The sequence below is a fragment of the Salmo salar genome, chromosome ssa05 (assembly GCF_905237065.1).
Source record: "Salmo salar chromosome ssa05, Ssal_v3.1, whole genome shotgun sequence".
NCBI classification, from domain to species: domain Eukaryota; kingdom Metazoa; phylum Chordata; class Actinopteri; order Salmoniformes; family Salmonidae; genus Salmo; species Salmo salar.
The window spans coordinates 66,447,829-66,736,186 of NC_059446.1; the positions used below are offsets into that span (position 1 = coordinate 66,447,829).

General features: G+C 45.4%; 2 protein-coding genes, 1 long non-coding RNA gene and 1 pseudogene across 7 annotated transcripts; 2 read left to right on the top strand and 2 right to left on the bottom strand.

Annotated features, from left to right (window-relative positions):
* Positions 1-31,048: 31,048 nt before the first annotated feature.
* On the top strand, positions 31,049-32,148 carry LOC106605500 (uncharacterized). Its single transcript, XR_001328864.2, has 3 exons — positions 31,049-31,085; positions 31,365-31,395; positions 31,544-32,148. It is a non-coding gene; the product is annotated as an uncharacterized lncRNA (long non-coding RNA).
* Positions 32,149-43,182: 11,034 nt separating this feature from the next.
* LOC106605499 (single-minded homolog 1-A) lies at positions 43,183-72,710 on the bottom strand. Of its 4 annotated transcripts, none has more exons than XM_014201225.2 (12): positions 72,435-72,710; positions 71,492-72,088; positions 66,085-66,167; positions 65,167-65,256; positions 64,899-65,007; positions 64,705-64,790; positions 64,183-64,382; positions 63,824-63,939; positions 53,756-53,903; positions 47,155-47,320; positions 46,494-46,920; positions 43,183-46,148 (listed from the first exon to the last, which is right to left on the bottom strand). In XM_014201225.2, the coding sequence occupies exons 2-12, from the start codon at positions 71,664-71,666 to the stop codon at positions 45,358-45,360; spliced, it is 2,391 nt and encodes a 796-aa protein (XP_014056700.1). In that variant the 5' UTR covers positions 71,667-72,088; positions 72,435-72,710; the 3' UTR covers positions 43,183-45,357. The 4 variants fall into 4 exon arrangements, with proteins under 4 accessions (XP_014056700.1, XP_014056698.1, XP_014056701.1 ...); XM_014201223.2 differs by having other exon boundaries at positions 66,064-66,167; XM_014201226.2 differs by having other exon boundaries at positions 63,833-63,939; positions 72,435-72,709.
* A 3,060-nt stretch (positions 72,711-75,770) lies between these two features.
* Positions 75,771-239,380, bottom strand: ascc3 (activating signal cointegrator 1 complex subunit 3). Of its 2 annotated transcripts, none has more exons than XM_045718629.1 (43): positions 239,168-239,380; positions 238,417-238,563; positions 237,071-237,221; positions 234,633-234,826; positions 234,064-234,462; positions 228,137-228,254; positions 211,758-211,965; positions 207,656-207,791; positions 206,748-206,873; positions 184,484-184,687; positions 183,833-183,973; positions 170,563-170,727; positions 164,271-164,447; positions 163,788-163,859; positions 158,669-158,803; positions 127,465-127,656; positions 120,952-121,176; positions 119,486-119,605; positions 118,799-118,963; positions 117,858-117,944; positions 117,487-117,663; positions 115,267-115,492; positions 114,901-115,055; positions 113,069-113,167; positions 112,693-112,861; positions 112,318-112,538; positions 112,137-112,222; positions 111,771-111,937; positions 111,081-111,226; positions 109,460-109,580; positions 109,216-109,358; positions 107,505-107,642; positions 103,833-103,953; positions 102,942-103,074; positions 102,682-102,807; positions 87,056-87,167; positions 86,608-86,742; positions 82,866-83,090; positions 80,012-80,163; positions 79,417-79,567; positions 78,071-78,277; positions 77,806-77,981; positions 75,771-77,613 (listed from the first exon to the last, which is right to left on the bottom strand). In XM_045718629.1, the coding sequence occupies exons 2-43, from the start codon at positions 238,504-238,506 to the stop codon at positions 77,466-77,468; spliced, it is 6,639 nt and encodes a 2,212-aa protein (XP_045574585.1). In that variant the 5' UTR covers positions 238,507-238,563; positions 239,168-239,380; the 3' UTR covers positions 75,771-77,465. The 2 variants fall into 2 exon arrangements, with proteins under 2 accessions (XP_045574585.1, XP_045574586.1); XM_045718630.1 differs by having other exon boundaries at positions 239,132-239,188.
* A 32,511-nt stretch (positions 239,381-271,891) lies between these two features.
* Positions 271,892-288,358, top strand: part of LOC106605492 (glutamate receptor ionotropic, kainate 2-like) — a 323,572-nt pseudogene continuing 307,105 nt past the window's right edge.

Here is a 288,358-nt window from a genome sequence, read left to right on the forward strand (position 1 = left end):
GTAATTGCTGCAAATGGAGGATTCTTTGTCGAAAAGAATGAAGCAAAGTTTGAAGGACACAATTATTATTTCAATTAAAAATCATTATTTATAACCTTGTCAACGTCTTGACTATATTTCCTATTCATTTTGCAACTCATTTCATGTATGTTTTTATGGAAAACAGGGACATTTCTAAGTGGTCCCAAACTTTTGAACGGTAGTATATGTGGTAGTGGTGGAGAAGGGGCCTGAGGGCACACAGTCTGTGAATGTATTGTCATGTTTTTAAAATTGTATAAACTGCCTTACTTTTGCTGGACCCATAATAAATGGAAATACTAAAGTACTGTAACTTGCAGTGTAACTTCTACAGTGAGGGAAAAAAGTATTTGATCCCCTGCTGATTTTGTATGTTTGCCCACTGACAAAGAAATTATCAGTCTATAAATTTAATGGTAGGTTTATTTGAACAGTGAGAGACAGAATAACAACAAAAAAATCATGAAAAACGCATGTCAAAAATGTTATAAATTGATTTGCATTTTAAGATTCCAAACTCTCCACCATGGCCAAGACCAAAGAGCTCTCCAAGGATGTCAGGGACAAGATTGTAGACCTACACAAAGCTGGAATGGGCTACAAGACCATCGCCAAGCAGCTTGGTGAGGAGGTGACAACATTTGGTGCGACTATTCGCAAATGGAAGAAACACAAAAGAACTGTCAATCTCCCTCGGCCTGGGGCTCCATGCAAGATCTCACCTCGTGGAGTTGCAATGATCATGAGAACGGTGAGGAATCAGCCCAGAACTACACGGGAGGATCTTGTCAATAGTCTCAAGGCAGCTGGGACCATAGTCACCAAGAAAACAATTGGTAACACACTACGCCATGAAGGACTGAAATCCTGCAGCGTCCGCAATGGCCCCCTGCTCAAGAAAGCACATATACATGCCCGTCTGTAGTTTGCCAATGAACATCTGAATGATTCAGAGGACAACTGGGTGAAAGTGTTGTGGTCAGATGAGACCAAAATGAAGCTCTTTGGCATCAACTCAACTCGCCATGTTTGGAGGAGGAGGAATGCTGCCTATGACCCCAAGAACACCATCCCCACCGTCAAACATGGAGGTGGAAACATTATGCTTTGGGGATGTTTTTCTGCTAAGGGGACATGCCAACTTCACCGCATCAAAGGGACGATGGACGGGGCCATGTACCGTCAAATCTTGGGTGAGAACCTCCTTCCCTCAGCCAGGGCATTGAAAATGGGTCGTGGATGGGTATTCCAGCATGACAATGGCCCAAAACACATGGCTAAGGCAACAAAGGAGTGGCTCAAGAAGAAGCACATTAAGGTCCTGGAGTGGCCTAGCCAGTCTCCAGATCTTAATCCCATAGAAAATCTGTGGAGGGAGCTGAAGATTAGAGTTGCCAAACGTCAGCCTTGAAACCTTAATGACTTGGAGAAGATCTGCAAAGAGGAGTGGGACAAAATCCCTCCTGAGATGTGTGCAAACCTGGTGGCCAACTACAAGAAACATTTGACCTCTGTGATTGCCAACAAGGGTTTTGCCTCAAGTACTAAGTCATGTTTTGCAGAGGGGTCAAATACTTATTTCCCTCTTTAAAATGCAAATCAATTTATAACATTTTTGACATGCGTTTTTCTGAATTTTTTTGTTGTTATTCTGTCTCACATTGTTCAAATAAACCTACCATTAAAATTATAGACTGATCATTTCTTTGTCAGTGGGCAAACGTACAAAATCAGGAGGGGATCAAATACTTTTTTCCCTCACTGTATATAGCATAGAATTACAATTAGTATTCCCCTCCCTCCATCCTTACCTCCCTGTGAGTGTTTATAATTACCCTGTTAATATATTACTGCACAACATCGATTACCTGGCTAATCTGATCCCAAGCCTGCCATTGATTCTTGAGCTGTAAGCGGCCCGACAATAAGCACTTTGAGCTGAGGGCCGCTCAATAGCGCTCCCACAATGGGCTCTCTCCCTCAGCTAATAGGCTAAAACAAGCCAAACATTTTGGTTTCCTTCTCAACACTTGGATCAATGAAGAGTATGGGAGCTGAATTCAGATGACTTTCTTAACAAGCAGTTTTATTTCTCTCCCTCCTCTGTCCCTCTCTCTCTACTGCTCCTTTTTCACTCCTCTCCTCTCCTCATCTTGTGTTTCTCTATTTATTTCCTTTTCTCTCCCTTTCCATTTCTCTCCTTCCCTCTCCCTCTCTCTTTCTCTCCATCTCTTTCTCTCTCCATCCATCTCTCCTTATCCTTCTCTCTTTCTCCATCTCTCCCTCCCTCTTTATCTGTCTGTTTCTCTCTCAACTCTCTCTCTCTCTCTCTCTCTCTCTCTCTCTCTCTCTCTCTCTCTCTGTACACGTTTAAAAATAAAGGTGCTATCTAGAACCTAAAAGGGTTCTCCTATGGGGACAGCTGAAGAATCAAATCAAATCAAATGTATTTATATAGCCCTTCTTACATCAGCTGATATCTCAAAGTGCTGTACAGAAACCCAGCCTAAAACCCCAAACAGCAAGCAATGCAGGTGTAGAAGCACTTAAGGCCAAAACCTAGGAAGAAACCTAGAGAGGAACCAGGCTATGAGGGGTGGCCAGTCCTCTTCTGGCTGTGCCGGGTGGAGATTATAACAGAACATGGCCAAGATGTTCAAATGTTCATAAATGACCAGCATGGTCAAATAATAATAATCACAGTAGTTGTCGAGGGTGCAACAAGTGAGCACCTCAAGAGTAAATGTCAGTTGGCTTTTCATAGCCGATCATTGAGAGTATCTCTACCGCTCCTGCTGTCTCTAGAGAGTTGAAAACAGCAGGTCTGGGACAGGTAGCACATCCGGTGAACAGGTCAGGGTTCTATAGCCGCAGGCAGAACAGTTGAAACTGGAGCAGCAGCACGGCCAGGTGGACTGGGGACAGCAAGGAGTCATCATGTCAGGTAGTCCTGAGGCACGGTCCTAGGGCTCAGGTCCTCTGAGAGAGAGAAAGAAAGAAAGAAAGAAAGAAAGAAAGAAAGAAAGAAAGAAAGAAAGAAAGAAAGAAAGAAAGAAAGAAAGAAAGAAAGAAAGAAAGAAAGAAAGAAAGAAAGAAAGAAAGAGGGAATTAGAGAGTGCATACTTAAATTCACACAGGACACCAGATAAGACAGGAGAAATACTCCAGATATAACAGACTGACCCTAGCCCCCCGACACATAAACTACTGCAGCATAAATACTGGAGGCTGAGCAAGGAGGGGTCAGGAGACACTGTGGCCCCATCCGATGATACCCCCGGACAGGGCCAAACAGGAAGGATATAACCCCATCCACTTTCCCAAAGCACAGCCCTCACACCACTAGAGGGATATCTTCAACCACCAACTTACCATCCTGAGACAAGGCCGAGTACAACCCACAAAGATCGGCACAACCCAAGGGGGGGCGCCAACCCAGACAGGAAGACCACGTCAATGACTCAACCCACTCAAGTGGCGCACCCCTCCTAGGGACGGCATGGATGAACACCAATAAGCCAGTGACTCAGCCCCCGTAATAGGGTTAGAGGCAGAGAATCCCAGTGGAGAGAGGGGAACCGGCCAGGCAGAGACAGCAAGGGCGGTTCGTTGCTCCAGAGCCTTTCCGTTCACCTTCACACTCATGGGCCAGACTACACTCAATCATAGGACCCACTGAAGAGATGAGTCTTCAGTAAAGACTTAAAGTTTGAGACCGAGTCTGCATCTCTCACATGGGTAGGCAGACCATTCCATAAAAATTGAGCTCTATAGGAGAAAGCCCTGCCTCCAGCTGTTTGCTTAGAAATTCTAGGGACAATTAGGAGGCCTGCGTCTTGTGACCGTAGCGTACGTGTAGGTATGTACGGCAGGATCAAATCGGAAAGATAGGTAGGAGCAAGCCCATGTAATGCTTTGTAGGTTAGCAGTAAAACCTTGAAATCAGCCCTGGTCAAAAATAACCCTTTTGGAACCCTTTTTTCTTAGAGTGTATCTCTCTTTCCCTCTCACTCCTTCTCTTCCTCTCTATCTATCTTTCTCTCTATCACTCCCTCTTTTTCCCTCTGTCCCTCTCTCCTTCCTTCTCTCTCTCCCTCCTTCAGTCCGAGGCCCATCTGAGGGCCAGCTGGCTTGAAACAGCTGAAGCTCATAAATCACAGCAGAGAGGCAGAATTCCATGCGTCACGTTGGCATGCGCTCTGTCAGCCATGAAATAAAGATGTAGAGGAGCAGGGGGTCAAAGGATGTTACCCCACCACCATCTTATACTCCCTGCTTCCACCTGCACGATGACATCCTCTCCCCAGGAAGTCTGTCTGAGTCTCACATCCCTGTGGTTAGGTTTGTGTGATCCCCACTAGCCTTCCATAATTCACAGCTTGTAACACCTCAGTCTCCGTGTTCCCCTGTCATCCCACCCTGGCCCTCGGTCCAGGCTGGGCCATGCCGCCCCCCCACCCACCCTCCTCTCCCAGAAAAAGAGGGCAGGTCACCCTGCGGCTGACAGAAACCTGACACTCAGACAGAGTGTCTGTAATGATGTCAAACACACCAGGGTTATGTGGCCTCTGCCAGGAGCATATCAGTCACAAGCAGGGAGCAGGGACACTACCTGCCAGTACTAACACACACACACACACACACCAACATTATGTATTTTCACCCTTCCTCCTACCAGGGAACGTTCTGCCCCTTGTTCAGGAGCAGAACGACAGATTTTTACCTTGTCAGCTCAGGGATTCGATCCAGCACCCTTTCGGTTACTGGCCCACCACTCTAAGCACTAGGCTACCTGCCACCCCAATGTGTCATACTGTATGTGTTGACATGTTTATCCCATGTCAGGCCTCTTCCCTCCCCCTGAACACAACTCTTCAGCATGCCATCATGACACACACACTAATTCAGGAACAAGCAGGACATGGAATATCCAGAAATCCTCCATGTAATTCCCATGTGCTCCAGTAGCCCAGGCAGCCATGATGAAGTCTGGGCAGCTGGTCAGCCAGCCACAACAATAAAGCCTTTCACCCAGTTACACTACACTACATTAACACACACTTTCTTTTTAGTTTCCCTATTAAATATTTCTTCCTTTTACTCTCTTCCTTTTACTTCCTCAAACTTATTTTATAAAACGTTGACTAAAAACAACGCCATATGGCCATGAATTGATAGATCTCCATCAATACACACACCAGACTCATTTGTGTTTGTGTGCACATTAATTAACGTATTAACCTCGATATTACACTTGTTCAAATGTCTTGTGCTCATGCTTTTTGCATCACTTTTTCAACAACTGCTCCAATGAACCCTTCCATGGTGTAGAGTAAAATACTAATTATAAACTGGATAGTTCAAGCCCTGAATGCTGATTGGTTGATGACTAAATAAACACAGATTTATTTCTTACCTTCAATTCAAATTTCTCCCAACCCTCTCTCTCTTTCTTTTACCCCTCCTCCATCCCCCTCTCTCTCTCTCTCTCTCAGAATTAAATTCAATTCAAAGGGCTTTATATGCAAACATATGTTTCCATCTCTCTCTCTCTGCGTGTCTCTGTCTTTTCCTCTGTCTCTGTATTTTTCAATTTCAATTTAAGGGGCTTTAAAGGCATGGGAAACATATGTTAACATTGCCAAAGCAAGTGAAATAGATAACCAAAAGTGAAATAAACAATAAAAAACTAACAGTAAACATTACACTCCCAAAAGTTCAAAAATAATAAAAACATTTCAAATGTCATATTAAGTCTATATACAGTGTTGTAATGATGTGCTAATAGTTAAAGTACAAAAGGGAAAATAAACATAAATGTAGGTTGTCTTTACAATGGTGTTCTTCACTGGTTGCCCTTTTCTTGTAGCAACAGGTCACAAATCTTGCTGCTGTGATGGCACAATGTGGTATTTCACCCAGTAGTTATGTGAGTTTATCAAAATTGGATTTGTTTTCAAATTCTTTATGTGTAATCTGAGGGAAATGTGTCTCTAATATGGTCATACATTAGGCAGGAGGTTAGGAAGTTATCTTGGCTCAGGCTAAGACCCAGACACAGGAGGTGGACAGTACGGGTCTCTGAGTTTATTATAGTACAAGAGGCAGGCAAAAGATAGGTCAAGGCAGGCAAAGAGTCATAATCCAAATCAGAGTCATGCAGGTACAGGACAGCAGGCAGGTACAGGACAGCAGGCAGGATCAGGATAGCAGGCAGGATCAGGACAGCAGGCAGGTACAGGACAGCAGGCAGAATCAGGACAGCAGGCAGGTACAGGACAGCAGGCAGGATCAGGACAGCAGGCAGGATCAGGACAGGCAGAAAGGTCAGAACTGGGAGACTAGGAAAAACTAGAGTGCGGGAAACACAGGAACAGGCTGGTAGGACTTGACAGGACAAGACGAACTGGCAACAGACAAGCAGGGCATAATGAGGGGAGATGGGGGACACCTGGTGGGGGGTGGAGACAAGCACGAAGGCAGGTGAAACAGATCAGGGCGTGACAGAAGTGCAGCTCAGTTTCCACCTCATTTTGTGGGCAGTGTGCACATAGCCTGTCTTCTCTTGAGAGCCCGGCAAGGCTATGCTCACTGAGTCTGTACATAGTCAAAGCTTTCCTTAAGTTTGGGTCAGTCACAATGGTCAGGTATTCTGCCACCGTGTACTCTCTGTTTAGGGTCAAATAGCATTCTAGTTTGCTCAGGTTTTTGTAAATTTTTTCCAATGTGTCAAGTAATTATCTTTTTGTTTTCTCATGATTTGATTGGGTCTAATTGTGTTGCTGTCGTGGGGCTCTGTGGGGTCTGTTTGTGTTTGTGAACAGAGCCCCAGGACCAGCTTGCTTAGGGGGCTCTTCCCCAGGTTCATTTCTCTGTGGGTGATGGCTTTGTTATGGAGGGTTGGGAATCGCTTCCTTTTAGGTGGTTGTAGAATTTAACAGCTCTTTTCTGGATTTTATCATTAGCGGGTATCGGCCTAATTCTGCCCTGCATACATTATTTGGTGTTTTACGTTGTACATGGAGGATATTTTTGCAGAATTCTGCATGCAGAGTCTCAATTTGGTGTTTGTCCCATTTTGTGAATTCTTGGTTGGTGAGCGGACCCCAGACCTCACAACCATAAAGGGCAATGGGTTCTATAACTGATTCCAGTATTTATTTTGCCAGATCCTAATTGGTATGTTGAATTTTTTGTTCCTTTTGATGGCATAGAAATCCCTTCTTGCTTTGTCTCTCAGATCGTTCACAGCTTTGAGGAAGTTACCTATGGTGCTGATGTTTAGGCCGAGGTATGTACAGTTTTTTGTGTGCTCTTGGGCAATGGTGTCTAGATGGAATTTGTATTTGTGGTCCTGGCGACTGGACCTTTTTTAAGAACACCATTATTTTTGTCTTACTGAGATTTACTGTCAGGGCCCAGGTCTGACAGAATCTGTGCAGATGTCACGGGTGTCGTAAGGATCAGACCAAAACGCAGCGGGAATATGTATACTCATCTTCTTTTATTTTGAAGAAGGAAAACAAATAAATACGTATACAAAAAAAACTACGATAACAAAACAGTCCTGTCAGGTGCACAAACACTAAACAAGGAACAACTACCCACAAAATCCCACAGAAAAACACCCCTCTTAGCCTCTCTAGGGTAGGGGGCAGTATTTTCACATCCGGATAAAAAACATACCCGATTTAATTTGGTTATTACTACTGCCCAGAAACTAGAATATGCATATAATTGTTTGATTTGGATAGAAAACACCCTAAAGTTTCTAAAACTGTTTGAATGGTGTCTGTGAGTATAACAGAACTCATATGGCAGGCCAAAACCTGAGAAGATTCTGTACAGGAAGTGCCCTCTCTGACCATTTTTTGGCCTTCTACACTCTCTTTATTGAAAACAGAGGATCTCTGCTGTAACGTGACACTTTCTAAGGCTCCCATAGGCTCTCAGAAGGCGCCAGAACGTTGAATGATGACTCTGCTGTCCCAGGCTGAAAAACAGTAGCGCATTTGGATAGTGGTCGATCTGAGAACAATGAGACGGGGGCGCGCATGCACGAGACGACTCCATTTTCAACTTTGAGTCTTTGAACGAAAACAGGGTTTCCCGGTCGGAATATTATCGCTATTTTACGAGAAAAATCGCATAAAAATTGATTTTAAACAGCGTTTGACATGCTTTGAAGTACGGTAATGGAATATTTTGAATTTTTTTGTCACGATATGCGTCCGCGCGTCACCGTTCGGATAGTGTCTTGAACGCAAGAACAAAACAGAGGATATTTGAACATAACTATGGATTATTTTGAACCAAAACAACATTTATGGACGAAGAACAGCAAAGGTAATCCAATTTTTCTTACAGTAAATCTGAGTTTGGTGAGTGCCAAACTTGGTGGGTGTCAAAATAGCTAGCCCGTGATGGTGAGCTATCTACTCAGAACATTGCAAAATGTGCTTTTGCCGAAAAGCTATTTTAAAATCGGACACCGCGATTGCATAAAGGAGTTCTGTATCTATAATTCTTAAAATAATTTTTATGTTTTTTGTGAACGTTTATCGTGAGTAATTTAGTAAATTCACCGGACGTATTCGGTGGGTATGCTAGTTCTGAACATCACATGCTAATGTAAAAAGCTGTTTTTTTATATAAATATGAACTTGATTGAACAAAATATGCATGTATTGTATAACATAATGTCCTAGGAGTATCATCTGATGAAGATCATCAAAGGTTAGTGCTGCATTTTGCTGTGGTTTTGGTTTTTGTGACATTATATGCTAGCTTGAAAAATGGGTGTGTGATTATTTCTGGCTGGGTACTCTCCTGACATAATCTAATGTTTTGCTTTCGTTGTAAAGCCTTTTTGAAATCGGACAATGTGGTTAGATTAACGAGAGTCTTGTCTTTAAAATGGTGTAAAATAGTCATATGTTTGAGAAATTGAAGTAATAGCATTTCTAAGGTATTTGAATATCGCGCCACTCGATTCCACTGGCTGCTGTTCCAATTGAAGGTCAACCCCATTAACTAAACATGGAAATAGAAAGACTAGAACGAACATAGAAATATACTAACATAGAACATTAACCACAAACCTCGAAACATATAAAACAAACACCCCTCTTACATAAGAACATAGCCCAACAAACCCCGAAACACTCTAAACAAACACCCCCTGCCACATCCTGACCAAACTACAATAACAAATAACCCCTTTACTGGTCAGGACGTGACAGCAGAATATCTAGGTGCTGCTGTAGGCCCTCCTTGGTTGGAGACAGAAGCACCAGATCATCAGCAAACAGTAGACATTTGACTTCAGATTCTAGTAGGGTGAGGCCGGGTGCTGCAGACTGTTCTAGTGCCCTCGCCAATTTGTTGATACAGTAGGTAGCACACATGAGGACATTTTTCTCTGTTGAAATCATTTCTAGCCAGATGTAAAATGTTCATGTTTTGACTAATTGAATAGAGTGGGTTAGGTCTGCCCTATACCAAATTAGCATACCCCCTGAGTCTCTTCCCTTTTTCACACCTGGTAGTTTGGTGGATGGGATTACCAGCTCTCTGTAACCTAGAGGGCAACCAGTGGGTCCATCTCCTTTATACCATGTTTCTTGTAGGATGAAAATGTCTGTATTTCCAATTTCTTTGAAGAAGTCTGGGTTCCTGTTCTTTAAGCCAATGGCAGATGACCTCAGACCTTGTATATTCCAGGCTGTCTTTTTCTCTGTCTGTCATTGTTTGTCCTCCTGCCCCCTGGTCAGTGAGAGGGGTCAAAGGTGAAATGGATAGGTCCATGTTTGTCCAGTTGTATTGTCTCTCCTGGCCTTGGTCTGTCTGACCTAAACTTTCTGTCTACAGATTCACTCACAGGATGTGCTGGCAGGGTCACAGCCCAAACACTCTATCACTGTGTGTGTGTGTGTGTGTGTGTGTGTGTGTGTGTGTGTGTGTGTGTGTGTGTGTGTGTGTGTGTGTGTGTGTGTGTGTGTGTGTGTGTGTGTGTGTGTGTGTGTGTGTGTAAAGTCGGGCATGTGTACGACTCACACATATACAGTATACAAACTTTCTTTTCGGTTTTTCCTTTTTACTCCCTCACACACACTTCACACTCATACACCCACAGCTGTTCTGCTTCCTCTGTCTAATCTGTGGAGCAGAAACATCAATGGGCTAGGAACAGGAACAGCACAATGGCTCCAAACACATCAGGCCTCTCTGTGTTTTAATAGACTGTGGCTATTGGTCTCCGGTGGAGGAGCTGTCTGTCTGTCTGTTCTGTTTTGTCTGAGAGGTTAACTCCACACTGTAAAACCTGAGGTGGATTTCTCCGACCTAAGACCCTTTGACGAGGAACAAAAGAAAGCCTCGTCGTGGAGATTATTCCATTAGGACAAGACCCGCCTTGCCCACCCAGGACGTAACACACACACACTCATACACACATGCACACACAGACACAAACACATATACACACACTGTAACCGTCATATCAGTGAGGATGTCAATGTTAAACCAGCCCAGCAGGCAGTGGACGTGACCACATAATTACCGGTTAGATACTGAACACTGTTGGCCAGGTGTTACGTTTCACCCAGATTAGTGAGGGTTTTATTTTACCAGAAATAATATCTCTTTGGGGGGGATGAGACAGTGATAGATAGATGTGAAGAGAGTCTGAGAGCGAGAGACTAAGTGAGAGATACAGTAAAATACTGACAATTTAGAAAAAAATCACACTTTAATCAGATAGAGGGAAAAGGAATGAGAGAGAGAATTACATTTCAATGAGAAAGACAAAAGGACAGAGAGATTGACACTTTTGTTTATTATCTAGTTCACTTGCTTTGGCAATGATTTGGCAATTGAATTGAATTGAGAGAGAAACACTGTGAGACAGCAGGAAGAGGAGACTGTCTACACCTTGTTGGCTCTAGCACTGTTGGCTCTAGCACTGTTGGCTCTAGCACTGTTGGCTCTAGCACTGTTGGCTCTAGCCCTGTTGGCTTTAGCCTTGCGACTCGTTTTATGGAATTTAGGACGTGTGGAAATATACCCAACAAGGAACAGCCATGATAAAATGCTGTGTGACAGTTTTATTGTGACTGGTGCATCCCTCAACATGAATTTCACTCGCTCCGACACACAGCTGTTATTTAGACAGCAATTAACAATCTCTGCATCGCCACGGCGATTTGATAGGACTCAGCAGCGAGGAGGGGAAGGGGGGTGTGATGAACGTAAATAACACAGTTTAATGAGACCTTCTGATTTTGATAACGGCACAAACATAAAACATATTCCCTACATCTGTGCAGTCAATCACAGCCGTGTAGACTGAGTGGAACGAGGCAGCTTCTTTTACAGGTGACATTACAGGGGCCAGGACAGCCTGGTGTGACAGCCTTACAGAGCCTGATAGAGTGTCTGGGACAGAAAGGCATGTAGGACACACCTGTAGGACACACCTGTAGGACAGCGATGCTATCATTGGGAGCCCTGCAAACCCTCTAACCCTTCAAGCCCATGTGTTTGGAAGAGACGCAATCATACTTCTCTTAGAATGGTAGCCATTGGCATCAACTCAAGCCCCCCTCCACCACCTCCACTTCACACACCCAGAGTGTTTCTCTCTATACCACAGGCATCCACCTGTCCCCCATCACCTCACGACAGGGGTAAACAAGCTGCTGGTTTCTAACTAAGGTTACATCTGCCACTCCAAGTGTAGCAGGATGAAAAATAAAGAGGTATTTGCCCACAGCAGCAGACCAGAGAAGACCAATCCATCTGAAACAGTAGCCTGTGCTGGGAGCCAGTGGACCAATGGGAAGCTGAGTTTGAGACATGGTGAAAGGAACAGGACTGTGAGTGCAGCCAGCAGAGAGCTGCCATTCATTGATTTACCTGGAATGGAGCCTAAATTAGAAATGTGTGTGTGTGTGTGTGTGTGTGTGTGTGTGTGTGTGTGTGTGTGTGTGTGTGTGTGTGTGTGTGTGTGTGTGTGTGTGTGTGTGTGTGTGTGTGTGTGTGTGTGTGTGTGTGTGTCGGGTTAGATGGCAAATACAGAGGTCAGTGACAGCGAGATGGGGCTGGGAGGGTGGAGAGACGAGAGTGAGAGATGGACAAATAGAGCATAGGATGGGGGTGTGGAGATAGGAGGTAGAAATAGGCAGATAGCGTAGAGTCAGGGGTGGATGGGTTGTGTGTCTGTGTGTCTGGCAGACAGGTGGGGTGAGTGATAGTCTTATGTCTCTATCCACGACTGGCCGAGAATCTGTCAGGTTTGTCGCCCAGGGAGTACGCGGAGTCGAGGCTTGTGGCTGGCTGCTGTATCAATGTCACTCAGAAGCGGGGAGGAGGGTGGGAGGAGGGAGAGGGGGAGTGGGAGGTGGGAGCTGGTGTGAGGAGGGAAAGGGGGAAAGGGATAGAGGGCCACATGGGTAGCGAGGTGGGGCCACAAGTCTTCACCCCGGACTCACAGTTGCCCACTCACTTACGCCAGGAGCGGAGAGGGGGTGGGGGGTGGGGGGGAGTCAAGGAAGCAAGGGAAGGAAGCAAGAGAGGGTGGAAATGGATAAGGGAGCCACCTCTCCTGTTTCCTTGCATGTTACATTAAACACATTACACATCACAATCACAATCTCAGTGGTACTTCTATATAAGGATATGAATGTTTGTGCATGTGTGTGACTAGGATGAACATGAACATGTCAACAGCTGTACGATTGTAGTCATGAAAACGTGTGTGTGTGTGTGTGTGTGTGTGTGTGTGTGTGTGTGTGTGTGTGTGTGTGTGTGTGTGTGTGTGTGTGTGTGTGTGTGTGTGTGTGTGTGTGTGTGTGTGTGTGTGTTTGCGTGTGTTGTGTACTATAAGTGTAGAGTTCGAGGAAGTCACCCTGCGTGACACTTGGCTCCTCCCCCCTCAGTCCTCTCAGTAATGCAGACTGCCAGTCTGGACTGGGGCATGTGGGATCTGTTCTGGGGTCAGCTTCCCCTGCTGACCTTTTTAACACCTCACAGCCTCCAGAAAGCATCGGGACAAAAGTGACTTTTTAAAGAGTCCCAGAGCGCAGTGGAGCGTGCTCTAAGGGACTAACACACAGTAGAGATCTACAGCATGTTAGGAATCCACCAGCAGTTAGACTCCCAGTTTCACCCAGCAGTCTCCCCCTGCTGCCACTGACTATTCCTCTGTCCCAGTGTCTTACACCTCCATCTCCACGAATCTCAGTCTCAATGCTGCCGTTAGCTCAGTCTCAATGCTGCCATTAGCTCAGTCTCAATGCTGCCATTAGCTCAGTCTCAATGCTGCCATTAGCTCAGTCTCAGACTCCCACTGACCCACTTGGATTAGACCATTTCTTATAACCCTCACATAGAAGGAAATTGCACTATAGTTTGCGTTTTGCAAATGAGATCTTGGGGAACAGTGTAAATTCCATTACGGTCCATATCCACCTGTGGCCTCCAGCCAGCCAGAGAGACGACCCAGGACCTGCTGGGGGAACACTAAAGAAAAAAACACTCATCCCATCCAAATACCAGCCAGCTCTGTCTGACAAAACACTGGGAGAGTCTGCAGACACAGGCTGCTGAGGAGGTGTGTATGTGAGAGAGAGAGAGAGTGTGTGTGTGTGTTGGGCTGACATGCTCCCCCTGAGGGTATTGTTTTCAGTAGCAGTGTGGGTCGTGGAGAGGGCCTGTCCTGCCACGCCGAGGCCTGGTCCTGTGGGAGGTCTTGTTAGCACAATAAGCAGCGGCCAGGGAATCCAGGGCCAGTGTGTTTGCCCAGGTGAGAGTCCCTACTGTCAGGGCAAGCATAAATCTACCATGGTCAGGAGAGAGAGAGAGAGAGAGAGAGAGAGAGAGAGAGAGAGAGAGAGAGAGAGAGAGAGAGAGAGAGAGAGAGTGTGTGTGTGTGTCAAAGGACATAGTGGGGCACAGACAGCAGTCTGCCCGCTGAGAGAGGAGCATGTCTGGGCTGTGGGTTCACACTGAGGCAGGGGAGGGACATGAAAAGATACTGGAGGTGCTCTACATGCCAAGGAGGTGCTCTACATGCCGACTGGAGGTGCTCTACATGCCAACTGGAGGTACTCTACATGCCGACTGGAGGTGCTCTACATGCCGAATGGAGGTGCTCTACATGCCGACTGGATGTACTCTACATGCCAAGGAGGTGCTCTACATGCCGACTGGAGGTGCTCTACATGCCGAATGGAGGTGCTCTACATGCCGACTGGATGTACTCTACATGCCGAATGGAGGTGCTCTACATGCCGACTGGAGGTTCTCTACATGCCGACTGGAGGTTCTCTACATGCCGACTGGATGTACTCTACATGCCGACTGGAGGTTCTCTACATGCCGACTGGAGGTGCTCTACATGCCGAATGGAGGTGCTCTACATGCCGACTGGATGTACTCTACATGCCGACTGGAGGTTCTCTACATGCCGACTGGAGGTGCTCTACATGCCGACTGGAGGTTCTCTACATGCCGACTGGAGGTGCTCTACATGCCGACTGGAGGTGCTCTACATGCCGACTGGAGGTTCTCTACATGCCGACTGGAGGTGCTCTACATGCCGACTGGATGTACTCTACATGCCGACTGGAGGTGCTCTACATGCCGAATGGAGGTGCTCTACATGCCGACTGGATGTACTCTACATGCCGACTGGAGGTTCTCTACATGCCGACTGGAGGTGCTCTACATGCCGACTGGAGGTCCTCTACATGCCGACTGGAGGTTCTCTACATGCCGACTGGAGGCGCTCTACATGCCGACTGGAGGTGCTCTACATGCCGACTGGATGTACTCTACATGCCGACTGGAGGTTCTCTACATGCCGACCGGATGTACTCTACATGCCGACTGGAGGTGCTCTACATGCCGAATGGAGGTGCTCTACATGCCGACTGGATGTACTCTACATGCCGACTGGAGGTTCTCTACATGCCGACTGGAGGTGCTCTACATGCCGACTGGATGTACTCTACATGCCGACTGGAGGTGCTCTACATGCCAAGGAGGTGCTCTACATGCCGACTGGAGGTGCTCTACATGCCGACTGGAGGTGCTCTACATGCCAAGGAGGTGCTCTACATGCCGACTGGAGGTGCTCTACATGTCGAATGGAGGTGCTCTACATGCCGACTGGATGTGCTCTACATGCCGACTGGAGGTGCTCTACATGCCGACTGGAAGTGCTCTACATGCCGACTGGAGGTGCTCTACATGCCGACTAGATGTACTCTACATGCCGACTGGAGGTGCTCTACATGCCGACTGGATGTACTCTACATGCCGACTGGAGGTGCTCTACATGCCGACTGGAAGTGCTCTACATGCCGACTGGAGGTGCTCTACATGCCGACTAGATGTACTCTACATGCCGACTGGAGGTGCTCTACATGCCGACTGGAGGTGCTCTACATGCCGACTGGAGGTGCTCTACATGCCGACTGGATGTACTCTACATGCCGACTGGAGGTGCTCTACATGCCGACTGGAGGTGCTCTACATGCCGACTGGAGGTGCTCTACATGCCGACTGGATGTACTCTACATGCCGACTGGAGGTGCTCTACATGCCGACTGGAGGTTCTCTACATGCCGACTGGAGGTGCTCTACATGCCGACTGGATGTACTCTACATGCCGACTGGATGTGCTCTACATGCCAAGGAGGTGCTCTACATGCCGACTGGAGGTGCTCTACATGCCAAGGAGGTGCTCAACATGCCGACTGGAGGTGCTCTACATGCCGACTGGATGTACTCTACATGCCGACTGGAGGTGCTCTACATGCCAAGGAGGTGCTCTACATGCCGACTGGAGGTGCTCTACATGCCGACTGGAGGTGCTCTACATGCCAAGGAGGTGCTCTACATGCCGACTGGAGGTGCTCTACATGTCGAATGGAGGTGCTCTACATGCCGACTGGAGGTGCTCTACATGCCGACTGGATGTACTCTACATGCCGACTGGAGGTGCTCTACATGCCGACTGGATGTGCTCTACATGCCGACTGGAGGTGCTCTACATGCCGACTGGAAGTGCTCTACATGCCGACTGGAGGTGCTCTACATGTCGAATGGAGGTGCTCTACATGCCGACTGGAGGTGCTCTACATGCCGACTGGATGTACTCTACATGCCGACTGGAGGTGCTCTACATGCCGACTGGATGTACTCTACATGCCGACTGGAGGTGCTCTACATGCCGACTGGATGTGCTCTACATACCGACTGGAGGTGCTCTACATGCCGACTGGAAGTGCTCTACATGCCGACTGGAGGTGCTCTACATGCCGACTAGATGTACTCTACATGCCGACTGGAGGTGCTCTACATGCCGACTGGATGTACTCTACATGCCGACTGGAGGTGCTCTACATGCCGACTGGATGTACTCTACATGCCGACTGGATGTACTCTACATGCCGACTGGATGTACTCTACATGCCGACTGGAGGTGCTCTACATGCCAAGGAGGTGCTCAACATGCCGACTGGAGGTGCTCTACATGCCGACTGGATGTACTCTACATGCCGACTGGAGGTGCTCTACATGCCGACTGGAGGTTCTCTACATGCCGACTGGAGGTGCTCTACATGCCGACTGGATGTACTCTACATGCCGACTGGAGGTGCTCTACATGCCAAGGAGGTGCTCTACATGCCGACTGGAGGTGCTCTACATGCCGACTGGAGGTGCTCTACATGCCAAGGAGGTGCTCTACATGCCGACTGGAGGTGCTCTACATGTCGAATGGAGGTGCTCTACATGCCGACTGGAGGTGCTCTACATGCCGACTGGATGTACTCTACATGCCGACTGGAGGTGCTCTACATGCCGACTGGATGTGCTCTACATGCCGACTGGAGGTGCTCTACATGCCGACTGGAAGTGCTCTACATGCCGACTGGAGGTGCTCTACATGCCGACTAGATGTACTCTACATGCCGACTGGAGGTGCTCTACATGCCGACTGGATGTACTCTACATGCCGACTGGAGGTGCTCTACATGCCGACTGGAGGTGCTCTACATGCCGACTGGAGGTGCTCTACATGCCGACTGGATGTACTCTACATGCCGACTGGAGGTTCTCTACATGCCGACTGGATGTACTCTACATGCCGACTGGATGTACTCTACATGCCGACTGGATGTACTCTACATGCCGACTGGAGGTGCTCTACATGCCAAGGAGTTGCTCTACATACCGACTGGAGGTGCTCTACATGCCGAATGGAGGTGCTCTACATGCCGACTGGAGGTGCTCTACATGCCGACTGGATGTACTCTACATGCCAAGGAGGTGCTCTACATGCCGACTGGAGGTGCTCTACATGCCGACTGGAGGTGCTCTACATGCCGACTGGATGTACTCTACATGCCGACTGGAGGTGCTCTACATGCCGACTGGAGGTGCTCTACATGCCGACTGGATGTACTCTACATGCCGACTGGAGGTGCTCTACATGCCAAGGAGGTGCTCTACATGCCGACTGGATGTACTCTACATGCCGACTGGATGTGCTCTACAATTTAAGCTCTACAATTTAACTCTTCTTTGTCTCCCAGTCTCTCAACTGACTGACAAAACATCTGAGCACAGGTGCAGCGTGGGCAAAATGAACTAATCATATGAAACATGTTACTGTAATAATGAGGTGTTAAACCTCCTCGTGTTTACATCCTCCCTCCAGAACCACAACAGGAAACATTAACAGGTTTTGCCCTCTGGTATCAGTGAGTAACTAACTACTAACACATAAAGTGTGAAACTAATGTGTCATTATCAGGGAACACATTCAAACCATGCTTTAACCCCTATTAACACACTTCCTGCTCTTCACAAATGGTTAACTTTACACATAAACATCTAAGAACAGGCCATTTAAACAGGAGTCTTTCTGCACATTTACAGTGTTATAGTGTATTGGAATGTGTTGGCTGAAAGGTAGAGTTTGAACATTTAACTGCAGTGAAGCAGTGCGGGGTCTTCTCTGCTGCCCTTGACTGAGGAAGAGGTCAGACTGTGCTTTCACTGTTAAACGGAGCCTGAGGGGATGACTTCACAGGACAGGAGAGAACCCTTCTCTGTTCTGCCTATTCTCTGGGCATTGATGTGTGTGAGTGCGTGCGTGCGTGCGTGCGTGCGTGAGTATGTGTGTGTTAGTGTGTGTGTTTGTTATCCTCCTGTCCATGTACACAGCTGGTAACAAGGTGCAGGAGGATTGCAGTTGGGGGACCAAGGCAGCGTAAACATGGCCTCACCTCTCTTCTCCTCTCTCTCCTCTCTCATCTTCCTCCACCCCCCTCTCTCTCACATTGCCCTCTTGTATCCCTCTCTCTGCTTTTCTTCTCTCTCACCTTCCCCTCAATCGTCTCTCTCTCTCTCTCTCTCTCTCTCACCTTCCCCTCTCTCAACTCTCTCTCTTCCCCTCTCCCTTTCTTTCTCTCTCTCTCTCCTTTTTTCTCATGTATAACGGACAGCCTCCCTTCTGCTGTATGTTTGTTAAAGCCCTTGTTACAAATTTGATGGAGAAACAAGTCCTTCCAAAAGTCTCTCTCTCTCTTTCTCTCTCTCTCTCTCTCTCTCTCTCTCTCTCTCTCTCTCTCTCTCTCTCTCTTGCTCTCTCTCTCTTGCTCTATCTCATCTTCCTTTTTCTCTCTCCTTTTTTCTCTCTGTAACATGGCAGGATAAACAGATGGCGTCACATCTGGAATGGATCTGCCAGAACCTTAATTGACTTGCAACATGACTATTTGCCTTCCACAAGATGCACTACTTTCTCTCCACATTCCATCCACCAGATTCAAGAAGCACACCGGGAGTCTGGTTCCAGATATGTTAGTGCTGCCTTGGCAGTGGTGTGACAATGACCATAGGAGTTGGCAAGCCAGCATAAACAGGTCTGGGACCAGGCTAGCAGGCCAGAGACAGAGACATTCATAATGAATGGAGATCAGGGAATTGAACTTTCCTCATTCTTCTCTCTCTCCATTATTAAAAATGAAAGTCTTAAACTAGACAAGAAACCAAACCGCCATTAAATATGACCACCCAGCCCTTGAAATGTGAAGGAAGAGGACCTTCTCAGGGGTGTGAAGGAAGAGGACCTTCTCATTCTTGGGGCAGGGGTGTGAAGGAAGAGGGGTTGACTGATTACAGAGTGATAATATGCGAGGAAAGGAAAGTGTGTCTAAGATCTTCTCTAACTGAGAACCACCTGTTCATAATATGTTATAGTGTTATGCACCCAGCTCCTCTGTAGTGGGATTAATAGACCCAATGTAATCTCTATGGCCTCATCTCTAACCTTAGTCACAGTAAAGAGTGAGAGAGAGAGAGAGAGAGAGAGAGAGAGAGAGAGAGAGAGAGAGAGAGAGAGAGAGGGGGGCAGGGGAGAGAGAAAGAGAGAGTGAGTGAGGGGGAGGGGGCTAGAGAGAAAGAGAGAGTTGGCAGGGAGAGAGAGAGAGAGAGAGAGAGAGAGAGAGAGAGTGTGAGTGTGAGTGGGGAGGGGGACTGAAGAGAGAGAAAGAGAGAGAGAGTGAGTGAGTGAGTGAGTGAGTGAGTGAGTGAGTGAGTGAGTGAGTGAGTGAGTGAGTGAGTGAGTGAGTGAGTGAGTGAGTGAGTGAGTGAGTGAGTGAGTGAGTTAGTGGGGAGGGGGGCAGGAGAGAGAGAGAGAGAGAGTGAGTGAGTGGAGGGGGGGGCTGGGGAGAGAGAAAGAGAGAGAAAGAGAGAGAGAGAGAGAGTGTGAGTGAGTGAGTGAGTGAGTGAGTGAGTGAGTGAGTGAGTGAGTGAGTGAGTGAGTGAGTGAGTGGTGGTGAGTGAGTGAGTGAGTGAGTGAGTGAGTGAGTGAGTGAGTGAGTGAGTGAGTGAGGGGGGGGTGTGGGGGCTGGGAAGAGAGAGTGGGTGGGGAGGGGGCTGGGGAGAGAGAGAGAAAGACAGAGTGAGTGAGTGGGGAGTGGGGGCAGGGGAGAGAGAGAAAGCGAGAGTGAGTGAGTGGGGAGGGAGGGGGGCTGGGGAGAGAGCGAGAGAGTGCGTGAGTGGGGAGGGGGGGCTGGGGAGAGAGAAAGAGAGAGTGAGTGAGGGGGAGCTGGGGAGAGAGAACGAGAGAGTGAGTAAGTGGGGAGGGAGGCAGGGGAGATAGAAAGAGAGAGTGAGTGAGTGGGGAGGGGGGCTGTGGAGAGAGAAAGAGAGAGTGAGTGGGTGGGGGAGGGGAGGGGGGCTGAGGAGAGGGAATGAGAGAGTGAGTGAGTGGGGAGGGGGGGGCTAGGGAGAGAGAGAGAGAGAGAGAGAGAGAGAGAGAGAGAGAGAGAGAGAGAGAGAGAGAGGTAATGGGGAGGGGGGGCTGGGGAGAGATAAAGAGAGAGTGAGTGAGTGGTGAGTGAGTGAGTGGTGGTGAGTGAGTGGTGAGTGAGTGAGTGAGTGAGTGGTGAGTGGTGAGTGAGTGGTGAGTGAGTGGTGAGTGAGTGGAGTGAGTGAGAGTGAGAGTGAGTGAGTGGGGAGGGTGGGGATTGGGGAGAGAGAAAGAGAGTGAGTGGTGGTGGTGAGTGAGTGAGTGGTGAGTGAGTGAGTGAGTGAGTGGTGAGTGGTGAGTGAGTGAGTGAGTGAGTGAGTGAGTGAGTGAGTGAGTGAGTGGGAAGGGGGGCTGGGGAAAGAGAAAGAGAGAGTGAGTGGGGGGCTGGGGAGAGGGAAAGAGAGAGTGAGTGAGTGGGGAGGGGGCTGGGGAGAGAGAAAGAGAGAGTGAGTGAGTGGAGAGGGGGGGCTTGGAAGAGAGAGTGAGTGAGTGAGTGAGTGGGGGGGGGGCTGGGGAGAGAGAGAAAGAGGGAAAAAATTGTGAGTGATGAAAAAAGTAAATCTCTGAACAAGCAGCAGCACCAAATGGTGTGTTTAATTAATCTCCAATCCTCCCACACAAAACAGGCCATTTGTATGTTAAAGAAGGGAGAAGGGAGGGGGTGGGGGACGTCCGACATGAGGGAGTGCCCCTAGGTGCCCTCAGCAGCCACCAATCTGTTGCCTGCTGCTGACTGGTAATAGTGGCGTTTTGATAGCGAGACGTGCTGTTGGAGTCTGGGTGGAGGGTTGGAGGACCATGGGTGGATAGACAGAGAGATAGATATACAAGGGTATGGGGGAGAGATGAAGATGGGAAAGGGGGGACATTGAGACGGGCAAAGGGGGGAGATTGAAAGCGGGAGAGGGGAAAGCAGGGGGGAGACGGGAAGGAGGCACGGGGAGGGCAGGGGGGCATGAGCTAGGATGTCTTTTCCTTTGTTCCCCATTATCTGCTTAAACACACAAACTCCTCATTCTGCTGTTAGACACTCAGCTCACTATGCTCTACCAGTCTGCTCAGAGACAGATGGCTGAGAACCCCTCCCAGCACAACACTATGGTACACACACAGATACAGACAAACATACAGATACATACTCAGACACTCACATCCCACACTATGGTACTCAACATTCACACTTACATGCTCATATACGCATAGACTACACACATACAGTAAATGCATCCCAATACTGAAATACAGTACCAGTCAAAAGTTTGGACACACCTACTGATTCAAAGGTTTTTCTTTATTTTGATTATTTTCTACATTGTAGAATTATAGCGAAGACATCAAAATGATGAATTAACACATACTATATGGAATCATGTAGTAACCAAAAAAGTGTTAAACAAAACTAATATATTTTATATTTGCGATTCTTCAAAGTAGCCACCCTTTGCCTTGATGACAGCTTTGCACAGTCTGAATTCTCTCAACCAGCTTCACAAAGTTAATTTGTGGATTTTCTTTCCTTCTTAATAAGTTTGAGCCAATCAGTTGTGTTGTGACAAGGTAAGAGTGGTATACAGATGACAGCCCTATTTGGTAAAAGACAAAGTCCATATTATAGCAAGAACAGCTCAAATAAGCAAAGAGAAACGACAGTCCATCATTACTTTAAGACATGAAGGTCAGTCAATCTGGAAAATTTAAAGAAATTCAAAGTTTCTTCAAGTGCAGTCGCAAAAACCATCAAGCGCTATGATGAAACCGGCTATCATGAGGAATGCCACAGGAAAGGAAGACCCAGAGTTACCTCTGCTGCAGAGGATAAGTTCATTAGTGTTACCAGCCTCAGAAATTGCAGACCAAATAAATGCTTCACAGAGTTCAAGTAACAAACACATCTCAACATCACCTGTTCAGAGGAGATTGCCTGAATCAGGCCTTCATGGTCGAATTGCTGCAAAGAAACCACTACTAAAGGACACCAATAAGAAGAAGAGACTTGCTTGGGCCAAGAATCATAAGCAATGGACATAAGACCAGTGGAAGTCCAAATTTGCGATTTTTGGTTCCAACCGCCGTGTCTTTGTGAGATGCAGAGTAGATGAACGGATGATCGGCGCATGTGTAGTTCCCACCGTGAAGCATGGAGGAGGAGGTGTGATGGTGTAGGGGTGCTTTGCTGGTGACACTGCGTGTGATTTATTTAGAATTCAAGGCACACTTAACCAGCATGGCTACCACAGCATTCTGCAGTGATACCCCATCCCATCTGGTTTCCTCTTAGTGGGACTATAATTTGTTTTCAACAGAACAATGACCTAACACACCTCCAGGCTGTGTAAGGGCTAATTAACCAAGAAGGAGAGTGATGGAGTGCTGCATCAGAAGACCTGGCCTCCACAGTCAACCCAATTGAGATGGTTTGGGATGAGGTCGACCACAGAGTGAAGGAAAAGCAGCCAACAAGTGCTCAGCATATGTGGCAACTCCTTCAAGACTGTTGGAAAAGCATTCCAGGTGAAGCTGGTTGAGAGAATGCCAAGAGTGTGCAAAGCTGTCATCAAGGCATAGGGTGGCTACTTTGAAGAATCTAAAATCTAAAATATATTTTGATTTGTTTAACACTTTTTTGCTTACTACATGATTCCATGTGTTATTTGATAGTTTTGATGTCTTCAGTATTATTCTACAATGTAGAAAATAGTAAAAAGAAAGAAAAACCCTTGAATGAGTAGGTGTGTCCAAACCTTTGACTGGCACTGTATATCAAACAAGACTTTCATCAAATCTATCAAACAAGATACATAAACAATCTAATTATACATGTTCCATTGAACTTATATCTGTTTTTTGTAACTATACGAGTGGCTAGAAGACATTTCTACTTCCACAAGCAGTCATTATATTGAATTGTTCGAACATCAGCATTCATCAATTTACAAAACATCCAGTCTTCAGATGGAAAACAGCAACACAAACTGTTGATTTTTCAAAGAAAAGATTAGTTTTGAGACACATTTTTCTCAGTAATTGCTCATCAGCCAGGGCAGGACAATCCACCTCTCTCAATCATGCCGAGCAGATAACTTCAACAATGGAAAAGCTAAGGACCTCTCCAAAGCTAAGGAGCTCTCCAATACATCAGCCGACACTCAGCAGGTTTCGAGTCACACAGTCCTGCTCTCTCAGAATAACCCTGGCCTTCTCAGAATAATTCACTGTGGAAATGTTTTGACTCAGGTTCCAGTTTTGATTGCTGCTTTGTTGGGTAAAAGAGATGGGGGGGGGGGATTTTTGGTTTTCTGCATTTCTTTCTCCTTATTTCTCTCGTCAAACTCCTACACCGTGAACTTTCACCCCAGCATGTTGTTCTAAACAAGCACCTGGACACGTTCTTCCTCAAATCAATTATACTCCCTTAATCCATGTTAGTATGTACATTACAGAATTTACACACAGAATGAGTGTGTGTGTGTATGCGTGGGTGTGTGTGTTTGTGCGTATTTGAGTGTTTGTGACCCTGTATGCCATGTCACACTCATCAAGTTTATTTTCATCACGGCAGGAGAGAGAATCTTTAGTCGCTGCGGAGTCAGAGCATACTGAACCAACTTCACTCTGTGGATTCTACAATGTGTGTGTCTACACACTTTCATCTCAACCAGGAACAATAGGGCATACATTTTTGTTAAATTTGTTACATACTGACAAGCGGGGGGTGGCAGGTAGCCTAGTGGTTAGAGCGATGGGCCAGTAACCGAAACGGTTGCTAGATCAAATCCCTGAGCTGACAAAGTAAAACTATGTTGTTCTGCTCCTGAACAAGGCAGTTAACCAACTGTTCCTAGGCTGTCATTGTAAACAAGAATGTGTTCTTAACTGACTTGACTAGTTAAATAAAAATAAGATCAAGAAATGCATGGCTGTGTTGTGTAAGTGACTCTGAGAGTGTGATAGTATGGTGCTGGTATCTAACCACTGGTCGTGACAGGCTTTGTTTGACTTTCCCTTAGGTAAACATTCCAATTGTATCCCTCTGTCCATGTAGCACCATGCCCATCCCATCACTCCACTGGGCCTCGTAAAGCTGTGGTGCAGCTGGCCCAGAACACAACTGATGAGGGGGCTTTCATCCTCTCTTTCCATTTAGCCTTTATCTTTGATGAGGGGAATCAGAGATAAGGCTGGACTTGCCAGGAGAAAACAGAGGGAGACACACGAAGCCGGAGAGGAGGAAAGGAGAAGAGGAGGATGTAGGTGTTCTGTTTCAGGATCCTGCTGGACTTAGTGAGGAAAGGTTGTGAAAATAACACTGGAGTCAAAAGCTGAGTCTGAGACCCATGCGTGAAATCGCCAACAGAGGGATTAATTGAGACTGTGAAAGGAGCATTAGAGTGGCGGGCGGGCTCATAGGAGGACCCCCCCTTTCATAGAGGTATGCGTGAGCCGACCCAATGCTGCACAAGTGCTACAGAAAAAAGTCTGTCCCACTTTTGGAAGAGAGGGGGTTTCAAGGATGAGGGTTCAAGGATTCTTTGAGAGTGACCTCATATAACGTGAAGAAAGTGGAATATAAAATACAATATGGCTTTATTCCAAAAACACAAACTGAAAGGTTTGATATTTAGGTTTCACTGCTGCGTGGCCTTAGGTGGCTTGTGAGGGATGTCATCAAGCAAACAAGATGATATACACTGTATGAAATTCAAATGTATGATCCCACTTCAAATCAAATCAAATTGTATTAGTTACATGCACCGAATACTACAGGTGTAGACCTTGAAATGCTTACTTACAAGCCCCTAACCAACAATGCAAATTTAAAAAATACGAATGAGAATAAGAAATAAAAGTAACAAGTAGTTAAAGAGCAGCAGTAAAATAACAATAGCGAGACTATATAGAGGGGGTACCGGTACAGAGTCAATGTGCGGGGGCACCGGTTAGTCGAGGTAATTGAGGTAATATGTACATGTAGGTAGAGTTATTAAAGTGACTATGCATAGATAATAACAGAGAGTAGCAGCGGTGTAAAGGGGGGGGGGGGGGCAATGCAAATTGTCTGGGTAGCCATTTGATTAGATGTTCAGGAGTCTTATGGCTTAGGGGTAGAAGCTGTTTAGAAGCCTCTTGGACCTAGACTTGGAGCTCCGATATCGCTTGCCGTGGGGTAGCAGAGAGAACAGTTTATGACTAGGGCGACTTTGACAATTTTTAGGGCCAGGATGGCAGGAAGCTTGGCCCCAGTGATGTACTGGGCCGTAGGCATTACCCTCTGTAGTGCCTTGCGGTCGGAGGCCGAGCAGTTGCCATACCAGGCAGTGATGCAACCCGTGAGGATGTTCTCAATGGTGCAGCTGTAGAATCTTTTGAGAATCTGAGGACTCATGCCAAATCTTTTCGGTCTCCTGAGGGGGAATAGGTTTTGTCGTGCCCTCTTCACGACTGTCTGGGTGTGCTTGGACCATGTTAGTTTGTTGGTGATGTGGACACCAAGGAACTTGAAGCTCTCAACCTGCTGAATGGGGGTGAACTCGGCCCTCCTTTTCCTGTAGTCCACAATCATCTCCTTAGTCTTGATCATGTTGAGGGAGAGGTTGTTGTCCTCGCACCACACGGCCAGGTCTCTGACCACCTCCCTATAGGCTGTCTCGTCGCTGTCGGTGATCAGGCCTACCACTGTTGTGTCATCGGCAAACTTAATGATGGTGTTGGAGTCGTGCTTGGCCATGCAGTCATGGGTGAACAGAGAGTACAGGAGGGAACTGAGCACCACCCCTGAGGGGCTCCAGTGTTGAGGATCAGCGTGGCGGATGTGTTGTTACCTACCCTTACCACCTGGGGGCGGCCCGTCAGGAAGTCCAGGATCCAGTTGCAGAGGGAGGTGTTTAGTCCCAGGGTCCTTAGCTTATTGATGAGCTTTGAGGGCACTATGGTGTTGAACGCTGAGCTGTAGTCAATGAATAGCATTCTCACGTAGGTTTTCTTTTTGTCCAGGTGGGAAAGGGCAGTGTGGAGTGCAATAGAGATTGCATCATCTGTGGATCTGTTTGGGTGGTATGCAAATTGGAGTGGGTCTAGGGTTTCTGGGATAATGGTGTTGATGTGAGCCATGACCAGCCTTTCAAAGCACTTAATGGCTACAGACGTGAGTGCTACGGGTCGGTAGTCATTTCGGCAGGTTACCTTAGTGTTATTGGGCACAGGGACTATGGTGGTCTGCTTAAAACATGTTGGTATTACAGACTCTGACAGGGAGAGGTTGAAAATGTCAGTGACGACACTTGCCAGTTGGTCAGCTCATGCTCGCAGTACACATCCTGGTAATCCGTCTGGCTCTGCGGCCTTGTGAATGTTGACCTGTTTGAAGGTCTTACTCACAACGGCTGCGAAGAGCGTGATCACACAGTCTTCCGGAACAGCTGGTGCTCTCATGCATGTTTCAGTGTTCTTTTCCTTGAAGCGAGCACAGAAGTAGTTTAGCTCGTCTGGTAGGCTTGTGTCACTGGGCAGCTCTCGGCTGTGCTTCCCTTTGTAGTCTGTAAAGGTTTGCAAGCCCTGCCACTTGCCATCTCTGATGGGTTGAAGAGAAAATCACATGATCAGTCCCTGAACAAACCTCCATGTCTGAATACTATCATAAAATGTACATTTAAAGTATTGTACACTTGCACATTAGGCTATATACAGTACATCTGTATATATTTATAATAGACTTACATTATACTACACAGTGAGCAATGGAAGACAGTGGTACCACCAGCAAATCTTTTCAAATATATTCAATAAAACATTTTATCTAAAGCCTTATTGGTTTTTGCATCTGTAACCTTTCTCTGTGCAGACGTATCGAACTGGACTGCGTTGTTTGCTGTGACATTTTCTGACATTTGAGCATATGAACAAACATTTCAGATTTGACAAGAATATATCATCTGGACTAGCATCAAGATAATCCCTAAAACTAACAGTGAAGTTTGTGCTTGTGTGGCTAGGATCGATATAATAGACAAGACGCTTTTTTCACAGTTGAATAACAGGTTGGTTTGGTAAACAAGCCTTCTGTTCAGGCAGATGGACGCACGCACACACGCACGCGCACACACACAGACAGACAGACAGTGGCCCTCTGCTTGTCACAGGGAAAGACATATACGGAGCCTTCGGAAACTATTCAGACCCCTTGATGTTTTCCACATTTTGTTACGTTACAGCCTTATTCTAAAATGGCAAAAATATTTTTTTTTCCCTCATCAATCTACACACAATACCCCATGATGACAAAGTGAAAAACAGGTTTTTAGAAATGTTTGCACATTTTTTTTAAATAAAAAACATAAATACCTTATTTACATAAGAATTCAGACCCTTTGCTATGAGACTCGAAATTGAGCTCAGCTGCATCCTGTTTCCATTGCTCATCCTTGAGATGTTTCTACAACTTGATTGGAGTCCACCTGTGGTAAATTCAATTGATTGGACATGATTTGCAAAGGCACACACCTGTCTACAGTGGCTTGCGAAAGTATTCACCCCCCTTGGCATTTTTCCTATTTTGTTGCCTTACAACCTGTAATTAAAATTGATTTTTTTGGGGGGGTTGTATAATTTGATTTACACAACATGCCTACCACTTTGAAGATGCAAAATATTTTTTATTGTGAAACAAACAAGAAATAAGACAAAAAAATGAAAATTTGAGCGTGCATAACTATTCACCCCCCCCAAAGTCAATACCTTGTAGAGCCACCTTTTGCAGCAATTACAGCTGCAAGTCTTTTGGGGTATGTCCATATAAGCTTGGCACATCTAGCCACTGGGATTTTTGCCCATTCTTCAAGGCAAAACTGCTCCAGCTCCTTCAAGTTGGATGGGTTCCGCTGGTGTACAGCAATCTTTAAGTCATACCACAGATTCTCAATTGGATTGAGGTCTGGGCTTTGACTAGGCCATTCAAGACATTTAAATGTTGAGGCTAGGGTAAGGCTAGGGTAAGGTTGAACCAGATGTGGACATGAAGTGGGATTTGGACCAGATTTGGGGCGGCAGGTAGTGGTTAGAGTGTTGGGCCAGTAACCGAAAGGTTGTTGGATCAAATCCCTGAGCTGACAAGGTAAAAATCTGTTGTTCTGCCCCTGAACAAGGCAGTTAACTCACTGTAGGCCGTCATTGTAAATAAGAATTTGTTCTTAACTGACTTGCCTAGTTAAATGAATAAACATTTTAAAAATGAAGCTAGGGCTAGAGCTGTTCAACCTTAGCCTCAACCACAACACTAACTGCTGCATGTGTGTTTGTGTACTTCTTATGGTGGCTATGAACATACAGTTATTTCTGTTGTGTGTTACAATGTGTTATTTACACATGCTGTGTGTGTGTGTCACATTCTTGGGGGCAACAGCAGGCCCTCACCTGTCTGGGCTCCACTACAACAACGGGTTCTGGTTTCTTCACTGGGCATGCTCCAAAGCCCTGTCGTAAACAGCACAGGATTAGACAATCAGCATTTGTGTCTTCTTGTCTTTCTTTAGGGACGACGCCACCAAAATGGACACCTTCTGTTTGGACAATATTCTGCAGTTGGCAACTGTGGTGGCTAAGCTAACCTCTGTGTGTTGCTTCTGGAAGTTAACAGAGAGAGAGGAGGAGGGGTCATGTACTAACGACCAGTACTTATTCTTCCACAAATGATGAGCAAACAACCAGTTCTGACCAACAGTCGTTTTCTGGCTCGGTAGGACCTAAATCCAATAGATCCATTTGCCTTGGTCATTGAGAATATATCACAACATTGGCTTGGTCATTTCCCTCCCCAAGAGCTTGAGAATGGAAAGGCATTTGTAAATGATTAGTGAGTTTATGGAGTGTTGGATGGATGTATACAGCCAGCCCAGGGGTGGATATATAGAGTCACAGTGAAAGATAGCATAATAAATGAAGCTGGTCATTAACCCCACTGGACCACCATTAGACATGCACTGATACTTCTGCAGGGAAAGGGAGGGGGGAGGGGAATAATGAGGGAGTGTGAAAGATGACTCTTATTTTCTCTATGGGGAAACACCCAGGCATTTCAATATCCTGGTTAATCCAATCAGAACATCTAACGGTTGGAGATTTAACAATGGAACCCTAACCAGAGTGGACATAATACCTGAGTAATATAGCAATGTGTTTAAATCCATTCCATAGACCTCCTCCAGTCTAGCATCTGGTGGCTATCCAGGCCATTGAGGAGGCCATGCATTGAACCTCATCTAACTATAGAAATACAATTATTCTAGTTGATTTTGTTGACTAATTGGATTACATAGTGTTCTCTTTAGAAATAAATAAATAAAAATACTGTGCATAAAGTATATAAATCCAACAAATATGTTGCATACATCCAATCTTGTATGCTTTCCTCCCTAACCAATGCTAAACATATGAGCCAGACCTGCGTTAAAATACTATTTCAGGTATTTCAATTACTTTTAAACACATTTCAAAAGAAGTATTAAGACCACCTTTCTTTTTTTAAACAGTAGTTGAATATATATATATTTGTAAAATACACTTGGAAAATATTTTTAAACACTCAAATACACAGACTCAAATGCACTCCCATGCGTTTAACTCAGGTATTTGAAAATTGTATTTGAAATAAGAATTTGAAAATACTTTCAAATACTATTTGGTAGACTATTTGTTTTTTACAAATAACTATTCAAATACAATATATATATATATATGCTGACCCTTATAAGAAAAAGTCATACATGACTCTTGCAGAAATACAAACCTTTGTGAAGGAATTGTGCAGGTGTCCTGCAGGAATCCTGTAGGAATGACAAAATCCTACAGGAAATGTCCCTGATGCTCCTGCACAGCTCCTGCAGGAGTATAACTTGTCCTGCAGAAATCTTGGAAATCCTGCACAAACATGGCAATTCCTGTAGGACCATGACTATTCAAGGAGGAGATAGATTGTATATGGAGGTGAGTGCACATCATTTTGCATATCCCAAAAAACATGGTTTAAACTGTCCTTTACAATTTACAACAGGAAGACAAAGGTCATGTGGCATCTTGGTCACCATAGCAACAGTTGGCAGTTGAGGAAATGGCTGTCAGGCAGTTTAGGTAGTTCAACTACTGCTAATTTTACACCAAAAATTACAGGCAAGGAGTCAGAAAGGCATACTAAAACTACAACAAATGTTTATATGAACATGTTAGGGGGTAGCATAGTTATTTTTTTGTATGTTGTGTTTGCAGAATATTTTTTATTAGTAATTTAGCAAGCTTAGCTAGCATGTTCTCTTCCAATGGCTGCTAGCTGACAAGCTTTGACAAAGAAAAAACGTTTACAACTGTTGTTTGATATCCCTCTTGCTTTGTCTCTTTTGTACTGTTGGCACAAATTAGGCTATCATTTTTAAGTGTTTTGAAACGGATAGTGATAGATTATATATTTTTAAATGACTAGGCTAATGGCTTCTTGGCTAGCACTTGATGACAGTTTCCAAGTCACATGACCGATCATGACCTGTCATGTAAATAAGGAAGTGATTGCGTTTAAATAGTAAAGAGAGGTTTAAAACATTGTTTATCTATGAAATATCACAGTATTTTCACCGAAATATATTATGTCTCAATTGAATATACAAATAGTTTGATTTAAATAGAAATTGATAATATTAACATGACTTTCTGTTTAACTTTTAGCTTGCTTGGACAGTTTCCTCACCACCACCATGTGAGTTATTTCCCCTTACAGCTTTGACTACAGGGAGCACATAAAACACACACACACACACACACACACACACACACACACACACACACACACACACACACACACACACACACACACACACACACACACACACAACACCCCTAGCATTTCACTGTAATTATTTACCTTGTATTTCTAACAGTTTAGCAGGCCACCACACCACATTAGAGCTGGTACTGTAAGTGCATGAGAAAACAATACATTTACTAATCTGTTTCTGATTATTTGTCTAATTTGCAGCTCCATTAGTCCAGCAGTCTACTAGTTACGGGTTAGTAGGTTGTATTTTACTACTACAGTATATCATTTGCTCTATTTTGTTGCTGTTTTTTTATGTAACACACACACACACACACACACATGTTCTTGCAGTTATATTCTGAACTCTGCCCCTCTCATCTCTCTCCTCTCCTGCCCAGTTAAGACAGAGCCTATAAACAACAGTGAGACTGACTACCACAGAAGGCAGCACTGGATAGCCATGCAGGCGAAGGTAACAGCACACACAGTTTCAGCCTCTCATTTCTCCCTTTAAAACAGAGCCTAGGGGCCTCCCGAGTGGCGCAGCGGTATAAGGCATTACATCGCATTGCTAGAGGCGTTACCACAGACCCGGGTTAATTCTCGGGCTGTGCCCTAACCGGCCGCGGCCGGGATTCCCATAGGACGGCGCACAATTGGCCCAGCATCGTCTTGGCTCATCGCTATCTAACAACTCCTTGTGGCGGGCCTGGTGCCTGCAGGCTGACCTCGGTAGCCAGTTGAACTTTCCTCCGACACATTGGTGCGGCTGCCTTCCGCGTTAAGCTGGCGTTAAGCTGGCGGATGTTAAGGAGCGCGGTAGGGCGGGTCATGTTTCGGAGGATGCATTACTCCACTTTTTCCTCTCCTGAGCACTTTGGGGAGTTGCAGCGATGAGACAAGATCTAACACATACGCATACCCACAGATGTTGTTAATGTACCAGCCATATTAAAACCAACTATTTGTCACGACTTCCTCCAAAGTCGGTCCCTCTCCTTGTTCGGGCGACGTTCGGCGGTCGACATCACCGGTCTTCTAGCCATCGCCGATCCACCTTTCATTTTCCATTTGTTTTGTCTTGTCTTCACGCACACCTGGTTTCAATTCCATCAATTACATGTTGTGTGTTTAACCCTCTGTTCACCCCATGTCGCAGGGGAATTTTATAGATAGATCGTTCGCCCATAGTTTAGGGATCCCCATTGTTCCCATGGCTGTGCCCTTCCCCGTTCACGCCTTAGATAGTCGACCATTAGGGTCAGGGTTGATCAGGGAGGCCACCACTCCTCTGGGCATGGTGATGCAGGGGGGTCACAAGGAGAGAATTATTCTCTTCCTTATTGACTCTCCTGTGTTTCCCGTGGTGCTAGGCCTACCCTGGTTAGTTTATCATGACCCCACTGTTTCTTGGCCACAGAGGGCTCTCATGGAGTGGTCGCGAGAGTGCTCGGGGAGGTGTTTAGGGGTTTCCGTTGGTGCTACTACGGTGGAAAGTCCAGACCAGGTCTCCACCGTGCGCATTCCCCCTGAATATGCCGATTTGGCTCTCGCCTTCTCCAAAAAGAATTTGACTCAATTACCACCCCATCGACGCTGCACTTCCCAGGAGTCACGTGTATCCCCTCTCACAGGCGGAGACGGAGGCTATGGAAACATATGTCTCCGAATCTCTGCGTCAGGGGTACATTCGGTCATCCACTTCACCCGCCTCCTCAAGTTTAATTTTTGTGAAGAAGAAGGAGGGAGGTCTGCGCCCGTGTATTGACTATCGGGATCTGAACCAGATCACTGTGAGGTATAGTTACCCGCTACCGCTCATAGCCACAGCGATTGAGTCAATGCACGGGGCGAGCTGCTTCACCAAACTAGATCTTAGGAGCGCTTACAACTTTTTATTTTATTTATTTCACCTTTATTTAACCAGGTAGGCAAGTTGAGAACAAGTTCTCATTTACAATTGCGACCTTGCCAAGATAAAGCAAAGCAGTTCGACACATACAACAACACAGAGTTACACATAGAGTAAAACAAACCTACAGTCAATAATATAGTAGAAAAATAAGTCTATATACAAAGAGAGCAAATGAGGTGAGATAAGGGAGGTAAAGGCAAAAAAGGCCATGGTGGCAAAGTAAATACAATATAGCAAGTAAAACACTGGAATGGTAGATTTGATTTGGAAGAAAGTGCAAAGTAGAAATAGAAATAATGGGGTGCAAAATAAATAAATAAATACAGTAGGGGAAGAGGTAGTTGTTTTAGCTAAATTATAGATGGGCTATTGTAATGGTTGTCTACGGAAGAAGTGGACCAAAATGCGGCGGAGTTAGGGTTCGTCATTTTTAATGTTACGAACACTATGCAATTAACAAAAACAACAAAACTGACAGCCAACACAGTCCTGTCAGGTGCAACAACAGTGACAAGCACAATTACCCACACCACACAACGGAAACGTAGGCAACTTATGTGTGACTCCCAATCAACCACAACCCTCTACAGCTGTGCTTGATTGGAAGTCACACGGCCAAAATTAAATGAAACAATAAAACACTTACTCCCTTCTGCCACGTCCTGACCCAACTACACCCTCTACTGGTCAGGACGTGACAGTACCCCCCCTCAAGGTGCAGACCCCGGGATGCACCTAAAAAAGGAAAACACAAAAAAATCCCCAACAAAAGGAACACCTAAACAATAAGGGAGGGAAGGGAGGGTGGCTGCCGTCACCGACGGCACTGTGCTACACCCTCCCTCCCCAACCCACCTATCCTGGAGGTGGCTCAGGTGCAGGACGTGGACCTCGCTCCACCTTCGGCGTCGCCCACTCTGTTGGCGCCCGATCGCTGCGCCGGGCAGACGGTCCACTCGGGCTGACCCTGGCAGACGGACCACTCGGGCTGGGTCGGAAGGCATGCGGGCCACTCGGGCTGGGCCGGAAGGCATGCGGGCCACTCGGGCTGGGCCGGAAGGCATGCGGGCCACTCGGGCTGGGCCGGAAGGCATGCGGGCCACTCGGGCTGGGCCGGAAGGCATGCGGGCCACTCGGGCTGGGCCGGAAGGCATGCGGGCCACTCGGGCTGGGCCGGAGGGCAGGAGGACCACTCGGGCTGGACCGGAGGGCAGGAGGACCACTCGGGCTGGACCGGAGGGCAGGAGGACCACTCGGGCTGATCCTGACAGGCCGGGCACCCTGGCAGATCAGGGCAGGCGGGCACCTCTGGCAGAACCGGGCAGTCTGGCCACTCTGGCAGAACAGGGCAGTCCGGCCACTCTGGCAGAACAGGGCAGTCCGGCCACTCCGGCAGAACAGGGCAGTCCGGCCACTCCGGCAGAACAGGGCAGTCCGGCCACTCCGGCAGAACAGGGCAGTCCGGCCACTCCGGCAGTTCAGGGCAGTCCGGCCACTCCGGCAGTTCAGGGCAGTCTGGCCACTCCGGCAGTTCAGGGCAGTCTGGCCACTCCGGCAGTTCAGGGCAGTCTGACCTCTCTGGCGACTGTTGACTGGCGGGCAGCTCTGACGACTGTTGACTGGCGGGCAGCTCTGACGACTGTTGACTGGCGGGCAGCTCTGACGACTGTTGACTGGCGGGCAGCTCTGACGACTGTTGACTGGCGGGCAGCTCTGACGACTGTTGACTGGCGGGCAGCTCTGACGACTGTTGACTGGCGGGCAGCTCCGACTCAGGATTCACCAGGCTGGGGAGACATAACGGAGGCCTGGCTTGAGGAGGTGGCACAGGAGAGACCAGGGTGGAGAGACCCACTGGAGGACCGGTCCGTGGAGGAGACACGGGCTTGACCAGGATAGGGAGATCCATTGGAGGACTGGTCCGTGGAGGAGACACGGGCTTGACCAGGATAGGGAGACCCACTGGAGGACTGGTCTGTGGAGGAGACACGGGTTTGACCAGGATAGGGAGACCCACTGGAGGACTGGTCCGTGGAGGAGACACGGGCTTGACCAGGATAGAGAGACCCACTGGAGTACTGGTCCGTGGAGGAGGCACGGGCTTGACCAGGATAGGAAGACATGCAGGAGGCTTGGTTCTGGGCGTAGGTACAGGATGTGCAGGGCTGGGAAGACATGGAGGAGGCCTGTTTCTGGGCGCAGGCACAGTCTTTACCAGACAACCAGCACGCACCTCAGGACGAGTATGGAGAGCTGCCTCAGGTGACATCATACCCACGACACGCTCATTAGGGCGAATGCCGTACTTTATGCACCACACTAGCAGCTCTCTCATCTCTCTCTCTCCTAATTTTCCCATTAACCCCGTCACAGTCTCTGTCTCATAGCCCTCGCTCACCTCCAATGTCATCCCGACTGGCTCTGGTTCCGACCTCAGCTCCACCGACTGTCCCGTGTGCCCCCCCCCAAAAAAATATTGGGGCTGCCTCTCGCGCTCGTTGCGCTCTCTCTCCTCGTAGTATCGCCTCTCCGCTCTCGCCGCTTCAATCTCCCACTGCGGGAGGCGATAATCCCCAGCCTGAGTCCATGGTCCCTCTCCGTCCAGGATCTGTTCCCATGTCCATTTGTCCATAACGCAGTAGTCCTGCTGCTCCTTCCTCTTCCGCCGCTTGGTCCTGGTTTGGTGGGTAATTCTGCCACGGCTGTCTTCGGAAGAAGTGGACCAAAATACGGCGGAGTTAGGGTTCGTCATTTTTAATGTTACGAACACTATGCAATTAACAAAAACAACAAAACTGACAGCCAACACAGTCCTGTCAGGTGCAACAACAGTGACAAGCACAATTACCCACACCACACAACGGAAACGTAGGCAACTTATGTGTGACTCCCAATCAACCACAACCCTCTACAGCTGTGCTTGATTGGAAGTCACACGGCCAAAATTAAATGAAACAATAAAACACTTACTCCCTTCTGCCACGTCCTGACCCAACTACACCCTCTACTGGTCAGGACGTGACAGCTATGTACAGGTGCAGTGATCTGTGAACTGCTCTGACAGCTGGTACTTAAAGCTAGTGAGGGAGATAAGTGTTTCCAGTTGCAGAGATTTTTGTAGTTCGTTCCAGTCATTGGCAGCAGAGAACTGGAAGGAGAGGCGGCCGAAGGAGGAATTGGCTTTGGGGGTGACCAGAGAGATATACCTGCTGGAGCGCGTGCTACAGGTGGGTGCTGCTATGGTGACCAGCGAGCTAAGGGGGAACTTTACCTAGCAGGGTCTTGTAGATGACCTGGAGCCAGTGGGTTTGGCGACGAGTATGAAGCGAGGGCCAGCCAACGAGAGCGTACAGGTCGCAGTGGTGGGTAGTATATGGGGCTTTGATGACAAAACGGATGGCACTGTGATAGACTGCATCCAATTTATTGAGTAGGGTATTGGATGCTATTTTGTAAATGACGTCGCCGAAGTCGAGGATCGGTAGGATGGTCAGTTTTACGAGGGCATGTTTGGCAGCATGAGTGAAAGATGCTTTTTTGCGAAATAGGAAGCCAATTCTAGATTTAACTTTGGATTGGAGATGTTTGATGTGAGTCTGAAAGGAGAGTTTACAGTCTAACCAGACAACTAGGTATTTGTAGTTGTCCACATATTCTAAGTCAGAACCGTCCAGAGTAGTGATGCTGGACGGGTGGGCAGGTGCAGGCAGCGATCGGTTGAAGAGCATGCATTTAGTTTTACTTGTATTTAAGAGCAGTTGGAGGCCACGGAAGGAGAGTTGTATGGCATTGAAGCTCATCTGTAGGGTAGTTAACACAGTGTCCAAAGAAGGGCCAGAAGTATACAGAATGGTGTCATCTGCGTAGAGGTGGATCAGAGACTCACCAGCAGCAAGAGCGACATCATTGATGTATACAGAGAAAAGAGTTGGCCCAAGAATTGAACCCTGTGGCACCACTATAGAGACTGCCAGAGGCCCGGACAACAGGCCCTCCGATTTGACACACTGAACTCTATCAGACAAGTAGTTGGTGAACCAGGCGAGGCAATCATTTGAGAAGCCAAGGCTATTGAGTCTGCCGATGAGGATGTGGTGATTGACAGAGTCGAAAGCCTTGGCCAGGTCAATGAATACGGCTGCACAGTATTGTTTCTTATCGATGGCGGTTAAGATATCGTTTAGGACATTGAGCGTGGCTGAGGTGCACCCATGACCAGCTCTAAAACCAGATTGCATAGCGGAGAAGTTGCGGTTGGATTCAAAATGGTCGGTAATCTGTTTGTTGACTTGGCTTTCGAAGACTTTAGATATGCAGGGTAGGATAGATATAGGTCTGTAGCAGTTTGGGTGAAGAGTGTCCCCCCCCTTTGAAGAGGGGGATGACCGCAGCTGCTTTCCAATCTTTGGGATTCTCAAATGACACGAAAGAGAGGTTGAACAGGCTAGTAATAAGGGTTGCAACAATTTCGGCAGATAATTTTAGAAAGAAAGGGTCCAGATTGTCTAGCCCGGCTGATTTGTAGGGGTCCAGATTTTGCAGCTCTTTCAGAACATCAGCTGACTGGATTTGGGAGAAGGAGGAATGGGGAAGGCTTGGGCGAGTTGCTGTGGGGGGTGCAGTGCTGTTGACCGGGGTAGGGGTAGCCAGGTGGAAAGCATGGCCAGCCGGAGAAAAATGCTTATTGAAATTCTCAATTATAGTGGATTTATCAGTGGTGACAGAGTTTCCTATCCTCAGTGCAGTGGGCAGCTGGGAGGAGGTGCTCTTATTCTCCAAGGACTTTACAGTGTCCCAGAACTTTTTTGAGTTTGTGTTGCAGGAATCAAATTTCTGCTTGAAAAAGCTAGCCTTTGCTTTTCTAACTGCCTGTGTATGTTGGTTTCTAACTTCTCAGAAAATTTCCATATCACGGGGGCTGTTCGATGCTAATGCAGAATGCCACAGGATGTTTTTGTGTTGGTTACCGGCATCCTGGTGCGTATCCGGGAGGGAGACGAGTGGAAGACGGCTTTCAGTACCACCTCAGGGCACTATGAGAACCTCATCATGCCGTACGGGTTGATGAATGCGCAATCAGTCTTCCAGGCCTTTGTAGTCGAGATTTTCAGGGACCTGCACGGGCAGGGTGTAGTGGTGTATATTGATGACATTCTGATATCCTGTTAGGGCTAGGGGGCAGTATTGACACGGCTGGATAAAAAACGTACCCGATTTAATCTGGTTACTACTCCTGCCCAGTAACTAGAATATGCATATAATTATTGGCTTTGGATAGAAAACACCCTAAAGTTTCTAAAACTGTTTGAATGGTGTCTGTGAGTATAACAGAACTCATATGGCAGGCAAAAACCTGAGAAGATTTCATGCAGGAAGTGGCCTGTCTGACAAGGTGTCGTTCTTCTTGTCTCTGTTTATTGAAGAGTGAGGATCTTAGCTGTCCCGTGACACTTCCTACGGCTGCCATAGGTTCTCAGAAGGCGGCAAAAAGCTGAATCGTGGCTTTGCAGGCTCTGGCTGAAACAAAGTAGCGCGTTTGGGTAGTGGCTGGTTACAGTACTGTGAGACTCAGGCTCGTGCCCACGTCGACCGAAAGCTTTGTTTTCTTTCCTCTGTTTAGCTAAATGGACATTCCCGGTCGGAATATTATCGCTTTTTTACGAGAAAAATGGCATAAAAATGGATTTTAAACAGCGGTTGACATGCTTCGAAGTACGGTAATGGAATATTTAGATTTTTTTTGTCACGTATTGCGCCATGCGCGTGACCCTTCTTTACCATTCGGATAGTGTCTGGGACGCACGAACAAAACGCCGCTATTCGGATATAACGATGGATTATTTTGGACCAAACCAACATTTGTTATTGAAGTAGCAGTCCTGGGAGTGCATTCTGACGAAGACAACAAAAGGTAATCAAACTTTTATAATAGTAAATCTGATATTGGTGAGTGCTAAACTTGCCGGGTGTCTAAATAGCTAGCCCGTGATGCCTGGGCTATGTACTTAGAATATTGCAAAATATGCTTTCACCAAAAAGCTATTTTAAAATCGGACATATCGAGTGCATAGAGGAGTTCTGTATCTATAATTCTTAAAATAATTGTTATGCTTTTTGTGAACGTTTATCGTGAGTAATTTAGTAAATTGTTAGTGAATTCGCCGGAAGTATGCTAGTTCTGAACGTCACATGCTAATGTAAAAAGCTGGTTTTTGATATAAATATGAACTTGATTGAACAAATCATGCATGTATTGTATAACATAATGTCCTAGGGTTGTCATCTGATGAAGATCATCAAAGGTTAGTGCTGCATTTAGCTGTCTTCTGTGTTTTTGTGACATTATATGCTAGCTTGAAAAATGGGTGTCTGATTATTTCTGGCTTGGTACTCTGCTGACATAATCTAATGTTTTGCTTTCATTGTAAAGCCTTTTTGTAATCGGACAGTGTGGTTAGATTAACGAGAGTCTTGTCTTTAAATAGCTGTAAAATAGTCATATGTTTGAGAAATTGAAGTAATAGCATTTCAAAGGTTTTGAAAATCGCGCCACAGGATTCAACTGGCTGTTACGTAGGTGGGACGAATTCGTCCCGCCTGCCCCAGAGAGGTTAAACTCCGCTACACGCGCCGAGCATGTGTCCCTGGTGCGCAGGGTGCTTGGTCGCCTGTTGGAGCATGTTGGAGCATGGAGAGTGACCGCATTTCAACTGTGCGTAATTGGCCGACTCCCACCACGGTAAAGGAGGTGCAGCGGTTCTTAGGGTTTGCCAACTACTATTATCTACTATTATCCGGGGTTTTGGTCAGGTAGCGGCTCCCATTACCTCACTGCTGAAGGGGGGCCCAGTGCGTTTGCAGTGGTCGGCTGAGGCGGACAGGGCTTTTGGTCACCTGAGGGCTCTGTTTACCTCGGCTCCCATGCTGGCCCATCCGGATCCCTCTTTGGCGTTCATAATGGAGGTGGACGCGTCCGAGGCTGGGATAGGAGCCATGCTCTCTCAGCGCTCGGGTACGCCACCGAAGCTTCGCCCCTGTGCCTTCTTCTCGAAGAAGCTCAGCCCGGCGGAGCGAAACTATGATGTGGGGGACCGGGAGCTGTTGGCTGTCTTCAAGGCTTTGAAGGCGTGGAGACATTGGCTTGAGGGGGCTAAACACCCTTTCCTCATCTGGACTGACCACCGCAATCTGGAGTACATCCGGACAGCGAGGAGATTGAACCCTCGCCAGGCTAGGTGGGCCATGTTTTTCACCCGTTTTGTGTTTACCCTTTCCTACAGACAAGGCTCCCAGAACGTGAAGGCAGACGCATTGTCCCGGCTGTATGACACAGAGGAGCGGCCCATGGATCCCACTCCCGATCTCCCCCCCTCACAGGGTAACACCGCGATCCTGGTCGTTGTGGATTGGTTCTCGAAGACCTGTCATCTCCTCCCTCTGCCCGGTCTCCCTACGGCCCTACAGACTGCGGAGGCCTTGTTTACACACGTCATCCAGCACTACGGGGTGCCTGAGGATATAGTGTCTGATCGAGGTCCTCAATTCACGTCTAGGATCTGGAAGGCGTTCATGGAACGTTTGGGGGTCTCGATCAGCCTTACTTCAAGGCTTCACCCCGAGAGTAATGGGCTGGTGGAGAGAGTAAACCAGGATGTGGGCAGGTTTCTGAGGTCCTACTGCCAGGACCGGCCGGGGGAGTGGGTGGCGTTCGTGCCCTGGGCCGTGATGGCACAGAACTCGCTTCGCCACTCCTCCACTAACCTCTCTCTCTTCCATTGCGTACTGGGGTACCAGCCGGTTCTGGCACCTTGGCATCAGAGTCAGACCGAGGCTCCTGCGGTGGACGACTGGTTCAGGCGCGTGGAAGAGACATGGGAAGCTGTCCGTGTTCACCTTCAGCGGGCCGTGCTGCACCAAAAAGAGAATGTAGACCGCCACCGCAGTGAGGCCCCGGTGTTCGCACTGGGGGACCAGGTCTGGCTCTCGACCCGAAACCTGCCCCTCCGCCTGCCCTGGGTCCGCGGTTTGTGGGGCCATTTAAAGTCCTGAGGAGAGTGAACGAGGTTTGTTATAGGTTACAGCTTCCCCCCGATTATCGTATTAACCCCTCGTTCCATGTGTCTCTCCTCAGGCCGGTGGTGGCTGGTCTGCTCCAGGAGTCTGAGGTGCGGGAGGTTCCTCCGCCCCATCTGGACATCGAGGGGGCCCCGGCGTACTCCGTTCGCTCCATACTGGATTCGAGGCGTCGGGCGAGGGGTCTTCAGTATCTCGTGGAGTGGGAGGGGTACGGTCCGGAGGAAAGGTGCTGGGTTCCGGTTGAGGACCCTTGCAGGAGTTCCACCGTCTTCGTCCGGATCGCCCTGAGCTTTGCCCTCCGGGTCGTCCCCGAGGCCGGTGTCGACGCGCTGCTGGAGCCACGCGTCAAGGGGTGGGTACTGTCACGACTTCCCCTGAAGTCGGTCCCTCTCCTTGTTCGGGCGACGTTCGGTGGTCGACGTCACCGGTCTTCTAGCCATTGCCGATCCACCTTTCATTTTTAATTTGTTTTGTCTTGTCTTCACACACACCTGGTTTCAATTACATCAATTACATGTTGTGTATTTAACCCTCTGTTCCCCCCATGTCCTTGTCCGGTATTGTTTATTGTAAGTGCTTGTGCACGTTATGTCTGGTGTGCGTTGGATTTTGTACCCATTTATTGATTGTTATGTTTTCCGGTGGTTTTTATTATTAAACTGCGACGTTGGAAACACAGTTTTTGCTCTCCTGCGCCAGACTTCTCTGCCGGCAGTACGCACCCCTTACACTATTACTAAGTTTATCATTGCAGACAACCGTTTAACTTCACACCAATGCACAAAAGATGTTCATGTAGTGTCACCATTACTCGCACTCTTGTTACAAAATATGCTTTTATCATGATCCTATGACTCATCTTTTATGCAGTGGTGGTGGAATGGACAATCAAACATTGGATAATAAAATGGCCATGCAGTCTGTTTTATTGTGCTTTCTGTCCATTCTTTTGAAAGATTGTGGATTGTCCTACATGAAATTCTCTGAAGGATGAGGAAAGGATCCAGCAGGTTTGTCCTAGAGGAAAGTGGCCCCAAAAATCCTGCGGAATATCCTGCAGGACTTCCTATCCTATACAGTATATTCTGCTGGATTCCCGCAGAATTTTTCATGCAGGATTCCTGTAGGGAATTATTAATTTTTTTAGATCGCTATGACTTGTTGGTAATTTAGATTCTAAAGTGCTTGTTTTTTTCTTCTCTTTTTTTGTGTATTCTGACATTTCAGGAGAAATCTTAGTTTGTTAATGATTTATTAACAAGGGATTATAAATCAGCTCTCTATGTTCTTTTGTATGAACTTGTGATAAAAAAAGTCCAATACCATGACAAATATCTCCTTCCTTCTGGTCCTAGCTGAGGAAGTAAAGTGAAGAAAAACCTAAGGGATTAAAGGGTACTAATGTCCTTGTAATAGCTATGGCAGACAGAGGCACAGGGATGGGGAGAATGATGCAGTGCTGGAGCCTGAGCTGTCTAGGGTTGAAACGACTATAGCAAACACCCAGTAAACATCCATCAGACAGTAGAGAGAGGAGGAAGGAGAGAGGGGGATAGAGAAAAAGGGAGGAAGAGAGTGAGGAAGCTCCTCATCACTGACCTCTCTAGAACCACAAATCTTTTCGCTTAATTGGAGATCGTCCCGTATCGATTTTCATCAGTCTCTTTATTTGCCGTAGCAGCCACACATAACCAGGGGGGACATTTAGTGTCACTGCTAAAATGTCCCATCTCTGAAATGTGATTAAATTGAATCATTGCAGAAAATGGATAAAGTAAACATATCACAGTTTTGGGGTGTCTTTTTAGCCTTTTAAAAAGAAAATTGCATTTCACTTGTTTTTTGTGTATTATTAGCTGGACAGAATGCAATACTTTTCTTTTTATGGGTAAATGTAATAGTAAATATACAGTTTCATGTAGTTTAATAGATTCCTTTTCTTATATGTTTTTCAGTATCTATAGTCAATATAAGTTAATTATTGCATTTACACTCAAATGCTAACAGTAGCCTACAATAGAAAACACACATGTCAATTATGAGCCATTTTTTCTTTGGAAAAAGTGTTCTGTTTATTTATTTATTAATTTTCATAGAATTTGTTTAAATCAAACACACTCATATGCAAGCAGACTGTTTTGATTGCAACTATATTTCAAAACCCAAAATAAACATTCACTAAATAAATACAACTTTTCCCTTGTGCTTCAAAGTGGTGTCTTTTTCTCAGCATATTTACATCATAAATAACTTTGGAAAAGCACAATTCAGACAAAAAAACTAAAACAAACCCAAACGTATAAATATAAGAGATATGGTAACCACAACTACAACAGAATCCAGGGGAACGCTAGAAATGTGTCACACTGCCTACAAAACAGTATAATAAACATGATATGAAGCGTTAGAGAAAGGTAATGCCAGTTTATAACAAACAAGCATTATCATGATCAGATGTGATCATGATTTAGGCTGTCTAAATGACTACCCAACCGGTTGGATTGCATATTGCTGCATGTATCATGACTTTGTGAAAACATTTCATGAATTGTCATATAACTCATTATTAGGGTAATAGTAACTAATGTCATGTTGGTACAAGCAAGCGTTGCCACTACATCATTCTGTAATATTAGAACAGTGCACAAGTCAATCAACCACATCAGACACAATCTCTCCATTTCACCTCACTTGATTTTTCCTTCATCTCATCATATGTTCAATAAACAATGGGCATCTCTTTCCAGTACAATAACTGTACAATTACCCTTGTTGACAATTTAACAAGACATGCCTCGGAGGTACACGTTAGCATGCTAACTCTCACGTCAGCCTAGTTAGCATGCTAACTCACCTCAGCCTTGTAAGCATGCTAACTCTCACCTCAGCCTTGTTAGCATGCTAACTCTCACCTCAGCCTTGTTAGCATGCTAACATCCCACCTCAGCCTTGTTAGCATGCTAACTCCCACCTCAACCTTGTTAGCATGCTAACTCTCACCTCAGCCTTGTTAGCATGCTAACATCCCACCTCAGCCTTGTTAGCATGCTAACTCCCACCTCAGCCATGTTAGCATGCTAACTCCCTCCTCAGTATTTACCTTGAAAGCATGCAAAATTCCCCCTCAGTGTTTACCACTACACCTGGCAAATGAGACAATCCATGTCATCATATTGACCCTTAGCTTCCCAGTAATCACATCTCAATAAGGTTGTTCATTAGAGGTTGTATATAATGTTGTTATCCTCACTGAGGTGATATTATACCACTACAGACCAAAGTACTAATAAGTGTTGTTATCCCCGCCAACAAGACATTTAGCCCAAGTAAAGCCTGCTACCTGACAGTCCAGGTGAACTGCTGTATGTCTCAATGTAAATGTAGGCATATGTATCTCTTGCATGTATCCCTTAAAACCCCCCCTTCGCTTTCTCTGAAAAGTGTGGGTACACTTCCCTTAATCCATAGCTCACATAGTGGGGAAAACATAGATAGAATGAATTTGCATAATTGTTGATGTCTGTGAAGTTTTTTTGTGTCATTTTTGCTTCATCTCCATACTGCACACCTTTAATCATAGCTACGAGAAGTAGGGGTGCTGAGGATGCTGCAGTACCCCCTGAATTATTTTCTGAAAAGTAGTGCACTGGGCCTTTACTAGTCCTGTATTAGCAGACCGATATAGCCATCTGTAGCGCGGGCAAAAAATATATCAATTTAACCAGGTCTAGTTGACTTTAACTCTAGAGTTGTGTTGTGATAAGGGGATTCTGACCAACACTAAAAAGTGCACTAACGTTGAACCCTGTCCTGTTAACTTAAAACATATCCACAACCCTATCTTCAACCATAGGGGTGAGGTTCCCACAATGAAACTCTATTTCTGACAGTGCAAATGGAATAATGTAGCTCTGTAAAGATTAAAAGAAAAGGAAACACGAAGTAGGATAGGACATTTTTTTTTTTGCTGGATAAGACGCAGAAGAGGCCGTTGAGGCTGGGCTATAGAATGAATATTCCATGGCTCCACAGTTTCTTCTTCATGTGTTTTACTGTGCGTCTGAAATGGCACCCTATTCCCTATGTAGGGCATTACTTTTGACCAGAGCCCTACGCAGGCTCTGGTCAAAAATAGTGTGTAGGGAAATGGCACGCTATTCCATTTACAGGGAATAGGCTGACATTTTAGACATCCCTTTAGTGTTATTGGACAAGCGGGCGTTAGCTGCCGTTAGTGATGATGACGGAGGTCCCCTTGTGTCCCGGCCCCTGCTCTGCCTGCATGCGCAGGTGTGAAGTCACGTCGTAGTGGGTGGAGCCAGCGGAGGAATAGAAGTCCCTGAGGCTCTCGGTGTCATACAGGTGCTCCAGGGCGTAGCCCGTCAGGGAGTAGGTAGCAGCTTGCTTGTCCAGGTAGGGCCTCCCCGTCAGGGAGTAGGTAGCAGCTTGCTTGTCCAGATAGGGCCTCCCCGTTTGGGTTTGGGGGTGGGAAGGGTAGAGGGCTGGGGCAGGGCTAGGGGAGGAGGCTGAGCAGGGGCCTGGACGGCCAAGCTGGTGGTGCAGGGGCTGGGGGAGAGGGGACAGGTCTGTCTGTCCTGTCTGCTGGAGGTAGTTTTTGGGTTTGGGGAGGCGGTGGTCAGACCCTGGGCTGCTGAGCCTGAAGAGAGGGGCAGGGCTTGATGCAGGGCTGATCACCTGACCCAGGCCACGGCACAACACGCTATGTAGCACCCCCTGGGGGTAGTCAGTGGTGAAGCAGGGGCCTGGGCCCTTCGGGAGGCCGTTGGCAGGACCTAGAGGAGTGTCAGGCCCTGGGTGGAGCTTGCTGCGGTGCTGCAGCCGATTCTCCTCCTCCTTGATCATCTGCTGCGTGGCTCGGATCAGGGTCTCAATCTTGCTCGGCTCCTGGGGGCTGACCCGAAAGTAGTCTGCGCGGTAACGGTCCCCTGAGTCGCTGGCGGAGCCCCCGTCTGGCGAGCTGACCACACTGTCCTGATCCCATTGGCCACAGTCTGTAGAGGGAGGGACAGGACACTGATCTTAGAGCCAACAGGAAGCAATATCCAGGGCTAAGCAGAGCTAGCAGCATGTTATCCTACAGGTTAAGGGTTAAAACTAACCTGTATTTTCCTGCTGACCTCTTCCAGGTCACCATTGCAAAAGTGGTTTTTAACCACAATATTCTTTCCTGGTTAAATAAAGGTTAAATAAAGCAGAGGTGGGAGATCTGAAGTGTGAGCAGGCTTTAGTACCAACCCGAATCAAATCTGTGTGTCTTTGAGCCTGCAACAGTGGAGTTCACCCATCTCCAGCCTCCTACAGTAATACAAGCTAAAGGGCCAGGGATAGGGACTTACTATGCAGACTGTGGATGGAGGGGATGTGGGGCACGCTGCTCTCGTATCCCTCTCCATTCTCCAGGGACGAAGTCTTGGCCAGGGGCAGCACAGAGTGGGCAGCTCCCCACCACGCCTCTGTCCCACCCTGGGGAGCACCCAGGAAGTACCTCCCTGCCTCACAGCGGCCCCGCTCGCACGTCTGGTTGTGTCCGTGTCTGTCGAGGTGGGAGTGGCTGTCGCTGGGGGTGTGGTGGTGGTGGTGCTCCTCAGTGATTGGGAGGCTGTAGCAGAGGGGACGTGGCTCGGAGAACTGCCTGTAGGCACAGGAGGTGCCAAGCCCCTCCCCCTGCTCCAGCAGCTGAGGGGAAGCGGAGTCTGTGAGGGGAGATCCTGCCCAAGGGCTATCCTGGTCCGACTCTGACCGCTCGGCCTGGAAACCAGTGTACTGCAGATAGAGAGAGCAATCAAGAGGGAGAGAGAGGGAGAGAGACAGAGAGAAAGACAGAGAGCCAGAGAGAGGAGAAATATGAGTCATTATCCAGGTAATCAAGAAGTGATAAATCAGGTATAAGCCACCTCCCGTCACTGACAGATCATGCAGTATCCTGGCTCAAATAGAGAGTTGCCTCTGTGTAGGATGTGTACAGGACCAGCGCTGTATGTTCCTATAGAGCCTCACCTGTGTGTAGGGGGACAGTCGAGCCTTGGCCTTAGCTCGAGACACTCTGCTCTTGGGTGCTCTGCGGTTCTCAGTGAGGCTGGTGGGAGCACTGCTGAAGGGGAAGGAGGGCTTGGTGTCTGTAAGCTGGTCCAGAGACAGCTGGAGTCCTTTATACTCAGTATCCCTACAGAAATATACACATACAGTATGGACTGTAGATCATATAGATACACAGGTATATTCCTGATTTAACTATGTGTTAGGATTACATAAAGACCATCATTAAACAAGACAAGACAGCTCCACTGTTAAGACTGTTTATCCAAGTGTGGCTTGTCTACCTGGGTATTTTATTTTTTTCATTCTCAGGGTGCAAATACCCACTAACATCTGTTTGGTAATTAGAGCATGGTGTGTGTGTGTGTCTGTGTGAGAGAGAGAGAGAGAAGAGAGAAAGAGAAGAGAGCAGAGAGAGAGAGCAGAGAAGAGAGAAGAGAGAGAGTGAAAGAGTGAAAGAGAGCGAGAGTGAGAGCGGTAGAGAGGCTTTCGGAAGGACTTGTTTCTCCATCAGGATTGTAACAAGGCCTTTAACAAACATACAACAGAGGGGAGGCTGTCCGTTCAAATACACATGCGATTAAGGGCTATGTCTGGCTAAACCAAGCCCACGGAACACTACGCCAGGAGACAGTACTTGGAAATGGGAATTGTTTTCTCTGTAAAGCAGGGGTAGACTGGGCATCGGGCATTTCGGGCAAATGCCAGATGGGCTGGTACATTTTTAGGTGAGTGGGACTGTCCAACTTTATTTATTTTCACAAATAATAAGCATTATCTGGCTAAAAATGTGGCATCAAGGAAAGAAATTGGCCGGTGTAGGGGCTTCAAAGAAGAAAATGGGCCAGTGTGTTAGAAATGCCAGGGCCGATTTCAGGTCCCAGTCCTCCTCGTGTGGTTTCTGTTCACTATGATGAATCAAGTTGGAGAAGATGGATGGAAAAACCTGGACAGGGTTTACTCTGGCCACACACACAAACACACACACACACACCCCATGCATGTGCACACGCTCACTCACACACAGACACATATACAGGTACATGCACATACATACACACACACACAAACTTTTATTTCTAAAACACACACAATCACAATCAAGAAATACATGTTCCATACAAACACTATCAAAAACATACAGAATAGCATTCTCATAGGATCAGGTCAGGTCACGCATTTCAGTGCATGACACACACACCAACTCCTTTATGTGATAAAGTGTTCTTATCTTGCTGTAAACACAGAGTATTGCCTAAGAAAGGTCAGGGATCACAGGGACAGGCTCTGGCCAATAGGAAGGGATGGAAGGTGGAAGGGTTATCAATACTAGCCAATAGGACAAGGCAGAGAGGTTATCAGTACTAATACACATAGAGGCAGTTCAACCAGAGGTGAACTCCTGTGTTCCTGTGTTCCCTACTAGCTGTGTGTTAATCAGTGTAGACTAGTACACCTCTACCTGCTACTGTGTGAATCACCCACCACTAACTCTGATAACAACAGTGAGAAAGGGGCTGTGATAGTTCTCTGATGAACTGACTAAATCCCATGCCATTCTCTCAGAGATGTATGGGGAAATAAGGAACTCATTATTATCATTATTATTTAGCCTCAGACAGGACAGGAACACTCAGTGGATGACATTGTATTATCTCTCTCTCTGCTAATGAACTGAGTTACTATGAATTCACTGACTGACTGATGCTATTCTCACAGATACGTTGAGGCAAACAACACGTTTGCACAATGTCTCATTACAGCTTAATGTCTCACACGATAAAACATCTCAACAAGATCACAAGACGGTACTAATTGACTGTACAGTATGTGATTCAATAAAAAGTAAAACAATTGTTTAAAAAAAAAAAAAGATCACATGGGGGAATGAGAAATCTCCATCCACAAATTCTAAACTCTCTACTCTCCCACCAAGCTGGCAGCCATAAACGCTCCTCATCTTTATGGCCTATCAATTAAAACCTCATAAACACCGTTATGGATTTGGGGAGGGGGGTAGTCTGCGGCTGCGGCAGTGCGTGTCGAGCCATTTCCATCTTCTCTCCTCTGTACGGAGCAGCCTCTTCTGCCTCCTCTGGTTAATGGAGTGTTTTATGGGCTTAATTCATTTACTGAAACACTTTTACATCTGCAGCAATACACATTACACACAGCAGCACACCAGGAAATTTGCTAAATGTCCCATCCTAGAAAGCAGTGGCACCGTTTTCACAGACCTAACCAGAAGATACAGATGTAGGTTCTTAATTTGAGCCACTACAGCAGGAAAATAATCCTGCAGAAACAGGAAATGTGAATTATTATGTGGATTATAATTATTAGATTTCTAAGTGAAAATTACAAACTTCAGAAGCCTTTTTAAACCTCAAATACATTACAAGTTTTACATTTCCTGCATTGTAGGAAAGTTCTCCTGCAACAGGGTGATCAAATTAAGATCCTACATCTGTACTGAGCCAATACTAACACTCACAGAACCAATAGAGCTTGACTCAGACTATATCTATATCTGGACTGTTTGCAGTTCAGTTGATAAAGTAAGCGCATGCTGAGTGAAAAGAGGTTTGAACGATATGGTGACTTTTCCAGTGGAAAACTGGGTTGAAACAAATTGTGTTGTTTATCAGTGCTCATGCATGACGGAGGCCCACACTTAGCTCAATACCACTGTCTGAGAAAGACAGTCCACCAGACCTGGGTTCAAACTGTATTAGCATTCTTTCTAATACTTAAGCTTGACTGGATTGAGGTTTGACAAGGGCAATAGAGACAATGGAATAGTGCCAACAGTGAAACCGCTTCTATCTGACACCTCAGGCCAGGTTGACTCAACCAAACAAATTAAAACTATTAGGAAGAAAAAAAATACTTTGTGAACCCATGCCTGACTGAGACAGTTGACACAGTCTGCAGACAGACAGATGGACATGTTGTTCATTCCACAGACACCTTGCCAAGCGACTTTCCCTTCCCGGGTGAGGGTTCCAAAGGTAACAGCCAAGTCCATAGACATGAATATGCTTTAGTGAACCTGATAACTCAATGACCTCAACACACAGACACCCACGCTACTCAACACAATAACTAATCTACACACAGATACCCACACTACTACACGATAACTATTCTACCCACAGACATCCACACAATAACTTATCTACACACAGACATCCACACTACTACACAATAATTACTCAACGACCACAGACATCCACACTACTACACAATATCTATTCTACAACCACAGACATCCACACTACTACACAATAACTATTCTACACACAGACATCCACACTACTAGACAAAAACGATTCTACACACAGACATCCACACTACTACACATCTTAACTATTCTACACACAGACATCCACACTACTACACATCTTAACTATTCTACACACAGACATCCACACAAGTACACATCATAACTATTCTACACACAGACATCCACACTACTACACATCATAACTATTCTACAGAGACATCCACACTACTACACATCATAACTATTCTACACACAGACATCCACACTAGTACACATCATAACTATTCTACACACAGACATCCACACTACTACACATCATAACTATTCTACACACAGACATCCACACTAGTACACATCATAACTATTGTACAAACAGACATCCACACTAGTACACATCATAACTATTCTACACACAGACATCCACACTACTACACATCATAACTATTCTACACACAGACATCCACACTAGTACACATCATAACTATTCTACACACAGACATCCACACTACTAGACATCATAACTTATCTACACACAGACATCCACACTAGTACACATCATAACTATTCTACACACAGACATCCACACTACTACACATCATAACTATTCTACAGCAGAAGAAAGTGACAGTAAACAACTTTCAGTTTTTCAAGAAATGATTATTCTAAATTGAAAACGGTGATAGAACGCTGCAGTCTTCCTGTCAGCTACTGTAAACTCTCACCCTATTAGACAGAAAAATCTAACAGAACATTTCATTCTAACATCTACAGAACAACAAAAAACACAGTCGACAGGCTTTGATAAGACGAAAATACACAACTTTGTTCCACTATAAATGAGCTCCACAAATAAAAAGGTCCTATTTACAATCCTGTCAAAACTTACCTTCAACAAACACCTCATCCACTACACTTAAGTCATTTAAGCAAATGAACCAAAAAAACGTGTCATGTTTCTTATTAACCTAAAAATAAATATATTTCTTATTAACCTCTCGTTAATTGATTTGCATTGAAGGCTTGTGTAAACCTCGGGTGCCAATACTCATTATCTTATCAGAGAGGGAAACGACAGCTAAGCTGAGCTACAAAGAAGTCTGTGTGTGTGTGTGGTGCTGTGTAAAAATCTGAACAGGCTCAAGCCTGGCCTGACCCTCTCAGAGCCAGGAATCACATCAGACCAAACAAATCAAGGACAGATGTGACTGCTGATCTCTCTCTGCGGTGCCATGCCTCCCGATAGGAGATATAACCATCCACTGAAGAAATACCAGACACCCTAGACCTACAGCACCATTCTTTCCACTGACAGCACTACAGACTTATTGGTGATGTACAGACAAAGCAAAAGGGTAGGCTATACACACTAGAGGTCGACCGATTAATCGGAATGGCCGATTAATTAGGGCCGATTTCAAGTTTTCATAACAATCGGTACTCTGCATTTTTGGACACCGATCATGGCCGATTACACTGCACTCCACGAGGAGACTGCGTGGTAGGCTGACTACCTGTTATGCAAGTGCAGCAAGGAGCCAAGGTAAGGTGCTAGCTAGCATTAAATGTATCGTATAAAAAACAATCAATCTTAACATAATCACTATTTAACTACACATGGTTGAAGATATTACTAGTTTATCTAGCTTGTCCTACGTTGCATATAATCGATGCGGTGCCTGTTAATTTATCATTGAATCACAGCCTACTTCGCCAAACGGGTGTATTAACAAGCGCATTCGCGAAAAAAAGCACTGTCGTTGCACCAATGTGTACCTAACCATAAACATCAACGCCTTTCTTAAAATCAATACACAAGTATATATTTTTAAACCTGCATATTTAGTTAATATTGCCTGCTAACATGAATTTATTTTAACTAGGGAAATTGTGTCACTTCTCTTATGTTCTGTTCAACAGAGTCAGGGTATATGCAGCAGTTTGGGTCGCCTGACTCGTTGCGAACTGTGTGAAGACCATTTCTTCCTAGCAAAGACAGCCAACTTCGACAAATGGGGGATGATTTAACAAAAGCGCATTTGCGAAAAAAGCCCAATCGTTGCACGAATGTACCTAACCATAAACATCAATGCCTTTCTTAAAATCAATACACAGAAGTATATATTTTTAAACCTGCATATTTAGTTAAAAGAAATTCATGTTAGCAGGCAATATTAAACTAGGGAAATTGTGTCACTTCTCTTGCGTTCATTGCACACAGAGTCAGGTTATATGCAACAGTTTGGGCCGCCTGGCTCGTTGCGAACTAATTTGCCAGAATTTTACGTAATTATGACATAACATTGAAGGTTGTGCAATGTAACAGCAATATTTAGACTTATGGATGCCACCCGTTAGATACAATTCGGAATGGTTACGTATTTCACTGAAAGAATAAACGTTTTGTTTTCGAAATGATAGTTTCCGGATTTGACCATATTAATGACCTAAGGCTCGTATTTCTGTGTTTATTATATTATAATTAAGTCTATGATTTGATAGAGCAGTCTGACTGAGCGGTGGTAGGCAGCAGCAGGCTCGTAAGCATTCATTCAATCAGCACTTTCCTGCGTAGGCCAGCAGCTCTTCGCTGTGCTTCAAGCATTGCGCTGTTTATGACTTCAAGCCTATCAACTCCCGAGATTAGGCTGGCAATACTAAAGTACCTATTAGAACATCCAATAGTCAAAGGTATATGAAATACAAATGGTATAGAGAGAAATAGTCCTATAATAACTACAACCCAAAACTTCTTACCTGGGAATATTGAAGACTCATGTTAAAAGGAACCACCAACTTTCATATGTTCTCATGTTCTGAGCAAGGAACTTAAACGTTAGCTTTCTAACAATGCACATAGTACACTATTAATTTATTCTCCAACACTTTGTTTTTGCATTATTTTTAAACCAAATTGAACATGTTTCATTATTTATTTGAGACTAAATAGATTTTATTGATGTATTATATTGAGTTAAAATAAAAGTGTTCATTGTTCATTCAGTATTGTTGTAATTGTCATTATTACAAATACATATATACAAATAGGGTGATTAATCGGTATCAGCTTTATTTTGGTACTTCAATAATCGGTAGCGGTATCGTCGTTGAAAAATCATAATCGGTCGACCTCTAATACACATGGTGGGACTTGCACACATATTATGACCCACTGATGTAGTGTTGGTCCTGTATGTCATCCACCAAGGATCACAAAAGAAATAACTGTTGTACAATGCTTTCATGTGTTATCCTCTGGGGTTTTGCTGAGGTACCTACGTGAGGACGTAGTTGACACTGACGATACAGTGGGGTCTGGAGGAACGGCTGTTGTGTACGATGGTGGCATAGCTCTGAACCCAAACCCAGCCACCCTGCTTAGCCAGGAACCTATAGTACTTAGTGGTCACTTGGCCTTTCACCAGCACTGGACAGAGAGAGAGAGACAGAGAGCGAGAGACAGACAGTCACAGAGAGAGAGAGAGAGAGAGAGAGAGAGAGAGAGAGACAGAGACAGAGACAAAGAGAGGGATACACGGAGACAAATAGAGGGGGAGAGAGAGAGTTAGAGAGAAACTGAAATTCTTGTTTATATCATCGTTCCAAAAATGATGAAGCATTAATTAGTGGTCATCTACAGTTGAAGTCGGAAGTTTACATACACCTTAGCCAAAAACATTTAGCATTGCCTTTAAATTGTTTAACTTGGGTCAAACGTTTCGGGTAGCCTTCCACAAGCTTCCCACAATAAGTTGGGTGAATTTTGGCCCATTCCTCCTGACAGAGCTGGTGTAACTGAGTCAGGTTTGTAGGCCTCCTTGCTCACCCACACTTTTTCAGTTCTGCCCACACATTTTATACAGGATTGAGGTCAGGGCTTTGTGATGGCCACTCTAATACCTTGACTTTGTTGTCCTTAAGCCATTTTGCCACAATTTTGGAAGTTTGCTTGGGGTCATTGTCCATTTGGAAGACCCATTTGTGACCAGGCTTTAACTTCCTGACTGAATATATCCACATAAATGTCCTGCCTCATGATGCCATCTATTTTGTGAAGTGCACCAGTCCCTCCAACAGCAAAGCATCCCCACAACATGATGCTGCCACCCCCGTGCTTCACGGTTGGGATGGTGGTCTTTGGCTTACAAGCCTCCCTCTTTTTCCTCCAAACATAACGATGGTCATTATGGCCAAATAGTTCTATTTCTGTTTCACCAGACCAGAGGACATTTCTCCAAAAAGTACGATCTTTGTCCCCATGTGCAGTTGCAAACCATAGTCTGGCTTTTTTATGGTGGTTTTGGAGCAGTGGCTTCTTCCTTGCTGAGCGGCCTTTTAGGTTATGTCGATATAGGACTAGTTTTACTGTGGATATAGATACTTTTGTACCTGTTTCCTCCAAGCATCTTCACAAGGTCCTTTGCTGTTGTTCTGGGATTGATATGCACTTTTCGCACCAAAGTATGTTCATCTCTAGGAGACAGAACGCGTCTCCTTCCTGAGTGGTATGACGGCTGTGTGGTCCCATGGTGTTTATACTTGCCTACTATTGTTTGTACAGATGAACGTGGTACCTTCAGGCATTTGGAAATTGCTCCCAGACTTGTGGAGGTGTACAATTCTTTTTTCTGAGGTCTTGGCTGATTTCTTTTCATTTTCTCATGATGTCAAGCAAAGAGGCACTGAGTTTGAAGGTAGGCCTTAAAATACATCCACAGGTACCCTACCCTATCCACACCGTCACATGGCCTATATGGAGAATAATTTGGCTACTAGTAATGCAACGATTGATTTATACAGACTAGTTACATTTTAGGTTTTGATGTAATTATACCATGTGGGTGTTGGGAAGGTTGCCTCAAACGATGTCAATTAGCCTATCAGAAGCTTCTAAAGCCATGGCATAATTTTCTTGAATTTTTCAAGCTGTTTAAAGGCAGTCAACTTACTGAATGTAAACTTCTGACCCACTGGAATTGTGATACAGTGAATGATAAGTGAAATAATCTGTCTGTAAACAATTGTTGGAAAATTACTTGTGTCATGCACAAAGTAGATGTCCTAAACTTCCGACTTCAACTGTATAACATAATTGAATGATAAGATAGTAGTGCAACATCAAATCAAATCAAAGTTTATTTGTCACGTGCGCCGAATACAACAGGTGTAGTAGACCTTACAGTGAAATGCTTATGTGTGTGTGTGGGGGGGGGGGGTAAGTAAAGAAATAAAACAACAGTAAAAAGACATTTGAAAATAACAGTAGCAAGGCTATATACAGACACCGGATAGTCAGGCTTATTGAGGTAGTATGTACATGTAGATATGGTTAAAGTGACTATGCATATATGATGAACAGAGAGTAGCAGTAGCATAAAGAGGGGTTGGCGGGTGGTGGGTGGTGGGACACAATGCAGATAGCCCGGTTAGCCAATGTGCGGGAGCACTGGTTGGTCGGGCCAATTGAGGTAGTATGTACATGAATGTATAGTTAAAGTGACTATGCATATATGATAAACAGAGAGTAGCAGCAGCATAAAAAGATGGGTTGGGGGGGGGCACACAATGCAAATAGTCCGGGTAACCATTTGGTTACCTGTTCAGGAGTCTTATGGCTTGGGGGTAAAAACCGTTGAGAAGCCTTTTTGTCCTAGACTTGGCACTCCGGTACCGCTTGCCATGCGGTAGTAGAGAGAACAGTCTATGACTGGGGTGGCTGGGGTCTTTGACAATTTTTAGGGCCTTCCTCTGACACCGCCTGGTTTAGAGGTCGTGGATGGCAGGCAGCTTAGACCCAGTGATGTACTGGGCTGTACGCACTACCCTCTGAAGTGCCTTGCGGTCGGAGGCCGAGCAATTGCCGTACCAGTCAGTGATGCAACCGGTCAGGACGCTCTCAATGTTGCAGCTGTAGAACCTTTTGAGGATCTCAGGACCCATGCCAAATCTTTTTAGTTTCCTGAGGGTGAATAGGCTTTGTCGTGCCCTCTTTTTATTTTATTTTTTTATTTTACCTTTATTTAACCAGGTAGGCAAGTTGAGAACAAGTTCTCATTTACAATTGCGACCTGGCCAAGATAAAGCAAAGCAGTTCGACACATACAACAACACAGAGTTACACATAGAGTAAAACAAACATACAGTCAATAATACAGTAGAAAAATAAGTCTATATACAATGTGAGCAAATGAGGTTAGATAAGGGAGGTAAAGGCAAAAAGGCCATGGTGGCAAAGTAAATACAATATATCAAGTAAAACACTGGAATGGTAGATTTGTAGTGGAAGAAAGTGCAAAGTAGAAATAGAAATAATGGGGTGCAAAGGAGCAAAATAAATAAATAAATACAGTAGGGGAAGAGGTAGTTGTTTGGGCTAAATTATAGATGGGCTATGTACAGGTGTAGTGATCCGTGAGCTGCTCTGATAGCTGGTACTTAAAGCTAGAGCGGGAGATAAGTGTTTCCAGTTGCAGAGATTTTTGTAGTTCGTTCCAGTCATTGGCAGCAGAGAACTGGAAGGAGAGATGGCCAAAGGAGGAATTGGCTTTGGGGGTGACCAGAGAGATATACCTGCTGGAGCGCGTGCTACAGGTGGGCGCTGCTATGGTGACCAGTGAGCCGAGATTAGGGGGAACTTTACCTAGCAGGGTCTTGTAGATGACCTGGAGCCAGTGGGTTTGGCGACAAGTATGAAGCGAGGGCCAGCCAACGAGAGCGTACAGGTCTCAATGGTAGGTAGTATATGGGGCTTTGGTGACAAAACGGATGGCACTGTGATAGACTGCATCCAGTTTATTGAGTAGGGTATTGGAGGCTATTTTGTAAATGACATTGCCGAAGTCGAGGATCGGTAGGATGGTCAGTTTTACGAGGCTATGTTTGGCAGCATGAGTGAAGCATGCTTTGTTGCGAAATAGGAAGCCAATTCTAGATTTAACTTTGGATTGGAGATGTTTGATGTGAGTCTGGAAGGAGAGCTTACAGTCTAACCAGACACCTAGGTATTTGTAGTTGTCCACATATTCTAAGTAAGAACCGTCCAGAGTAGTGATGCTGGGCGGGCGGGCAGGTATGGGCAGCGATCGGTTGAAGAGCATGCATTTAGTTTTACTAGTATTTAAGAGCAGTTGATGGCCACGGAAGGAGAGTTGTATGGCATTGAAGCTCGTCTGGAGGGTTGTTAACACAGTGTCCAAAGACGGGCCAGAAGTATACAGAATGGTGTCGTCTGCGTAGAGGTGGATCAGAGACTCACCAGCAGCAAGAGCAACATCATTGATGTATACAGAGAAAAGAGTTGGCCCAAGAATTGAAGCCTGTGGCACCCCCATAGAGACTACCAGAGGCCCGGACAACAGGCCATCTGATTTGACACATTGAACTGTATCAGAGAAGTAGTTGGTGAACCAGGCGAGGCAATCATTTGAGAAACCAAGGCTATTGAGTCTTCCGATGAGGATGTGGTGATTCACAGAGTCGAAAGCCTTGGCCAGGTCAATGAATACGGCAGCACAGTATTGTTTCTTATCGATGGCGGTTACAATATCGTTTAGGACCTTTAGCATTGCTGAGGTGCACCCATGACCAGCTCTGAAACCAGATTGCATAGCGGAGAAGGTGCGGTGGGATTCGAAATGGTCGGTAATCTGTTTGTTGACTTGGCTTTCGAAGACCTTAGAAAGGCACGGTAGGATAGATATAGGTCAGTTTGGGTCAAGAGTGTCCCCTCCTTTGAAGAGGGGGATGACAGCAGCTGCATTCCAATCTTTTGGAATCTCAGACGACACGAAAGAGAGGTTGAACAGGCTAGTAATAGGGGTTGCAACAATTTCGGCAGATAATTTTAGAAAGAAAGGGTCCAGATTGTCTAGCCCGGCTGATTTGTAGGGGTCCAGATTTTGCAGCTCTTTCAGAACATCAGCTGACTGGATTTGGGAGAAGGAGAAATGGGGTAGGCTTGGGTGAGTAGCTGTGGGGGGTGCAGTGCTGTTGACTGTGGTAGGGGTAGCCAGGTGGAAAGCATGGCCAGCCGTAGAAAAATGCTTATTGAAATTCTCAATTATAGTGGATTTATCGGAGGTGACAGAGTTTCCTATCCTCAGTGCAGTGGGTAGCTGGGAGGAGGTGTTCTTATTCTCCATGGACTTTACAGTGTCCCAGAACTTTTTTGAGTTTGTGTTGCAGGAAGCAAATTTCTGCTTGAAAAAGCTAGCCTTGGCTTTTCTAACTGCCTGTGTATATTGGTTTCTAACTTCCCTGAAAAGTTGCATATCACGGGGCTGTTCGATGCTAACGCAGAACGCCACAGGATGTTTTTGTGTTGGTTAAAGGCAGTCAGGTCTGGAGAGAACCAAGGGCTAACCAAACTCTCCTTCCGTGGCCATCAACTGTGCTTAAATACTAGCCTTCCCTGTAGCTCAGTTGGTAGAGCATGGTGTTTGCAACACCAGGGTTGTGGGTTCGATTCCCACGGGGGGCCAGCACAGGAAAAAAAAAAAAAAATGTATGAAATTGTATGAAATGTATGCGTTCACTACTGTAAGTCGCTCTGGATAAGAGTGTCTGCTAAATGACTAAAATGTAAAATGTAAATGGCTATATCTGTTCCTGGTTCTAAATTTCTTGAATGGGGCATGCTTATTTAAGATGGTGAGGAAGGCATTTTTTTTTTAAATAACCAGGCATCCTCTACTGATGGAATGAGGTCAATATCCTTCCAGGATACCCGGGCCAGGTCAATTAGAAAGGCTTGCTCGCTGAAATGTTTCAGGGAGCGTTTGACAGTGATTAGTGGAGGTCGTTTGATCGCTGACCCATTACGGATACAGGCAATGAGGCAGTGATTGCTGAGATCTTGGTTGAAAACAGCAGCGGTGTATTTAGAGGGCAAGTTGGTTAGGATGATATCTATGAGGGTGCCAGTGTTTAAGGCTTTGGGGTGGTACCAGGTAAGTTCATTGATAATTTGTGAGAGGAGGAGTAGGATAAGGGTACGGCTAAAAGCTATGAGAATTGGTCATCTATGACGCCCCGAATAGAGAGTAAAAGGAGCAGGTTTCTGGGGGCGATAAAATAGCTTCAAGGTATAATGTACAGACAAAGGTATGGTAGGATGTGAATACAGTGGAGGTAAACCTAGACATTGAGTGATGATGAGAGAGATATTGTCTCTAGAAACATCATTGAAACCAGAAGATGTCATAGCATGTGTGGGTGGTGGAACTGAAAGGTTGGATAAGGTATAATGAGCAGGGCTAGAGGCTCTACAGTGAAATAAGCCAATAAACACTAACCAGAACAGCAATGGACAAGGCATATTGACATTATGGAGAGACATGCTTAGCCGAGTGATCATAAGGGTCCCGTGGGATTCAGACAGCTAGCCGGGCCATAGGTAGAAAGCTGGCAGAAGATGGAGGGAGACCTGTTTTTAGCCACCTCGTACGTTTCCGTCTGTAGATTAGTGGGGTTCCGTGTGGCAAAAATAGTTATAGTGTCCCAAGAAAATTGTCCGATAGTCCTATTCAGATAGCAGCCGATAAGTCAGCTAACGATTAGCGGGCCGCAAATGGGTGTTCAGGTTACGGAGGGGCCAGTTGGATAACTCCCTCGGGCAGATAACGTCGGTAGTCCAGTCGTGAAGGCCCGATGGGGCTCCGCATCGGCAGTAACACGGGTCCGGATAGGTGATTGTAGCCCAGGAGTGGCTAATGGAACTCTTCAGCTGGCTAGCTCTGGAATAATTGATGTTAGCTCCGGGACCGACGTTAGCCAATAGTCACTCGGGTAGCAGCTAGCTAGCTGCCAGATCCAGGTGTAAATGTCCAGAGCCTGTGGTAGAAATCCGGGGATATGGAGAGAAAATAGGTCCGGTATGCTCTGGTCTGAGTCTCGCTGTACAAAACTGGCGATAGCTTTTCAAGCTAAGGGATAGCTGATGACTCCCAACCGTGGCTAGCTGAACTCCAACGTTAGCCAGTGAACTGGCCAGCCTCTGGCTAACCTCTGGCAAGCATTTGTTGTGGATTTCAGATTTGAGGTAAATAATACTTTTTTTTCTCTTTTTTTTTTCTCTTTCTTTTTATTTTGAAATTGGTGAGGCGGGTTGCAGGAGAGTGTTTTGAGGTTGAGTTTTTAGAAAAAAAATATATAAAAAGATATGCGAAGAAAAGATGTAAATATATATATACATGGGACATGACAAGACGAAGGACAAAGACGTCTACGCCATCTGGGATGATAATGTTCATGACTGTCTTGGTGTGCTTGGACCATTCTAGTTTGTTTTTGATGTGGACATCAAGGAACTTGAAGCTCTCAACCTGCTCCACTACAGCCCCGTCGATGAGAATTGGGGCGTGCTCAGTGCTCCTTTTCCTGTAGTCCACAATCATCTCCTTAGTCTTGGTTACATTGAGGGATACGTTGTTATTCTGGCACCACCCGGCCAGGTCTCTGACCTCCTCCCTATAGGCTGTCTCGTCATTGTCGGTGATCAGGCCTACCACTGTTGTGTCGTCTGCAAACTTAATGATGGTGTTGGAGTCGTGCCTGGCCATGCAGTCGTGGGTGAACAGGGAGTACAGGAGGCAGCCTTGTGTATGTTGACCTGTTTAAGGGTCTTACTCACGTCGGCTAAGGAGAGCGTGATCACACAGTCATCCGGAACAGCTGCCTTAGTGTTGCTTGCCTCGAAGCAAGCAAGGAAGTGATTTAGCTCGTCTGGTAGGCTCGTGTCACTGGGCAGCTCGCGGCTGTGCTTCCCTTTGTAGTCTGTAATAGTTTGCAAGCCCTGCCACATCCGACGAGCGTCGGAGCCGGTGTAGTATGATTCAATCTTAGCCCTGTATTGACGCTTTGCCTGTTTGATGGTTCGTCGTAGGGCATAGTGGCATTTCTTGTAAGCTTCTGGGTTAGAGTCCCACACCTTGAAAGATGCAGCTCTACCCTTTAGCTCAGTGCGAATGTTGCCTGTAATCCATGGCTTCTGGTTGGGGTATGTAAGGACAGTCACTGTGGGGACGACGTCCTCGATGCACTTATTGATAAAGCCTGTGACTAATGTGGTGTATTCCTCAATGTCATCGGAAGAATCCCAGAACATGTTCCAGTCTGTGATAGCAAAACAGTCCTGTAGTTTAGCATCTGCTTCATCTGACCATTTTTTTATAGACCGAGTCACTGGTGCTTCCTGCTTTAATTTTTGCTTGTAAGCAGGAATCAGGAGGATAGAATTGTGGTCGGATTTGCCAAATGGAGGGCGAGGGAGAGCTTTGTACGCGTCTCTGTGTGTCGAGTACAGGTGATCTACAATTCCTTTCCCTCTGGTTGCACATTTAACATGTTGATAGAGATTTAGTAGAACTGATTTAAGTTTCCCTGCATTAAATTCTCCGGCCACTAGGAGCGCCGTCTCTGGGTGAGCGTTTTCCTGTTTGCTTATTTCCTTATACAGCTGACTGAGCGCAGTCTTAGTGCCAGCATCTGTTTGTGGTGGTAAATAAACAGCCACTAAAAGTATAGCTGAGAACTCTCTAGGCAAGTAGTGTGGCCTGCAATTTATCACAATATACTCTACTTCAGGTGAGCAAAATCTAGAGACTTCCTTAGATTTTGTGCACCAGCTGTTGTTTACAAATATGCACAGACCGCCCCCCTTTGTCTTATCGAAGTGTGCTGTTCTATCCTGCCTGTGCAGCGTATATCCCGCTAGCTGAATATCCATGTCGTCATTCAGCCACGATTCCGTGAAACATAGGATATTACAGTTTTTGATGTCCCGTTGGTAGGATATTTGTGATCGTACCTTGTCTAATTTATTGTCCAATGATTGCACGTTGGCGAGTAATATTGACGGTAATGGCAGCTTTCCTACTCGCCTTCTGCAGGTCCTGACGAGGCATCCGGCTCTTCGTCCTCTGTACCTGCGTCGCTTCCTCTTGAGAATAACTGGGATGTCGGCCCTGCCGGGTGTTTGGAGAATATCAGGTGAGTCTTGCTTGTTGTTGAAAAAATCTTTGTCTGATCCGAGGTAGTGATCAGCTGTCCTCATATCCAGAAGCTCTTTTTTGCCATAAGATACGGTTGCAGAAACATTATGTACAAAATAAGTTACAAATAATGCGAAAACCCCCACATAATAGCACAATTGGTTAGGCGCCCGTAAAACTGCTGCCATTTCTTCTGGCACTATTTTTGTGAGAGGATGGATGTTGTTCTAAGTAGAACAGGTTATTGCAATTACTCTGTCATATACACAAAATATATTAGAACTGATAAGACATAATTAAAAAAGATAATATTTTATTTGTCAGATAATATTTTCGACGTGAAACTATAATATCAATCAGATAGTTCATAAAGCAATTTTTATAAATGGAAAAAAAGGCACTTTGTTTCATGTGATGTAAAGCAATTATTAAAGTACAATTACAGTGCATTCGGAAAGTATTCAGATCCCTTGACTTTTTTCACATTTTGTTACGTTATATCCTCGTTTTAAAATGTATTAAATAAAATAAAAATCACAATACCCCATAATGACAAAGCGAAAACAGGTTTTTAGAAATACCTTATTTATATAAGTAATCAGACCCTTTGCTATGAGACTCAAAATTGAGCTGAGGTGCATCCTGTTTCCATTGATCATCCTTGATATATTTCTACAACTTGATTGGAGTCCACTTGTGGTAAATTCAACTGATTGGACATGATTTGGAAAGGCACACACCTTTCTATATAAGGTCCCACAGTTGACAGTGCATGTCACAGCAAAAACCAAGCCATGAGGTCAAAATAACTGTCCACAGAGCTCCGAGACAGGATTGTGTCGAGGCACCAAAAAATGTCTGCAGCATTGAAGGTCCCCAAGAACACAGTGGCCTCCATCATTCTTAAATAGAAGAAGTTTGTAACCACCAAACTGAGCAATCAGGGGAGAAGGGCCTTAGTCAGGGAGGTGACTAAGAACCCGATTGTCACTCTGATAGAGCTCCAGAGTTCCTCTGTGGAGATAGGAGATCCTTCCAGAAGGGCAACCATCTCTGCAGCACTCCACCAATCCGGCCTTTATGGTAGAGTGGCCAGACGGAAGCCACTCCTCAGTAAAAGGCACATGACATTTTAGAATAAGGCTGTAACGTAACACAATGTGGAAATATTCAAGGGGTCTGAATAGTTTCCGAATCCACTGTAAGTACATTAGATATCTGTATAACATTCAGCACAGACAGTGGTGTTAGTTATGCCTTTTGTAATACTATTGCCACTACACTGTTAATATATCACAGATTGAAAATTCTAGTGCTGGGGACTGGGAGATAGTAACTGTAGGAGAGCAAAACAAACCTAACTCACACAAGTGGTGTGCACATCTCAGGTGGAAGGAGTCACAGCTGTGGACATGGTGATAGAGGGTCTTCTCTATAAGATCCTGGGGCTCATAGCCTGTCAGCTCAGCTACCCTGGGACACACACAATATTAAATACACTCAGAATTACAGATACATATGCATACAGAACGTACCCAATTTCCGCATCTTCCTCATTATTTCAGATGTGTATGACTACTCATGCATCTATGTAGTGTTTATGAAGATGTTATGAATGCTCTACAAAGCCGTTAGAAGATGTTTCAAGTGGAACCTTAAGTATTTGGGACCACTAAGCATCTCCAGTGTGTGAGTTGCGTTAAATGCTGTATTTACCTGGAGTCGAGGAAAATGAGCTTCATATCCAGGCTGGCTCTGAACATGAACATGTTGCTGTGTAGTTTGATTTCAGTGACAGCGCTAGGCGGTAGAGAGTGGCCCACCGCCACCAAGCCCACGTTCTGGTAGCAGCCATCAAATGGAGACATGTCCAGGCTGTACTGACGGATTTTTAGGTACCCGCTGCAGTGGATCACCTGACAGAATTGTACACACAAATATGCATGAAGGCCTACAATATATAAGAATACACATATGGAAATATGTATTCAACCAGTTTAGAGGTATTGCATGAGATTTCTGTAATTATGGACTGCTTGGGAACGGAGAGTTTCTAGCAGGGCTAAAACTACAGTTTGATGGATTTTTCAAAAACCAACTGCAGTTTGCCAGAGAAGTTAAAAATATAGGCTTCAATTATAAAGACCATGTGCCAACTATCAACAATTCAGTCACAACATCAATACAACCTGGAATGACTGACTATATAATCTAACAACTGTAGCAACAAAGGCCTACCTTGTATCCACCACATGTCAGACCAGCATTTCTTTTCGCGAGGACACATTTCATTCTCAAGAAGAACGAACGTTCCATTTCATATTCTTCAAAGACAGAGAGAAAACGCAATCAAAGACGACCATATAATGTAAATACCATGACACATGATTCAGTGCTCAGTCAGTCACCATAGCATACACAGGCTACCATACCTTGGACAAAGTGCGAGTGGCAGGGTTGGTGAGCTGTCAGCACGGCTGTCATTTCGTCGTGGTCAGCGGGGTGGATGTACTCGTAAATACTATTTCCGGTCAGCTCTACCTGTTAAAATACACGTTTAGTCATTGTTTTCAAGAAACGTAAAACATAGGACTATAGGCTATGTCGACTGTAGCACAAAGCACAAGGATCGATTTAAATCGAATGCAAAATAAAGCAATCAATTTAATATAAATAAAGACGGATTGTGTAGCAGCCTACCTGTGATAAGCCCAAATGGACCGATGCTGTTTCAGATATGTACATTACTTTCCCGTCAGGAGCAACCACAAAAATGAACCCGTCCAACGTCTGAAAAATAAATGTAATGTACATATTAATTAGGTCCAATGTGGACAAAATGTGCGTAGATCTTTGCCTAGCTAGGCCTACATATTAATGCTACTATACAGGCTATTAGATCATTTAAGTTCTCAAATTAATAATCAATCAATCTGTTGTCAATACAAAATAAGGAAAATATCGGAGACGTATATGACGGCATCGTAGCATTGTGTTTTTTTATCGGTTGACTGTATCAAAAAGGTTGTTACCAATTAGCATAATAATAATAACATTTTGTTCAATGTATCCAAATTAATTATCTTGAAATTATTAATTACCTTGCTTGAAATTATCAATAGAAACACACTAATAATGTCTGCATACTTATTAATATCATTATTATAGTCTAGAACTTCGACTATACTGTAACTACTAGGCCATGGTACTTTTGCTGTGTTGCATTTAGTGTTGTTACGATCATGTAGGAACGAACCCTTGTTAACTAGAGACTCCCGGAGGAGAGAAGAGAGGCGCGTGACTATGAATGCGTTGAAGATATTTCCAGATTTATATCCACAAGAATGAGAGCAGCAGGAGGGAGATGTTGTGAGGAAGAAAATCACTCTCCCTTTAAAATATGGATTTGGCGACAACTGCTGCTGTCACGTGGGATTATGATGATAATAATAATGATAATAATAATAATACAATAAAAATAAGTCATCTGTACAGAATTTACAATAATAAAAACACGTTTACCATTCGACATTTTTTTTACATTTCTATTATATTCCAAAGATAAAAATGGCGTTCATAATTCAAATAAGTCTGCACCTGTAGGATATGTGATCCCACCTGTAACAGATGTGATCCCAGCTCCCGCCCAACATTATCCAGAGATCTGGTCCGACTCACGTGGCCCCAGGACTCTCCCAGACCTGCAACACACATGGGAAAATAAGTGAATATCAGTTTGTATTTTAGAATGAATGTGCATAAGTTATAATAAAAGCGACATAATAATACTCATCATCATAATATCCAAACATGACAATAATAATCTTACATAGGCCTAATATCCTTATAGAGAGGATGCCTTTGAGATGCATTATTCATTTTCGACGTAATTGTGTAAATGTAATAATATGTCTATCAGCGTTAAAATCAATGATTTTAGTGTGAATAATAATATTCATATTCACACTTGAAATAAATATAATGTTAGGGTGTATATTTAAAAACCTAATATTCTTCGTTCAGTTGAGCACACCTGATTTCACAGCGATAAGTGGACTGTAAACAGGTTGGCAAGAAATTGGACGTGCAAATCTCCTCCAACAACAAAAACGTTTCGCATTTTAATATTAACCAAAAATGCACTTCACGTTTACACAACTGAAACAAACAAATTACTCCTTAACCATAACTCAAATATGCAGCCTGTTCACTACAGGAGCTGGACCATTCAGCATCATATGGAAAATAATATATTATTCAATAGACAATGATTTAATCTAAATCTCTTAACCTTTAGAATTTCATATCGTTCTAATGAATTACTATCAATACCGTAACATGTGGAAGCTTGTAGTGGGGGGGAAACTATAATTATACTAGGGCCGTTTTTTGTGTGTCAATACGTCACGTTTTAAGCTAATTACAAGTAAGCAGGGCCATAGGTGGGTTTCCACTAGGTACCAAAGCCACAAAGTCAAAATTGGCTATATTGTAAAAATGTATATAAAAAAAAACATTAGCTTTTTTTGGCTTAATTTAAGGTTAGGGTTAGGCATAAGGTTAGAAGTGTGTTTAAGATAAGGGTTCGATTTAAAATCACATTTTAAAAAATGTATAATTGTACAAATAGGCTGTGGTAACTAGTGATGACCCCATAGGTGGGACTGTCTGTTCCTCTCCGCGCCATGGTAATCTGTGTGGGAGCTCGAGCTGGGGCCTTTAGGTTCTCGCACTTGACCTACCGCAGGGAATTAGGCTCTCTTCGACATCAACGCGCGCTTAAGATAATCACTAAATTGGGCATTACATTCAGAAATAGGATCTAAAGATACTCCTGCGACATGAGTGAACAAAAGTAGGACCTACATTTCAAACAAAAGAGGTGTTAGTGACGACTCAAAGATTAGTCTGTAGAGCCCTGTCCTGAAAGAGTGTTCAATTGCTCGCATGCATGGCTAGAAAATTGTATTCGTCTCCTATAAAATTGCAGTTGAAAAAGCTCCCAGTTTCTCTGAGCTCAATCTGTTATTTTGCTCACGTGCGCGTCTACAACAGATTTAGATCATTATTTACATGGGCCTCAGCTCTTAGAAGAAGCACAATATGTTGTGTAGGTCTACACACACATATATCGTGTCCCATTAATTGTGCAGGTTTCAACAAGGTATAGGAATATAAAAAGCTAAAAATCCTTCCAAGAAATGGGCTAGGCCTATTAATGTCCTATATTGGAATTATGATTTTAATATAGCCTTTTTGCGTCAGCAACGCCTGATAAGCCAGACACATAGTTTGCTGTTATGGTTATTTAATGTCATTTTGTTGAACCAAATAAAATGTGAGGTGGCCCAAATACGCATTGTATGTCTGTTTGTGTTTTCGATTAATCTAACAGCGGCGGAAGACTTCAGAAAAACAAACGCACCAACACGTCTCTCCCGCTCTCTGATGTGACTTGTAATTCAACTCGGTGGGACAACATGAGGTGAAGCAAATGTTATTGACCGCTCGCTGTCAATAACGGCCATAAACCCTCTCACCTCTATACATTTTTATATAATCTTTTACTGGCGAATACTCGGAACATTTTCTTTGCAATAAACGCTGTCACTTTCCGGGCCTAATTCGACGTTGTGTTATGTGTTTCAAGGCGATTTGTTTTGCACTCCTCGCAGCAGTGTGTGTTTGGACAGCCCTTTAAAACAGCAGAGGCTATTTAATGAGGAACGCACATGGCTCGCAATACGGATCGTAAAACGCATCAGTGACAGGACCCTCCTAAACTGAGTATACAGAATATTCCCCCATACAGCCACTATCCCCTCCTTCCTGTGAGACTGTAGCTTCAATTATTCATCAGTTTATTTTACCATATGCTTGTGTTGGGAAACGACCGCATGCTTTGTTTCCTTATCAAGTGTGGAAACGGTAAGCTGTAGCCTATTAAAATCATGGAACGGTGATAAAAAACGAATCAAGCATAGTCCTGTCATAATTTCCTCATCATTCCATTCACCCAGATAAACTGTGACTGAAATGAGCTTCTAACACTAGATAGACTATTTCTGGTTTACATTTTTTTCTCCTCTCCTCTTTTATCAATATTAAAGAGTAGGCGGGCCTATCTACAACGGGCTTAAGTTGATAACCTAACCTAGCCTTTAGCCTACACTGTAACGGAAAACTGACATTTTAGGTATTATCAACAGTAAAAATCAAAAAACGTATCTTTGGAGCGCCAAAAACCTTTTAACCACTAGTGGGTGCATGGTAGGCCTATTGTTGTTTCTGGCTCATTAACATATTTTGAGGCGTGCCTTGTAAGAGGCTGTATTTGTTGCACCCGTGAATTCTTTATCAATTTAACTTCTATGGTTATCATGGCTCATTGATTTAAAATGTATAGGGGACATATTGGAGTGGCCAGATTTTGGGAATTTTCACTAGATGTAATCGAAAGTAGGGTGCTTTGGAGAAAGGATTGTTGACATATATTTGACATTTGTATCTTAAAGCATGATTGAGAAATAATTAATTGAAGTTGGAATATTTCTGACATTTTCGTCTTAGCCAGGCCTCCTTTAAGACTCCATAATGTTTCATCTGTAGGTGCTACAAAGCAAAGATTGGTGTCACATGAAGCTTTACTGTTTGCTCTGTGATATCAGCTATATATTTTTTATAAAGATGTATGACAAATGTATTAATATTGAAAAATATAAACATGAACATTGAAAATATAGGCTACCATTTTGGATTTGGCTAATTTCTCTATATACTCTACAGACTATCAAAGTTCCAGAGTGGGATCTCTGCTACTTTTAGAGTAATTTGTAAGTATTATCAATGAGGGAATGTGAAAATGGATTCAAAATGGTCGCCCTCTGCTGGTGATTTGCAGGATGTGTAATGATGCAAGTAAAAAGAGGGCTGTGATTGGCTACATTGCCTACTTTGTCAATTTCTCTGTATAAAATGGTCCATAAATGTAAAACTAGCAGAGATCCCACTCTGGGACTTTGATATGCCTGTAGAGTAGGTAGATCTGTACTATGTTAAACCATAGGCCTATATTGACAAATAACCAAATCACATTTTTAAAATTGTTATAAATTAATGTAATAAAATTGTTATTGAAATCAGAATACTACTAATATCACAGAGCAAGTGGCAAAGCTTCATATGAAAGCAATTTCTGCTTTGCAGCACCTACAGATGAAACATTATAGAGTCTTAAAGGAGGCCTGGGTAAATCGAAAATGTCACAAATATTCGAAATTCAAGTCTTTATTTCTCAATTATGCTTTAATGTACAAATGTCAAATATATGTCAACAATTCTTCCTCCAAAGGACCCTTCTATGGATTCAATTTCGTGAAAATCCCCCAATCATGGTATTTTTTAGTTTTTAGTTCGTGAGGAATCCCCCAATTTGAAGTAGGTGTATAGTGTTAGACAGATATCTGGACCTTGGACAACTCAGTAAAACACTGATGAAGATAAAATGAACTGTAGACGAGATATGACACTTGTCACAATGTCAAAACAACCAATCGCGTGTGCTTATGGAATTTGTCAACTAGAATTTAGATGAAATATGTTCAGTAGGCCTATTACGTGCAGTGTTCCCCTTCTTATGCATTACCATTATTGATATGATAATATCTACGGGTACGCCCAAGACGCCTGTGCATGCGATGAATCGTTGATCACCTGCAACGTCATACATAGGTTAGGCCTATAGGCCTAAAAACAACATTCGACACAGGGGGAATCGATTTTAAGCAAAATCCACAATCCATATACTCTCGTGCGTTTTTTGGTTTGTTCTGTGTGTCTTAACAGCCTAAGCTTGAGAAGTCGCTTCTCTTCTTTGCCTCAGTGTTACAAGGCCCCCATATGTTCGTAAGGATCAGACCGCTAGTCGCTCGGGTGACGCTAATTGGCGTGGCTCTGTAGCGGTCACGCAGAACAGGGGCCCGTTGAGACCGCGGGGAGAAGGTGGCAAATGACGGATAATCGTCTTCCAGGGGCATCATGGTCGCCTGACTCTGAAAGGGGACTACACGTGTAGAAATGTAAAAAGACACGCACAGTGTATTCTTCACAGACAAAGAGGTGTGTACAACGGTCAGTTATCCATGTATGCGCGCACACTACTTATTTCACAGTACATTGTGTGCATAAAGTTGCCATCTTTAGGCTACTTAGGCATGAATCAAGTTTGTTTTGGAAAAACATGATGGTAGATTTTGATAGAATAAATTCCAATGAATTGTATTTTTAGTCCTAGTTATTTAATAATATTGCCACAATTTCATGGCCATAATTCGAAAGGCCTACAAAAGTTATCTTAGGTCCGTATGGCATTTTGACTATCTCCCTGATTGCTTATATTTGACAATATATAACCAACTAAAATATAGAACTATTCCATATATCAGTATGGGAAATAAGATAGGTAAATAAAAATATTCCCTTCACATTCAACAGTGCCGAGATTATTGAATGGAATTTAATTGGGCCTAACAAGTTATGTTATGCAACATACAGCTTAATTTAGATGCATGTAGGCCTACACATCTCCCATACGTAAACACAATCATTACTGTAGTCTTATTGATTCCCCAATGATTCGTGTAAATGAGGAGAAGTGGCAGCACAGGCATTTTGCAGAATGAGAGCAGAATAAAAACGTTAATAACATGACATGATTCATCATTATAAGACATCATTATAATATAACAACTTACACATGCATATCAGCGAATATATGAGGCAAAAAAGTCATTTGATAATATGTGGCAACATTTGGAATTAATTTTGGGAATTATTAGCCTTGCATAAGAACATGAATATCTAGCATCAAAATAAAAACAAAAAGCATAACTGTAACACAAATAGAATTTTAAATACACCAATAACACTTATGATAACATCAATATAAACGTTGGTTTTTATAATAGCCTAATAATAATCATCATAATATAACATAACGTTTAATGTAATAATATCATAACCTTACCTTCAGGAAAAACAATTCTCATTTTCAAGTAACTTGTTGTGAGTCGAATAATTGAAGCTTTATCAAGCTGAGACGTGATGGCAGAAGGTAAAGGCAATAGTTTGGCCAGCTCATAGAATTCACTATTTTCCTTTTCCCGTCGAGTCCGGGCAGCATTTTTCGATTTTTCTTTCATTTTCAAATAATTATATTTTCTTCGACCTTGGCGTGAATTCACCAAACAATAAAACTCAGTCAATATACAGATCTCAATTCTAGATCATTGTACTGCTTTGACATCCATGCATTCTGTTTTACGCGCTGGCTCTTCCAATGCACGAGCTGTATTTCTCCGGCGCGGATACCTTGTGTGGTGCGTCAAAATAACACCGTAGCTGCTCGGTTCTCCTTCCTGACTAAATCCAGAAATAAAATATGAACATTCCCATGTTACTTCCAGGATAGATTAAGCTGGCGAAGAAGGATCTGAGTATCCTGTATATTATGAGGAGTAATCGGCCATAGCTCCAGATTCATTGTACATGACATCCACTTGGGCCCAACATCTCTGTGAGGAGGTCAGGTCCTTCACACCGTTGCCGAAGACATCATGTCCCTCTGAAAATAATTATAATATGCGAGAATACATTAACACTTTGAACCTAATATTGTTCAAATAGACATAGGCCTACTGATGTAAAATGGTAATTTGCACACGTTCAATTGCACCAGAAAGGCCTTGTAAAATGTGAACATCACACTTGTGGTGACCATTGATTGCAATGTGCATTACGGTTGGTGCGTACTGCGTTAAAGTTTAGTAATTAGCGTTAAACTTTAGTAATTCGCCTAGAGACACAGTGCCAATACACACACTCTCATTTTATTCGTCCATAATGACTGTATCTTCGTTTCAAGGCAGTGTCAAATACAGTATTGGAAACATGCTAGATTATCAACCTACCTTGGAGCACGGATTACAACCAAACCCAACTTTTCTTTCCCAGAAATCTGCAGCAATGTTACCTCTTCTCACTTCTGTTCTCATGTCCTAGTTTCCCCGAAAATCCTCAGTAGAACTTCAACTACGACAGCAGAGACACACTAGAGTTCCCTCATCTCTGCTTTAGGGATGCGAGTGTATCAAAAATCATTTACAAACCCTCCTCTGTTTTTAACTCTATCTCCCTATTTCTCCCGTAGAATCTGAGAACAGCCCACCCCCGCGTTTCTACCAGCCAGCCTGTCCCTCATTGGGCAGTAAGTAGTCTGTTCCATTTCCCTATTGGGCATTATTATTATAAACGTGTCGGTGCTCGATGTGAATCCGGGATTTGCTCGTATAGAGCCTCACCTCTAGCCTTGTTGAAATCATCCTGGGGACACTATAGAGAGCCATACGGCTCATGTTATTCGTTTATTAGGTAGGCTTATACGTTGATATATTTTTTTATAGCATACATTGTTTTAGATACTTGTTTTAATGCTGTGTGACCCAAGTTTAGCATATAGGGCTAGTCGTTTAACGTTATCTTCTGATTCCCCAGATCAAAAATAAAGCTTTCATATTTGATAGGCCTGATAAGGAAATATAGGCTAGGTTTAGGGCTATGGAGGAATAGAATAGTAGGTTAATAACCAAAAAGTATAAACACGGTTATGGTAAAAATTCAAAATGTCAAATGGTTAAAAAATGTAGGTATGCAAAATGTTTTTCAAATGTAATAACTCGGGGATAGCAGGTTAGATGACCATGCACTATAGATGGTCTTTAATTCCATAACATAACCTGAGGTATGTTAATAGACCAGTGCCACAACGCATTTAGTCCGCGGATCTTATTCAATTGCCCGATGCAGTTGACAAACTGCCAAACGAGATGGCAGATATGGATCTAGGGCCATATAGGGTACATTTTACGCAATACAGATTAATAATGTACGTTAGTGATATTGAATAAAATTGCAAAAGTTGCAATATTGAAGTGATTCTTTGTTGAAAATAAAGGCCTACATAATCTAGGCCTATAAAACGGGAAAAGATAGGCCTAGATTATATATCGACGGGACATTTTTCACGCCATTTCGATACCTAGTGATTTTCGTATGAGGTTAGGTGAGTATTTTCGCTTACCCCTAACCCTAACCCCTTTCCTAACCTCAGTCTCCTTACCTGCTACAAAAAAAGTCACTTCAGTATCAAAGTGGCGTGAAAAGAGTGTTTCCCACATGTCGACCTTTCCATTTCATTTCCGATAAAACAGACAATTGCAGAAAATAAAATCGCTTATGACTAACGGCAAAATATATAATTATAGCCCCAGCAGTTTATATACAAAATAAGAATTAGGTAATGCATTGTAACCCAGGGTTAAACAACTAAGCCTATGCGAAATCAATTTGGAACGTAATGGGCCGTTTTTTTCTCTGATGTGGACACCATATTGGGATACGTTAACGGAAAGACAAGTGTGCCCATGCACTCTCTCCTACCCCATCCACACTCTTCTCGTATTTCTCTCATCATGTTTTGTGTTCGATTTCTTTCACTTCGACACGGCCCCCCGGATGATAGGATATCGCCTGCGGCGCGCGAGGAAGAAAAAGAGCCCGGGATGCGCTGCATGCACGGAATAGTTGACGCCAGTTTAACCTTAAAAAAATATACTACTAATTAGACTGCACATATCTGTGGAAAAGAGAATAGAAAATACTCGAGCTTATTAAGTCCCCAGGATGGACTCAAAAGGATGCCACATAGTAAAACATCTACCTAGGCTACCTCCACTGGGTAGACATTATTAGCCTAACATGACGAAATTCACAGCAACATGTTCCCTGTCATTGATGGTCTTAATCGACAGTAATGTGGCATGCCTCAAGTTAGACAATCTAACGACGTTTCTTCTAAATGGCAACACACAGAGATAGCCTACATTTCAAGAGAGTCAAAGCCGGGGTTCTACTAAGATAACATGACTCTGACTAACATAACTAAACATAACATGTTTCAAGATGGTCATACTAAGGATCGTTTAGCTTTGGTTTGGAATTTTAGGACCCCTTTAGGTAGGCCTATAACAAAAGTATTTACTTACTTGATGAAACATTGATTTTGGCCTTACTGCTATTAGCTTATAGAAAAGCATTGAACAACAGATTCATACATGAAAAAAAACGATTATCAAAAAGTTAATCAAAATCATGTTTATTTTAAAGTGTCTGTCCTATATAGGATAGATTAAAGATCAGGAAATATGTTTTTTTAACCCATATTATTATTATTAAAAAAAAAAATTTGGCCACTAAACTACTTAGATCAATTTGGTACTGGGCTACCTTCAGATGAGTCTTGTGAGGCTTGTAGGTGTCCAAGAGCAAAACATGTATATGTTCATGATAGCCTCACCTTTCTATAGAGGGGTCATATTAGTGTGTCGCCCAAACTGATAATACAGACGAAAGTTGGCAGATCAGTGGTACGACTTCAGATGTGTCCCATGAAGTGACACTTGTGGGGGATAGTAGAGAAAAACGGAGAACAAATTAATTTGTAGACCAAACCGTTCGGATGATAGAGACGTCTTTGTGAGATGTCTCCTGATCTGACAAACACAGCTGTAGCTCGACCACCTTCCACCACAGATGTGGAAGGCTGCCATTGGCAGATGCAGTAGATTGAGATGCAGCCCATGCAAAAATATCAGATATAAACAGATATCTCTAGCTAGCTTAAACAGAATGATTTTTTCCCTTCTCATTATGCTAATTAATTAGATTAGACTCCATAGTTTTTAACTAGAAAATGTGGATGATCACATTAGGCACTACTAGGCTAATATCCATAACTAACCTTAATGCAGTAGTCTACACTACCAAACAACATACACCTATAATAAAATACCGGTCTAGCACTGAGGCCAGCACAGCCCACTATTTAGCTATATGGCCTGTTCAGATGAAAATCATCAAATTACATTGGAGTCCCTGTCACACTTTGGCTATAAAGTAACAATTATATTCGTATTTAATTAAGCTCAAATATGGGATACCCTACATATAGACTGAAAAAAAGTAGCTTATGCTATTTTTTTTGCAGAGACATAGCAATGCATTCCCTATGGTTTAATTCCCATACAATAGGCCTATTAGCCTTCTGCAATTCTGGATCCAATAGTGAAGAGGTGGAAATAGGGCGATCGCGTGGTGAACCTGACCGCTACAGGAGAGGAGAGAGTCCAGCGCAGGGGTGTAAGTACAGATCTAAATCATGCTCACCACAAACACTACCAAATACTTGAAACTGTTTGACATGTTTATTTGACCCATGTCTGATTGACAGAGAGTTGTTCTTTAGGACCACACGGTTTCCATATTCAGATGAAACCATAGCAGAGGAAAATGGCCCCAGTGACAGACTGTATACTACAGAAAGGACATGGTGGTGAAACCAGACAGACAGTGTCAGGAGAGAAAGTATTTGCACATGCAGTGTAGTTTGAGATGAAATGCTGTGCTTTTTATATAAGGAGGTTTATTGGTAATTATTTGCATGATATGTATTTTGCCATTGATAGTAAGTGTAATATATATAACATAACAATATATAGGTCACTATCTCAAAGTTGAAAAACCCCCAAATCATTTCAAGACTTTTCAAACCAAACAAAAGTATTTTTCAAAAGTCATTATATTCAATCAGAGAATTTACATCTGCTTCAATTGATTGGACAATCCACAAATCAGAACTAAGACGCAGCTGGATTTTGTCTCATAAGTTTGGTTCTAAAATATACTTGTCAGCTCTCCCAAGAAAATAAAGAAATAAAGTTACAACATACTAATCAATGAAACAATGAGACACCTTTACACATTTATCTCTATGTATTTTGGTTATGTTCTTCTGTTCCTTGTATGACTGTCTACAGCAGTTTGATCAGCTTCTATAGATGAATCTTACACAAGGAAAGAGGAGGAAGAAGGAAAGGAGGAGGCTATTCTGTGCTATACACTAAGGATTGTGGGGGGTGGGGGGCTGTACCTGTAGCCCCACAGCACTACAGGGAGCATGTTTCACACACCTGCACAGAATTCAAGTTCCACCCCGCCAGGCTAAATAAACTAAACTCTCTGGGAGCAGCTTTTCCCTGTTGGACACAGTGATGTTTTTCCTGCAGTTAACCACCACGCGGTGTGCTGCTCTCTCTTACTACTGTTATTCTTCATCTCAATAAAATGCCACCCTCCCCCACCACTCCCGTCCCTACATCAACTGAGTAAAACAAGCCACTGTTCATCAGGTTTTACTTTCCTCACCACCCGTTCAAAAGTTGGTGGATTTGGGGAGTTTTAGACAGTAGGCCAATGCCTGGAAATATAATTTACATAATATGACATACTGCAACAAAATAGGTATTCATTGTATTACACAATGAGGTAACTTGACAGCGCTGTCTTTCATGAGTATTTCTATTGACTGACCGATCATTGTACAGCGTCCCATTAGGCCAAACAGTTTCTCATAGCCCATGACCCAGACCCTCCCTAGTTCCTTAACCCTGTATCCTCATTCCCTTCCTCCCTTTATATTAGGACCAGACAGGCATGGGACCCTTTAAGGCACATGTGTCAAACTCATTCCACAGAAGACAGAGTGGCTGAGGGTTTTTCGCTCATCCCTTGTCCTTGATTGATAAGTTAAGTCCACTAATTAGTAAGGAACTCCCTTCACCTTGTTGTCAAGGTCTTAATTGAAAGGTAAAAACCAAAAACCCGCAGACACTAGGCCCTCCATGGAATGTGCTTGACATCCCTGCTTTAAGGCTAACCTCCAGTCACACAATTACCACCATCACATCATCAGTGTAAACATAGCGAACATAGGCGTCTAAAGATGCCCATGGCCATTGTCTTTTGTCATTTTTATATGCTCATTTCGGTCATTGTCATCATGTCACTCATGATGATGTCATCATGTTGAAGTATCACTTGACGGATCACTTGACGGACATGCCTCCCATGGCCTCAGTGACTTCACTGTTGACCTGGGCAGCGATGCAGGCAGGGGTCACGTTGAGGTGGAGGTCATACTGCTGGTCCAGACCCAGGTAACTGTCACTCATCAAGTATAGCGTGTAGATACACCTGGAGGGAGAAGAGGGGGTTACCAGGGGAAGTAAGAGTTTGTGGTGGGATAAATATACATGTATCAAACTTTATTATAAAGCCCTTTCACACCGGCAGCTGTCCCAAAACGCCTAAAGTAACCGGGCTTAGACGCCAAAGAAAAAAACGTGTTGAACTTTTTCCAATTCTTTTTAACATTCCCGTACGTACTTTCCGGTCTTCTCGGGGGTGTAGAAGGCCAGGGAAACGGTGCTGCGGTGTCGGCAGTATCCGATGCGTTTGACGGCCAGTAGCTCTCTGCGCTCCACCTCTCCTAGAACCAGAAACCAGCCCTCATCCTTATTCTTGGGGAACCTGGGGGCCTGGGCCTTACTGTCCTGCTTCCTCTGGAAAACATGATGACAAATCAACTTATCAGCAGTCAACTAACATCAATAATGTGTGTGTGAGCTCCTTTATACATGTGTGAACATACCCTCTGCTGGCCGGTGTTGATGCGCCGCAGTGAGACTTGCAGGACATACTCCTGGTCAGCGTGGACGTCCAGCCAGCTTCTGTCGTCCCTGAGCTTCCCCCCGGCCGCAGGGAGGGGGCGCTCTGTCTGCTCCCCACACCCCTCCCACCAACCCTTCACACTCAGACGCACCTCCACCACCGGCAGATTGCTGAGGAACGACCAGGCCTGGAGGAGAGGAGGGGAGAGGCAGAGTAAGAGAGAAACAGAGAGGGGTGCAGAGAAATGCGAGAGGGAGAGAAAGACAAGGAAATGTGTCAGACCGGAGTGCAGAGAGAGAAAAGAGGAGGGAGAGAAACAAAGAGCCAGAGGTGAAGAGAGAGAGAGTCAGACTTAAGTGAGAGCCTTGTTTAAGATGGACATATCTATCTGGTAAGACTAGAGCGTTTGATGAAAGCTTGATTCATTCAAACACACATAATTCCCATGGTCTTAGGTGCCTCTTAAAGCTTTGTCATGGTGACTTTAACATCTCTGACTCAAATGGAGAACACAAATCCAAAAGGGGATAGAGAGCAAGAGAGGTAGAGGGAAGGCACAGACAGAGAGAGTATGGATGATAGGTGTGTGAATGTGCGTGTCTGAGTATGTGTGTGTGAATGTGTGTGTGTGTGTTTGAGTGTGTGTTTTCCTCCTGAAGACCCTGTCAGTGTCAGAGAGGGACTGGGATGGGAGAAGGAGAAAAGCCTCTCAGATTTACCCAACAAAAGCTATTTATGTAAGGATTACTGTCCCCTGGCGAATCAGACTGGGACGTTTCCACGCATCTAGTTATTTAATTAGCCAGGCCGCGATGCCATAGGGGGGGTCAGCGTTGAGGGGCTGGGAGGAGGGGGAGCGGGGACACTGATTGGGCAAGGCCGCTGGGCTGGCAGTGGCGCCTGGACGCTCTCATTACAGCTGCAATTAGCACTTAGATTGGTGCTGTAAACCCTCGCATTGGACCGTAATAGGAGATCCTGGAGGTACCTTGGACCACCGCGACAGACTGATGCTTCTCACTGTGTGTGTTTGTGTGTCTGTGTGTGGGCTGACGTTGGTAGAGTGTGTGTATATGTTGTTTGGTAGTGCTCTGGTAGTGTATTTGTGAACGTTACATGAATAGAGAGATGAGGCCGACACCTTGGAGGTATTTCACATTATTTAATTGTGGTGGAGGACAATGGAGACTGGAGGGTTCATGGTGAAGCGTATGTACCCCTAGAAAGCCTCTGTTTCTATAGGAAAGTGACACTTTACACATCCAGTATCTGGATGTGTTCTATAACAGTGAGGTGAAGGAACGCAGAATGTTAGAAGTTTGTTACCTGGGAGATCTGATGGGGCTGAAGCTCCTCCCCCACAATGGCAGCAAAGGTGTTCTCCCGCCCCTCGCAGGTGGCAATCAGTTCAGGGAGCCCTTCTATTGGTCCGTGGAAGCCCCTGGCTCCGCCCTTCCCTCCCTTGGAGCTCCACCTGCTGCGGGGAACATCAGGGGGCAGATCTAGTCATGTGATTTTAAATCCTAACCACACTTCCTGCTGTGTCATCGCCACTGGAACCTCTGTCCTCTCTCATCCCTCTATCCCTTTCTCCTTACCATATTTATTGAGTTGGCACAAAATTATTCTTCACTGCAGGACGCAGTGTCTCAAATCCACATGGTGTGTATGTAAAAATAATTAAGATTGGTTTGGACACTCACTCTTGAATTTCCTCTCTGTGTGTGTGCGCGTGCGCAGAATGTAACTGATGCTGCTTGATGATAATAATGTTTGCAGAGTTTGATAGTGTCTGTGGATTATAAAATGGTCCATGCCATAGAGCGTTAATTAAAGAGTCCTAGCACCATTCTCATCCTGTGTGTGTGTGTGTGTGTGTGTGTGTGTGTGTGTGTGGGGTCAGTAGAGTCATGTTGTTTACCTGAACAGGTAGAGGTGTTGCTGCTCTATGGTAGGTAGGGTCAGTATAGAGGAGTCATTGAGCCACCTGCCCTGAACGATCATCTGCACCAGGTTACAGATGCTGAGAGCAGTCACCAGCCAGCCCTCGTTGGCTGCTACGTCCAGCATGGCCTGTAGACAGACAGGAAATACTTTAGTTGAAAAATTGATGCATTTATATGACTATATAAAATCCCCCACTGACATCAGTGTGAGATTTACTCACAATGAGTTATGTTACGATTGAGCCACTTTTGCACACTCAAATTCAGCATGTCTTTACACATTCATGCACATATGCTAAACAGCTACACAATAAATAAACCCCTCAATTTCTCTAACACACTCTTCCCCCCTCCTTTTTTGCAGGTTGACATTTATCGGGATGAGTCTTGTTCTGGCGGCAGAACTGGGGCAAGCTGAAAAGTAAAAATTGGATATATTGCTTGTTGGTGTTCATTTAAGGTTAGGGTTAGGCATCAGGGTTAGCAGAATAGTTAAAGTTAAGGTTAGGGTTAGGTTTAAAATCAGATTGTATTACTTTGTGGCTGTGCCAGCTAGTGACCTCCCTGCAGAGATCCCTCCAGAACAAGATGAAAAATGCTAACCTGCTCCCTCCCTCCCTCCCTCCCTCCCTCCCTCCCTCCCTCCCTCCCTCCCTCCCTCCCTCGTAAGGTTAGAGTTTGCCAAGCTCCGCTGTATTCTAACAAACTTAATTAATCAGAAAGTCATTCCCCGGCAGTAACTATGACTAAAGAGGACCTTGAGTGCACAGGCGAAGCCCCGGCAGAGTTAATCAAAATGCTAATGCAGTACAAATTAAAGTAGTACTGATTCACATTTCACAGAAGCTGAAGAAGCAAATGGATGGTGACAGAACTACGGCTGATGTCACTGGAGTCCCCGTTAGCTGGGCCATATTCATTAGGCACCAAACGGAAGAAAAGAGACGCTTGATTTCATTTTCCGTTGCAAAACGTTTGGCTCTAATGAATACGATACCCTCGCCACATGAGGAAAAAGGCTCTGTTAGCCTGTGGACGAGCAATGGACAATCACTACCAGACACACACACAGTCAGCGCTTTGCAGATCATCCCCCCACACATACAAAGGCAGCAACAATGGGTTACAGAACCAGATCCTACAGGCAGACATGGACCAAATCTCTCCCAGGCATGGCCAATCACCAGCAGACCTGGGATCTGGTGGCCAGGGCACTTGGTGGGCAGGCCTGGTTGTTACGACCAATCCCTGATAAGGCTCATTCTTACGAGGAGCTACAACTCATCTGCACACCTCAACAGCCTCCTGAGTGACAGGGCCTCCTGCCGTTCAGGATCCACATTGTGTGTGTGTATTCTAAGATTGTGTGCATGTGTATTGTAACTATCAGCAGTAAGTGTGTGTGTGGTGGTTAGGTTAGTGGAAGACAGTGCAGTCTGTCTTGTTAAAGCCGTGCTGTCCCTGTGAGGTCCTTTGATCAAACATGACTGTCTTCCTCATCACACTCAACACTTTCATGCTAGGAAGCCAGAGATAGATACAGTATTTGTCTTTGTCTTTTAAAAAGGCAGAATATCCTGATCCATTATCACACTGAAATGGAAATAGTTTCAACACAAGACACCTCCATGGCCCCTCCATGACCCCTCCATGGCCCCTCCATGACCTCTCCATGACCTCTCCATGACCCCTCCATGTCTATGCCCAGGTCTCTAAAGTGCAACCATTTGGTGGCACATGCTGCTGGATATTTTGCTGTGCGATCTGACATTTTATTTTGGGAGCACCAGTGCAACTAGGAAAAAATAAATAAATTGGCCAGATAATAATGGTTGTAACGTCATGCTTCACTGTGCAGTTGTTTCTGAGTGCCCTAGCGTAGATTCCTTCAATCCAAAGCATATTTGTTTAATGCAAAGTCAAGAATATTGAAGAATTTTCAAGTATGCATCAGTGATTTGTATGCCCGTGTGCACTGTCCACCACTTCGTGTAGCCAGTTATTTCTAAAGGCTTTACATACAACTTTCCAAATTAAATGTTAACTGCAAAGTAGACTTACCTGGAAGAATGATATGATATCTTGATGATTTGTATCAATCGAGTGGTCTTTTATTTTGCAAACTCTATTACACACGCAGTACACAAACCCCACCAGCCAAACACTTTGTCATTTAAATGACAAGTTTTTGTATCAACATTTTAGCTTTTGACAATAAACAAATGTCTTACAGGGTTAAATATTAGTTATATACCACAGCATGTGCCTCAAAAGCAGCGAGAATTCATATCGGCCCAATATGCTATATCTCAATTAAAAAATATATATATTTTGGTGCTTCAAGATTTTATGTTGTGCTCCTAACTTTTTTGAAGTTGCGAGCACCAGTGCTACCAATAAAAAACATTAATTTAGAGCCCTGTCTATATCTTCTCTATGTCATCCCTATGTCACCTCTATCCCTATGTCAATACTAAGCAGAAACTGCCTCTCTGTGTCTTTAGACAAGCCTTCCACTTCCCATATTGAATGAACAGGGAAGAGCTTTCTTCCACCCAGAACATCTGAGTACTGGTGCTCTGACTGACTGACACGTGGAAATGTGCTCAGGGTCTGAATCCCAGGGCTGAGAGAGGATCCATTCTGGGATGTATGAAAGCAAGATGTTCTTTTTGATGGGAACAAAAGGACAAGAAAACAGAGGAAGTATTTCAGAGGTGCACTGTTCAGAAAGGAGCAGGGCGGTGGATGTACCCAGAGGGATGCAGTGTGTGGTACAGTACATAAACCTACATAGCAGATCTTGCACACACACAGTCAGCCACTAACCTGACAGATGCGTATGGCGTTGTCCAGCACGGTCTTGGTGTCGGTGCCGTAGTCGGAGCAGGGCAGCTGGGCGCGGCTGAAATGGGCCTGCAGCAGCAGGTGGGTCTTGGTGTGGGCGCTGTCGTAGCTGTGGGGGTTGACCTGCAGGGGGAGACGCTGAGCCAGCTCACTGTTCAACTGGTCCTCGTTGTGCCTGACGGGCAGCTCCCCGTACTCCTCAGCATCCTGGAGAAGGGAGGGAGGGGGGAGTGGGAGGGAGGGGGAAGAGAGAGTGGGATATAAAGAAAAAGAGAAGGAGAGAGATGGAAGTAAGCGAGGAGGAAGTCAGTTCCCTGCTGTGGTTCTGTGGTTAGATCCTTTGTTTCAGTCATCTCCGTTAAAACAGCTGCATCAGGATCACTGGCTCCCCTCACCCAAGAGAGCAGTCCCCCTAAAATATATTTAAGAGCAAAACCTCTCAGCGAATGAAGAAACCTTAAGTTACAACTGTCCAAACCTGATCATAAAATCCCATGAACAGTCAGCAACTATACAGCAATTTTCCACAATATAAAGTTTATTTTTTTAATACAATGGACAGTGGTGGTTCTCTTTCATATTGTTAGACTCTGTGCTAAACTGTGAATGGCCGATGTCGAACAGCCAAACACTCAGTCTAGGTTGAATGTCTAAATGTCTACTCACATCCCTATTCTTCACTCCAATTAGGATATGTATAGGATATATAAAACCATTTGGTCTAGTATAAAACCATTTGGTCTAGTATAAAACAATTTGGTCCATTATAAAACCATTTGGTCTAATATAAAACCATTGGGTCTAATATAAAACCATTTGGTCCAGTATAAAACCATTGGGTCTAGTATAAAACCATTTGGTCTAATATAAAACCATTTGGTCTAATATAAAACCATTGGGTCTAGTATAAAACCATTGGGTCTAGTATAAAACCATTTGGTCTAATATAAAACCATTGGGTCTAGTATAAAACCATTTGGTCCAGTATAAAACCGTTTGGTCTAGTATAAAACCGTTTGGTCCAGTATAAAACCATTTGGTCTAATATAAAACCATTGGGTCTAGTATAAAACCATTTGGTCCAGTATAAAACCATTTGGTCTAGTATAAAACCGTTTGGTCCAGTATAAAACCATTTGGTCTAATATAAAACCATTGGGTCTAGTATAAAACCATTTGGTCCAGTATAAAACCATTTGGTCTAGTATAAAACCGTTTGGTCCAGTATAAAACCATTTGGTCTAGTATAAAACCATTGGGTCTAGTATAAAACCATTTGGTCCAGTATAAAACCATTGGGTCTAGTATAAAACCATTGGGTCTAGTATAAAACCATTGGGTCTAGTATAAAACCATTTGGTCCAGTATAAAACCATTTGGTCTAGTATAAAACCATTGGGTCTAGTATAAAACCATTGGGTCTAGTATAAAAGCATTGGGTCTAGTATAAAACCATTGGGTCTAGTATAAAACCATTGGGTCTAGTATAAAACCATTGGGTCTAGTATAAAACCATTTGGTCTAGTATAAAACCATTTAGTCTAGTATAAAACCATTTGGTCTAATATAAAACCATTTGGTCTAGTATAAAACCATTTGGTCCAGTATAAAACCATTTGGTCTAATATAAAACCATTGGGTCTAGTATAAAACCATTTGGTCCAGTATAAAACCATTTGGTCTAATATAAAACCATTGGGTCTAGTATAAAACCATTTGGTCATAAACATTGTCTAATATAAAACCATTGGGTCTAGTATAAAACCATTGGGTCTAGTATAAAACCATTTGGTCTAGTATAAAACCATTTGGTCTAGTATTAAACCATTTGGTCTAGTATTAAACCATTTGGTCTAGTATAAAACCATTGGGTCTAGTATAAAACCATTTGGTCTAGTATAAAACCATTGGGTCTAGTATAAAACCATTGGGTCTAGTATAAAACCATTTGGTCTAGTATAAAACCATTTGGTCTAGTATAAAACCATTTGGTCTAATATAAATCCATTTGGTCTAGTATAAAACCATGAAGCTCTATCAATCAGGCTGGGTTTAGTGCTGACGGGGTGTTCTGTGTTGAGGCTTGTTCGTGGGGTTTCAGGGGAGACAGATGCATGGACACGCATGGCTCTTTTTCTGTGTTACTCTAATTCACTGCAGTACGTTAAGTTTCCCCAACGCACTTCCATCAACAGAGGACCAGCGGAGACATTTGTCATTGGGCCTACCCTGCTCTGGACTGTTAAGCTAGCATCCATCAGCAGAGAGATGCAGTGTTAGAAAAAAGGGGGATTGAGGAACAGGGGGAACGATGAGGGGAAAAACAGGACTAAAATGATTGATATGGCAGTGGTTTAGTGTCTGCATGCAGATGTGCAGGGGATAAAGAAAATAGATCTTTATACAGAGATCATCACAACACACTAACTGCTAACTCCCCTACTCACTCCATCCAGCAATCCATCCCTGTCTCCCTCCCTTCATCTCTCCTGCACACTTTCTCTTTAGTGACATTTACAGACAGGGAGGAAGGGAAAGGAGAAGGTTGGAAAGGACAGGAGAGACATAGAGAGGGAAGAGCAAGAGAGAAAGAGAAACATACATTTACACATACTCTTTCAGTGTGTGTGTTTATAGTAGGTCCCTTGTGAACTTTAAGAAGAGGAAATAGTAGAGCTTCAAAGGGGGGGGTGAATCTAGCTGGGGGAGTGGACAAGGGATGGGGGGGGGGGGCTGGCTGGGGGCATTGTGGGAGCAAAAGAGGGGAAGCTAATGTCAAAATCTTTTCTGCATTTTCAACACATTTCTTTCCCGACAGTTCCTCTCTAATCTGTGATCCTTCACCCTCCCATCTCGTCGAAATGTCTGGGTGAGAGCCAACATTGGGGGGGTCAGAGGGTTGAGGGGGCACGACGGGTTATTGGACACAGCTACGACCGACATTGAGGAGAGGTGTGAAACCACTTTGTGTCCTCAATTTAAAAAAATGTATTTTACCTTTAGGCAAGTCAGTTAAGAACAAATTCTTATTTTCAATGACGGCCTAGGAACAGTGGGTTAACTGCCTGTTCAGGGGCAGAACGACAGATTTGTACCTTGTCAGCTCGGGGATTCGAACTTGCAACCTTTCGGGTTACAAGTCCAACGCTCTAACCACTAGGCTACGCTGCCGCCCCAATGTGAACACAATGGGAGAAGCACATGCAGAAGCACAGTAGTATGGTAAACAAATGACATCGGCCTGCACAATGCTCAATAGACTAGAAGAATAAACTACACACTCAAACATTTAGAAAAGGAAATGTAATTCAATGGCTGTAGTCCCACCCTGATGGAGTACAGTCTAGTACAGCCTAGTCTAGTACAGTACAGTCCAGATGCCCAGTACAGTCCAGATGCCCAGGACAGTCCAGATGCCCAGGACAGTCCAGATGCCCAGGACAGTCTAGATGCCCAGGACAGTCCAGATGCCCAGGACAGTCCAGATGCCCAGTACAGTCCAGATGCCCAGGACAGTCCAGATGCCCAGGACAGTCCAGATGCCCAGGACAGTCCAGATGCCCAGGACAGTCCAGATGCCCAGGACAGTCCAGATGCCCAGGACAGTCCAGATGCCCAGGACAGTCCAGATGCCCAGGACAATCTATAGTAGAGGAGATTGATGCCCTGATGAAGACAATGTCATCATGTTCTGTGGTCATTCCCAGCAGTCAGTCAAACATACCGTGAGGACAGAGAGGATGTCCTGGATGGGCAGCTCAGCCCTCAGCCTCTCCTTGAACATCCTGACTGTCTGGTGCTTCAGGTAGTAGTAGGAGGAGATACGACCGTACGTCAGGGCCTCAATGGTGCAATCATCCTGGAGGGAGGGAGACCGTAGGAGAGGAGACAGAGGAAGAGAGGAGGGAAGACAGAGGGGAAACAGGGAGGAAGAGATGAAAGGATACAGGGAGGAAAAGAAGAGGAGACAGGGAGGAAGACGGAGAGGAGAGAAGACAAAGAGGAAGAGAAGACAGGAGGGAAGACATGGTCAACTTTACCGATTCATGTTAAATCTATCAACACAAACCACAATGGTTCCCTCGGTATTCACACTGCCTTACTACCACAGGCACATTCATTCATATGAATACATGTGCACATACATGTCGTAGACACAAACACTCCCCTACCTCTCCTATCTCCATACAGTAGGAACACTCCAGGTCTCGGAGACTCCTCTCCACCAGGTTGGACAGGTACTTGTTGATGGTCTCGTGGCTGATGTCATCCAGGCTGTAGTAACTGGACAACACACAACAACCACGGTTAGACCTACACTACCGTTCAAAAGTTTGGGGCCACTTAGAAATGTCCCTGTTTTCCATAAAAACATACATGAAATGAGTTGCAAAATGAATAGGAAATATAGTCAAGACGTTGACAAGGTTATAAATAACGATTTTTAATTGAAATAATAATTGTGTCCTTCAAACTTTGCTTTCGTCAAAGAATCCTCCATGTGCAGCAATCACAGCCTTGTAGAGCTTGATGGGCACTTCTTACGTACCATACGGTCAAGCTGCTCCCACAACAGTTCAATAGGGTTGAGATCCGGTGACTGTGGTGGCCACACCATTATAGACAGAAAACCAGCTGACTGCTTCTTCCCTAAATAGTTCTTGCATAGTTTGGAGCTGTACTTTGGTTCATTGTCCTGTTGTAGGAGGAAATTGGCTCCAATTAAGCGCCGTCCACAGGATATGGCATGGCGTTGCAAAATGGAGTGATAGCCTTCCTTCTTCAAGATCCCTTTTACCCTGTACAAATCTCCCACATTACCACCACCAAAGCACCCCAGACCATCACATTGCCTCCACCATGCTTGACAGATGGCGTCAAGCACTCCTCCAGCATCTTAATTTTTTATTTGAAATGTATTTCTTTGTGATCCGAACACCTCAAACTTAGATGTCCATAACACATAACACTTCATAACGTCTGTCCATAACACTTTTTTACAATCTTCCTCTGTCCAGTGTCTGTGTTCATTTGCCCATCTTAATATTTTCTTTTAATTGGCAAGTCTGAGATATGGCTTTTTCTTTACAACTCTGGCTAGAAGGCCAGCATCCCGGAGTTGCCTCTTCACTGTTCTGGTGTTTTGCGGGTACTATTTAATGAAGCTGCCAGTTGAGAACTTGTGAGGCTTCTGTTGTCTTCTCAAACTAGACACTCTAATGTACTTGTCCTCTTGCTCAGTTGTGCACCGGGGCCTCCCACTCCTCTTTCTATTCTGGTTAGAGCCAGTTTGTGCTGTTCTGTGAAGGGAATAGTACACAGTGTTGCACGAGATCTTCAGTTTCTTGGCAATTTCTCGCATTGAAATGCCTTCATTTCTCAGAACAAGAATAGACTGACGAGTGTCAGAAGATAGGTCTTTGTTTCTGGCCATTTTGAGCCTGTAATCAAACCCACAAATGCTGATGCTCCAGATACTCAACTAGTCTAAAGAAGGACAGTTTTCAGCTGTGCTAACATAATTGCAAAAGGATTTCCTAATGATCAATTAGCTTTTTAAATGATAAACTTTGATTAGCTAACACAACATTGGAACACAGGAGTGATGGTTTCTGATAATGGGCCTCTGTACGCCTATGTAGATATTCCATAAAAAAATCTGCCGTTTCCAGCTACAATAGTCATTTACAACATTAACAATGTCTACACTATTTCTGATCAATTTGATGTTATTTTAATGGACCAATTTTTTTTGCTTTCTTTAAAAACAAGGACATTTCTAAGTGACCCCAAACCTTTGAACGGTAGTGTATATGTAACAGAAACTAGGAAGAGAGATTATATATAACATTTAGGAAACAGACAACAAAAAAGCAGCAGCCACGTTTATAAAAGATCCTAGGCTATTTAATAGAGGAAATTGAAACATATAATTTTCATATCTAGTTCCCGACTATTACTCCCAAATCAAGTGACTTCTGATAGGTCCAAAACACCACATGAGCAAGGAACATCCTTTAAAAGTCCCTCAAAAGGAGTACATCTTTAAGGAAACAGCTGACATGCAAACAATGCTTTTCTACCTCTCCCTTCTCTCTATTAAACCCTCTGTAGCTGCTGCAAAGTTATGCTAAAACAGATAAATACTATTGGACATGTTTAAGATGTGGCCAGTGGCAGTAATAACTCAGGGGTATTAAAGGAGTCTATGGGGAGTGTGTAATATATGTATGTTTTTACTGCTTATTGATTTACTCATAACCCTGCGCTGACCATAGTAACGACTCCATGCTCCCAACGCTAACACAGATACACTTAATCTATACAGATAACATTTATTATCAACACATGTCACAGCACACACACACACACACACACACACACACACACACACACACACACACACACACACACACACAGTATATTCTCTAGCTAGCGCATAAAAATCAATACACAGAATAAATGGAACACATCGATCAAAAGCCACTGCATCATAAGCATCAATAATACCACAGAATAGGCCTGTTTGTTTTCTCTGGGTTTGTTTTAGGGGTAAAAGATAATTATTAAGACTTTAGACAAACTGTAGGGCTAGAGGAGCCTTGCCCTTGGGCCATGCCAGCCCACAGCCTGGAACAAACAAAATAACCTCATCACAAAATGATTCCCAGGTTTTAGGCCATACAGTATTTGCTGAGCTAAGACAACGCACAGCCAAAATGGCTTCCATGCATGGCTCAGCGGCTCTAATGGGTAAGAGCTACCACATGAGACATGGCCATAAGTGCACACAACTATGTGCTTCATTAACTTCTAATGACAAATGACATTTGAGTGTGTGTGTGTTTGGATGTGTGTGTGTGTGTGTGTGTGTGTGTGTGTGTGTGTGTGTGTGTGTGTGTGTGTGTGTGTTGTTTGAGTGAGTGTAGGTGTGTGTGTAGGTGTAGGTGTGTTTGGGTGTGTGTAGGTGTGTTTGGGTGTGTGTAGGTGTAGGTGTGTTTGGGTGTGTGTAGGTGTAGGTGTGTTTGGGTGTGTGTAGGTGTAGGTGTGTTTGGGTGTGTGTAGGTGTAGGTGTGTTTGGGTGTGTGTAGGTGTAGGTGTGTTTGGGTGTGTGTGGGTGTAGGTGTGTTTGGGTGTGTGTGTAGGTGTAGGTGTGTTTGGGTGTGTGTGTGTAGGTGTGTTTGGGTGTGTGTAGGTGTAGGTGTGTTTGGGTGTGTGTGTGTAGGTGTGTTTGGGTGTGTGTGTGTAGGTGTGTTTGGGTGTGTGTGTGTAAAGCTTTAAAGTTAGTGGTATGAAAGATGTGATGGTTATACAGCATGCCGAGGAGTTCAAGCTATTACAGGTCATCTGCAGAGGAGAGGAAATAGAGAAATAAAATGAGAACGAAACAGCGAGCGAGAGATCGAGGAGAGAACGAGCGTGTGCAAGAGAGATGGAGGATGAATACCAATGGCTCAGTTAACAGGTAGAAGGATGCTTAATGAAGGTAATTTGACAGTTGCCTCCATACTGATGTATAATAATGTATGTAAACATGGATCCACTCACTGACATAGCCCACTCCTCACATTACACTTGCATAAACAATCCTCCCATGATTATCATTCACAATCATCTGTTGTTCTGCTGAAAATCAGAGGAGGGGTGGGGCGGGGGGAGAAACAGAGCCCATTGGAAAATAATGCAGCGTAGAAAGGGAAACAGCAGTTGGGGAGCGGCGGCCATACTTAATGTGGGTTTAATGTTAAGTATGGACGTCATTATCATCACTCCACATGTCAACACAGCCCAGCAGCCAATGCGTTTATTGCTGACCACATTTCACAGCTCTTTACTGGGGTGTGAGAGAGTGTGTGTGTGTGTGAGAGAGAGTGTTATGGGCTGTCTGATTAAGTCATGTCCATTAGAATCATCACCATTAGACTCCTGATGCTGCACAAACACATTTATGGTGTGTGTGTGTGTGTGTGTGTGTGTGTGTGTGTGTGTGTGTGTGTGTGTGTGTGTGTGTGTGTGTGTGTGTGTGTGTGTAGCAGTGCTGGATACAAGCCTCCCCAGTCAATCATGTCTCCATGAGTAACGGCCGGTGACAAGGTGACCGTCTCCAGGGCTTGCAGGACAGATCAGATGGCCAATTGGCCATGTATAAAATACAGCTGTGACAATGTGCTGTTGGGTGGTACACATATCTAACCCATAAATCACCTGATATTACCGATACTAAACCAACTCTTTATCAAAAAAATAGGACAGGCTGAAAGGATATGTAGAGCTTGAAGTATAACTGAATGGTGCGAAGAACTTTCATCTTTAAACCAAAGGTGTTTAATTACATAACACAATATATGTGTGTGTGTGTGTGTGTGTGTGTGTGTGTGTGTGTGTGTGTCTGTCTATGTATGTACAGTTGAATTCGGAAGTTTACATACACCTTAGCCAAATACATTTAAACTCAGTTTCACAAATCCTGACATTTAATCCTAGTAAAAATTCCCTGTCTTAGGTCAGTTGGGATAACCACTTTATTTTAAGAATGTGAAATGTCCGAATATTAGTAGAGAGAATGATTTATTTAAGCTTTTATTTCTTTCATCACATTCCAAGTGGGTCAGAAGTTTACATACACTCAATTAGTATTTGGTAGCATTGCCTTTAAATTGTTTAACTTGGGTCAAACGTTTCGGGTAGCCTTCCACAAGCTTCCCACAATAAGTTGGGTGAATTTTGGTCCATTCCTCCAGACAGAGCTGGTGTAACTGAGTCAGGTTTGTAGGCCTCCTTGCTCGCACACGCTTTTTCAGTTCTGCCCACACATTTTCTATAGGATTGAGGTCAGGGCTTTGTGATGGCCACTCCAATACCTTGACTTTGTTGTCCTTAAGCCATTTTGCCACAACTTTGGAAGCATGCTTGGGGTCATTGTCCATTTGGAAGACACATTTGCGACCAAGCTTTAACTTCCTGACTGATGTCTTGAGATGTTGCTTCAATATATCCACATAATTGTCCTGCCTCATGATGCCATCTATTTTGTGAAGTGCACCAGTCCCTCCTGCAGCAAAGAACCCCCACAACATGATGCTGCCAACCGTGCTTCACGGTTGGGATGGTGTTCTTCGGCTTACAAGCGTCCCCCTTTTCCCTCCAAACAGTTCTATTTTTGTTTCATCAGACCAGAGGACATTTCTCCAAAAAGTACCATCTTTGTCCCCATGTGCAGTTGCAAACCGTAGTCGTCCTTTTTTATGGCGGTTTTGGAGCAGTGGCTTCTTCCTTGCTGAGCCGCCTTTCAGGTTATGACGATATAGGACTCGTTTTACTGTGGATATAGATACTTTTGTACCTGTTTCCTCCAGCATCTTCACAAGGTCCTTTGCTGTTGTTCTGGGATTGATTTGCACTTTTCGCACCAAAGTATGTTCATCTCTAGGAGACAGAATGCATCTCCTTCCTGAGTGGTATGACAGCTGCATGATCCCATGGTGTTTATACTTGCGTACTATTGTTTGTACAGATGAACGTGGTACCTTCAGGCACTTGGAAATTGCTCCCAAGGATGAACCAGACTTGTGTAGGTCTACGATTTTTTTTGAGGTCTTGGCTGATTTCTTTAAATTTTCCCATGATGTCAAGCAAAGAGGCACTGAGTTTGAAGGTAGGCCTTGAAATACATCCACAGGTACACCTCCTATTGACTCAAATTATGTCAATTAGCCTATCAGAAGCTTCTAAAGCCATGACATCATTTTCTGGAATTTCCCAAGCTGTTTAAAGGCAGAGTCAACTTAGTGTATGCAAACTTCTGACCCACTGGAACTGTGATACAGTGAATTATAAGTGAAATAATCTGTCTGTAAACAATTGGAAAAATTACTTGTGTCATGCACAAAGTAGATGTTCTAACCGACTTGACAAAACTATAGTTTGTTAACAATAAATTTGTGGAGTGGTTGAAAAGCGAGTTTTAATGACTCCAACCTAAGTGTATGTAAACTTCCAACTTCTACTGTATGTATGTATGGTCTGGGAAGCCTGGGTCAGGACTTAGCGGTAAATGTGGGCTGACAGCCGTGTCAATGCCAACAGTCTGGAATGTTCTGGAATCCTCGTCCTCAACGCATAGCAGATGTCTCTGCAGCACACTGCTTCCTTCTACCCAGCCATCCATTAGAGGAGGATCAGTGTTTGTGTGTGTGAGAGACTGTGTATGCATGTATTGTATATGTATGTGTGTGTGCGTCCCTGCATGTGTGTACATGTGTTGTTGCAGGGAGACAGAGTGCTGTAGTGGCTGTAAATCATCTGTGTAATCACTAACTAAGGTTTGGTGGCTTTTAAGCTCTTAGTTATTCAGATAGACCAGAAACACCCTGTATAGAATATCAACTTATTTAGCATCTTAGTGAACTGCTAATTGGTATACTTAAAAGATCCCTCCAGATGAAGTTTGCATCACTATTACGACTTAATTCCTGTCCTAGTTCCACCCTCAACACCGACGTATGGCTCCTTATAAATATTGATTAATCGGGCGTGCATATCTCCACCTTCCTCCGTGTGCACAGCCCATACGGTCTCTGGCACTCCGCAAATTGTAAATACACCAAAAAGCCACGGTCAGGGTAGCTTTGCTAATCGCTAACATCTGGAGCACAGCACAGCTAGGTAGGTAGGACAAGGCGGAGGACCATCCACTCTCCCCCTACATCTTCTGCAATGGAATTGAATGATCAAAGATAAATACAGAGATCAGAAGTAATATTGGAGTTTTACTGTTGAAGCTAGAGGCTAGCTAACCTACTCCCTGGACCAATAAAGCTAGCTAGCTAGGTAGCAACCGGTAACTATTAGCAACTGTAGGTAATTGTTTCCAATGTTGTTTCAAGGATAAGAGTACCTGTAACTATGCTAGCTAGCTACCTTTCATCAGTTTTTTGATAACCTCATTATCTGAAGTGAAAATGTTAGGTAGTTCGCTAGCTACTGAACTCAAAATATGGCTAGCTAACTAAACAACAGTTGGAACAACCAAGCTGTCATGTTTACAAGTATACAAGCAAATATTGCTTTTATCAGTGATGGAGACTAGCTAGAATGTAGACCAATACTTTTATAGCAATATAGCTAGCTACTAATACAATAGCCCAACTTATTGCACACTGTTTAGATGAGCCGGTTAGAATAAGGTCATCACTTGGTCAAATTATAAACCATACGCCGTACCAAATTGGAGTCCACCTGTGGTAAGTTCAATTAATTGGACATGATTTGGAAAGGCACACACCTGTCTATATAAGGTCTCACAGTTGACAGTGCATGTCAGATCAAAAACCAAGCCATGAGGTTGAAGGAATTGTCTGTAGAGCTCTGAGACAGGATTGTGTAAAGGCACAGATCTGAAGATGTCTGCAGCATTGAAGGTCCCCAAGAACACTGTGGCCTCCATCATTCTTAAACGGAAGAAGCTTGGAATCACCAAGACTCTTCCTAGAGCTGGCCTCCTGGCCAAACTACGCAACCGGGGGAGAAGGGCCTAGGTCAGGGAGGTGACCAAGAACCCGATGGTCACTCTGACAGAGCTCCAGAGGTCCTCTGTGGAAATGGGAAAACCTTCCAGAAGGACAACCATCTCTGCTGCACTCCACTAATTAGGCCTTTATGGTAGAGCGGTCAGATGGAAGCCACTCCTCAGTAAAAAGCACATGACAGCCCGCTTGGAGTTTGGCAAAAGGCATCTAAAGACTCTCAGACCATGACAAACACGATTCTCTGGTCTGATGAAACCAAGATTTAACTCTTTGGTCTGAATGTTAAACGTCACATCTGGAGGAAACCTGGCACCATCCCTATGGTGAAGCATGGTGGTGGCAGCATTATGCTGTGGGGATGTTTTTCAGCAGCAGGGACTGGGAGAATAGTCAGGATCCTTGATGAGAACCTGCTCCAGAGTACTCAGGACCTCCGACTGGGGTGAAGGTTCACCTTCCAACGGCTTTGGGAGTGGCTTCGGGACAATTCTCTGAATGTCCTTGAGTGGCCAAACATCTCTGGAGAGAGCTGGAAATAGCAGCGACACTCCCCATCCAACCGGACAGAGCTAGAGAGGATCTGCAGAGAAGAATGGGAGAAACTCCCCAAATGCGGTTGTGCCAAGCTTGTAGCATCATACCCAAGAAGACTCGAGGCTGTAATCGCTGCCAAAGGTGCGTCAACAAAGTGCTGAGTAAAGGGTCTGAATACTTATGTAAATGTGATTTGTTTTTATACATTTGCAAAAAAACAAACAATTTAATACATTTTGGTCTAACGTAACAAAATGTGGAAAAAGTGAAGGGGTCTGAATACTTTCAGAATGCACTCTATATACATTCCGTAATATACAGTTGAAGTCAGAAGTTCACATAGACCTTAGCCAAATACATTTAAACTCAGTTTTTCACAATTCCTGACATTTAATCCTAGTAAAAATTCCCTGTCTAGGTCAGTTAGGATCACCACTTTATTTTAAGAATGTGAAATGTCAGAATAATAGTAGAGAATGATTTATTTCAGGTTATATTTCTTTCATCACATTCCCAGTGGGTCAGAAGTTTACATACACTCAATTAGTATTTGGTAGCATTGCCTTTAAATTGTTTAATTGCTTCGCTCAGGTTGTCAGGGGAAGTTGTCAGCAGGATGATGCTAGCCCTGTGAGACCCCCGGTTGCATAAAGTTAAAACAAGAGGAAAAACAAGGAAATACCTCTTCTGAGAGGATTTTTTCAAGCGTAATTTTCTTCAGAGCCAATCAGATGCGAGCGTTAACAGCCTGCCCAGAGAGCCCAACCAATAGTCAAGTCAGCGAGATTTGGAAGGACAGCCTCGAGAGAGTGACTGTATTGGAGTAGATTTACATTAGTAGAATACGTGTAGTAAAATCTCTCTCCTCAACATCAGTTGCAATGTTTCTGTTTACACTATCCTTACATTAGCCTTGGATGTAGGGTGGCCAAAGCCACATTCCTGCTTCGTGTGTGTGCAGCTATTAGCATACCTTAAATACCATAGTATAGAGACAACCAAAATAAGGATAGCTATTCAAACAGTAGACCCATTTCCCGGCTCTGTCATGAAAATGTGCGTGTGCATGTGCGCATCAGGAAAAAAAGTTTGTTTACATGAATGTGGATACTTGCTCGTGCAAGTTAACAAACGTAATAAGATGGTTATCGTCTACTACATAGCAGATGTCAGAGGATTGATTACCTAGCAAGCTAGCAAGCCAGCGAGTCAAGCTAAAATACCACAAATAGAGCCTGAAAAACCTGAAAAAAAGCTATCACCAGCCTTGCGTGTTTTCATGGTCTTCACTCACTCACTGTAAGTTTGTCAAGGGATGCGCGCGTATCACTTGAACGTGAAGTTTGACCGTAAACAGAAAATGGTTCTATACAGGAGCTTCTCATCTATACCATATTGCACGTGATGTTTCACACTTGATTAATGCAACGATTCTCAAATGTGTGCACATTTTAAAAGCTATAATGTTTTTTATTTGGTTGACAGAACAAAAATGCTGTCTACTGGTATTAAGGTAGGGGAGACCGGGGCTAAGTCTAACGCGGAGTCAGTTGTAACAGCTAAATAACTCACATTTAGAAAGCACTCAGAAAGATGTTATTCAATGTAATAATGCTTGGTTAGTGTCTCTATATACATACGTTTTATATAAATCCATGAAATATATTTCGTTTTATTGAAAACATTTTTTTTGAGGCCTAAAGTTTATTATTGCCACCTCTCTTTCTTATTATTGACCTGTGGAACAGTCCCAATGTATCTAATCATAACTATTTTTTATCAATAAGAGGTCTTTGATTGGTATAGTTGATGACAATAATTTGTTGCATTTCTCACAAAATTCAGATTACACTCAGATTAGTAATGGGGGTTAGTTGTAACAGGGTTAGATGTAACAGTGTACCTAAAATGCTATTGTATTTTACATGGTATTTAGACATTCACATAATGATAACATTTCACTTGTTTACATCAAGTATTCCAGTACAACTAAGATATGTTAATACAAAAATAAATCAAATTCAGTCTTTTGAATGCTAAAAGTATTTTATATATATTATATACCGCCTACGGGGTTAATTGTAACATTTCACCTCAGCCACTTTTGGTTTAAATTGTAAACGATTGGAATGTCCCAGAAACGTAGTCACAGTGTGCATTAGTAGCTGAGACATGTATGTTGGTGTAAAAATATTATACATCTAACTAAAACAAAAGGCAAAAAGTGTTACTTTTAGCCCTGGTCTCCCCTAATTTAGGGAATTCTTGCAGATTAATGTGGTGCCGGAGAGCTATTATCTTTACGCTGTACCACTCAGAAGGAGGTATGTGGTGTAGATGTGTCCCACACTATCTACGGAGATGGTTTGGGAGAGAGAGATTTGAATCTATATCAGTCTCTTTACACTACTAAAATGTGTGCCCTGGAACTTGTATATTGTCAAACTAGTGTAGTGTAAAAAGGCCCTTGTGATTAGTTTACTGATTTCTTTGGTAAGGGAGTGAGTGGCAAGTGTTTCTCTCTCTCTCTCTCTTTCAGAGCTGAGGGCTGTTTTACTGGGTTCAACCCGGTCTGGTAAGAGATTTGTGGGGAACACCATTCTGGGAAAAGAGGCCTTGGATGCCGCCAGAAGCACTGCCCCATGTGAGAAGGGAGAGGGAGTTGTCTGCGGGAGGAAGGTCACTCTAGTGGACAGTCCAGGCTGGTGGAAGGAATTGAATTTGTCTGATACGGCTGCACTTGTTAAAGATGGAGTGCACTTGTTAAAGATGGACTGCAGCACAGTGTCTCTCTATGCCCCCCTGGACCCCATGCATTCAGCCTTGTGGTTGAGGTGGACTTGCCATTCACTGATGCCTACAGAAGATCAGTGGAGGATCAAGTCCAGCTCTTTGGCGAGAGAGTCTGAAGTTACACCATCATACTGTTCACATGGAAGGACTGTCTGGGGGAGACAACCATTGAGCAGTTCATTGAAGGTGAAGGAGGCCCTCCAATGGCTTATACAGAAATATGGGAGGAGATATCTTGTTCTCAGCAATGAGGACAGGGGTGATGGCACTCAGATCAGAGTTACTGCACAAGATAGACATGTTGGTGGCAGGAAATAGTGGCAGCCATTTGAATTTGAGACCTCGCAATTTTAGAAAGTGGAGAAGGACAGAAGGGAAACGGAAGAGAGAGATTTCTTAGAGCTCAGAGGCAAAGAGAGGCTGAAAGCCCTCAAAGGTTAGTCCAAGTGTATTGATGCCTGATCAATTGGGTGTTGTATTGCACATTTTAAAATCAAACCATACAGCATGACATAAATGAATATTTAATGAACAAAAATACAGATCCTTGTTATAATAAGAATATTTTTAAGTCTCTGTCCTAATTGGGTTTTTACTAGTGTAAACAAATAAATGGCACATCCTCCCCCCAATACAACTAACAAAAAAATTATTATTACGACCATGAATAACAATAACTATAGCAACTTCACCATTTCAGCATGGCTTTGTGGCACAGTCAATGCCACGCAGGGCTAACGGGCCAGAAGGTTGAGGGTTCGCCGACCACCACGGACGAGCTGACTCTCCCTGCCTGTCTTACTACACTACAATCAGAGCTGGCTGCAGAAAATGATCAGTTAGGAGGAAATTAGATTTTCTACATTTTGATGCCCAATTTTATATCAAATTATGCAACAGATTTTCCACCAACAGGTTTCTGTACAAATGCACCACACACAACCAACAAGCAACGCATAACTGCATACCAATTACAGACTTCGAGCGCTAATCGTCAATGGTTTGCATTTTCAACACCACAATCAAGTAGAGTATGTCAATTTGGACAATCAGAAAATACATCCCTCCCTACTCAGTATCGAAGGCTCCGAATGTCATTACACTTTTTGGTGTTTTCTAAGAAATGTCTCTTTACATTAATAGAATGACCGTTATGCAGTTTGGATGCTGGAAGTATATTAGTGGAGTGGATGAACGCGTAGGTAGCCTTACAGGAGACTTTTGAAGTGGCATAATAAGATTAAAACATTGTGACTAGTTGTGTTTATGCCACACATAAAAATGTAATACATTTTAGAAGTTAAATAACATACAGTACCAGTCAAAAGTTGGGACACACATACTCATTCAAGTGTTTTTCTTAATTTTGACTATTTTCTACATTGTAGAATAATAGTAAACATATTAAAACTATGAAGTAACACATATAGAATCATGTAGTAACCAAAAAAGTGTTAAACAAAACTACCAAAATATATTTTAGATTCTTCAAAGTAGCCAACCTTTGCCTTGATGACAGCTTTGCAAACTTTTGGCATTCTCTCAACCAGCTTCATGAGGTAGTCACCTGGAATGCATTTCAATTAACAGGTGTGCCTTGTTAAAAGTTAATTTGTGGAATTTCTTTCCTTCTTAATGCGTTCGAGCCAATCAGTTGTGTTGTGACAAGGTAGGGGTGATATACAAAAGACCAAGTCCATAATATGGCAAGAACAGCTAAAATAAGCATAGAGAAATGACAGTCCATCATTACTTTATGACATGAAGGTCAGTCAATTCAAGTAACAGACACATCTCAAATCAACTGTTTAGAGGAGACTGCGTGAATCAGGCATTCATGGTCGAATTGCTGCAAAGAAACCACTACTAAAGGACACCAAGAAGAAGAGACTTGATTGGGCCAAGAAACACGAGCAATGGACATTAGACCGGTGGAAATCTGTCCTTTGGTCTGATGAGTCCAAATTTGAGATTTTTGGTTCGAACCACCGTGTCTTTGTGAGACGCAGAGTGGGTGACCGGATGATCTCTGCATATGTAGTTCCCACTGTGAACCATGGAGAAGGTGTGATGGTGCTTTGCTGGTGACACTGATTTATTTAGAATTCAAGGCACACTTAACCAGCATGGCTACCACAGCCTTCTGCAGCGATACGCCATCCCATCTGGGTTTGAGCTTAGTAGGACTATCATTTGTTTTTCAACAGGACAATGACCCAACACACCTCCAGGCTGTGTAAGGGCTATTTGACCAAGGAGGAGAATAATGTAGCGCTGCATCAGATGACCTGGCCTCCACAATCACCCAACCTCAACCCAATTGAGATAGTTTGGGATGAGTTGGACCACAAGTGCTCAGCATATGTAGGAACTTCTTCAAGACTGTTGGAAAAGCATTCCAGGTGACTACCTCATGAAGCTGGTTGAGAAAATGCCAAGAGTGTGCAAAGCTGTCATCAAGACAAATGGTGGTTTTGTTTAAAAAAATGTTGGTTACTACATGTTTCCATATGTGTTATTTCATAGTTTTGATGCCTTCACTATTATTCTACAATGTCCAAACTTTTGACTGGTACTGCATATTTCGGCTATATTGAAGCGTTAGGTTCTAGGTTGAGGAAATAGCTGCTTGGTGTTACGCTTTCCTGAATAACTGGGCCTGCTGGGAGCATAGACCTATGTAGTCACACTATATAGGACGACTTAGGAGAATGATGATCGGCAACACACAGCGCATCAGTATGTGAAATAGACTACAGACAGACTGGCCTACTACTTTGCATTTCTAGAATGTCGAGATTAGACCCATAACTGATCCAAATGGAATGAAACATTCAAATAACAGGGCTTTCATTATTTAAATGACATTTTCACTGCAGTTTACGCCCTAGAGTAGAATCGTACTCAATTGCACTAATTTGAAAACAATAATGCAGTTTTTCATTGGATTGTGGCGTTGTAGGCTAGTCTGGGCAGGACACTTGCACTTTCACTAAAATATCAATAGGGGAGCTTTTTGAGCTGCGTGTCCTCACACTATTATTTTAAGCGCATTGATTTTTCACTGCTACGCAGACGATACACAACTTTGCATTTCTCTCAGCAGAGGATTTTAGCTCCACGGATAAATTATTAGACTGTATTAGTGACTTAAATACTTGGATGGCTCACAACACCCTCCAGCTAAATCAAAACAAGACTGAGGTATCTATTGTTGGAGACAAAGCACAGAGAGAGAATCTAGTTGCACATTTTAATTTACGGGCAACACAGATAAAACACCAGGTAAAAAACCTAGGTGTTATTTTAGATTCTAAACTAAATTTCAAATCACACATTAGGAATGTGAACCAATATATATATCATATTTTTTTTTAAGTGTGGCAGTTTCTCTCTCAGGCTGATACAGAGAGACTCATCCATGCTTTTATTACAAGCAGGCTTGACTATTCTAAAGCTCTCCTGTATGATCTACCCAAGAAAGCCATTGGTCAACTGCAAAACATACAGAATGCTCCAGCACGGGTACTGACCAAGACCAGATGGAGGGCACACATTAGACCGGTTTTAAGGTCTCTGCACTGGCTGCCTGTGAGTTATAGAATACATTTTAAGATTATACCACTGGTTTTTAAATAAATCCAAGATCGTGCACCCCATACATGTCAGACATGCTTTTAAGTTATGTACCCTGTAGGTTCCTCAGGTCCTCCAGAGAACGTGACGGGGTTTGAAACTGTGGAAAACCAGTATGAGGGTTTGTGCGCAGGCTAGAATGAAAGGCGGCCAGTGTGCGGGAAAGAAAATATCTGTAGAGTTCAAAAAGTATTCACACGCAAAACCATGAAAAGGAATAACCCAAGGAGGCCGAGATGCAAACATAGTATAATTAATTGAATCCATCCTCAAAAATATACAAAAAGTGAAAGTGCTAATGAAAATAAAAAAGGAACAGAGCATATGTGTTGGCCTCATGCCTTCATCAGTGCCGTGCAAACAAATTAAGAAGACACGTACTTAAGGCACCTGCTGTGCGTAACAGGCATAACAGGTGCAAGCAGATCGTTAGAGACTGGTGAATAGGGAGTCAATTAATATTAACAAGGAATATATACAAGAATATAACAAAATGGACAATTCATATGTCACATACGATTGGAAAGAGAACAGTCTGGGCTACATACCAATATAAGAAGCAATTTAAATGAAATACATGAGTAGGGCTGAAACTGTGGATATATTTTAAATAGATCTTAAAATATCTTTTGAGCTTTGCTTTTCCTCAGGCGTTTTTCCCTGTAAAGCACATTGCATTGCATTCCATGTCTGAAATGTGCTGTATAAATAAAGCTTGATTTGTTTTGATGCACCTGGCCTCAGGCTATCGGTAGGTTTCCCTGCTACAGAGGTTATCAGGACTAAATCCTAATGAGTGCTCTGGGTATAAGTGATAGTCTGGTACTGCGTGCGTGTGTGTGTGCATGCGTGTGTGTGTAGCCCTGGTGTGTGATGACACATAGTTTGAGTTCAAAAGATGACCCTGTGTTCTAAAGATGACCCTGTGGTTTCCATGGTTCTGCCATGAACACCAGCTATTGTTTGCCTCCCCAGCATTCACTGGTAATTACTCAGCTGAATGAATTAATGGTTATAATGTACTCACACTGATGAAAAAAAAGCTTGACATTTCTTGGAAAGACATGAAGCCTTTGCCTGCTTCTATCATTAGAGGAAAAAATACATAGTGATTTCTTATTCCGAGGTTCTTCAGAGAGAACTGGTCATTAGTCGCCATATCAGAATGTTGTAGCCACTCAATTAGCTTCCAAAATTACTGAAACTTCACAACCAGAATTTCTGAAAAACCTGGGAACAGGGACCTAGTTGGGGTAAATTGTTTCGTGATGAATTGTTATAAAAAGTCAAATACAATCAAAACCTACCTGGGGTTCATGACCAGCCGGCGGAAGAAGTACGTCCAGGTGATATAGTCCATAGCATCCTGTTTAGAGGTGATGGTCCCTGCAGCGATCTCAGCATTCAGATGGTCTGACAGCACACCCAGGAGACTGAGGAAGAGGTGGTAGTGAAGGAGAGATGACTTTCCCCCTTACAATGTTAAATGCACAGAGACCAAGTTAAAAGCTGTAGCAATGGCCTTCACTATGTAGGGTCACCACAAAGCCAAGGGATAGCCTCTCACCTGGACTCAACAGGGAAGGGTTCGTAGAGGAACTTCTTGTAAAAGTCTTTCTTGATGTCGTGGACCAGGATCACAGCTTTGCCCTGGTCGTCATACTGAGGGCGGCCTGCACGGCCCATCATCTGCAGCACGTCTGGAGAGAACACAACACAACTACAGTAACCGCAGTCCAAATGGAACAACTACAGGCCTAGGAGAGCTGAATCACTTTCTACAGAACTACAACCTACTGTAACTACAGGAGAGATAAACCACACCTACAGAACAACTACAACCTACTGTAACTACAGGAGAGATAAACCACACCTACAGAACAACTACAACCTACTGTAACTACAGGAGAGATAAACCACACCTACAGAACAACTACAACCTACTGTAACTACAGGAGAGATAAACCACACCTACAGAACAACTACAACCTACTGTAACTACAGGAGAGATAAACCACACCTACAGAACAACTACAACCTACTGTAACTACAGGAGAGATAAACCACACCTACAGAACAACTACAACCTACTGTAACTACAGGAGAGATAAACCACACCTACAGAACAACTACAACCTACTGTAACTACAGGAGAGATAAACCACACCTACAGAACAACTACAACCTACTGTAACTACAGGCGAGATAAACCACACCTACAGAACAACTACAACCTACTGTAACTACAGGAGAGATAAACCACACCTACAGAACAACTACAGCCTACTGTAACTACAGGAGAGATAAACCACACCTACACATTCAGATGAAAACACATGGATGTACTGGACTTTCTAACTCACTACCAAACAGGGAGTATTTGACATGACAGGAAAATAGAAGTAGATTTAATTCAATACAGAAACAGTGATGGAAGCAACTGGACATGAGCCTGTACCTGTGATGGGGTAGTCCACGTAGCGTCTGGTCTTCCCATCGTAGTACTCAGTACCTTTCACAATGACCAGATGGGCAGGGAAGTTGACTCCCCAGGCCAGAGTACTGGTGGCTATCAGTATCTGGAAACAGAGAAAGATAGTGTGTCATACCAGTCATGGATTTAACAAAGTAAAGCAGAAACACTTTCAGTGCCATATCTGCACCATTGTTGTACAGTATATACCTGCAACTATTCAATACGTATATACCTGCAACTATTCAAGACGTATATACCTGTAACTATTCAATACGTGAATACCTGTAACTATTCAATACGTGAATACCTGTAACTATTCAAGACGTATATACCTGTAACTATTCAAGACGTATATACCTGTAACTATTCAAGACGTATATACCTGTAACTATTCAAGACGTATATACCTGTAACTATTCAAGACGTATATACCTGTAACTATTCAAGACGTATATACCTGTAACTATTCAATACGTATATACCTGTAACTATTCAATACGTATATACCTGTAACTATTCAATACGTATATACCTGTAACTATTCAATACGTATATACCTGTAACTATTCAATATGTATATACCTGTAACTATTCAATATGTATATACCTGTAACTATTCAATACGTATATACCTGTAACTATTCAATACGTATATACCTGTAACTATTCAAGACGTATATACCTGTAACTATTCAATACGTATATACCTGTAACTATTCAAGACGTATATACCTGTAACTATTCAAGACGTATTTACCTGTAACTATTCAAGATGTATTTACCTGTAACTATTCAATACGTATATACCTGCAACTATTCAATATGTATAGACCTATAACTATTCAATATGTATATACAGTTGAAGTCGGAAGTTTACATACACCTTAGCCAAATACATTTAAACTCAGTTTTTCACTATTCCTGACACTTAATCCTAGTAAAAATTCCCTGTCTTAGGTCAGTTAGGGTCACCACTTTATTTAAAAAATGTGAAATGTCCGAATAATAGTAGAGAGGATGTTTAATTTCAGCTTTTATTTATTTCATCACATTCCAAGTGGGTCAGAAGTTTACATACACTCAATTAGTATTTGGTAGCATTGCCTTTAAATTGTTTAACTTGGGTCAAACGTTTCGGGTAGCCTTCCACAAGCTTCCCAAAATAAGTTGGGTGAATTTTGGCCCATTCCTCCTGACAGAGCTGGTGTAACTGAGTCAGGTTTGTAGGCCTCCTTGCTCGCACACACATTTTCAGTTCTGCCCACAAATTTTCTACAGGATTGAGGTCAGGGCTTTGTGATGGCCACTCCACTCCAATACCTTGACTTTGTTATCCTTAAGCCATTTTGCCACAACTTTGGAAGTATGCTTGGGGTCGTTGTCCATTTGGAAGACCCATTTGTGACCAAGCGTTAACTTCCTGACTGATGTCTTGAGATGTTGCTTCAATATATCCACATCATTTTTCTTCCTCATGATGCCATCTATTTTGTGAAGTGCACCAGTCCCTCCTGCAGCAAAGCACCCCTACAACATGATGCTGCCATCCCCGTGCTTCACGGTTGGGATGGTGTTCTTCAGCTTGCAAGCTTCCCCCTTTTCCCTTCAAAAATAACGATGGTCATTATGGCCAAACAGTTCTATTTTTGTTTCATCAGACCAGAGGACATTTCTCCAAAAAGTACCATCTTTGTCCCCATGTGCAGTTGCAAACCGTAGTCTGGCTTTTTTATGGTGGTTTTGGAGCAGTGGCTTCTTCCTTGCTGAGCGGCCTTTCAGGTTATGTCGATATAGGACTCGTTTTATTGTGGATATAGATACTTTTGTACACGTTTCCTCCAGCATCTTCACAAGGTCCTTTGTTTTTGTTCTGGGATTGATTTGCACTTTTCGCACCAAAGTACATTCATCTCTAGGAGACAGAACGTGTCTCCTTCCTGAGCGGTATGACGACTGCGTGGTCCCATGGTATTTATACTTGCGTACTATTGTTTATACAGATGAACGTGGTAGCTTCAGGCGTTTGGAAATTGCTCCCAAGGATGAACCAGACTTGTGGAGGTCTACAATTCTTTTTCTGACATTTTCGCTGATTTCTTTTGATTTTCCCATGATGTCAAGCAAAGAGGCACTGAGTTTGAAGGTAGGCCTTGAAATACATCCACAGGTACACCTCCAATTGACACCAATTAAGTGAAATAATCTGTCTGTAAACAATTGTTGGAAAAATTACTTGTGTCATGCACAAAGTAGACGTCCTAACCGACTTGCCAAAACTATAGTTTGTTAACAAGAAATTTGTGGAGTGGTTGAAAAACGAGTTTTAATGACTCCAACCATGTAAACTTCCGACTTCAAATGTACCTGCAACTATTCAATACGTATATAGCTATAACCATTCAATATGTATATACCTGCAACCATTCAATATGTATATACCTGCAACCATTCAATATGTATATACCTGCAACTATTCAATACGTATATACCTGCAACTATTCAATACGTATATACCTGCAACTATTCAATACGTATATACCTGCAACTATTCAATACGTATATACCTGCAACTATTCAATACGTATATACCTGCAACTATTCAATACGTATATACCTGCAACTATTCAATACGTATATACCTGTAAGCATTCAATACGTATATACCTGTAAGCATTCAATACGTATATACCTGTAAGCATTCAATACGTATATACCTGTAAGCATTCAATACGTATATACCTGTAAGCATTCAATACGTATATACCTGTAAGCATTCAATACGTATATACCTGTAAGCATTCAATACGTATATACCTGTAACCATTCAATACGTATATACCTGTAAGCATTCAATACGTATATACCTGTAACTATTCAATATGTATATACCTGTAAGCATTCAATACGTATATACCTGTAACCATTCAATACGTATATACCTGTAACCATTCAATACGTATATACCTGTAACCATTCAATACGTATATACCTGTAACTATTCAATGTGTATATACCTGTAACTATTCAATATGTATATACCTGTAACTATTCAATATGTATATACCTGTAACTATTCAATATGTATATACCTGTAACCATTCAATACGTATATACCTGTAACTATTCAATATGTATATACCTGTAACTATTCAATATGTATATACCTGTAACTATTCAATATGTATATACCTGTAGGAGGATCCTCAGTGTCATTCATGTATGAGTGTCTATTATTTGTTTTCTACCTGTGTCACCTGTCTGTGTCATACCTGTGTGAGAGTCTTCTGTCTGCGTGTCACTGTCCTATCAGGGTCCCACCTGAACCTGTCAGGGTCCCACCTGAACCTGTCAGGGTCCCACCTGAACCTGTCAGGGTCCCACCTGAACCTGTCAGGGTCCTACCTGAACCTGTCAGGGTCCCACCTGAACCTGTCAGGGTCCTACCTGAACCTGTCAGGGTCCTACCTGAACCTGTCAGGGTCCCACCTGAACCTGTCAGGGTCCTACCTGAACCTGTCAGGGTCCTACCTGAACCTGTCAGGGTCCTACCTGAACCTGTCAGGGTCCCACCTGAACCTGTCAGGGTCCTACCTGAACCTGTCAGGGTCCTACCTGAACCTGTCAGGGTCCTACCTGAACCTGTCAGGGTCCTACCTGGATCTTGCAGTTGACAAACAGTTCCTCCACAGTCTTCCTGTCTCTCTCGTGTAGTCCAGCGTGGTGCATGCCGATACCAAACGCCAACGTCAGCTTCAGGTTGGACTCCCTCACCGTGGCGATGATATCTGTCATCTGGGTAACATTAACCAATCACAGCATGAGACCTCCCCTCATCAACCTACGACAGCACGAGACCTTATCTTCTCGACCAATAGAGACACAGTAAACCAGTAGACAGTGTAGGACTAGAAGGCACATCCATGACGAAGAAGACATTGTTGGACATGAGCAGGGAGGGGGGCTGGAAGGAGTGGAGAAAAGGGAGGTGGAGAAAAAACTGAAAACAACATGTGGGACAGGGCAAGAAAAACATTTGAAAGGGTTTTACAGGGGGAGTTACAGGGAGGACGAGGGGTACATGTTCACAGAGGAAGGAAGGAGGGAGAGGGGCTAACTGCAGCAGAGGAAGTAATAGAGAGAACATAAGGCTAACTCAGGCAGAGAGGGCGGACTCCCACTGAGACTGAGGCAGCTAGCGCCAGTCGCCTGTCACTCAAACCACAGGGACTCCAGCAGCTACACGGCCAGTACAGAAACACAGCAGGGAGCAGCATATATCACTGGAACACACACACACTGCAGGGCCAGTTCAACACACCCAGTGCTAAAAATACACATACAGTAAATGCCAGGTCAAGTTCTCACACACACACACACACACACACACACACACACACACACACACACACACACACACACACACACACACACACACACACACACACACACACACACACACACACACACACACACACACACACACACACACACACACACACACACACACACACACAGAGCTAGGAAAGGTGGAGCAGAAGAGAGGATGAAATGTATCCTATGAATTAGATTTTTCTGCTACGTATACAGTATTAAGGACTAGTTTGCAGTGTGTGTGTGTCTATTTTACAAGTTGGGGTTTGAAGTCAGTCAGAGCTCTATATTTCGCTCAGACCACAGGCTTGGTGTGAAATGCGAGCAGCCCCATAAAACATGTTGATATCCATCTTTTACACTGCCAAGCCTACTGTGACTTCATAAGGTCCAATATGAGGGATTATTCACCAGACACACATCCAACACTGTTCTGCTCAGCTCTCTGTATCCTGGGGTTCTGGCAGGCCTGAGCAAATACATTGTTTTACTGTTTTTTAATGTGTGTGAGTGAGTGAGTGAGTGAGTGAGTTAGAGAGATAGAGAGATAAATGGAGAGAGCGAGTTAGCTAGTGTGTGTGTGTATTGTAAGAAATTATCCTTGTTTATGGGCCCCTATATATCAGACACACATGTTAAGGTAATTACTGCCCATCTTCTATCAGAGCACATTTTCTCATCTTGAAATAATCCTGAAGTATGCAGAGAAAATAATGGGATATGACACAGGCGTTTCCTGTAGAAGTTGGTTTGAGTTCCCTCTGTAATTACACTAAAACCAGTGCTTACAGAGAGAGAATATCAGGAGAGAGCAACAAGCAGCAGAGGACGAGGAATAGGAAGACTGGAGGAATAGAACAGAGAGAAAGAGGAGATAGAGAAAGAGAGACAGACTAAGAGAAGGAGAAAGATCAAGCGAGAAAGAGCTGTGTACATCTACAGTATGACAACAGGGTTAGTTCCACTAGGAGGTAACAAGTATAAGCCTGGTCACCTGAGTCTCGTCCTGGTGCAGCCACTGTTTGGGGTCGTCCTCGGTGGCCAGGAAGGCTATCAGGTCTAGAGCTGTCAGACGAGTCTGTCGTCGCGACGACACAAAGATCAGAACAGGCTTGGCTGGAGAGTGACTGCGAATCGCTGGAGAGAGAGAGAGAAAGAGAGAGAGAGAGATATAGAGAGGGGGGATGCACAGCGTAGTTGCATACTTAGTGTGTGTTTCTGTGTGTGGTATAGTGTACCTTGGAACACAGGCTTGTTCATGCTGGCCATGCGGGGGCAGTAGTGCTGTCCTGGGAAGCCCTGGATGTGAACCTCCAATGGGACGGGACGCACAGAGGGCCGGAAGTTAAACAAACCCACCTGTAAGAGAGGGGGAGAGGCAAAGAGACAGAGAGAGTTAGACAGTGGATGAAAGAGAAACATATGGACATAGAACCATAGAAAGAGAATGAATGTCTTCTCTCAGTCAGTCAGTGAGAGAGAGTGAGAGAGAGAGACAGAGTGGATGAAAGAGAACTAGATCGAGAGAGAGAGACAGAGAGCGATAGATAGATAGATAGATAGATAGATAGATAGATAGATAGATAGATAGATAGATAGATAGATAGATAGATAGATAGATAGATAGATAGATAGATAGATAAAGTGAGTCCAGCTGGCAGCGAGGCCCATCTGGGTGTCTAAAGGTTTGTCATTGTCCCTGTCCGGGGGAGAGGGACAGGGAACTGAGCGCTTTTTGTCTGTTGTGCTCAGAGGCTCGCTGGGTAGGGCAGCAGTGCATTGTGGTGTGTGGAGTGGTCAGGCAGGGCAGGCGCGTGTGTACACATATCTAAAGGCCTGGATAATGGATTGGGCATCTAAACCAACCCAACATCCCCAGTCCCTCCCGTCCTCAGTCTAAACAGCCAGATTTATAACCAGACAATCTGTCTGACAGGGACACTCTGCAACAGTAACACAACGTTTAGACAACCAATACCGTCACAGAGAAGACTGGAATGGTAGGATACAGTTGGAATTTGAGCGCAATGTTTTAAAAGCATTACAAATGACGTTATGGTAAAACTTTATAACTTTCAGAAATAAGCAGTTGTAAATGTTTATGAATGCTTTATAAATGTTATATAAAATGTTTTTCAGCAGATAGTATTTTCTTTTTGAGATAAATTGTATAAGTGAATGTAAAGACTGTCTGTCTACATGTGGTTTCATGTGTGACTGGGGTCATGCAGGCATACAGGAGTTCCCATGTCTCTCTGCGGTGGACAGGGAGCTTATTAAATACCCTTCTGATATGATTACTGCTATTATTATTATTATTATTATTGACTGTCAAGTCATCTGTCCGCATTGGTACCGTGATTTCTGTTGATTACCAGAGCAACTCAAGCATGGCTCCAGAGAAACAGGACTCCAAACCATTACCGTACTGTGGTCAAAACTATTACACGGATTCTCTGCCAAAAACATCAGTATTATTCTACATTTATCAAATACGAAAAGGGCAGGCGGATACGTGAACACTAAAAAACACTGGCTAACACAAATGTGGTTACTGGTTGGCTTGAGAACAGCAATGTCAATTACAAAACCTTCAACTGATGATAGAGACATGAACTCTATCTGAACACAGGACAGGAGGTCAAAAGGTGAAAGGATGAGCTGGTTTAAACTACAGGAGATGTCTTGTCTATGTGAAACTGAGACTAACGTGATGGTATGATCAGGGTAGAACACTGTTGTAATGCCTGATTCAGATAAGAAGCTGATCCTAGGTCTGAGCCTAAGTGCAACTCCTACCAGGAGTGGCGTTTCACAATACTTGTAGTGTCTAGTATGTAGATGCTATGGAGAGCTCACCTGTCCAATCCCTAGCCAGTCGGCGAGGTCTCGTGCGTTGGCCAGGGCCGTAGACAGGCCCACCACGCGGACAGTCTTGTTGGTGTGGGAGGAGATGAAGTTGGTCCTGGACACTATGACCTCCAGCACAGGACCTCTGTCCTCCCCTGGGATACAGACACAGTGGTATGAGGGTTTATGAGGGTTAAAGTTAAGGCTCTATAGAAGGTTCTGTTTGTATGATGGTTTATGAGGGTTAAAGTTAAGGCTCTATAGAAGGTTCTGTTTGTATGATGGTTTATGAGGGTTAAAGTTAAGGCTCTATAGAAGGTTCTGTTTGTATGAGGGTTTATGAGGGTTAAAGTTAAGGCTCTATAGAAGGTTCTGTTTGTATGAGGGTTTATGAGGGTTAAAGTTAAGGCTCTATAGAAGGTTCTGTTTGTATGATGGTTTATGAGGGTAAAAGTTAAGGCTCTATAGAAGGTTCTGTTTGTATGAGGGTTTATGAGGGTTAAAGTTAAGGCTCTATAGAAGGTTCTGTTTGTATGAGGGTTTATGAGGGTTAAAGTTAAGGCTCTATAGAAGGTTCTGTTTGTATGATGGTTTATGAGGGTTGTATGTTTGATTGTATGGGGTTTGTGAGGCAAGAACCAGACGCATAGATATTAAATATCTCTCTATATTCTTCTGTGTAGAATTAGGCTGTGGTACCTAGCAGGTGGATCTCGTCGATGATGAGGATGGCTACTTTCTGGACGTAGCTGCGGTTCTGCCAGGAGCGACTCACGCCGTCCCACTTCTCCGGCGTGGTCACAATCAGGTCAGCTGCGGCGATGGCCCGCATGTCTGGAGTCACATCACCTGTCAGCTCCACGACCCTAGGGACGAGGAGAGAGGGAAGGGAGGGAGGGAGGGAGGGAGGGAGGGAGGGAGGGAGGGAGGGAGGGAGGGAGGGAGGGAGGGAGGGAGGGAGGGGAGAGACAATAGATGGATGGATAGATAGATACCACAGCTGATGGCCATTGACAGATGTGAATGCAACTGAAATGCACATGGTTATAACCAAGTCTCACTCACTTCTTCCCCAGTTTTTCCTCTATCCTGATCTTCCAGTCCTCGATCCTCTCCCTGACCAGAGCTTTCAGAGGGGCAATGTACACCACCTGAGAACACACACAGAGCAAGGATAAACAGAGAGAAATGTAGAGCGATATTGAAAGAGAAAAATAGAGAGATAGAGTGAAGGGGGCAGACAGACCTTGGAGGTAGGGTACTGGTTGAAGACTCGGAACATGGCCAACTCGGCAGCGATGGTTTTACCGGAGCCCGTTGGCGCCCCCAGCAGGACGTTGGTGTCGGTGTGGTAGAGCGTGTGGAAGATCTGTGTCTGGATGGGGTTGAAGTGGGTGAACTTGTACAGACTCTCGTACTCCGGGTTCCCCAGGGCGGTGATGGGCAACGGCTGCAGGTCCAGCAGCTCTGAGAATCCACAGGGCAACATTGAGACAACGTATGGGTACATTTGTCAAGGAAAAAAGACAAAAGAAAGGTGTACGTGTGAAGTATGAAGAGTTGTTTCCTCTGTACACCTCTGAGGGTTGGTCTGTGTGTGTGTGAGTCTGTTGTACAGTACCAGTATGTGGGGGATGTCTCTCAGGCAGGATGAGGTGTTGGAAGTTGATGATGCAGACAGCCTCTGAGCCCAGCCAGCGGTCTGACACAGCTTTGATGTAGTACTGGGAGGGCATGGGCTCAAAGATAGGGATGGTGAACACCACCTGTTGGGGCTCCCCACTCACCACCTGGAAAACACACACAAGGTAAGTATGACTAGGCTCAACCATATCCACTGATACAGGGTCAGATTTATTCCATAACCATAATGGTTAAGTTTAGGATTAGGGGTCAGGTAATCTGATCCTAGATCTGTAGTTAGGGGCAACTTCTGCCTCAAGGGAACACAGTAGAACAAGTGGCTCTCTAGAAGCTAATGGTACCCAGAAACCCACCTGTTTCTTCTGTAGGAGCAGGTATTCTGAATGGTAGATGTGATCGTTGATGGGGTCCTCCACCCACAGCCACCAGGGCTCTCCCACTGAACCATGACACTAAGAGAGGAGAGGAGAGGCAGAGGAGAAGAGAGGAGAGGGGCGAGGCAGAGGGGAGAGGAGAGAGGAGAGGAGAGAAAGGCAGAAGCATGAAGAATCGGTGGCATTAGAAGATCAGAGTACTCCCAGGTTGTTTAACCAGATAGTAGCAATTCAAAACAAAGCAATGTAATTGTTGGTAGGTATGTGCGTAACCCTTCAGTCATGGGTTTTGGGGTGACTCCAAACAGAAACCTCAGCCCTCTCCTCTCCTCTCTCCCCAGGAGGAGAAGGAGGTGCACTGTACTGTGTATCTCTCTACACTTCTCTGCTCTGAGTTGACCCCCTGTAGAACACTGTACGCTAATTCCTTTTCTCTGCTGTGGAAACAACTGCGGGCTGGCTAACAGACCACAGGTCCAGGAGACTGGTTTATGACACATGGAGAGAGGAGACAGTCCAGTTTCCACAGACAAACACACTAAAACATCAGCTATGATGTCATCTGCTGGCCTGGTCCCTAGCCCTCTTGCGTAAATGTCTAAAGATATCAGGGACACTACTCTTGATTAGGGCTAGGAGTTAGTCCCAACCATGTGACCTGAACCAGGAACAATTCTGGGTCCTACTCATGATAAATGCACAACATTCGGATGACCCAAAAATAGAAGAATACTAAAGGGAGTGGGGAAACGCGCATTAATATTACAAAACGACATCCAACTCCTGTCTGTTTCCCTATTAGAATGAGTCATTATCCTGGAGTCCATGGCTTGGGTTAGAGTTAGGGAGATCTCATGTGTCTCTACATGTGTCGTGGCTAGCTTGCGTGTGTACATATGCAGCAGGGATCACTGGCTAAGCTGGGGGTGTTCCATAACAACTCTCCCATGAGCAGAGCATGCATCGCTAATCACACAAACATTCATCTTCATACACAGCCTGGCTACAACGGGCCTCCTATTCCACCCCGACTCCCTTACAAAACTACAGGAGTCATCCGCCTCAATGATATTCTCCAATCACCATAGAGATCCTATAGCCTAATTCGCAATTCAATGATGTACTGTATATTCCCTCCATTGGACATGGCTCTACTTATGGACAGCAGACTTGGGTTCAAACGGCATTTGAAATCTTTCAAATACTTAGCTTTGTTTGATTGATCTTGCCTGGCGCAATGGAACCAATGGAATAGTCCCAAAAGTGGAAAACACCGTCCATCTGGCACACCAGGCAGGCTCAAGCAAATGTAGTATAAAAGCCAAAGGATAATATTACAAGAAGGTGATGCACCTAAACACTGATCTAGAATCAGCCATCTTCCCTTTAAATAAGCCTTAATTTGAACCATTCAAAGAAAAAAAGAGCCCTTCAACCAGTACTTGGGATGTGGACTAACACTTCCAGAGGTGGGAATTTGACGCTGCGGGGTTGTTTCAGCAGCTGGCTTCTCCTCCTTGTAGAACAGCGGTGAGATTCCCACTTTTCACTCATTACTCTATCACCCCCACTGGCTGGAGGAGGAGAGGAGCAGGGCCACTGGGGGAGAGGACAGCTCCATACTGACAGACCACTGACACTTCACACTAACACATTTCTATGGTTAGCAGCATTTAGACACACTTAAAGAGTGCTCTGATAATGTCTACTGTTTGTGTACTGGGTGTGTGTGTGTGTGTGTGTGTGTGTGTGTGTGTGTGAGGGAGAGAGAGAGACATCGAGGTCATCCTAGGTGAGGTCGACATGGTTACCTGGTCATGCCACTGGAAGTCGGGGGTGATCTGGAGGCGGACCCTGAGCACAGTGCGTGTGATTGGTTGGATGGTGGCCTCCATCAGTATGGAAGGGATCTGGTGGACACACTGCTTCACCTTCAACCCGATGTTCACGTGGTGGAGCATGTGACCTGGGACACACAGAGAGAGGGAAGTGTTACTACAGCACGCTGCACGAGCACGCTGCACGAGCACACACACACACACACACACACACACACACACACACACACACACACACACACACACACACACACACACACACACACACAGCTCTACAGAACACAATAAAATTCATGTCTAATTTGGTAGTACACCACACCTGGACCAGTATTGTCTCACCTATCTCGTCCTTCTGCATATCTTTCAGTTTGTCCACAGTGAGTTTCTTCTCCTCCAGACGGGCCAGCACGTTGTGAGGCAGGATGGAGAACTGTCTCAGGGGGTGAGCGAAGCCCCACAGACGCTTGTCTATCACTTTACACAGGTTGAGCAGGCGGTAGGTCATGGTAGGCCAGCGCTTCCTCAGAGCAATCTCAAACAGAGCCCTGACGATACGAGCTGCGTTCTACACAGGGAAGAAATACACTCAGTTACAATTTGAGTGGCATTCTATAGTAGAAAAACAAGGACAGACCGATTGGAATCACAATTGGGGTAGTGTATTAAGACAGACGACAGGCTACAGCCAGACTTAGAGCAGTGTTCTACAATGGGTACAGCAGGACAGAGAAAGCCATGCAGAGACTGAAATAATCCATCAAGATGTAGGATGATTAATCATGTCTGATCGAGAGCCGCGGGGCTGGTATGATCAGGCTCTGTTCTGAAACATGGGTCAGGCCTGGCTGTGCGCTGATGGATTGCTCATGTCTGTCCTGACAGAGGGGTCAGGTGGTTGGGGCTGCTCGCTGATAAACTGGTCAGATCTGACGTGGCTGGGCTCTGATTGATTTGGGCAGGTGTTAATGACATGATGGATTGGTAGAGTCTGGCCGTGCTGTGATTGATTTGTTGGGCCTGGCTTTGCTGTGATGGATAAATCGTGGCGAGGCTGCTATCTGTGATAGATTGGTCAGGTCTGCTTGTGTCCGGAACATGTGGTTGAGTGGGAGGATGGACAGAGACAGGCAGGCAGGCAGACAGACAGAGACAGGCAGGCAGACAGAGACAGGCAGGCAGACAGAGACAGGCAGGCATACAAGCAGAGACACAGAAACACCGGCTGGGCCAGATGTTGGTCTGCTGCTGGTTAAAAGGCCACTAGGGCAACCTCACTCCTACATCAAACCCTCTGGAGAGAAAACCCTACACTCACACCCTTACTGAGCCTACACTCATACTCCAAATAACAACCAACAGCCAAAACACATCAGGCCTCACAGTCCGAGTCACAGCACCAACATAATCAATCTCAATAATCTCCCTGGTTGGAACTAACTTCATGATTAAGCTGCCTTCCTTCTCCAGTTCTTCTGTGTCCGTGTGTCTTTAAGAGCATGCAGTAAACACAGGTCAACTGTGGACTCAGGTCTCTCAGCGCTCATGTACAATAATCTACTCTCTCAGGAGAACGCCTGGTGTCCTGCGGTCAAGTGCACAGGCCTGCAGAACTGCTCTATCAATCATCCAGTTGCTAAAGCCATTGAGGAGTGTGTGTGTATGCATGAGAGACAGGGAGTTAGCCTCTGCCAGTGTTTGTGAGTGTGCGCAACTATATGTATGTATGCAACTTTATCTCTGTGCTTATGTGTGTCTCTGTTGGTGTTTAGTGGCAGTATCATGCGGCAGCAGGACCCATCAGTCCTCAGTCTGGATTAACCATCAGATCCCCTCTATTCCACTATGGCTGCCTGCCTCCCGGCCACAGCCATCCAAACCGGCTGCACATCTGAAATCGTGCAAAATAGGAGCAAAGTGGGAATTTGCTGTGAACAATTCCAAATATTCAGCCACATGGAATCAGTTACCGCGGGAAACCATGGATAGATGGGTTCAGCAGAGGATGGGAAGAGGGGATGGGATGCAGGGAAGGGGGGGGGGAAACTCCAAATGCAAAAAAGATTCTAGGCTATCAGTCACTGAGAAATATGCACCAGCCAAACATGTTACTTTCATCAGATATCAAAGCATTTGATTTTCATAAAGAGCATAATGCAGAGATGCCGGCATGGAGGATTAACTGTGACAGTTCATGAAAGCCTCATGATCCCTCTGAAACAATGGAGATGCTGGTACAAACAGGAAACCCGTTTATGGATGTGTATGATATGATTAGTTAAGACACCACTTCTAAACCCCATCAGAACACCAGTATGATTGAAACATTCTGCTCTGGGACGCCGACGCCATGTGCTGCTGTGCTCCTGGCAGGGGACACAGGGGTACAGCTGGACCCCTCAGAGGGGCTAGCTCAGTTCAGTTTGGGGTAGAAGCAGAGTATGTACACATGTTGAAGTTTCTTCAGGTATGGTTCAGTTTGTATGAGTGTGTGTGTGTATGTATGTGAGAAACAAATGGAGAGAGAGCATGTGTGTGTGTGGTGCTGTGCCTGTAACCTACCTGTGCTACGTAGGACAGGTCTGAGATGAGGGAGAAGCTGTCCACCTCTCCCCGGCCGATGTAGGTCTGCAGTAGGATATTGATCTTGCCGTATCCGTTCTCCACTCCGCCTGCAGCAGGCAGCTCACAGTAGTTACACAGCATCTGCTCTAGTTCCTCCATCTCCTCATCACGCACCTGGAAACACACACACACACACACACACACACACACACACACACACACACACACACACACACACACAGAGTCAGGAGTCTTTCCACCTGGGTACTCAAACTATATCAAGACCTTGCTATACTGTTTAGCAGGTGTCCTGCAGCAGTCTATAATGTGTGATGAGTGACCTCTCATTGTGACCTGTGACCTCTCACCTTGACCTGTTCAAACTCCTCGGCCTTGGAGACGATGCTGAGGATGTCAGCCTCTGTCTTCTGGGAGTTGAACAGCTCGTTGAACGTCTGCATGGAGGAGGAGGTGGACAAACACAAACATCGAACTGACATAAGGAACAGCTGTTATCAAGTTGTATATTGTATGTTACTGTACCATCATTCATGATGAGTTTTTTTTGTAGATAATACCATGCCATATATATATACACTTCTGTGGACAGCTTCTCCCTCATCTCAGACCTGTATGTATGTATGTGTATATATATATATATATATATATATATATATATATATATATATATATATATATATATATATATATACACACACACACACACACACACACACACACATATATATATATACACACACACACACACACACACACACACACACACACACACACACACCTGGTTACAATAATATAACACATTGGAGTACACCAAACATGAGGAACACCTTTCTAATATTGAGTTGCAGCCTCAATTTGTCGGGGCATGGACTCCACAAGATGACGAAAGCTTTCCACAGGTATGCTGGCCCATGTTAATTGAAATGCATTCCAGGTGACTACCTCATGAAGCTGGTTAATAGAATGCCAAGAGTTTGCAAACCTGTCATCAAGGCAAAGAGTAGCTACTTTGAAGAACCTAAAAAATATTTTGATTTGTTTAACACTTTTTTGGTTACTACATGATTCCATGTGTTATTTGATAGTTTTGATGTCTTCACTATTATTCTACAATGTAGAAAATAGTAAAAAGAAAGAAAAACCCTGGAATCAATAGCTGTGTTCAAACCTTTGACTGGTACTGTAAGTCATGGAAAGAGCACCAGGTGTTCTTAATGTTTTGTACACTCAGTGTACAATACAACACAGTACATATAACATAATATCATGTTATGGAACTCTGGTGTACCTCCATGGTGTTGTATTTGATGTAGAAGTGACTGGCGGTTCTGCCCAGGTCAGTGGAGGCGAAGTATCCTGTCCTCTCCTCGAAGCGGATCATCCTGGCCTTGTCCAGCTTCCTGGCTGCCATCACCACCAGTTCCTTACGATACATCTCCAGACCTGGGTCCATCTAACACAGAGACAGAACAGTTTAACCCTGCCATCACCACCAGTTCCTTACAGTACAGCTCCAGACCTGGTCCATCTAACACAGAGACAGAACAGTTTAACCCTGCCATCACCACCAGTTCCTTACAGTACAGCTCCAGACCTGGTCCATCTAACACAGAGACAGAACAGTTTAACCCTGCCATCACCACCAGTTCCTTACAGTACAGCTCCAGACCTGGTCCATCTAACACAGAGACAGAACAGTTTAACCCTGCCATCACCACCAGTTCCTTACAGTACAGCTCCAGACCTGGTCCATCTAACACAGAGACAGAACAGTTTAACCCTGCCATCACCACCAGTTCCTTACAGTACAGCTCCAGACCTGGTCCATCTAACACAGAGACAGAACAGTTTAACCCTGCCATCACCACCAGTTCCTTACAGTACAGCTCCAGACCTGGTCCATCTAACACAGAGAGCTAGACAATAAGAGTGTGTACAGTAGAGTGTGTGTCTGTGTGCATGCATGCGTGTGTACCTGGTAGGCCTTGTGGTTGATCCCGTAGGCCAGAGGGTTGGCTCTCATGCGGATGTACAGGTAGGTGTAACTCAGCCACCTCACTGCTTCCTCCACGTTAGTCACAGTCCCTAGTGATACCTGCAGAGAGAGGGAGAGAGAGAGAGATCAATAACATCACATTCACCTTCAGTCATTTCAGCCCCCTAGCAGCACCTGGTGGAGATTCCATACTCAGCATTGATTCCTTCTCAATAAGTCCTCATTGAATCCTTGAGGTGGGTGCCATCTAGTGGTGACTTACTGTACTGTGTTTATTTTGTGAAAAGGGCATTGGATGGAGATGAGAACATGATTGAAAGGGGCCAGTTAGGCATCTGCTGTCAAACACAGATCACTGTGAAATATCTTTACACTAAAGACAAATATTGTTAACTTTCATTTGGTCTACCAGCTACAAACAGCTGTAAAAACAATATTTTTTGTTATGTTTGTTATGCCCCAATAGGCCAATATCACAGCCAATCACAACACTGGCGGGTAAGTAATGCTGTGAAACACTAACATTCTCCACTATTAGCGCCATATATACTATGGGCATTTTCTGAAATTACCTTGATAGATACAATTTTAAAAAGTACATTATCTGTAACATTTTGGACCATGCTTATAGCCTATGCATTGTCCATATCATTAGGTATGCTATTAGCAATAAGCACGATCACCTGTAGCCCAACTGATACAGCACTGTGGCTAGAAATAAATAGGCTGAAGCATGGGGTTGCCTATCTGCATTTACCCTATTGGGCTGATCATTCATAATGACGAATTTTACGTCCCCAAAAAGTGCATATAAACGTGTTTTACCCTAACTGGGGTAACACCCACCTGTCTGTACTTCTCACAGAAACCCCTTTCCCTGATTGCCACTACTGTTGAACAACTAAAAAAAGTTACATCTGTCTCATGACATTTTTTTTTAAACCACTCACCCAAAAATATTTTGAGTTAGGGTGGCGTTTTAACCCAAGTTACCCTCTAATTGCCCTGTGTTACACTTAGCCCACTCTCCCCTATGCACTCACAGGGAGAATGACTGCTGAGCTGGTGCAGTTTGCACATATTTAGTCAGAATGCATGTTCCCCTCCTTATGCCTCTCGCAACTTCAATGTGCCTTGAGAGTAATATTTACCTTGGATAGAACTATTTTACTATAGTAGGTAAGGTATTTTATTCATTACTCGCATTGTTTGCAGAGGAAAAGTACATTTGGACTGTTCTAGCATCTTCAAAGTGCGCCTAGGCAGAAATAATTGTTGACGCTTCATTTTTTTTGTTGGCGTAGCGGCAATGATTTTGCCGTGGTGCAGCGCCACAGCTAAATGACTGCAGTGGAAACACTGGTATGATTGTTAAAGGAGAGGTCCTGAAGATGTGTGACTGTGGAGAAGACCTTTCCCAGCTATACTGGCGTGTGTGTCCCTACCTCAGCGTTGAGGTTATCAGCCATGGTATCTAGGAACTGGCTCTCTATGGGGTTCTGCTGCGTGAGCAGGGTGAGGTAGTGGCTCAGCTTGTCATGTGCCGTGATGATGGTGCCCTCGCCGTACTTGTCAAACTGGGGCCGCCCGGCACGCCCGAAGATCTGCATCACGTCCAGGATGCCCAGGTCCACCAGGGTACCACGCTTAGCATCGTAGATTTGGGTGCCCTGTTGTTACCACGGGAACAAGAGAGGCCGGATATGAGTGGCTTTGGAGAGATAATACAGTCCTTATGGGCAAACGCCTGCATGTTTCAGTACAGACACCTACACAGACTTACCGTCTCCAAGAGTGAAGGGCACATGATACAGACTTACAAGTTCATACCTCAATCTAGGGTTGCACATTTTGGGGAATATTCAGAGGTGGAAACTTTCCGTGGGAATATATGGGAATTAACGGGAATATATGTGAATTAACAGAAATATATGCAAATGAATATTATTACCAATTAAAAGTAGATGATTTTTGCATTTGATATATTTACCATATTATATGGAGACAAACATAAACCTTTTACCTTATCATAAGTAGACATAATTGTAAATGACTAAATCTTTCCAATAGAAATACTTTTTTTTTTTTTAATTGTGAAGAATTGAACTTTAATTAAATGAGTTGAATCTTCACATGGGATGATTTCACTTAACAAAATAGATCCATAGATCCATCACAACTCCCAAAAATGTTTTCAATACACATCTGTAAAATGTAAAAGTCTAGAAACTAAAGCTTTGGTTGTCTTCCTCTCAGGCTTCCATGTCTTCTCCCTGGACCTCCTCAATGTCCACCTCTTGAACATCAGACTCTGAGGCCTCATCCTCACTGTCACTTTCCAACCTTGTTAAGGGTGGCTCATTGTCAGGTTCAAAAAGCCTCAAATTTGGCCACCAATTTTTTTAACCTTTGTATTGGTCAGCCTGTTGCGTGCTTTGATGTGTGTGTTCCCAAACAAGGACCAGTTGCGCTCTGAGGCGGCTGATGTTGGTGGGATTTGGAGGATGATGGAGGCAACAGGGGAAAGAGCCACAGATCCACAAAGTCCCTTCCACCAGGTGGCTGATGTGATACGTTGGTATGACTGCCTTACTGCATCTCCATCCCAAAGCCCTTGCTTGGAAGTGTACTTCTCCAGACTGCCAAGAACCTTGCCCTCATCCAGGCCAAGGTGGCGAGGACACGGTAGTGATGACACCATAGGCCTTGTTGATCTCTGCACCAGACAGGATGCTCTTGCCAGCATACTTGGGGTCCAACAAGTACGCTGCGGCATGTATGGGCTTCAGGCAGAAGTCTTCATGCTTTTTGATGTATTTCAGAAGTGCAGTTTCCTCTGCTTGGAGCAACAGTGAAGAGGGCAGGGCAGTACAGATTTCTTCCCTTACATCTGAAAACAGAGTCTGAACATCAGACAGGATGGCATTATCTCCCTCAATCCATGCAATGGCTACTGCTATAGGTTTCAGGAGTTTCAGGCTGCTTACCACTCTCTCCCAAAATACATCCTCCAGGAGGATCCTTCTTTTTCTGAGGTTTCTTTAGATTTTCCCATGATGTCAAGCAAAGAGGCACTGAGTTTGAAGGTAGGCCTTGAAATACATCCACAGGTACACCTCCTATTGACTCAAATTATGTCAATTAGCCTTTCAGAAGCTTCTAAAGCCATGACATAATTTTCGGGAATTTTCCAAGCTGTTTAAAGGCAGAGTCATCTTAGGGTATGCAAACTTCTGACCCACTGGAATAGTGATACAGTGAATTATAAGTGAAATAATCTGTCTGTAAACAATTGGAAAAATTACTTGTGTCATGCACAAAGTAGATGTCCTAACCGACTTGCCAAAACTATAGTTTGTTAACAAGAAATTTGTAGAGTGGTTGAAAAACGAGTTTTAATGACTCCAACCTAAGTGTATGTAAACTTCCGACTTTAACTATACCTAACCATTTCCTTGTCTCTCTTGTAGAGTGTATCCATTGTTTTCAGTGCCATGATGTCCTTGAATGACTCCTCCACTTTAGACCAAGCAGCCTTCATGTTCACAGCATTGTCTGTCACCAGTGCAAATACCTTCTGTGGTCCAAGGTAATTGATGACTGCCTTCAGCTCATCTGCAATGTAGAGACTGTTGTCTGTCCCTTGTGGCTGTGCTCTTGTAAAATACTGGTTGAGGGGTGGAGATGATGTAGTTAACTATTCCTTGCCCACGAACATTCGACCACCCATCAGAGATGATTGCAATACAGTCGGCTTTCTCTATGATTTGCTTGACCTTCACTTGAACTCTGTTGAACTCTGCATCCAGCAAAAGAGTAGATAAAGCATGTCTGGTAGGAGGGGTGTATGCTGGGTAAAGAAAATTCGGAAATCTCTTCCAATACACATTGCCTGTGAGCATCAGAGATGAACCAGTTGCATACACAGCTTAAGCAAGACCTTCAACAGCATTTCTGATTACGTTCCTCCATTGAGTCAAACAAACTTCTGATTCCAGGAGGACCATGAGCTGTTGCTATTGATAAGGTGTCTGATTCATCATTTTCATCTCGACTAGAAGTAGAGGGACTTTGTCAGAGGTTGCTTGTTTTGAGCGCTGAGGGAACTTAATGTACTTGGCCAGATGATTCTGCATCTTTGTTGCATTCTTCACATATGATTTGGCACAGTATTTGCAAATGTACACAGCTTTTCCTTCTACATTAGCTGCAGTGAAATGTCTCCACGCATCAGATAGTGCCCGTGGCATATTCCTGTAAAGATTTTTTTTTTAAATGAGTAAAAAACAAACAAATACAATTCCATGTACAGATACATTTTGGTAGCAAAAACTAATTAGCAGAAATTGTTAACAAGTTAGAAATGATTTAAACACAGTTTGTTGTAGGCTACTATTTACTAGTTAACAAAAAATCATGTATGTCATATAAAATATATTCACACCACCTAGTATTGTAATCAAAACTTACCAGAAAGCATGTAGTCCTTAGCTCAGACAGTGTAGTAATGTGGGCTCAATAGCATCTCATTAGTGTGCAAGATCTTGAGAATCAGCTGTACATGTGATGGAAGAGTGCACTGCACATTAGAGGTCGACCGATTATGATTTTTCAACGCTGATACCGATTATTGGAGGGCCAAATTAAAGCCGATACCGATTAATCGGCCGGGTTTTTATATATATAATTGTAATAATGAAAATTACAACAATACAGAATGAACACTTACTTTAACTTAATATACTGCTCAAAAAAATAAAGGGAACACTTAAACAACACATCCTAGATCTGAATGAAAGAAATAATCTTATTAAATACTTTTTTCTTTACATAGTTGAATGTGCTGACAACAAAATCACACAAAAATAATCTATGGAAATCCAATTTATCAACCCATGGAGGTCTGGATTTGGAGTCACACTCAAAATTAAAGTGGAAAACCACACTACAGGCTGATCCAACTTTGATGTAATGTCCTTAAAACAAGTCAAAATGAGGCTCATTAGTGTGTGTGGCCTCCACGTGCCTGTATGACCTCCCTACAACGCCTGGGCATGCTCCTGATGAGGTGGCGGATGGTCTCCTGAGGGATCTCCTCCCAGACCTGGACTAAAGCATCCGCCAACTCCTGGACAGTCTGTGGTGCAACGTGGCGTTGGTGGATGGAGCGAGACATGATGTCCCAGATGTGCTCAATTGGATTCAGGTCTGGGGAACGGGCGGGCCAGTCCATAGCATCAATGCCTTCCTCTTGCAGGAACTGCTGACATACTCCAGCCACATGAGGTCTAGCATTGTCTTGCATTAGGAGGAACCCAGGGCCAACCGCACCAGCATATGGTCTCACAAGGGGTCTGAGGATCTCATCTCGGTACCTAATGGCAGTCAGGCTACCTCTGGCGAGCACATGGAGGGCTGTGCGGCCCCCCAAAGAAATGCCACCCCACACCATGACTGACCCACCGCCAAACCGGTCATACTGGAGGATGTTGCAGGCAGCAGAACGTTCTCCACGGCGTCTCCAGACTGTCACGTGCTCAGTGTGAACCTGCTTTCATCTGTGAAGAGCACAGGGCGCCAGTGGCGAATTTGCCAATCTTGGTGTCCTCTTGCAAATGCCAAACGTCCTGCACGGTGTTGGGCTGTAAGCACAATCCCCACCTGTGGACGTCGGGCCCTCATACCACCCTCATGGAGTCTGTTTCTGACCGTTTGAGCAGACACATGCACATTTGTGGCCTGCTGGAGGTCATTTTGCAGGGCTCTGGCAGTGCTTCTCCTGCTCCTCCTTGCACAAAGGCGGAGGTAGCGGTCCTGCTGCTGGGTTGTTGCCCTCCTACGGCCTCCTCCATGTCTCCTGATGTACTGGCCTGTCTCCTGGTAGCGCCTCCATGCTCTGGACACTACACTGACAGACACAGCAAACCTTCTTGCCACAGCTCGCATTGATGTGCCATCCTGGATGAGCTGCACTACCTGAGCCACTTGTGTGGGTTGTAGACTCCGTCTCATGCTACCACTAGAGTGAAAGCACCGCCAGCATTCAAAAGTGACCAAAACATCAGCCAGGAAGCATAGGAACTGAGAAGTGGTCTGTGGTCCCCACCTGCCGAACCACTCCTTTATTGGGGGTGTCTTGCTAATTGCCTATAATTTCCACCTGTTGTCTATTCCATTTGCACAACAGCATGTGAAATTTATTGTCAATCAGTGTTGCTTCCTAAGTGGACAGTTTGTTTTCACAGAAGTGTGATTGACTTGGAGTTACATTGTGTTGTTTAAGTGTTCCCTTTATTTTTTTGAGCAGTGTATAATAAATAAATAAAATCTATTTAGTCTCAAATAATGAAACATGTTCAATTTGGTTTAAATAATGCAAAAACAAAGTGTTGGAGAAGAAAGTAAAAGTGCAATATGTGCCATGTAAAAAAAGCTAATGTTTAAGTTCCTTGCTCAGAACATATGAAAGCTGGTGGTTCCTTTAAAACATGAGTCTTCAATATTCCCAGGTAAGAAGTTTTAGGTTGTAGTTATTATAGGACTATTTCTCTCTATACCATTTGTATTTCATATAGCTTTGACTATTGGATGTTCTAATAGGTACTTTAGTATTGCCAGCCTAATCTCGGGAGTTGATAGGCTTGAAGTCATAAACAGCGCAATGCTTGAAGCACAGCGAAGAGCTGCTGGCAAATGGAAAGTGCTGATTGAATGAATGCTTCCGAGCCTGCTGCTGCCTACCACCGCTCAGTCAGACTGCTCTATCAAATCATAGACTTAATTATAATATAATAACACACAGAAATACGAGCCTTAGTTCATTAATATGGTCAAATCCGGAAACTATCATTTCGAAAACAAAACGTAACCGTTCCGTATTTTATCTAACGGGTGGCATCCTAAAGTCTAAATATTGCTGTTACATTGCACAACCTTCAATGTTATGTCATAATTATGTACAATTCTGGCAAATTAATTACGGTCTTTGTTAGGAAGAAATGGTCTTCACATAGTTCGCAATGAGCCAGGCGACCCAAACTGCTGCACATACCCTGACTCTGCTTGCACAGAACGCAAGAGAAAAGTGACACAATTTCCCTAGTTAAAAGAAATTCATGTTAACAGGCAATATTAACTAAATATGCAGGTTTAAAAATATACTTGTGTATAGATTTTAAGAAAGGCATTGATGTTTATGGTTAGGTACACATTGGTGCAACGCCAGTGCTTTTTTCACGAATGCGCTATTTAAATCATCACTCATTTGGTGAAGTAGGCTGTAATTCAATGATAAATTAACAGGTACCGCATCGATTATATGCAACGCAGGACAAGCTAGATAAACTAGTAATATCATCAACCATGTGTAGTTAACTAGTGATTATGTTAAGATTGATTGTTTTTTAGAAGATAAGTTTAATGCTAGCTAGCAACTTACCTTGGCTCCTTGCTGCACTTGCATAACAGGTAGTCAGCCTGCCACGCAGTCTCCTCGTGGAGTGCAATGTAATCGGCCATAATCGATGTCCAAAAATGTAGATAACCGATTGTTATGAAAACTTGACATCGGCCCTAATTAATCGGCCATTCCGATTAATCGGTCGACCTCTACTGCACATGTGATGGAAGAATGCACTGCGCATGCAGAGGGTTGCAATTCCATTGAATTGGGGATAGTTTAACCAAAATATGCCACAAGTCCTAGAATTGCCTTATGTGTATCCCACAAAAAAGGTTCACTATTATAAGCTAACTTCCTTGATGAATTTTTGCAAAATTCTCCAAATTCCCGGGCTTAACTTCCCATGGAAAATTTCCAACCCTTTGCAACCCTACCTCAAATCAGACCGAAAAACTCCCAACTCCCAATGAAAGTAAGCATTTTGTTGGACAGTGTATACCATGTGTTTCCTATTCATAAGACTAACAAAACTTGAAACGCGTGCGCACAAACCGACCTTGATGATGACAGCGTGTGCAGGCAGGTTGACTCCCCAGGCCAGTGTGGCAGTACAGCACAGAACCTTGAGGTAACCCCTGGAGAACATGCTCTCCATCAGACTACGGTCAGCACGCAGCATCCCAGCGTGGTGGATCCCAAAACCATCTGGGAACATCTCCTTCATCTGCTTGTTCCTGGAACGCTGGATCTGGGGGAGAGAAGGAGAGAGAGGGAACAGTCAGAGGTGGGAGGGAAGGATCGAGAGAACACAATCAGCACAGCCTGGGTATGCAGAAGAGAGGAAGAAGGATGGAGAGGGAGTATTGCTTTAACAAGTACTTTGTCATGCCAATAAAGCATTGCTGACTACCCCCAAGGATCAGAGGTCAAATATACATTTTGAGTCGGCACAACATGCCAACTGCTTTATGGCTGTGTCCTTACTCAGACCTAACTCCCCACTGCAGCTGCTAGAGGGCACCATCAAGGTGTCCAGACTGCTACCCAATAATCACACATCTGTAGAGTCCTTTAGACAGATCTATAAAACAGCTGTTGTATTGATCCTGCTGGGCCAGTATCAGTCAGTGTCCTTTAGTACCCGATAAAACACTGCAACCCTAAGTTTAGGTTTTATTTCAGTTTTAATAGCTGCTTCTATGTTAGTTTAAAAAGCAGTAATTTAACTGAAGGCAACCACCTTTTTTTTTTTTTTACCCTTGTTTCAAGTATACACATATGCAGCACGTACACACTAAGGCACACGCACGCACGTACACACTAAGGCACACGCACGCCCGTACACACTAAGGCACACGCGCACACAGCTGATTGAGATGTGTGTGTTGACAGGCAGAGAGGAGAGGTGGTGACCTGGTCAGGCAGTAATAATGGCCTGCTCATCAGACAGCTTTATCTCTCTCTGGACAACTAAATGGAGGTCAGAGAGAGAGCACAGAGGAAAAATACCATTATAGCTAGCGTCTGTCTGTCTGTCTGTCTGTCTGTCTGTCTGTCTGTCTGTCTGTCTGTCTGTCTGTCTGTCTCTGTGTGTCTGTCTCTGTGTGTGTGTGTGTGTGTGTGTGTGTGTGTGTGTGTGTGTGTGTGTGTGTGTGTGTGTGTGTGTGTGTGTGTGTGTGTGTGTGTGTGTGTGGGGTTGAGGGAGAGAAAGTGTTTCTCTGTGTGTACAGTACACGGGCCAAATTGCACATTGGCTCCCACTCAGATTTAAATACCAACTGTGTTTCCTGAACACCTGATTTACTTAAAGGGTGCATCTCAATAGGTGGTCCAGGTAAGTCATGACAAGTGGGGGGGTTGGCCTTTCCTCTTCTGTTCTCTAGTGCCCCTCTAGTGTTCCTCAAGCAAGGGGGAGGCCGATGACATCCTAGATTCCCATCAAACCAACTCCTTGAAAGCCTTACTCCTTGGACTTTGCAGTTGTGCCTAAAAAAACACGTGGTCAAAACATGTATTTGTTTTACCCTTTAGTGTGTGTACTTAGGATATCGCTTTTCAACAGTAAAAGTTCAAAAATGGCACACACAACCACGGCTCCAACTACACACACACACACACACACACACCACGGCTCCAACTACACACACACACACCACGGCTCCAACTACACACACACAACCACGGCTCCAACTACACACACACACACACACACCACGGCTCCAACTACACACACACACACCACGGCTCCAACTACACACACACAACCACGGCTCCAACTACACACACACACACACACACACACCACGGCTCCAACTACACACACACACACCACGGCTCCAACTACACACACACACAACCACGGCTCCAACTACACACACACACAACCACGGCTCCAACTACACACACACACAACCACGGCTCCAACTACACACACACACAACCACGGCTCCAACTACACACACACACACCCACGGCTCCAACTACACACACACACACAACCACGGCTCCAACTACACACACACACAACCACGGCTCCAACTACACACACACACACACCACATCTCCAACTACACACACACACCACATCTCCAACTAGACACACACACACACCACAACCACGGCTCCAACTACACACACACACCACTACCACGGCTCCAACTACACACACAAACCACATCTCCAACTAGACACACACACACACACACACACACACACACACACACACACACACACACACACACACACACACACACACACACACACCACATCTCCAACTACACACACACACACACACACCACTACCACGGCTCCAACTACACACACACACACACACCACATCTCCAACTAGACACACACACACACACCACATCTCCAACTAGACACACACACACCACTACCACAGCTCCAACTACACACACACACACCACATCTCCAACTAGACACACACACACACACACACACACACACAATCTCCAACTAGACACACACACACAACCACGGCTCCAACTACACACACACACACACACCTCCAACTAGACATACACACACACACATCTCCAACTAGACACACACACACAACCACGGCTCCTAACACACACCTCCAACTAGACACACACACACACACACACACACACACACACACACACACACACACACACACACACACACACACACACACACACACACACACACACACACACACACACACACACACACACACACACAACTACCACAGCTCAAACTAGACACACACACACACCACCTCGGCTCCAACTAGACACACACACACACACCACTACCACAGCTCCAACTAGACACACACACACACACCACTACCACAGCTCCAACTAGACACACACACACACCACTACCACAACTAGACACACACACACACACACACCACTACCACAGCTCCAACTAGACACACACACACACCACTACCACAGCTCCAACTAGACACACACACCACTACCACAGCTCCAACTAGACACACACACACCACTACCACAGCTCCAACTAGACACATACACACCACTACCACAGCTCCAACTAGACACACACACCACTACCACAGCTCCAACTAGACACACCACTACCACAGCTCCAACTAGACACACACACACCACTACCACAGCTCCAACTAGACACACACACACCACTACCACAGCTCCAACTAGACACACACACCACTACCACAGCTCCAACTAGACACACACACCACTACCACAGCTCCAACTAGACACACACACACCACTACCACAGCTCCAACTAGACACACACACCACTACCACAGCTCCAACTAGACACTGTCATGACGTTGGCCTCTTTTGGTACAGGGAGGACAGTTGACCCCTCCCTTTTGCACACAATCCACCCTGTGTGTAAAGGGTCGTAAAAACTCTAAAATTCCAGGAGAGTCTCTGGCCACATGGCCCATAGAGAGACACAGGAAATTCTTCCAACTCATAGAATTGGAGAGCCAAGCGACATTTTGTGTTCTGGAGAAGGTATGGAAGATTGGTGAAGAATCCAGCTACGAACTGATCCGCTGGGTACAATTTGGTGATACTCAGAAGAGACAATATAGCCATATTACCATAAAACTGTTTATATAATAGACTCAGTTTAAGACTTGCCTCATATGGGTGTATGGAATGTATTAATAAGGATAAAGCTTTGTAAGACATTGAGATGCTATGTACTGATGTAATGTGATAGAATTGTATTTCTGTAACCAAATCTAACTCAGTCATAGGCACGCCCCCAGGGACCCATACAGGACCAGGCGTCATTTGACAAGCTGTTCTATGGGCACTATAAAACACCCCCCGATTTACATTTCCCCAGACCAGGCCTACACTCCGTTGGCTAATATGTTTTACCTTCCAATTCCTCTACTGAAAGTGAACCATACCACGTGGTTAACTTTTAGACTATCGATACTGACAGAATAAGAACAAGTCTTTGATATTAATTATTAGTCTGCAGCTAAGTAAATTATATCATTGGACGCGAAGACCAACGAAACAACCATTCGATGACGACATTAATGAATGTCGCTCTGAAAGATCCATTCTAACCGAGAGAGAGAGAGAGAGAGAACGCGGACAAAACTTCCCAACAGAACCGAACTCTCCAACAAGAATCAGAACGACACACTGAGCGTAAATATATATTGATTGCAATTGTTCCCGAATGAGTGAGCCTTCAATTGTCAATTGTTAATATTAATGAACCCTGTTTAACTTCTCAGCCGACCTTTTATGATCCATTGTTCAACAGGCCGACCTGCCTGTTTAGCCAGTAGGGCACATTCCGATACCAATCCTTTGTGACGATAATTACTGTTTGTTTGTTTATCTGTTAATTACTTAGTGTAGTAAATAAATGATTTTAAGACAATTGATGTATGGATGATTTTAGTAAAGACTGGGTTCGTGCAGATACAACAATTTACTGACGTTTTGGAATGAGACTGGACTAGAGGTAAAATACACCAATTAAACTAGAAGATAATCTGCATTTACTACAATAGAATATAATATTATAGTACAGGAAAGTTATATTAGGAAAATTATAGCTTTGTAATCTGAATATTCTCCTTGGTGCCCCGATCTCCTAGTTAATTACAATTAAACGATTAATCAGTTTAATCGTGTGATAATAATTACAGGGAGCTAATTGATAAACATATCTTCCGTTTAATGGTAACCCAAAGACACGACAACACACACACACCACTACCACAGCTCCAACTAGACACACACACACCACTACCACAGCTCCAACTAGACACACACACACCACTACCACAGCTCCAACTAGACACACACACACCACTACCACAGATCCAACTAGACACACACACACACACCACAGCTCCAACTAGACACACACACCACTACCACAGCTCCAACTAGACACACACACCACTACCACAGCTCCAACTAGACACACACACCACTACCACAGCTCCAACTAGACACACACACACCACTACCACAGCTCCAACTAAACACACACACACCACTACCACAGCTCCAACTAGACACACACACACACCACTACCACGGCTCCAACTAGACACACACACACACCACTACCACGGCTCCAACTAGACACACACACACACACCACTACCACGGCTCCAACTAGACACACACACACACCACTACCACAGCTCCAACTAGACACACACACACACCACTACCACAGCTCCAACTAGACACACACACCACTACCACAGCTCCAACTAGACACACACACACCACTACCACAGCTCCAACTAGACACACACACACCACTACCACAGCTCCAACTAGACACACACACACCACTACCACAGCTCCAACTAGACACACACACACCACTACCACAGCTCCAACTAGACACACACACCACTACCACAGCTCCAACTAGACACACACACCCACTACCACAGCTCCAACTAGACACACACACCACTACCACAGCTCCAACTAGACACACACACCACTACCACAGCTCCAACTAGACACACACACCACTACCACAGCTCCAACTAGACACACACACACCCACTACCACAGCTCCAACTAGACACACACACACCACTACCACAGCTCCAACTAGACACACACACACACACACCACTACCACAGCTCCAACTAGACACACACACCACTACCACAGCTCCAACTAGACACACACACCACTACCACAGCTCCAACTAGACACACACACACCACTACCACAGCTCCAACTAGACACACACACCACTACCACAGCTCCAACTAGACACACACACCACTACCACAGCTCCAACTAGACACACACACCACTACCACAGCTCCAACTAGACACACACACACCACTACCACAGCTCCAACTAGACACACACACCACTACCACAGCTCCAACTAGACACACACACACACTACCACAGCTCCAACTAGACACACACACACCACTACCACAGCTCCAACTAGACACACACACCACTACCACAGCTCCAACTAGACACACACACACCACTACCACAGCTCCAACTAGACACACACACCACTACCACAGCTCCAACTAGACACACACACCACCACTACCACAGCTCCAACTAGACACACACACACCACTACCACAGCTCCAACTAGACACACACACACCACTACCACAGCTCCAACTAGACACACACACACCACTACCACAGCTCCAACTAGACACACACACACCACTACCACAGCTCCAACTAGACACACACACACACACCACTACCACAGCTCCAACTAGACACACACACACACCACTACCACAGCTCCAACTAGACACACACACACCACTACCACAGCTCCAACTAGACACACACACACCACTACCACAGCTCCAACTACACACACACACACACACACACACACACCACTACCACAGCTCCAACTAGACACACACACACCACTACCACAGCTCCAACTAGACACACACACACCACTACCACAGCTCCAACTAGACACACACACACACCACTACCACAGCTCCAACTAGACACACACACACACCACTACCACAGCTCCAACTAGACACACACACACCACTACCACAGCTCCAACTAGACACACACACACCACTACCACAGCTCCAACTAGACACACACACACACCACTACCACAGCTCCAACTAGACACACACACACACCACTACCACAGCTCCAACTAGACACACACACACCACTACCACAGCTCCAACTAGACACACACACACACCACTACCACAGCTCCAACTAGACACACACACACACCACTACCACAGCTCCAACTAGACACACACACACACACCACTACCACAGCTCCAACTAGACACACACACCACTACCACAGCTCCAACTAGACACACACACACCACTACCACAGCTCCAACTAGACACACACACACACCACTACCACAGCTCCAACTAGACACACACACACACCACTACCACAGCTCCAACTAGACACACACACACCACTACCACAGCTCCAACTAGACACACACACACCACTACCACAGCTCCAACTAGACACACACACACACCACTACCACAGCTCCAACTAGACACACACACACCACTACCACAGCTCCAACTAGACACACACACACCACCACTACCACAGCTCCAACTAGACACACACACACACCACTACCACAGCTCCAACTAGACACACACACACCACTACCACAGCTCCAACTAGACACACACACACACACCACTACCACAGCTCCAACTAGACACACACACACCACTACCACAGCTCCAACTAGACACACACACACCACTACCACAGCTCCAACTAGACACACACACACACCACTACCACAGCTCCAACTAGACACACACACACCACTACCACAGCTCCAACTAGACACACACACACCACTACCACAGCTCCAACTAGACACACACACACCACTACCACAGCTCCAACTAGACACACACACACACCACTACCACAGCTCCAACTAGACACACACACACCACTACCACAGCTCCAACTAGACACACACACACCACTACCACAGCTCCAACTAGACACACACACACCACTACCACAGCTCCAACTAGACACACACACACCACTACCACAGCTCCAACTAGACACACACACACCACTACCACAGCTCCAACTAGACACACACACACCACTACCACAGCTCCAACTAGACACACACACACCACTACCACAGCTCCAACTAGACACACACACACACCACTACCACAGCTCCAACTAGACACACACACACCACTACCACAGCTCCAACTAGACACACACACACACCACTACCACAGCTCCAACTAGACACACACACACACTACCACAGCTCCAACTAGACACACACACACCACTACCACAGCTCCAACTAGACACACACACACCACTACCACAGCTCCAACTAGACACACACACACCACTACCACAGCTCCAACTAGACACACACACACCACTACCACAGCTCCAACTAGACACACACACACCACTACCACAGCTCCAACTAGACACACACACACACCACTACCACAGCTCCAACTAGACACACACACACCACTACCACAGCTCCAACTAGACACACACACACCACTACCACAGCTCCAACTAGACACACACACACCACTACCACAGCTCCAACTAGACACACACACACCACTACCACAGCTCCAACTAGACACACACACCACTACCACAGCTCCAACTAGACACACACACACCACTACCACAGCTCCAACTAGACACACACACCACTACCACAGCTCCAACTAGACACACACACACACCACTACCACAGCTCCAACTAGACACACACACACCACTACCACAGCTCCAACTAGACACACACACACCACTACCACAGCTCCAACTAGACACACACACCACTACCACAGCTCCAACTAGACACACACACCACTACCACAGCTCCAACTAGACACACACACCACTACCACAGCTCCAACTAGACACACACACACACCACTACCACAGCTCCAACTAGACACACACACCACTACCACAGCTCCAACTAGACACACACACACCCACTACCACAGCTCCAACTAGACACACACACACCACTACCACAGCTCCAACTAGACACACACACACCACTACCACAGCTCCAACTAGACACACACACACCACTACCACAGCTCCAACTAGACACACACACACCACTACCACAGCTCCAACTAGACACACACACACCACTACCACAGCTCCAACTAGACACACACACACCACTACCACAGCTCCAACTAGACACACACACACCACTACCACAGCTCCAACTAGACACACACACACCACTACCACAGCTCCAACTAGACACACACACCACTACCACAGCTCCAACTAGACACACACACACCACTACCACAGCTCCAACTAGACACACACACCACCACTACCACAGCTCCAACTAGACACACACACACACCACTACCACAGCTCCAACTAGACACACACACACCACTACCACAGCTCCAACTAGACACACACACCACTACCACAGCTCCAACTAGACACACACACCACTACCACAGCTCCAACTAGACACACACACACACCACTACCACAGCTCCAACTAGACACACACACACCACTACCACAGCTCCAACTAGACACACACACACCCACTACCACAGCTCCAACTAGACACACACACACACCACTACCACAGCTCCAACTAGACACACACACACCACTACCACAGCTCCAACTAGACACACACACACCACTACCACAGCTCCAACTAGACACACACACACCACTACCACAGCTCCAACTAGACACACACACACCACTACCACAGCTCCAACTAGACACACACACACCACTACCACAGCTCCAACTAGACACACACACACACTACCACAGCTCCAACTAGACACACACACACCACTACCACAGCTCCAACTAGACACACACACACCACTACCACAGCTCCAACTAGACACACACACACCCACTACCACAGCTCCAACTAGACACACACACACCACTACCACAGCTCCAACTAGACACACACACACCACTACCACAGCTCCAACTAGACACACACACACCACTACCACAGCTCCAACTAGACACACACACACACACACTACCACAGCTCCAACTAGACACACACACACACTACCACAGCTCCAACTAGACACACACACACCACTACCACAGCTCCAACTAGACACACACACACACCACTACCACAGCTCCAACTAGACACACACACACCACTACCACAGCTCCAACTAGACACACACACACACTACCACAGCTCCAACTAGACACACACACACACCACTACCACAGCTCCAACTAGACACACACACACCACTACCACAGCTCCAACTAGACACACACACACCACTACCACAGCTCCAACTAGACACACACACACCACTACCACAGCTCCAACTAGACACACACACACCACTACCACAGCTCCAACTAGACACACACACACCACTACCACAGCTCCAACTAGACACACACACACCACTACCACAGCTCCAACTAGACACACACACACCACTACCACAGCTCCAACTAGACACACACACCACTACCACAGCTCCAACTAGACACACACACACCACTACCACAGCTCCAACTAGACACACACACCACTACCACAGCTCCAACTAGACACACACACACCACTACCACAGCTCCAACTAGACACACACACACCACTACCACAGCTCCAACTAGACACACACACACCACTACCACAGCTCCAACTAGACACACACACACACCACTACCACAGCTCCAACTAGACACACACACACCACTACCACAGCTCCAACTAGACACACACACACCACTACCACAGCTCCAACTAGACACACACACACCACTACCACAGCTCCAACTAGACACACACACCACTACCACAGCTCCAACTAGACACACACACCACCACTACCACAGCTCCAACTAGACACACACACACACCACTACCACAGCTCCAACTAGACACACACACACCACTACCACAGCTCCAACTAGACACACACACACCACTACCACAGCTCCAACTAGACACACACACACCACTACCACAGCTCCAACTAGACACACACACACCACTACCACAGCTCCAACTAGACACACACACACCACTACCACAGCTCCAACTAGACACACACACACCACTACCACAGCTCCAACTAGACACACACACACCACTACCACAGCTCCAACTAGACACACACACACCACTACCACAGCTCCAACTAGACACACACACACCACTACCACAGCTCCAACTAGACACACACACACCACTACCACAGCTCCAACTAGACACACACACCACTACCACAGCTCCAACTAGACACACACACACCACTACCACAGCTCCAACTAGACACACACACACCACTACCACAGCTCCAACTAGACACACACACACCACTACCACAGCTCCAACTAGACACACACACACCACTACCACAGCTCCAACTAGACACACACACCCACTACCACAGCTCCAACTAGACACACACACACCACTACCACAGCTCCAACTAGACACACACACACCACTACCACAGCTCCAACTAGACACACACACACCACTACCACAGCTCCAACTAGACACACACACACACCACTACCACAGCTCCAACTAGACACACACACACCACTACCACAGCTCCAACTAGACACACACACACCACTACCACAGCTCCAACTAGACACACACACACACCACTACCACAGCTCCAACTAGACACACACACCACTACCACAGCTCCAACTAGACACACACACACCACTACCACAGCTCCCAACTACAGCACACACACACACCACTACCACAGCTCCAACTAGACACACACACACCACTACCACAGCTCCAACTAGACACACACACACCCACTACCACAGCTCCAACTAGACACACACACACCACTACCACAGCTCCAACTAGACACACACACACACCACTACCACAGCTCCAACTAGACACACACACACCACTACCACAGCTCCAACTAGACACACACACACACCACTACCACAGCTCCAACTAGACACACACACACACCACTACCACAGCTCCAACTAGACACACACACACCACTACCACAGCTCCAACTAGACACACACACACCACTACCACAGCTCCAACTAGACACACACACACCACTACCACAGCTCCAACTAGACACACACACACACACACACACCACAGCTCCAACTAGACACACACACACACCCACTACCACAGCTCCAACTAGACACACACACACCACTACCACAGCTCCAACTAGACACACACACACCACTACCACAGCTCCAACTAGACACACACACACCACTACCACAGCTCCAACTAGACACACACACACCACTACCACAGCTCCAACTAGACACACACACACCACTACCACAGCTCCAACTAGACACACACACCCACTACCACAGCTCCAACTAGACACACACACACCACTACCACAGCTCCAACTAGACACACACACCCCACTACCACAGCTCCAACTAGACACACACACACCACTACCACAGCTCCAACTAGACACACACACACACCCACTACCACAGCTCCAACTAGACACACACACACACCACTACCACAGCTCCAACTAGACACACACACACCACTACCACAGCTCCAACTAGACACACACACACCACTACCACAGCTCCAACTAGACACACACACACCACTACCACAGCTCCAACTAGACACACACACACCACTACCACAGCTCCAACTAGACACACACACACCACTACCACAGCTCCAACTAGACACACACACCACCACTACCACAGCTCCAACTAGACACACACACACCACTACCACAGCTCCAACTAGACACACACACACCACTACCACAGCTCCAACTAGACACACACACCACTACCACAGCTCCAACTAGACACACACACACCACTACCACAGCTCCAACTAGACACACACACACACCACTACCACAGCTCCAACTAGACACACACACACCACTACCACAGCTCCAACTAGACACACACACACCACTACCACAGCTCCAACTAGACACACACACCACTACCACAGCTCCAACTAGACACACACACACACTACCACAGCTCCAACTAGACACACACACACCACTACCACAGCTCCAACTAGACACACACACACCACTACCACAGCTCCAACTAGACACACACACACCCACTACCACAGCTCCAACTAGACACACACACCACTACCACAGCTCCAACTAGACACACACACACCACTACCACAGCTCCAACTAGACACACACACACCACTACCACAGCTCCAACTAGACACACACACACCACTACCACAGCTCCAACTAGACACACACACACCCACTACCACAGCTCCAACTAGACACACACACACCACTACCACAGCTCCAACTAGACACACACACACCACTACCACAGCTCCAACTAGACACACACACACCACTACCACAGCTCCAACTAGACACACACACACCACTACCACAGCTCCAACTAGACACACACACACCACTACCACAGCTCCAACTAGACACACACACCACTACCACAGCTCCAACTAGACACACACACACCACTACCACAGCTCCAACTAGACACACACACACCACTACCACAGCTCCAACTAGACACACACACACCACTACCACAGCTCCAACTAGACACACACACACCACTACCACAGCTCCAACTAGACACACACACCACTACCACAGCTCCAACTAGACACACACACACCACTACCACAGCTCCAACTAGACACACACACACCACTACCACAGCTCCAACTAGACACACACACACACCACTACCACAGCTCCAACTAGACACACACACACACCACTACCACAGCTCCAACTAGACACACACACACCACTACCACAGCTCCAACTACACACACACACCACTACCACAGCTCCAACTAGACACACACACACCACTACCACAGCTCCAACTAGACACACACACACACCACTACCACAGCTCCAACTAGACACACACACACCACTACCACAGCTCCAACTAGACACACACACACCACTACCACAGCTCCAACTAGACACACACACACCACTACCACAGCTCCAACTAGACACACACACACCACTACCACAGCTCCAACTAGACACACACACACCACTACCACAGCTCCAACTAGACACACACACACCACTACCACAGCTCCAACTAGACACACACACACCACTACCACAGCTCCAACTAGACACACACACACCACCACTACCACAGCTCCAACTAGACACACACACACCACTACCACAGCTCCAACTAGACACACACACACCACTACCACAGCTCCAACTAGACACACACACACCACTACCACAGCTCCAACTAGACACACACACACCACTACCACAGCTCCAACTAGACACACACACACCACTACCACAGCTCCAACTAGACACACACACACCACTACCACAGCTCCAACTAGACACACACACACACCACTACCACAGCTCCAACTAGACACACACACACCACTACCACAGCTCCAACTAGACACACACACCACTACCACAGCTCCAACTAGACACACACACCACTACCACAGCTCCAACTAGACACACACACCACTACCACAGCTCCAACTAGACACACACACCACTACCACAGCTCCAACTAGACACACACACACCACTACCACAGCTCCAACTAGACACACACACACCACTACCACAGCTCCAACTAGACACACACACACCACTACCACAGCTCCAACTAGACACACACACACCACTACCACAGCTCCAACTAGACACACACACACACCACTACCACAGCTCCAACTAGACACACACACACCTACCACAGCTCCAACTAGACACACACACACCACTACCACAGCTCCACTAACTAGACACACACACCACTACCACAGCTCCAACTAGACACACACACACCACTACCACAGCTCCAACTAGACACACACACACCACTACCACAGCTCCAACTAGACACACACACACCACTACCACAGCTCCAACTAGACACACACACACCACTACCACAGCTCCAACTAGACACACACACACCACTACCACAGCTCCAACTAGACACACACACACACTACCACAGCTCCAACTAGACACACACACACCCACTACCACAGCTCCAACTAGACACACACACACCACTACCACAGCTCCAACTAGACACACACACACCACTACCACAGCTCCAACTAGACACACACACACCACTACCACAGCTCCAACTAGACACACACACACCACTACCACAGCTCCAACTAGACACACACACACCACTACCACAGCTCCAACTAGACACACACACACCACTACCACAGCTCCAACTAGACACACACACACCACTACCACAGCTCCAACTAGACACACACACACCCACTACCACAGCTCCAACTAGACACACACACACCACTACCACAGCTCCAACTAGACACACACACACCACTACCACAGCTCCAACTAGACACACACACACCACTACCACAGCTCCAACTAGACACACACACACACTACCACAGCTCCAACTAGACACACACACACACTACCACAGCTCCAACTAGACACACACACACCACTACCACAGCTCCAACTAGACACACACACACCACTACCACAGCTCCAACTAGACACACACACCACTACCACAGCTCCAACTAGACACACACACACCACTACCACAGCTCCAACTAGACACACACACACCACTACCACAGCTCCAACTAGACACACACACACCACTACCACAGCTCCAACTAGACACACACACACCACTACCACAGCTCCAACTAGACACACACACACCCACTACCACAGCTCCAACTAGACACACACACACCACTACCACAGCTCCAACTAGACACACACACACACCCTACCACAGCTCCAACTAGACACACACACACCACTACCACAGCTCCAACTAGACACACACACACCACTACCACAGCTCCAACTAGACACACACACACCACTACCACAGCTCCAACTAGACACACACACACCCACTACCACAGCTCCAACTAGACACACACACACCACTACCACAGCTCCAACTAGACACACACACACACCACTACCACAGCTCCAACTAGACACACACACCACTACCACAGCTCCAACTAGACACACACACACCACTACCACAGCTCCAACTAGACACACACACACCACTACCACAGCTCCAACTAGACACACACACACCACTACCACAGCTCCAACTAGACACACACACACCACTACCACAGCTCCAACTAGACACACACACCACTACCACAGCTCCAACTAGACACACACACACCACTACCACAGCTCCAACTAGACACACACACACCACTACCACAGCTCCAACTAGACACACACACACACCACTACCACAGCTCCAACTAGACACACACACACCACTACCACAGCTCCAACTAGACACACACACACCACTACCACAGCTCCAACTAGACACACACACACACACTACCACAGCTCCAACTAGACACACACACACCACTACCACAGCTCCAACTAGACACACACACCCCACTACCACAGCTCCAACTAGACACACACACACCACTACCACAGCTCCAACTAGACACACACACACCACTACCACAGCTCCAACTAGACACACACACACCACTACCACAGCTCCAACTAGACACACACACACCACTACCACAGCTCCAACTAGACACACACACACCCACTACCACAGCTCCAACTAGACACACACACACCACTACCACAGCTCCAACTAGACACACACACACACCACTACCACAGCTCCAACTAGACACACACACCACCACTACCACAGCTCCAACTAGACACACACACACCACTACCACAGCTCCAACTAGACACACACACACCACTACCACAGCTCCAACTAGACACACACACACCACTACCACAGCTCCAACTAGACACACACACACCACTACCACAGCTCCAACTAGACACACACACACCACTACCACAGCTCCAACTAGACACACACACACCACTACCACAGCTCCAACTAGACACACACACACCACTACCACAGCTCCAACTAGACACACACACACCACTACCACAGCTCCAACTAGACACACACACACACACTACCACAGCTCCAACTAGACACACACACACCACTACCACAGCTCCAACTAGACACACACACACACCACTACCACAGCTCCAACTAGACACACACACACCACTACCACAGCTCCAACTAGACACACACACACCACTACCACAGCTCCAACTAGACACACACACACCACTACCACAGCTCCAACTAGACACACACACACCCACTACCACAGCTCCAACTAGACACACACACACCACTACCACAGCTCCAACTAGACACACACACCACTACCACAGCTCCAACTAGACACACACACACCACTACCACAGCTCCAACTAGACACACACACACACCACTACCACAGCTCCAACTAGACACCACACACCACTACCACAGCTCCAACTAGACACACACACACCACTACCACAGCTCCAACTAGACACACACACACCACTACCACAGCTCCAACTAGACACACACACCCCACTACCACAGCTCCAACTAGACACACACACACCACTACCACAGCTCCAACTAGACACACACACACACCACTACCACAGCTCCAACTAGACACACACACACCACTACCACAGCTCCAACTAGACACACACACACACCACTACCACAGCTCCAACTAGACACACACACACCACTACCACAGCTCCAACTAGACACACACACACACACTACCACAGCTCCAACTAGACACACACACACCCACTACCACAGCTCCAACTAGACACACACACACCACTACCACAGCTCCAACTAGACACACACACACCACTACCACAGCTCCAACTAGACACACACACACCACTACCACAGCTCCAACTAGACACACACACACCACTACCACAGCTCCAACTAGACACACACACACCACTACCACAGCTCCAACTAGACACACACACACCACTACCACAGCTCCAACTAGACACACACACACCACTACCACAGCTCCAACTAGACACACACACACCACTACCACAGCTCCAACTAGACACACACACACCACTACCACAGCTCCAACTAGACACACACACACCACTACCACAGCTCCAACTAGACACACACACACCACTACCACAGCTCCAACTAGACACACACACACACCACTACCACAGCTCCAACTAGACACACACACACCACTACCACAGCTCCAACTAGACACACACACACCACTACCACAGCTCCAACTAGACACACACACACCCACTACCACAGCTCCAACTAGACACACACACACCACTACCACAGCTCCAACTAGACACACACACACACACACCACCACAGCTCCAACTAGACACACACACCACTACCACAGCTCCAACTAGACACACACACACCACTACCACAGCTCCAACTAGACACACACACACACCACTACCACAGCTCCAACTAGACACACACACACCACTACCACAGCTCCAACTAGACACACACACACCCACTACCACAGCTCCAACTAGACACACACACACACCACTACCACAGCTCCAACTAGACACACACACACCACTACCACAGCTCCAACTAGACACACACACACCACTACCACAGCTCCAACTAGACACACACACACCACTACCACAGCTCCAACTAGACACACACACACCACTACCACAGCTCCAACTAGACACACACACACACCACTACCACAGCTCCAACTAGACACACACACACACCACTACCACAGCTCCAACTAGACACACACACCACCCTACCACAGCTCCAACTAGACACACACACACCACTACCACAGCTCCAACTAGACACACACACACCACTACCACAGCTCCAACTAGACACACACACACCACTACCACAGCTCCAACTAGACACACACACACACCACTACCACAGCTCCAACTAGACACACACACACCACTACCACAGCTCCAACTAGACACACACACACCCACTACCACAGCTCCAACTAGACACACACACACCCACTACCACAGCTCCAACTAGACACACACACACCACTACCACAGCTCCAACTAGACACACACACACCACTACCACAGCTCCAACTAGACACACACACACCACTACCACAGCTCCAACTAGACACACACACACCACTACCACAGCTCCAACTAGACACACACACCCACTACCACAGCTCCAACTAGACACACACACACCACTACCACAGCTCCAACTAGACACACACACCCACTACCACAGCTCCAACTAGACACACACACACCACTACCACAGCTCCAACTAGACACACACACACCACTACCACAGCTCCAACTAGACACACACACACCACTACCACAGCTCCAACTAGACACACACACACCACTACCACAGCTCCAACTAGACACACACACACCACTACCACAGCTCCAACTAGACACACACACACCACTACCACAGCTCCAACTAGACACACACACACCACTACCACAGCTCCAACTAGACACACACACACCACTACCACAGCTCCAACTAGACACACACACACACTACCACAGCTCCAACTAGACACACACACACACCACTACCACAGCTCCAACTAGACACACACACACACTACCACAGCTCCAACTAGACACACACACACACTACCACAGCTCCAACTAGACACACACACACACCACTACCACAGCTCCAACTAGACACACACACACACCACTACCACAGCTCCAACTAGACACACACACACCCACTACCACAGCTCCAACTAGACACACACACACCACTACCACAGCTCCAACTAGACACACACACACCACTACCACAGCTCCAACTAGACACACACACACCACTACCACAGCTCCAACTAGACACACACACACCACTACCACAGCTCCAACTAGACACACACACCCACTACCACAGCTCCAACTAGACACACACACCACCACTACCACAGCTCCAACTAGACACACACACACCACTACCACAGCTCCAACTAGACACACACACACCACTACCACAGCTCCAACTAGACACACACACACACACTACCACAGCTCCAACTAGACACACACACACACCACTACCACAGCTCCAACTAGACACACACACACCACTACCACAGCTCCAACTAGACACACACACACCACTACCACAGCTCCAACTAGACACACACACACCACTACCACAGCTCCAACTAGACACACACACACCACTACCACAGCTCCAACTAGACACACACACACACTACCACAGCTCCAACTAGACACACACACACACCACTACCACAGCTCCAACTAGACACACACACACCACTACCACAGCTCCAACTAGACACACACACACCACTACCACAGCTCCAACTAGACACACACACACCACTACCACAGCTCCAACTAGACACACACACACCACTACCACAGCTCCAACTAGACACACACACACACACTACCACAGCTCCAACTAGACACACACACACCACTACCACAGCTCCAACTAGACACACACACACCCACTACCACAGCTCCAACTAGACACACACACACCACTACCACAGCTCCAACTAGACACACACACACCACTACCACAGCTCCAACTAGACACACACACACCACTACCACAGCTCCAACTAGACACACACACCACTACCACAGCTCCAACTAGACACACACACACCACTACCACAGCTCCAACTAGACACACACACACCCACTACCACAGCTCCAACTAGACACACACACACCACTACCACAGCTCCAACTAGACACACACACACCACTACCACAGCTCCAACTAGACACACACACACCACTACCACAGCTCCAACTAGACACACACACACCACTACCACAGCTCCAACTAGACACACACACACCACTACCACAGCTCCAACTAGACACACACACACCACTACCACAGCTCCAACTAGACACACACACACCACTACCACAGCTCCAACTAGACACACACACACCACTACCACAGCTCCAACTAGACACACACACACCACTACCACAGCTCCAACTAGACACACACACACACCCACTACCACAGCTCCAACTAGACACACACACACACCACTACCACAGCTCCAACTAGACACACACACACCCACTACCACAGCTCCAACTAGACACACACACACCACTACCACAGCTCCAACTAGACACACACACACACCACTACCACAGCTCCAACTAGACACACACACACCACTACCACAGCTCCAACTAGACACACACACACCACTACCACAGCTCCAACTAGACACACACACACACCACTACCACAGCTCCAACTAGACACACACACACCACTACCACAGCTCCAACTAGACACACACACCACACCACTACCACAGCTCCAACTAGACACACACACAACCACTACCACAGCTCCAACTAGACACACACACACCACTACCACAGCTCCAACTAGACACACACACACCACTACCACAGCTCCAACTAGACACACACACACCACTACCACAGCTCCAACTAGACACACACACACCACTACCACAGCTCCAACTAGACACACACACACCACTACCACAGCTCCAACTAGACACACACACACCACTACCACAGCTCCAACTAGACACACACACACCACTACCACAGCTCCAACTAGACACACACACACCACTACCACAGCTCCAACTAGACACACACACACCACTACCACAGCTCCAACTAGACACACACACACACCACCTACGACACACACACACCACTACCACAGCTCCAACTAGACACACACACACCACTACCACAGCTCCAACTAGACACACACACACCACTACCACAGCTCCAACTAGACACACACACACCACTACCACAGCTCCAACTAGACACACACACACCACTACCACAGCTCCAACTAGACACACACACACCACTACCACAGCTCCAACTAGACACACACACACCACTACCACAGCTCCAACTAGACACACACACACCACTACCACAGCTCCAACTAGACACACACACCACTACCACAGCTCCAACTAGACACACACACACCACTACCACAGCTCCAACTAGACACACACACACCACTACCACAGCTCCAACTAGACACACACACACCACTACCACAGCTCCAACTAGACACACACACACACCACTACCACAGCTCCAACTAGACACACACACACCACTACCACAGCTCCAACTAGACACACACACACCACTACCACAGCTCCAACTAGACACACACACACCACTACCACAGCTCCAACTAGACACACACACACACCACTACCACAGCTCCAACTAGACACACACACACCACTACCACAGCTCCAACTAGACACACACACACCACTACCACAGCTCCAACTAGACACACACACACCACTACCACAGCTCCAACTAGACACACACACACCACTACCACAGCTCCAACTAGACACACACACACCACTACCACAGCTCCAACTAGACACACACACACCACTACCACAGCTCCAACTAGACACACACACACCACTACCACAGCTCCAACTAGACACACACACACCACTACCACAGCTCCAACTAGACACACACACCACTACCACAGCTCCAACTAGACACACACACACACCCACTACCACAGCTCCAACTAGACACACACACACCACTACCACAGCTCCAACTAGACACACACACACCACTACCACAGCTCCAACTAGACACACACACACCACTACCACAGCTCCAACTAGACACACACACACCACTACCACAGCTCCAACTAGACACACACACACCACTACCACAGCTCCAACTAGACACACACACACCACTACCACAGCTCCAACTAGACACACACACACCACTACCACAGCTCCAACTAGACACACACACCACTACCACAGCTCCAACTAGACACACACACCACTACCACAGCTCCAACTAGACACACACACACCACTACCACAGCTCCAACTAGACACACACACACCACTACCACAGCTCCAACTAGACACATACACCACTACCACAGCTCCAACTAGACACACACACACCACTACCACAGCTCCAACTAGACACACACACCACTACCACAGCTCCAACTAGACACACACACACACCACTACCACAGCTCCAACTAGACACACACCACTACCACAGCTCCAACTAGACACACACCACTACCACAGCTCCAACTAGACACACACTGTTAAGCACAGCCATTGATGTGAATGAACCAGACGGTGCCAATATGACACCGGTTGTATATTATGTTGGGGCTCGGTAAAACTGACATCAAACTCCACACACAATACAACTAGCTAAAAGCAACATCAACAATTAGGATGCAATGTCCCTCTACAAACATACAGCACATAGCCCTGACTCCATTGGACTGTCCTGTGACTCTCTACTCTATACTGATGCACTAGGCAGTACCACCATCACTCCATTCTCTGTAATACTGCCAGTTCTTCTGTTGTTCAGATCTACATAACTAGCTCCCTCCACCACCGCCAACAGTAATACCCATGAGCACAACTCAGCATGCAATGAAGTGTTCATTTACTTAGCTAGATTGTGACAGACAGGATGGTTAATTGTTGATTTCATTTGGCCAGCCCTTGATAGTCATAATGTTTGGCCACTTACTTTGACAGGCTTTTAACACTGGATGAGCTGAAAGAGTGGGCGGAAGAGCTGCCAGCGGAGCGGAGGAGCTGACGGGCTGAGCGGGCGGTGGAGCTGACAGACTGAGCGGGCGGCGGAGCTGACAGACTGAGCGGGCGGAGGAGCTGACAGACTGAGCGGGCGGAGGAGCTGACAGACTGAGCGGGCGGAGGAGCTGACAGACTGAGCGGGCGGAGGAGCTGACAGACTGAGCGGGCGGAGGAGCTGACAGACTGAGCGGGCGGCGGAGCTGACAGACTGAGCGGGCGGCGGAGCTGACAGACTGAGCGGGCGGAGGAGCTGACAGACTGAGCGGGCGGAGGAGCTGACAGACTGAGCGGGCGGAGGAGCTGACAGACTGAGCGGGCGGCGGAGCTGACAGACTGAGCGGGCGGAGGAGCTGACAGACTGAGCGGGCGGAGGAGCTGACAGACTGAGCGGGCGGAGGAGCTGACAGACTGAGCGGGCGGCGGAGCTGACAGACTGAGCGGGCGGAGGAGCTGACAGACTGAGCGGGCGGAGGAGCTGACAGACTGAGCGGGCGGAGGAGCTGACAGACTGAATGGGCGGAGGAGCTGACAGACTGAGCGGGCGGCGGAGCTGACAGACTGAGCGGGCGGAGGAGCTGACAGACTGAGCGGGCGGAGGAGCTGACAGACTGAGCGGGCGGAGGAGCTGACAGACTGAGCGGGCGGAGGAGCTGACAGACTGAGCAGGCGGAGGAGCTGCCACTTACTCACACTCTACTCCACTTTACCTCTCTTTTTTTCCTATCGTTCTTGCTCTCTCTCTCCCTTTGTGTGTCTGATGAAAACATTTCTGCTGGGTACAGTACATCCAGTACAGTATAAACAGAATGTAGGTCTGTGTATGGGGTGGAGGGGTGTGTGTGTGTGTGCACGTGTTTATAGTGTGTTATGTGTGCTTCCGTGTGTGTGTGTGTGCTTCCGTGTGTGTGTGTGTGAGAGAGGAGAGGAGAGGAGAGGAGAGGAGAGGAGAGGAGAGGAGAGGAGAGGAGAGGAGAGGAGAGGAGAGGAGAGGAGAGGAGAGGAGAGGAGAGGAGAGGAGAGGAGAGGAGAGGAGAGGAGAGGAGAGGAGAGGAGAGGAGAGGAGAGGAGAGAGGAGATGAAAGCCAGGCAGCCAGTGTGTGATAGCAGTTCTTTGTTTTCTCAGAGGGACACGGTGGGAGGCACAGCGGAACCACAAACTCAACTCAGCCTTTTACAACCTGATGATGTGGCAATTAAACAGGACGATGAGAGAGAGCGGGTTGGTTTGCATGACCACGGTCACATGTTAGACCGGTCCCTCAGGCTACCAGACTGCAAATTAGCTTTTACACTAAAATGTGTATTTTCCTTTGCAGTACTTTTCTTGCACCCGTCTGTCTATTTATCTACAGCACTGTATTACACATCTAGTCATCTTGTGGTTGTCAGTGTTTGAGTGTGTTACCTGTATCCGACTGTGTGTGCGTGTGTTTTCTCTGAGTGTGTTTCTGTCTCATTGCAGTTTATCACTCTTTGGTCTGCGCTATCAGCTTGGGCGTACAGTAGTGACAGATCGTCACGGCAACTCAGACATGTTCATAAGATCATCGGCGGTGTAAAAATAGCCCCAAGCGAAAGCAAATATAGACATTAATGAGCGCGTTGAGGTCCTGTGTATCGGCAGGCGGGCGGCGTGGAGTCCCAGGTGGCCTAGCGTCTCCGCCGCGTCTGAACGTCTACAAAGCAAAACGCTTCCCTCCGACAGACACCCTGTCAACGCAACAGGACATGAAACCCCGTCAAAGACACAGTACAGTGCAGAAGATGAAAGACATACTCCACCACCACACACCCCTAGAGTCCAGAGAGAGTGAGAGATAAAAATCAAGATGAGGGGGAGAGGAAGAGAGAGGGGTGGATGGGAGAGAAGGAGAGACAGAGTCATCATCCTTTCATACACATCAATGGGCATCCATCCATCCATCCATCCAGTGCAATGGCTCTGTGCACCATACAATAGACCTACACCCATACATACTGGTGTACACGCCATAGACACCACTTCACTGACTAGAACAGATGGCTCTAAAGCCACGATGGACTCATGGCCATGGCTCTAAAATGGCTCAATCTGGGTTCCCTGGGCTCAAAAGTAATACACTATATAGGGAATAGGGTGCCATTTGGGACTCAGCCCAAAAGAGGTGCGGAGGAGAGCTGTCCTGTCCTGCTGTACCCTAACCTGGCCACTAGGTGGCCCTTCATCCCCACAGCTGAGCTGAGCCACTGTACTGTTCTCTGGTGCTGAGTCGCTGTGACAGAGCACCTTTCATCTCACAGAGAGGACCCATCAAACTGGAGAGGACAAGCTAGTGGGCTCCTCAGTGTGGGTGGAGTTCTCACACAGGCACACTCACCATGCACTCATACACTGACACCACACACACACATTACATGTGCACACACATGTGAGAGAACCCTTTTCAGAGGTAGTATGGACAGGCCAACAGATGGTCTGACCATTCAAATGTTCCACTTCATGAGAAACTTTGACTCTTTCACTCTGATAGACATGATTTGCATAGACATGCAATAAATAACCATTATTCCAGCAGAACTCTTTATTCAAGTGGCTGCATTAAGATATCTAAGCTAGATTGACAGCCTCTTCAACCCCCGAGTCAATTAATTAACATTATGAGAGAGAAAATATACTGGAATCACTTTTGACTTTTAAAAAGGTAGGATAAATAATGCCAAATTATAGAACTGACCTTAGAGGTGCTGTATACTCCACTACATATGCATACAGGAGATTAAAAAACACCTATAAATATTAATGTGGGCCAATTTCCCAGCACAAATAAGTCATGCATTATCTCTGTGTGGGCTTAGAGTGGAATCAGCCTCGTGCTCCCTCCCCCACTAACACAAGACTGACAGGTGGACGGACGAAGAGACAGACACGAGGACAGCAGGACAATAGAGGAGAGAGCTCAACTACTATTCTGGAGGTCCTTCGCTAACACTTCATTTGATGTTCTGCTTATTAACCTCTTAATAAGGCATTTGTAAATACTTTACTAACAATTACAAGACTATAGCGTTTGTTGACATAGCATAAGTACATCTATATGCAATCCATTTATTACGCATAGCTTTAAACATATACTGTATAAACCATGGAACAACCAGCTTTAATCATATACTGTATAAACCATGGAACAACCAGCTTTAATCATATACTGTATAAACCATGGAACAACCAGCTTTAATCATATACTGTATAAACCATGGAACAACCAGCTTTAATCATATACTGTATAAACCATGGAACAACCAGCTTTAATCATATACTGTATAAACCATGGAACAACCAGCTTTAATCATATACTGTATAAACCATGGAACAACCAGCTTTAATCATATACTGTATAAACCATGGAACAACCAGCTTTAATCATATACTGTATAAACCATGGAACAACCAGCTTTAATCATATACTGTATAAACCATGGAACAACCAGCTTTAATCATATACTGTATAAACCATGGAACAACCAGCTTTAATCATATACTGTATAAACCATGGAACAACCAGCTTTAATCATATACTGTATAAACCATGGAACAACCAGCTTTAATCATATACTGTATAAACCATGGAACAACCAGCTTTAATCATATACTGTATAAACCATGGAACAACCAGCTTTAATCATGGGTTTACTCCATTTAAAGGTTAACATCAGAAATCAAACGAACGTAACAATAACTGTATCTTACTGTATCACTGACTAAAGTGTTGCAGCCCCATCTGTACTGAGGGTCTAATTCACAGCTCAACAGGAGCACACAGTTCTCTTTACAGTTGATTAGCTTTCTGATGTCTATTTTAGTCTCCTTACAAGTATTATAATCAGATAATTATGTGTATTATTGTGCTACACACAATTAAAATATGTATATTCACAGGCATACACACACACTTTATCTTCAACTAATTCATATCCATTCTGTCAAACCAGGCCACGACATAATCTCTCGTCTGTATTAGTGGATTTACAAAGCGTGAAAAGTGATATGATTTGTATATTTATACATTTCTCCATATAAATAGCAGTGAAGATTAGAGGCACATCAATCTTGGGCCGGCCCCGAGGAATAAAGGAAAGGTTAGTAGATTTATCACTCTGCCTCATGTTGCTGTACTTCTCTCTCTCTCTCTCTCTTGGGGGAGATTTAAATACGGAGAGACATACAGTCTGACTAAACGTTGTCCTGTGAGGACTGCTGCAGATACACCCCTGTGTACTCTCCGTGCACACACCATTAATTAAGAGTGTGAGTGCGCACAACACATGCACACACACACAAAAAGACACACACAGTGAGAATGCGGTCCATGCCGTAGCCCCAGTGGCAGAGTAGTTGTGTGAGGTGGAGAGGAGCAGAGTGACTTTTCAGAAATCACTGAGGGAGCAGCAGGCCAACCCTGACACTGGTCTGTCTGTCTGTCTGTCTGTCTGTCTGTCTGTCTGTCTGTCTGTCTGTCTGTCTGTCTGTCTGTCTGTCTGTCTGTCTGTCTGTCTGTCTGTCTGTCTGTCTGTCTGTCTGTCTGTCTGTCTGTCTGTCTGTCTGTCAATCAATCATGACCAGCAGGTTCTGACCAGCAGGTTCTGACCATACGCTCCTCTACTCCTCTGCCTGGACAAGAAATAGTGAGTCTGGTTGGGTCCAACTGGACTAGAGCATGGGCAAAGCTACACACACAGAGATCCTATTAAATTACTATAACATGCTAATTTCACATTTTACACAGCACTGACTGTCTGTCTACATCTGTAGGTCTGTCCGCCTGCCGGTCTGTCCCCCTGGCTGCCTGCCCGCCCGCCCGTCCGTCCGACCGCCCGCCCGCCCGTCTGTCTGTCTGTCTGCCTGCCTGCCTGCCTGCCTGCCTGCCGGCCGGCCGGCCGGTCTGTCTGCCTGCCTGCCGGTCTGTCTGCCTGCCCACCTCGGTCTTCATCTTCAACCAGAAGTCTACTCCCCGGTCTACAGGTTAAATATCAGTACTGTCCTCCTCAAGCACATTCAACTCCTGAGCTGTTCTCATTCATAGCATAAGTAGAAGGAAGTCAAACACCCAGTAGATAAAACACTTAGACAACAGAGCTCCACTTCACTTCCCTGGCCTGTTAATTGGCCTGTATCTGAGTGCTGTAAAGTTTGTTCATGGTATCTACGGGGGCAGAGTGGGCCCCTCTGACTCTCACACACATCCTTCCTCTTTGTTTACAGCTCTCCCCTGAGGAACCCACTCTGAAGAGGCGCCTGACCTCAATTTCTCTCACTTTCCTCTCCTTTAAATCTCATGAATAAATGCTCATAAATAACTGCGTTTGTCTGTAGCCTGAGCCAAAGAGGAGAGCCAGCCCAGGAGCGCACAGCCACTTTACAGTACACACAGTAACTTTAGTACACACTCCAGTAGACTGGAGTCCATAGTTACAGTAACTTCAGTACACACTCCAGTAGACTGGAGTCCATAGTTACAGTAACTTCAGTACACACTCCAGTAGACTGGAGTCCATACAGTGGGGGAAAAAAGTAATTGATCCACTGCTGATTTTGTACGTTTGCCCACTGACAAAGAAATGATCAGTCTATAATTTTAATGGTAGGTTTATTTGAACAGTGAGAGACAGAATAACAACAAAAAAATCCAGAAAAACGCATGCTATAAATTGATTTGCATTTCTATGAGGGAAATAAGTATTTGACCCCTCTGCAAAACATGACTTAGTACTTGGTGGCAAAACCCTTGTTGGCAATCACAGAGGTCAAACGTTTCTTGTAGTTGGCCACCAGGCCAATATTTAGAACTAACCCAGGTTTACTCCTAACCCAGGTCTACTCCTAACCCGTAGCTACTCCTAACCCGTAGCTACTCCTAACCCGTAGCTACTCCTAACCCAGGTCTACTCCTAACCCAGGTCCACTCCTAACCCGTAGCTACTCCTAACCCGTAGCTACTCCTAACCCAGGTCTACTCCTAACCCGTAGCTACTCCTAACCCGTAGCTACTCCTAACCCAGGTCTACTCCTAACCCAGGTCTACTCCTAACCAGTAGTTACTCCTAACCCAGGTCTACTCCTAACCCGTAGTTACTCCTAACCCAGGTCTACTCCTAACCCAGGTCTACTCCTAACCAGTAGTTACTCCTAACCCAGGTCTTCTCCTAACCAGTAGTTACTCCTAACCCAGGTCTTCTCCTAACCAGTAGTTACTCCTAACCCAGGTCTACTCCTAACCCAGGTCTACTCCTAACCAGTAGTTACTCCTAACCCAGGTCTACTCCTAACCCAGGTCAACTCCTAACCCAGGTCAACTCCTAACCCAGGTCAACTCCTAACCCAGGTCTACTCCTAACCCAGGTCTACTCCTAACCCAGGTCTACTCCTAACCCAGGTCTACTCCTAACCAGTAGTTACTCCTAACCAGTAGTTACTCCTAACCAGTAGTTACTCCTAACCCAGGTCTACTCCTAACCCAGGTCTACTCCTAACCCAGGTCTACTCCTAACCCAGGTCTACTCCTAACCCAGGTCTAGTCCTAACCCAGGTCTACTCCTAACCCGTAGTTACTCCTAACCCAGGTCTACTCCTAACCAGTAGTTACTCCTAACCCAGGTCTACTCCTAACCAGTAGTTACTCCTAACCCAGGTCTACTCCAAACCCAGGTCTACTCCAAACCCAGGTCTACTCCAAACCCAGGTCTACTCCTAACCAGTAGTTACTCCTAACCCAGGTCTACTCCAAACCCAGGTCTACTCCTAACCCAGGTCTACTCCTAACCAGTAGTTACTCCTAACCAGTAGTTACTCCTAACCAGTAGTTACTCCTAACCCAGGTCTAGTCCTAACCCAGGTCTAGTCCTAACCCAGGTCTAGTCCTAACCCAGGTCTAGTCCTAACCCAGGTCTACTCCTAACCCAGGTCTACTCCTAACCCAGGTCTAGTCCTAACCCAGGTCTAGTCCTAACCCAGGTCTACTCCTAACCCGTAGTTACTCCTAACCCAGGTCTACTCCTAACCAGTAGTTACTCCTAACCCAGGTCTACTCCTAACCAGTAGTTACTCCTAACCCAGGTCTACTCCTAACCAGTAGTTACTCCTAACCCAGGTCTACTCCTAACCAGTAGTTACTCCTAACCCAGGTCTACTCCTAACCAGTAGTTACTCCTAACCAGTAGTTACTCCTAACCAGTAGTTACTCCTAACCCAGGTCTAGTCCTAACCCAGGTCTAGTCCTAACCAGTAGTTACTCCTAACCCAGGTCTAGTCCTAACCCAGGTCTAGTCCTAACCAGTAGTTACTCCTAACCCAGGTCTAGTCCTAACCAGTAGTTACTCCTAACCCAGGTCTACTCCTAACCAGTAGTTACTCCTAACCCAGGTCTACTCCTAACCAGTAGTTACTCCTAACCCAGGTCTACTCCTAACCAGTAGTTACTCCTAACCCAGGTCTACTCCTAACCAGTAGTTACTCCTAACCAGTAGTTACTCCTAACCAGTAGTTACTCCTAACCCAGGTCTAGTCCTAACCCAGGTCTAGTCCTAACCCAGGTCTAGTCCTAACCCAGGTCTAGTCCTAACCCAGGTCTAGTCCTAACCCAGTAGTTACTCCTAACCCAGGTCTAGTCCTAACCCAGGTCTCGTCCTAACCCAGGTCTCGTCCTAACCCAGGTCTCGTCCTATCCCAGGTCTAGTCCTAACCCAGGTCTAGTCCTAACCAGTAGTTACTCCTAACCCAGGTCTAGTCCTAACCCAGGTCTCGTCCTAACCCAGGTCTCGTCCTAACCCAGGTCTAGTCCTAACCCAGGTCTAGTCCTAACCCAGGTCTAGTCCTAACCAGTAGTTACTCCTAACCCAGGTCTAGTCCTAACCCAGGTCTCGTCCTAACCCAGGTCTAGTCCTAAACCAGGTCTAGTCCTAACCCAGGTCTAGTCCTAACCAGTAGTTACTCCTAACCCAGGTCTAGTCTTAACCAGTAGTTACTCCTCACCTGAAACAGAAATAAACCAACGTATGTTCCTTACTGATTTCTCACACTGGCCGTAGTCCGGTCCATGGTCTGGCTGGAAGAAGGAAGACTCTCCACGGTTCTTGGCCATCTCGATCAGCCCCATGGCTGTCCTCACCGTGGCATTACGAGCATGGACAAACACCATCACCTGGGTAACACAGACAACAGAGACACGGGTCAGTCTGGTTTAAAAGGGAAAAACACAGAGGACGGAGAGAAGACAATCTTGAGCATAGACAAACACCATCACCTGGAAGACGCAGAGAACACAGACACAGGTCTGGGGTCAAAGGTCAAAACACACAGAGATAGAGGTAGAGGTCAGCCCATACTGTTCGCTACAACATTCCTCCATCTAAAAGCACTACTGTATGTACAGTGCTGTTCCTTGCCACACTAAAGCTCCATTGTGACTGCAGATACTTCTCTCCTGCTGTACTGTATGAGAACAGAAGAAGGTCACAGTGCCATTTTAATCTTTTGTTAAAGGACAGAGAAGGGCTGTCATTTTCCTATTACACTCAGCCTGCCCTTGTAAAACAGTCAATACCACAGACAAAACAATCAATAACAGAAATACAAGACAGTTATGAGATGGAGGCAAAGGACCCTCCCTCCCTCCCTCCCTCCCTCCCTCCCTCCCTCCCTCCCTCCCTCCCTCCCCCTTGTCTTTTAAGGACACTATAAAGGGACAAGAGAGAGGAGTGAGGGAGGGAGAGAGAATATGAGAGACAGTGGGAGGAGAGATGAGAGATAGCATGTTAATATCCATGTGAACGTGTGTGAGTACAGGCCTGAAGGGTGTGTTTCCTTCCTCTGTCTTTGTACCAGTCACAGTGGGAGCCTCATAACAGATAATGTGCCACCATTGATTCCTGTTCTGCTGCAGAGCTCAGAAGTGTCATCCCTCCTCTGTCACTGTTCTCTGTCTAACCCCTCACTGCTGGGCTGGCACAGTTACACCGCACACACGCACGCACACACGCACGCACACACGCACGCACGCACACACGCACGCACACACGCACGCACACACACAGGGCTGTTCCTATTATGGAATTTTGGATAACAATTAATTGTCATGCAAATAGTCACATTGTCATTTTTGTTGAAAAATGTTTTCGCATGTAATGTAATGTATCATAATGTAATGTATCATAATGTAATGCATCATAATGTAATGCATCATAATGTAATGTCATGTATCATAATGTAATGTAACGTATCATAATGTAATGTAATGCATCATAATGTAATGCATCATAATGTAATGCATCATAATGTAATGTAATGTATCATAATGTAATGTAACGTATCATAATGTAATGTAATGCATCATAATGTAATGCATCATAATGTAATGCATCATAATGTAATGTCATGTATCATAATGTAATGTAATGCATCATAATGTAATGCATCATAATGTAATGCATCATAATGTAATGTAATGTATCATAATGTAATGTAACGTATCATAATGTAATGTAATGCATCATAATGTAATGCATCATAATGTAATGCATCATAATGTAATGTAATGTATCATAATGTAATGTAACGTATCATAATGTAATGTAATGCATCATAATGTAATGCATCATAATGTAATGCATCATAATGTAATGTAATGTATCATAATGTAATGTATCATAATGTAATGTAATGCATCATAATGCATCTCAGAAAATGTCACTGCACCCACCGATCAGTTTACCCACCATTTTTTACCACTACGTCACTACCAAACATTCACTGGACACACACACACACACACACACACACACACACACACACACACACACACACACACACACACACACACAGAGAGAGAAATAGATCTTCAGGAGGGGGATTCAAATGTATATTCCTGTAAGGATAGTTTGTCCAATAGCAGCAGTCAAATGAGTTTGTGAGACAGAAGAGTCACCAAATCCGTGCTGTATATGTTGTAGCACATTTTACATGATGCATTATGATGCATTACAAGCTCAAAACATTTTGAAATGTCAGCTTGAAACTTCTCTTCTTTCTCTTCAAGTCTAATGTGTCACCATTCAGCCATGTTGAAGGCAGCAGCAGCAGCAGGGCCTAGCTGGATAGTTTCATCTCCTCAGCACAGTGACTTAAGAAATTACAGAATGTCTGGGGTTTGGAAATGACTTGCGGCAGCAACGCCAGATGAGGTGAAACATTCCCTTAATGTGATGCTGTACATCACACACACACACACACACACACACACACACACACACACACACACACACACACACGATAAGTCAATGTGATATCACTAAACAGTCTATTCTATTAATTAGCCTAAAGTTAAACCTATTTTTCTGCAGGGTTACCTATACTAAGCAGGGGTTAGCACAGATTGAGCAGCATAGCCTAGCCTGGCGTCTCTTCCATCCCCTCGCTGTGGGCCCATAGAGACCACTGCAGCAAACTGTTATTTATTGAAGCTGTTTTATCAGTGCAGAGCTGTGAGGAGGGAAGCGTCCACGGTAACCGCTGGTTTGAGAGCTTATTAAAGTTCCGTCTGCCGGGCTGAAACCCCAGCACAGGAGGGCCAGCGGGCTTCATCCAGACAATTCCATCCATCACCCTCCCAGATGAAATTAATATATGTCACAGCCATTTCTGACAATTTAATATGGAGCCTAGACAGATGCTCCCTATTGGAGAGTTTTGGCTTCAGGGCTGTGACCCACAGACAGAAAGATGACAACACATCTAGACTCACCTACTGAGAGACTGAAAACAAAAACCACACATAATTCATTGTGCACAAACCACATTTTCCAATTCAGATACCAGAACCTGGCACAGTATTTCAGATCCTTTTAAAAACATTTATTGACTGCAGGCAAACTGTGTGTAGATTCATTTACTTGTGCACTGTGTGTGTTTGAATGAGACAATGTGTACACACACACACACACACACACACACACACACACACACACACACCGTGTGTGTGTGCGCTCGTGGTGTGCCTAAGTGTGTGTACGTGTTGTGCGCATAGGTGTGTGGGTGTATGTTAAGGGGATACAGACAGAACCAGCAGGCTGGACTGGGAACTCAACACACAGTGCAGATGGGGCTGAGTGGAAACAGATGAATCCACAACTCTGGAAGCTGGGGGAGGAGAGTCTGGTGGAGTAAAGCTGGGGGAGGAGAGTCTGGTGGAGTAAAGCTGGGGGAGTGAGTCTGGTGGAGTAAAGCTGGGGAAGTGAGTCTGGTGGAGTAAAGCTGGGGAAGTGAGTCTGGTGGAGTAAAGCTGGGGAGTGAGTCTGGTGGAGTAAAGCTGGGGAAGTGAGTCTGGTGGAGTAAAGCTGGGGGAGTGAGTCTGGTGGAGTAAAGCTGGGGGAGTGAGTCTGGTGGAGTAAAGCTGTGGGAGTGAGTCTGGTGGAGTAAAGCTGTGGGAGTGAGTCTGGTGGAGTAAAGCTGGGGGAGTGAGTCTGGTGGAGTAAAGCTGGGGGAGTGAGTCTGGTGGAGTAAAGCTGGGGAAGTGAGTCTGGTGGAGTAAAGCTGGGGGAGTGAGTCTGGTGGAGTAAAGCTGGGGGAGTGAGTCTGGTGGAGTAAAGCTGGGGGAGTGAGTCTGGTGGAGTAAAGCTGTGGGAGTGAGTCTGGTGGAGTAAAGCTGGGGGAGTGAGTCTGGTGGAGTAAAGCTGGGGGAGTGAGTCTGGTGGAGTAAAGCTGTGGGAGTGAGTCTGGTGGAGTAAAGCTGTGGGAGTGAGTCTGGTGGAGTAAAGCTGTGGGAGTGAGTCTGGTGGAGTAAAGCTGTGGGAGTGAGTCTGGTGGAGTAAAGCTGGGGGAGTGAGTCTGGTGGAGTAAAGCTGGGGGAGTGAGTCTGGTGGAGTAAAGCTGGGGGAGTGAGTCTGGTGGAGTAAAGCTGTGGGAGTGAGTCTGGTGGAGTAAAGCTGTGGGAGTGAGTCTGGTGGAGTAAAGCTGTGGGAGTGAGTCTGGTGGAGTAAAGCTGGGGGAGTGAGTCTGGTGGAGTAAAGCTGTGGGAGTGAGTCTGGTGGAGTAAAGCTGGGGGAGTAAGTCTGGTGGAGTAAAGCTGTGGGAGTGAGTCTGGTGGAGTAAAGCTGTGGGAGTGAGTCTGGTGAAGTAAAGGTAGGGGAGTGAGTCTGGTGGAGTAAAGCTGTGGGAGTGAGTCTGGTGGAGTAAAGCTGTAGGAGTGAGTCTGGTGGAGTAAAGCTGGGGGAGTGAGTCTGGTGGAGTAAAGCTGTGGGAGTGAGTCTGGTGGAGTAAAGCTGGGGGAGTGAGTCTGGTGGAGTAAAGCTGGGGGAGTGAGTCTGGTGGAGTAAAGCTGGGGGAGTAAGTCTGGTGGAGTAAAGCTGTGGGAGTGAGTCTGGTGGAGTAAAGCTGTGGGAGTGAGTCTGGTGAAGTAAAGGTAGGGGAGTGAGTCTGGTGGAGTAAAGCTGTGGGAGTGAGTCTGGTGGAGTAAAGCTGTAGGAGTGAGTCTGGTGGAGTAAAGCTGGGGGAGTGAGTCTGGTGGAGTAAAGCTGTGGGAGTGAGTCTGGTGGAGTAAAGCTGGGGGAGTGAGTCTGGTGGAGTAAAGCTGGGGGAGTGAGTCTGGTGGAGTAAAGCTGGGGGAGTGAGTCTGGTGGAGTAAAGCTGGGGGAGTGAGTCTGGTGGAGTAAAGCTGGGGGAGTGAGTCTGGTGGAGTAAAGCTGGGGGAGTGAGTCTGGTGGAGTAAAGCTGGGGGAGTGAGTCTGGTGGAGTAAAGCTGGGGGAGTGAGTCTGGTGGAGTAAAGCTGGGGAGTGAGTCTGGTGGAGTAAAGCTGGGGGAGTGAGTCTGGTGGAGTAAAGCTGGGGGAGTGAGTCTGGTGGAGTAAAGCTGGGGGAGTGAGTCTGGTGGAGTAAAGCTGTGGGAGTGAGTCTGGTGGAGTAAAGCTGGGGAAGTGAGTCTGGTGGAGTAAAGCTGGGGGAGTGAGTCTGGTGGAGTAAAGCTGGGGGAGTGAGTCTGGTGGAGTAAAGCTGGGGGAGTGAGTCTGGTGGAGTAAAGCTGGGGGAGTGAGTCTGGTGGAGTAAAGCTGGGGGAGTGAGTCTGGTGGAGTAAAGCTGGGGGCTGGAGAGGGAGACAGACTAACACACACACACTACAGTACAGAGAGCCTTACCTGATGTCCATTTCTGATCTGCTCCAGAACCTTCTCATAGCAAACCTCCTCCATATCATGAAGCTGCTGGATCTGAGAGAAAGACATATTAGCTGTGTTAGAACTGTTTAAGAGCATTGGCCCAGTAAACGAAAGGTCGGTGGTTCGAATCGAACCTGCCATTCTGCCCTTGAGCAAGGCAGTTACCTGCCAACAACAACTGCTATCCGGGCACCGATGACATGGACATCGATTAAGGCAGCCCCCGCACCTCTCTGATTCAGAGGGGTTGGGTTAAATGCAGAAAACACATTTCAGTTGAATGCATTCAGTTGTGCAACTGACTAGGTATCCCCTTTCCCCTACGTTTGACCAGGTCAAATGATTCAGAAGAACGTGGTAAAACAAAACTCCTGCCCCTGCTGAAGACACATGAGTTCTGGCAGTATGGTCAGCTTGATGCGTGTTAGCAGTGTGTGTGTGTGTGTGTGTGTTTGTGGTCACCTTGTTGGTGGTCTTGATGCCTACGAAGCTCTGTCCGAGGGGCACGGGTCTGAAGCGGCTGTCGAAGTAAAAGAGTCCGATGTAGGGGTTGACGTGGAGGAAGGAGGCCACGTCCAGGTAGTTGGGCAGCGTGGCCGACAGACCAAGGATACGGATCATACTCTGGGTCGACTCCACCTGGAATAAACCCACACCAAGGTCAAAGATCACACCATGATGACGTACTCTGAATGGACATCTTACAGCAACGTCCCACAATGATGACATCACAATCCGACTGGACATCACCAGTCATGACACAAAGTGATTTCAGTAGGTGATTTGGATCAAACCTGGATGCTTCCCTACACCAGTCTCCTCGACAGGGAGGAAGTGAGAGAAGTGCTGTCTTACACGGGAGGTGGACTACGTGCATACACTTCAGAGAGAGAAAGACAGTGTAGGTTTGTCTGTGTGTGTGGGAGAGAGAACGCGAATGGGAGAGAAAGAAAGCGAGCGCGAAGGAGCGAGAACAGATAGATGCAGACAGAGAGCAGCGAGGGAGAGAGAAAACAGATAGATGCAGACAGAGAGCAGCGAGGGAGAGAGAGAACAGATAGATGCAGACAGAGAGCAGCGAGAGAGAGAACAGATAGATGCAGACAGAGAGCAGCGAGGGAGAGAGAACAGATAGATGCAGACAGAGAGCAGCGAGGGAGAGAGAACAGATAGATGCAGACAGAGAGCAGCGAGGGAGAGAGAAAACAGATAGATGCAGACAGAGAGCAGCGAGGGAGAGAGAACAGATAGATGCAGACAGAGAGCAGCGAGGGAGAGAGAGAACAGATAGATGCAGACAGAGAGCAGCGAGGGAGAGAGAACAGATAGATGCAGACAGAGAGCAGCGAGGGAGAGAGAACAGATAGATGCAGACAGAGAGCAGCGAGGGAGAGAGAACAGATAGATGCAGACAGAGAGCAGCGAGGGAGAGAGAAAACAGATAGATGCAGACAGAGAGCAGCGAGGGAGAGAGAACAGATAAATGCAGACAGAGAGCAGCGAGGGAGAGAGAACAGATAGATGCAGACAGAGAGCAGCGAGGGAGAGAGAACAGATAGATGCAGACAGAGAGCAGCGAGGGAGAGAGAACAGATAGATGCAGACAGAGAGCAGCGAGGGAGAGAGAACAGATAGATGCAGACAGAGAGCAGCGTGGGAGAGAACAGATAGATGCAGACAGAGAGCAGCGAGGGAGAGAGAACAGATAGATGCAGACAGAGAGCAGCGAGGGAGAGAACAGATAGATGCAGACAGAGAGCAGCGAGGGAGAGAGAACAGATAGATGCAGACAGAGAGCAGCGAGGGAGAGAACAGATAGATGCAGACAGAGAGCAGCGAGGGAGAGAACAGATAGATGCAGACAGAGAGCAGCGAGGGAGAGAGAGAACAGATAGATGCAGACAGAGAGCAGCGAGGGAGAGAGAAAACAGATAAATGCAGACAGAAAGCAGCGAGGGAGAGAGAACAGATAAATGCAGACAGAGAGCAGCGAGGGAGAGAGAAAACAGATAAATGCAGACAGAAAGCAGCGAGGGAGAGAGAACAGATAAATGCAGACAGAGAGCAGCGAGGGAGAGAGAACAGATAAATGCAGACAGAAAGCAGCGAGGGAGAGAGAAAACAGATAAATGCAGACAGAGAGCAGCGAGGGAGAGAGAGAACAGATAGATGCAGACAGAGAGCAGCGAGGGAGAGAGAAAACAGATAGATGCAGACAGAGGGCAGCGAGGGAGAGAGAAAACAGATAGATGCAGACAGAGGGCAGCGAGGGAGAGAGAACAGATAGATGCAGACAGAGAGCAGCGAGAGAGAGAGCGTGAGTGCATGTGTGAGAGGCCTATCTCCTTGCCTCCTGTGGTGAGTGTGACAGGGAAGATTGGTAAGGCTTTTAATGTGATGCAGTACCCGTCTATACCCACTATCAAGATAGGGCCCAGCCAATCCCTGGCAGCTGATAGGCTGATCCGGGCCAGGGCTAACACACACACAGCACTGTGTCAGCCCAGTGGTACAAAGCAGTCCATACTGTAGACACACATTACGTTCATTAACAGTGCCCCAGTCAGCCTGGTTGAGTGGATAGTGGGCTTCTTATGCACACCATTTCTCCATTACTCTCACTGTTAATGGGCTCTAGAGGGCGGCTGCTTTCCCTGAGCTTTGTCCTAGATAGTCTATTCATTGTTTCAGCAATACCAACACATTACATGATTAGCGATAGTTCATTATACAGTATTCAACACTTCTGCATCTATGATACTTTACCAAAGAGCCATCCACCCTAATGCCTCCAGTGATGAACGGTGATGCAGGTAATAACCAAATGTTTATCTCCGGAGCAATATAAAGCCTGGAATGAGTCTACCCGACGACGGGAGAAAATTAAATAAACCAAAACTTTGACAAGCAAAACATCACGTGATAACTGCTTCAGTGATCATCCTATATTTACATAAAGAGAAAGCAGGAAAATAAAACATCCTTTAGAGCCTCGACTTATTTAGAGACAGGGATTACCATATTCATGAGGTTAAAAAGATGTGAACTTAAGGACCCTGTTCCTCCTGTGTCAGGAGCACCAGCCGTGGCTCCTCCAGCCGTGGCTCCTCCAGCCGTGGCTCCTCCAGCCGTGGCTCCTCCAGCAGAAAGCACTAACAATTAGGCTAGCCTGTCAGGTGTAGAGGTAATTGGACAGGAGGGATGTGTGTGTGTGTGAGAGTTTTGTGTGTGTGTGTGTGTGTGTGTGTGTGTGTGTGTGTGTGTGTGTGTGTGTGTGTGTGTGTGTGTGTGTAGTAATGTGTGTGTGTGTGAGAGTTTTGTGTGTGTGTGTGTGTAGTAATGTGTGTGTGTGTGTGTAGTAATGTGTGTGTGTGTAGTAATGTGTGTGTGTGTGTGTGTGTGTGTGTGTGTGTGTGTGTGTGTGTGTGTGTGTGTGTGTGTGTGTGTGTAGTTATAGTTGGGGGTATCTGTGCAATGGGTTTGGGGTCCTTCAACTCCTGGAGTATTGTGGGTAGGAATGGATGCTAAGTATGTCAACTTCCAAAAAAAAGAAGAAAAAAAACGCAATGACTGAACTTCTTCGGGAGGGAGAAAGAGTGAACCATAAAGACTCCGGTTTCTTATGTGTCTATATTTGTGGGTTCGTTTGAGGAGGAATAAGATATGGTGGATTTCTCTACTGTGGCCTGAGCACGTTTCTCCAATGGTTTATAGGTCTATCTAAGCTTGTCATTTCTCAATAAAGATACACACCATCACCCTTCCTCACCGTCTCACTGAAGCACATATCATTCTGAAGTCTGGTTGTTCCATGTACTCCTGTGTACTCTGGATCAAAGTTACCACAACTTTGATGGTTAACCAAAATATTGATATGATCATATATGAGATATGATTTGTGGGTTATGACTGTGGCTGAGACCTGAAGACTTGTAGAGCAACCACAGACCACAGCTTTAGGCTTTCTGGACCCCCACAGACTTCCCTGGAAGGCTCTACAACAGAGCCCAGTGTCTGCAGTGGTGTCTGTTCTCTGACTGACTTGTCTCTTCTTGGAAACCAGAGAACTAAAGACCCAGTCCTTCTCCTTCCGAGAACTCTTGCGTCGTTTCCTCTCTACCTCTTCATGTTTTATTGATGAGGTGGACTCCTTTATGTACTTCCAGAGGCGACAATCCTGCTTACTGTGCGCCAATCAATAATTCACAGTGTCTTAAAGACACCTTCCAATGTGCTGTTGACTGTTGGCTCCAGTACGGCACAACACCTTAATTACAAACGCTGGCTGGAGAAACACAGGAAAGACATTTCTGCTGTTCTACTCAGGACGCTTGGATCCATCTTGGATTTTATGTGCAAAAAAACCCCTAAAAACACTGCCTCTGATGTACCTGCCTGTGTATAGGTCAAATGAACAGTCATAATGCATTATAAGACGTGTTATATGCCTTCATAACAGCCCACGGCTCCGTGACAAACGCTAGTTATAGTGTTTGTAACACCCTAGACAAATGCGAAGGGACAGACGAAGAGGCTGCAGTGTGCGGTCTAGGAGAGCCTCTGGGTAGGGGTGTGGCCAGGACGCTCCCTCAGCCCTTCTCCAGCGATAGCAGCTAGAGCTGCACATGAATAGGCTGTGAACGGAGTCAACAGCGGTCAGACGTACAGACTGCTTTTCAATTACCTGCCGGTTAACCTTACCCACCCAGAGGTCCCCGACGTCACGGCACACTAAAATAAATAAATAAATAAACAGCAGCACTATATCCTTTCAGCATCCTTCTCTCTCAGTCTCTCCCCTGTCTGATCGATCTCTTTCTCCATTTTGTTCTCAACACTCCTCTCTTTCATCTCCAACTTTTATATCTATCATGAGTATTTTAACATTCATATTGGTATATTGATGTGTGCGTGTCTGCCCATGGAGAAGAAAAAACATCATTCAATCCCTCGTCACCTAGGAGACCGTGAAAATTCCTACCATGCATCTCTCTATCCCCCCTCCATTTATTCATTTCCTCCCTGGCTGGGATTGACACCTGACGCTAGCTCGTCACAATGGAACACGGTTGCGGGACACTCCGGAACGATGGCTCCCACTTCCCAGACTGTCTAAATTTGCATAATCACGGCCGGGCTGATTCCTGCGCAGGACGCTGTCAATCATCATAAGAGGGAATCAGGCATCCTACTCAGACGCAGAAACACAAAGCACAGGCAGCACAGCCCACAGACAGACAGGCTAACTAAAGCTAAATCACTGACTCTGAGGTAAACACACAGCTCCACAAACAAAAACTAGACAAAACCCTTACAATATTTAACAATGACAGAAACCTGATATGGTTGAATGAGAATGACTGTGTGTTGTACTAATAATAATATGAATGTCCCTGTGCATAATGTTCGCCTGGTGTAATGATAGAGGGAGGGACTGACCTGTCGCAGTGGGCTGACCGCCAGGCTGGTGTGGTGAGAGGGGACAAGGGGGGACAGGGTAGGATAAGGGCTGGGACCAGGGCTCTAAAGTGCGACCATTTTGGTGGCATATGCTCAAAAATATTTTGCTGTACGACCTGGAATTTTATTTTGGGGTCACCAGTGCGACTGCAAAAACGTGTTCAACCAGAATAATTGTTATGATTAGGCTTCGCTGTACTGCTGCCTCCGAGTGCCTTACTCACCAGCCCAGAGAGCAAATCAAGTGCACCTATAGGCCTACAGCTGGCCAATCGGATGGCTCAGATCACCGTGTCTGCAGTTTCCTTGATGCACAGCAGAATTGATACTGTGAGACTTTAAAACCATGACAGAGAGCAAAGAGCTGCTGCTTTTATGAGTGAGTTCACGTTTACAGTTTTATTCAGCACTGTAACCACTTTTTATTGAACACTTTCATACCCCATTAAATGAGCTTCTCCCTTCTTCCACTCGTATTTCAACCAGCACGGCAGCTGCAATGAATGAGTAGCAAAGCGTATCGTAATGCTTGCATTGTTATTATTGTCAACTTGTGTCTATTTTTATATGGAGGAATATTTCACTTTCACTGGTCATAGGAACAACATGAATTTGAGCATGAGACTCGAGTTCCACCATGAGCTGGATGACGTCCCTTTTTGGTCACAGTCAGTCTCAGCGGAGGGAGGGAGGGAGAGTAGAGGGATGGTGAGAGGCAGACCCTGTGATGTGCTCCCCCCCCCCGCTGAAACTGACCATCAGTCCAGTGAAATAAAAAAAAGCACATTATTAAAATGAATGCTCACTCAGCTGGGCGTCACAAGTAATACAACAACTGATCTATTACCGGTGTGATCATAAACCATACGTTTTGAAATACTTAAATCATCTGAGAAGAACATTGGCAGGTCAATTCAAGCATAGCCAATATGCAGTGATAATGTATTGGGCCTATAGCCTACTGCACAAACCTCATTGCTACAGAACTGCTTTTAATAGGTCATTGTTGGATAGGTTACCATTTAAGTAAGGTTAAAAATATATATATAATAATTGACAATAAACAATGTCTTTAAAGGGTTATAGTTTCTAGCCACAGCATGTGCTTCAAAAGTAGATATAAGTAATATATGCCCAATATAGGCTTTATCTCAAACCAATTTAAAAATCTGCTTTTCTGGTGTTCCTACATTTTATTTTGTGCTACTAACTTTTTAAAGTTGGGAGCACCAGTGCTACCAATATATATTTATATTTTTTTAAGAGACTTATGCTGAGACAGAGAGGTTCTAACCTGTCGTAGTGTCCTGGCCACCAGGCTCTCCAGAACTGGTCCTCTGTCCTCGTGTAGCAGATGCACCTCGTCCAGGATGAGGAGCTTTACAATCTGGGACAGGGCCACATCCCCAACGCTCTTCCTGGTCACCACGTCCCACTTCTCAGGGGTGGTCACCAGCATCTGGAAAACAGATGGACACACACCGTCAGTGACAGACAGATGAACACAAACAGACTTGATTTGTAGGTCGATCCAAAAGTACCTGTTCAGCCCCATATACTCCAAATCCATGACATTTTTAGGTCAAGGAGTTCTTCCTTACCATCAGACCAGGGTCCTGTGTTTAACTAGGGGACAGAGTTCTTCCTGTCCATGTCACGTGATCAAGAAAAACTCTGGGCCCTACTCGTGTTATATACACCACCTGCAACCAGAGCACTCTATCCATCATCTGTGTTATCAGTTCATCCCTCTATCCATCATCTGTGTTATCATTCATCCAATTGTGTTACAGCACCATATTTTCTTATCTATCCATCATCTGTGTTATCAGTTCATCCCATCCTCATCTGTTTATCAGTTCATCCTTATCCATCATCGTGTTATCGTTTCTCTATCCATCATCTGTGTTATCAGTTCATCCCTCTATCCATCATCTGTGTTATCAGTTCATCCCTCTATCCATCATCTGTGTTATCAGTTCATCCCTCTATCCATCATCTGTGTTATCAGTTCATCCCTCTCTCCTCCCTTGCCATCTTCTTAATCATCATCTCACCTGTTCCCGTTTAACACCCGGACCCTTTGGGCCCTTCGGAGCCATCGTTCTAGTGCAATTAAGCGTCTGACGATAGAAAAATAGAACATTGCATAATGAATGGTGTGCGAGCTGTTTGCCAACCCATCGGTGTGTGTGTGTGTGTGTGTGTGTGTGTGTGTGTGTGTGTGTGTGTGTGTGTGTGTGTGTGTGTGTGTGCGCGTGCGCGCCGTCTGGGTGTGTGTGTGCGCTGTCTGGGTCTGGGTGTGTGTGTGTGTGTGTGTGTGTGCGTGCGCGCTGTCTGGGTGTGTGTGTGCGCTGTCTGGGTGTGTGGAAATTCCTATTAGACACTTTTTGTAAAATCAGTTCATTAGACTCTAGTTTGCATTTAAATCCATCTGGCTCCTTCCTAGCAGAGACGAAACGGCCACGCACACACACTGCCATTAGAGACTGGCACGGTGCTAGCAGAGAGAGAAGTGGCTGTCTTAATTAGGCTGCAGGTTCATCTAAATGGAAGCTCTGGCTTCCAAACCAACGACTAGCAGGCCACAGTGCTTTCTTTAATTACACAACAAAAACAATGACAAGACGCCATTTGACTTAACAGGAAACCCTCATTTTCCTTGCATTGTTTTTAATAACACTGATATTGATCTCGTTATTTATTTCTATGACTGGCTGCTAAGTGTTTTACATTTATGGTTGGAGACACTCCCACGGATTGATTGAAGTGCTTGAAAAACCCTCCCCTAGAAAAAATACAATATCTGTGAATATGCAGCTGGTGAAATAGAAGAGAGTGCAGTCCTGGAACACAATGGGGCGGATAAAGACCTGTGTCAAAGTGGGTTTCCATTATAGAACATTTAGAATGCACATCCACATTCAAATCAACGTTCCATGATGATCACGTAGAAATAGTGTCCTAGAACTGTTCTGATGTGCAAGTTGCAGCTCGTCTGTGGTGGTCAGACTCAGCCATATGATGATGAGTGGGGCTCTACCCAACGTGCACCCAGTGGATCAGAACAATTCTGGAACACACGGAGCTGAACACACAGATTAATTAAGCCTAGCCTTGAACAAAAATCATACTGAATGGAGAATCTCCATTGAAAGAGCATTTTAGTCTAGGACTAAGCCTAATGTGTGTCTGAGAAACCGACCCTATATTGCTATGTGATGTGAATGAGGGGGGCGCTACCCAGGCAGCTCTACCCAGCGTGGTAACAGTGATGTGTGCAGCCATGTGGAACCCGGGTCCATGGCGAGGTCTTCCCATACTACCACTTATCTACTAATTACCTGTCTGACGGTCTGTCTGTCTACCTGTCTGACGGTCTGTCTGTCTACCTGTCTGACGGTCTGTCTGTCTACCTGTCTGACGGTCTGTCTGTCTACCTGTCTCGGACGGTCTGTCTGTCTACCTGTCTGACGGTCTGTCTGTCTACCTGTCTGACGGTCTGTCTGTCTACCTGTCTCGGACGGTCTGTCTGTCTACCTGTCTCGGACGGTCTGTCTGTCTACCTGTCTCGGACGGTCTGTCTGGCGGTCTGTCTGTCTACCTGTCTGACGGTCTGTCTGTCTACCTGTCTCGGACGGTCTGTCTGACGGTCTGTCTGTCTACCTGTCTGACGGTCTGTCTGTCTACCTGTCTCGGACGGTCTGTCTCCCTGACGCGGTCTGTCTGTCTACCTGTCTGACGGTCTGTCTGTCTACCTGTCTCGGACGGTCTGTCTGTCTACCTGTCTCGGACGGTCTGTCTGTCTACCGTCTGACGGTCTGTCTGTCTACCTGTCTGACGGTCTGTCTGTCTACCTGTCTCGGACGGTCTGTCGTCTACCTGTCTCGGACGGTCTGTCTGTCTACCTGTCTCGACGGTCTGTCTGTCTACCTGTCTCGGACGGTCTGTCTGTCTACCTGTCTCGGACGGTCTATCTCCGTCTGACGGTCTGTCTGTCTACCTGTCTCGACGGTCTGTCTGTCTACCTGTCTCGGACGGTCTGTCTGGCGGTCTGTCTGTCTACCTGTCTGTCTGGCGGTCTGTCTGTCTACCTGTCTGTCTGACGGTCTGTCTGTCTACCTGTCTGACGGTCTGTCTGTCTACCTGTCTCGGACGGTCTGTCTGTCTACCTGTCTGACGGTCTGTCTGTCTACCTGTCTCGGACGGTCTGTCTGTCTACCTGTCTCGGACGGTCTGTCTGTCTACCTGTCTCGGACGGTCTGTCTGTCTACCTGTCTCGGACGGTCTGTCTGTCTACCTGTCTCGGACGGTCTGTCTGTCTACCTGTCTGACGGTCTGTCTGTCTACCTGTCTCGGACGGTCTGTCTGTCTACCTGTCTGACGGTCTGTCTGACGGTCTGTCTGGAGGTCTGTGCGTGCGTGTCTTTCTGTATGTCTGTCTGTGGAGCAGAGCGCCAGGGGGCCACTCTGTCATTAAGTTAATATCTACTCTCTGGACTGAGGGGGAGGGACCAGCAGGACCAGTACGCCCACTGCTCATTCACCCACCCACCCGCAGACTGGCATTTCTGCCAGCCAGCAGCCACTCCAAGCAAATCTACTGTTACCATGGTAACTATCAGTGCCATAGAGAGGGGGTGTTTGCGAGGAGGGAAAGGTAAGAGGGTAGAATTGTTTCACTGCTTTCATACTGTAAGTGAAGGACTAATAGCTTGTCAAGGCTACAAATGTATCCAACTGTGTTTGTGTGTTCGCACATCCACTGCATGTTTTTGATGGGAGTTGTGACAATAGCAGTGACATAGCAGACACAGAAATCAAATCATTGTTTATTTGTTGCGAACAGACCAGCAGATGTAAAAGCAGGTGCAGGGAAATAGTTGTGTTTCTAGCTCCAGAAGTGCAGTAAGTTTCTAACTGTACAATACTACTACAAGGAATGCATGTACGGAAGTAGTTATGTAGGATGAGCTATGTGGAGAATACAGTATGTACATATAAAGTAAGTCATTAATTAGCTTAATTTCTCACAGATCAAATTCAATTTCAACAGAATAATATTGCAGGAATGCTTATCTTCTCTGTATCGAACTACAGCAACGACATCACACATATATGCAAACAGTGAGAAACAAACACTGGTGTGAGTATGTCTGTAAGAGGGGAGGGAGGGAGGGAGGGAGGGAGGGAGGGAGGGAGGGAGGGAGGGAGGGAGGGAGGGAGGAGGGAGGGAGGGAGGGAGGGAGAAATAGAAAGGTCTGTTAGAAAGTTGTTTCAGATAACAAAAATGTATGAGGATAATTTTAAAAAATCCTCCTTATTTACCCTGAGGTCTCTTGAGCTAACTTTATAGTACCTAGTGACCTTTAATGGAGTTGTTATTGGAGTTTTAATACACTTACTCCACACTAGCAGAAACAGGTCATTTCATGAAATTGTATTTCATCCAAAGCTCTACAGTCTGGGTAGATAGAGAAGCAAGGCTGGTTGGTGGGAGTATGCAGGGGGTAAGGATAATATTGTTGAGCCTCTGCCAGTCCATCCTCATTAAAAGTGTGTGTGTGTGCCCTCTCTCTCACAAGGAAACAAACGCACGTACACACGCACCCAGACACACACCTCCAGATTAACTGGTATTGACCTCATTCTCAAGACTCACATCTCCCCCCCCCTCTCCCTCTATTTCTCTCTCTTTCACTGTCTCTCTCTGCTTTCATCTCTCTATCCTTAAGTACCAGGAGGTTTATGAACCTCTAAAGTCTAAGCTCTACTATCCTCTTTTGGATTTGCTAGATATGCTTGTTCTTGGCAACCTTTTCAGCCTACTCCTTCCTCTCTGTCTCCCTCAGTCTCCCTCCGTCTACCTCTCACCCCCTCCTCTCACCCCCTCCATCAGTGAGGCGCTCACTAGATGGGAAGGAGTTTAGCCTACATCCTTCACTCCACCCTCCTTTTTGTTTCACAAATCCCATTCATCCTCTTTTTCCCCTTCCTGTTCCACACACGCAGCGTTGACTCACACATACAGTCAAACGCTCTGGGAAAATAATGACTAATAATTCAAATATATACTTAATGAAATGAATATAAAACAAGGGAGAAGTAGTGGGAAATATGAATGATTTTACCATTGAGAGAATACACACCTGGTTGACAGAGCTATCGCCAAACACATTCGAGACAAGAACAAACTCATTTACAGGCCACTCACTGAGGCAAACAACCTAATTGGTTGATTTTCTGGGGAGCTGTTACAATTGGATTGGACAATTGATTAATCATTTTGAAAGCATCTCCTCTCCCCCCTGTGCTAAAATACAAGCACCACCTTCAAAGGCACAAATACAGTGGACAATAAACAGGATATGAATTTGGTATTTTACAGTACAACTAACTGTAGTCACCATGGCAACTACAAATAAGGCTGCTGAGAACAAGGAATCAGGAAAATGAAGAGGGGGGGTAGTATAGATGAGGGAGAGAGAGATAAGATATGGAGACCCAGAGAACACACACGCGCCTCCTGGTAGAATGTCAACCAACTAGCCACACACTGACCTCTCAGAGATTTTTCTGCCCTTTAATCCTTGGGCGGGCTGCCTAAGTGTTTTTTGGGACGCTTAAGTCCTAACAGTTAATAAAAAAACGTTTTTTTTTAATATATGTAATTTGTTATTAATTTTCGGAATGGAAAAACACTAAGTGTAAACTTAATAGACTACAAACAGATAAAGTATGTAGAAAACATAATGGACCTATATATTTTTGATAATATAAACTTTGAGAACTAACACCAAAATAAAAGCTAGACAATCGGGAGAATTGAACATTTAGCAGTATTCATTTTGTTATTAGGTCTGAGCAAAAGAACATAGCATTAACCATGAGAAAATGTAATAGAATTGCAGGAAACTAGCAAAATGTTCTCTCAGCTCAATTGCAGAATATGTAGAATCGCAGGAAATTTCCTTTAAAACTGCTAAATAAATTCTCAGCTGCATGGAAAAATGTGTAGAATTCCATGAAATTAGCTTTTAAATGGCAAACATTTCTCTCAGCTCCATGGAGAAATTTGTAGAATTGCAGGAAATTGGCTTAAAAATGCAAACATTTCTCTACAGTTCCAAGATGGGGGCCTCTAATATTTTCTCGGCCAACCGTGCTCATTGCCACGCCCCCTGCCATGCCAACCACCTAAGCCCCTTTTTGATCCAGAAAAGGCCCTGCCTCTGACCTGTGAGTGACCATGCATGACTGTCTAGTGTGAGAAACTCTGTGGTTGTGCTGGCCTCTCTATGGCTTATCAGTTCTAAGCGCATGCCTTCAAAAGTATCGCCAATTCTTGCTTTTATTTTGAACTAAGACAGGAGAGCAACCATTATCTATACTGCAGTTGTGTACGTTGCTGTGTGATTCATGGACACAATACTGTCTCCTACTCTTCACTACAGAATGCCAGATGTATGACTGAAGTCTGTTTGTGACCTGATCCTAACTGAGCCCAAAGTGCAGTGTGAGGAGATCAGCTGTAACACACTGTTATTGGTCCTGTGGATCTCTGTCCCAGACACTGGTATTGGCCCTGTGGGTCTCTGTCCCAGACACTGGTATTGGCCCTGTGGGTCTCTGTCCCAGACACTGGTATTGGCCCTGTGGGTCTCTGTCCCAGACACTGGTATTGGCCCTGTGGATCTCTGTCCCAGACACTGGTATTGGCCCTGTGGATCTCTGTCCCAGACACTGGTATTGGCCCTGTGGATCTCTGTCCCAGACACTGGTATTGGCCCTGTGGATCTCTGTCCCAGACACTGGTATTGGCCCTGTGGATCTCTGTCCCAGACACTGGTATTGGCCCTGTGGATCTCTGTCCCAGACACTGGTATTGGCCCTGTGGGTCTCTGTCCCAGACACTGGTATTGGCCCTGTGGATCTCTGTCCCAGACACTGGTATTGGCCCTGTGGATCTCTGTCCCAGACACTGGTATTGGCCCTGTGGATATCAGTCCCAGACACTGGTATTGGCCCTGTGGATATCTGTCCCAGACACTGGTATTGGCCATGTGGACATCTGTCCCAGACATTGGTATTTGCCTTGTGGATCTATGTCCCAGATAGTCTAGTGCTGATGTTGTCTCTATCCTGTTATCTCCCTCTGCTGTGTAAACCCTGCTACTCTATAACAGCCATAAGCTGCTATGACAGATACCCTTTTCACACTACTGAGCCTATCGAGCCAAACCAAGCCAAGCTGTACTGGGCTAGCCTATTTACGCACCATAGTTACTGGAATGGACAATGTAAAGAAAGAGATCTGAGCCAGAACAGTATGGTTGGGGTTGGCACTATAGTCTGTGTGTGTGTGTCTGTGGTTGGCACTACAGTGAATACGGTTACATGCTAGGGATGGGCATGAGTACTTGAGTACTCGAACGGATGTCAAAACTCAATCTTTAACAAGAGATGAAAATGTTTCCCCCAATACTGTAAAACTTACTTTGCTAAGATAATCCATTTACCTGACAGGTTTTAATTTATTTTAGTGAACCTTTATTTAACTAGGCAAGTCAGTCAAGAACAAATTCTTATTTACAATGACGGCCTACCAAGAAGCAAAATGCCTCCAGCGGGGAGAGGGGATACATTTAAAAAAAAGGACAAAACAAACATCACGACAAGAGACACCACAACACTACATAAAGCGAGACCTAAGACAACAACACAGCATGACAGGTGTGGCATATCAAGAAGATGATTGAACAGCATGATCATCAAACAGGTGCACCTTGTGCTGGGGACTTGCCTAGTTAAATAAAAGGTTAAATAAAATAAATAAATACAAATCTAAATAAAAAACCACTCTAAAATGTGCAGTTTTGTCACACAACACAATGCCACAGATGTCAAGTTGAGGGAGCGTACAACTGGCATGCTGACTGCAGGAATGTCCACCAGAACTGTTGTCAGTTAATTGAATGTTTTGGCACCTACAGGAAAGCTCTTCTTTATCTACACCCATTCAGCATCATTCCCACCCTCTTAAGCTTTATCCCCACCCATCTCCTTAAGGGTTGAGCTGAGCATTCTGTCCTAAAAACAGCAGTCAAGCACCCAAGCTAACTGGCTAACATTGGCTACCTTGCTAGCTACTTCCAGATAAGAGAACAGCTCACTGACCATTTTACTCGCCCTAGCAGAGGGGGTTAGGCTGTTTTTATGTTATCTGACACCGCCCATATTCAACGGGTGTTGAGCGCTCTGGCACACTCAGATGAGAGTGACTGAAATCGGAGTAGATAGCCAGAGCGAATTTACCAGCTACGTCTATCATCAGTTGTCGCAGTGACATTCTATTGAAATGGTTACTTGCATAGTGGAGTCTTTTGTTAAGACATGTAGCTAGCTAGGTAAACAATGAACCATAATCCCAACTCATGACTTTACTACCCTGCATGAATCTTCAGGTAGCTAACCAACCAGGTTCAATGTTAGCTAGCCAACATTAGGCTATACTAGCAAAGCAAATGGCTCTGAGATACAAATAATAAGAACATACAGGTAACATTAGCTAGCTAGCTAACACCACACTAACTTGAAATGAAAACAACTGTGTCAAAACTAGAAATATGTACTATCTGAAAATGTAGCTAGCTAGACTATCTTACCAGTATACATAATTGGTGGACGCTTCTCCCTGTCACAGATGCCATGGTTGCCCCATAGTTTGAAGATGTAATCCAGAGATAGGTGTTTTCTCCATCTCCTTAGCTATCATACTCTATTTCCACTGATTTCAAAACTTGGTCCCCCAGAAAGTGGAGAGCGACATTTATTCAGTTCTACTACGTGATACATTTAAAATACTTTTTTTTTTTTTTTAAAGCTGCATTAGACAGGATTACCTACACATACTGCCCAGCTCAAATAGACAGAAGGTGCTATATGGCAGACCAATCCGAACTCATCTCTCGGCATGTCCAGCCCACTCATCTCAGCAAATCATGGCTAGCAGGAAAGTTGCTGACTTTTCCTGTGGCTAAACCAACTAGGCTGGTAATTTAACAATTGTATTCGTATTTACAGATGGCATACACGTTTGTTATTAAGGAAGATGAAAGTCCACATTTCAGAAGGCATTTCTGCCAAAAAAAAACGAATTTTGATTTACAAAAAAGAAAAGCTTTCAAATGGAATTGACCCTTGACATACGAGTCACATGTGTATTCCAAGTCATGTGAAATCCATAGATTAAGGCTTAATGCACTTATTTCAATTGACTGATTTCCTTATATGAACTGTAACTCAGTAAAATCTTTGAAATGATTGCATATTGCGTTTATACTTTTGTTCAGTGTATGTGGTCTAAGTTTTATTTTGAAGACAACTTTAATTTGCTTTGCCTCTAGTTTACCATTTGCACATGAGCATTTGTGAGGCACAACAAAAAAGAAACCAAGCCAAGCATCAAACAATTCTCCCTAAACTCCCATTCCCCTCCGTGTCTCACTCACTCAATTGCGTTGCGACCCCTCCCTCTACACACGCGTGCTGAGTGTACAGAAATAAATGCCTAGAAAAAGGGGTATAACTGATGGGATACACAAGCTACATTCCATGCCAAATGACGACGGTTTTATTATAAAAAAATAAATAACAATGGACTGGTTGACTTAAGTATAGGAAATATGTGTTCCAACAGCGAGCTGCAGTTTTGGAATAATTGCGTCCCGTCTAATTTCCGTTTAGGCCACATTGCGGTTGTCACTAGTTACCACAGCCACAAAGGCACAATTGGCTATATCGTAAAAAACTGTAATAACATTTATTTTTTGGTGTTAATTTAAGGTTAGGATTAGGCATAAGGTTAGCAGTGTGGTTAAGGTTAGGGTTAAGAGATTAAAATCACATTTTAAGAAACATCTTAGAAATGGGCGGGGTTAATGACTTTGTTACTGTAGTAACTAGTGACAACACTAATTTGCGAACTGCTACTGCCATTTAGAATTGGTTAGCCTGGGCTAACACACTATATGATACATTTATTAAACATAAGAATGAGTGTGAGTTTTAGTCACAACCCGGCTAGTGGGAAGTGACAATGAGTGTGCTATTTATTTAGCCATCTTACATATAAAACTTTATTTGTTCATCAAAAATTGTGAATAACTCACCACAGGTTAATGAGAAGGGTGTGCTTGAAATGATGCACATAACTCTGCAATGTTGGATTGTATGGGAGAGAGTCTCAGTCTTAAATCATTTTCCTCACACAGTCTGTGCCTGTATTTAGTTTTCATGCTACTGAGGGCCGAGAATCCACTCTCACATAGGTACATGGTTGCAAAGGGCATCAGTGTCTTAACAGCGCAATTTGCCAAGGCAGGTTACTCTGAGTACAGCCCAATCCAGAAATCTGGCAGTGGCTTCTGATTAAATTACATTTTCACAAAACCGCTTGTTGCAATTTCGATGAGGCTCTCTTGTTCAGATATCGGTAAGTGGACTGGAGGCAGGGCATGAAAGGGATAACGAATTCAGCTGTTTGTCGTATGTTTTGGGAAAGTACCTGCGTAATTGTGCACCCGGCTCACTCATGTGCTTCGCTATATCACATTTGACATTGTCCGTAAGCTTGAGTTCATTTGCAAACAAAATCATACAATGATGGAAAGACCTGTGTGTGGTCCTTGTTAATGCAGACAGAAAAGTGATCCAACTTCTTAATCATAGCCTCAATTTTGTCCCACACATTGAAAATAGTTGTGGAGAGTCCCTGTAATCCTAGATTCAGATCCTTCAGGCGAGACAAAAACATCAACCAAATAGGCCAATCATGTGAGAAACTTATCATGCAAGCGGTCAGACAAGTAAAAATAAAGAATTATGGTCAGTAAAGAAAACTTTAAGCTCGTCACTCAATAAAAAAATAAACCTGTCAATACTTTGCCCCTTGATAACCTGCGCACTTCAGTATGCTGTAAAAGCGTTACATAATGCAGAAAATACACAAGATTTCAGGGGCCGTGCTTTAACAAAGTTAACCATTTTCACTGTAGTGTCCAAAACTTATTTCAAGCTGTCAGGCATTCCCTTGGCAGCAAGAGCCTCTCGGTGGATGCTGCAGTGACCCAAGTGGCGTCGGGAGCAACGGCTTACACGCACGTTACCAACCCACTATGTCTCCCTGTCATGGCTTTTGCGCCATCAGTATAGATACCAACACATCTTGACCACCAAAGCTGTAATTGTTTCAAAACATCTCCTGCCATGTCACTGATGCGTTGTGAAACAGTGTTGTTTGATGAAGACATTGTCTGTATAGTTATTTTGGCCTTTCCCCCCAGCATTGTCCCAGCCATATCCTTGGCAGCAGGAAGAATTTAGTCCTCCACAATAGCATGGGGCTTGCCTGTCCTAGCCACTCGGTAGCTCACCATATAAGATGCTTCTAGCCCCTTCTTATTAATGGTATCTGTTGCTTTTATACATGTCTTACTACTCGAAAGTAGACTTTAGTCTTGCTCAAAAAACTCCCGTGGCTTTTTTTTCAAATTGTCATGTTTAGTTTCTAAATGTCTGCGGTTTCGGAGTGAAGGTTTCCCGCGAGAGAGTAACTGTTAATGTGATTGGATGTTAATTATTTGACTAGGCTACCAGTATTTGACATTGTGTTGTTATTTCGCTGAACACTAGATGGTTTAATCTTATTTTGGGCAGTGAAACGAGACCACTCAGGCGACAGGAAAACCTTGTTGGAAAATATAAATGTACTGTTTTTTAAATGTGAATCCCATTTTTATTTGGCATACCCCCGGCGGCATTGCGCGTTCCCCTGTTTGAGAATACCTGGCCTAGGCTATAACCACCCTGAACATAGACATGTTCCACACTGAAAATATGCAAAAACATTAGTTTGATAAAGACAAGGAGCGTATTTGTTAATACATTTAGAAAATACAAACAACAGGCAGAATAAACTAAATTAAACATCGAAAAGACAGATTTTGGTTAATAACCCAGACATTTTTTTTCTTCAATTCGCCAAATTGAGCCCCGTTTCAAATAATCACTTCTCACTATTCTGTTATATTTTATTCTGTTATATAACATAGGTGTGTATTGACTGTGATAAGGGCTCGAGAAATAAGAGCGTCTTGTCTGCTAAATTAACAAAACAAGGCTATACCATTGCACAGCCATAGTCTTCTTCAAGCAAGCGCCACTGCTGAGGTTACTTCCTTTTTGAAGACTGTGTTCCACGATATAATACAACCAGTTGATATTACGGTTTCAATAAATTCATCTTAAATGGCACTTGTTTTTCTATTGACTGAATATATATGAGGCAATTTGGCAATTATTTATCTGTAATGGTTATGATTAATTGTTGCACACTGTTTTCATATAGATGAATGCAAACATACACTACATGGCCAAAAGTATGTGGACAACTGCTTGTCGAACATCTCATTCCAAAATCATGGGCATTAATATGGAGTTTGTCCCTCCTTTGCTGCTATAACAGCCTCCACTTGTCTGGGAACGCTTTCCACTAGATGTTGGAACATTGCTGCGGGGACTTGCTTCCATACAGCCACAAGAGCATTAGTGAGGTCGGGCAATGATGTTGGGCGATTAGGCCTGGCTCGCAGTCGGCGTTCCAATTCATCCCAAAGGTGTTCGATGGGGTTTTAGGTCAGGGCTCTGTGCAGGCCAGTCAAGTTCTTCCACACCGATTTCGACAAACCATTTCTGTATGGAGCACGTTTGTGCTGACAGGACATTGTCATGCTGGCAGGAAAGGGCCTTCCCCAAACTGTTGCCACAAAGTTGGAAGCACAGAATCGTCTAGAATGTCATTGCTGTAGCGTTAAGATTTCCCTTCAATGGAACTAAGGGGCCTAGCCCGAACCATGAAAAACAGCCGCAGACCATTATTCCTCCTCCACCAAACTTTACAGTTGGCACTATGCAGTCGGGCAGTTAGCATTCTCCTGGCATCCGCCAAACCCAGATTTATCCATCAGACTGCCAGATAGTGAAGTGTGATTCATCACTCCAGAGAACATGTTTCCACTGCGTCAATGGCTGCAAGCTTTACACTACTTCTGCCAAAAACACAGTCACATCACTCTTGCAAAATCATTTTGAAACACAGTGCTATAACTTTGTTAAGGTGTTTTTTTTTTACATGTCCTAATAATTCAAAGGATTGTTCAGAACACCAGGTGTTTTAATCGGCGTATGCTCACTATGATTTTGACCTTAGGCCGAATAAAATAAGCAGAGTAAAGTGTTTACATGACTATTGCCATAACCGACCTACTGTCATAATCCGTTTAATATCGAATTATTAGTGCATGTAAAAGTGCTCAGTGTGAAGAGGGTACGGAGCTACTGTAATCCAGAGAGCAGAGCAGAGCTGAGAGCCAACCACTGGGAGGCGCTAGAGAACAGTCGTGAGCCAGAACACAACTCCACTCTGGACCAATGGAGCATAGGGAAAGCCAACGCAGAAACTGCGTGTGTGTGTGCTTACGCACCCATGTGTGTTTGTACAGTACCTGTGTACGCAGGATCTCCCCTTTGGTTAGCTGCATGTCTCCAGTGAGCTCTTTGACAGCAATGCCCAGTGGCTCCAACCGCTTACTGAAGTAATTCGTCATCTCTGCTGCCAGGGCCTTCATAGGAGCTACATACACTATCTACAGACAACGGGAGAGAGGGAGGGAGAGAGAGATGGAGGGAAGAGAGGGAGCGAGTAGGAGAGAGGAGAGAGAAAGAGGGAGGGAGATAAATATATATATATAGAGAGAGAAAAGGGAGAACGGGGGGAGAAGGAGAGAAAGAAAGTGAGAGGAAGTGAAAGGTCACAGTCATGATAAATGACTGTACAGCAGAGTATCACTTGTTCCCTGGCAACCAGCATAAATCACTATTTATTGAAAAATATGAAACAGGCCAGATTAAGAAAGTTTAATGGAAATATATGAAAAAGTGGCTATCGTCGCTGGCTTGCATCGGGTGTGTGGTGTTAGAATGTGTGTGTATTAGAACATGTGTGTGTGTGTATGAGTGTGGGGGGGCGTGGCTTCATAAGGACAACCAATAATAAATGCGTTCTACTGTATGTTTGTATGTCTTGCTCACACACACACACACACACACACACACACACACACACACACACACACACACACACAGCTGAGTGGTACCTTGAACTCATCCTTCTTGATGACCCCTCCAGGTTGGAGGTGCTGTCTGATCTCATGGAGGACTGTCAGCATGGCGATGTTGGTCTTGCCGGCCCCGGTGGGGGCGCAGATGAGCAGGTTCTCATTGGTGTTGTAGGCCGTCTCAAACACTATGGACTGGATCCTGTTCAGACGCTGCATCCCCTTAAACACCAACTGACCAACCTGGGGGGAATGAAAGAGGGAGAGAGAGAGGGAGAGAGAGAGCGAGAGACAGAGAGACACAGAAAGAGACCGAGAGTGCAACAGAGAACGACAGAGAGAGAGCGAGAGAGGGTGCAACAGAGAGTGAGAGGGAGGAAGATGATAAGAAAAGGTTAAAATCACAGAGTAATTATGGGAGTCATTACAAAGACAGACATGGGATCATGATGATACAAGTCTAACACACACGTCAGGACAGAGCAGACGAGAGGGACGGTTACAGCTGACTGGTTTAGGGGTCGGGGTAAAGACAAACATTGGTTGTCCTTATTGAGAGGGTCAGCAGAACATTTGAATTGTTTTAGATGAGTCACATAATGGAAAGAACATTGAGAACACTGACAAACCACTCCGCCCCCCCCCACAAACACACACACACACACACACACACACACACACACACACACACACACACGAGTGTACACCTATCTACCACTGATTGACAGACCACTTTGCTCATATTATAGGGCAGGTTTCCCAACTGGCAGTCTTCTGAGCAAAAAATTAAAAAGTATTTCTTTTTTAATTTTGCATTTTTGGGGGAATTGTATTTTTTGGAAACAAAAGACTGTAAAAACACCAGGAAATGATCTCCATGTGATTTTAATTTAAAGAAATCTGTTCCCAAGTATTCCCAATAGACACATCTGATCGTATATAAATGAAAGCAAAGGGCTGAAATTATTATGTTTTAGTCAAACGTTATATCTGTTTGGGCTTCTTGTGGTCAATTTGCAGTCTACAAATGATTTGCAATTATGTCCCGGCCCCCCGACCATCCGCTCAAGAAAAAAAATTGTCCAGCGGCTCAATCTAGCTGATGATCCCTGCTATATGGGGGATGATTTACTGATGCCTAGTGGGTGGCTGCAGACAGGGTGTGGGAAGGGGGAGGGCTTTGACTGCCAGTAGGAGAGAGGTTAAATCCTGAGTGGTGGGAACAGCTGTCAATCAACCTGCCCACCGCTTGACTTCTCCATGGTAACAGAGCGTGAGTGACAGACAGGCCTCAATCTCCCGGCGACCGACGTTGATAAGGAGAGAAATGGCCCTTCTGAAAGACAGCAACCGTGACCAGTCGACCGCCCACTACTCGGACACAAACAAGACATTCAGCCGTCAGAGTGGGCAGTTAACTGCTCCGGCCACCCTCACTCCGAGGGAATGAGAGACAGAACTGCAGGTCCAGGTGTGTGCTCTGTCCCCATCTGTCTCTCACTCACTTTATAGCCTTCTTTTACTTCATGCTCCCTCTCTCAACTCTTTCTCTCTCACTCTGTCTCTCTCTCGGAGTGGATTGGGATGTCTTGAGCTTAGACAGCAATATCATTTATTTAAGGATTCATTAAAAATATGTCATCACTCTACTCTTCCTCCCAGTTTCTCTCTGACACTCAGAAAAATAAAGAATTTGAGTGCTGCGTGTCATCCAGGGACTGGGGCCAAAGACGAGAGAAGAGGCAGGAGTCAGCACCGCGGCCCTGAAAACCCAACTCTGATGAAGGCAGGAGTCAGCACCGCGGCCCTGAAAACCCAACTCTGATGAAGGCAGGAGTCAGCACCGAGGCCCTGACAACCCAACTCTGATGAAAGCAGGAGTCAGCCCCGCGGCCCTGAAAACCCATCGTGAAGGCATCGCACCACGGCCCTGAAAACCCAACTCTGATGAAGGCAGGAGTCAGCACCGCGGTCCTGAAAACCCAACTCTGATGAAGGCAGGAGTCAGCACCACGGCCCTGAAAACCCAACTCTGATGAAGGCAGGAGTCAGCACCGAGGCCCTGACAACCCAACTCTGATGAAAGCAGGAGTCAGCCCCGCGGCCCTGAAAACCCAACTCTGATGAAGGCAGGAGTCAGCCCCGAGGCCCTGAAAACCCAACCCAACTCTGATGAAGGCAGGAGTCAGCCCCGAGGCCCTGAAAACCCAACCCAACTCTGATGAAGGCAGGAGTCAGCACCGCGGTCCTGAAAACCCAACTCTGATGAAGGCAGGAGTCAGCACCGCGGCCCTGAAAACCCAACTCTGATGAAGGCAGGAGTCAGCACCGAGGCCCTGACAACCCAACTCTGATGAAAGCAGGAGTCAGCCCCGCGGCCCTGAAAACCCAACTCTGATGAAGGCAGGAGTCAGCACCACGGCCCTGAAAACCCAACTCTGATGAAGGCAGGAGTCAGCACCGAGGCCCTGACAACCCAACTCTGATGAAAGCAGGAGTCAGCCCCGCGGCCCTGAAAACCCAACTCTGATGAAGGCAGGAGTCAGCCCCGAGGCCCTGAAAACCCAACCCAACTCTGATGAAGGCAGGAGTCAGCCCCGAGGCCCTGAAAACCCAACCCAACTCTGATGAAGGCAGGAGTCAGCACCGCGGTCCTGAAAACCCAACTCTGATGAAGGCAGGAGTCAGCACCACGGCCCTGAAAACCCAACTCTGATGAAGGCAGGAGTCAGCACCGCGGCCCTGAAAACCCAACTCTGATGAAGGCAGGAGTCAGCACCGAGGCCCTGACAACCCAACTCTGATGAAAGCAGGAGTCAGCACCACGGCCCTGAAAACCCAACTCTGATGAAAGCAGGAGTCAGCCCCGCGGCCCTGAAAACCCAACTCTGATGAAGGCAGGAGTCAGCCCCGAGGCCCTGAAAACCCAACTCTGATGAAGGCACTCTGATGAAGGCAGGAGTCAGCACCTGAAAACGCAGACCGAGGCCCTGACAACCCAACTCTGATGAAAGCAGGAGTCAGCCCCGCAGCCCTGAAAACCCAACTCTGATGAAGGCAGGAATCAGCCCCGAGGCCCTGAAAACCCAACCCAACTCTGATGAAGGCAGGAGTCAGCCCCGAGGCCCTGAAAACCCAACCCAACTCTGATGAAGGCAGGAGTCAGCACCGCGGTCCTGAAAACCCAACTCTGATGAAGGCAGGAGTCAGCACCACGGCCCTGAAAACCCAACTCTGATGAAGGCAGGAGTCAGCACCGAGGCCCTGACAACCCAACTCTGATGAAGGCAGGAGTCAGCACCGAGGCCCTGACAACCCAACTCTGATGAAGGCAGGAGTCAGCACCACGGCCCTGAAAACCCAACTCTGATGAAGGCAGGAGTCAGCACCACGGCCCTGAAAACCCAACTCTGATGAAGGCAGGAGTCAGCCCCGAGGCCCTGAAAACCCAACCCAACTCTGATGAAGGCAGGAGTCAGCACCACGGCCCTGAAAACCCAACCCAACTCTGATGAAGGCAGGAGTCAGCACCACGGCCCTGACAACCCAACTCTGATGAAGGCAGGAGTCAGCACCGAGGCCCTGACAACCCAACCCAACTCTGATGAAGGCAGGAGTCTGCACCGCGGCCCTGACAACCCAACTCTGATGAAGGCAGGAGTCAGCACCGAGGCCCTGACAACCCAACTCTGATGAAGACAGGAGTCAGCCCCGAGGCCCTGACAACCCAACTCTGATGAAGGCAGGAGTCAGCCCCGAGGCCCTGAAAACCCAACCCAACTCTGATGAAGGCAGGAGTCTGCACCGCGGCCCTGACAACCCAACTCTGATGAAGGCAGGAGTCAGCCCCGAGGCCCTGAAAACCCAACTCTGATGAAGGCAGGAGGAGGTTAAATTATTAATGCATCAAAGAGCAACTTTATTAGAGTCCACTTAAGCTGGTGGAAGGCTGAAGGACGATTGTGGTTTTAACATGGCATGGAGTAGAAGAGATATATATATATACACACATATACACACACACAGAACCAAAATCTAAACGCAACATGTAAGGTGTCGGTCACATTTTTAATGAGCTGAAATAAATGATCCCAGAAATGTTCCATATGCACAAAAAGCTTCCGATCACAAATTCGTTTACATCCCTGTTTGTGGGCACTAATCCTCTGCCAAGATAATCCATCCACCTAACAGGTGGGATCGTCTGAAGATGGGGGGGGGGGTGCTCAGGAGTATTTCTGTTTGTAATAAGGCCCTTTTGTCGGGAAACATTATTTCTGATTGGCTGGGCCTGGCTCCCCAGTTTGCCCTCCCAGGCCCACCCATCGCTACGCACTTTCCCAGTCATGTGAAATCCATTGATTAGGGCCCAATTTATTTATTTAAATTGACTGATTTCCTTCAACTAACTATTAGTCAGTAAAATTATTCAATTGTTGCATGTTGCATTTATATTTTTGTTCATTCATTCAGAGAGAGAGAGAGAGAGAGAGAGAGAGAGAGAGAGAGAGAGAGAGAGAGAGAGGAATACAAAGAGAGGCAGAGAGAGAGAGAGAGAGAGAGAGAGAGAGAGAGAGAGAGAGAATACAAAGAGAGGCAGAGAGAGAGAGAGAGAGAGAGAGAGAGAGAGAGAGAGGAAGAGAAGAGAGAGAGAGAGAGAGAGAGAGAGAGAGAGAGAGAGAGAGAGAGAGAGAGGAATACAAAGAGAGAGAGAGAGAGAGAGAGAGAGAGAGAGAGAGAGAGAGAGAGAGCGAGAGAGAGAGGAATACAAAGAGAGGCAGAGAGAGAAAAAAAAAGAAAGAGGGCAAAAGAGAGAAAGACAATACTATACACACCATCTTGACATATCTTTGAACTAAGCGAGTAAAGGAATGGATATTAGTGCAGTATGTTGTTTTGTACTCATTCTTTCTCTCTAGTCTAAATGACTGTAGGGCTGACTTCCTCTCATCCTCTCTCCCTGGCGAGTCGAGCATCCTCCTGTCTAACCAATTATTTCCCCCAAGGCCAGGTCCTGAGAGCACCAACCAATTTATAAATATGCATTTCTGAATTAGGAGCGGCACAGTTTCACCCTCTTCCGCAAGGCTCCTGCACACACACGCACAAGCACACATGCAAGCAAGCACACACAATTGCCAGGACTCAAACACACACACTGTGTCGCTGTGGCAAACACGTTCACTTTAAGCGGCTAGACCCCCTTTTGTTTTGATTTATCGACTTTGTCTGTAGATAACGAGGAGCCAGCGTCCCGAACTCCTTAAACATGCTAATTCATGCAAATGTATGCCTGCCCCAATATTCACCTTGAGCTAATGCATACATGTTGTAAATATGAAGTTGCCATCCTTTAATAATCTTTTTGAAAATCTTCAGTGCTTTGTTTATGTATTTTTTTCTTCATTTCTTAAAGCGTCTCTGGCTGGCTTCATTGTTAATCAGATGTATGCACTGTAAATCTTCCAATAGGAGATGCAGCTGTCCCTGCCAGGAGTCGTCTCCGGGGTCCAAGCAGCAGTAACTCACTGAAGAGGTAACGTTACTGTAGGCTACTTGAGATACTATCATATGCAGCTGTTAACATAACATTCATTTCATTAAAAATCAAGCAACAAACACCAGCATGGTTATTCATCTTCAGCAATAAGTGAAACACCACAAATATAGCTAACAGTTGAAATGTTTTTATTTAACCTTTATTTAACTAGGCAAGTCAGTTAAGAACACATTCTTATTTACAATGACGGCCTACAGTTAAGAGAAACAACCAACAGTAGACATCACAATTCACCTTTAAGAGAAAATTCTACATGGTTGTTTTATCAACTGGCCACAGTTTGGAGTTATTTCCTGTGACTGAGTTTATGAACAGGCCTGCGATCAGTCCATCAGTGTGCACACTGGGATTATCATATTGTTTCTATGAGTTAAAGGCCAAACTTTGAGTAACAAAAATAATTTGACATCACCAGGCAAGATTCCAACTCAATTACAACAACAATAGTCTTAACACATTTCATCCCCCAGGCAATCTCAGATTCCTGTTTTTCTCACCCCTGGGGTTGAAAAATCCTAGTAACTTTCCCAAAATCCCCAGGTTTCCAAAAACCGTGGTTGGAATATTCATGGAATCCTCCAACTGGGATTTCTGGAAAACCTGGGAATTTGGGGAAAGTTACTGGAATGTCGCAGCCCTACTCCCCCACATAGACAGACCCATGCAGATATCAAAGGGTTCTCCCCAGGATGTCAACCAGGTGGTGCTGATGTGAGTGGAGAAATGGGAGAGGTCCAGAGGGGGCTGGGAGCTGAAGCATAACATTTGTGAAAGCCCTTCTCTCCCGAACCTCTGTTCACTTTAAAACGTGTTTGACCAGACATAAGTTTAGGATTTTTTTTATAACCAAAATTCCATTTGAAGGAACCATCTCAAAAGTGTCCTAGATACGACTGCCTCATTCCAGCTTCGTCGCCACCTATTCATCATCATCATCATTATCGTCATCATGTACAACTGACTAATTCCAACCAAAAACATCACTTTACATTCTGATACACCATGTGCCTAACCCCCTGACTAAAACATTGTTAGTTCCAGAAGTCTAATAGAGGACCATACCGTGAACACTTTTAAAGTGAGCAAGCTGGATGGAACGTGACCGCTCACCACAGATTTTTTGGGAGTATCAAAACCATCCAGGCCCAGAACATCGGTGTTGTGTGTGTATCCCAATCCCATTCAGTACTGTGTGTGTGTGTGTGTGTGTGTGTCCCACTCTCGGTTCATACAGTGTAGTCTCTGTGTGTGTGTGTGTGTGTGTGTGTGTGTGTGTGTGTGTGTGTGTGTGTGTGTGTGTATATTTCCCAGTCTGTACTGTGTAGTGAGTGCAATGGAAGCCAGCAGGCTCATTATTAGAGTGCTAGCACAGCCTACACCCAAATGTGCCAACCAGGCTGATTGGGAATAAACTGGCAATACAGAACCAATCCACCAGCCACTCTAAACTCACTAATTAGACACTCAAAGATCCCAGTAATGATTCTACAGCTAAATCTAAAACACCTACCAAGCAGTCTCTGTCCAATTGCCTCCCTGTCCTAGTTTTAACACAGTGCATTTGGAAAGTATTCAGACATCTTGACTTTTTCCACATTTTGTTACTTCACAGACCTATTCTAAAATGGATTAAATCGTTTCCCCCCCCTCATTAATCTACACACAATGCCCCATGAAGAGAAAGCAAAAACAGGTTGAAGCACCTTTGGCAGAAATTACAGCCTCGAGTCTTCTTGGGTATGACCCTATAAGCTTGGCACACCTGTATTTGGGGAGTTTCTCCCATTCTTTTCTGCAGATCCTCTTAAGCTCTGTCAGGTTGGATGGAGAGCGTCGCTGCCTAGCTATTTACAGGTCTCTTCAGAGATGTTCGATTGGGCTCTGGCTGGGCCACTCAAGGACATTGTGCTTAGGGTTGTAGTCCTGTTGGAAGGTGAACCTTCACCCCCAGTCTGAGGTCTTGAGTGCTCTGGAGAAGGTTTTCATCAAGGAGCTCTGTACTTTGCTCCGTTAATTTTTCCCTCGATCCTGACTAGTCTTTAACTGCCTTTTGGCAAACTCAAAGCGGGGTGTCATGTGCCTTTTACTGAGGAATGGCTTCCGTCTGGCCACGCCACCATAAAGGCCTGATTGGTAGAGAATGGAATGGCTTCCGTCTGGCCACGCCACCATAAAGGCCTGATTGGTAGAGAATGGAATGGCTTCCGTCTGGCCACGCCACCATAAAGGCCTGATTGGTGGAGAATGGAATGGCTTCCGTCTGGCCACGCCACCATAAAGGCCTGATTGGTAGAGAATGGAATGGCTTCCGTCTGGCCACGCCACCATAAAGGCCTGATTGGTGGAGAATGGAATGGCTTCCGTCTGGCCACGCCACCATAAAGGCCTGATTGGTGGAGAATGGAATGGCTTCCGTCTGGCCACGCCACCATAAAGGCCTGATTGGTAGAGAATGGAATGGCTTCCGTCTGGCCACGCCACCATAAAGGCCTGATTGGTGGAGAATGGAATGGCTTCCGTCTGGCCACGCCACCATAAAGGCCTGATTGGTAGAGAATGGAATGGCTTCCGTCTGGCCACGCCACCATAAAGGCCTGATTGGTAGAGAATGGAATGGCTTCCGTCTGGCCACGCCACCATAAAGACCTGATTGGTGGAGAATGGAATGGCTTCCATCTGGCCACGCCACCATAAAGGCCTGATTGGTAGAGAATGGAATGGCTTCCGTCTGGCCACGCCACCATAAAGGCCTGATTGGTAGAGAATGGAATGGCTTCCGTCTGGCCACGCCACCATAAAGGCCTGATTGGTGGAGAATGGAATGGCTTCCGTCTGGCCACGCCACCATAAAGGCCTGATTGGTAGAGAATGGAATGGCTTCCGTCTGGCCACGCCACCATAAAGACCTGATTGGTGGAGTGCTGTAGACATGGTCACCTCCCTGACTAAGGCCCTTTAATTTATTTCACCTTTATTTAACCAGGCAAGTCAGTTAAGAACAGATTCTTATTTTCAATGACGGCCTAGGAACAGTGGGTTAACTGCCTTGTTCAGGGGCAGAACAAAAGATTTTTACCTTGTCAGCTTGGGGGATTCGATCTTGCAACCTTTCGGTTACTAGTCCAACGCTCTAACCACAAGGCTACCTGCCACCTTCTCCCCCGAAGGCTCAGTTTGGCCGGGCGGCCAGATCTAGGACGAGTCTTGGTGGTTCCAAACTTCTTCCATTTAAGAATGATGGAGGACACTGTGTTCTTGAAGAAATTCAATGCTGTAGAATCTTTTTGGTACCATTCCCCAGATCTGTGCCTCGACACAATTCTGTCTCGGAGCTCTACGGACAATTTCTTCGACCTCATGGCTTGGTTTTTTCTCTGACATGCACTGTCAACTGTGGGACCTTATTTAGACAGGTGTGTGCCTTTCCAAATCATGTCCAATCAATTGAATTTACCAAAAGGTGGACTCCAATCAAGTTGTAGAAACATCAAGGATGGTCAATAGAAACAGGATGTACCCGAACTCAATAGCAAAGAGTCTGAATACTTTATTTAAATAAGGTAATGATTTAATTTTTTTATACATTTGCAAAAAAATCTAAAAACCTGTTTTTGCTTTGTCATTATGGGGTAGTGTGCATAGATTGATGAGGAAAAAAAGTACATTTAATACATTTTAGACTAAGGCTGTAATGTAACAAAATGTGGAAAAAGGGGTGTGAATACTTTCCAAATGCACTGTACCTGCTCACCTAAACATTTTAACGAGGACTATCACCTGTGCAAAGGTGTATGCGTGTGGCTACTGTATACGTGTAAGCATTTATTGACTGTATGAGTCAGGGTGAGAACTGCTAAACTAATTAAATGATGTGCATTGGTAATGGGGAGCTAAAAAGAAAGTTGTTGTTTGCAAGCTATGCTTTTAATTACTTTTCAGTTCCATTTCATTCCATTTGAATTGACAGCTTGATCAAATTTTAATTGCTAGTTTTAGTAAACAGCTTATCAGCCTGCTCCAAGCCTACACACAGAGCACTGAATGACCTGGCCAAACACACACGCACACACACACACACACACACACGCGCTATACTGTGGAGTTTGACAGAGTTAGATGCATCAAACAGGAGGCCCATTAATTTCCCCATAGCACGCCAGTAGAACGGACTCACTCACTCACTCACTCACTCGCACGGGGACAACTCACTCGCACGGGGACAACTCACTCGCAAACCCACGGACGGACAGACTCACTTGCACCTGCATGCACGGGCTCACGCACACGCACCGACTCTCACTCAGTCGGGGACGCGGGGACTCACTCACACAGGGACACTCACTCGCACACGCACGGACGGACACACTCACACGCACCAACACACCCCCACATGCACCGACTCACTCACACACGCACACAAACGGACTCACACACACACGGACTCACACACACACGGACTCACACACACGGACTCACACTCACACACACGGACCCACACTCACGGACTCACACTCACACACACGGACTCGGACTCACACACACGGACTCACACACACGGACTCACACACACGGACTCACACACACGGACTCACACACGGACTCACACTCACACACGGACACACGGACTCACACACGCACACACACACACGGACTCACACACACACACACACGGACTCTCACACACGGACTCACACACACAAACCCACACTCACACGGACTCTCACACACGGACACACACACACACACGGACTCACACACACACACACACGGACTCACACACACGGACTCACACACACGGACTCACACACACGGACTCACACACACGGACTCACACACACGGACTCACACACACACACGGACTCACACGGACTCACACGGACTCACACGGACTCACACGGACTCACACACACACACACACACGGACTCACACACACACACACACACACGGACTCACACACACACACACACACACACACACGCGGACTCACACACTCACACACACACGGACTCACACACACACACGGACTCACACACACACACACACACACACGGACTCACACACACGGACTCACACACACACGGACTCACACACACACGGACTCACACACACACACGGACTCACACACACACGGACTCACACACACACGGACTCACACACACACGGACACACACACACACGGACACACACACACACACGGACTCACACACACACGGACTCACACGGACTCACACACACACGGACTCACACACACACGGACTCACACACACACACACACACACACACACACACACGGACTCACACACACACACACACACACGGACTCACACTCACACACGGACTCACACTCACACACACGGACTCACACACACGGACTCACACACTCACACGGACTCACACGGACTCACAGACTCACACGGACTCACAGACTCACACTCACTCACACTCACACACGGACTCACACACACACACGGACTCACACACACTCACACGGACTCACACACACACACGGACTCACACGGACTCACACACACACACACGGACTCACACGGACTCACACACACACAGGACTCACACGGACTCACACACACACACGGACTCACACACACACGGACTCACGGACTCACACACACACACGGACTCACACACACACGGACTCACACACACACGGACTCACACCGGACTCACACACACACACACGGACTCACACACACACACACACGGACTCACACACACGGACTCTCACACGGACTCTCACACTCGGACTCACACTCGGACTCACAGTCACACACACGGACTCACAGTCACACACACGGACTCACAGTCACACACACGGACTCACAGTCACACACACGGACTCACACACACACACACGGACTCACACACGCACGGACTCACACACGGACTCACACACGCACGGACTCTCACACACGCACGGACTCTCACACACGCACGGACTCTCACACACGCACGGACTCTCACACACACACACACACACACACGGACTCACACACACACACACACACACGGACTCACACACACACACGGACTCACACACACACACACGGACTCACACACACACACGGACTCACACGGACTCACACACACACACACACACGGACTCTCACACACGCACGGACTCTCACACACACACACACGGACTCACACACACACACGGACTCACACACACACACGGACTCACACACACAGACACACACAGACTCACACACACACACACAGACTCACACACACACACGGACTCACACACACACACTGACTCACACACACACACTGACTCACACACACACACTGACTCACACACACACACACTGACTCACACACACACACACTGACTCACACACACACACTGACTCACACACACACACTGACTCACACACACACACTGACTCACACTCGGACTCACACTCGGACTCACACTCGGACTCACACTCGGACTCACACTCGGACTCACACTCGGACTCACACTCGGACTCACACTCGGACTCACACTCGGACTCACACTCGGACTCACACTCGGACTCACACTCGGACTCACACTCGGACTCACACTCGGACTCACACTCGGACTCACACACGGACTCACACTCACACACACGGACTCACACTCACACACACGGACTCACACTCACACACACGGACTCACACTCACACACACGGACTCACACACACACACACGGACTCACACTCACACACTCGGACTCACACTCGGACTCACACACTCGGACTCACACTCTCACACTCGGACTCACACACACTCGGACTCACACACTCGGACTCACACACACGGACTCACACACTCACACACACGGACTCACACACACGGAGTCACACTCACACACACGGACTCACACACACACTGACTCACACACACACTGACTCACACACACACACACTGACTCACACACACACACACTGACTCACACACACACACACTGACTCACACACACACACGGACTCACACACACACACACGGACTCACACACACACACACGGACTCACACACACACACACGGACTCACACACACACACGGACTCACACACACACGGACTCACACACACGTACTCACACACACACACACACACGGACTCACACACACACACGGACTCACACACACACGGACTCACACACGGACTCACACACACACGGACTCACACACACACACGGACTCACACACACACGGACTCACACACACACGGACTCACACACACACGGACTCACACACACGGACTCACACACACACACGGACTCACACACACACGGACTCACACACACACGGACTCACACACACTCGGACTCACACACACTCGGACTCACACTCGGACTCACACTCGGACTCACACACACGGACTCCACACACACGGACTCACACACTGACTCACACACTGACTCACACACTCGGACTCACACACGACTCACACACACACGGACTCACACACACACGGACTCACACACACACGGACTCACACACGCACGGACTCACACACACACACACACACACACACACACACACACACACACACACACGGACTCACACACACACACACACACACACACACGGACTCACACACACACACTCACACACGGACTCACACACACACTCACACACACACACTCACACACGGACTCACACACACACACACACACACACACACACGGACTCACACACACACGGACTCACACACACACGGACTCTCACACACACGGACTCTCACACACACACACACACGGACTCACACACACACACGGACTCACACACACACACGGACTCACACACACACACGGACTCACACACACACACGGACTCACACACACACGGACTCACACACACACGGACTCACACACACACGGACTCACACACACACGGACTCACACACACACGGACTCACACACACACGGACTCCTCCTGCCACAGTCCAGAACACAGGACCCACGTCCCTCACTCTGAAGGGTGAGGCAGAGACACCAACGAGTGGGGGGACACTAATGGGGGAGGGTTGAACATTGAATTAGGAGATAAGACAGGAGGAGGGTGGAAACCCATCTCACTTCATTTACAAGAGTCTTCGTGCTAAATCCTAGAACTCTACCGGGCTTACTCCACCCCTCCAACTAGCCTACACTCCTCTTGGAGGTTTGGACACATGAAGGTCCAAAATCTGCATTCTGTGAGGAGAGACACCTAGTCAGGACACGAGGCCAGAAGAGAGTGAGTCCACACACATGATTCCAACCATCACACCCCAGCACACGCACCACAAGTCTCTCTGCCCCTCCCTCTCTATGACAACAGAGTAGACGGATAACCCTGTCCACCAGTACACAATCATGTCAACGTCTATGAAGAAGACAGGATAACAGGCTGACTACACCGCTCGCGTCGCGTACGTGAGCATTGCAAAATACATTTAGAAATGTATATTATTCAATTATTGCGCGCGCCAACGAGCGTCTGCATTGCCAAGGGCTAATATAGAAGTCAGTTCTATTTGTGACGCAGATCGCGCTGCAAGTCCTGCCTCTCCCCATTGGTTTATAGAAGCAGGTACCCACGTGCCATCTCCTCATTGGTTTATAGAAGCAAGTACCCACGTGCCATCTCCTCATTGGTTATACCCATGTTGATGACTGAAAGACGAACGAGGTCAGTGGCGGTAATGCACCTAATTTATGAAAGTTGCCAATCGCAATATAAAGTCAGGAGAAGAAAAAGCCTGAAAGGAAGAGAGATGACTAGAAACGATTTGGTTGGTCGTTTTATGTGTGGATTAATTGGCAGAGTAGAGAACCTTGTGCATTTCAGGTAAAATAACAACTCAATGTTTATATCCCAGGACAAATTAGCTACCAACAGCAAGCTAACTAAATAGGACTAAATAGGACTAGCTAAATTGCCATAAATGTTTAATGCTTTTCGACCTGTCCCCAAATTAATAGAACTGGTTCAGAGTTTGTTTTGATATTTTAACCTGGGTGTCGTGACCGCGTTTGGTGTGGGGGGACAAAATTCATTTATGCACGATTGCGCACGCGCGCAGCCGGTTTGGGTTCCGTGTAAGTATTCAATATTCACTTAGGTGAAGAAGATGTAGGAGAATATACAACCAGGGTTTGGCAGGAAACTATGTTCCTGCCCTTTAAAAAACCCACTAGGGATAGTAAAGACCATCAGCGCATGCACACACGCTCCTAAATCCTATGGCTCAATTCAGTGCTCCCCTTTGGGAATAACCATATCTCTTAATGTAAGTCAAGACTTCTTAAAATCCTTAAGGAGGAGTGTGGTCCTGATTAGCAGTTCCTAGGGGGACAGGATGTGTCTGTTAGTGTTGCAAGCTACCGGTAATTTAACAACGTTACCAGAATGTTCAGTAATTTTGGTAAATAACAGAAAAACTATGGCAATCTAACGTAACTTTGGTCATTTATACTTGAATAACTTTTGAAACAATGATTGATATTTAGTATACATTTGTTAAATCTGTGTCCATATTGTCCATAAGTTTCTAGTAGCTAGACCATATGGTTCAAGAGAAAATGTATTTAAAAAGCATCTAACAATGCCACTAGATGTCTTGTGATAGATTACATAAAATCATTGAAAGATTACCAGTAAACTACCAGAATTTTGTTAAGTTTGAAAGTTTACAGTAATATACCCTCCCTACTCTTGGTCTTCTCATGCCTCCATGGATATATCAGTACATCTAAGTGCCGGAGTGAGAGCCTACACTGTATGTACTGGATGAGGAGGTAGTCACGTTGAGGAGGTAGTCACGTTGAGGAGGTAGTCACGTTGAGGAGGTAGTCACGTTGAGGAGGTAGTCACGTTGAGGAGGTAGTACGTTGAGAGGTAGTCACGTTGAGGAGGTAGTCACGTTGAGGAGGTAGTCACGTTGAGGAGGTAGTCACGTTGAGGAGGTAGTCACGTTGAGGAGGTAGTCACGTTGAGGAGGTAGTCACGTTGAGGAGGTAGTCACGTTGAGGAGGTAGTCACGTTGAGGAGGTAGTCACGTTGAGGAGGTAGTCACGTTGAGGAGGTAGTCACGTTGAGGAGGTAGTCACGTTGAGTAGGTAGTCACGTTGAGGAGGTAGTCACGTTGAGGAGGTAGTCACGTTGAGGAGGTAGTCACGTTGAGTAGGTAGTCACGTTGAGGAGGTAGTCACGTTGAGGAGGTAGTCACGTTGAGGAGGTAGTCACGTTGAGTAGGTAGTCACGTTGAGTAGGTAGTCACGTTGAGTAGGTAGTCACGTTGAGGTAGTCACGTTGAGGAGGTAGTCACGTTGAGGAGGTAGTCACGTTGAGGAGGTAGTCACGTTGAGGAGGTAGTCACGTTGAGGAGGTAGTCACGTTGAGGAGGTAGTCACGTTGAGGAGGTAGTCACGTTGAGTAGGTAGTCACGTTGAGTAGGTAGTCATGTTGAGGAGGTAGTCATGTTTCCAGATCGAGTATGGAGGGGTTGTTGTGTTGTTTTTCTGTCAGCACGAGGAGGAATCTCTCTCATATATATTTCTACACAGAAATTAGATAAAAGCCTATCAGGATTCATTCGTTAAAAAGGCCCCCTAATAAATTCCCCACTTTTAATGTTTCAGTGCTAGTAAAGGCTTGCCAGGCAGGGCAGAGCCCTGTTGCCCATTGCAGCTTTCAATAAATGGCAATCTACGCTACTCTGCGTGATGTTGGGGAAAGAAAGGGAAGGGGAAAAAAGCTCACAGGCTTTCGGTTCGGCCTGCTCCTAATAGCACGTAAAGATGTATTAGCCTCGGCGGTGTGTGCTTGGTGCTTAATAAGAGAGAGGCATTTTGTTTCAGAGTAGCCCGGCTTAAGTTAATGAATAGAGCAGCTCCTGCGCTAGGGGCTAATTCACGTCGCTCAGCTGAACAGGCTCCATATCAATCTGGATCCTTCACACGGGGGTTTCAAACAGAACAGGAAGCAGGGAATCTAGCCTGCTGGAGCGAGTGGACAGACAGGGAGAAGCCCAGAACCAAAAAAAAGACAAGAAAGAAAGATCAGGCTTTCAGAAAGCGAGAAGACAAGACGATGATGTCTGTTTTTTTTAAAGGTGGAACTTCTAAATGAATTTGTGGAACGGCCAGGGCTACAGAATGAACAAAACGGTTGATTAACTCCCTCTGTAAGACACAACCACAAACTTATGCCCTGGTGTAGTGTAATTAATTGTTTCCTGTGAGAAAAAGAAACAGGAAATTAACGAGAGAGAGGGGACATAAATCCTGTCTGTCCATCCCAACTCATCCCACTTAAAGCAGAGGAGAGCCTCTGACATTGATCACTTCCTTCATGATGAACCAAGGGTTCTTCCACCACTCTCTCTCGTGCAGAGGGGGATGCTGTTGCATGTGAGGGCCCACATCAGACCTGGGTTCCAATAGTATTTGTTTTCTTTCAAACACTACTGAATACTATCAAATACACTTTGAGCAAAAGACTGTGCCTGCCTTGATTGGGACGTGCATGCATGTTTTGCCCCTCTATTCGGGCACTTGGGCAAACCTTCCTCTCAAATACCTGGTCCCTTAGAGCACTTACTGTTTGATGTGCCAGGTGGCTCTTCAAAGCCAGAGGCTTGAAGATACAGTGGGAATAGCAGAGAACCAACCCGAAGAGCAAATGTATCAGGTACTGGGCGGGTAATAGCCAAGGGAGCAGAACCCGGGGCTAGGGGTGAATCCAGGGTTGGAGATGGGGGTTAAGGAAGGAGACCGGACCTGAGGTATGGGATAGGGCCGGGATGATACCAGTCAATATTCTTTCAATGGCGAAAATGAAAACACGAAGAAGACCAAATTCTTTGGTTGTTTAAAAACCTGCTGTGTGTAAAATAGTGTGAGCTATAGCTTGAAAATCAATCAATGTGACTCTGGATGACAACAGCATGATGGTTGTTTTCCTAAAGAAGTTAAATCCACTTATGTTTTGTTTCCTTGCCGCGATACTGGTATCGTCCCAGCCCTACTGTGGGAGAGAGCTTTTTGAAAGTGATACTCTCATACCCAATCTCAGCCCACTTCATGAAGTACCCTCTCTGGAATAGCAGAATGAGTGTAAAAACTAAATAGCCGAAACTCCACTTAGCCCACCAGAGGAAGCTAGGGATTGATGGGAATAGAGTGAGACAGTGACATGTTTACATGGGGAAAAAAACACCACAAAAATCTGGACATTTCCACATTTAGCATTTAAGAAAGCCTAATGAAGATAATGAGTGACAGGCAGGGAGACAAACACCTGAGCCGGCGTCTGCAAAAATAACAACAGCAACCACACATGCATGACCAATCCTTCTCTTAATCAATTTGTCTCAGCCTGCGATCACACACACACACACACACTATGCCTGTCATCTTGAGTGACAGACAGGTTAAGTGAGGTGAACAGCTACAGGAGTCCTCTACAAATATGACAAAATATGTTCCAAGGTTTAAACATATCCAGTCATCTTCAGATATGATGCCATGTTTTGGGCACATCCAGGGGAGTTCATTCCACATTTAGGATTCTACCCAAAATCTATTCAAGATTGAATGTAGTGCATTTCACAACACACTTGACAGAGAATAAATGCCATAACTGTTTCTAAACATCCCACCATGATCCCATACAGAATGACTCCAGAAGTCTAGATGAAGAACCAGAAGAAAAGACAGTGCTGTGATTGAACTGAAGCCAACTGACCACCTCTGCTCTCCCATCTCCCAAATGGCTGGGTGGGGATTAGCTCACCTGTCTGTCAGTCCGGTCCACTGCCCTGCTATTGGCTGAGGGCAGATTTGTAAGCCTGTCACTCAGCCTGTCAGTCAGGGAGGAGAAGCCATTGTGGCTCCAGACAGCTGGCTGAGAACTACAGCACTTCTATTAAGACTCAACATCCCTCACTGCCAATTATGGCTCCAGAACGCTCCCAGTCGCTTGAATATGGACACCAGGGAGTGAAACTGAGCACGCCCTGGCTGGCACTCATACAGTCACACGGATACCTTTTACAGACAGACTTTACGGTATTTTGCCTGTACATATTTTTTTTTTTTAATCAGGGGATGTTTTTTAGAGCGCAATTCATTCAGTCCCATTTGTACCATATTCTTGGCCGGGATAAGCCTTGTATATCTCCCGTGCAGATGCCGGCAAGGTTAGGAGAGGAAGTAGACGTGGGCCGATGTGGGTGGCCGTCTATTTTATTAAATCAATTGAAAATACACCATCACAAAGAAATATGACTAAAGTTTTAGGCAGGCCCTAAAACATTATAAGACTAATAACATATTTTCAAAAGAATAGAATGGCATATTTGTTTTGTTTATGTTACTTGTCTGTGCAGCCTATACAGTGCATTTGGAAAGTATTCAGACCCTTTGGCTTTTTCCACATTTTGTTACGTTACTGCCTTATTCTAAAATTGAATAAATAGTTTTCCCCCTCAATCTACACATAATATCCCATAATGACAAAGCAAAAACAGGTTTTAGAATTTTTTGCAAATGTATAAAAATGGAAAAAATAAATGTACATAAGTATTCAGACCCTTTACTCAGTACTTTGATGAAGCACTTTTGGCAGCGATTAAAACCTAGAGTATTCTTGGGTACGACGCTACAAGCTTGGCACACCTGTATTTGGGGAGTTTCTCCCTTTCTGCTCTGCAGATCCTCTCAAGCTCTGTCAGCTTAGATGGGGAGCGTTGCTGCACAGTTCTTTTTAGGTCTATCCAGAGATGTTCGATCGAGTTCAAGTCCGGGCTCTGGCTGAGCCACTCAAGGACATTCAGGGACTTGTCCCAAAGCCACTTCTGCGTTGTCTTGGCTGTGTGCTTAGGTTCATTGTCCTGTTAGGTGTACCTTCGCCCCAGACTGAGGTCCTGAGTGCTCTGGAGCAGGTTTTCATCAAGGATCTCTCTATAACTTTGCTCCGTTCATCTTTCCCGTGATCCTCAAATCAAATCAAATTTTATTGGTCACATACACATGGTTAGCAGATGTTACTGCGAGTGTAGCAAAATGCTTGTGCTTCTAGATCCAACAGTGCAGTAATATCGCCTGACTAGTCCCCCAGTCATTGTCGCTGAAAAACATCCCGACAGCATGATGCTGCCACCACCATGCTTCATCATAGGGATGGTGCCAGGTTTCCTCCAGATGTGACGCTTGGCATTCAGGCCAAACAGTTCAATCTTGGTTTCATCAGACCAGATAATCTTGTTTCTTATGGTCAGAGTCCTTTAGGTGCCCTTTGCCAAAATCCGAGCGGGCTGAGGAGTGGCTTCCATCTGGCCACTCTACCATAAAGGCCTGATTGGTGGAGTGCTGCAGAGATGGTTGTCCTTCTGGAAGGTTCTCCCATCTCCACAGAGGAACTCTCGAGCTCTGTCAAAGTGACCATCAGGTTCTTGGTCACCTCCCTGACAAAGGCCCTTCTCCCCCGATTGCTCAGTTTGGCCGGGCGGCCAGCTCTAGGAAGAGTCTTGGTGGTTCCAAACTTCTTCCATTTAATAATGATGGAGGCCACTGTGTTCTTGGGGACCTTCAATGCTGCAGAAATGTTTTGGTACCCTTCCTCAGATTTGTGCCTCTACGCAATCCTGTCAGAGCTCTACGGACAATTTCTTCGACATCATGGCTTGGTTTTTGCTCTGACATGCACTGTCAACTGTGGGACCTTATATAGACAAGTGTGTGCCTTTCCAAATCATGTCCAATCAATTTAATTTACCACAGGTGGACTCCAATCAAGTTGTAGAAACATCTCAAGGATGATCAATGGAAGCAGGATGCACCTGAGTTCAATTTTGAGTCTCATAGCAAAGGAATACTTATGTAAATAAGGTATGTGTTTTTTATTTTTTATGAAAAAGTTTTTTGCTTTGTCATTATGGGGTATTGTGTGTAGATTGATGAGGAAAAAAAGTAACTTAATCAATTTTAGAATAAGACTAATGTAACACAATGTGGAAAAAGTCAAGGTCTGAATACTTTCCGAATGCACTGTACGACTGCAGCATGCACATGAAATCAATAGGTATTTTGTTCATTAAACAGACAAGACACATTTAGGCTCCCCTGATCACAGTCAACACGCATATATTTTATAGTAGGCTAAGAATATAGGCTCAAAAGGTTCTACAGCTGTACCATTGAGAGCATCTTGACTGGCTGTATCACTGCTTGGTATGGCAATAGCACCGCCCTCGTTTGCATGGCGCTACAGAGGGTGGTGCAGACAGCCCATCACTGGGACCGAGCTCCCTGCCATCCATGACCTCTATATCAGGCGGTGTGAAAGGAAGGCCCGGAAAATTGTTAACAACTCCAACCACCCAAGCCATACACTGTTCTCTCTGCTTCCGCACGACAAATGGTCCTGGTGCATCAAGTCTGACACCAACAGGCTCCTGAACAGCTTCAATCCCCACGCCATAATACTGCTAAATACTGTAGCTAACAAAATAGCTACACAGACTGATTTGACCTTTGTATTTATTCTTATTTTTGCACTCTCTCTATGCACACTCACAGGGGCCTACACACTTAAGCACACTGACACTCAAACACACACGACCAACATTTGCTTACACACATATAATATGCTTACACACATACATTTATAATGACTCTACACACACCCATACAATCATCATATATGCTGCTGCTACTCTGATATTCATATATCCTGATGTCTAGTCACCTTACCCCTAATACATACATTATATACAAAAGTATGTGGACACCCCTTCAAATTAGTGGCTTCGGCTATTTCAGCCACACCCGTTTCTGACAGGTTTATAAAATTGAGCACACAGCCATGCAATCTCCACAGACAAACAAGCAGGGAGAAAAGCTCGTTTTAAAGCTCATTTCCTGCAATTCTACACATTTTGTCATGACTTATGCCATGTTAATATGATATGCGTGAGCGTGACTAACAAAATCAATGGGGGGCCCCTGGGTAGGCCTACATTATATTCACAGTACATGATCCTTGGTTGGCTGAGTGTCAGTGGAACATTTTGGGGGGGACATTCAAGTTGTCAATGTGTTGCTATAACTAGCAGCAAGATAGCCGAATGTTTAAACTTTAGAGTTTGTGATGCAATAGGGTAAACGCAGATAGGCAACCCTCAGACTATTTATTTATAGCCGCTATGCTGCATCAGGTGGGCTACATCATGTGGTAATGCTTACTGATAAATAGTAGGACTGGGACGATACCAGTATCGCGATATCTTTTCCATGGCAAAAATGAAAAACAGGAATCAGATCTAACTCTTTGGTCCTTTAAAAACCTGCTGCATATAAAATAGTGTGATCTGTATCATGGAAAATAAATCAAATGGGACTCTGGATGACAACATAACGTCCGTTTCCAACATTAGGGCTGTTTTCCTTAAGAAGTGAAATCTTCTTTGTCATTTGTTTCCTTACCACGATACGAACGAGTATCGCGATACTGGTATCGCCCCGGCCCAACTAAATAGCCCACCTGCATGACAACATGGACTAATCTGTTATATTGGGGTCATTTCTTATATTTTATTTTTCACTTATGAGTAGAAAGTCCTTTTAAAAAGTAACCAGAATTGACCTTCTCAGTCATTCTCCCCCCAAAATTGCAGGTCCCTTTGTGATGTGTAGTATGCTGTGTGCTTTTGACAATGCTGTGTGCCCCCCACCTCTCAAATCCCCATGTAACCATTGGGTGTCTTACCTCGTCCAGTTCAGAGATGTAGATGGGTTTCTCCTCAAAGCCGATGGACATGGGATCACTAGGAGGAATCGTCACCTCTTCACACATCTTATTATTCTCTCTCTTTATCCCCTCTGGTAACATCAGCTGAACACAACACAAACACATCCCAAATATTAACAACGCGCCACATTACATAAAGCACATTTCCACCCTAATCTATTTATTACAAACTCAACTACATAATATTAAACATTTTACAATACACATAATAAAACAGTGCCTCAACTTGAAAACAAACACATTCAAAATATTCCAAAAGTCATGTTCAGATTAGAAAATATATCAACTTTCCAGTGAACATCATTTCCTCCAGCCCACCTGCTCCTACTGAACTGAGGACTAAAGAAACACACCCCAGGTTAGTTGATGTAAATAGTGAGTGAAAAAGCAGCAAGAATTAAAAAATAGATCATAAAAATGGGATAAAAGCAGTGGTTTGTGGGTAATGTGATGAGTGCTGGTGAAGGTTGGTGGTTGAACAAAGTACTGAAGTGTGTGTGTGTGTGTGTGTGTGTGCGCGCGCTCTATCACTTTCCTCCCGGTCGCTATCAAAGAGAAATGGAAGTAATGCAAGCTGTTCATTTTTCCCATTAAAACAGGTGGGCAGGATTTGAAAATGTCTTCTAGTCTTGTTATAGTCATTGTTTATTTGGATAGAACATGATGGTCTAGGGGTCAAGTGTATAGGGCATAGATTTGGTATTGGGCAGTACAGGGCTTTGTCCCAAAAGGCTCCCTATTCCCTTATCCCTACATAGTGCAGTACTTTTGACCAGAGCCCTATGGAGCCTGCTCAAAAGTAGTGCATTATATAAGAAAAAGGGTGTCATTTGTGACGCACCGCTGGTAATCTCCACATACTGTACCTTGGCTCCCCCTACGAAGGCGGAGGTCTTGGTGGCCTCGGCGTAGCAGTCATAGACGTTGGGGTAGCGGATGCGTTCGTACACCCTCTCTCTGCTCAGCACTGGAGACCGCCGTGCAGTCAGCAGGGCCTGCTCTCTGGAGAAACACAACCAGCACAACACACAACCATTAAATCAATCACAACAATAACACAACAATACATCCATAAAACCCATTCAAAAATACATAGTATTTCAACACCAAACATCCACATGAAGAGCAGAACAGCCATACACATGCTTAATGTGTGGTTGGTTGTGATTGGGGATGGATACTAGAGTTGAGAGCTGTTAGACAGGAGAGGTGTGGAGATGTGAGGCTCTGCAGTAACACTATTCTCTGCTAACGTAACGTGGCTTACCTCTCTGCTAATCTCTTCCCTCACACTCTGCCGGATTCGGCCCGGATAAGTTTAATTAAACAGATCACTGCGCTGCTTTTTTATCTGCTGAAATTAAACTTTCAGAAAGATCCCTTATTATTTATTTATTTTTTCAGAAAAAACGTGACCAGGAGCTTTGTTTTTTTTCTTATAACCTGCAGCCGAGCAGTGATGAAAAATGCAGGAGGGTGTTTCCATATGGAAAGAAGAGATCACAGGGGGAGATATAGAAAAAGCAGTGTCATGACGTGGCCCTCTTTGGGTACAGCGAGCACCATCCCTCTCTCTCTGCACCATCCCCCTCTCTCTCTCTCCCTCTCTCTCTCTCTCTCACCACCTCTCTCTCTTCCCCCTACACCCAGGCTCTGTTAGGCAGGTCATAAATTCCTAGAGGAGTTTCTCTCCTCATGGCCAGACAGTATAGAGAGAGTGAGTGTCACAGGAGAACAAAAGAACCTCTTCCACATCACAGAACTTGAGAACTGAACAATGTCCATGTTTTGGAGAATGTGTACACGGTCGGGGAGAATCCAGCTACGACCGGTCCATTTCGTTTAATGTTTGTGAAACTCATGAGAGATTATACAGTCACATTACCAGAACTCTGTTTATACAAGAGTCTCAGTTGTGAGGCTTGCATCTAATTGTTGTATAAAATGAATGAGTAAAGATGAAACTATTTGTGAAATTATGTAATGGGATTATAAAGTGTTTAATGAAGGAAACTCCAGTTCCCTTTGGAGTTTAACTAAGTCATAGGCCTGCCCCATGAGCACAGACATTGATCTGGCGTCATGGGACAGCCCGTTTCTACTGTTCAGAATAAAACCCCCACCCTAGACCCAGAGGGAGCTAAGGTTTGAGTAGAAACCATGCGTACCTCGACCAGAGGGAGCTAAGGTTGTAATGGTTGCTGAATCTTTTAACCATACCACGTGGTTAAACTCTGAGACTATCGATCCGACAGAATAAGAGCTACTCTTCGATACTAATTACTAGTCTGCAGCTAGAAATGATGTACCATTGGATGCGAGGACCGACAACCACCGAATCATCTATTCTAAAACAACATTTCTGAATGGGACTCTGAAGTGTGCATTCTAACCACGAAAGACGGGCGGATGAACCTCCAACCGAAAAAAGGACAATTCCAACAGAGATCACGTGACACACTGAGCATAAATATATATACTGCTCAAAAAAATAAAGGGAACACTTAAACAACACAATGTAACTCCAAGTCAATCACACTTCTGTGAAATCAAACTGTCCACTTAGGAAGCAACACTGATTGACAATAAATTTCACATGCTGTTGTGCAAATGGAATAGACAACAGGTGGAAATTATAGGCAAATAGCAAGACACCCCCAATAAAGGAGTGGTTCTGCAGGTGGTAACCACAGACCACGTCTCAGTTCCTATGCTTCCTGGCTGATGTTTTGGTCACTTTTGAATGCTGGCGGTGCTTTCACTCTAGTGGTAGCATGAGACGGAGTCTACAACCCACACAAGTGGCTCAGGTAGTGCAGCTCATCCAGGATGGCACATCAATGCGAGCTGTGGCAAGAAGGTTTGCTGTGTCGGTCAGCGTAGTGTCCAGAGCATGGAGGCGCTACCAGGAGACAGGCCAGTACATCAGGAGACGTGGAGGAGACCGTAGGAGGGCAACAACCCAGCAGCAGGACCGCTACCTCCGCCTTTGTGCAAAGAGGAGCAGGAGAAGCACTGCCAGAGCCCTGCAAAATGACCTCCAGCAGGCCACAAATGTGCATGTGTCTGCTCAAACGGTCAGAAACAGACTCCATGAGGGTGGTATGAGGGCCCAACGTCCACAGGTGGGGGTTGGGCTTACAGCCCAACACCGTGCAAGACGTTTGGCGTTTGCCAGAGAACACCAAGATTGGCAAATTTGCCACTGGCGCCCTGTGCTCTTCACAGATGAAAGCAGGTTCACACTGAGCACATGTGACAGTCTGGAGACGCCGTGGAGAACGTTCTGTTGCCTGCAACTTCCTCCAGCATGACCGGTTTGGCGGTGGGTCAGTCATGGTGTGGGGTGGCATTTCTTTGGGAGGCCACACAGCCCTCCATGTGCTCGCCAGAGGTAACCTGACTGCCATTAGGTACCGAGATGAGATCCTCAGACCCTTTGTGAGACCATATGCTGGTGCGGTTGGCCCTGGGTTCCTCCTAATGCAAGACAATGCTAGACCTCATGTGGCTGGAGTGTGTCAGCAGTTCCTGCAAGAGGAAGGCATTGATGCTATGGACTGGCCCGCCCGTTCCCCAGACCTGAATCCAATTGAGCACATCTGGGACATCATGTCTCGCTCCATCCACCAACGCCACGTTGCACCACAAACTGTCCAGGAGTTGGCGGATGCTTTAGTCCAGGTCTGGGAGGAGATCCCTCAGGAGACCATCCGCCACCTCATCAGGAGCATGCCCAGGCGTTGTATGGAGGTCATACAGGCACGTGGAGGCCACACACACTACTGAGCCTCATTTTGACTTGTTTTAAGGACATTACATCAAAGTTGGATCAGCCTGTAGTGTAGTTTTCCACTTTAATTTTGAGTGTGACTCCAAATCCAGACCTCCATGGGTTGATAAATTGGATTTCCATTGATTATTTTTGTGTGATTTTGTTGTCAGCACATTCAACTATGTAAAGAAAAAAGTATTTAATAACATTATTTCATTCATTCAGATCTAGGATGTGTTATTTTAGTGTTCCCTTTATTTTTTTGAGCAGTGTATATTGATTGCAATTATTCCCGAATGAGTGAGCGTTCATGTGCAAAGGATTAGCATTTAAATTATTATAATTATCAACTGTGTAGTGTCTTTTGTCTTTCCCGCCCTTCTCAGTCCCTTTGTCTACCAAGCCACCATACCGATTTAGCCCACTAGGGCACATCCCCTATCATTTCCTTGTAACTATATCTACTTTGTTGTTTGTTATGCATTTCTGTGATTATTTAGTTAGTTAATAAATAAATGGAGACAATTGATGTATGGATGATTCATAGTGAAGACTGGGTTCATGCAGATAACCAACAATTTATGACTTTTGGATGAGACTAACATGAGGTAAAGAATAATTCATTAATTAGAAGACTAATTGATCAGATATTAAAATATCTGAAAAGTTGTATTAGGAAAATTATAACTTTGTAATCTGAATATTTTCCTTGGTGCACCGACTTCCTAGTTAATTACATTTACATGATTAGAATAATCACATAATAATAATGACAGAGAATTGATTTGATAAAATAACTATCTTAATTTTAATGATGCCAAAGACATGACAGCAGAGAGAAGGGAAAATGGAAGAAAGGAAAGGAAAGAGGCAGAGAGAAAGACATGCGAAGAGAGAGAGAAGAGAAAGACATGAGAAGAGAGAGAGAAGAGAAAGACATGAGAAGAGAGAGAGAAGAGAAAGACATGAGAAGAGAGAGAGAAGAGAAAGACATGAGAAGAGAGAGAGAAGAGAAAGACATGAGAAGAGAGAGAGAAGAGAAATACATGAGAAGAGAGAGAGAGAGACATGAGAAGAGAGAGAGAAGAGAAAGACATGAGAAGAGAGAGAGAAGAGAAAGACATGAGAAGAGAGAGAGAAGAGAAAGACAGGAAAGGGGAAGAGCTAGAAAGAGATCTAGTGTGGTGGTTCACCTCTGAGCTCTCATCTCCTTGGGGTCAAAGTAGAGGTCGGAAGAGGATTCGGTGTCATCCCAGCGTCTCTCCCCCCTCTTCCTCTCCCTCTTCTCCTCCCTCCGGTGCATCTTCATCATCTCTTTCTCCTTCCCCGACTGGATGGTCACCTGACAGCCATACGTGGGCTTGCTGCTCCCCTCTCCTCCACTTCCTTTACGGCTACCATCTAAACACAAGAATAACAGAGACATCAGTAAAAGGTTACAAACCGACAGAGATGGTCCCAAAGACCAACGTTTCTATGAGCTAGGCTACTATGTTGTCTTGTGAAATTAAGCACTTATAATACGGTAACTAAGTACGGAATAGCATGTACAGTACTGTAACACACTTTTCCACCGCCTATAGTATACCGCCTATACTACTGTCCCGTGTGGCTCAGTTGGTAGAGCATGGTGTTTGCAACGCCAGGCTTGTGGGTTCGATTCCCACGGGGGACCAGTACGGATTTTTTTTTTTTTATGAAATGTATGCATTCACTACTGTAAGTCGCTCTGGATAAGAGCGTCTGCTAAATGACTAAAATGTAAATGTAATGTAAATGTATACCGCCTATACTATACCACCTATATTATAGCTGTAGGTCTAGGTGAAGTCCCCCCACCATCTACTCTTCAACTGTGCTGTTTTTCAGACATGGTTGCTAGACTGGTCAATAGTTAATGGTGAGATCCGAGCTGCGATGCAACAGGACTGACAAGTGGCTGTGTGTGTTTTTCCAGACTGCAACGACCATATCTCTTCAGATTCTGGTAGCCACCAGGTGGAAAGGACAATTTCTAACCCCAGGACCTCAGCATTAATTCATATTGTAACGTGTGTGTGTGTGTGTGTGTGTGTGTGTGTGTGTGTGTGTGTGTGTGTGTGTGTGTGTGTGTGTGTGTGTGTCCTTTACTTTACTCGGCATGGGTAAGGGCCCACAGGAGACCACCAGCTTGTTGTTGAGCAGGGAGAGCGAGCATCACAGGAGCAAAATAAACGCTAACAGCATACAAGTACAAGAGACGTGAGTAAAATCCATAACTACTTCAACAGAGGACCTAAAATCCCAGGGTGGCCTAGACCCTTATATTTCTAGTGTGTGTGTGTGTGTGTGTATATACACTGGACACTAGGGTTTAATATTTTCCAGAGAATTTACCAATTTACCTTACTGAGAAAATTGCAAGAAATTACCAGTATCCTGGTAAAACTGCCATGATTATACCATTGTAAATGGAGAAATAGACCATTTTAATTATACACGTTTGAATAAACTCAAAGTTCTCTCAAAGTCACCACACTTTCATTGACGTAGTCTAGTTTTAAATTATTATTTTACCCAGGTAATACATTGGCTTTGTTGTTTTCAGTAGTCCATAGTAGACAAATTCACAACAACAAAAAATGCAATACAATGTCGGAGTCTAGATATTTAGCTTTGAATGTCCTGATCAGTCCTGATGTTCCCAAAAACTCCCCTCTAACTGGATTGAGTGGGCGGTGTGGGGACTTGGTTTAACACATAGGTGTCAAAAGTGCTTCAAATATAAAACAGTTGAGATTATTTTGCAGAAAATAATAATGTTCCTTGAGTTGTCAGAGTTTAGCATGACGAAAAGTAGCTAACAGCCATGCTCTGTGCTCTCTCATGTCTCGTCACTGAGCAGCACAAGAGGAGCTGTTGCTATATACACAGACATCCAGAGCCGCCATGAGGAGAGCTCATGCACAGCGAGCAGGGAGCGAGTGACACACGGAGTGGAGCAGCTAATGGATTTAATAACGAAGGAAGTTATTTCTAATTTCGGGTTTGGGGCAAAAGCAAATCGGGCCTGGGTAGGGCCTGAACGTCGCAGGCATGGGGTAGGGCTCGGGCAGGGCTCTAGTAAACATCACAGCAAATCATTTGAATTACACGTCCACCAATGGTTGAACAGCCCGAGACAGTCAGCTAGTACGTGCTGATTTCTGGGAATCACTGGCAAAGAAGAGAAGGACGGAAGTGCAAAGTCTCGCATGGTGACGGAATTTGACTTTTTGACAGACGGGGTGTTTTGATATCTATGATGCAACCATACAATAAATTATGATATGTTGATGGTATTTCGAGACCGTATGCATGGTGGATTGACTAGAAATACACATGAAAATGGATTTAGAGTAAAATTCCCCTTTAAAAAGGTAGCCTAGGTCTATGGAGGACTTTTGGCCGACTGGTCAAATATTATGAGGTCCAGTGAAAATGACATTTGTTTTAGCTTACCTCAGCATTTTCTCTCCCATTGCAACTGGCTTGCGGGGGATTTTGGAAGGTTGTGGGTGTTTTTACCTCATGATAACCTGCTTATTGTGGTGACTGTCACAGGAAACATCAGATTCTAAACAAACAGGCCTAGGCTAGCGGAGATTCAGCACCATGGATAGCTCAGTTAATCAACTGCCCGCAAATCTGACCAGTAGCCCACCGTGTGCCCGCTTTTGTAATCATAACATCATGAAACAATGGTTCAAATTTCCTCAAGCGCTTTTGTGGACACAGTATCTGCCGTTTTGTGATTAGCTACCGTTTATATTTCAGCCTCTGCCAGTGCCACGTTAGTGGAGATTTGAATGTGAGATGGAGATTGGACATTGTGTACGGTAACGGCATCGAGGTCGCCTGCACATATAGTATGCAATTACATTTATAGAAGCCATGCAGCCTAAGGGATGTTTTCTATTGGGGACTTTATGATGAGTAAATATGGTAGGCTGCTAGCGTTGACTGGTTTAATGTATGAATGAAGCCAGAGAGTTGATACTGTATATCGCACGTGCATATTTTGTATTTTTGCGGCTCAGCTTATTTACCCTTCTCTTTCTCTGCATATCCTCTCACCAGTTGTGATGCGTTGAGGGAATCTTGGGCATGGTGGGCATGGTAGGCTATGGCCATTTTTGGGGCGCTGATCTGTATAGCCTGTAGGTCTACTTGTTCTTTGCAATGGAATGGTAGGAGAAGCCATTGCACGCAGCGCTTTGAATTGATGGCGACTTTGTGTAATAGGTCTACGGTAGGCTACAACAGCACACAAATCACACACTGAGCGCTGATGATTGATCATGCAGATAACAGAGCAGAGAAGGCCGCAGAGGAGCCAGACTTACACACTGCATATCATTTAACAGTTCCATTTCATGTCACGCTGTTCATATAAATAATGTATTATTACCTATTCCTTATCCCTCCCTTCCCTATCCCTCCCTCCCTCATCCCTACCTCCCTCATCCCTTTCTAGCTCTCTCTCATCCACTCATGCTACATCTCTCAGAACAGTGATTGCCACCAACTTTTGTGTGTGAAGCGAACCTGAAGACGGGAGGGCCGGGCATTCGTGTGGTTGAGTCCGTTTCGATCGTTACATGGACTCTTAACAACGTGATGAAGCTTTGTTGCTCCTTGCTGAAACAAGCAAATTAGACTTCAGTTGCCTAGGCAACGCCCCCCACAACGCAGCAGCGGCAGACACAGAAAATAGAATGAATAGAACAGTACACTCGCAATAGTCCAAGTCGAAATTCATGTAATAATTAGGAATTCCCCTCACTAACACTTTTTGGTTACTACATGATTCCCTTTCCCATATGTGTCATTTCACAGTTTTGATGTATTCACTATTATTCTACAATGTAGAAAATAGCAAAAATAAAGAAAAACCCTGGAATCAGTGTCCAAACTTTTGACTGGTACTGTATATCACCAGTAGTAAACTACACATTAGCATTAATTCCCAAATGTCTAATCTGCAATGTTTATTTGGTTACGGTCATTTATGTTAATACATTCAATATATTATTATTACAGTCATTTACCGTTCTCATTGTCAGAGTGGACATGTTTTGCAGAACTCACAACCTATGCAACACTTGTGAGAAACAGGTTTTAGTTTATTTCATTCCATTTATGGGTTTTGTCAATGTATTAATTGTCTCTCTGAAATGCTCCTGTTAATGTTGAGTAAGAACGCGCACCTGAATACGTACATGTACAAGTAGGACTAGTCTACCTGGCCTGCGCACAAATGTAGGCCTATAAATGTGCCCAATTGGGGTTGTCTGATAGTATTTCTGATTGTCTTAATTTACCACCACTGAGATGTGGAGCTTCTCAAAGTAATTTTTCCTCGCCTCAAACAGCAAGTAAACAAAGTCTGTTTTTAGAATCAATTGAGAATGACAAAAGTTCCTCAAAGTATTTGGACAATATTTCCAACTCTCTCCCTTTCGATAACCAATCGGCATGAAAGGGAAAAATGTAATGCTCTGATCCAGTGGAAACGTCCTAAAACCCCCGATTACTTATTTTCCCTTGCACAAATAGCCTACAGCTGTGTCTGTCCCGAGCTCACTGGCGCAGGAAACTCTGGGGCCCCAGAATATGTTATACAATGTCTCAGGTTTTCTAGCACAAGTTTTAGGGTGACACAGCTGATGCGTTTCAAGTCTGTTGCAGACAGGCCATGCATAGCCAATGTGATTTATAGGATATTTATTTTTATCAGGATATTTTCTACCTGCAGGCTGCAATGTTTTTGGGTTGGCTTTTGTAGGCTATTTTTACATAGCAATAAAAAAAAGCTACTTTTAGACTGGTATAATTTTCATTTAGATATAACGCAGATTAACCACAGACAATGATTTATAAAAGACTATTATAAATTAAACTGTTCCACAAAAATGTGCATATGAAAATCCTAACTGGCATGCAGATTGGTAGAAATGATAAGATAAATTGGCACTCCAAATGTATAAGGCTCCCGACTGCTGGTGTAGCCTATTTCCGGCAACTTCAGGAGCATAATGGCAGAATCTGCGAAGATCAGCAGCAGCGGTAGGAGGGTAGGGAACAGGTTTTTTTTCTTCTGTTTGGGCTATCTTGATCTTTGGCTCCCTCTTGAATCATTTGTGTCTTATTTAATCAAACAGTGTGCTTAAAGCATCAGACAAGTTCAGCACATAGTTGATTTTATTAAAACATAGAAAATGTTTCTATGTATAGAAAAATACATGTTTAAAAATGTGGACCAATCAATTGTTCAAAAGAAAGACTAATCCTGGTCAACCAAGATTATTTTTATTTGGGAACAGCCCTAGTAGAAATGCAGGAAATGAGCTTTAGATAACCCCCCCCAAACAAGTCTGAGGGAGGAACACCCAGACCCCCCGCTAGGTTACCCCCCCCCCTTATAAAACCAAAGTTGTACCCCTGCATGCACAGAAAGAGAAACACAAACAAAGTCACACACACAGACAGACAACTGGAGGCTATTCATGTCAGGTTTTAACTGACAGCTGGTTCTGGCTGGAACCACTAGTACCGCCCCGCCTGCGGCAACTTCAGGGATCACTACTAAACTGGACACACGGTCGGACACACACACACGCACGAAAACAAACACAGCTGTAGGGTTCGCATGGCTACTAGACTGGGCAGGTCAACCACAGACGTCTTCCCTTCCCGCCCAACTAGAGTCACTTGGCTCCGGTTGCCAGATGTGTTATCGCCGATCTTGACCCGCTAATAAGACCCTTCCTCATTACTACTGCTGCTTTGTTAATTATGCGCAGAGAGGCAGGTTTAATTGGCAGCTCTACAACAGGGCATGCCTCCAATCACCCCCTAACCCAGGGGTGGGCAATTCCAGTCCTCGAGGGCCTGACTGGTGTCATAGTTTTGCCCCAGCTAACACACCTGACTCCAATAATCACCTAAACATGATCTACAGTTTAGAATGACATTTGATTAATCAGCTGTGTTTGCTAGGGATGGAGAAAAAGTGTGACACCAAATCAGGCCCAGAGGAATGGAGTTGCCCACCCCTGCCCTAACTCGTCCTTCTTTACTGGCTGCTGGGAAAGATAATATCACACACAGGGCTTACTGTAAGCTAGGGCTGATATGGAGACTGGGGTCAGTGAAGATTCAAGTGTCCTGAAACAACACTCCTGGCTGGTGAACCAACAAGCTGTGGATGGATGAGAAGAGGTCTGCCTGGGAAACCTCTGCTCCATGGGAGAGCAGCAGGGCTTCTGCCTGGCAGGAGGAGTCCAGTCCCAGACACTGCTGTGCAGAGGAGGCTGGTGGGAGGAGCTATAGGAGAAGAGACTCATAATGGCCGGAATGGAATAAATGGAACTAAGTCAAGTGATTTCCATATGTTTTATACCGTTACATTAATTCAATTTCAGCCATTAGAATGAGCCTGCCCTTCATTAGCTCCTCCCACCATCCTCCTCTGCTGGTGTGTATTCAGGTAGGTCAAACATTCCCTAAGCTAGAGGTAGAAACGTTAATGAACATAGCTAACATATTTCCCTATTGTACTTGAAATAATCCTATCTGTTCTACACAATAGTGTGTTCTGTAATGTTGAACCCTCCTGGACAGCAGCATGTCAGTGTGTTGTACATCATGCTCTCCTGTCTCACCACCTGCCCAGTCCACTGTCCTACACCCATCTGAGCCCTTCCTCTCAGTCAGCCCACTGTCCTACACCCATCTGAGCCCTTCCTCTCAGTCAGCCCACTGTCCTACACCCATCTGAGCCCTTATTCTGTCAGCCCACTGTCCTACACCCACCTGAGCCCTTATTCTGTCAGCCCACTGTCCTACACCCACCTGAGCCCTTATTCTGTCAGCCCACTGTCCTACACCCATCTGAGCCCTTATTCTGTCAGCCCACTGTCCTACACCCACCTGAGCCCTTATTCTGTCAGCCCACTGTCCTACACCCATCTGAGCCCTTATTCTGTCAGCCCACTGTCCTACACCCATCTGAGCCCTTCCTCTCAGTCAGCCCACTGTCCTACACCCACCTGAGCCCTTATTCTGTCAGCCCACTGTCCTACACCCATCTGAGCCCTTATTCTGTCAGCCCACTGTCCTACACCCACCTGAGCACTTATTCTGTCAGCCCACTGTCCTACACCCATCTGAGCCCTTATTCTGTCAGTCCACTGTCCTACACCCATCTGAGCTCTTACTCAGTCCACTGTCCTACACCCATCTGAGCCCTTATTGTCAGCCCACTGTCCTACACCCATCTGAGCCCTTCTGTCAGTCCACTGTCCTACCCCCATCTGAGCCCTTATTCTGTCAGCCCACTGTCCTACACCCACCTGAGCCCTTCCTCTCAGTCAGCCCACTGTCCTACACCCATCTGAGCCCTTCCTCTCAGTCCGTCCACTGTCCTACACCCATCTGAGCCCTTACTCAGCCCACTGTCCTACACCCATCTGAGCCCTTACTCAGCCCACTGTCCTACACCCATCTGAGCCCTTATTCTGTCAGCCCACTGTCCTACACCCACCTGAGCCCTTATTCTGTCAGCCCACTGTCCTACACCCATCTGAGCCCTTATTCTGTCAGCCCACTGTCCTACACCCATCTGAGCCCTTACTCTGTCAGCCCACTGTCCTACACCCATCTGAGCCCTTATTCTGTCAGCCCACTGTCCTACACCCATCTGAGCCCTTATTCTGTCAGCCCACTGTCCTACACCCATCTGAGCCCTTACTCTGTCAGTCCACTGTCCTACACCCATCTGAGCCCTTATTCTGTCAGTCCACTGTCCTACACCCATCTGAGCCCTTACTCTGTCAGTCCACTGTCCTACACCCATCTGAGCCCTTATTCTGTCAGCCCACTGTCCTACATCAATCTATAGTACATCCAGCTATCTCTAACAGGATTGGTTAGAGTGTGAAATTATCCAATATCATAGGTGCGAGCAGCCTCCCGGTAGCCACATATGCATTTCTGTTTGTCCCATCTTCCTGTCCTCCCAGAATGAGCAGAGACTGGTCAGTGGTGCTGACACAGTGACACTACTATCACTCCCCCTCCCGGTTTCAGGAAACAGGCCCATTCCTAATCCCTAATGAAATGCAGTCAACTGACCCACTGGGAGCTGGGGTTAACATGTCTGAATCAGGTGGAACAGGGAGGAAATGAGGACTGGACCACTGCAGCGCACTCAAGTCCCAAATTTAGACAAGCTATTTGGAGAATAAAAATGGTGAGAGTAGAAAAACAAGAATGGATATTAATTAATTTATCAATCAATAAACCTTACGTATTTATGTAGCCATGTTTACAACAACATTTGTCACAAAGTCCTTTACAGTAACACAGCATGAGGAACCACTGAATATGGTTTAATCAGTGAAGTAAATATGTGAAATCCCAACAAGATTGTATAGGTCTTAACAAATTAACCTTGCAGTCTGAGCTAGTGTGTGAAGTAGGCCTTGTCTGTCAAGTAGGAGGACCAGATTGTATCATCCTCCCCTCCCTGTAACACTGGAATGAGAGTAAAAATCATTTAGATGAAAAACTAAACTCCTTGTCAGTGCCGGTCCATCCTCCCTCTCGCTCACTTTCTCCCAGCCCATCAAGACTCAAAAAGACTCTTTTGAATTTTTCATCCAGCCCTCTCCACCTTCACGTCCATTTCCATCTCAAAGGTAGCAGCTCTTCTCCTTTCTTCACACCTACATTTGGGACACGGTCACGTCTGTACCCCCCCAGCCCTCCTCTCTTAGCCCCCGCTGACACTGTGGTTGTACATCCACACCCCTCCTTTCGCTCCCTCTTCCCTTTCATGTGGCTCGCTCACCCGCTCACTCTCTTGCTCTCTGTGAACTCTGTGCTGCTGCGTTCCACATCTATTGGGTTTGCTAGATATGATTGGGGAATTTTCTGCATTCAAATTGAGCTTTTTCCCCTTGTGGCTACAACTTTCTAAACAAATGTAAACAGATACTGAGCAATTATCAAAAAGATGCTGTAGCATGTCGATAGAGCAGGGGAGTAAACCAACGAGGGAGTAAACCAACGAGGGAGTAAACCAACGAGGGAGTAAACCAACGAGGGAGTAAACCAACGAGGAAGTAAACCAACGAGGAAGTAAACCAACGAGGAAGTAAACCAACGAGCTCACTCTGGAATAGGATGCGTGAAGTGGTGTGTGTGCGCACGTGCGTGGTAAGGGTCTGTGTGCGTGCGCGCACGCCTACTGCATGCATGAATGTGTGTCTACCACGTGAGTGTGTGTCTGAATGAGAAAGCGGAACTCTTGCAAGCCACATCTTGGCTCATTTTAATATGTAGAACATGTTCCACAGACAGTTCCATAGTGCTGAGAGGTCTGGCTGACGGTGCAGTGCGTGATTCGCTGCCTGACCGTTTGTCTACAGAGATACCAACTAGTTTGTGACCATGTCAGCAATGATTAAGTTCACCCTGAACAGCTCAAATTCCATCCCTCAGTTTTTTATTTTACTCAGACAGCGTGTGTGCGCTTCATTACTCAAACATGATTTAAAGGCCATAAACTCAGGGAGAGCTTAGAGAAGAGATGAAGAATCTATTCTTTGTCATAATAATTCTATAAATAGAACACTATCCATATCTATGAACCTTCCTGGGAAGCAAATCACAGAAGATAAGCGTCTCACCATCTCCTGCCTTCATCAGTAGTACCAGCTAGCTGAATCACTTGAGCTGGAGTATGCTGCACAGATTTACATTCTCATTTAGAGATCTGTAAAAACAGCCATCAGGCAGAGTACATGTATTTACCAACATGCCGATTAAGGAGTTTGCAATTTGAAAGCTAATCAGCAGTTGACAGACCCTCCCACCAAATCCCACTTCTTCTTTGATGGAATGCAGAAAGTGTGAAATTTAATCAGCCTCTTTTAGCCCCTCCTGACCTCTCCCCTCTGTCGTCAAGGCAACGTTAATCTCAAAAGCCGTCTGGCAGGCAGGTGAACTTTGACAAACGAAAAGAGAAGAAGAAGCCTATCACCACTTCCTCTCCATGCGTGTAACGTGAATTGTGGGTGGGTGGCTGGATGGATGGATGGATGGATGGACGGATGGATGGATGGATGGATGGACGGATGGATGGATGGATGGATGGATGGACGGATGGATGGATGGATGGACGGATGGATGGATGGGAAAAAAAGGAAAGAAGAAGAAAAAAAACAGAAAACATCCTCAGTCTCTCTTCTCTGTGGTCAATACATGACAAAGAGAGGAAGAGGCAAGTAAGCTAAAGTAGGCCAATCAGCTCTTATACGCTCTAAAGGTTTACCACCAACCACTGCCCCAACAGTGTAAAAGGAAGTTAATATATCAAAGTGATTCAATATTAAAAATGAACTTTTAGTTCACCACACTCAGCTCATTTTTCCAGGGGCTGGAAGTGACCTAGAGAAGTGAAGACTTTAGGATGCAGTATTGTCCAGAGATAAAGTATCATGGAACAGAAGTGAGCTTGATGTGAAAACACATAGCCCTTCCCCTAGCCCCCTAACACCTGCAGTTCCAAAAGGTAACGTAAAGAAAAGAGATACTGGTAGGTGGATATAGCCTAATATGGTGGAACCCGTTGTTGTTTGTGTCGCACTGCTATGCTTTATTTTTGGCCAGGTCGCAGTTGTAAATGAGAACTTGTTCTCAACTGGCCTAGCTGGTTAAATAAAGGTGAAATAAATAAATAAAATAAATAACTTCCCCTTAGCCAAATGAAGCACTAGATTGTGTCAAAGCTGGTTGAAATGACATCATCACAACCGGATTACGTCGTCATTAATGACGACATTTCAACCAGTTTTGTACCACTGTGCACAGGCTAGTGATTATCTAGGCTACCTATCCAGTCCCATCAGGTCAGAGACGATTGTGGTGCGCCTACCTGCCCAGTATACCTTAGCTTCATGCCCTGGTCAAAACGACCTGGCACTTGATACCACACCTAGGCTCAGGTACCATAGAACCAACCACAGCTAATTAATGATTTATACTGCTTAATTACACACAGATCAATTGATTAAATACACATATAATGAATTTCACAAAAACTGATAACGATTTCCTCGAGTTACTAAGTCCAACCCTTTAAACCCGTGAGAATTGGCCTATACGGATAGGGCTAAGTTGAAATGTTTCTTGCAGAAGAAATATGAAAAGCATATGTATAACCATGATAGCAACTGAAAGGGAACAGTTTGGCGATTATGAAAAAATATTAGACCAAAGGTGAGGACAACAGTTAACCTGAAACAAGGCATAATTTGAAAGCTTGTTCTATTGCCAACATGACTAGCCAAGTTCTAAAATACTATCTTACAGTTAGGCTTTCACAATGCAATTCAGGGAAAACTGATCATAATTTTGGTGCACATAAAAAATAAGTCATTAAAGTGCATTCAAGTGGGTGTGCCCTAACACATTTTCACAATAGACAAAGATAGGCTCATTCTGTTCAGAACAACTAAGGGTACCATGCCATGTCATCTTATAACTACATCCGACATAGTGATCATAAACGTTTACATGAGTTGTATAATATGGAAATGTGAAGTGGCTTGCTTGTATGACATCCGTAATAAAGAGATGCTCTGCTTTGTTGACACCACACTCCACAAAGCAAGTCCTGCAGGCTCTAGTTTTAGCTTATCTTGATTATTGGCCAGTCATATGGTCAAGTGCTGCAAAGAAAGACCTAGGTAAGCTGCAGCTGGCCCAGAACAGAGCAGCACGTCTTGCTCTTCATTGTAATCGGAGGGCTAATATTAATACTCTGAATGCCAGTCTCTCTTGGCTGAGAGTTGAAGAAAGACTGTGTCACTTCTTGTTTTTATAAGAAACAATGTGTTGGAAATTCCAAATTGTTAGCATAGTCAAATTACACACATCACTGACACACACACTTACCCCACCAGACATGCCACCAGGGGTCTTTTCACAGTCCCCAAGTCCAGAACAAATTCAAAGAAACATACAGTATTATACAGAGCCATGAGTGCATGGACCTCCCATCTTATATAGCGCAAGTGAACATCATAACTGGTTTCAAAAAACAAATAAAGCAACACCTCACAGCACACCGCCTCTCCCCCATGTGACCTAATTATTGTGGGTATGTACTGACATGTGTGACTGATAGATACATTGCAGACAAAAGACTAACATGTAGTGTATTTTCGTTATGTGTAGGACCCCAGTAAGACTAACCCTAAACATCAAAGCTGTATTTATTATAACTCTCAATGTCTCATCTTTCAAAATACATCGAGCCATCTTAATGTACAGCATATCGCTCACTCGGACAACAAAAGTCCAAAAGTTGCCCAATTACTGGAAGGGATGGGGGCAACTTCTTGTAGCGCGATTAACCAAAATGGTGTTTATTTTTTGTTTTTAAAACAACTAAAGCGACAGATGTAAAACTATTTTTAGTCAAAAAAATAATTTCTGTGAGCTAGCTCAATGCGCTCAGTGTAGCGTTTTTCTAGAGATAAGTCTGATCAAACCATAACTGCGATGTAGTAGGGAGCCAATATTCTACATAGTTTACAGCAGAAAACGTGATATTAACTACAATGACCATAATTCATTGCACGCTTACATGTTCGGTCTGTGTTTCTTTTACACCTGCTAAATGCACGAGGTATCTACCTGAAAACACATTATGTAAGTGACAGTTTCAGCGGCCATTAAAGTATGCCTTATTTAATTTGAAGACCTACTAAATTAGTGATTTTGGCAGACAGCACAGGCAGCAGCTCTATAGAGATGAGATGATGACTTGGAATGAAACAAAGTCATCGAATGAAACAAATGTAATATACACAACATCTGAAATATTTCATTAAACTAAAGTAATGTGAATAAATGAAGCTTAATAAGTGCTAAGCAGTAATGGGCAGTCACCACCATCATGGGACTTTGTGTTGTTACAGCATTCAACCCACATAACACATAGGGCATTTAATATTTCCTTTTTAGAATCGAAACTGAAAACTGTGATTATTTTTAAATAATCGAACTGAAACTGAACCGACCTCAAAAAGCACTAATCGCTCAGCACTACAATCCGTACAGCGCTGTGAAGCAGAGAGACAGCGCTGTGAAGCAGAGAGACAGCGCTGTGAAGCAGAGAGACAGCGCTGTGAAGCAGAGAGACAGCGCTGTGAAGCAGAGAGACAGCACTGTGAAGCAGAGAGACAGCACTGTGAAGCAGAGAGACAGCACTGTGAAGCAGAGAGACAGCACTGTGAAGCAGAGAGACAGCACTGTGAAGCAGAGAGACAGCACTGTGAAGCAGAGAGACAGCACTGTGAAGCAGAGAGACAGCACTGTGAAGCAGAGAGACAGCACTGTGAAGCAGAGAGACAGCACTGTGAAGCAGAGAGACAGAGCTCTGATGTCATGTTACTGTACAGCCACTGCATTCCAATTTTGGCATTTATCAGTGCCCAAATGTGCCATTTTCAACCCGTGTACGGGTACGAGTGTAAAGGGCTACAAGTACAATACAGACTGTTTTTTGGCTCAATATCAAATCATTTCTGGGTAACAATTAAGTACCTTACTGTGATTGTTTTCAATGAAAATGGTGGGGGGGGGGAACGACGACAAAAATAGCTTCTTAGCAAAGAGCAATTTCTCATGCTAGAATTTTGCTAGGACTGTCTGGAAGTTGTCCGAGTGGAGCGGGTAATTGAGCTTTGGAACTCTTATTGGTCTATTAACGCATTTACAATTTCAAAGTATTCTCTCTCTCTCACACACAGGACAATCTCATTTTTGGCCTGAACTGGGCCTTTAAATTAGGTGCTTCATTTTCAGTATCACAGCCACCGCTGTAAATGTAGGAAATGAATGACTCAAATAGATAACATAAATCCCTTAGGCTATACAAATATATAGAAATGTTCGGAAAAACGAAAACTCCAGCTTTATTTATATATTTTTTTCAATTTCTTTGATGCCTGCCTACGATTTGGAACCAACGACAACCCCAGCAATGACAAATTGTCCATCCTTATCTTCCCACACACATCTTCAGCTACTCGCAGCTTTGTTCACATTTTAAGGGTTAAAATATATATATATATATATATATATATATATATATATATATATATATATATATTATAGCCTCCAAGCGAAGAAAGCATCTCCAAAAAGAGGAGAGAGAAAGCAGGAGAGACGAGGAGTGATAGTGCTAGCTCAGCATGGGGTTCAGTGTATGAAAAATAAACAGTCAGGCACTGGGCTCACTGTGCTACACAGGGATGAGCTTCAGTGGCATCCAGTAGAATCAGTGGACTACAGGGGCAACAGCCTTAATATGAGCCAGTCAGCTCAGCTCCAAGCTACAGGGGGAGAGCAATACAGAAGGCTGTATAATGTAAAGAGGATGCTTCACTGAACTACATAGGCTACTGTATATACAGAGGAAGGAGCAGATCAGCATAGCTAAGTTACAGCAGGACACATATCCTAGTACAGGGGAGGAGAACGCTTCAGCACCAACCAAGTCAGTGTATTCTCTGGTACTAGCCTGGTCCCAGATCCGTTTGTGCTGGACACTGATCACAGGAGTTGGCAAGACAGTAGAAACAGATCTAGGACCAGGCTAAGGGACAATGCCACCCCTCAGTATAATAACAAGTCTACAGTGAACATGTTGTCCCCCACGTATGACGTGGCGCTCCTTCCTGTGTCAATTATTCCAACATATGTTGTGTGGAAAGACATTTCATTTGCAAGTACCAAAATGATATAGGTAATTATGGGAAACTTGTTTCTCATGAGAAGATGCTTACATGTCCAAAACTCCATGACTGTAGCTCATACGGGGCAGAAGCTATGCCTCTTCAAATGTTGGTTTGGTGGGGGACAAAATGTCTAGTTAGCAGAAAAACTAACGGGCAGAGCTTATAGAAACGTGTTGCTCATGAAGGGATGCATATAACAACACCTCATTCCATGACAGTAGCTCAAACGGGACAGGATATGCTTGTTCAAAGTTCGGAATTTCAGTTGATTACTACAGTACACCCCTTGGGCCAATCAGTGTAATTGTGTACATGCCGGATCTCTATGGAAAGATCACCAAAGATTCACCAAAGTTTCGCCAAAATCGGGCCAGTGCTGTCTGAGATATTGCATGTGACGAACGTACTAAAGGACGGAGACAGAGCTACAGTCCCCTTCCAGATTTCATCGTGGGGACAGTAATACTATACAAGGCATGAGCCAGGTATTTCTCTATAGAGTGAAATCCTACTTTGCTACATTTTCTCTGATTTGTGAGAAGTAGTGGAAGGCAAGAGGGGCAAAAAGAGAGGGACTGGTCTAGTGCTGGAGATGACTATCTTGGACATAAAGGGATCATGGTGCATTACCTCCCCCAACCCCCCTCCCCCAACCCCCCTACTCCCCAAAAACCTAGAGAAATAATGAAGGACTGAGCTAAGCTTAATGGGCTATCTTTAGGTAATAGCTTTTCAGTGTATTGAGCCGTTTGACAATCATGCAGAAAACGAGAGCAATACACAGCTCCAAAACAGACCTGAGGGGTAGGTGATGGGAACAAAGAAATGAGAGAATGATGAGGGAGGGAGGGAGGGAGGGAGGGAGGGAGGGAGGGAGGGAGGGAGGGAGGGAGGGAGGGAGGGAGGGAGGGAGGGAGGGAGGGAGGGAGGGAGAAAAGATATAGAACGGAAAATAAGATAAGGTGGAATGTTGAACCTTTGGGTAGAGAGGACGGTGAATAGCCTTTTCACAGTTACGTGAAATGTACATACAATTAACACATTTTCCATCTTGAATAGCGGAAGGGAAGTATTTGTAATTGTATGCCTTAGTAGGCTACAGCTTTACCAACCTTCACCCATGACAAAGAGACAGGGACACTGCATTTCATACGGTACCTCTCTGTACTAGAGTCCTGGACACCATCAAAGATTTACAGAGTCTAATATTGATTTGTACATCAAACCCTCAGATCTTTAAGGGTTGTTGGAGCTGGACTGTGCTGTTTGTGTTGTAGGGATTAACATCCAAACATGGACCAGGTGTTAAAGGTCATAACCCCGCTGAGAAATGCATAGCCAAGAGTCGACCTTAGTGACCCTATCATACATCACCCTCTCCTCCTCCTCCTATACTTCAGACCACACCCTCTCCTTCCCTTGAGAACACCTTGACAATGATGAAGGTTGGGGGTAAATAAGTATAAAACATTGAAATAAAAAATGCCTAATATTAAAAGTGGTCCTCCAAATGAGGGGTAGTGACAGGCAAAATATTTATTTCATAATTTAAAAAATGTTCAATGATGAATGTCAAGATTTGTCTAGGTAGGTAGACTTTGAATTTAAAACCAATTATCTACAGTTTAATTCATCAACGATGCTCTACTCCACTGCTCTCCGAGAGTGTGGTGGATCTCTGGTTTCTATGGAGATGACCTGAATGCCTCTGGTGCAGGGGGTGGGGTCTGACTCACCTGGTGGGTAGTTGATCCTGTCTGCGGGGATGGAAAGGAGAGTGTCCACGATGGAAGACCTTCTCTGGAGGAGAACAGAGATCATCTCAAATCCCTCTGGGCCCAGCAGCTCAAACAGCTGGATGAGAGAGAGGAGAGAGAGAAAGAGATTCAAAGAGCGAGAGGAGCAGAGAGAGAGAGAAAAAGAAAGGGCAAGAAAGAGAGTAGCAGAGAGAGAGAAAGAGGGGGAGATGAAGAGAAATGTGAGAGAGAGAGAGTGGGAGACATGGTGTGCTTAAGCCAAAAACACTAAAGCAGTAAACAAACACATCCTATGGTTCAACCTCCATCCTCCCCTCCAAACACATGCTTGCAGTGCCAAGAATGAGCACCTGGTAATTACCATGCCCAAAGTAAGTCTGGGCCTGAGACAGAATAATGCTGTGCCGCTTAGCCCCCCAAACCCAGCCACCTGGCACTTAGCTGGCTGGGGACAGCAAAACAACAGTAAACCTGACTGGGCGGGAAGCGATCACTGAGCTAGGAGCTGGCTAGCACAGGAGAGAAACATACAGAAATGCTGTGTGCACAGACACAATGAGTATGTTTACATGCACACTAATACACAGTGTACAAAACATAAGGAATACAAAAAATGATGCTTTTACATTTTATAAATGTAATCTTTATTTAACTAGGCAAGTCAGTTAAGAACAAATTCTACCCGGTCCAAACCCAGATGACACTGGGCCAATTGTGCGCCACCCTATGGGACTCCCAATCACGGCCAGATGTGATACAGCCTGGATTCAAACCAGGGACTGTAGTGACGCCTTTTGCACTGAGATGCAGTGCCGAAGACTGGTGGACTAGTCGGGAACCCCTGCTCTTTTCATTATATAGACTGACCAGGTGAATCCAGGTGAAAGCTATGATCCCTTATGGATGTCACATGTTAAATCCACTTCAATCAGTGTAGATGAAGGGGAGGAGACAGGTTTAATATTTTTTAGCCTTGAGACATGGATTGTGTGTGTGTGATTCAGAGGGTGAACGGGCATGACAAAAGGTTTAAGTGCCTTTGAACAGGGTATGGTAGTAGGTGCCAGGCGCACCAGTTTGAGTATGTCAAGAACTGCAATGCTGCTGGGTTTTTCATGCTCAACCGTTTCCTGTGTGTATCAAGTATGGTCCACCACCCAAAGGACATCCAGCCAACTTGACACAACTGTGGGAAGCATTGGAGTCAACATGGGCCAACATCCCTGTGGAACGCTTTTGACACCTTGTAGAGTCTATGCCCTGACGAATTGAGGCTGTTCTGAGGGCAAAAGGGGGTGTTCCTAATATTTTGTGAACTCAGTGTAATATATTAAACTGATTATGGCAGTATGCAGATTATGCAAGTCATGTAAACACTTTACTCTGCTTATCTTAATCAGCGTAAAGTCTAAATCAAAGTAAGCATACGCCGAATAAAACACCTAGTTTTTTAATGTGGAATTATTAGGACATGTAAACAGTTCAATTACACTGCTGGAACACAGATTAATCTGCACATTTGCCAGCACCGGTAGCACAAGCCTCCCTCTTATGCACGAGTGAAGTGAGTTTGGAAAAACTGAAAGTATGCATCTTAGAATTAATTTTCACATACAAACTTTATATGTCCTAACTCAATTTGGCTTCACAAAAATAACATGATCGTTGTGGTAGAATGTTTATTTTGATGGCCGATTTTCTGCATTTATTTAAGTCCCAGCAGGAAGCCTGATTTCAGATGTGTCCATGTAAACATGATTATTAGGGTAATTGTTTATATGCATGTAACCGTACTCAATGAGACAACATCAAAACCCACATAGTACCTGGCATTCGAAGATATGAGCAGTCTTGAATATACGCTGAATTTTTTTATCCTGCATTATTGTTTTTGAAATAATAAAAGATAATACAAAACTGATCATTCAATTCATGCTTTTCAATCTGCAGATGGATAAATGGATAGATGGTTGGATGGAAAGAGAGACTTTGCTCTTTTGCTTATCCACATCCTCTCTGGGGACTTGGTTAGCCACCGCGGTAGGGGAGCCAAACAACAGACGCACTTTGATGATGTCAGGTGACAGGTCAGCTACCCTCCTTTGTGAAGGGCAGTCTTTGTTTCTCTGTGTGCTGGGTCTTGGTTTTATTCTCTGTCTCCAAAGTCCTTTCCCTCTCAGTGACTGGAGGGTCGTTCCATGTCATTTCAGAAAGCAATGACACCCACAATCTCAGATTGTTCTGAAATAATTTCTGTAGTTAGAAACAGATTAGATTTGGCATTGGGGGGGGGGGGGGGCTTTTGACAATTTCTTTAGAATCCTCATGTCTTACTCATTGTTAGAATTTTTTTTTAGGTCCAAATCGGATGTTATGTAGTATATTTACAGAATTTGGGTGCAATCAATTAGCTTAATTTCTCAGAGATCAAATTATATTTGAACAAAATAATGTTGCTGGGTCTCCATCGCGCTCTAGTGACTCCTTGTGGCGGGCAGGGTGCATGCACGATGACTGCCGTCGCCAGCTGTACGGCGTTTCCTCCGACACATTGGTGCGCTGGCTTCTGGGTTAAGTGAGCAGTGTGTCAAGAAGCAGTGCGGCTTGGCAGGGTCGTGTTTCGGAGGAGGCTTGGCTCTCAACCGTCGCCTTTCCCGAGTCCGTACGGGGGTTTCAGCGATGGGACAAGACTAACTACCAATTGGATATCCCAAAATGATCTGTAACCTTCTGTTTCTTACTACAGAAATGACTTCAGAACAATCTGAGGTGGTGGGTGTTGAAATCCTTGTGCTTTTTGAGGTGGAATGACCCTGGGACTGTGTTGTTATTGTTGGTCTGTTTTTCACCTGCTGCCCGGAGAAAATATATTTTTTATGAGCACTCATGAATTCTGTCCTTGAAGTTCATTGGATCCTCTCAGCCTGGAAGGGAAGGTGAGGAGGACAGAGGAGTCCGCTGGGAGTGAGAGACAGTTTTCCCCTCAGAAGGAAGGAGCTCACAGACCTAACCACCCTGAAGGCTTTTTTTTACCTTTAAGCCTGGATGAGGCTGAGACATTAGGTGAACTGTGAACCATAGATTGTTCTAGAAAACACATAGGCTACAACAAGCTTTCAGGAAGACAGGCAACTATCAGTGAGCACATAGATCACTGGTTATAATACAAATATTGAATGAGACTGCCATACAAGCAGCACACCCGCATACTGTATGTCTTACAGCGGTCAAAACTATGAATATAATAACTCATCAATAGTCTATATCCCTGTGCTTTAATGGAGCTACAGCTCTTTTCACAACCACCAAAAACTTACCTTTAAAACCAAGCTTTCTTTCTCAAGCCACTGCTATTGCAGCAAATGTCATCATTCCAGGGGTACAAATGAGAGGTAATAAAATAAAAAGCGGGGGTTTATCCTCTGTCACATGTAATGGTACAGAGTACAGAGCCTTTAAACTTTGCTGTTGAATATGGAGTCACGCGCAGAGAGGTGTGTGGAGTGCACACACACAAAGGGCACTCCACATCTAAAGATGTCAGTAGGAGAGTTGGCTTCCAAATGTCAGCTACGTGAAGAACATTAGAAGAGAATGTAGACTCAGGTATTAGTAAAACCTACACTCTGTCTGCTGTGGAGAGAAGGAAAGAGAAAGGGAGGGAGCGTGTGGTGGGCCTACAGACAGGGGCGCGGGGTGGGCCTACAGACAGGGGCGCGGGGTGGGCCTACAGACAGGAGCGCGGGGTGGGCCTACAGACAGGAGCGCGGGGTGGGCCTACAGACAGGAGCGCGGGGTGGGCCTACAGACAGGAGCGCGGGGTGGGCCTACAGACAGGAGCGCGGGGTGGGCCTACAGACAGGCGCGCGGGGTGGGCCTACAGACAGGAGCGCGGGGTGGGCCTACCTACAGGAGCGCGGGGTGGGCCTACCTACAGGAGCGCGGGGTGGGCCTACCTACAGGAGCGCGGGGTGGGCCTACCTACAGGAGCGCGGGGTGGGCCTACCTACAGGAGCGCGGGGTGGGCCTACCTACAGGAGCGCGGGGTGGGCCTACCTACAGGAGCGCGGGGTGGGCCTACCTACAGGAGCGCGGGGTGGGCCTACCTACAGGAGCGCGGGGTGGGCCTACCTACAGGAGCGCGGGGTGGGCCTACCTACAGGAGCGCGGGGTGGGCCTACAGGAGCGCGGGGTGGGACTACAGGAGCGCGGGGTGGGACTACAGGAGCGCGGGGTGGGACTACAGGAGCGCGGGGTGGGCCTACAGGAGCGCGGGGTGGGCCTACAGGAGCGTGGGGTGGGCCTACAGGAGCGTGGGGTGGGACTACAGGAGCGTGGGGTGGGACTACAGGAGCGTGGGGTGGGCCTACAGGAGCGTGTGGTGGGCCTACAGGAGCGTGTGGTGGGCCTACAGGAGCGTGTGGTGGGCCTACAGGAGCGTGTGGTGGGCCTACAGGAGCGTGGGGTGGGCCTACAGGAGCGTGTGGTGGGCCTACAGGAGCGTGTGGTGGGCCTACAGAGGGCACTCTAACCCTGATCTTTAACTGCTAACACACACGCATGCAGCCGCACACCTATTTTAGACTAGATGCTGGATGGGGGGTAGAGGAGAACAAGCAGAACAGAGAGCCACTAATAAATGATATGAATTAAGGTGTGTGGCGACCTTGTGTTTTTGTGGGCTGCAGGGGCGCGAGGAAGAGAGAGAGAAGGACTCTAAATTAAGGACCTGTATAAGAGATGGGAGCTCTGCCCAGAGCCTCATCAATCCATCCTCTCCTCTCCTCTCCCACAACCTGGCATCTCTCCCTCCCCCTCTCTCTCACTCTCTGTGTTATTTTCTTGTGGAAGAAGTGAACAACATGTCCCAATAACACCATGGTTCAGCACAGACTAAGTGCTGCCTTAATTGCCTGTTGTTGCCCAGTACTTCTAGCCCAGTTCTTCTAGCTAGTCTTGATTCATTGGTAACTGCGCAAATCCTTTCCACATACACTCAACCCAAGGTCTTTCCACCCTCTAAAAACCTGAGAATCTCAGACATAAACATTGAACCTGAACACTGTTTCACTTATCCTGGTGTGTATGTCAGGCATACTGCAGCCTTTATCCTGGTGTGTACGTCGGCATACTGCAGCCTTTATCCTGGTGTGAATGTCAGGCATACTGCAGCCTTTATCCTGGTGTGTATGTCAGAGATACTGCAGCCTTTATCCTGGTGTGTACGTCGGCATACTGCAGCCTTTATCCTGGTGTGTATGTCAGGGATACTGCAGCCTTTATCCTGGTGTGTATGTCAGAGATACTGCAGCCTTTATCCTGGTGTGTATGTCAGAGATACTGCAGCCTTTATCCTGGTGTGTACGTCAGAGATACTGCAGCCTTTATCCTGGTGTGTACGTCAGGCATACTGCAGCCTTTATCCTGGTGTGTATGTCAGGCATACTGCAGCCTTTATCCTGGTGTGTATGTCAGGCATACTGCAGCCTTTATCCTGGTGTGTACGTCAGGCATACTGCAGCCTTTATCCTGGTGTGTATGTCAGGCATACTGCAGCCTTTATCCTGGTGTGTATGTCAGGCATACTGCAGCCTTCCTAGGTGATGGGGCCTCCCTGGAGAAGCAGTAAGATCTTCCTCCTCTCCTACAAGGTTAAGGTCTGCTCTCCATATCTCTCCAAACTTCATCTTTAGCATGAGACACGCACCACGTCAACCACACACACACACACCCCCTGAGCTAAAGGCCAAGGTTGACCTGCCGTGGAGACAAGGTCCAAAGTGGATGTGGTCTGACCTGGGGTTTAAACCCCAGAGGCCAGCTGGCTAAGGTCAAGGAATAACTGAGGTTTGGGTCGGCACAATAGTGTGAAAAGGGTAAAGGTGGTGTGAGAGGGTGCTGCTCACCTCATTCTGCAGCTCGTCGTCACTCTTGGTGGAGGCCAGCATCTCAAACAGGGAGGTGCACAGTTCCTCAGGGCTGGAGGAGATCATGTTGCCTCCGTTCAGGTACTTCTCCACCTCCCCCCTCAGGATGGTCCCATCCCCAGAGCTCTGAGCCCCTCCCGGGCTTAGCCTGCCTCCATCCGCCTCTAAACCATTACCCCTGCGACCTTGGTGGTTGTTTAGGAAGCTGTGAAAGTCCAGGCCTCCACCAGGGGTCTCGTCCTCAGGGCCCCCCGCCCAGGGCAGGGCCTCCTGGGGGTCCAGGGTGTAGCAGTCATAGGAGAAGGTGATGTTGCGTCCGAAGGCCGAGCCGCGCTGAGGGGCGCGACAGGAGCTCTGGGAACGAACAAACTCCTCCACCTGTAAAACATGAATAAATAAATAAATAAATAAATATATAAAGGCATAAATTCTAAGAAAAATATGATGGTAGAATAATAAAATACTAGGAAGAAAATGTATAAACCAAAAAGTAACTTTTTTTATGTTTTATGTAGACCTATATATAGTCAGTATTTCAGTTGTCCCACCTGGGACTCTCCCAGAGGGGCCACAGCCCGGGACACAGCAGCACAGGAGGCGTCGGCTGCCGAGGAGGGGAAGGGCCCAAACATCTGCTTGATGGCCCTCGTCTCCTCGTGACCCACATGGTCCTTGTTGTGGAACGTCTCAAACAGGAAGACAGCAGCACTCTCAATGGTGTCCTGGCCATGCTCTGTCCCCACTGCCAGAGACATGGGGAAACAACGAGATACTTAGTTAGCTAGATACCATCATCATTTATTATTAGGCCAGTTTCTTCAGTCCCACTCTTCAAGCGAGGTAATATGGGCTGCCATCAGCATCACAAATATGCTGACACTGATGATGATCATTGTGATTATCAGAAAACCCACTACCATTTACTATTACCATTAGTGATATCTAGCTGGCTAGTGGCTACAGCAATGTGACATTTCTTGCTGCACTGCTGTATGTTCCAACTGTATATTCCAAGCAGTAAAACGCTAGCGTTGTCTAGCCTTGTCTAGCACTGCTCCTCAGAGAAATGAAAGACGGAAAAGAGCACTTTCTAAAAGACACGTGTCCTCTCTCCGTAGCTCATTTAGAGGGAATCAGGACTAATTGTCCAAAAGAGAAGAGAGGGAGAGAGAGGGAAGAAAGAGAGAGAGGGAAGAAAGAGAGAGAGGGAAGAAAGAGAGAGAGGGAAGAAAGAGAGCGATCGAAAGAAAGATAAAGGGTCATACTTAGAGGCAGAGAGACAGATGAAAAGGATTTAAGCCAATTAAAATGGCCTAAAAGCATCTCACTCTCCACTGTGTGTGTCAGGGCACGATGGATGTTTTTCATCTTCATTCTCAGTGGGTTCTGGAGCTTTACTTTATTCTCTACGCTCTAGGTAGACAGACAGGCTAAGGGCACATTAAAAAGGACCAAAATTGCATGGTCAAGAACCTTTCAAAAATATCCCAAACAAGTGTTTATTATCGCGGAAGGCTCTCTAGACTTTCAATGATGAAGACAAAAAAAAGAGTAGCGGCGAACAGAAAGCAAATAAATTGAACAAAATTGGCTTTTTCATAAAGATGTGCTTTTATCTCAGGGTTTCAGGGAGGTAGGTAGGACATAATGCTTCTCTTGGTGAGCTCTTAGACAGCATTTCAAAGTACAAATCCTGACTGTACTGCCATGGTTTCAGTGACCTACTGCATGTGTCTATTGTTAGAATGTACTGTACTCTTATTTTCTGACAACATCCTGACATTCTCCACTAAAACACCTCAGCTAAGGAACATGCATCAAGCTCTACACTATATTATGCATCTTTCAGAGATAGTGACCCTGGCCTGATTCTCTGTTGAAAGGCTCATGTATGACACCCCCAGGCAGTCAGCCTCCACTAGCTATCCCCACTAGCTATCCTGAGCTCATGATCCCCTACATACATGTAGCTGCTGTTAGAACCCCAGGCTTGTTCTCAATTTGTCTTCCCTCGATTCCTTGTGTCCTCTCCTCATCACCTTCTCAAAACACATTCCTCTAACGCGTTTTGAGAAGGTGAGGAATCGAGGAGAGGACGTGAGAAATCGAGGAGAGACAAATTGAGAGAGCCTCAAAGATGCCTTCTTGTGTGTCCTGCAGGGCCTCAGTCTCTTCCTGTACACTACAGAGGCGCTCTGCCCGGGGGTTAGGGGGACAGAGGGGTGGGTGTGTGTGTGTGTGTGTGTGTGTGAGAGAGAGAGAGATCCCCCCCCCCGTCCCCCAACAGGCAGGATCAGAATAGTAATAAGAGCAGTAGGAGTTGGCCCTGTGTTGCACAGCTGTACGACTTCTGGAGAAGTTGTGGGGGATTTGCATCTAATCTAATTATAAGTCACATCAGGAAACCTGAATTCCGTTGTGGGGCAGTCCCTGCGGTGACGGCAGAAGCTGGGGTTCCTTTTGGTGGAGCAAGCTCTCCATAGGAGGTTGAATCCCAACAGTGTAGGGGAGGCTCAGTGCTTTGTCTTGAGGCTAAAAACTATAGAGGACTATTGCACATTTTGACGGCGAGGAAATATAATACCTTTAAGTGCGGCCCTCCGGACCTCGGTGAAGACCAAATGCGGCCCCAGAGGCAAAATTTATTTGACACCCCTGGCTTAGAGTGTATATCATCCAGGCCAATGAGTTGATTACCTATCAGTGTTTAACCTATATTAATTTAGTAGCGGCGCCCCATGGAATGGGCAACCCCATGATTCAGCCCATTTAAACCTGCCATGAAACATAAGCTGGTCTAAAGGTTATAATTATTTTAAAGGGAAAATTTCATTTCAGATGGTGTCTACAAAACAACAACTGTCTTTGCCACTGCGTGGAATAGTCCTAGGGAAGACACTGTCTATTCACCCTCACAGATAATATAACATTAGAATGGTGCTGTATGACTGAAAGTGCATCTCTGCCAGTCCAGCGAGTTGATTACCTATCTGCTTGGCAGCCTGAAGGATGCTCTTCAGCTCGTGTGCTGCAGCCTGCTGCTCTGCCTTCTCCAGGTGCTGAGTGAAGAACTGGACTATCTTCTGCCATGTCAGGCCCTCTCTGGAGAACAGCTCCTGCCTCTTCAGACGCTTGGTCTAACATAAGACAAACAGACAGCAAGGGCATAAAGTTACACAGATTTATCATGAAACTACGTTGTCTGATATTGGATGCACACAGTGACCTCTCTCTGCATATCCCTCTCTATCACACACAAACACACAGCAGAGGGTAACTCTAAGTCCTTTTCAGAACTCAAAGACATAGCGCAGCAGCATACGCTAAATCCTTGCATAGCGAGCGACTTGGAAATAAGCCTTTCCTTTAGCATTGGGTATTAGTGCTCATCAGGTCAGGGGGTTCAGTGCAAGGAGGGCCGGCAGCAGTATTAACACCATGCCTTTATTACAATCAGCACTTCCATGTCCTCTAAAACTAAAGAATTTTAACTGGAGGTCTGATAATCTCCCAGCGACCCTCATTAGTCCCTCTTTTCCATCAAGCAGCAGTTTTCACACTGTGGAGGATTTAGCTCTGGGAGAACAGGGCCAGAGGTGGTGGTCTGAGGACCAGGCCCAATTTCCTCCTAAGCAGAGTATCTCAATACACACCAACAACTTAACAAGCCCGCGATCAGAATGAGAGAGTAGAAATTAGGGGAATAGAGGCAGAGGCAAAGATTAGAATATATTTTGAAACGGGAGAGAGAGAGAGAGAGCGGATTAAAGAAGATAACAGGAAAAGAGAGGAAGCATGGTAAATGGGAGAGAGCTGGAGAAAGCGATATCAAGGAGGGAAGTGAGTGAAAAAGCACTACAAGTAGCCTGTGTTCACAACAGCCCAAAGCATCCTCCTCAATTGGCTTAATTCACATACGTAATCAGCTCCACCTCCCTCTTATAATAAAGCAGGGCTGTGAATTGCTAGGGACCTCAAGATGCGATATCACAACACTAAAGTGCCAATATGATATGTATTGTGAATCGATAATGTGATTTTATTGTGATTCAATGTTCCAAACCTAATTCTCACCAAATGTCTTCTGCAGAGGTTCAAGAGAGAGCAATGAGAAAACGAGTTTTGATCATGGGCATAAGTGATGAAAACAATTTGGCTCCCTATTTAAAAAGAAGATGTATAAGCTTTGAAGGAAAAATACTGGAGTTTTGGTGCTGGTACAGCCGACTAGGGATAAAATAATATTGCGATATTGTTAAATCGCGATAGTGTCCATTCACAAAGGTTAATCAGATATGGTCTATAATGTAACTTGTTTTGGGTTAGCCTTACCTTCAAGTCATATACTTCTTCAGTGAAGTCTTCCTGCTTGCTGACAGTAGAGAAGGAGCGCAGGGCGCCGGTGAGCCGGGGTGGAGACATTGGTTGCCCACCACTCTGTGGTCCATAAGATGCTACCAAACACAGTATATTTCTGATCTGAAAGTAAAAAAAAAAAAAACACATTTAGGCTATAAAATCAAATAGCGGAGTAAACAAAACAATACATTTTCCCTCACCACCAAAGAGACTTGTTTTGTTTTCAACTGGAAGGTAAGGTTACGTATATGCTGTCATAACTGAAGAGTTGGGTAAACAATTTAGGTAACGTAGCTAAATGCTTGGTCTGACAGCCTGTCAACTCCATTGACAGCTAGCTAACGTTAGCTAACTCTGGCTAGCATCATCACTTAGTTAGCTAGCTCAGCTGACAATGCATGTCCTGGCTAACAATAATACAGCCACTTGCCAAAACGAGTCTTAGAAAGAAATGCTGTAATCTCAATGTCAACAACGTGATTTTGTTGACATGAAAAGTTAACGTGAGCTAACTAGCTAGCTTAGCACAGTTGGAGGGAGACCAAATGGAGAATTGCGTTAGCTAACAGCTAACGTTAGCTGCTCAATTTGCCACGTCTCCCAATACAATGCAATGGCCACAAATGCAGGACAGTGTGGTACTTGTCATCATAATAATACGAACAAAGGGTGTATGGATAAATTGTACCTGTACTCGTAACGACAGCAAGGACTTAATACTCACGTTTCTACACTTTCAGAAGCGTTTACCTCAGATGGTCCGTCAAAAGTGGAGTAGTGGGTATTGTAGTACATTTATGGATACTTGTAGCCCTGTAGACATGGAAAGGACTACAATATCCATATTAATCGATACAAGAAGCAAGCCATCAGTAATCGATTTGTGAGAGAGAAATCAGAGAACTACAGGTATTTATGACAATTATCTTTGCCTACAGTATCATCAAAGATACTGATAACTAACTCCTTTTATTTGTAAAAATATTATTTTCACAGGTATAATTTTTGGGGGTGTGAAACGGGTCCCTTCGTGGAAAAGTTTGGGAACCCCTGGAGTAGGGGAATAATATAAGAATGTACACTGCTCAAAAAAATAAAGGGAACACTTAAACAACACATCCTAGATCTGAATGAAAGAAATAATGTTATTAAATACTTTTTTCTTTACATAGTTGAATGTGCTGACAACAAAATCACACAAAAATAATCAATGGAAATCCAATTTATCAACCCATGGAGGTCTGGATTTGGAGTCACACTCAAAATTAAAGTGGAAAACTACACTACAGGCTGATCCAACTTTGATGTAATGTCCTTAAAACAAGTCAAAATGAGGCTCAGTAGTGTGTGTGGCCTCCACGTGCCTGTATGACCTCCCTACAACGCCTGGGCATGCTCCTGATGAGGTGGGCATGCTCCTAATGAGGTGGCGGATGGTCTCCCGAGGGATCTCCTCCCAGACCTGGACTAAAGCATCCGCCAACTCCTGGACAGTCTGTGGTGTAACGTGGCGTTGGTGGATGGAGCGAGTCATGATGTCCCAGATGTGCTCAATTGGATTCAGGTCTGGGGAACGGGCGGGCCAGTCCATAGCATCAATGCCTTCCTCTTGCAGGAACTGCTGACACACTCCAGCCACATGAGGTCCAAAGAAAGAAAGAAATGCCACCCCACACCATGACTGACCCACCGCCAAACCGGTCATGCTGGAGGATGTTGCAGGCAGCAGAACGTTCTCCACGGCGTCTCCAGACTCTGTCACGTCTGTCACGTGCTCAGTGTGAACCTGCTTTCATCTGTGAAGAGCACAGGGCGACAGTGGCGAATTTGACAATCTTGGTGTTCTCTGGCAAATGCCAAACGTCCTCCACGGTGTTGGGCTGTAAGCACAACCCCCACCTGTGGACGTCGGGCCCTCATGCCACCCTTATGGAGTCTGTTTCTGACCGTTTGAGCAGACACATGCACATTTGTGGCCTGCTGGAGGTCATTTTGCAGGGCTCTGGCAATGCTCCTCCTTGCACAAAGGCGGAGGTAGCGGTCCTGCTGCTGGGTTGTTGCCCTCCTACGGCCTCCTCCACGTCTCCTGATGTACTGGCCTGTCTCCTGGTAGCGCCTCCATGCTCTGGACACTACGCTGACAGACACAGCAAACCTTCTTGCCACAGCTCGCATTGATGTGCCATCCTGGATGAGCTGCACTACCTGAGCCACTTGTGTGGGTTGTAGACTCCGTCTCATGCTACCACTAGAGTGAAAGCACCGCCAGCATTCAAAAGTGACCAAAACATCAGCCAGGAAGCATAGGAACTGAGAAGTGGTCTGTGGTCTCCACCTGCAGAACCACTCCTTTATTGGGGGTGTCTTGCTTATTGCCTATAATTTCCACCTGTTGTCTATTCCATTTGCACAACAGCATGTGAAATTTATTGTCAATCAGTGTTGCTTCCTAAGTGGACAGTTTGATTTCACAGAAGTGTGATTGACTTGGAGTTACATTGTGTTGTTTAAGTGTTCCCTTTATTTTTTTGAGCAGTATATTACAGCTTTCAAGCTATGAGCTTATTAATCAGTGAGGATCACTGGTCTGTGGGTCAAAGGTTGGCCCATATGCCACGTTCAGATGCTAGTCAGAACTAGGAAACTCTGACATTTCTGACTTGCTGACTGGTTGTAGGAAAAGTTACCTTGTTCCAACTAGCAAAATGATCTCTGTGGTAAACACAGATATAGGAGATCCTATAGGTTTTGTTCTATGAGAAATCTTCATCAGCTAACGTAACTTTTGTGAATTTTGAATCATTTATAGTATGTAATCAAAACAAGCACATAAAAGCACATAAGGCTTCATAATTCATAAAGTTAATGTTAATTGCCTGATATAACCTCATAGAACAAAACGTATAAAATCACCTAAACCGGTGTTAAAGATATTCTCCTGTACTTGTGTATACTTTTTAGCCAGTAGTTCTGAAAGTAGTGTCCATGATCCAAAAGTGGTCCCTGAAAATTGTGTACTATGTCACAATGTGCAGATATGTGCACCACTTCATTACTCTCTCTCGCTCTACTGTGCGTGCCACTTTCTAGATATCACTCAAATGACGAAGGGCTGAAACTCAAATTGCTAGGGGGCTGGCCCACGTAGGGGTAAATGTAGGAAAAATGGCGTCACACAGCTTCCAGAAAAAAGTCGCTTTCAAACTAGGGATTTCGTGGCTAATTGAGGTACAACAGTAATTCTGCTCAAAGATTAGGACTACAAACTGGCGAGCTCTATTATGGCCCAGCAGTAGGCTACTTATACAGTTAAATGGGATAAATTCCAAACTGCTCATAATTCTGCTCATAAATTCCCCCCATACTTGGTTTGAACCCTGGCAGGACCTAGGCCTACTTCGAAGTGAGTTCAATGGCGATAACAAACAATCTTGTTTCAATGTTTCACTGTATTAAAAATATAATTGTTTTTCTTATAAATAGTTGCTGTAGGCCTAAATACATGTAATAACAAGGCAACAGTAAACATGTTGCCTCCACATGAATGATGCAGCAAAAATGTCTAAAATCCTGTTTTTGCTTTGTCATTATGGGGTATTGTGTGTAGATTGATAAGGCAAAAAATGATTAAATATATTTTAGATTAAGGCCGTAACGTAACAAAATGTGGAAAAAGTCAAGGGGTCTGAATACTTTCCAAATGCACTGTAAGTAGGACACGTGACATCCCGACAACTTTGTAAAAAAAACTTTATATTGGAGTTGTCTCAAGATGGCTATGCATATTCACGACATGAGGAGAGTACCATAGTATCTCTCTCCATTGAATACAGGTGGTTGATGTCAACAACCCTTATCGAATATTCAAAAAATGTATTAAAATAATGAGATTTATCCACCAACCCAAAGAAATGAATAGGCGGGAGCGTTCTTGTCAGAATATCCATAATCTTTGGTGTAACCGGTGTGAAATGGCTAGCTAGTTAGCAGTGCACGCTAGTAGTGTTTCAATTGGTAATGTCATTCGCTCTGAGACCTTGAAGAAGTTGTTTTCATTGCTCTACAAGGGCCACGGCTTTTGTGGAACGATAGGTAACTATGCTTCGTGGGAGGTAGTTGATGATGTGTTCAGAGGGTTCCTGGTTCAAACCCAGGTTGGGCCAAGGAGAGGGACGGAAAGCAAGATTGTTACACTGTCATATTGTGTAGAGAGAGGAACATTAGACTTAGTTAATTAATTACTTAGGAATAGGTGCTTGTGCATGCTTCAGCGTTTCTTCTCTACAGGGCATGGATTAGCCCTTGATCATGACTCTCAATTACATTACACATAAGAGTCGTTGGACGAAGATGTCTTCTGTACAGGGAGTTTTGTTGAGAGCCCAGATGCTCAGTCTGAACATTAACACGCGTCGCTTGCGGTACGGTTTTGGAAGCATTATCTTATCTTTCATGTCAGTGAAAAATCATTTTCAAAAAACGAAGGTTTATATTGTTACACATCTTGATGGGTTGGAGTCAGTGGTCCCACACGGTCATATCTCTATGTTACAACGCTTGTTTACGGAAAAGAGTCGAGAGACCACGTGTGCTAATTAGCTATCTAGCATGCTCCGAACAGCTGCGTGTAAGCTGTACAGAGTCTTTACATAAAATCGTGATTTTTCTCATGAATTCAACAAATTCCACATAGGCCTGCTAAATAAAGTTTACCAATCAATGTGGCAGGGTCAGGCTGCTAAAATGACAGATTGTGCCACAGGCCTACATGTGTTTGCAACAAATAAGCCTCAGGGTCAACACTGCATCTCATCTCAGGCCTATCTGCCTGATTGGATCACATAATTGGATCATAATTGATCCCTTAATGGTCTAATCAAACTTGCCTTAACTTGTGTTAACTTGTAGCCTGTCTTTACATACATCTTCATTTACTGTGAGGGTTAATAATATCAATGTGACCTGCATTAATAGTAGCAAAGTTATGTAGGCCTAGAGATAGGCCCAAGCCTTTATTATTTAATTCAGTTACTACAGGAAACGTATGAGATGTGATATTCCTTACTGGTAGCTGTGGTGATATTTGATGTTAATTTGATAAGGTCACGCCTCATGCCATCTGCTGTCAAACTGGGCCAAAACAGAGGCAGCGTGTTGCAGCCAATAGGATGGGGCTATTTGTCTGTCTGGGCACATAACGGGTTTGGTCCAGCAATGATAATCATATGCTAAATTATACCCCCTATTATCCATCCCCGCTATGTTATGGAAGATCTCTGAGGACATTTAAAATGAAAAGATATGCTAAATATTCATAATCTGGTCACATTTAATGCAACATTGTAGCCTGTTAATGTATATTGTTTGATGTGTGTTTAATGTAATGGTAATCTTTGTCCGGCGGGTCATTGATGAATATGCCTCCTTAACTTTGGATATGAACCAGTCTTATCCATTGAAAATAGCTCATCCTAATTCTAAGCACAGATTTATAAACTGGACCCATTCATTACTGTAGGATACTGTATGTGTTGGGAGGTCTCGCTGTTTCAGCTGGATTGGTGATGGACTTTCACGTAGTGATGATGAGAAGGAGGATAGGGTTAAACGCAGTGACTCCTCAGATTAAGTCAAAGACTGTAGGATAACTGTTAAAGACTGTACATAAATACTGGGAATGCTTTGGAGAGGGGTGAAGTCTGTTTCATACACCCTTCCCCTTAATAGGGTTACGTCCCCTGAAAGCTTTTTCTTTAGGTTTTCAGTGCCACACAGCAGTAAAACTCATCTTCCTCTGTCCATTGACATGTGTTTTGTGAATCACCCGGCCTCCACACACCTTTGTAATTCTGAAACTGTCTTCTTCTAACCCACCCATGAAGGTAGCTCATCTGATTCATCCCATTTGACTCCTCCCCTCCCCTCCCCTCCCCTCTCCTCTTTTCTTCTCCTCTCCTCTCCTCTCCTCTCCTCTCCTCTCCTCTCCTCTCCTCTCCTCTCCTCTCCTCTCCTCTCCTCTCCTCTCCTCTCCTCTCCTCTCCTCTCCTCTCCTCTCCTCTCCTCTCCTCTCCTCTCCTCTCCACACACACAGATAACATATCCTCCAGTCGAGGCTACGGGGCATGGATTGTACAGTTTGAGTTTTATTAGTATGAAGTTATCAGGAGTGGTGTCATCCCATATCTAGCTGTATTTAACACTAACCTAATTCCAAGTGAGTGTTATCAAGCTCTTGACCTTACCATGGGCAAAGACATCTGAAACAATAGTAGCAAAACTGCAGAGGAAACTATGCAAATGATATGTTAGAAACAGAGACCGTCAAACAAAATTCAAACCCATTATTTGGCAAGCTTCAAAGTGAGAATCACACAGTTTCAAGCAATGAGTTATAACTGTTTATTTATGATTTATAAACTACATATTAACTAGTAATTAACTGTATGTAATCTCAAATCAAATCAGTGAAATGCTTACTTACAAGCCCTTAACCAACAATGCAGTTTTAAGAAAAATACCAACAAAAAATAAATAAGTAAAAGTAACAAAGAATTAAAGAGCAGCAGCAAAACAACAATAGCGAGGCTATATACAGGGGGTACCGGTACAGAGTCAAAGTGCGGGTGCACCGGTTAGTCAAGGTAACAGGTAATATGTACATGTATGTAAAGTTATTAAAGTGACTATGCATAGATAATAACAGAGAGTAGCAGCAGTGTGAAAGGGGAGGAGGGAGGGCCATGCAAATAGTCTGGGTAGCCATTTGATTAGATGTTCAGGAGTCTTATGGCTTGTGGGTAGAAGCTGTTTAGAAGCCTCTAGGACCTAGACTTGGCGCTCAGGTACAGCTTGCCGTGCGGTAGCAAAGAGAACAGTCTATGACTAGGGTGTCTAGAGTCTTTGACAATATTTAGGGCCTTCCTCTGACACCGCCTGGTATAGAGGTCCTGGATGGCAGGACCTTGGCCCCAGTGATGTACTGGGCCGTACACACTACCCTCTGTAGTGCCTTGTGGATTTGGCACAGATCTAAGGACCCGTGCCAAATCTTTTCAGTCTCCTGGGGGGGGGGGTATGTTGTGCCCTCATCACGACTGTCTTGGTGTGCTTGGACCATGTTAGTTTGTTGGTGATGTGAATGCCAAGGAACTTGAAGCTCTCAACCTGCTCCACTACAGCCCCGTCGATGAGAATCGGGGCGTGCTCGGCCCTCCTTTTCCTGTAGTCCACAATCATCTCCTTTGTCTTGATCACGTTGAGGGAGAGGTTGTTGTCCTTGCACCACACTGTCAGGTCTCTGACCTCCTCCATATAGGCTGTCTCGTTGTTGTCGGTGATCAGGCCTACCACTGTTGTGTTATTGGCAAACTCAGTGATGTTGTTGGAGTCGTGCCTGACCGTGCAGTCATGAGTGAACAGGGAGTACAGGAGGGGACTGAGCACACACCCCTGAGGGGCCCCCGTGTTGAGGATCAGCGTGGCAGATGTGCTGTTAGCTACCCTTACCACCTGGGGGCGGCATGTCAGGAAGACCAGGATCCAGTTGCAGAGGGAGGTGTTTAGTCCCAGGGTCCTTAGCTTAGTGATGAGCTTAGTGGGCACTATGGTATTGAACACAGCTGTAGTCAATGAATAGTATTCTCACATAGGTGTCCTTTTGTCCAGGTGTGAAAGGGCAGTGTGGAGTGCAATAGAGATTGCATCATCTGTGGATCTGCTGGGGCGGTATGCAAATTGTGTGGGTCTTGGGTTTCTGGGATAATGGTGTTGTTGTGAGCCATGACCAGCCTTTCAAAGCACTTCATGGCTACAGACGTGAGTGCTACGGGTCAGTAGTCATTTAGGCAGGTTACCTTACTGTCCTTGGGCACAGGGACTATGGTGGTCTGCTTGAAACGTGTTGGTATTACAGACTCAGACAGGGAAAGGTTGAAAATGTCAGTGAAGACACCTGCCAGTTGGTCAGCACATGCTCAGAGTACGTGTCCTGGTAATCCATCTGGCCCTGCGGCCTTGTGAATGTTGACCTGTTTAAAGGTCTTACATTGGCTGCGGAGACCGTGATCACACAGTCGTCCGGAACAGCTGATGGTCTCATGCATGTTTCAGTGTTACTTGCGTCGACGCGAGCATAGAAGTTATTTAGCTCGTCTGGTAGGCTTGTGTCACTGGGCAGCTCTCGGCTGTGCTTCCCTTTGTAGTCTGTAATAGTTTGCAAGCCCTGCCACATCCGACAAGAGTCGGAGCCCATGTAGTACGATTCGATCTTAGTCCTGTATTGACACTTTGCCTGTTTGATGATTCGTCGGAGGGCATAGCGGGATTTCCCGCTCCTTGAAAGCGGCAGCTCTACCCATTAGCTCAGTGTGGATGTTGCCTGTAATCCATGGCTTCTGGTTGGGGTATGTACGTACAGTCACTGTGGGGACTGTACGTACATTTACTGTACATATAAATACATTACAACCCCCCTTAAAGGGTACCAAAAAAAAACCTCAAGCCTTTTCGGCACAATGACAAATAGAATATTGTCACAACCGTCGTATGAATAATTGGACCAAGGCGCAGCGTGAATAGAGTTCCACATTTTAATGATAGTGAAACTTCCAAAAACAACAACGATATAACGATCGTGAAATACGTAGCGCACGTAGGCACTCATACAAAACAATATCCCACATAGCAGGTGGGAAAAAGGACACACTAAGTATGATCCCCAATTAGAGGTAACGATATTCAGCTGCCTCTAATTGGGAACCATACACACACACCAACATTGAAATATAATACCTAGAAACCCCCCTAGTCACGCCCTGACCTAAAACACCATAGAGAACCCCGAGAGCTCTCTATGGTCAGGGCGTGACAAATATATTGTGCTGAAGTGCTGACATCATTCTCTGCATGCCAACTCCAAATTACCCAGTATTCTTTCCTCTCTTTCAAACTGGTGTGTTATTCTATTATGTAAATGTTGCACTGTGATCCATACCTGCTACACCTGCCATCAGCATTTACATTATGACTGAACTTGTTATGGCAGCCAGACAGAGAGAATGATTTCTGTGTTGTGCTCCCTATGATGTGGGCCCTGACACAGCAATGAAAGAATAGAATGTGTCTAGTGGTAACAACATTCTGTAGGCTATTCATTTGTACACTGAACTGCTACAATGTGAATGAATAGGCTTCATTTTATGTCTCTGTTGTGTCTTGTTGGAAGCTGTTTATGCTTTTCCTAAGAGTTGAATCAGATGTAGAAAGGTGTATGAATATCATGTTAAAACATATGAGCAGAATATGATTTTTGAAAACATTGCTGTTTGTTTTTGCTACGTTTGTAAAAATGATCTACTGATTAAAAATGGATCGTAACAGTACATTTTCTCTCAGGTCAGAATCTCAAATAATCCACTGAGAAAGTTCTAGGGGTGTCTGGGGGAATATAAATTGTATTTATTTCCCAGAGCATAATATTTAATGGTGTTTACCATTTCACAGGGCCTATCTGACATTCACATTTTTCCTTCCTCAACAGAAACAAAGCAAACCCTGCACGAAGAAATAACTACTTAGCATTCTGTGCATTTCAAATGTTCAAATGCAGGGTGGTGGTGGGTACATTAGAGGCTCCTGTCTGCTAATGTTCTACAGAGCCGAGAGAGAGAGAGAGAGAGAGAGAGAGAGAGAGAGAGAGAGAGAGAGAGAGAGAGAGAGAGAGAGAGAGAGAGAGAGAGAGAGAGAGAGAGAGAGAGAGAGAGAGAGAGAGAGAGAGAGAGAGAGAGGAGGGGGGCACACTGCGAGAGATAGGGAGAGAGGAGCAAAGAGAGAGAAAGAGAAAGAGGGGAGAGAGGAGCAGAGAGAGAGAGATAGAGAGAGAGTGGAGCAGGGCGAGAGAGAGATGGATAAAGGAGCAGAGAGAGAGGAGCAGAGAGAGAGAGAGAGAGAGAGAGGAGCAGAGAGAGAGAGGAGCAGAGAGAGAGAGACTGATGGAAGTGGTGTTGGGGGAAAAAAATACGACATTATAAAATCCATGTACACAAACAACAAGTGTGCGGTTAAAATAGGCAAAAAACACACACACTCCACAGGGCCGTCGGGTGAGACAGGGATGCAGCTTAAGCCCCACCCTCTTCAACAAAAATATCAACGAATTGGCGAGGGCACTAGAACAGTCTCCAGCACCCAGCCTCACCTGCTAGAATCTGAAGTCAAATGTCTACTGTTTGCTGATGATCTGGTGCTTCTGTCACCAACCAAGGAGGGCCTACAGCAGCACCAAGATCTTCTGCACAGATTCTGCCAGACCTGGGCCCTGACAGTAAATCTCAGTAAGACCAAAATAATGGTGTTCCAAAAAGGTCCAGTCGCCAGGACCACAAATACAAATTCCATCTAGACACCATTGCCCAAGAGCACATACCTCGGCCTAAACATCAGCACCACAGGTAACTTCCTCAAAGCTGTGAACGATCTGAGAGACAAGGCAAGAAGGGCATTCTATGCCATCAAAAGGAACATAAAATTCGACATACCAATTAGGATCTGGCTAAAAATACTTGAATCAGTTATAGAACCCTCTGCCCTTTATGGTTGTGAGGTCTGGGGTCCGCTCACCAGCCAAGAATTCACAAAATGGGACAAACACCAAATTGAGACTCTGCATGCAGAATTCTGCAAAAATATCCTCCGTGTACAACGTAAAACACCAAATAATGCAAGCAGAGCAGAATTAGGCCGATACCCGCTAATTATCAAAATCCAGAAAAGAGCTGTTAAATTCTACAACCACCTAAAAGGAAGCGATTCCCAAACCTTCCATAACAAAACCATCTCCTACAGAGAGATGAGCCTGGAGAAGTGTCCCCTAAGCAAGCTGGTCCTGGGGCTCTGTTCACAAACACAAACAGACCCCACAGAGCCCTACGACAGCAACACAATTAGACCCAACCAAATCATGAGAAAACAAAAAGATAATTACTTGACACATTGGAAAGAATTAACAAAAAAACATAGAAAACTAGAATGCTATTTGGCCCTAAACAGAGAGTACACAGTGGCAGAATACCTGACCACTGAGACTGACCTAAATTTAAGGAAAGCTTTGACTATGTACAGACTCAGTGAGCATAGCCTTGCTATTGAGAAAGGCCACCGTAGGCAAACCGGGCTCTCAAGAGAAGACAGGCTATGTGCACACTGCCCACGAAATGAGGTGGAAACTGAGCTGCACTTCCTAACCTCCTGCCAAATGTATGACACATATCTTTCCCATGCCAATAAAGCCCCTTGAATTTAATTGAATTGAATTGAATTGAGAGAGAGAGAGAGAGAGAGAGAGAGAGAGAGAGAGGGGGCAAGAGAGAGAGACACTTCTCGCTCCCTACAGAAACAATAAGAAACCCTCTTGCTATCTGCTGTGGCTGAGCAGGGTCATTTGTTTGTGTTGTAATGGCACTGAACACTGCTAATGCGCTTCCAGAATGTCTGGTACCAGCTTTTCCCCTCCCCAGCCCTGGATATGAAACCTATCCTAATTATTTACATTGTGAAGTGTGCTCCATGGCGAAGGACTTATGCCGCAGCTCAGCCACGATCAGAAAATCTTAATAACTCACCTCCCTGAAACATGAGTCCAATCTGCCAGATGCTCCCAACATCTATAGGAGAGAGAGAGAGAGTGACAGTGTGTGTGGAGGGTGTGCATGTTACATGTCACATGCCTCTGCATTTTCCAGCAGTTTGTGTGAAGAGGGGTTGCTCTGCTAATCTTTCTCTCCATGGTGTCTGGTTAGGAGCCTGACAGATGTGTTGACTGCTTGTTCCACAGAATGGTCTCTGAAATAAGTTAAATGATTTGGTTTATTTTTCCTGAGGTGGGATGTTTGCCTCATATACTTTCTAGGTTATCAAATTGGATTCTCGCTTGGAATAGTTGGTCAATCTAACTGTACAATATTTGAAAATGTAAAAAAATCAATTTTAGATAGAATCTAATATGATGGTGCATGTCGGAATAAAATATAAGGTGAAATAGAATTCTGTACAGCGCCTGAGATTCTCGTACCCAATACCGAAGTGTCAGAACTCTGAGGTAAACTTTTCTGGAAAAGTAATTCAGAATGATAAATACATAGCGAAACAAATATTTCTACTCCAAATATTGAACAGTTCAAAAAGAAGGATTGTATCTTCAGTCAGAATGCAGCAGGAGTCCTAGACACACTTTGTGGCCATTTCACTATAATGTCTAAACTGTGCCCCGTCTTCAATCTATGAGGGTGAGAGGAGAGAGAGAGAGAATGACACCTTTTGCACTTTAGTGTTGCCCAGCCTTTTGAGACGACTAGATGGTGATTTTCATAGAATGTCATTATTAGACCTAGCATCAGGCATCGTGGCTGGAATAGGATTCTGGGTAATTCCCTCTCTGTCTGACACTCACTGCTCTTGTCTGAGAATGGGGAAGTGTCTGACATTCCATTTAGCAGCCCTGGAGACGAGCCACCAGGCAGACACCCCATCCTCAATCACAAGGGTGCTGCTCTGGGGGTGAGGGGTAGGGGAGGGGTGTCCTGGTGGTGTGGGTTAAGGGAGGTGCATGGCGTGCTGCTCTAGTGTTGTAGGGTGTGGGGAGGGCCCTGGCTGACATTAACAGATGAATCTACTGTTGGTGGTGTCCTGGGATGGGTGGATGTTGTATTCATTATGGTACCTGAGTCACTGGTCACTGGACCTATAACAGAACTTCTTCACAGAACTGACAATAATCAGGCTGGTTTGCAGTTCTATATACAGGTAACTGCCAAAATAAAGAAAACACCAACATAACGTGTCTAACAGAGCATTGGGACACCACGAGCCGCCAGAAGAGCTTCAATGCACCTTGGCATAGATTCTACAAGTGTCTGGAACTATTGGAGGGATGCAACACCATTCTTCCACAAGAAATTCCATAATTTTGTGTTTTGTTGATGGTAGTGGAAAACGCTGTCTCAGTCGCCTCTCCAGAATCTCCCATAAGTGTTCATTTGGGTTGAGATATGGTGACTGAGACACACACACACACACACACACACACACACACACACACACACACACACACACACACACACACACACACACACACACACACACACACACACACACACACACACACACACACCCTTTAAACCCCCTATGCCCCTTTGAGACCCCTCTTTCAAAGTCTCTGAGATCTCTTCTAGCCATGGTAGCCAAAATAATAGTACTTTGGATCCCTCATGGTAGACAAAATAATAGTACTTTGTATCCCTCATTTGCTCAAGTGTTTCCTTTATTTTGGCAGTTAAATTACCTCTAGATTGGAACCTTTTGTAGGGCCATATATGAAGCGACACATTTAACCCTTCTTGGTTCTAACACCATTTCGTCTGGCATTTCTCCATAGGTCCTACATTTATAGATCTACATACATAGGAAGAGACATGAACATGCCGCACATCACATCAGCATGACAGGGTTCTCCTTGCTGAGGAGCTAAATAGTTTGACCTATATGGTGTGGTGAGTCCTCTTATATAACCTCAAACATTCGGCTTGAACACCACATGAATGACATCACTGGATCCTTACCGTGGCATAAACATATGCATAAAATAACTTTCCTGTATCAACACAAAGAGTCCGATTTGTTAGAAATCTCAAGATGAAATATTAAATCAAGTCAAATCCATTTTCATTGTGCTGACAGACAGACTTGTTTTTTCTGCTTGAATGCAGCTTTATTAATGACCACAATGGGGAATTTCTATATCACCCCAAATGCAATTTGTTTGATGCACAACCATTTCAAAACACACTTTGATCTGAGTTTTTTTTATGTTCATACTGTACATTTTGGCAGATGCAGGTACTGCTGTGTTTTCCTACTTGTCATTGTAATAGCAGAGGTAGCACTTAGGAGTGGCGGCGGTGGGTGATTTAATGAAAATGTACTGTTCAGTGTGTACGTAGCCAGAGCCTCATCGTCCAGTCTGCGCCTCAACTGTTTGCACTTTCGGATAATCAATCCCACAGAGACACAAATGAACGGATTGATTTAAACCTCGGAGCAGCCGGCCAGACCCCACTGCACTGAGAAACTCTATCCATCACCAAACACAATAGCTTTCTCAAGCGCATCACAGGTAAGAACCACTCCATCAACTGTGGCGTGGAGAGATCACAGTAGTGAGACTAACTACAAATGAGACTGAACCTCCACTCTGCTACCACTATAGAGCAGAGTCAGCTAGCCAGAAAGTCAGCCAGTCAGTAAGTCAGCCATTCAGTAAGTAAGTCAGCCAGTCAGTAAGTCAGCCAGCCACAGCTAGCCACAGCCTAACCCTATCTCTCTCTCTCTCTCTCTCTCTCTCCCTCCCTCTCTCTCTCCCTCCCTCTCGCTCCAGCCAGTCACAGTCAGCCAGCCGGTTACCTGGTCTGAGAAAGATGCCCCCGACACAGGACACAGAGACTCTATGGAACTCCCCTCACTGGCCAGTTCTCATGGTAACACGATCTCTGCACACATCTCTATGGGGCTACAACTTCCCTAAGTGAAGTGTGGCTAGTGATCTGTGATATTTGTATATATTGCCTATAGTATAGCTACAACGTACAAGCTATCATTGCAAACGTGGTTGCCCTTAGATATTTACATACTACTTTGTGAATTGAATATTCAGTGTATGTGGAGGCGAAGTCAATTCCAGCTTCTTATTTATTTTAGGTCATATTACAAACTGTCACACATGAATTGTCACAGTGTATTTTAATCAGGGCAAACAGAATACTACTCCCAAGAAAACAGATGACTGTCACTCTACCCCCTAGCTATCTCTGTGAAATCACACTGTAAAAGAGGACATTTTAATTAAGTTCAATAACGGTGGTACTTTTTCTGTACACGTTGTTGTATTTATTTATATATTGGTAGTTACAGTCTTGTCCCATCACTGCAACTCCCCTACGGACTCGGGAGAGGCAAAGGGCGAGAGCCATTAGTCCTCTGAAACACGACCCTGCCAAGCCGCTCTCTTAACCCGGCAGGTAGCCTAGTTGTTAGAGCATTGGGCCAGTAACCGAAAGGTTGATGGATCGAATCCCTGAGCTGACAAAGTAAAAATCTATTGTTCTGCCCCTGAACAAGGCAGTTAACCCACTGTTCTGCAGTAGGCCTTCATTGTAACTAAGAATTTGTTCTTAACTGACTTGCCTAGTAAAATAAAGGTTAAAAAAAATACCCAGAAGCCAGCTGCACCAATGTGTCAGAGGAAACAGTGTCCAGTTGGCGACTGAAGTCAGCTTGCAGGTGCATGGCCCGCCAAAGGAGTTGCTAGAGCCTGATTGGACAAGGAAATACCGGCCGGCCAAACCCTCCCCTATTCTGGATGACGCTGAGCCAATTGTGCGCCACCTCATGGGTTTCCCGGTTGTGACACAGCCTTAGACTGCTGTGCCACTCGGGAGGCTCTCACGTTGTTGTATTTGATATTATGGAAAATATACCCACGTTTCTTGACAGCATTTTAACACAACTATTAATTTTGTATTCATGCTAGGTTTACTGATAGCACAGTGTCACGCAAAGGTATTCAGACCCCTTGGATTTAGTGTGTTATAAAGTGGGATGAACATTTATTTAGTTGTAATTTATTGGTCAACAATTTACACAAAATACTCTGTAATGTCAAAGTGGAATATTTTTTTATTGTTTTTATTAATACAAATTAAGTAACTTAAATATAGTCATTCAGCTCCCTGAGTCAATACATGTTAGAAACCTTTGGCATCGATTCTTGGGTAAGTTTATAAGAGCTTTGCACACCTGGATTGTGCAATATTTGCCCATTATTGTTTTCAAAATTCTTCAAGCTCTATGAAGATGTTGGGGATCATGGCTAGACAGCAATTTCAAGTCTTGCCATAGATTTTAAAACAGATTAAAGTCAAAACTGAAAGTTGGCCACTCAGGAACATTCACTGTCTTCTTGGTAAGTAACTCCAGTGTAGATTCAGCTTTGTGTTGTAGGTTATTGTCCTGCTGGAAGTTGAATTCCTCTCCCAGTCTCTGGTGTAAAGCAGGCTGGAGGAGGTTTTCCTGTAGGATTTTGCCTGTGCTTAGCTCCACCCCGTTTATTTGCTTATTATTATTTTACCTTTATTTAAATAGGCAAGTCAGTTAAGAACAAATTATTACTGTATTTACAATGATGCCCTACACCATCCAAACCCGGACAATGCTTGGCCAATTGTGCGCCGTCCTATTGGACTCCCAATCACGGCCAGATGTGATACAGCCTGGATTCAAACCAGGGACTGTAGTGACGCCTCTTGCACTGAGATGCAGTGCCTTAGACCACTGCGCCACTCAGGCATACCCATACCATGATGCAGCCACCACAATGCTTGAAAATAAGGAGGTATTTACTCGGTGATGTGTTGTGTTGGATTTGCCCCAAACATATGGCTTTGCATTTAGGCCAAAATATGGATTATTTTGCTGTGTTTTTTGTGTTGTTGCTGTGTTACTTTAGCTTTTTTCTCACTTTGACATTACATAGTATTTTGTGTAGATTGTTGACAAAAAATGACAATTAAACCCATTATAATCCCACTTTGTAACACAGTAAAATGTGAATAAATCCAAGGGATATGAATACTTTTGCAAGGCACTATCACTACAGCTACACTTCACTATAATTCATTCACTACACTACAATTCATTTAACTGAGTCACTTAATACTTGTCAGGGTAATGTGTATCCACTTCTCCTGAGGTATAATTTTGATAGCGTGATTAAAAGCAATGACATTAAAACCCAATATAATCATGACTTTATCGTTTAATCTTTTCTCTCCCACTGAAATGAATGAGTGCAAGTAGCCCTCTCTCCCCCTCTCTTTCTCTCTCTCCGCTCTTCGCTGTCTTTCTGTCTGTCTCTCTCTCTCACTCCCCTCCCCCATCTTTCTCTCTGACCCATGGTTCCTTCACACATTGAAATGTAAACCTGTCACGACTTCCACCGAAGTCGGCTCCGCTCCTTGTTCGGGCGGCGTTCGGCGATCGACGTCTCCGGTTTTCTAGCCATCGCTGCTCCATTTCTCATATATCCATTTGTTTTGTCTTGTTCCATTACACACCTGGTTTCCATTCCATAATCACTTATTTAGTCCTCTGTTCCCCTCCATGTCTTTGTCTGTAATTGTTTATTGTTATGTGGATATTGTCAGGCGCTATACTTTTGCTATGTTCTGTGTTTTTGGCACATTATTGTTCTTATGTGCTGTCATTTTTGGATCAGAATTAAAGTGCGCCTGTTTACTACACTCTGCTCTCCTGCACCTGACTTTACCTCCCGTACACACCCCTAACAGTATTACACACCGAATCATGGAGTCAGCAGAAGCAGGGACCCCAGTTAGAGGAGTCAAGGAGCGTGTCCAGGAACATTCTGCTATGTTACATCATCTTGCTGCCATGACGGTTTGCGTTGTCCAGACTATGGACCGCTGGGAGAGACAGGAAGTCTCCCCAGTGCCTCGAGCATTGCAACCGGGGTTACCTCTACCCGTCCCGTCCGGAACCAGTCCCAGTGGGATGCGTCTCTCCCTTCCCAGGGAGTATGATTGGACGGCAGCACAGTGCCAGGGATTCCTGTTACAACTGGACCTCTACCTGGCCACTGTGCACCCAGCTCCCTCGGAGAGGGAGAAAGTGTCTGCCCTCGTCTCATGCCTCTTGGGAAGAGCTCTGGAGTGGGCAAACGCCGTGTGGGGAGAAGGAGACGCGGTGTTGGACCACTTCGGGGAGTTCATCCGTCACTTCCGGCCGTCTTTGACCATCCGCCCGAAGGTAGAGCGGCGGGGGAACGGCTCTTTCATTTGAGGCAGGGGACGAGGAGTGCCATGGAATTCACCCTGGAATTCCGGACCTTGGCTGCCGGAGCAGGCTGGAACGACGATGCGCGAGGACATCCGACGTGAGCTGGCCTGCAGGGATGCCACCATCTCCTTCGACCAACTGGTGGATTTGTCCATCCAGTTGGATAACCTGCTGGTCACCCGTGGACGTCCAGAGGGGGCTCTGTCGATGCCATCTTCCAGCACCCCCGCTCCGGTGCCCATGGAGTTGGGAGGGGCTGTGCGAAGGGAGACTGGAGGAGGAGCCATCACGTGCACCATCTGTGGCCGCAGAGGGCACACTGCTGGTCAGTGCTGTGTCGGTTCCTCTGGGAGTAGAGGCAACAGGCAGGGCACTCTGGCGTCCCCCCAGGTGAGTCTGCACCACACTCATCCAGAGTCCTCTGTTGACCACATGTTTGTTCCTGTTTGTTTCCCTGATTTTCCCCCGCATTCCCAGCATAAGGCGATTCAGGCGCAGCTGGGAATTTTATCGACAGAGCATTAGCCTTTAGTTTAGGGATCCCCGTTATTCCTGTAGTTAGACCTTTCCCGGTTCACGCTCTGGATAGTCGACCATTAGGGTCCAGGCTAATCAGGGAAGCCACCATCTCCTTGGGCATGGTGACGCAGGGGGGTCATGAGGAGAGAATCAGTTTCTTCCTCATTGACTCTCCTGCATTTCCCGTGGTACTAGGCCTTCCCTGGTTAGCTCAGCATAACCCCACTATCTCCTGGCAACAGAGGGCTCTCACGGGGTGGTCGCGAGAGTGCTCGGGGAGGTGTGTTGGGGTTTCCGTTGGTGCTACCACGGTGGAAAGTCCAGACCAGATCTCCACCGTGCGCATCCCCCCAGAATATGCCGATTTGGCTGACTCAATTACAACCGCATTGACGGGGGGATTGTGCGATAAATCTCTTGGTAGACGCTGCGCTTCCCAGGAGTCACATGTATCCCCTGTCGCAAGCGGAGACGGTGGCTATGGAGACATATGTCTCTGAATCCCTGCATCAGGGGTACATTCGGTCCTCCACTTCACCCGCCTCCTCGAGTTTATTTTTTGTGAAGAAGAAGGATGGAGGTCTATGCCTGTGCATTGACTATAGAGGTCTCAATCAAATCACAGTGAGGTACAGTTACCCGCTACCTCTTATCGCCACGGCGATTGAGTCAATGCATGGGGCGCGCTTCTTCACGAAACTGGATCTCAGGAGTGCGTATAACCTGGTGCGTATCCGGGAGGGGGACGAGTGGAAGACAGCGTTTAGTACCACCTCAGGGTATTATGAGTACTTAGTCATGCCGTACGGGTTGATGAATGCTCCATCAGTTTTCCAATCCTTTGTAGATGAAATTTTCAGGGACCTGCGCGGGCAGGGTGTAGTGGTGTATATCGATGACATTCTGATATACTCTGCTACACGTGCCGAGCACGTGTCCTTGGTACGCAAGGCACTGGGGCGACTGTTGGAGCATGACCTGTACGTCAAGGCCGAGTAATGCCTGTTCTTTCAGCAGGTCGTCTCCTTCCTAGGGTATCGCATTTCCACATCAGGGGTGGAGATGGAGAGTGACCGCATTGCAGCCATGCGTAATTGGCCGCCTCCCACCACGGTAAAGGAGGTGCAGCGATTTTTAGGGTTTTCCAATTACTACCAGAGATTTATCCGGGGTTTTGGCCAGGTGGATGCTCCCATTACCTCACTGCTGAAGGGGGGTCCCGTACGGTTGCAGTGGTCGGCTGAGGCGGACAGGGCTTTTGGTCACCTGAGGACTCTGTTTACCTCGGCTCCCGTGCTGGCCCATCCGGATCCCTCTTTGGCGCTCATAGTGGAGGTGGATGCGTCCGAGGCTGGGATAGGAGCTGTGCTCTCTCAATGCTTGGGTACACCACCAAAACTCCGCCCCTGTGTATTCTTCTCGAAGAAGCTCAGCCCAGCGGTGCGTAACTATGATGTGGGGGACCGGGAGCTGTTGTCTGTGGTTAAAGCATTGAAGGCGTGGAGACATTGGCTTGAGGGGGCTAAACACCCTTTTCTCATCTGGACTGACCACCGCAACCTGGAGTACATCCGGGCAGCGAGGAGACTGAATCCTCGTCAGGCAAGGTGGGCCATGTTCTTTACCCATTTTGTTTTTACCCTGTCCTATAGACCAGGTTCGGGAGGTCCCTCCGTGCGGGAGGTCCCTCCGCCCCCTCTGGACATCAAGGGGGCCCCGGCGTACTCCGTTCGTTACATCCTGGATTTGAGGCGTCGGGCAGGGGGCCTTCAGTACCTCGTGGAGTGGGATTGGTATGGTCCGGAGGAGAGGTGCTGGGTTCCGGTTACGGATGTTTTGGACCCCGAACTGCTGCGGGAATTTCACCATCGCTGGCCGGATCGCCCAGCGCCTCGCCCTCCGGGTCGTCCCCGAGACCGGTGTCGGCGCGCCGCTGGAGCTGTGCGTCAAGGGGGGGTACTGTCACGACATCCAACGAAGTCGGCTCCTCTCCGTGTTCGGGCGGCGTTCTGCGATCGACGTCACCGGCTTTCTAGCCATCGCCGCTCCATTTCTCATATATCCATTTGTTTTGTCTTGTTCCATTATACACCTGGTTTTCATTCCATAATCACTGCATGTATTTAGTCCTCTGTTCCCCTCCATGTCTTTGTGTGTAATTGTTTATTGTTATGTGGATATTGTCAGGCGCTATACTTTTGCTATGTTCCGTGTTTTTGGTATGTTATTGTTCTTATGTGCTGACATTTTTGGACCGGAATTAAAGTGCACCTGTTTACTACACTCTGCTCTCCTTCACCTGACTTCGCCTCCCGTACACACCCCTAACAAAACCCACCATGCAGCCCTCACATAGTGCTTTTCTATTTATTTTGCTATTGCAAGTATGAATCAGTTTTAAAACAATATTTTCTTCTCTAATTGACTGTTTCCACTGTCATAAATGTTTTAGTGAGTGCAAAGTGAACCAATTTACGCTTCTCAGTGCTCGCCTGTTCTGAAACGTCCTCACTCTGTCAACTGCGTTTATTTTCAGCAAACTTAAAGTGTAAATATTTGTATGAACATAACTAGATTCCACAACTGAGACATAACCTGAACAAGTTCCACAGACATGTGACTAACAGAAATGGAATAATGTGTCCCTGAACAAAGGGGGGGTCAAAATCAAAAGTAACAGTCAATATCTGGTGTGGCCACCAGCTGCATTAAGTACTGCAGTGCATCTCCTCCTCATGGACTGCACCAGATTTGCCAGTTCTTGCTGTGAGATGTTACCCTACTCTTCCACCAAGGCACCTGCAAGTTCCCGGACATTTCTGAGGGGAATGGCCCTAGCCCTCACCCTCCGATCCAACAGGTCCCAGACGTGCTCAATGGGATTGAGATCCGAGCTCTTCGCTGGCCATGGCAGAACACTGACATTCCTGTTTTGCAGGAAATCACGCACAGAACGAGCAGTATGGCTGGTGGCATTGTCATGCTGGAGGGTCATGTCAGGATGAGCCTGCAGGAACGGTACCACATGAGGGAGGAGGATGTCTTCCCTGTAACGCCAAGCGTTGAGATTGCCTTCAATGACAACAAGCTCAGTCTGATGATGCTGTGACACACCGCCCCAGACCATGACAGACCCTCCATCTCCAAATCGATCCCACTCCAGAGTACAGGCCTCGGTGTAACGCTCATTCCTTTGACGGTAAACGCGAATCCGACCATCACCCCTGGTGAGACAAAACCACGACACGTCAGTGAAGAGCACTTTTTGCCAGTCCTGTCTGGTCCAGCGACGATGGGTTTGTACCCATAGGCGACGTTGTTGCCGGTGATGTCTGGTGAGGACCTGCCTTACAAAAGGCCTACAAGCCCTCAGTCCAGCCTCCCACAGCCTATTGCGGACAGTCTGAGCACTGATGGAGGGATTGTGCATTCCTGGTGTAACTCGGGCAGTTGCTGTTGCCATCCTGTATCTGTCCCGCAGGTGTGATGTACGGATGTACCGATTCTGTGCAGGTGTTGTTACACGTGGTCTGCCACTGCGAGGGCAATCAGCTGTCCGTCCTGTCTCTCTGTAGCGCTGTCTTAGGCGTCTCACGGTATGGATATTGCATATTATTGCCCTGGCCACATCTGCAGTCCTCATGCCTCCTTGCAGCATGCCTAAGGCACGTTCACACAGATGAGCAGGGACCCAGGGAATCTTTCTTTTGGTGTTTTTCAGAGTCAGTAAAAAGGCCTCTTTAGTGTACTAAGTTTTCATAACTGTGACCGTAATTGCCTACCGTCTGTAAGCTGTTAGTGTCTTAATGATCATTCCACAGGTGCATGTTCATTAATTGTTTATGGTTCATTGAACAAGCATGGGAAACAGTGTTTAAACCCTTCACAATGAAGATCTGTGAAGTTATTTGGATTTTTACGAATTATCTTTGAAAGACAGGGTCCTGAAAAAGGGACGTTTCCTTTTTTGCTGAGTTTATATCCGTCAGTAGTCAATTGGCCAGGGTGGCAGAGCATGAGAAGATGTGGAAGGAATTTTCAATCAAGACCTCTCACTGCATCCCAGCCTGTTTCAGGGTCATTATTTAACCCAGCACAGACCTACTTATCACAGCCAGGCTTCCTCCATACGTATGATCAGTCCTATCACCCGTGATCTCTCTCTCTCTCTCTCTCTCTCTCTCTCTCTCTCTCTCTCTCTCTCTCTCTCTCTCTCTCTCTCTCTCTCTCTCTCTCTCTCTCTCAAACTCTTGTACTAAGTGATACGAAGGTAGATTCCAATGTTAACCAGTCAGATAACAGATAAACAAAATTAAATACTGACACAATTTCAGTTTGAAAGTGTCACATCAGTAGGCTACGTACCATCACATCAGTAGGCTACGTGTTCATTTGTGAGATATGACAGTAGAAGCACAATGTCAATTTTACAGCAGAGTGTCGTAATGCATTCTAACCTTCACTGGAGGAATGGTGCCAATTCCACATTGGCTTCTGAGAGACAGGGCGTTGTCGCTGACAGATACCGCGTTTTGTCTGGAACTGACTCTATTGTTGACGTCAACACACACAGATCTGAGGGAGACTCATCAGACAGTGTCCCCAGTCTCTAGACAAAACAAAGCTGTGTGTTTGTGCTTTGACTGCATTAGGACTAGTTGGAGAGTAACCTACCACACTGAAGAGGGAGTTTAAAACCAAAGGAACTTGTCTATTAACAATATGATGGAGAGAGTGCATTGCACTCACCACTATATTTAAATGGAGATCCTATTTCTAGAAGCACGTATAAGTCAAGACATCACCATGAAAGGGTAATTATAGTGGGAGATGTTGTTTTCCTGTCAGTGTGTTTTTGCCGGAGAGAGAACATGGAGCGTGGTGAGAGGTTTATGAGGGTTCTATTTCCTCTGTATGAGAGGAGAGAGATAGGGAGGGAGAGAGAGAGAGGACAGAGACAGAGAGGAGAGAAAGAGAAATAGGGAGGGAGAGAGAGAGGAGAGAGAGAGAGCGAAAGAAGGGGGGGGGGGGGGAGTTGAGACATCTCCAGATGCACAAGCCCATTGATCAGGACAACCCCTCCAATCCTGGCTCTTTTTCTCGCTCTCTCCTCTTCTTCAATACTCTATCCCCCCTCTCTCTCACCATCTCTCTCTCTCCATCTTCTATCTCTCTCCCTCTCTCTTCTCTATTCCTGTCTTCATCTTCTCTATTCCCTCTCCACAGTGTTGGGGTGAATTAAAAATGGCTTCATATAATGTGAGAAGCGATTGCAGGGCCCCGATCGATACACTTTTAATCCCTTTCCTTTACCCCCCTCTCTCTCTCTCTCTCTCTCTCTCTCACTCTCTCTCTCTCTCTCTCTCTCTCTCTCTCTCTCTCTGTCTCTCTCTGCCCTCAATCTGCAATTTTATTATTTGGGATAAATATGTTCTCTCTCTCATCTAAGTGTTCTCCAAGAACACTCTCCTCTCCTGCTGCTGACCATTTTGTCTGGCTAAACACTTTCTGTCGCTATCTCTCTTTCTCTAATTTTCACTTAATTTCATCTTCTCTCCTCTCATCTGTTGAGTGCAATTTTGTTCTAGTTAGACATGCAACTCTTTTCCAGGAACCCATTGTACCCTGAAGCCACAGCTCTCTGTGTATCTCTGCTATCTAGCCTCAACACCACTGCCTCTAGTTATAGGAAATCCCAGTCAAGGATATGCTGTGTGTGTTTTTGGCTCTTAGTTTTCCGTGTTCTTAATAGCTATGTTTACTTTAAACATCTAACTCTGAGCTATTATGTCTCTTGAGTCACTACCTGATTCTCTACTCCAACACTTAAACGCCCCCTGGCCTTTCTTTTTATTTCAAACTTTCAATAAATAAATATCCTTTCGCCCACATAAGGATCAGTGGGGCTTTGGTGCTCACTCTCTCTCTCTCTCTCTGTCTCGCTGTCTCTCTCTGTCTCCTTCTCTGTCTGTCTCTCTCTCTCCACACACTCTCCATACTGCAGAAGCTAATTCCGCTCCGCTTACAAGGAGGTGAAAGAAGGTCTTTCAGCCAACCCCCTTCGTTTTACTTAATGAAGATGCTTTCCAATGGTGATATTTTCTGACATTTCACTAAAGGTTGTGCCACATTATTCCTGTGCATGTTCTGATGAGGCTCATGGAGGATCGTGCCGAGGGAGAAGCCACTGATTAAATCCCAGTCTGAGGGGCCTCTGGCCCATGAAGGTGTCCGGGCCAGTGACTGACTTCACTAGGATGGGTTGGACATGTGAGTGTTGGGGGAGGTAGACACCAGGTGTCCATCCCAAATGACACTCTATTCCCTATCTAGTGCGCAGGGCTCTGGTCAACCTAGTCATGGTGGATTGGCTCCAATTAATAAAACTATTAATAGACCTCTTCTTGATCTGCACCGGACACATCAATAGAAACATCTAAAGTGAGCCAGAGCCAATGCTGAATGAACCTGTCCCTCTTATTCTGATTACCTGGCTTTGATAGAGACATGATGAGAGCTAGCTGCCTAACTACAATCCATGGCAGAGACACCAAGGCACTGGGGACCTTTTAGTGCCAGTACACACAATTTGACTGGCTGATTGGCAGTGTACCCCTTATCTTTGGATGAAGGCTCTGTGACATTTTTGTACGGCACCAATGCACACGTACACGCACACACACACACTACTCTGCACGGCGACCACACTAAGGGACGTATTGGGTTGTGTCTAATCTGAAGTGGCACTGCACAGAGCATTTCTAATTAGAGTCAGGGTCAACTAATTATAGGCCGAGCAGAAACCTTTAATTTCACATAAATGAGAGAGAGAGAGTGGGAAAGCAAGAGAGAGAGAGAGAGAGAGAGAGAAAGAGAGAGAGAGAAGGAGAGCGAGAGAGGGGGAGAGAGAGGGGGAAAGCAAGAGAGAGAGAGAGAGAGAGAAGGAGAGCGAGAGAGAGAGAGGAAGAGAGAGAGGGGGAAAGCAAGAGAGAGAGAGAGGGAGAGAGAGAGACAGAGAGAGGTGAGAAAGGTAGACAATAGGAAGGGAATAAAGGAATCGAGAAGGATTCCTTAATTCCCTACTCCCCTCTTCCCTCCCACTTTCTCCCCTACTCCCATCTCCCCTCCCACTCTCTCCCCTACTCCCCTCTTCCCTCCCACTTTCTCCCCTACTCCCATCTCCCCTCCCACTCTCTCCCCTACTCCCATCTCCCCTCCCACTCTCTCCCCTACTCCCCTCTTCCCTCCCACTCTCTCCCCTACTCCCCTCTTCCCTCCCTCTCATTTTCTCTTCCTCTGTCTCTTGGTGGTTTGTTTGTGGCTGATCCAGGCTTGTATTTACACGGCTGACGTCAGATGCGTGGCTGTGGCCCCTCTCTCTCATTAAGACAGACCTGGCTGCTCGGCTGAGACCTTCGCTGGAGCGCACAGTAGTAATTGGTAATCAGAGAGGGACAGAGAAGAGTGACTTTTCACCGGGCCCCTGACCTCCCCAAGCTCATGGACACACACCGCCACACACACGGAGGGAACACGAGGGAACACACGTCAGTACAGCTAGTATAAATACCCAGCATCAGTCTCTGACTATGTGTTCAGATTGTTAACGATATCAGGATCCCTGTCTTCCCATGTTGTATGTATTATGTATCCTCTAATACACATACTGTACATACATACAGATTTGACAACTGTGATATCCTCACTCTCAACTGCATCATTTATGTCAGTGTGAGATCAGGGCCCGTATTCACAAAGCGCCTTGGAGTAGGAGTGCTGATCTAGGATCAGGTCCCAAGCTGTCCATATAATCTTATTAATTATGATCTAAAAGGCTAAACTGATCCTAGATCAGCACTCCCACTCTGACAGGCTTTGTGGATAGGGGCCCAGATCACTGAATTCAAGTTACTCAGACCTTGCAAAGTTTGACACAGCTTTGTAGATAAAACTTCAATGTGTATTTGTGTTTGTATTCAGGGGCGCAGTTACAGGTGAAGGTCCGTCCGTCCATCCCTTAATCTGTCTGATTGGCTCTGAGTCAGAGAGGCTGTTTGCTGCTGAAATTACATAAAACAATCCCCCTCAGCAGATGGGCAGCAATCAACAGCAAAAGTATATATTCCCACAACCAGCAATTTCTCGCAATTATTTTTGTTGAGGGGCATGGATGCAGAATGGGTGTGGTGGTTTGGGGGCAGTCAGAGAACCTTTCAACTTGATTTTCTCAGAGGCAATCTTCCCTAGCTCTCTCTGGATGAGGGTGGTCCTACTTTTCTCTTTGCAACGGCTACTTACCATCCTCTATCCTCCAGGCCTCATTACCAGGAGGAGAGTGAAGAGGACAGCTATCAGACAGACACGAAGGAAGTAGTGGGGGATGATCGTGGACAGAGAGTTTGGCATATACAGTATCTATAGGCATCGTAGGATGGAGTTGTTGTTTAATCTGTTGAGTTTAGTGATGATTTGGAGTAAAATCTGTAAACAAGTTAAATGATCAGAGCAAGTGTGTGCGTGTGTTTGTGTATGTGTGCGTGTGTGTGTGTGTGTGTGTGTGTGTGTGTGTGTGTGTGTGTGTGTGTGTGTGTGTGTGTGTGTGTGTGTGTGTGTGTGTGTGTGTGTGTGTGTGTGTGTGTGTGTGTGTGTGTGTGTGTGTGTGTGCAAATCTGTCAAATCATTTGACATCTTGGGGATATACTGTATCACTCACTCAGCTATTCTTTACATTTAAATATACACCGCCAACATCAAGAAAAACATCTTAGAGAATACTGGAGAAGCAAATATGTATTCAATATTAATACCAGGAGGTTAAGCTACCTGCTTTATAGAAACGTGTCTCTGTTCAGATCACTTTGCCACTGGGAGAGTCTGAGTAATAAATAATTTACATACACTCTTCGTCTTCTCTGAGTCGACTTCCTCTTCATCTGATCTCTATGATGTGACTGTTCCAGTAAGGGCTCTAGTTTAGACTACTGACTCAGACCCTGAGGTATCACACTACAGTAAAGGGCTTTAGTTTAGACTACTGCCTCAGACCCTGAGGTATCACACTACAGTAAAGGGCTTTAGTTTAGACTACTGCCTCAGACCCTGAGGTATTTAGTTTAGACTACTGCCTTACACCCTGAGGTATCACTCTACAGTAAAGGGCTTTAGTGTAGACTACTGCCGTAGGCCCTGAGGTATCACACTACAGTAAAGGGCTTTAGTTTAGACTACTGCCGTAGGCCCTCAGGTATCACTATACAGTAAAGGGCTTTAGTTTAGACTACTGCCTCAGACCCTGAGGTATCACTCTACAGTAAAGGGCTTTAGTTTAGACTACTGCCTCAGACCCTGAGGTATCACACTACAGTAAAGGGCTTTAGTTTAGACTACTGCCTCAGACCCTGAGATATCACACTACAGTAAAGGGCTTTAGTTTAGACTACTGCCTCAGACCCTGAGGTATCACTCTACAGTAAAGGGTTTTAGTTTAGACTACTGCCTCAGACCCTGAGGTATCACACTACAGTAAAGGGCTTTAGTTTAGACTACTGCCTCAGACCCTGAGGTATCACACTACAGTAAAGGGCTTTAGTTTAGACTACTGCCTCAGACCCTGAGGTATCACACTACAGTAAAGGGCTTTAGTTTAGACTACTGCCTTACACCCTGAGGTATCACACTACACTACTTGAATAAAATTACTTTGTTCACCCCTCAACCTCCTAGTCATCATCCAATTCTGTTTTGCAGATGACTTAGAATGAAATCGTTATTAATAATGACTTTCCATCCTCTTCGAGTTTGTAGAGTAAAATAAGACAGGCAATGTGTTATCTTACATAGCTGATGTACTGTAATTATACTTGTGTGTATGGTCACTGAGCATTCTTCTCTGTAGCAGCACTGTAAAAAAAAAAACACATCTTCAAGAGGTATTCGAAAGTCTAATGTATACCTTACTCAACACAAGAATGCAAGTAACTCAAGTAAAGTCTTCAGCAATCCCCTCCTTTCCTCCTTATTTACCTTTCCTCTGCTCTGTCTGCTTCTGTGACAGTGCTGTGTTCTGACAGTAGAGAGGTGCTGAAAAACTAAAAGGATCTAAAACAGCAAAACGCAATTAGAAGCCATTAAAACTTCACCATGACCTAGTGTTGTGTGTGTGTGTGTGTGTGTGTGTGTGTGTGTGTGTGTGTGTGTGTGTGTGTGTGTGTGTGTGTGTGTGTGTGTGTGTGTGTGTGTGTGTGTGTGTGTGTGTGTGTGTGTGTGTGTGTGTGTGTGTGTGTGTGTGTGTGTGTCGGTGTGTGTGTGTGTCGGTGTGTGTGTGTATGTGTTTGTACAGTGAATGTCAGAGAGAGAGAGAGAGAGAGAGAGAGAGAGAGAGAGCAGAGAGAGAAAGAAAGAGAGAGAGAGAGAGAGAGGAGGGGGGAGATACAGTAATATAGAGGCTGAAAACAGCACTAATTTGCTAATTTATCATGAAACGCATCACCAAATGTTGTGTATTGGGCTTGTGCTAATAGGAGTTGTATATTATCCAGGTGACCATTGAGATGAGTCACATCTATTGATCAGCACTCTCAATAATCAGTCAGTGGAAAGCCACTGACTGTGACATATTAAGCTGATTATTTTGCCTATTATAGTGTAGTTGGATATGATTATTCAGTGCATGTATTTCATGTAAACATTTTGTTTAGAATTTATGAAGAATCAATAAAAACCAAACCAGACTTGCCAATTCTGCCAATTCTTCTACAGTGTTGTGTTCTTCTCCATTTATCAGTAACAGCAGGTGACCAGGTGTTTCCATGGAAATAAAGAGAAGGTATTGTCAGTGTTGTGAAAAGATTCGGTGGACATCAGCTTATTGTGTTTTATACACTGCAGACAAAACTGGTTGAAATTACTTCATTATAACCAGGTTATAACCAGTTCTGGTTGGTTGTAGTTGATTGTGATTATGTCATTTCACTTTGCCCTCTGGGTAAGTTTTCAACCTTCATTTTCATTTGGACAATGGAGAGCCACCACTGAGACTCAGTAGATGAGCTCTCCAACGTCCTTTGTGTCTTTAGTCATTGAGATGGCTTATATCTGAAGCATCTGATGATGTTATCACAGGTATGGACACATATCTGTGTCATGATCCAACATAAAAGGAAGAAACCTCTCTGAATCACTATTGGCAGTGAGCTGTGCAATCAAGCAACAATAACATGCACGTGCTAAAAGCAATCATTCTCACAATCCTCGGATGATGAGTAATGGAAAATGATATTTATGAAACTGCTTATGACCCTTTGCTGTTTGTATTGAATGATATTAATAAGATAGGGCAAAGTATCAGGCCTATCTATTACAGCTATGCCATGGATAGGCAGAAATTGGGTTGGTATAGCATGGCATGAGGGCACTTGGATGGCAGAAGCTGAAAACTGAAAAATATGTTGAAATGGCCCAGTGGTGTCCGTGTCAGGTTCAAGCCTCTTCTCTCTATCAGGAGAGAGGAAGAGTAGGATAGAGTCAGAGATTAACAGTACATACAGTATATCAACTATTGTAAGAAAGGGAAAGAGAAGGCGTGTGCGTTTCAGTGGTCATCACCCTCCCTGGTGGATGGATTGGCATGATGTCCCACCCTGTTTACAGTGCATTCGGAAAGTATTCAGACCCCTTGACTTTTTCCACATTTTGTTACGTTACAGCCTTATTCTAAAATTGATTACATAATTTCCTTCCCTCATCAATCTACACACAATACCCAATAATGACAAAGCAAAAACAGGTTTTTAGAAATTTTTGCAAATGTATAAAAAATGAAAACTGAAATATCACAGACCATTTAATCAGTACTTTGTTGAAGCACATTTGGCAGCGATTACAGCCTTGAGTCTTCTGGGGTTTGACACTACAAGCTTGGCACACCAGATTTGGGGAGTTTCTTTCTTCTCTGCAGATCCTCTCAAGCTCTGTCAGGTTGGATGGGGAGCGTCAATGCACAGCTATTTTCAGGTCTTTCAAGAGATGTTCGATCGGGTTCAAGTCTGGGCTCTGGCTGGGCCACTCAAAGGCATTCAGAGACTTGCCCCGAAGGTTTTCTTTTTGTAATCCGTGATTGTCTGTAGACTCTGCCACATACGTCTTGTGTTTGAGCCGTTGAATTGCAACTCCACTTTGTCTCTATACTGACACTTTGCTTGTTTGATTACCTTATGGAGGGAATAACTACACTGTTTGTATTCAGCCATATTCCCAGTTGCCTTGCCATGATTAAATGCGATGGTAAGTACTTTCAGTTTTGCGCGAATGCTGCCATCAATCCACGGTTTCTGGTTAGGGAATGTTTTAATAGTCACAATGGGTACAACATCTCCTATACACTTCCTTATAAACTTGCTCACCGAGTCAGCGTATACGTCAATGTTGTTCTCTGAGGCTACCCGGAACATATCCCAGTCCACGTGATTGAAGAATTCTTGAATCGTGGAATCCGATTGGTCAGACCAGCGTTGGATAGACCTAAGCATGGGCGCTTCTTGTTTAAGTTTCTGCCTATAGGAGGGGAGCAACAAGATGGAGTCATGGTCAGATTTGCCAGAAGGAGGACGGGGGAGGGCCTTGTATGCATCGCGGAAGTTACAGTAGCAATTGTTGAGCGTGTTGCTCGCTTGTTTGCATAAACTCCTGTGAAGTTCCTTGATGGCTGTCATGGTATCCGTTTGCTGGGGGATATACACAGCTGTGACAATAACCAAGGAAAGTTCTCTTGTGAGATAATACGGTCGGCATTTGATTGTGAGGAATTCTAGTTCAGGTGAACAAAAGGACTTAAGTTCCTGTATGTTGTTGTGATTACACCATGAGTCGTTAATCATGAAACATACACCCCCGCCCTTCTTCTTACCGGAGAGATGTTTATTCCTGTCGGCTCGATGCACTGAAAATCCTGTTGGCTGTACTGACACCAACAGCATGTCCCAAGCTAGCCATGTTTCCGTGAAACAGAGTATGTTACAATCCTGGATATCTCTTTGGAAAGCAGCTCTTGCCCTGATTTCTTCGGCTTTGGGACTGGACATTAGCGAGTAATATACTCAGAAACGGTGGGTGGTGTGCGTGCATCCGAAGCCTCACTAGAAGCCCGCCTTGGCATCCTGTCCTCCGGCGGCGTTGTTTTGGTTCGGCCTCTGGAATCAGTTCAAATGCCCTGGGAGGTGCAGACAAAGGATCCGCTTTGGGAAAGTTGTATTCCTGGTCGTAAGGCTGGTTGTGCTGGTAAGTTGACGTCTCTCTGATATCCAAAAGTTCTTCCCAGCTGTATGTAATAACACTTAAGGTTTTCTGGGCTAACAATGTAAGAAATAATACATTAAAAAACGAAATACTGCACAGTTTCCTAAGGACTAGAAGCGAAGCTGCCATCTCTATCGGCGCCATCTGTATGTGTTTTTGGTGACATGGGAGTTGCACTTCATGTGTGTTAATCGGTTTGTGTCGTTAGGTAGTTGGGTGTATTTTGCTGATTGTGTGTTATGTTGTATATTATTTCCTCAGGCAGATTAGGTGAATAATGAATTTCCTCTCGACATGGAAGACAGGCCGTAATTAAGGAGAGAGGAGTGAGGCAAAGAGCCACTGGTCTGACACGCGCGCACACACACACACACACACACACACACACACACACACACACACACACACACACACACACACACACACACACACACACACACACACACACACACACACACACACACACACACACACACACACACACACACACACACACACACTCACAAACCACACCACATGGTACACACATGACAAACACACAGTGGTGGCAAAAGTACCCAATTGTCATACTTGAGTAAAAGTCAAGATAGCTTAATAGAAAATGACACAAGTAGGCCATTATTGTAAATAAGAACTTGTTCTTAACTGGCTTGCCTAGTTAAATAAAGGTTAAAAATATATATAATAATAATAATTAAATTAATACTTTTGGGAGTCAGGGATTTTTTTTCTTCGTTTCTTTAGGAATGTAGTGAAGTAAAAGGAAAAGTAGTCAAAAATATAAATAAAGTACAGAAACCTCAAAAAACTACTTAATTAGTACTTAAGTTAAGTACTTTACACCACTGCACACACACACGCACGCACACACACACACACACACACACACCCGGAGGGTTAGTGCCTCTGCAGCTCCTCATGGGTGAGAGTGGTGGGGTTTGTTACCAGATCACAGGGCTTTCATTGACTATTTATTTTAGTCCTCCACAATCCAACTTTTATGCTGCGCGCTGGGGAGTGGGGAATCAAAGATTCCTTTCATTTCGGAAGCACTCAGTGGCCTCAGATCACGTTTTTCCCATCCCGACGCAGCCCCTGCGCAGCCCCTGCGCTGTGTCAGCGTTGGGGCATGGATGCGCTCCGTCGCCGCGGTAAATTGTACGCTTTGTACTTCACTGACAGAGGGAGAAATAGCAGTTATTTCCATCTGATAGCCCGGGGGTTGTTGCAACCCTCATTTACTCTCTCTCCAATCTACCAGAATATGAGACTGAGGCACTGTTTTCAAAGCAAGCATAAACAGCGTCATATAGTTGATGCATACAGGCAATGAGCTAGATTCCATCACAACTTGTTGATCTTATACTGACCTTAATGTCCTGATATTAATCACGTATTATTATAGTTTTTAAAACATTGCACCAGGTAATTATCGTTTCATCCACATAGCTTTCTGTGTCACTCCCACGACACTTTTCCTATATGGCACTCCCAGAGTCTTGACATTTTGTCACGCACCATCCTCGTCTTATTTTTCCATTTGATCAATTAAAGCTCAAATAAATCCTCACACACCGTTTTGCATAGAAGTTGAATTCAGTGGTATGGATTAAATAATCCATTCATTGATTAATTCGCCACTAAAGCGACTATAAGACATGCGTAAAGTCCACCCTGCCCCGGCCCCTGTTCCCCATGCTACAGGTCTCCCCACCTCACCTCGACTTGGAGATCCACCGGGCGCTGGGTCGGGTCCATCCATCCGTCGTTGTGCAGGTCCCCTGTTGCTTTAAGCAGTGTGTTTTTTCGACCAACAGGAGGCGTGTCTTCCCCACGGCCGGAGCGGCGCGCAGCAAGACGCGAGTCTGAAGGAAGCGATCTGGCTCGTCTCTCTATCGGAACAAATCAACTACTTTCTCAGCTCATTCTAATCGAAGGTAAGCGTCGCATCCCTTTTCATATTTTCATGATTGTCTGTCCGTTATTTGTGTAATTTAACAGCTTGTACTCCCTTCTGATTGGGCGTGTAAGATTTGAATGCCTAGTCTGTTGGATTTTACAGGTGAGACAAAAGTGAGAGAATTAGGCTATCCACCTCGTCTCTTTCATCGAAGAAATTACACACAACGTGACGATTATACATCACACTAAGCCTCCCGATCTACACAGGTTCATTTATACTAGCCTACTTGAAGTTGAATGCTGCATTTATATTTTGGGAATGCGGCGCGTCGTGTCAATGTCCGTTCTGCGCACCTCTGCCAGTAGAAACAATGAAAACCTTACAAGGTTACGACTTGTTAGTTAATAGGACAAAACCGTGTAGATACTTGTATGTCTTTCTTCGACTCCTATTTAAAATGCGTGTCCCCTCTCGAGTCCCTCCTCTCGTTGCTGATGCATACAATGTCGTGGGGTTGAAAATACATTATGGGGTCATTAAATGTATACCGTACAAATCGTGGCTGTCAGTGGCGTTGAACTTATCCCCTTTATGAATGATCCATAGATAATGTGTAATCAGGCTGGGTGGAAAGGAACCGACTGGCTGCGCATGTAAATTCCACAGCTGATGAGCACATAACCCGCGCGCACCACAGCCTTAAATCAAGTTTATGATCAGATGGTAGATGGTTAATTGCACAGTGCCATAAAACAGCACCGATGATGCCCAAAGTACTATTTGGAAAGCTCTTACAAAGTAACCAGAAAAGGCTGCTCGTTAAACTGGGATATGTATAAGAATCTCTGCAGAAATAGTTTGAGTTTACAACTGGCATCCGTGCCAACTGATTCGCTCATTGCGCGCGACTGGCTTTATGTGTATAACGTTTTAAAGCATTTGACTTAGCCTACAAAAGTTAAAGTATGACATTGATAATGTTTTCATTTAGTAATGGCCACGGAAAAAAATACAAAACATTTCAGTGTAATTGTATTTATCTTCATGGATCCCATGCGTAATTTCCTCATCCTCGGTCAGCTGAATGGTATTCTCAAACCAGATGGAAAAATATATATATTGGAACGGGTTAGTTTAAAGAGAAACGAGGCGTATATTATTTCTTTATAAACAAGTAAACAGTTAAAAGTCACTGCAATTATCCTCAAAAATACCTCAGAAGCATTTATCCATATCGTCACCCCATTTAATGTACATTTTATGACACCTATAGGCACTATAGGTTAATTACATTTAAATCACCATAAATCCCTGTCGACCGTTGTCTTTTCACTGGGTCATCTCGGCACATTTGTATTATTTATTATTGAGGGAGAGTGAAAAGCCACTTTTTACCCATATTTGTACATGTTTAAGCCAACATTTAAATGCCTAGCTATATGTGCAAGTTACACAAGGAATTATATGACTTTACATAAGAGAATGAATTCGATCACACCAGTCTTTGGAAAAACAGATTATGCGGTCGGTTTGTCAAACTGAGAAAGAAAGGAGTTATTAAGTAGGCGTTTGTCTTACTTTCAGTCAAGCTGATTGAGTCAATTTGCATGACTTGAAAATATTATTGACGCCTTTGAAGGCTACACCATCGAAAATTCACCCGGGGTCTCGTGCAGCAGTCTCAAACACCGACTGCAATAAAGGTGCTTCACAGCCCCTCGTATATTTCTCGGGCGGCTTGAAACGCAGACTCAAGCAGCTCTCCTGTTCGGAAATACTTGTCGAATGCTCTCGGGAGCTGTTCATTAAATGACGACAGAGGCTATATCCAACTCTGAATTTTCAAAGCGAAAAAAGAAAGACAAAGAAACATACATTTTATCCTCAACCAAACACTGGTTGGGCTATATGTATAGTTAGGTCTAATTCGAGTAGTGTTCGAAGGTCACCGCGACGCTGTCCATGGTGCTGAAATCCACGCTTGCCAATCCTACAGATACGGCCAGTGAAGGTGAATACAACTACACCTGGCGTGGGTTTAGTGAAAAGGAACACAAATATATTGCATCTACTGTATAGACCTAATGACACAAATAATATGCTAATGATTCATATCTATATAATTAATACATATACATGAATGTAACAGTATTATGCTTTTAGAGATAAACATGACATCCAAGTGTAATGTATCTTTAATAACTGTAGCCCGTACTTTTGGACTGTGTGTAGAATAGGCTAGTCCTGTCCGTTTCCAACGTGATGTCGTACCCTTTATGGTCCTGGGGTTTAGATTGTATGACAAATACAATGTTAAAGTGGTTTTAGGTCTTATCTATATCTTAACGACTCAAGACAATATCATTTATAATTGTCATCTGTAATCATATTCCTAGACTTAGGCCTATGAAACAGAACACAGATTCTGGAAATTTGAAGTTCATCGATGACAGAAATCATGGCATTTTAATTGTATAACTTCACAAGTAATTGAACAACAAGCCTACTTTGATATAGGCTGTACAACGTTTGAATTACATGAGCTGAGAATAAACTTATTTCACAACTTCGAATATCATTTTTTAAATGAAAGTTCTACAATGCTATAATCCTCAGCCCATGTTATTGACAATTGTCTAACAGTACACTCCTAGAAAAAAGGTTCAGAATAGAACCAAAAAGTGTTATATTTCTTTCTTCATATATGGCACCCCTAAAGATTATATTTAGAACCCTTTTATAGGGTTCTATTATCAGAACCACAGGGGTTCTTCTTCACTGAACCACAATTAGTTCTATATAGGGTTCTATATGGAACTAATTTCGCTTCTATATAGAACCTTTAGGGGTGCCATAAATGATGAAAGCCTAGAACCCTTTTTGGTTCTATCCAGAACCTTTTTTTTCTAAGAGTGTATAATGCCAAAACTAGCAAAACTAGAAAATCGAAAAGAAAGTCTTTCTCAGTGACAGCATAGCTCTGTGAAAAAATGATTAGCTCAGCAATAGGCTATTCATCAAAATGGGACTTGTGACAGTTTTGGTTCACAAACCTCTCACACGACTCCAAGGCTGAGCAATTCCGATCTAGAGAGGTAATCTTTTTAACATCAAAGATTGATTTTACAACCGCTCGGCATGGCAGCAGTCCACTGGCAGCAGCCACGGCCATTGAATGAACCGAGCAAAACCGTGAATAACATAGAGAGAGTACCGGGTGCCAGCATGAGACACCCGGGGAAAGATGGCCATTTCGATGTCAGATATGGATCGGAAGCGATGTGTGGTCGGCAGCACCTGCGAAATATACCCAGTCTTTCCTCTCTCGCGCTCACACTAATCTTGGCTCGACGTCAGATGCTGTGCGGCAGTGCAGCAGAATGCTAGCTTCAGACAGCTGAGACTGCCTGGAAGGTTTAGGCTCGCTACCCTGCTGCAATTCTGCCAGCGCGCCAGCGTTCGTCTCTTGAGACGGGATTCTGACTGGGCAACTCAAACCCCCCTTCTTCCTCTTTTCATGTCCATCTCTCTTTCAGACCGCCCGTGAATGGATTTCTCCCGGATTTGCCCAGACTAACATGGATGCCCCACCGTTAGCTGAGTGGGAAGGTTGTTTCTTGGCGCAGTGAGCTGGACACGCAGCGCTTGCTAATGGATCTGGGGAAACGAATGATACCTTCTCCCTGACTGACCATGCCGTGATCTTGCGCGTGGGCCGTCACCCTGCTTAACGTCAAAAGAAACAGTTCGGGGGAATCTACCGATCCAGGGAATAAATACTGTGGCATCACACAGACACCATGAAGATTACCTCCCCGCTCATAAGTAAAGCGAGATTCAGGTGCACCGTCAGGCTTCTACTGCTGCTATTACTATGTGTGGGATATTCTCGCGGGATGCCACACGTTTTAAGATTTGGTAAGATTGTTATTTTCTTTCTCTGTTACACATTCTTACTGTCTTGATGTAGTAGCCTAGCTATTCCCTAACTCTGTAACTGTTGCCATTTCATGGCTGGGCGCCATAGTTGTCTTATATACTTCCTAGTAGACGTGTTGCCGTGACCCCACGGGTCCTCTTGTCCTAGACTTTTAAGAGTGAGCTCGTGCGCCCCGGAGCCACATCCCCGCAATGACTGCTACCCCTATGCACCGTGTTGTTTATCACAGCTGTCTAGGGACATTACCTTATCTATTTTGTCCTGAAACCTTTATGCATGACATAATTTCCATGCAGAATGACCCGCCAGCAGACTAGTACAACTGCAGTCCATATAGAAACATATATAGCCTACAATTATCCTCGCATAGCTGGATGTGATCATCATTTGTGGACCTTGTTTCAAATTTGCGATGGAGGAAAAGCAACATTTCCAAATAGCAGTGTCCGATTATGTCTTCATGCCAAAGTGCCGGGTTGTTGGTGAATAATTTATGTTGGAGAATAAATTATTGGTGGAACTTGTTGCCATGGTGCTGATATTTCTAAGTTTGCATAATAAACCTAGTGTGTGTGTGAGAGAGAGCGAGAGAGAATGAGAATGAGAGAGGCAGAGAGCATACAGTCAGTAAGCTTGCAACAGTTGGCAACAATGTGGCGAATATGTTGATCATTACCTCACATTAATGTTAGTTACATAGATATTTGGATCATATAGGCCTATTCATGGCCGACATCAACACAAGTCCCATTCTTGTTAAAGACACAATCAAATAAAGGATGAATCCTGATTGAAGAAATGCGCGCGAAACTCAGGTTTAGCGCCAAATCCCCCATCCATTGAAACTTATATTTACACGTCCATTTCTCGAAGTATGATTTGGCCGATTATGAACAGAAAGAACCCTAACCAACCAAGCCATGTAGTTGAATATGAGTGCAGTGCTGTCAATGCCTACGCAACCACTGAACACAGCGAGCAATGATGGTGACAGCCAGCAGCGTGAAGCAAAGGATGCATGCTTGTGTTTGATCTTGCCTTTCATTGTTCGCTGTGAGTCCTGACACGTTACTATTAGCAACCATTTAAAGGAATGCATTGTTCTAACTGAGCACATCTCTTCCAATGTCGACTCCAAGGCAAGACTCTGTATAGGCCTATAGAAAAAACATAGGGTAGGCTATCAGTGTATCGTATTGCACCTGTATATAGGCTACCTTCTGCACTTGCGTAGCCCTCAGCGGCAAGGCCTTCACTGTTCTTAAGAACGCACGTGTAAAAGGGTAGGAAATGTGATCAGTAGTTTTTAGGGGGCACTGTAACTGTACATACAGTATCTTGCAAAAGTATTCACCCCCTTGGAAATGTTCCTATTTTGTTGCATTACAACCTGTAATTTAAATAGATTTTTATTTGGATTTCATGTAATTGACATTCACAAAATTGTCCAAATTGGTGAAGTGAAAAAATAACTTATTTAAAAAATTTCTCAAAAATAAAAAACTGAAAAGTGGTGAGTGCATATGTATTCACCCCCTTTGCTATGAAGCCCCCAAATAAGATCTGGTGCAACCAATTACCTTCAGAAGTCACATAATTAGTTAAATAAAGTCCACCTGTGTGCAATCTAAGTGTCACATGATCTGTCACATGATCTCAGTATATATATACGCACCTGTTCTGAAAGGCCCCAGAGTCTGCAACACCACTAAGCAATGGACACCACCAATCAAGCGGCACCATGAAGACCAAGGAGCTCTCCAAACAGGTCAGGGAGAAGTACAGATCAGGGTTGGGTTATAAAAAAAATATCAGAAACTTTGAACATCCCATGGAGCACCCATTAAATCCATTATTTAAAAAATTGAAAGAATATGGCACCACAACAAACCTGCCAAGAGAGGGCCGCCCACCAAAACTCACGGACCAGGCAAGGAGGGCATTAATCAGAGACGCAACAAAGAGACCAAAGATAACACTGAAGGAGCTGCAAAGCTCCACAGCGGAGATTGGAGTATCTGTCCATAGGAGCACTTTAAGCCGTACACTCCACAGAGCTGGGCTTTACAGAAGAGTGGCCAGAAAAATCCATTGCTTAAAGACAAAAATAAGCAAACACATTTGGTGTTCGCCAAAAGGCATGTGGGAGACTCCCCAAACATATGGAAGATGGTACTCTGGTTAGATGAGACTAAAATTGAGCTTTTTGGCCATCAAGGAAAACGCTATGTCTGGTGCAAACCCAACACCTCTAATCCCCCCGAGAACAACCTCCCCACAGTGAAGCATTGTGGTGGCAGCATCATGCTGTGGGTATGTTTTTCATCGTCAGGGCCTGGGAAACTGGTCAGAATTGAAGGAATGATGGATGGCGCTAAATACAGGGAAATTCTTGAGGGAAACCTGTTTCAGTCTTCAAGAGATTTGAGACTGGGACGGAGGTTCACCTTCCAGCAGGACAATGACCCTAAGCATTCTGCTAAAGCAACACTCGAGTGGTTTAAGGGGAAACATTTAAATGTCTTGGAATGCCTAGTCAAAGCCCAGACCTCAATCCAATTGAGAATCTGTGGTATGACTTAAAGATTGCTGTACACCAGCGGAACCCATCCAACTTGAAGGAGCTGGAGCAGTTTTGCCTTGAAGAATGGGCAAAATCCCAGTGGCTAGATGTGCCAAGCTTATAGAGACATACCCTAAGAGACTTGCAGCTGTAATTGCTGCAAAAGGTGGCTCTACAAAGTATTGACTTTGAGGGGGTGAATAGTTATGCACGCTCAAGTTTTCCGTTTTTTTTGTCTTATTTCTTGTTTGTTTCACCCCCCCAAATATTTTGCATCTTCAAGGTGGTAGGCATGTTGTGTAAATCAAATGATACTAACCCCCCAAAAATCCATTTGAATTCCAGGTTGTAAGGCAACAAAACAGGAAAAATGCTAAGGTGGTGAATACTTTCGCAAGCCACCATATACAATTATCTGTATCCGCTCACAGTCGTTCATGTGATATCTGTCATTTGCTTTATCCCGCTAAGGCATTTCACATCACGCTGTATTCACCAGTCCACTGTAACTGTAGCCTGTCAGTTTTTCAGAAACACACACACACACACACACACACACACACACACACACACACACACACACACACACACACACACACACACACACACACACACACACACACACACACACACACCACACATGCGCGCGCGCACCGGAGGCCCTGATTGAAATGCACACAGCATCCGCACAATCTGCCACTATGGCAACAAGCTGGGCCTCTGCTGCTACCACGCGTCAATCTGACAGCGCTGTCTCACTAACAGTAGAACGGGGAGAGTTGTCGGGAAGCATTAAGTCCTCCATATTGTCTGTTCTTCAACCACAATCTCCCCTCTTCCCCCCTGGTAATCCATCTCTGTGTGTGCCCCCGGATAATCTTTCTGTCTGAAGATACGCTTTCTATACACTTACACTTGTGTTCACAAAGTTATAATCTTCAAACTACCCCTTATATGCCTCGCTAGGACGGCCACGGCGGCTATACCTTGCAGGCTCAGAGGGAAGTTTCAGCACCACTGACAGCGGAAGCGCCTCCTCACGTCGGTGTATGAACACTGCTTTATTCTACTAGAACAGAAACACACGATTACTGGAAGGCTTGTTAAAGGATCGGCTTTCTTTTGGCTGCAGTTGTGAAACGGTCTCCCTGCTCTGTTTAAAGACGGTGTTATCCTGCCTTACACGTCGTTAGGGTTATAGGACAGAGGTATCCTTTTTGAGGACACAACGCAGTATACAACTAACATCAGCGGAGGCTGCCGAAGGGTGGACGGACGGCTCATAATAATGGCTGGAATGGAGTAAATGGAATGGAAAGACATGTAAGACCATTTGGAAGAATAGTAACATTCAATGTTTATGTTAATAATACTAATTATGTGCTTCTATTATACTGTAATATATACAGTACCAGTTAAAAGTTTCGACACATCTACTCATTCAAGGTTTTTTTTATTTTTATACTATTTTCTACATTGTAGAATAATAGTGAAGACATCAACCCTATGAAATAACACATATGGAATCATGTAGTAACCAAAAAAGTGTTAAACAAATCAAACTATATTTTATATTTTAGATTCTTCAAAGTAGCCACCCTTTGTTTTGATGACAGCTTTGCACACTCTTGTCATTCTCTCAACCAGCTTCATGAGGAATGCTTTTCCAACAGTCTTGAAGGAGATACCTTATATGCTGAGCACTTGTTGGCTGCTTTTCCTTTACTCTGCGGTCCAACTCATCCAAAACCATCTCCATTGTGTTGAGGTCGGGTGATTGTGGAGGCCAGGTCATCTGAAACAGCACTCCATCACTCTCCTTCTCGGTCAAATAGCCATTACACAGCCTGGAGGTGTGTTGTGGGTCATTGACCTGTTGAAAAACAAATGATAGTCCCATTAAGTGCAAACCAGATGAGATGGCGTATCGCTGCAGAATGCTGTGGTAGACATGCTGGTTAAGTGTTCCTTGAATTCTAAATAAATCACAGACAATGTCACCAGCAAAGCACCCCCACACTATCACACCTCCTCCTCCATGCTTCACGGTGGGAACCACACATGCGGAGAGCATCCATTCACCTACTTTGTGTCTCACAAAGATACAGCAGTTGAAACCAAAAACCTCACATTTGGACTCATCAGACCAAAGGACAGATTTCCACCAGTCTAATGTCCTTTGCTCGTGTTTCTTGGCCCAAGCAAGTATCTTATTATTCTTGGTGCCCTTTAGTAGTGGTTTCTTTGCAGCAATTTAACCATGAAGGCCTAATTCACGCAATCTCCTCTGAACAGTTCATGTTGAGATGTGTCTGTTACTTGAACTCTGTGAAGCATTTATTTGGGATGCAATCTGAGGTGCAGTTAACTCTATTGAACTTATCTTCTGCAGCAGAGGTAACTCTGGGTCTTCCTTTCCTGTGGCAGTCCTCATGAGAGCCAGTTTCATCATATTGCTTGATGGTTTTTGCGACTGCACTTGAAAAAACTTTCAAAGTTCTTGAAATTGTCCGCATTGACTGACCTTTATGTCTTAATGTAGGGCTATCTTCTGATTACCACCCCTGACTGTCATTTGTCTTTTCTTATTTGAGCTGTTCTTGCCATAATATGGACTTGGTCTTTTACCAAATAGGGCTATCTTCTGATTACCACCCCTGCCTTGTCACAACACAACGATTTGGCTCAAACACATTAAGAAGGAAAGAAATTCCACAAATGAACTTTTAACAAGGCACATCTGTTCATTGAAATGCATTCCAGGTGACTACCTCATGAAGCTGGTTGAGAGAATACCAAGAGTTTGCAAAGCTGTCATCAAGGCAAAGGGTCATTTTGAGCCTGTAATCAAACCCACAAATGTTAATGCTCCAGATACTCAACTAGTCTAAAGAAGGCCAGTTGTATTGCTTCTTTAATCAGAACAACAGTTTTCAGCTGTGCTAACATAATTGTAAAAGGGTTTTCTAATGATCAATTAGCTTTTTAAAATGATAAACTTGGATTAGCTAATACAACGTGCCATTGGAACACAGAGTGATTGTTGCTGATAATGGGCCTCTGTACGCCTATGTAGATATTCCATAAAAAAATCTGCCCTTTCCAGCTACAATAGCCATTTACAACATTAACAATGTCTACACTGCGTTTCTGATCAATTTGATGTTATTTTAATGGACAAAAAATGTGCTTTACTTTCAAAAACCATGACATTTCTAAGTGACCCCAAACTTTTGAACAGTAGTATATTTATATATATATATATATATATATATATATATATATATGTTTGTGTGTTATTGCAAAATGATATTCAATACTAGTATTAGTCATAATGCTTTTATTTATTTATTTTATTTTAACTAAAAAAAATAATAAAATAATACTGTATTATTAATTGATAGGCAAAGCATTATTGACACAGTCAATCTTATATTGTACATTTAAAATATTACTACTTTAGTTTTGGCTGCACAAATCACTAAGACTTGTTTTACATTAGATAAGGAAATCCTTCAATATGTTTCAACGTAATTAGTTAATTAAGGGATGTGGGCCATTGCTGTGCTTTAAATCAAATCACATTTTATTTGTCACATACACTTGTTTAGCAGATGTTATTGTGTGTGTAGCGAAATGCTTGTACTTAGGAGCTAGATGCAAAACTGCCCTGTCTGTCGGCGCCATCTTGCGTTTTGATCAGTGTAGTCAGCAATCACCTTGTCAGTGCTTCTCAGTCTCTAGTGCAAGGAAGAGTTGTAAATCAGTGCGTGTGTGTGGTAGGGGATCCAGTGTACAACGTTGGTACCATAGAAATAGAATCCATGGATTATATTTCAATGACTGGTACAGTAGAGTACAATACAGTAGCTGTTCTTCTGTTGAACACAGCTGGTGGGTGGAACTGTCCTGTGTGTTCCGTCAGGTCATCACATTCCATCACTGCTCATGGGATAAAGACTGGAGCCTGGTGGAGGTAGAGGCGTCGGCGGCTGGCAAGCAGGCAGGCAGGCAGGCAGGCAGGCACAGGCAGGGCCCACCCCTTCAGCTTTCGGCTGTGGACATTGTGTTAATCATGAATGACAATCTGATTGTTTTTTTAATCTCCCAAAAGACATCATGTCAGTATCCATATCTAGAATTACTGTCTATATGTTGCCTGAACTGTTGAGCGTCTGTCTATATGTTGCCTGTATACCGTTATCTAAACAGATGCGCTTTGCACAGTCCTCCTGGAGGCTCGATTGATTTAGAATAGGAGGATATGTATCTCTCATCTGTTCCAGTCAGCCTCTACAGTGTGTTCATCAATAGGGTATAACCTCTGGAAGCTCTGATAAACTGAGCGATGGTATGGTAAGGTCAGGTGTGTTGGTCATAGTGTTGTATGAATGGAGGGGCAGTCAGCATTTTAGTATCTAATGATTATGTACAGCGGAGTAAAATGAGAAATACTCCCAGTCCTTCACACAACAACTTTCTAAATGCTTTCAGGAAAAAGAGCCTGTCAATAACACAGAAAAGCCTGACACTCCACACACAGAACAATAGATCCCTCCACCGCCCTCCTTCCTCTCCCCGCAAATAATTTGTAAATAAGAAGATTTGCGGCGAAGAATGCGAGCTACTTAGATGCGTGGCTAAGCGGATCATTGAGCGGAGCGGGGGGAGAGTTAGTGGTTAGGTATGAAATGGAGGTGATTGGCAGAACCAGTCTCTATTGAACGCCTGGCTAATGTGTTCAGATGATCTGTTTACAGTTTAGCGCCATCGTTAGGAGGGGAGAATTGTTTGGACACGCACAGACACACGCACACACGCACACGCACACACACACACACACACACACACACACACACACACACACACACACACACACACACACACACACACACACACACACACACACACACACACACACACACACACACACACACATATATATATATATATATACACACATATGAAGTGGGAGATGGAGATATGAGTGATTATAAAAACCCACATGGCCATTTCACATCTGCCAGTAAATGAGCTCTCCAACTGTTCTCACTTGATGGGTTATGTGGCTCGGAGGTGTGAAGCAGACTCTGTCAAAAGAGGGTTTTGTACAGAAACTATAATCAGGTAGGAGGTGAAATGAAATTCACTCCGCCACGCTGCAGGAGGAGGTGCTGTTGTGGGAGGATTATTTAGAATATTTACTTGACAAAGAACATGATGGTATGATAGTGTCCTTATTTATCACTGTGATTCTGCTCTATATTATGATGTGTATGTACTGTAGCTAGCATGTTGTTTCAGGTCAACTAGCCTCATTGATTCAGCACATGGACCTCTGAATACTATTGTTGAAGAGAGAGAGAGACAGAAAGAGAGGAAGAGAAAGAGAAAGCGATATACAGGTAAATGCCAACATAAAGTGTCTTAATAGGGCGTTGGACCACCACTAGCCACAAGAAACTCTTCAATGGGCCTTGGCATAGATTCCCCCAAATGTCTGTGACACCATTCTACCACAATACATTTTTTAATTTGGTGTTTTGTTAATGGCGGTGGAAAATGCTGTCCCAGGCGCCGCTCCAGAATCTTTGCCCTGACGACTTAAACTTAATTCTTCTAATATTGCCTGTGTGTAGCTGGTGTAGAGGAGTCAGGCGCAGGACAGCAGATGTGAGTAATAAACGTAATTTACTCAAATATTCACAAATACAACGCAAATATGCGAGCCCACAATAACGGACCGTATTACAAAAAAACAATCACTCACAAACAAATATGGGGGAACAGAGGGTTAAATAATGAACAAGTAATTGGGGGAATGAAACCAGGTGTGTAAGACAAGGACAAAACAAATGGAAAATGAAAAGTGGATCGGCGATGGCTAGAAGGCCGGTGACGTCGACCGCTGAACGCCGCCTGAACAAGGAGAGGGACCGACTTCGGCGGAAGTTGTGACAGTACCCCCCCTTGACGCGCGGCTCCAGCAGCGCGCCGACACCGACCTCGGGGACGACCCGGAGGACGAGGCGCAGGGCGATCCGGATGGAGACGGTGGAACTCCCGCAGCAACGAAGGGTCCAAGACGTCCTCCACCGGCACCCAGCATCTCTCCTCCGGACCGTACCCCTCCCACTCCACGAGGTACTGAAGGCTCCTCGCCCGACGCCTCGAGTCCAGGATGGCTTGAACAGCATACGCCGGGGCCCCCTCGATGTCCAGAGGGGGCGGAGGAACCTTCCGCACCTCAGGCTCCTGGAGTGGACCAGCCACCACCGGCCTGAGGAGAGACACATGGAACGAGGGATTAATACGGTAATCTATGGGAAGCTGTAACCTGTAGCATACCTCGTTCAGTCTCCTCAGGACTTTGAATGGCCCCACAAAACGCGGACCCAGCTTTCGGCAGGGCAGGCGGTGGGGCAGGTTTCGGGTCAAGAGCCAGACCCGGTCCCCCGGTGTGAACACCGGGGCCTTACTGCAGTGGATGTCAGCACTCGCCTTCTGCAGCCTCAAGGCCCGTTGCAGGTGCACATGAGCGGCGTCCCAGGTCTCCCCCGAGCGCTTAAACCATTCGTCCACTGCAGGAGCCTCGATCTGGCTCTGATGCCAAGGTGCCAGAACCGGCTGATACCCCAGTACGCACTGGAAGGGGGAGAGGTTAGTGGAGGAGTGGCGGAGTGAGGTTTGGGCCATCTCTGCCCAGGGGATGAATGCCGCCCACTCCCCCGGCCAGTCCTGGCAATATGACCGCAGAAACCTACCCACATCCTGGTTTACTCTCTCCACCTGCCTGTTACTCTCGGGGTGAAAACCTGAGGTGAGGCTGATCGAGACCCCCAGACGTTCCATGAACGCCCTCCATACCCTGGACGTGAACTGGGGACCCCGATTAGAGACTATGTCGTCAGGCACCCCGTAGTGCTGGAAGACGTGAGTGAACAGGGCCTCCGCACTCTGTAGGGCCGTAGGGAGACCGGGCAAAGGGAGGAGACAGCAGGACTTAGAAAACCGATCCACAACGACCAGGATTCTAGTGTTGCCCTGTGAGGGAGGAAGATCCGTCAGGAAGTCCACCGACAGGTGCGACCACGGCCATTGTGGAACGGGTAGGGGTTGTAACTTCCCTCTGGGCAGGTGCCTGGGAGCCTTGCACTGGATGCACACTGAGCAGGAGGAAACATAAACCCTCACGTCCTTGGCCAAGGTGGACCACCAGTACTTCCCACTAAGACAGCGCACTGTCCGACCGATGCCAGGATGACCAGAGGAGGGTGACGTGTGGGCCCAATAGATCAACCGGTCGCGGACAGCAGACGGAACGTACAGACGCCAAGCTGGACACTGGAGAGGAGTGGGCTCTGTACGTAATGCCCGCTCGATGTTCGCGTCCAGCTCCCACACTACCGGTGCCACCAGGCAAGAGGCCGGGAGTATGGGAGTGTGATCAATGGATCGCTCCTCTGTGTCATACATCCGGGACAGTGTGTCTGCCTTAGCGTTCTGGGAACTTGGTCGGTAGGACAGGGTGAACACAAAACGGGTAAAAAACATGGCCCACCTTAACTGGCGAGGGTTCAGTCTCCTCGCCGCCTGGATGTACTCAAGATTGAGATGGTCAGTCCAGATGAGAAAAGGGTGTCTCGCCCCCTCAAGCCAATGTCTCCACACCTTTAGAGCCTTGACGACAGCCAACTGCTCCCGGTCCCCCACATCATAGTTTTGCTCCGCCGGGCTGAACTTCTTCGAGAAGAAGGCACAGGGGCGGAGCTTCAGTGGCGTACCCGAGCGTGGAGAGAGCACGGCTCCTATCCCAGCCTCGGAAGCGTCCACCTCCACTATGAACGCCAAAGAGGGATCCGGATGAGCCAGCACGGGAGCCGAGGTAAACAGAGCCCTCAGATGACCAAAAGCCCTGTCTGCCTCAGCCGACCACTGCAGTTGCACCGGTTCCCCCTTCAGTAGTGAGGTAATGGGAGCCGCTACCTGACCAAAGCCCTGGATAAACCTCCGGTAGTAATTGGAAAACCCTAGGAACCGCTGCACTTCCTTTACCGTGGTGGGAGTCGGCCAATTATGCATGGCTGAAATGCGGTCACTCTCCATCTCCACCCCTGACATGGAAATGCAGTACCCTAGGAAGGAGACGGACTGTTGGAAGAACAGACATCAGACATTTCTCAGCCTTGACGTACAGTGAGGGAAAAAAGTATTTGATCCCCTGCTGATTTTGTACGTTTGCCCACTGACAAAGAAATGATCAGTCTATAATTTTAATGGTAGGTTTATTTCAACAGTGAGAGACAGAATAACAACAAAATAATCCAGAAAAACGCATGTCAAAAATGTTATAAATTGATTTGCATTTTAATGAGGGAAATACGTATTTGACCCCCTCTCAATCAGAAAGATTTCTGGCACCCAGGTGTCTTTTATACAGGTAACGAGCTGAGTTTAGGAGCACACTCTTAAAGGGAGTGCTCCTAATCTCAGCTTGTTACCTGTATAAAAGACACCTGTCCACAGAAGCAATCAATCAATCAGATTCCAAACTCTCCACCATGGCCAAGACCAAAGAGCTCTCCAAGGATGTCAGGGACAAGATTGTAGACCTACACAAGGCTGGAATGGGCTACAAGACCATCGCCAAGCAGCTTGGTGAGAAGGTGACAACAGTTGGTGTGATTATAAGCAAATGGAAGAAACACAAAAGAACTGTCAATCTCCCTCGGCCTGGGGCTCCATGCAAGATCTCACCTTGTGGAGTTGCAATGATCATGAGAATGGTGAGGAATCAGCCCAGAACTACACGGGAGGATCTTGTCAATGATCTCAAGGCAGCTGGGACCATTGTCACCAAGAAAACAATTGGTAACACCCTACGCCGTGAAGGACTGAAATCCTGCAGCGCCCACAAGGTCCCCCTGCTCAAGAAAGCACATATACATGCCCGTCTGAAGTTTGCCAATGAACATCTGAATCATTCAGAGGACAACTGGGTGAAAGTGTTGTGGTCAGATGAGACCAAAATGGAGCTCTTTGGGATCAACTCAAATCGCCGTGTTTGGAGGAGGAGGAATGCTGCCTATGACCCCAAGAACACCATCCCCACCGTCAAATATGGAGGTGGAAACATTATGCTTTGGGGGTGTTTTTCTGCTAAGGGGACAGGACAACTTCACTGCATCAAAGGGACGATGGATGGGGCCATGTACCGTCAAATCTTGGGTGAGATCCTCCTTCCGTCAGCCAGGGCATTGAAAATGGGCCGTGGATGGGTATTCCAGCATGACAATGACCCAAAACACACGGCCAAGGCAACAAAGGAGTGGCTCAAGAAGAAGCACATTAAGGTCCTGGAGTGGCCTAGCCAGTCTCCAGACCTTAATCCCATATAAAATCTGTGGAGGGAGCTGAAGGTTCGAGTTGCCAAACGTCAGCCTCGAAACCTTAATGACTTGGAGAGGATCTGCAAAGAGGAGTGGGACAAAATCCCTCCTGAGATGTGTGCAAACCTGCTGGCCAACTACAAGAAACGTCTGACCTCTGTGATTGCCAACAAGGGTTTTGCCACCAAGTACTAAGTCATGTTTTGCAGAGGGGTCAAATACTTATTTCCCTCATTAAAATGCAAATCAATTTATAACATTTTTGACATGCGTTTTTCAGGATTTTTTTGTTGTTATTCTGTCTCTCACTGTTCAAATAAACTTACCATTAAAATTATAGACTGATCATTTCTTTGTCAGTGGGCAAACGTACAAAATCAGCAGGGGATCAAATACCTTTTTCC

Coding starts and splice junctions, on each gene's coding strand:
- LOC106605499 (XM_014201223.2), bottom strand. CDS start 71,666: ATGAAAGAAAAATCGAAAAATGCTGCCCGGACTCGACGGGAAAAGGAA. Junction 64,791..64,898: donor CCACTCGCACTTTGTCCAAG/GTATGGTAGCCT, acceptor CTGTCTTTGAAG/AATATGAAATGGAACGTTCG. Junction 47,321..53,755: donor AGTGTCAACTACGTCCTCAC/GTAGGTACCTCA, acceptor ATATTTCTGTAG/GGATACTGAGTATAAAGGAC.
- ascc3 (XM_045718629.1), bottom strand. CDS start 238,506: ATGTCTCCACCCCGGCTCACCGGCGCCCTGCGCTCCTTCTCTACTGTC. Junction 158,804..163,787: donor AGATCAGAAATGGACATCAG/GTAAGGCTCTCT, acceptor TGTGTTACCCAG/GTGATGGTGTTTGTCCATGC. Junction 112,539..112,692: donor GAGACATCCCCCACATACTG/GTACTGTACAAC, acceptor GTGGATTCTCAG/AGCTGCTGGACCTGCAGCCG.